Here is a 228,723-nt window from a genome sequence, read left to right as displayed (position 1 = left end):
CACATCTACGGTCAATTTAGAGTCACCAGTGGGAGGAAACCCACGCAGACATGCAGCAATACAACTCCACACAGAAAGGCCCCAGGCCTGGAACTGAACCCGCAATCTTCTTATTGTGGCGCGACAGTGCTAACCACTCCGCCGCTATGCTACCCGTAGCAATATCCTTCAGCACCTAATTAACTGTGTTTGAATTAAACTAGACTGGACGCAGAAAAGTGCAGCACGGCAGCATAGTGGCAGTGTTTCCCCACAACAAGAAGGTCGTGGGTTCGATTCCTGGGCCTGGTGACTCTAAATTGCTTGCTTGTCTGAGTGTGAGTGTCGGGGGTCTATTGCCTCTGTGATGGAGTGGCGACCTGTCCAGGGTGTACTCCGGCCTCACCCAATGTGAGCTGGGACTGGCTCCAGCATCCCCGTGACCTGGAGATGGATAAGTGATAGAAATGAGATTGATGAATGAATGAAAGGACGCAGAAAAGCAACAGGAGTCAACGTGAAGTGATGATGACGGACAGCTCTTACATTAATGATACACAGCGAGAATGGAAGAGAACTAAAAGCAGAAAGAGCAGAGCAGTAATTACAGCTGACGGCAGAGGCATCGTTTCCATCACCACCACTTCTCTACACCAGCATGAATTGTCTTTGATGCCTGTCACCTCATCTCACCGCCTGCACCCTCAACAAAGCTCAAGCACATCTCCCCACCAACCCAAAAACACACTCCTACAGCATTTGTAAGCGTCTAGTTTTCTCCCCCAATTTGCTATAATACACCAGGAGTCACACAGTTTACAGTCACGTGCTGTGTGGTGAAACTCAAATCTAATTCACTCGTATTCAATAATATGACATCAGTGCTTTGCGCATCATGACTGTCAGTTTAGAAAGAAATGACTAATTATTCTTCATGTGACGACATCAGAGCCAAAAAAGCAAATATATACAAAACTGAATTTGGCTGAAGGGTGCAATCATAACAGACTTGTTAGTGAAGAGAGAATTTGATGACATTAAAACGAATGTAACGCATTCAGAGCTGAGTGTAATCAAACGCTTTTTCTGAGGGATTTTCAAGGATTAAATTCAATATAAAATGTCGGTTCAATTTGCAAACAGGTCAGTCCATAACCTTAAATATAAAGACTAGACATGATTAATGTTGTTCAGAGACAGTGGCAGGGGTCACTGAAAATCATCCAATGAATACTTCACTTAATTGTACTTGGATCATATAAGGTCACTGGATTCTGAGCTTCTTCACTTGTGAGCACGACATGCATGCACGCCTCATTTACAGTGTGTAATGTATATGTTAGGGGCTGTAACGCTGCAGTGTACGTGTGTGCGTCTGTTTGTCCTTTTATGGGAGATATCTGCTGGACTAACTGAGTATCTGTGTGTTGTGCTGTTGGAGGAATGTGTTCTCGTCCAAGTTGTGTGTCGAAGAGAAAATTGTGCATTTCAGACGGAAAAGCCATCATCTTCACCTTCATTTTTCATAGATGCTGGAGCAGCCCTGTCATCCCACCACTGGTTAAGTCTAGACACCATTTAAAACGTTTCTCTCATAAAACATCAGATGGGAAATTCAACATTTTGTAGTCATGCTAAGTTCTGCACCTTTTAAACTTGTAACTCTGGAGCAGTGTGCTCTTCTGCAGAGTAGAAATTATCATAATACCAGCCTCTTTCTGAGGTTAACACTTTTTTTTTTTAATGAGAAACACATTTACCTGGCAAGCCTTATTACATAACACAATGTTTTGTTCCTGTGCAGAAAAATTCCCTTAAATCAGCAAGGAGGGGCAGCACAACCTCTGACAGACACACATCAGATGGCATCACATCAAACAGAGGAGTCACAGAAAACTAACTGTACTGTCAGATGTTTGGGTTGGATCGTGTGTTTGTGTACGAACTATGAAAAGAATGACAGTGTGAAGTGTAAAGAAAAGGTAAAAGGCAACTGATGGCAGACACACAGCGAGCAAAACTACAAAATCCCAACAAGCACCTGACATATTTTAATACCTCCACACACCCACACAATCTCTCTCCCAACACTTTAGACACACAACTCTAAAGATCAAATCCTGTAGGAGTCTGATGTCCTTGATTATTACCTCACATGGCCTAATATTAAGTTCTTTGCCTCAGACCACCCTGCCTGTGACAACAAAAGGCTTCACTGTGACTCACTTTCAGCTCTCAGCCTCACACTGAGTCATGATAGTTGGACTTTTACGCTTTGCTTTATTTAGGGCTGCAATGCCAAAAAAAAAAAACCCCAAAAAAACCAACAAACTCAACTGTTTATCTGTTTTCATTTTGAAAGTGGGAAGGCTACACAGCCTCATCATATTCCCACCAAATGAGAATAGGAGTGTGTGCCGTGGGCGGGGCGGCTACCGGGGAGCTTTATGAGAACAACACATGGAGCATCATCAGGACAGAGCGCACCATGCTGACGGAGGGAGAGCTGCGGCTGGACCACACTCAACTCCTGACAGACAGGAGACCAGGACACCGTCTGCAGCCTGCATGGAAGATGATTTATATGCATTTATATAAAAATAAGTTATCTTAACTCAGACCTGATCAACAGGCTGCATAGAGGCGGAGAAGTGTGGAGTCTTTTCACGCGCGCCTGTCCACGTCGTCAGATTTGTTTCATGATTCATTTCATTCGTTATTTTTTTTTTCCTTGGATGGACTCTTCTGTGAGTAGACCAGTGAAGGTGAATGCAGGCCAACACTGAACCGGAGCAGGATATGTATAAATAAAGCGCACACAGCCGGGATGGATCCGTTTAACGCCAGCGGGATGGACGCGTTCACGGTGATCCATCTGAATTCGTCCTGGACGGCGGACGGTGGATACTCTTTGGCTGCCATCGCCAGCATCGCGGGGCTTGTAAGTTTCCTCATTGTGTTCACGGTTGTTGGAAATATCCTGGTGGTCATTGGCGTGCTGACGAGCAGAGCTCTGAAAGCCCCCCAGAACCTCTTTCTGGTGTCTCTGGCCACCGCGGACATCCTGGTCGCCACTTTGGTGATGCCGTTTTCGCTGGCGAATGAACTCATGGGTTATTGGTATTTTGGAAAAGTTTGGTGCGGTATTTATTTGGCTTTGGATGTTTTGTTCTGCACTTCGTCTATCGTGCACCTGTGCGCAATAAGCCTGGACCGGTACTGGTCCGTTACGCAGGCGGTAGAGTACAACCTAAAGCGGACTCCCAAGCGCGTCAAGTGCATCATCGTGATCGTGTGGCTGATTTCTGCCTTCATCTCGTCCCCGCCGCTCATTTCGATAGACAGCAACAACGACACCAGCTCTCAGCCTCAGTGCGAGCTCAACGATGACACCTGGTACATCCTCTCCTCCAGCATCGCCTCCTTCTTCGCCCCCTGCATCATCATGATCCTGGTCTACATCAGAATATACCAGGTGGCCAAAACCAGAACCAGAGGCATGTCGGGAAAAAATGCCAGGCCAGATGGTGTTACACAAACTGAGAACGGACTGAGTAAAGCCACCTCCCCCTTCCATGGTGAGAGGGAGAATGGTCACTGTCAGTGTCCGCCCACACCCAGCCAACGCACCGTCACTATTGGGCCTCAGACCGAGGAGGCTGACATGGAGGAGAGCTCCTCCTCAGAGGGCAAAGGTCACAAGACCCATCCACACCGGAATTCTCAGAGAGCCAAGAGGGCCAGTCAAAAGAAAAGCTCCCTCTCCAAACAGTCCGCCCGCATCTCTAGCGTTAGTAACAAATCCATGGACCTCTTTACTTCCAGGAGGAAACGGCGCCGGAGCTCCTTAGCCAGGAAAAAGGTCTCTCAAGCCAGAGAGAAGAGGTTCACCTTCGTCCTGGCTGTTGTCATGGGGGTTTTTGTTGTGTGCTGGTTCCCCTTCTTCTTCAGCTACTGCCTGTACGGTGTGTGCAGGGAGTCCTGTAAAATCCCCGAGCCACTCTTTAAATTCTTCTTCTGGATTGGCTACTGTAACAGCTCCCTGAACCCCGCCATCTATACCATCTTCAACCGGGACTTCAGGAGAGCTTTCCACAAGATCCTTTGCAAGTCGTGGAAAAAATCCTTTTAGATCTAAAGCAGATCTGCTGCACGAGGACAATCTTAAAGGGAACACCAGAGTGAATTTCTTGTCTGTTACAGCCACTATTCACTGTTTCGTAACCTTGTCCTGTTAAATTCAGTCATGGCAGCACACATCCTGATCTGTCCACTGGATGAAGCTTCAACATGAAGTATGTTTTCAGGCTTCCCCGATCTGATTAGTGAACGCCACATCTCTTTTCTTCCCTCTGAAGTGTGCTTTAATGCTTTATAGTGTACCATCAGCAATTAAACTCTAAAACTTCCTCGAAAGTTGCACACATGGTTGGATTTATCTGCTTGGGGGTGCAAAAAATTCTTGTGCCACCTCAACCCCACAGCCAGTTTCTCACCACTCCATCTAAATGTGTACCTATTTTTAAATAATTTTCTTTCACTCTGGATTATTTGATTGAAAATGCCAATTTAAAAAATATGCACAAAGTTTGGAAAAGTAACATTATTTTGACACATGATACTTTTTCTCCCAATCTTTCATGTGATTTTTTTTTAAATAAATGAATATTACTCTATGTCTGCACTATAAAAAATGTAGCTGGACCACAAATATGTTACAAGTTGGTTAGCTTAGCTTAGCCTAAAGAATGGAAACAGAGATAACGCCACGTCTTTCAGTGACTAAATCTTCCTCACTGCACTAGTGAAGCCCATTAATGTTTTTTTTTTTTGTACAAAAACTGAGGGGTAATAACGACAACTTGCTGTTTTATAGGGGGCAATGTGCAGGTCTTGGACAAGACGGGTTGCTAGGCAACGAGCGGAAAAACCATCATCCAGTGGTGTGCCATTCAAATGAGCCAAGCAGTCAGTTAAAATAGATGTGAATTACCTCTCAAACCAACGTCCTGTCCCATAAATGTCGGGATGGATGAGCTCCATTAGGCGGGACACATTTGAGGAAAGAAAACATAGGACCCTGCATCATCACTGGATGCTAAATGTTTTGAAAAATACACTAGAATTTTTTATTTTTTTTTTTAAAGGTAATTTCATCTATATTGCATATTCCATATGTCAACTGTCAGTTCAAAGGAATAATCAGCAGGAGTGCCAGAAGGAGGACAGAGCACAGGAGAGACAGTCGGCAAAAAAAAAAAAAAAAAAAAAAAATGATGAGACAGGGCAGGCCCTGAATTTAAGAGCGACTGGCTGCTTTCACTTTGCAGTAAAGGTATGTTTCAGTCTGGTCCAGGTCTCTTATGTCTGTAAAAACTACTGCGAACTGCTGCTGTCATCCAGTCTGTATGCTGAGCTGAAACTGCCCCCTGCTTCATATTTACAGTGCAAACATGGGGATGATGATGAGTCAGTCTGGAGCGGTTCAATTGGTTAATTAACCTTCTCAAAGTGTTTCATTTAGTTCCCTTTTAATGGCCTGAAAGGCTAAAACTCTTTGACCCTTTATCACCCCCCCCCCCCTCTCTAAATTATCTTTGTCTGTATTTGGATGCTTTTACATGACTCAGTACCTCTGCTGGAAACAGACTCTTAAACACTCCGAATGAAGGAATAACAATCCAGCTGTGTTTTGCATGTTGCTGGTTTCTATGCCAAGCCACGTGGCAGTTCATAACAAATTAGATGACGGGCAAAGCCCAACAGCAGAATAACTCATCACAGAGCCTTGGTCTTATGCTGTGGAGAATGGCCGATCTTGCGGGTTATAAGATATGGTTTCTTTGTGATGTGCAACAGCTCATCATTTTCAGCTAGAGTATTTCACAGCAAATGCATTTTTTTTTTTTTAAAGAAACTACCTCTTATGTTCTCTTGCTTTTGTCTTTTGATTTGATTTGCAAAGTGCAGTACACACCTTTCCTCTGCTTAAGCTGTCTGCTGTTGTGCAAAAATAAAGGATAAAATAAGGAGATAAAAATCCTACGTCACCTGCTCAAGTGTTTTGATGTCATATACAGTAAGGTTTGTTTTTAAATTGTATCAGAGCAGATTTAAGAGTTGAATCACAAAAATAATTACAATTTCCATTTATCAACTACTGACATTCTTCAAATATAAATTCATTCATTCATGTAAATGGTGTTGACAGCAACTAAATTATCATACAGTTGTGTCTCTATCTGCAGATGTGTCATCCTATTATAAAGTGACAGGTGCTGATTGCGTCCAAATCAGCAGTTTGATGTTGAGCTTTAGAGAAAATCCTTCTTTGAGCAAAACTAGGGAGAAACTAGTCGTGATCACTGCCTGTTATCTCTCCATCAGGAAGCCTTCAGGTATCTTTGTACATTTTCACACAATATTACACCTGGAGCAGTATGATTAAGGACTGTGAAGTTGATGAGTGCTCCCTGATATCAAAGGGCCCACACCCTCTGGTGGACACTTTTCAGGGGTGGCTGACCTTTCAGAACAATAGGTTTGATGTCTGCCTCATTATCGAATATTCCCCCGAGCCCCCGTGGGCAGGACTGAGGTGAAACTGAATTCTACACGAGCACTTGTTTTCCTTCCTACTTCCCTGCTGGGGCTGAGCGTGTGCAGCCAAAAGCTATTTGTAATGGGTTACGACTTCCATCTGTTCCAACTGCTGTTTGCAGCCACCAAAGATTTATATCACAAAAAATGAAAGAAGGAAACAGTTTCCCAGTCTGTGTAATTGTTGGAATAAAGAGAACAAACAGTGAGGTATAAAGTGGGAGATGGAAGATAGCAGAGAGGTGGTGACAGATTTTTATAAAGTACATGTAATTTCAGATAAACACCAGCAGCATTAAACTTTATAACAAAACCAAATTGTACAAACTCTTTTCAAAAACCTTTAACAGTTCTCCTCATAAGGTGAAAGAAAAGAGAAGCCTTGACTGTGCTCTTCCTTTAGAGGTTTGGTGAGGACAGAGCCTCCTTCACTGGCTGCACATGAACCCCCGAGGTCCTCACAACTCTAGAGAACAACCAGCGGTTTGACTGGGGTTCATTATTGAGTATGGTGACTCATTGTTAACTTCGCTGAGGTTCCACAGCTTTCAGAAACTCTCCTATCCCCACTCTGTCTGAAAACCTGGCACAGAGAGACCAACGGTCCTTTTAGATGCAGGTTCCACAGCTCAGTTTTACTTGGTAAACATTAAAGACATTTTGTACTGAAATAATATGTGAAAGTTACCATCAGAACAGAAAGTAAATCAACAGATTCTTCCTGTACAATCTCTTTCCTTTTTTTTTTTTTTAATAGCCAAAAGATGATGCTCCATCAGCTCTGACATATCTGGAAGATTGGAGTAAAGTTAAAGCTGGTGCTGTTTCTTTAGATTTCATTTCAGGCTAATGAGCCCCTACCCCTAACTAAAGATCCTACACAACTTTAAACTTAAAAAGTGGTACTAGCTAATCCTAGCACAGATATTGTACATCATATTTGCACAAACAGAAGCCTCTGAGTAAGCTAAACATTTATTTAAAGTCTCATATTCACTCTTTGAAGGGAAATATCTCGTCTCTCAGCTGCTAAACGCTCCACTGTGTTTGGCAGCTGGTTGCTAGCTCTGTCTGCTGTTTGGGAGGCAGCAGACAGCCGGTCCGTAAAGAGCTGTTTTCACTGAAGATTGTGGAGGAAATGAGGCTGATGAGAGCAGCAACACTGGACCAAGACTTAAGTTGCTGACTGAAACCAAAGCAAAGAGTTGAAAGAAATTAAAAGGCTTAGGAGAGCCGAGGGAGACAAAGCAAGCTGAAAATTAGTGACATCTTTCATTTGTTCTTCATTACCAAGTTTTTTTTTTCCAACCTATTCATTTGATCTCTAATTAGTGTTCAGTAAAACAAGGAGTCGTTTCTACAGATTGTTGCAGGTCCCACCTGCAGCCTTCCCAGCCTATATCCTCGACCACAAATTATTACAGTTGGAATACACGACCCATCCTTCACATCTCAGCTTTGAAAATTTCTCGTCAGCAGATTATTACATTCAGCTGCAGTCTGGTTAGCACAGGCACACTGGTGCATTGTTCTTGTTTTAAGAACTCAATTAAGAATGTTTTTAAAAATCAATTACTCCTCATTTTAATGTAACTTTTTCACTGAAACATCACGGTCATAATATTCTCTGGTCTCAGAACAGTGTTTGATATAATACAGTCAGGTTTGTGGACTCAGCATCAAATCATTGTGACTCCTAAATCTATATTTCAGCTTGTGATGAATTATGGCATTTGTTGACTTTATACAGTCTTGCATCAGTGTGGCTGTCACACATGATGATGGAGAGCACTTCTGACACCATTCACAAGCTCTCACAGCTGAGCTCAAAATTCGCTGCCCGGGCAGAAAGCTTTCGAGTCACTCGGTTCAGTTATGAGAACATGTCAATGACTCAGATGGAAAAAGATACAACACCTGCAGCAGATTTTCCTCTTCAAACGAGTTTAGTGTTTCTAGTGCTTCTTTTTAAAAAAAAGATTGAGCTTTTAAGATGCAGCCATAAACATCTGCCTGAAATACCTTCCCCATGTTAAGTGCTTTAAGGACAAGCATACGCAATGAGGCATCAGTTTGGTCCTTGTAAGTACGTTTTCTTAATGGAGATAAACCTTTATCACATAGTCCCATCAGTTGGGGAGAGACACTGCCAAATGGAATAAAGACACTTGAGCCTTTGACCTTTTAAACAAATGGAAGAAATCCAAAGGCTGATTATGGATAAGGTACTCTAAAGGGAAGTTTATAAAAGAATGAGACTTTTTGCTGTCCCCAATGTGTTAGTCCATCACATGACACCTTTTCAACCTTAGCCTGAAGCCAATATTATCCTGAAATAATACTCAAAACAAGTCAGTGATATACTTAATTTTTTTAAACTGAGAAACACAACGCTTTGTCCATGTTTGTAAATGGAGCATTTACCAGGGACTATTTTCAGCTGCAGACTAAAATGCGTTCGGTTTTGCTCCTAAGTAGAAAACCAGCTTGACCACAGATTTAAAATAAACTACAACATTCAGTGACACTCATTTATGTGTTTGAATTTTCTGGACAAAAAGAAAGGTTTAAAACACAGAGGAATAATTTCACTTCGTATGTCTGCTATTGTCAGATATTAAAGGGTTTAATCACCCTATAAACCAAGCAATCACATTGTAATACCACTGATGTAAGTATATTTCTGTGAGCCTAGTTTTTACTGATATTACTTTAACGTTTATGCTTTGTGGGGTAATCTATAATAATGCATTTTATTTCATAGGTATTGTAATTAAAATTTAGATTTGTTACGTAATCAACAACTGTCGAATAAATGTAGTGGAGTCACAAGTAGATTATTTCCCTGTGAAATGTTAAATAGAATAAATAAATGCTGTAAGGAGATGGATTTAGTTCAGCAAAGTAGACCTCAAATCAACAATAGTTTAATTTTGCAGGGGCGCGCCATGAAACATTTGAACTCTGATGTCACATCTGTACACAATCCAGCTGCCTCACCTGACAAAAGATTTTTTATCTCTACATTTAGGCTGCACTGTTTCATTATCTTGTGTTCAGAGATCAATGGAAGAACAGGCAGACCTTTAAAAACCCCTTAAGTCATTTTTATTGTTTTGTTTGCTCATGCAGGCTTGGGGAGGCATGAAGCTAAACAACACAGCTGAGATTGACTCTTTTGCATCACAAAGACTGTTGCAAAACCTGTTACAGCAGCTAAAATCTAATCAAACGTAATGAGTTATTTTTCCATGGTAACAGTGTCCAACAATATGGCACAGCCTTTTTCTCAGATCTAATTTATAATTGGAATTATAGCCTGGAACTCAAAGCCATAGACGCAGTGTGAACTGGGTGATAATTACTTGTTCACAAGGTGAGAGGGCATCAGAAACAAGACGCAATTTATTATCTAACTATATGACAGTTTTATGCCAGTTCTCTCACAATAGAGCAATTGAGGGTAATGTAAAGCCAACTAGGAATATTAAACAAATAACTGGATGTTGTTTTTAAGCTGTTTAAAAAAAGAGTTCTCATAACACTTCTATCAGGATAGTCACGTGCATACATGCTTTTATAATACTTTTGTATTGTAGCCTCTATAAGTACACTTCATTTGCTCTTCTTCTGTCTTTAAAGCTGCATTGACCGATATTTGGCCTCTTGGGGGCAGCAGAAACACAATGTAAACAAAGAACACATAAAGCAATCGGTTGCCAAACTTTGTTACCATGTATAACAGCAGCATTCATTTAGAGTTTTTTCGTGAAAACTGGTAAATGTTTATCAATTCTTATTTTTTTTTTCTGCTTTAATTTTTTAAGCTGCACATAGGGTCATTTCCAAATGCTGAGGGAAACATATGACACAGCTACCTGCTGTGTCTGAGAAGAACGCAGAGGAAAGCAGTTAAGTTTTAGGTCATTAAACCAAAACAATGAGCGAAAAGAGGCTTCACAGCTGCCTGCACAGTTAGATCATTCTCTGTAGACCAATCACTGTGAGCAACATTTCTCACGAACACATATCCATAAGAACTCCGCAGCATTAATTCAAAAATGGCTGTCTACATATTCATTGAAAGTCGTATTTTTATTGATTTCTTTTTTTTTTTTTTGGAGGGGGCACAAAGCTGCATATGCTGGTGTTGCTGCCTCTTGCAGGTGAGGGAAATAGTGTAAAACTATTGGCACTGCATGCATAAACAAAATGATAACCAGCCCAGAAAATAAGCTCTATATCACCAGGAAGCGTGACAAACACTCCACAGAGAAGCTTTAAACAGCCTACTAAACTGGAACTCATAGGTTAAATAATGTGCAAGGTCACCGGTATGAGCTTTATGACAAAGTTGTGTTCATGTAAATGTGGTCATGAAGGAACCTCCAGTGAGATGAAGCAAAACAGCTGAGCCTTAAGGCGCGGAGGAAGGGATTGGTGTCATCTGTTACAGTACAACTGTACTATCAGTGTACTGCACAGCCTCCCTATTAAAACCAACATCCCATATCTTCCCCAAGGTCTGTGGATGATTCTGTATCGTATAAGACACCTATCCCAATGTAGTAGAATATATGCCACATGCAGGATTTTACATGCATTTGCTTCACAATTGCTTACAGTGTCTACGAGCTTAATGAAAAGAGCAACGAACTCTGAAATAGATTCCATAAAGACAATAATTATGTGACATTAAAATGCCAATACTGTGGCACCTTCTGTGTTTGGTGATGGTTTCACATTTCAGTGATGATATTGATAAAAAGTTCCATTTAGCTCATTTAAAGCTTTGTCAAATTAGACTTTAGAATGAAACTCCATTGTAAACATCATATGCATATCCCCTCGTAATCATTTTCTGAAAAATATATTCATCATTATATAGTACAGAACAGAGTGTTTCCTAGAGTGTAGTGAGTACAGCATGAGTCCCATGAACAGGAGGCTGCAGTCTCATCTCATCTTCAACACTGGTTAAGTTCCATCATTCGCCGCATGTCATTCACCACTTTCTCCTCCCCATTTCCTGTCACTTCAAGCTGTCCTATCTGTCCTACATATATACATTCTGCATTTCAGTAGTCCGGCTCCTACAGGCTGTAGTGGAAGAAGCAAATCTGTATAATTATGCTTGCAGCAGATATATAGAGGCATAAGCCTAATGTCTAAAAAATGAAAAACAAACAGCCAAATGAACCCACCAACTCTTGATCTGATTTATAAAGCGAGATAGAAATCGTTATATATATATATATATTACATATTGTTTTGAGCCAAAACAAAAACCAGTCCAGAGCTTCAACCAGAACCCCTCGGTAAGGTGTGCTCACCATGCCCAGACCTCCCTCCCAGCCACAAAGGGGATTAAATGCAAATGTGAGTGAAAGGAAAATGAGACAGTTGTTTTATATGGATCAAACACTGTGTCTACAATGGAAAGGTTGAACTGGCGGCTCAGGTAAATCCCAAACCTAGAAAACTATTGTCACCATTACAATAACAAGAATAATAAGGCCCAGCCTTGAAATTACCTTTCAGAGCTATTATCATGTAAAATATAAATAAAAAATAGGAATCAACAACAACAAGGCGACAGCAGTGCTTAAATGTGAGACAAAAAGTGAATAAACTAGCTGCACAGCAGCATTAATTCCAAATAACCATTGTTGAGCATCAGCAGTTTAATACGACAAACTTTCTTAATCTGTGCTTTGTGATGACAACCTGATTGGACAGGAAATTAAACACCACAGATGGACAGATCCATGAAGCAATCACTGCTGATATGGAGTTGGCCTTGAATTTCACTGGACTGCCAAAGAGACAAAACTCCATGACTCCATAACAATCATGACTGGCATCTCACATTTCAGAAGTCCACAGCAGAAATGAACCTACATGAACAGAAACTGATAAAAAAAAAAAGGGGGGGGGGCTGATGTTGAATGCTCATCTTTTCTCTAACTACTCTTACAAGGCTGAAGGAGCTCACTGTTTCTTTCTGATTTATGTATTTATTTTTTTTTTTTTTTAAGAAAATTATCTATTAATCTGTTTAAATTTTGGTACAACAATCTCAGCATCTACTCAGATATTTTTCAGGGTGTTAGTGTTTTGAGATATCGTCCAGAGTGTGCTGAGGAACAGTCTTGCGCAAAATTAAAATATTCAACAATGCACTGTCGTGTCAGCTCTCTTTGTTGAGGTTTTACCAGCGTCCTAACAGAGACTGTTACTTGACTGCTTTTTCATGTGAACAAAATGTTCACATGAGCGTCTATGGCCTCCATCAGGCACGTCATCACTGCAAGGAAGTGTTTGAACAGTGCTGATGTCCTCCCGCTGTTGTTCCCCTATTCTATCTGTCAACCACGCAAGGAGTGAAGTCTTCTGCTGCCCGCGTCTTGCCGTGGCTGGTGAACAGGATTTTCTGTTTGATCACTGGATTTGTGTCAGCACTTACAGACCCAGCCATTTGGCTTTAGTGTCCTACTTTTTACAAGCGGGGGAATGACGAGTCCGCAGAAAAGGAAAGAACACAGATGATTGCAAATAGTTTCCTGGATTGTAGCCCAATTTAAAAAAAAAAAAAAAAAATCTTAAAACTTGGAAGAAAAAAAAAGCAACAACAACAAAAAAACACCAATTATATCCTTTAATTAGTTTCTTTAGTTTAGTTTATTTTCTATCGTCTATTGACTTGTGTGTGTTATGTGTTAATCCTAGAAGATGCGTTGACTTCACTTCTAATTTCCTCTTTTGGATGTGGGCAAATAAACTGCAAATTAGTTTAAAAGACAGGAGGGGACGGCAGTCCTCCAGGAACACAGAGGAATTATTGATATTACAATTTTGCCAAATCACTGCATCATGCATTAATGGGAACTGGGCTTGAGGCAGGTCTGAGATTTTCACTTAATGGAGTGCCTCATCGTCCACCACACAGGCATCTGGGTATTCATCTTCCATTAAGAGTTACTGCTCCCAAAACAACTTCTCCACCCCAAATTGAATATTATTCTGTAAATTAGAGACCAAGCCATCTGGGAAATCAGCAATGCTTTGCATGATTATACCTCATTCTAGGCTGAGGTTAGCACAAATCAACTCAAAACCTGGGTTAGTTTACTTCTAGGTGTTTGATTTAAAGAGTCATCATGATGGATAATGAATTTTCGCAGGCTCCGTGAAGCTAAAGATTTCACACTTCACCTGTGAAATAAACGCTGCAGCAGTACTGTAGAAGAAAAGCCCAGAATGCCCGGTATCAATCACAGCTCCAGTCAGAATCCACTAGGTCATGTTTACCATTCACCTGCCATGATGTGAGATTTAACACTGATTCTTATTCATGATTCCGCAAACAGTCCTAGCCAAACACAGACTACTGATTACAAACTGCTCAGTAAATTTTCTGCAATGTCCCTCTGTTATTTATTCTTCCCAGGATTCCTCGATAGGGCTGTGTATCTGATGAATTTATGAAATGATAAGCAGTCTAACCCATTTGTAAACAGTGCTAAGGGTTGATTCTGATTTGCAATTTAAGAAAAGTCATATTAAAAAAAAAAAAAGTAATATAAAGCCATATATAATCTTACTATTTCACTTCTACAGTAGCTTTTTAATGCTATTCTGTAAATTTCATCTCCACCCCCTTTTCTTTTGCATTTGCCCAATGCATGCTGGTATAGCTCTGACTCATTCAACCCTGTTTCTGTGTCAACTGCCCCAAATAAAACAATTGTTAAATTATTCGTTAAATTAAAATTATATTATATTCTTACTAGAATAAAATGATGCTGGCCTGCAAAGAACACAGCAAGCCAAATTTTTTTATTTGTTTAAATAATTAAAAACATATTATTTATTTAATTCACACTGACATAAAGTAAATGTAGTATAAAAGTGAAAGTAGTTTTCTAATGAATGGCCATCTTCTTTCAAACAAATACAGATGAGAAGTCAAAGTCTGAAAAATAATACTGTGTGTATCTAATGCTGAAGACCGACTTTTTCTGAAAGGTTTCATGGTTTGTCAAAATTTCCCAAAATTCAAAGGTAGCCAGTTCAGTCAACAATGAGGAAAATCTTAAGCAGTACAAGCAGCAGAAAAAAAAATGAAATGAATGAAAAAAAACTACAGAATATGAAGTTTGCAAGGAGCCTTTACCTTCAAAACTTCTCCAACAACAAACAGAGGGAGCCGGAAAGTAAAAAGGAAAAAAGCCTGAAAAGTTTATAAGGGGGGAGTTAGAAGTTGGCAGAATCTGAGTCTGCATGATCAAAATGAAATCTTGAATACTGACATTATTTTATTAAAGTATTGATACTATGGCTTAGTTTCTCTTGCTGTTTTTTTGCGGGAGAGCTGCCTAACACCTAAACGAGAGTTGTTAGCTCCAAGAGATCGCAGCAGAAGCCTGCAATACAGATGAAAATGAAGATGATGCCACTTTGTGGTAAAAAAAGATTTGTGCATGTGTCAAGTCATCAATGATACTTATGGTAATATTATTTTCTTGTTTATGCAATTTAAATGTACTCTGGTGATAGATTAACTTTAACCCAAACTTCTTGATACTGCACTGTGTTTTCTGCATTACAGGTATTTCACATTTCAAGAGCTGAATGAAAAGAAATGAAGTCTACTGTATCATCTAAAGACGGTGTATCTGTTGTAATTTGATCTGTGGCGTCTCTCCTCATTTCTCCCACACTGTGGCAGAAGGTTGCAGTGATAATTGGATTTCTGATCTCAGAAAAAATGACAGAAGACAAAAAAAAAAAAAAAAAGACTGTTTCCAGAGTCTGAATGTAACTGTTATTTTTCTTCTGCACAAACTGTCAGCGAGCGATTCCTCTGGCCCTGCTGTCTTCTTCATCATATACCTATCAAGCTTTTATAAGCCCATTGCCAAATTTATGCAAGTCCTGCAGCCTTGTGAGTTTTTGTGTAAACACACTGTAGACTCCACCTGCTCACTGAGATTAATCTTTCAGTGAATGGCCAAATTTCCGTTTGCAACATCTGTGTTTATTGCAAAAGGCTTTTGATGTCTAAGGCCCAATTGAGTTGACAGAAATGGGATTTGAAGTGAAAAAGTAATGAGACTGAAATGTTCGTGTGATGAATGTGTTGTAAGATTTATTAAAGCATGTCAAATAATATCTTTGGTTTTCTATAACCTTATCTACCTTGCATTTGCAGAAATAAGTAGTGAAATATGATCCCATGCCCTAAAGATATGTTATTAAAATTCATTATAAACCAAGAAGAAAACTTCCTCAAATAATTGTTGTTGTTTTCTGTTCAACAGAACATCTTTAAATAAATCTCCAAGTCCACTTACAACATCAGTAGTAATTTAAATGAAGACTCCGATGAAGAGCACAATAATCCCAGAGTGTGACCGTACATATGGAAAGCATTGGCCGCATTGTTAATGGATGCATGAAAGTAAGAGTGAAAACCCCTCAGGCCATGCAGCATTCGGTTTTCCACAGCTCCTTAATTACATGGAAGGCTGAAACTTAGCAGACGGAGTGGGCAAGACAAATGAGTCCCTTAATCTTGACCTACAAAGCCCTGTTTACAGCAGAAAAACCTTGTACACACATCTTGTGATACTGGCAGCAGTAGAGCCATTAAAAGTGACCCAGAATGCTCACGCTAAGTCCATCCACACATGAAGCTGCTCTCTTTGGGAGGTAAAATGACTATAATGACCTTTCCCTTTTTAGTGGCCTAGGGTAAGTTCATTAGTTAATCAGTGCAGACTGGGGGTTTGTTAGTGTTGCTCTTTTCTTCCACGACTTTGAAAACACGCAGGTCAGGAAGACACCAATTTTTCCTCCTGTCCTCTGATAGTCTGGTAACATGTCCAGGCTCTTTTACTGCTGGCACTTAGAGTTGAAATACAACATCTGCTCTTCAGAAATATACAACTTTTTAAGCCAATCAGTCTCATTCTGAGCCAACCACCACATCAAGACAACAATGCAGCACAAAGACGTCCACGTAACGCTTCCTACATGATATATCCAGCCAGCGATGAAACCTGTTCTACAACGCTGCAACCAAAGAGTAACTTCGAGGAGTCACTGTTGCAAAAGCTACTGTCAGCCATGAAGAGAGAGGCAGAGGCTCTCTGGGGGAGGAGAGACGTTCTGGAAAGGTTTGATCACAATGAGGTTATTAAAAGATATAGTTCAGACAAAAGGCACAGTTCTTGTGACTGAAGTGGTGTGGGATACAATAACATCATCAACAAGGTTCTGACAACCTCACATGGTTTTGGCAACGGGGGAAAATGCAGCTTTGTCATGGATCATTTGAGACTATCTCAATCAACTATTCTGGCAGGGATGAATCAGACTTTAGAGAACCCTAGATAATGCTCTAACTCATTAATTCAGAGAAAAGCTGGAGGATATGAAAGTGCAACAAAGCTCATTTTATGAAATGTTAAACAGTGTGGTTGAATACTGTAGGACTGGCTTAGTTAATTCACACATCACACTATTATTTTTGTGCTCACCAGTGTTTGCTTATAGCCTGCAACAGCATACAAATGACATCTTGGGATTTCATTATTTGACTTAAAATGTGCATCGTGTAGTATCGTTTTAATTAATAACCTGAATAACTTTGGGACTGTAAATAGTAACTCTCACACCAGAAGAATCCTTCTCTTTCAGCGAGTATAAATAGTAGGATGCCTCAGAAACAGCTCCCAGGTCATACTCAGTGTGTTTGGGGTTACAGTTAGGCTAGCTGGACTGACAGAAAATACAAAAAATAAATAAGTAATTAAATAAATAAAAATGGAATCATTTAAGTCTAAATGGACAACTGAGTTGTAAGTGTAACGATTAAAAACATTAATTTTCACATTTAAAAGCCAATTGGATGTAATCTAATCTGACCATATAATATATTTCTCAGGCTAAATCGAATTTGGCTGCAGGGAACTCAACGTTGATGTCATCACAGCAGCCATTCACCACTACAAAAATCACATTTCCCCATTTCTAACTGCTTTGACAATAAAGCAGACAAATAAAGCATAAAGACATTATGTTGGAATAATCCTTGTAAAAGTGTTGCATGCTGAGAGATGATTGAAATGAAAAAGGTTTTCCTGTGGCTCTGCAGTTTAGTCTGTAATTTATTGTTTTTTAAACGATACAACTGATGCATTATAATACACACAGATTTTAGCATTCTTAGACTGGTTATATTTACTGTTCTGTCCTCGTTTGTTTCACCTTCCCTCAACCCTTCACAGGTAGCCTGATCAATGTGACTGATGGAAACTCAAGGGTTGTTGTTATCAATGATGTCATCAGGTGATTGTGCTGATTTTTAAGTCAATAAAGTTCCTGTCAGTTGTAAGCTACTTCCCAGATGGTTTGTCTTCACTGCTGATTATCTATTTTTACTTTTCTAGATTGGATTAAGTGATGAGAGGTCACGGCTACAACTGCTGTTCTGGATGGTTAATTAAAGAGATCAATTTGCCAATCCACAGCAAACTTCAACACTGTGCACCCTCATTTTGGTCACTAGTCACCTTTTTTTTTCTCTCTCTCCCAATATGCAGCTCTCAAATGTAATTTTTTCATCGTTCTACCTCTCCATACCGCTCAAACATACCTCTCCCATTTCTGAGCTCTGCTCCTGTTCAGTATTGAAAAGCCCTTTGTCAGGGATTTTTATATTGTTCACAGCCTCTGGAGAACAGCTGTTATTTCTGCACCTACCCCAGCTGTGCCTGTTATCTCTGCAAATCCTCACTCTGTCACTCCGTGCTTTCTGCAAAGGTCAACTACAGGAAGACAGGGTTAGTTTAAGCCATAGATGGATAGTCTGATTGGATTGGATATTTATCAGATTTTGACATCAACTCTTTTTGAAGCTGAGTGATTTGGAACTTTTCATTTGGTTCCATTTTAAGGAAGGTCATTGATTATCAAGCAAGCTTGTGTGTTACTTTGCCTTACGCATAATATAATGCCTCACACTCACACAGTCGGTGTCAAGATAGATAAGCGTTGGTAAATAACTCAGCAGCATGGATAAGAGCGAGTCAAGGTCTAGGTGAGGACAGACTCACTGAATGAAAAGAAATCTGTTTCAGCTCCCTTCTTATGGATTGAGTGATTCGTCACACATTTGGTGCAAATTTAAATTGCAAATGCGGTAGTTGTTCTGGACACAACAAAAGTATTACTCAGCAAACATGGCAGGAAATGTCATGTGTGAAGATGGGAAAAATACACCAGATTGGATAGAAATACTTGGGGTGCAGTTGTGATGTACAGTGCAGTTAGTAAAAGTCACTTTTATTAAACTGCACTGACCTTCAGTCATTACACACTGGAGCTGTGGAACCAGTTTCAACATAAGCTCTTTACTAAACTAATGCTAATGTGACCGTCAGTTCTTCCAAATAAAAGTGCATGGCCATCTTCCAGGTTTCTCATTTGACACAAAGGGTATGAAAATATGGAGAAAAGTCCGGTAGAGGAGAGGGAGACCAGTATCTCCACTAATGAGAGACACAAGACATGTGATGTGTGTTTTCCCTCAAACACACAGGAAACTGAAACGTACAGAAAACAAGAGTTTCACAATGAGATTTCCTCAGATTTCCATTTTCAATCTTCCTGCTCTTAAATCTGAACGTGACTGTTGTTGTTCCACATAGCAATACACACGCCACGGCCAGTCACAGCTGCTGTAAGCAGACACGAACTTCTGTGAGATTAGTGAAAGCCTGTGATTAAGTTCTCGGTCTGTGACAGGTACACTGGCCACCTGCAGCCTCGGCGCACTGCCAGAGCCAGGTGGAAGAGAACGCACATCATGCAGCTGGCAGGCCGACGCTCTTCATTAGCAGAGGAAAAACTAGGTGACAGAGCACAGTGAGGCTGGGAGCCACTGCACCATCTGGGAGGCTGATAAGGAGGGAAAGGATACCGTGGTACTGTGCTTCCTGAAGATCAAGGGTGGAAGAGTCTGAAATGGCTGTGATGTATTATGACAAGCATCCAATTTAGCTGCACAGGATACAAACAATGCACGTGTTGGTGTGCTGCACTGAGAAATATGTAAAGTACATACAAACCTAGTGAGAGTCAACAATTTGTTTAGCACCTCAAATTAAACCTTTTATATTTTGGGATACAAACAGCTTCACCTAAAGAGCTTCATCTGAACCATGTTATTTGCTATTTTATTGAACATTTAGGTTTCCTCATAAACATTCAAAGGTTTGTCAGATCAGAGGAAACATTTCCCTCCGATTAAAGTAAAAGCAACAATAGCATTTTACCTACTTATCCATATATTTTTGAAGCCTAAGCTTTTTTCAATACAAAATGAATGAATGGATGTCATTCTTCATCAAATTAAATCTGCAAGTTCATGGAGAATTAAGAATTCAAGTCTTTGTAGATAAACATTTTGTATCATCCCTGCCTAATCCATCAGTGTCATTTTAGATAAAATGTTTTGCATCATCAGCCCATGTACTAAGAATTGAATGAATTCTTAGTACATGGGCTGAGGAAGGAGGACGGCTGGAGGGGGTGTAAATGACAGGCACTAACTGGACACCCAGGAAGTGCCTCTGAGCAGAGCCCATGCCTCGCGCACACTGATTTTAAGAACCCTGTTGATACAAAAGCCCAGTAACACTAATTTGCACTAAGATGGAAGTGCTTCCCTCACACAAGAAATAGCCTCATGCAATTATTTATTTTTTACTCTGCCTTTTCTTCTCTGCACAGGAGATATTCTCCATCTAAGCTCCTCTGAAGGGCTAATTTGATTTGATAGACTGTGGAGAGGAAAGGCATGCTGTGCGAATGTAAAGGAGCCTTCTGTCTCATTGTAATGAATTAGACAGTGCGTTGTGCACAGGGGCCTGGACAACCCCAGCCTTGGCCCCAGACAGCACCACACCCCGTCTTTAGCCGGCCATGTACAGGTACTTGTCTCTTAATGTTCAGCAGATGTCACATCCTCTGAGTGAAATACAGATCAGCCTGAAAAGCAAACAGCCCAAACTGCCGTCCAGTCGTCAGAGACAGCTCAGAAAACTGGACACAGGTTTCACTTGATTCTGTGAAGGTGCTGATGGTTAATACGCAACTCTCAGAGTTTCCTGCCCAAATTAAAGAGGGTAACACTGACCTCCAGTGATGGATCATTTGGTATCAGTTCACAAAATCTACACATTTATAACACTCTGACAATGAAAAAAAAAAAAAAAAAAAAAAAACCCACAGAGCATATTCAAGCCAAAGTGCACGTGGCCACCTATTGTTATTTGTCCACAAGACAAGTCCACAAGTTCTGATGGAAAGAATTTCTATGGACCAAAATGTGGGAAAATTATTTCATCAGCTTTGTTCAGCTTCCGTTTAATTTGATGCACTTTGTTTGAAAGTGAACTAAAAAATTCAATAAAAGAAAAATTTTACTTTCATAGGAACAACATAAATCTGATGAAGTAGCACACACGAAAACCAGAGCATGATACTACTAAGGTGGTGCTTATTGCTGAGGGAGTTATTGCGGTTGAGTGTTTTCGATTAAGCAGGCGTTTATGTTATTCTGCCCGCTCCCAGTAAACGTGGTTTGAATACGCATCCCATCGCCTGATAAAGACCCAATGAAATGAGTCGTACTACTCACAGATGAATATGTGTCCGTGAGTGTCTCTCTTCTCTTGTGGCAAATTATCTTTGCCTGCACAAAGATGTGATGAAACATGCTGCTCAGAGACTTTATAATCTCAGGTAAGAGATGAAGATGCAATTTCACCCTATAGAAGCGCACACAGCCATGCAGATAGATGAGCTTTCCCCATTTTTAAAGTAAATTATCTATGAATGAGCTTCCCATTGATTGGCTCTTGGCTGGCTTTAGCACTGGCTGTATACCTTCATAGCTTTGGCATGCTGCAGAGAAAAGATTATAACCAAACAGTTACAATCAGAGACACCACTGCACTATCATGCATACTAAATGTGTGTTGCGAGCTCTGGGTGAAGGATGTTATTATGCCCCTTTTCACTGTACGACACTTCAACTGAGGGTGGAACACAATACTAAAAGATATTAGTTGTCACATTTAAAAGATAAATGTTCAAATTTGTCACTGTGTATGGGATAACTGTTCTTTGATAATAACCAAACAATCTAAAGCATTAAAATACTCTCGGGGGAGGGGATGGGAAAAAGACCCAGTAATCCATTTTTGTCCAGGATTTGGTTGGCAAATGTTGCATAAATCCTGAAATATTTGGCATTTTAACACAACACGGTGGTGCAGTGGTTAGCACCGTACCCTCACAGCAAAAAGAGATGGTTTGCTCCGGCTTCTTCCCACTGTCCAGTAATTGGTGCCTCTAAATTGACCAAATGTCAGTATGCCGCTGTGTGTCAGCCCTGCCATATACCGGTGAGGTGGGGTGGGCTCCAGCCAGCTGACGGATTAATGGCCTAGATTATGGATGAATGGATAAAATACACAGCATGAGAGATTATACCAGCTCTGATGAAACTAAGAAAAATCTGCAATGATTCATTAAGTAAGTAAATCAACAAGCACAAACACATAATTCAAAAATACTCCTTCTTGGGGTCATCTGGTGTAATTTAATCTAATCTATGTCTGAAGCCACAACTTCCCCATGTCGGACTCAGCTGTAGTGAAGTCCAACGAACCCAATCACAGACAAGCTTAATTCAGTTCCAGAGCTGTTTTCACACTGCCATCTAGTGACACAAGAATGATGTTACACACACACCAACCAATCAGTCAGGAGGCGGGCTGACTGCTGTCACTGGCATGCCTCCAGTTGATCCAGCTCAGCTCTGAGGTCCACAAGCAACACATTTTCAGCCTCTTTCAAAATAAACTTTACAATTTAATTTAAGTCAAAAGGGAGTTAATGGGGACTAGAAAAAATAACTGTGGACATAATTACACAAATGAGTGTCTTATTAAGTCACTTCAGGGCTTCTTTTGAATGATCAAAATAAACTAATTGGTTTTTACAAACACTCCACTGCTGCCCTCTGCTGGCTGATAAATACGGTGGAGGGTGACACAGTCAGCTAATATGATCCCAACTTGGACTGCACAGGTCTGTACATAGTGGTGACGTGATTTTTTTTCCTTCAATAGTTAGTTTAGTCGTGTTTGGAATAATGATTGCCAGCTGTGCTCCAGCTTCTTGGACTCTAATTTCACTTATTGCACAGACACAAATGAGCTGACACCAAAAACCATGTCATACCTTTCTCACTCAGGATTTTTCCTTTCTCTTAATGACATGACATGGCATAATGAAATAAACCAGAGTCACTTTCAGCACGAACTGTTTCCATACATGAAAGTCCTTTTCTATTTGGTCCACACATTGAACTCCAACAGCACATGACAATAAGTACAGATTTTGGCCTCCCAGCCTTGAAAACACCTCAGGGCTCTGTAGCGACCTGCCTCAATAACTCCCCCAGAAACTGCTTCAAATTAGCTGCTTTCTTTCATGTTACAGAATCAAAAGTATTAGCACACACTGCAACAGGGATCTTCAAAGTAAAGGCCATTTGAAGAAAATATCCCATATATTTGTTGATTATGCTGAAACACATGGACATTAAAAAATAGCTTCATGCTTCAAGTATGATGAACTTGACAGTTTGGTCTGTTTACTGTCTGACTGAAAGTATGTATAATATGCTGCATTTTTACCAAAACACCATCATTAACATGTCCATCATCAGAAACCCAAGTCAGGTGACGAGAGCAGAATGGAGTGGTGTGTTTCAGAAAGCCACAGCTTCATCATCATCATCATCATCATGCATGAGTGTGTGAAAGCGCAACATTATGAACCTCCTATTAACAGGATGGAAGTAACTCATGGGAAAGAATAATATAAGTTACATATTTACATAATTAAAAATGTCAAACATTTTTAGAAAATAAACCTAGTCAGTGTTTAATTTTTTCTGTGGACCCTTTTTCTTCAATGAAAAACAAATAATTATATAAAAAATACTTACTGCTGCCCACAACAACAAAAAAAAGTTAACTAAAAAGTTACTAAAATTATTCAGTGCAACATTTGTAGGATTTGTTTAAATAAATTACATTTAAATTTTTATGTTTTAAAGTAAATTACCTTTTTCTGACTTTCTAAGCAGATAATTGTGTTGAGTGATCAAACACTAAATAAATAAATTAAAAAAAGTAAAAGAGCAAATTCACTGTAGTGTCCTTATTGACTAAACGGGGAAATATTAGTTTAAACACACTTTAACTCCAGAAATTTTAGTAAAAAAAAAAAAAAAAAAAAAAAAATATATATATATATATATATATATATAATAACTTTACTTAAACTAGAAACCTCAATTTTAAAGAAAAGCTGAATGAAAAGTTTGGCCTCCAAACAGCGTCGTTTGTAAAGGTGGACCGTCTGTAGCTTTGGGATCAGAGCACGCGTTAAAACACCACCTGCGTCCTTAAAAATATAAAAAAATAAAGCTGACCTGTTTATAGTTCTTCTAAATCATATAATAATTAAAATAAAAGTATTTCGTCTAAATTATTCAGATCGATTAATGCTAAGTATTAGATTTAATAGATTTTATTCACAACCGTTTGTCTATTAATAATAATAATAACAAAAATAATAAACCTCAGCATTTTAACTCGTTATCGAAAAAGAAATTTGTGGATATTTACCAAATGCAAAGCCTCCAGTTATCTACACAGCAGCGAAAAGACTTTCAATCAACATTATCGGCCTAATGACCGTAATGATGTTTGGGCCTTTAACATGCCAGGAAGTGTGCCATGAGGGTGGAAGACTAAAAATATGTTTAGAAATGTTTATATCAACAGTAAGTTCCACATCCAGCCCACAGATTAAAGTATAAATAAATAAATAAATTACATTTTAAATAAATAAATACAAACTCGTGTCACAGTGCGTACTGATTCCCAGGTCCTGCAGCAGCGTGTGTGTGTGTGTGTGTGTGTGTGTGTGTGTGTGTGTGTGTGTGTGTGTGTGTGAGAGAGAGAGAGGGACTTGCGTGACAAGAGGCGGGAAAACACGACTTTCTGCAGAAATCTATCCTGCAGGCAAACATTAAAGTGGACTCTTTCATCTTTCATGCCGCTTCTTGGTCCTTTTGCATGCATGTTTAATCATATCAGACAGTCCTCAGACTCCGAGGGGACCTAATATAGATCAACGGGCCACATACACTTTAATAAAGGAGGGAAAAGATCCTTACTAGTTATAATAATCATAAAAATAATAGTTATTCTTAGTGTGCTTAGCTATGAATATAATTGTTTTCTGGATATATGTTCCATTGAAAAAAAAAGTAGCTTTTGTATCAAACTATTTTCACTTGTGCCGTTTGTTCATTTTAATCCGAGACCTTGAAAACAACATTTTATTTACAAAGGACTGCTAAAATAATTTGTTATAGTTCATCTCTTTTTTCTGCGTCTCTAATGTATGGCTAACTTTTGATTACACGTCCTGGATATTATCGTCATCAAAATTACACACATTTTTCTAATAAATTTTCCCTATTATGTGTAATTCAGTTGCGGGTGGAGGAGGAGGCCTCCTGCTGGCAGGAATGACTGCAGCTATAATATCCTGTGTACTCCCAGCCATCCTTCAGGACATGATTTATTGAAAAATATGGACTCTGTGTATAAGCTAATAAGACAGAATTGCTTTGGCCTCTGGGGGCGATGCATTCTCTGTGGACGTCAGCAGTTACCTTGAGTGTACTCTGCTTTTTCCTCACGCAATACTTCTCTTTGAGTGTCTTCAGCTCCACGTTCCCTCTTGTTGGCTTTTTGCAACTCAAAGATTTTATTTAAAGTTTGCATGGCTGGATAAATAACCTGAAACTCCAAAGTCCCGGGTCAGAGGGAGTGCACTTGCGGGACAACACATGGGGAAAGAGAGGCTGCACTAAGAGATTTTTTTTTTTTTCTGAAGTTATAAAAAACCATTAAAGTTTAAACATTATCAATATGTTTTTGATGAACTTATTTTTTGGCTGAAATCATCCTGAGAATCAAGTGCCACATTAACATTTTGACCCCAGTTCCTGGCACGGCTAAAGACATGAGTGGCATTACGGGGAAGCTGATGCTCTCTCATTGATCTGATGTCCTATAAGCCTTAGTACACTGTGGTGAGCCTGTAATCCATCAGACATGCTACATCTCTCCCACCCCCGAGGGATAAGCCTTGCTTCCTGTGTAGGTATATTGTACCTGCTGGCAGCTGCACTTATCTCATGTGATTAACCTTGATCCCTTTAACATGCATGGGAATGAGACAATAATTGTTAAAGCTGTGACAAAGACTAACACTTTTCCAGCAGATGCTCTTGAAACATCCCTTTTTCTCAACATAAAGAAACACTGTTGTTCCATGAAATTGATGAAAAACTTCATTTTAATGTTTAATGATTAATAATATGATTTACTCAAGTTTTCCAGCTTTTAAAAAAAAGGAGAGGGGGCGTTTGCTTTTCTCTTTCAGGCATATAGAGATGGGTGTGGATATGCAGCATTAGGCTATAATGTGCTTAAAACAACACGATTTTTCCTCCTTTGTAGTGAACTGACAAGCTGGCTCTAACAGGGGTTAATTTGCCGCTCAAGGGTTAAACAAACAGGCCTTAATAGTTTATTGAAGGTAAATCCTAACTTTGTTTTCTCTCCAGGATTGTAAGAAAAATTCACGCTAACAAAACTGAAATAAAACTAGGTTATTTTTTTAAACAAGTTTTTTGTGCAACACTCAAACAACAGCTTTTCCAATAAACCTAACAGCTCCCAGAATGCTTTTGCTTTGTCCCAATGAATTGGGCTGTGGGTGCAGTGAGGTGAGGACTAATAAGGATTAAGCAGGAGAAGTATGTGTCAGTTTCGATGGGTTTAATCTGGAGTGTTCTTTTGGAGTTTCTGAGCAGGTATGAAACACAGATTAAGAAACATTTCTGATAAGTGACAGCAGGAGTCTGGAGGTCTGTTTTCACACAAGCTCCAACACTGACCTATTTGAAAAAGCGTCTTTTAGGATCTCAGCTAATGGGAAGCAGTTTAGGTTTTTAATTAAGAAAGATGAAGAAACTGAAGGGTAAATAAATATACACGCACAGACGATGAGCAGAGGTTGCAGGAGATGCTAAAAATCAGACAGATTCATCAGTAGCTCCGTGCTCCATGTGGCATAAAGGGGCCTTCTGGTTGACTGCCTCTGTTAAGGACGACCTAAGATGTCTGGATTTCGTTGACCTCGTACACACTACTGCATTCTGGGGCATGGCTTTGACCTCAACAGCTTGCTGTGGCCCATTATAGTGCCAGAAATAATGATGTGGAGGATTCCCCCAGCAGATTATCAATTCAATGATTTTCCTTATGTATTTTAGAAGACAGACATTGAACATTGTAAATGACACTTGATTAGAATCCCATTTTGATCTGAGGCAGAGTGGTTTTCTTATGGATGAGCTGACGTCAGGAAATCAAATTAATCAGCAAGATGCTGATGTTATATTCAGAAATTCATCTTGTTCCAAAACAAAACAAAAGTAAATGTCTACACATTTGGAATTTCAGGCCCATTCAAGTATTTACATTTACTTTCAACTTTGACATTTTGGCATGTACAGCGACTTCACAAATTAAAATTTTATAGAAAATATTTTATATACAATGAATTATAGTGATGTTAAAAATGTGACATCTTCTACAGAATGAACTAATATATAGTACACAACATTAAAATGCTGCTTCTATTGATGAATAGGTAAAGGGAATAAAATATCTAATAGAAAAGTTTAATTAAGAGAACTTTTGACTTTTGATAGTCTAAATTTTATTTCTATTTCTGTGCAGTTACTGATGTAAGATCAAGCATTTTAAGGAAATAAGAAAATATTAACAGATTAACAGCATTTAACAGATAAATTAACAGTTACAGGCGGTCCCTTGTCATTTAAAATGTACTAGATTGTTGTGTATTTGCTACAGTAAGTGTTATAAGAGGATCTTTATTCCTAGTGTTCGTCCAGTAGGTGATTTATAGGCTCAGTTCTTCATTGCATCACGTTATAAGGTGACAATGCCATCTTTAATCAAGAGATCTTGAACATGCCTCTGCAGCCCTTCACAACAAGGTAAGACAGGAAAGGAAGTGTTGCGAAGGGTTACATTAGATCATTTCTAGCTTTCCTCAAATTGACACAAACACGTGTCTGTCTAAATTATTGTTGGGGGAAAAAAAAATTAAAATGAACAAAGCAAAAAAAAAATAAAAAATCCTGCTTCTATTTAACATTTACACTTCAGCCCTCCTCAGTTTTATATCCTGTGAAATAGACCCAGATTAATAAGATATTGTAGCAATTTTGGTGAAAAGTGTTTCTTTGGCGAGCCTCCATGTTCTTATGAATCTTGAGACATTAATGTAAAAACATGATATCAATCCTTTTTGCCTCCAAACAAGAAGTTTCACTTTGGAGAGTCACATTATTGTGTTAAAAAAGCTATAGAGAGAGATACAGAGATAAAACTACTTCAATTTAAAGAACCACAACAAGTTTTTGTTAGGCTTATACATGGGCTCACTCACAATAAATTAAAGTGTCAACAGTCTTGATTATTCCACTGAACCAATTTCTAAGTATATTTGTTTTCACATGTGATTGGGGGTCATATATCCTCACACCTGAAGTGACTCCATCCAGATAAATGTGATGAAATTGATTAATTTAGCTTTTCAGTATTAGATGTTTAATAATTAACATCTAAAACCACTTGTAAAGCAAAATATTAGTCATTTAATAATAAATATCTAATGAAAGAGAGAAATATCTGATATTTAACAGACATTTTCAGGGACTTTAGAGTTATAAACCAGTGTAAAGTAGTTTAGCAAACCTACTATAAATTAAAAAATTTATATCCTCTGCACACTTCTTTGACTATTCATTTATTCATTCAAATTGCTGAAATGATTAATTACTCTTTCAACTAAAAATAAAAAGAACAACTTCAACAATGTACACTCCCATCAGATTAGGATCGAATTAATAGTTTACGCAAGTTCATAATCTACTCATAACCCTTATGAATAATAAATATTAGCTACCTCATGTACTGCAAACTACAGCGCAACAGAAAACAAACATCACGCTGACTGTAATCACTTCTGCTTATTTTAAACTTCATGGAGAACCGGCCTATAATTTGGTAATTTGTATGAAATGTGGTGATCCATAATCCAGAGTATTAGGCTGATAAACTAATACTTGCAAAGAGGCTTTAGCAAAGTCAATTTAGTGGCACAATGGAGAACAATTGTGAGCAAATCTTCTGACAACACAAATAGTTTGTTGTTCTCTGCGTCTATTCAAAGCTCAGTGGTCTGTACACAGGTGAAATATTTCTCTATTATACCATCTTTCTCTTCCTTACTAATATTCAATGAAGTGTTGAGATGTACTTTGCATGCAGAAAAGCAAAGGAAAGAGGCAGATCCAAGATGTTAGAGCAACCTGCAGGCTGAAAACCTGCAGCCTGGAATGTCCTAAGCATTTGTTCAAGCATGCTTACAGATGAAAGTAAGCTTTTCATGGTGTTTAAATCCTATTACACCTCTAAATGCAGGGCTGTTTTACTCCGCCATTCACGGTCTGGGAGCTGACTCAACATTTTCCACCTTTACCAACAATTAACTCATTTTAAGCTCAGCTCAGTCCATTTACAGCCATAAAGGGCATCAGTGGCTCTAAAAGAAGTGCATTCATTCTCAGAGGATGGCCTCCCTTTGAGCTTTCATATCAGCTTTCAGAACAATATCTTAGCTGACAGTGAAGTGCTTCTGTCACTTTGAAAATTAAACTTTTTTTTTTGGCCTGTGGTTGTGGGCACTGATTGGCCCTTTAATTGTGCTGAGAGGAAACAATACCAATCCAAAAACTGAAACAACGGTAACACTGTTGATGACTGTGGATGTGTTGTGGTTAATTCGGAACCAAATGTTTGCAAACAAACAAAAACAAAAAAATGAGAGTCAGATATTAAATAAAATATCCAATTCTCCTCATTCATGTATATACTTGTTTTCTTTACTGCATTAGGAGAAAAAGCCTTCCTAATTTTTTTGCTTAATTTTCCTTCATTTTAAATAGAGTTTGGCACTGGAAAACTGTTTTCACATTCACCTTACGAAGGAGAGACATTTCTCAGTGATCGCTCTAAATAAATCTGAGTTTAAGATGTGTGGCAGTATCAGAAGGATTGTGTGTATTTGCAAATTTAACAGAAAAATCTGATCCTAAATGGGACTAAGTAGGGAAGTAAATCTTAAAATATGAGTCTGTGGATATCTGCAGAAACTGGACAGACAGACTTGCTGTCTGGAAAAATCAACTACACGCACACACACACACAAAAAAAAAATCTATAAATAAATAAATAAATGTACTTACTACTACACTTTTCCACTTCACTACTGTAAAGGGTTAAAAAAATATCATTATGTCCAATTATTTTGTTGTTATTATTGTGTTGTCCAAAGAAAACATGCTAATTGTGTGCAGGCTCAAACGTCCATAGCCTTCATTCAAAATTTTAATTAACTATTTCTTGACACTTTCTGATGATAACAACATCACCACTAATAATAGTGATAATAACGTGAGAAATCAAATACTGCCGTCGGAAACTTTATCCCAAATCGCTGAAGCGCATGAAAAACATGAAAAACGTGAAAGTTTAGTCTGCTGCCTGAATTAGCTGCATAGTAAATGTGAAGTGTGCATGGACAAGTGTAACCAATAGGCGGTACTGTGCCATTCTTCATGAGCGCACTCCGTCTCCAGCCCTGAGGACAACACTGGATCTGTGCTTTGCTCCCTAACTGACCTAAATACAGCATCTCTGTGCTCCCTCAGGCGGACTGAACCAGAGAGCCTCTGCGCCACGAGACCGTCTCCAGTTTTCTTTTTTTTTTTTTTTTTTTTCTTGGAGTAATTTCCTTCTGGCTTCTTGTTTAGAGATCCACCGAGGAGAGATTATTTTTGTCCTCCGGATCTCCGAGCTCTCTTTGTGCGCTCACGGGCTGAGTCGGGATGGTTCACGCGGAGCAGGGGACTCTCCGGTTTGGAAACGGGGCGCCTTCCCAGGAATGATTTTATAACATCCAGACCGGGGGAGTTTTAAGGCTGAAAGGCGGCCTGGACAGGAAGGACGGTAGAAACTCAAAATGTTGGAGGATAGAGCGCCGACGTCGAAGCACGGTGCTCCACCGAGAGGATCGTCTTTTTACATTGAGAATTTGTTGGGAGGCGCAGACAGGGCGGCTTCAGCCGGGGAGCGGGTGGAGACCTCCGGCTTCAGACCGGAGATCTGTCCGGGACCGGAACCGACGCGCCTGGTGGACGGTGAGGGGCTGAAGTGGAGGGAGACATCTCCAAACACAGTGTATGGAGGCTCAGGAAGTGAGTGCTCCCTCCAAATGGCTTTATTTGTTTGGTCCGGGACCCCAGTGTGCTCTAAAAATAAGTAATCTGGCATTTTAAGATGTTCTGTATGAACCTTGCGCACAGATCGGATAACCAGGACTGAGAAGCGCTTATCGGGGGATGACAGATATATCTGATCTGATAACCACCGAGAAAAGTACCAGAAGAAATAATATCACAAAAAACACTCCAAAAACAACAGCAACAATCTCTATTCTGCCTAAAAGGTTTTAGAATGTGGTGCTGATGCTGATTTATCAGGGAGCTTTTTAACGCGAAGTCTCTTCATTCTGGACGGAGGGAGCAGTGAAGGATGATTTAAACGCAGTTTGTGTTTCCCTTTCCCCTCTATAAGGTCCACAGATCACGACCAGCGACTCGGGTCAGCATTGGGACCCTCCCCGGAGCGGTGGGGCAGATGGGGCTGATGGACCGGAGGAGAAGGGGGACGATGGTTGGGCGGGTGAGAAGGAGGAAGACGGCCGCTCCTCCTGCTTCTCTCCGGAGGACAGCTGTGACCGAGGTTAGACTCAGAAACAATGATCCACCCTGGCCCTGTGGACATGCGCGCTTTTTGCAGCCGTGAGAAGACTTTGGACTTTTTGGTTCACTTTTGGCAGCAGAACGTAAAAACACTTTGCTTTCCTCTTGGGTTTTATATTAATTTGACCTCCTCTATTGTAGAAACTGATGCATCAGGTTTTTTTTTAGGTTTCACGTGAGACAGCAGGGGTGTAGCTAAGGGTGCCCGGCTCCATGTGAAGAAGGCTGCCATGGGCACTTCTTTTTTATGTTGAAATAGTTTGACCAAAATTTATGTTCTATATATAGATAGAAGTAGAAATCCTGGAGGCATGGTATTGATTATGCATGAAATATCCAAAGACTGACAAATATATAAAGGCTCCATGTTACCTCTGTAGATACATTCATATTTAGGCTGATAAAGACATGACTGGGAGACAGTCTGGGTATTTTAACTATTTTCTCAGTTGATTGGCGTGATATCAAATATCAAATATCAAAATTAAACGCCAAACTAAACAGTCACAAAGAGAGCCCCAAGGCCAATGTCCAACAGCATTCACCAAACCTAAATCTTCTTCCACATTTGGTACAAATTGGTTGAGTACTTTTTGTAGGTTCCTTGTGCCTAACAAACTAACATTGGCTATTTATATCTTCTGCTGCCCCCACTAAAAGCTGCACAGTCACTTCTATCCAGTTACATTTTATCTAAATAAAATCTCTTCCTCCTCTCAGGTGACACCAAAGTAGCACGAAAAAAGAAGACCCGCACCGTGTTCAGCCGCAGTCAGGTCTTCCAGCTGGAGTCCACTTTCGACCTGAAACGCTACCTGAGCAGCGCAGAGCGAGCTGGGCTGGCTGCCTCACTGCAGCTCACAGAGACCCAAGTGAAGATTTGGTTTCAAAACCGCAGGAACAAGTGGAAGAGGCAGATCGCTGAGGACATGGAGGCCAGCACTCCAGTCGTCACCTACGGTGCACAGAGGGTTGTCAGAGTTCCCGTGCTGTATCGCGAGAGCGTCACCACACCCGTGGCACTGACCAGCCTGCCACCAGTGTCGCCATCCGTGGTCGGCTTCTCTAATTCTATTAACTACCCATTGACTGCTCACTTCACTCACCCAGTGTCATTTGTAGGTCCACAGATGACTGGGCTGGTGTGACTTCAAGAGTGGAGAAGAAACTAACCCAGCACATTTGTGACTCTTGGGACAAAAATTAAGCAGCGGAAATGTTAACTTTAGTTTTGATTCAGGTTCTGTAAAGTCACAACTTCTGTTTATGCGTTGGGATGATTCATTGTGTTTTCAACTGATTCTTTTGGACTTTTGCTAAAACCAACTGTACAAAACAGGGCCAGGTTTGGATCGAGGTGGATAATTCATCTAGAAGACCATTAAATTGAAAAAATTGTCAATTTATAAATATTATCAGCCCCCCCCCACAACTACTTTGAAAACTTGCTTTAGTTCACTGGTAGATTTGATAATCACAGATATTTTTTGGACACAGCCCTTTTCATCAGGCCTAATTTGGTAACATTTCACCCAACATCACACAGAATTTGAAAATCTCTATTTCATGACTAATTTCCACAACTATATAAACGGCTCACATACCGTATGGGAACAATTGAGGGTCAAAAATGGTTTTAGATTGGGGAATTATGCTCAGACATCATTTTAAAACTTGTAATTATATATCAACCTTCTTTTAACATGTAAAGCAGAAAAACGTGTGATGCATATATCAACTTGGGTTGCAGAGGAAAATGTGTGAATACAACATTAAAAATTAGGGAATAAATCTTATCAATGGAGAGGAAAGAAAAGAATTTAAAATGAACGTCTGTGAACACATAACAGTGAGACTTAATGTCCCCACACTGTGCATGACCCTGAAGTTACATCTGATTACACATTTATTTTTGCCTAAAATCAATGTCCCAATTTATTTATTTTTTTTAGACATTTTTTGTGCAACCTGATTACACAACATAATTAGAAATTTATTTTCCATACATAACTTCTACTTTCTCATAGATTTTCAAGTTCTTTCTGGTCATTATGCACAAGCCCTGTATGCTTTTTGTCCCTTATTTGAGCCCATACAGATAAGTTAAAATGAACATAATGCACCGTATCATTGATCTGCTCTACAATAGATTCCTGGGGTTAATGAAAAAAGGTATTTTGGTGTTTGTGACTTTTGATAGATGTGAGCATGGCTGAATTATTAGCAATGATATTTGACACATATCATTTTTTCTTATTTCAACAAGAATTTTAATACAAACTTTTGTACACTGAAATGTGAAAATGTGAATAAAGTTTATGCACAAATAGGAGCTTTGTCACATGGTGATTGTTTGCACACCAAATTAAGTTTGGATAATGTACATTGGTCTACAAGCCTACAGTAACTTAATTGGTTCAATTCTGGTTGTATATCTCACACAGATGCATTCATTAAAAAAATTCAAAATGATTGGATAACATATTCACCGAGCACAAACAGTAAATGCTAATGCATCAAAGCTCTTCATAGCTTTTCAGCTATCTCAACCATTTTAAACTCCCATTGTTGTTCTGACTACAGCAGCTAAACAGCTGAAAAGTTGAAAACAACTCATCAGTCCTAGAAATCTCATGATGCAAGTGGGTGTTTGTGTGAATTTCCTCAGTTTAACGGTGCACTGAGCAAACGCGCATGAACCCTGGTGACCGAGAAGTGTTTAAAAGCCACAATATGGCAGCCAGACGGAAATCTGCATCCCGCCCTCATCTGCCCCACAACCTCACCAATCAAAAGCCGCTAAACCGCAGTCTTCCGGGTCGTTGAAGAGCGTCGCGCCGGCTCCTCCGCGCGTTAGTGGCAGCCGAGGAGCGATGGTGCTCGGAGAGTCCGGGGACGGCGGCGCGACGGGAATCTCGGAGGAGCGGATGAAATGCCGGGGAATATGAGCAAAGAGGACGCCCCGAGCCGGGGGGGCGCTTCTTTGACCTTCACTATTGACAACATCCTAAACCTGAAGCAGCGGGGCGGCGGACACTCTGACGGCCCGAAGGCGCAGAGGGACGGTGGATGGGAGGACGATGTTCAAGCGTGGGACGTCCGGAGGAGACCTGACCGCGGGACGGGGGAAACAGGTAACTCACTTTACTTAGTTTCTCCACCAAAAGTTGTTTTTTTTTTTTAGAGGGAGCGATCGTTACGTTTTGGGGGAATGTAGACAGTTTCAGACTGATTAAGATTTCAGATGAGGATCGGTGCGCTCTGAAAATATATTTTTTGAAAATGTCATTGTGAAGGCTTCGGGCTGGAGGTCGTTATTTTTCGTTTCATTAATTATCTAATCTTGGTACTTTTGCGCACAGAGGGACCGGGCAGTGTGTGTCTGAGTAAGTATGAAAGCCGATTTTGCTGCTTCATTCGCAGGGAAGGCCAGAGCCCGTCCTGCAGACCTGGAGGAAAGCACCGAGCCGCTGACGGCTGGCTGCTGTCCCGGGGCGCAAAGTGCGCACAGCGCCGATGACGCGCCGGAGCAGCGGCAGCTCCAGCAGCAGGAGGAAGAGGAGGCCAGCCCTGACGCCAAAACCATGGTGAAGAAGAAGACGCGCACCATCTTCTCCAAGAGACAAATCTTTCAGCTGGAGGCCACTTTCGACGTGAAGCGCTATCTGAGCAGCTCGGAGAGAGCTTGCTTGGCCAGCTCCCTGCAGCTCACCGAGACCCAGGTCAAGATCTGGTTTCAGAACCGGCGCAACAAGCTGAAGAGACAGCTGTCCACGGACATGGAGGGCCCGCTGGCCGCAGAACACTTTTCAGATGCGGGGAAAAACGTGCAATTACCGACTTTTTACAAAGACAGCAGCCTGCTGGGCGGATGTTTGTTGCCGATGCCTTTTCCCGTCCTGTACCCGACTGCGAACGCTGCGCCTTACGTCTACTTCTCCGCCACTGGCAAATACTTCGGTCTGTTTGAGGCGGACTGACTGTTTTCGTCTGTGGGCACTACAGTCACCACTTTTTAAATTTTATTATATCATCCTTTGTTTTCTGCTTTATGCATTTTTTTTCCCAGTTTATAAAATTCTTCCAACTTTCATGTAAACATATCAACTAATCCAACACATGCATGTGCCACTTTCTGACCTGCCCTAAATGGTTTGTTATTATTATTATTATTATCATTATTATTTGCAACGGAAAGTTTATCATCAGAGAGTGCATGCATTAGACTTCCTGAGCAGTATTGTCATCTGACTGAATGTATGTTCATGCTGCATTAACTGTTATCCGCAATAATACTTATTTTCCTTTGTGCTCGGCTCTTGTGTTGAAAGAGTTGCAGAGGAGCAACACTTCATTAGTATTTATATGGCCTTAAAAAAGTTGTTGTTGTTAAAACATTTATTTGTTTTCACTTGATCTTTATATGTTGAACTGTGAATGCAGTTATTCTACACACACACACACACACACACACACATATACACATGACAATGACGAATTTTGCAATAAAAGGTGACATTTTTGCGGTTCTTTCAGTGTATTAACTTTAACTGTATCAGGACAAAAGCATTTCAGGTTAGACTCCTTTTTTCTTTGAAAATCACTCATTGTATTTTTTTACAGTTTAAGCAACTTTGTGCTATTGTAAAAAGTGTAAATTAAAGGCAGTAACAAAGCTGAAGTTGAGTTTTCTCCTCTACAGGCATAAATAATTCATGTTTTCTTTAACACTTACTTATTTTTTTAGTCTTTAGAAAGAAATGGATCTCCACCAACAGGTACTTGTCGTGTGTCACTTTCTTCCTTCATCTTCTTAAGGGACTACTGTCTGATTCTTCACTGTACTTCAAAAAGGCCCTAAACTGTACTGGACTTCACTGTAAAGAGTTTTTAAAAGCCAAACACATTCAGAGTTTGTGTCCATTTAGACTCAGGCTTTTCCTGCTCTATTTATTAAAAAAACAAACAAAAAAAAAAAAAAACTTCTGTTGAAACACAAGTAGCTTCACTCAGACTGAATTATATATATATATATATATGCTATGCTAATATATATATATATATGTATATATATTAGTATATATATTAGCAGAAACTTTAAAGTTGCAAAAGGCTTAACGCAATCCTAAATTTAGAGGATTATAAAATGTAATTTTATCATATAATTCTTAATATTATACATAACATTTTGATCATAAAAATACAAAATAAAAATGGTTAGCCAGTGTGTGTTGAAAAGTCCTGTAACTTCACTTTAAACCAAGGAACAAACAATGTGACATTCAGAATTTGGAACATTTTCGTCTTTCTGCTGGTACAAGATTTCTAAAGACAGCATGAGGTCATTTGTTATTAACGATAGGTCAAATTGGGGCAGTGGTTGTTCACACCGAGCTGTAATTTATGACTGAATGTAGTAAACATAAAAAATCCTAATTTATAAAGTGATAGCTGTTCACATATATATTTATATATGAACAAATCAGTTTAGTTCAAGTTTTCAGTGTCTCACAGATTCAAAGAAAAAAATTTAAAGATAAAAAATATGACCGCACATTAAACATCCGGCTTTACAAAGGCAGGTCAGCTTCAGGCAGTAGAAGAGCTAAGTTTGAAAGTTTGAAAAGTTAAACCAGCCTCTATTTCAACATGCGCGCAACAAACTGACTATTTTAACATGTTTAATTTCGGTATTGACAACATAAAAGGGCAAAATATACTAATAAAGTATTTGTTTATTGACCTTGTAGTGGTCATTGAAAGGAGAGAAGTAGCAAATAGACTGAGAAATGCTTCTTTATGGGACGAGAGGGAAAATGAAGTGTGAAGTAGCAAGATGTGCCTTTCCAAACCAAACGATAAACACAGACACACAGCTCCAATGGCTTAACTTTGGGTAAAGCTAATGAAGTCTTTGTCTCCAAAGGTGCTTCCATTATAAGATTAACAACATTATCGTCACATCCAAGCTCTGATTTTAGCATCTTTTCAGCTTAGAAATTGCCCCCTCTCTTCATAAATTAAAAAATAAATCTTAAGTTTTTATTGCAAGGACACACAGTATTATCTGAAAAAGTGACTTTGTTTTTCTCTGCGGCTCGAGCGCACGAGTGTCTGAGTTGCACATCTCTGCAGAAACAGTAGAGAAATGTGTATTTAGGTGGACTTGCATCAGTGCTTCTGGAGAGATTTTTCCTAAAGGGCCCAGCAAGCTGCACTTACACACCATTTCCGGGTCACTTCCCCCTTCAGAGCTGGAGCCTCTCAATGCTTTCTCCCTGTCACAGCCATTCAAGGCCCCGTCGCTGTTAACCTGTTCACTCAACCACTTAGTCTGCCTGCAAATCTGTTGTTTTCTCCACCACACTCCCTTCTACCTTTGCTGTGCACATAGAAATATACTGTATGTCATTAGTCCCCACAAAGGAAACAAAGTTAGATCAAAAATGTTGATTCTTCATTGTAAAAATGAAATCAAGAACCTCAGACGTGTTAAATAATTCAAAAACTGTAGTGTCGAGCTTTAAAGAATGAATTCAGGTGTAAAATAAAAGCCTGCAGATAACATTTCATGTTTATCTTATTTTTTGATGCTGTGTATTATAAAAACTGTTGACAAGACTACAATAAAGTTTTCCATTTTGCTTGTAACTGAGAAAAAGTTGTAATTGCAGGTAGTTTTTGGTGGAATAATTCTAAGGACTAATATAATCTTTTCATATTTATGAATTTATTATTACTGGCTTTTGGCAGCGATACATCACAATTAAGGGCCTTTAAAAACATTATTTCATATGAATCACTGCAAGTTGCACTATAAAGTGCAAGTCTTGTTTATGTGTGTGTATTTATGAAATTGTGTGGACGATGATCTGCTCGCACTGTTAGACCAGTACCCAGAATCCACTCCCACCCGCTTATTCATCTGAAATATTAAATGTGTCACCAGCCTGCAGACTAAGGCCAAGTGTTACATAAGTCATTTTGGTAAAATATTTACATATTTTATGTATTTTGAATTAGGTTGGCTTTTTAAAAGTCCATCTTTTGTTTAAATTATTTATATCAAGATGAATATATATAGTCAGCCCCAACAGATTAACATTATGGAAAATAAAATTCTATTCGACTTACATACACATGTTTGGTAAACTATATATATATATATATATATATGTTAAAGGGTTTCAGGGTTTCAGAATTAAAGACCTCTTTTTCTGTGTGTGTTAAAGTACATTAACATACATAAATGAGTATTTTGATTTATAGATGGAAAACACCCTAAATGTTTCTCATTGGATCACAATTTAAAGTAAATGTCTATTTTCTGAAAGCATTCATAATGACTAATGCCGCCACTTTAATAATCAATAATGAAACCATGAAAACATTTTTTAAAAAATGGTTTATAAACAAAGAAGTTCGAGTTAAAATTGAAAATGTGCAGATAATGAATGTGAGTGGGGACATATATAAGCGTAGTTCTAAAAGTCCATGTGCCGACCTGCCGTGTCTTGGAGTGCGTCTGAAATGGGTGGGTAGGGAGTGTGTGTGTGTGTGTGTGTGTGTGTGTGTGTGGGGTTGGGGGGTTTACAGTCGCCAGACTTCCTGACTCTCCCGCTGTCGGACACTTGTGAACGCAGCGTTGGCTCTTTGTGTCTCAGCACTCTGTTCTGCAACCACAAGGTTCAAATGACCCCACCACTACTTGCAGTCTGCCCTAAGCCGGGCTCAGAAACCCCCAGTCTCGTCTGTCAGAGGCGAAGAAAAATCCATTAAAATCTCAACCTGATCAAAAAGACGCCCAAAGCCAAGACACCATATGCACTCATTTAGGGCTATCAATGACTGGCAAGTATTCTGGTGTACTTTAATACATGCGATTGACTTACTGCCAACAGTGGCAACAAAGACAGTTTTTCTACAAAACGAAATAGAGCTGCGGGTCTGGTAGAGTTATTCTGGGCTGATGTGCACCTCAAGGCCATCCAGAGCTGTCAGCACATTTCTGCAGTTTGACCATCACTCACCCACATGCCACATGGTTTCTATTCAATTTTAAATGCATGAATGCTGAATGCTATTGTTTGAAAACGCTGATCCCAAATTGCAAGTGATAACGTGGTCCCATTGAGCGGCTGTGGTGGGAGTTTCTCTCATGCTGCTAGCATGCAAATGTGGAGATGTGACCCGAGAACTGTGGCTTCATTTTACTCTTAGAGGTCCCATTAAACACCCCTTGAAGTCATTTTAAATCATGTTGAGAAGTGAGAAAGTAAATTGAGGCCAGTATTTGTAAACACTGCAATCGTATTTGCGGCTCTTTGGTTGTTACACTTGAATGTATTGGCTAAAAGCTCATCCTCTTGTCTTGAAGAGCTTGACATGTTGTCAGATCTGATCTGATCTCCTTAATACAGAGTGGACATTGATTGAGATTTCCATATCAATCGTTCACCACTGGCCTTGTTCGTAACTGGAACCTATGAATAATTGTTTAATATCCCCATTAATGATCCATTAATCCACAACCACACTACTTGGCACCCCACACAGGAAACACAATCATGTTTTGCCCTGAGCTTTTTTGTACATTGTCAAACAAGATTTATAATTACTACCAATTAATGTTAGAGCTGCCTCGAGATAGGCTGGATTTGACGCAGCAGTGGCCTCTAACTGTGATGACCGAGTTTAATTTAGCTAACATGATGTATTGGAGCCAAGCGGTGCAAATAACTACAAATGCTTTCCCTGTCCAATCAAAAACACTGGGCCAACCAGTGGAGAATGACAAGACACTTAAAGAAATTAAACCAGCAATCCATACACCAGCAATATCGCTGAGCAATTTTTTGGTCAGTTTGAGGAAGAAGAAATTGTGTGCATCTCATCAAGCAATGAATGTACGGCTAGTTTAGTCAGTTGAGTCCTGTTTTGGTCTCCGCCAACCCTTGAGGGAAAAATTTGCTGCTAAATGCTAAAGTCACATGGAGTTGGTCAGGTCAACAGTGATGCTGACAGCAAGAGACTTAATTAATAAAAAGCTGAAAGATGTTCAATATATTGTTCTTAACAAGCAACAACAGCCATGTCCTGTCAAAATACACAGTCATTTGTCCCACAGTTCAAATGGAAGTATTAGTGGAGTTTGAAACAGTTCCTGCTGTCCAAAAAAAAAAAAAAAAGAACCGATTAGTTAAGTAAACAAAGCCATTCATAACTTCTGCCTCTATTTTACTGCACAGTGTGCCAGTTTGGCGAGACTGCATAGATTCCATGTGCCAGCAGCTTGCTACAACATATTGTTATGGTTCATTGTGAGTCGCCCTCAAGTGGCGAGAGTAAATCTGAGAGATACTGAGGAGCCGTGTCTACAGTGGAAAAAGGGTCTTATGGGAGGAGGTCACAACGAATGAACGAGTCCCGTGTGAAAACGACTTTCAACATATAGACTACCGGAGGCCTTTGTTCAACTTCGCTACATGCTTATTACTGTAATCATGACACAGGTCATCTAACCTTAAATGAAAACGTACTCCAATCCAAACCACAATCTTTTCACCCAAACCCAGCCACATTGTGACATGTCCATAACATTCCCTACATGATTACTACTCTTACAGTGACAATAACAGACTACTACTGACCAAGTCTGGAGTTCCCTGGTTACAAAAACTAAAACAGGGGTGAATTTATAGTGACACAAAAATTGATTTTTGGAACATTCATGAGTTATTTTTAGTTATTTCATGCCTGAATAAACTGTTACTTAAAAGGTCTTCAGATTTTTAAAGACACATTTTGCAGTTAAACTCTTCCATTTTCATTGTATCCAGTCAAAATTCATCTGGTGAAATATAAACTTTTAATATGATTTTTTTACTCCTCTAGATCTGTAATACCCGTCTAATAAGTGTTGTGGTTTTGTGTAATGGTTTTGGTATTATTTGGTATTATGGAAGCATCTACGAGGATAATTGTAGATGTTTTTAGTCAGTTTTTCATGTTTAGTGAAAACTCTCTCCACTTAACATTTAAAAACAGCCTGCAGTCTCACTAGTCAGATATGTTCAGCCTTAAATAAAAGAGGCTTTGCATCAAGTTGTCTATACATGCATTGTGGTCCAGATTCTTCACAAAGGTCCCTTTCCAGGGGTTCAGTCATAGATTGGTCCACTGGAGGGCTCTTAGTAAAGAGAAAAGACAAGGAATGCTTCAAGTGGAAGCAGGATAAACAATGGCTGCAGGGGGAATTCACAAGATGGCAACACAAAAGTTAGGTTTTTACCTTATATATTTATATGAATAAAAACATGAAGAACAACAACTTATAGACAAAAGGTGTGTGTTATTAAAAAGTGATTTTTTTTCAATGCCTGTTTTACCATGTCCCTTAAAACAGTGGTGTACTAAGCTCTGGCTAAGAGGGTGGTTTGTTCAAAGGACTCAGTGACGCTGCACTTTACAACATAAACAACACCCCATTCATTATGACTCGTAACTTGATAGCAACTGGGGGATTTGGATCATCCCGCCAGGCTTTCAGAGGGGTTATGGATCCATTAATTTGGTCTACTTTAGTGGTCTGCAGTGACAGAGTGGCTCTGTAAATTGAATGGGGGCTGAGGGATTACAATGACCATATCTGATGAAAAGGTCCTGCATGAGCAGCAATGACATAAATAAAGCCAAAGGTCATCCTTCTTCTTCTTCCTCGCGCAGGAACAAGTCTACTGTGTAAAGCAATATCTAATGTCATCCCTGGAGGCCCCCTAGTGGCAAATATGTCACAGCAGTAAAGAGAGAGCAAATGTCAGAATATGCTCTTCACACTTTGGAAAGGCTGGAGTAACAGCGGGGCAGAATTAGGCAGAGTTCAATGAAAGCTCAGGGATACAGCTTTTCCATTTCCTTTACAAATATGGAGTTAGTGCCATTAGAGGTATTATATCTCATTTCGTCAATAAAATGTCATTGTAAACCTGATCAAAGCTTCTACTGAGGACAGTTTTTTGAGAATAATTCCTTTACGCAACACTTACTCATTTGGTCACATTTTTATAACTGTCCTTAAACCTTTGTAGTCATTTAACTTTACACCTGACTGTACAAACAGAACACAAAATAAAGGGAAGACAAAGAACAGCACAACAAAGGTCCCGGTGAAAACATGAAGTGGGGGCACTGAAGCCGATGGATGGTGTCTCAACTTCAACACTACTAGGACCCTCGCAAGACGCTTATTTACAACAGTCATGGAAAAGAAAAATAATCAATCCAACTTTTATTGGGGTTTTCAATAGGAACATCAATTATGTTCCTCTAAAAAGGTTTAACTCTTTCCTATAATAATTTACTACTAGACTTCAGTCCCTCATAAATCTGAACTATGAAGATAACGCTTTAGTTATTGTCAGACCATCATGGCCCACTTTACGTAACAGATGCAGTATTGTATTTTTGAAATTGGATAGATCAGATGGGAGATGTGACCACAAGTGACAACAACAGGTCATTTCATCGTGGCCTCGTTAGATGAAAAGCCCTGACCTTGGAGGGCACTGGTCCGACCAACTTCAAGCTGCCCGTCACTTACTCCGAGATCAGATGTCAGCTGTTTGATGCTGCCACCCTGCTCTCACCCAAAGTGAGCAGAGATGAGAATGAAAGTGTCATTCAGACTGATAGAGGTTATGGAAATCATTCAATAAAGAGAACGCAGAGGAACTAATTGACAGAGTCTATCCTGTCCACAGAACTGTCCTGAGCAAAAGACAACAAAAATCAATAACACAAGTTGGGGGAAACAGATACTTGAGACTAATGGACACAGGGAATTGCAGTTGATGGGTGCAAAGGGGCTAGAACCCAAATTGATATGGACATCACAGGCCAGTGGGCTCCAAGGGGGCGAGAGGAGGTCACTGGTTGCTTTGACAGTCTACCCTCCCTTAATGGAAGTCTATCGACTGAATTGGAAAAAAGCTTCTGTGACTAACATGGAACAGGGGAGCCACAGAAGAGGCACAGAGTCTGCATATGCTCACACCAAAATAAATGTGTCTGTAAGGTCTGTACATGTGAATATACACAGATCAGTTTCATAGTCTTCGGGGATTCGTCTTCTGATCAATAGAAAGTTATTAGTTGCTCAATGATTTTTTTTTTTTTCAGCTCAGTGCCTGGATGGCATAAGCTTTGAAATCTGAAATGTTAGTTCTGCTTTATATAGTTGCACTCCTTTCATAATGTGTTTAATGTCAATTTTTTAATCACCATGCCCTGAAAGTTGCTCTGCAGCTCAAAATTCCTAAGGAGGAAGACAGCAGACCGCTCAGATTCGACTGGTGTAACTGAAATTCATGCTATCACGACTTGGACGGGTCCTGACACAGAATTGAACAACCGTGTTTCTTACACTCCAGAGTGCAGAGTAACTCTTGTTCACATTGAGTGCAGAGAGTGCTTACAAACAAACTGCTGACTCAACACAAGATTGCAGCGCAAAAGTGATGGTTAATTGACTGCTGGTGTATTTCCTGCTGATTTACCCTCCTCTTCCAGGCAGTTGGCGACGTAACCTGACCCACATCTTTCAACACAGAAATGCAATAAATCTGTGCTGCAACCATTTTGCTTCCTTCTGAATTGGCAGCGTGCGCTCCCAGCTTGCCTCTCCCTGAGGGCCGAGCAGCTGCGCTTCGCTCAGCTCATCCGAAATCACAAGTGCAACAGCTCGGTCGTGAGAATTTATCATCTGAAAACACACGTATCACTGAGCAATCAGCAAATACAAGTGAAGCTGCAGTTGACGCACTGAGAAGGAGAAGTACTCCCCAAATAGGGATCATTGGATTGTGAGCTAATAGCCTGAATGGCTGCCTGCCAGGTAGATGCACCTGCGGTTCTGAAACAGTCTGTGTCATCACTATGGTTAAACAATTACAAATGGCTTTAGAGTACCAAGAGCACAATTAAACAACAGCTGCTGAAAATCTATCTCGACTAACAACAGCTCTAAAGCAGCATACATGAGCCAACAGCTTATGCAATGTGTGTAAAACAACTACAGGAGAGCTTCTGTCATAAACTGATTTCTGAAGAAATTTGCGATGATTCGGGTTTGGATTTACCAGCTGCTGCCATCTTGATAATAATTTACTGCAGACAAAGAAATGCTGAGATGAAAAACAGACATTCACACAACTGCAAAAATTCTTAGTCCTTGCGTCTGACAGATACAAATACAACTGGAGCAACTGGAAGGTTGCTCAATGTGCGAAGCTATTATCAGGTAAGGTAGCAAACATCTGGAAACAACACAGTGACACAGACTAGAGACCAAAACGGTAGCAAGTTTGATGATGTCACTCCTGGATTTGTCACTTTGAGTGTGCATGGCACAGCTCATTTGTTGTTTTGAATATAGAGATATTCATCAGTGCAACTTTAACTGGCCACATCACAATCAAACTTATTCTTGAACAAAAAAAGTGACCAAAAAAAAAAAAAGATGTCAAAGATATTTGCGGTCATGTGTCTCACTGTTTGACAATAGCTGGGATTCTCTAGGGCAGCTCTCTGAGATGCCAGTCACTCTAGAGCATAACTATGAACCTAACTTGATGCCAGAAGATCTCACCCATTCACCAGTTCTTAGGCCTGAGTGAAGCACAGTTTATAACAGCCAAGTCATTTTTTTAACCACTCATCGGGAAAAAAGCCAGTAGCTAAGACTGATGCAAAGGTACAGATGGTACAACTGTAGAACTGACTGTTGTGTTAGTCACTGCATGATCAACTCTCTGCTATTATACTTCACAGAGAAAAGTGCACACCGACCAGCTAGATTACGTCTGTAAATGTCTATGCATCACAACACTCTATGTGGTCTCGATGGTGACAGAGGCTCAGGCATCATTCACACAGCACATTTCAGGCAACAAGTGGATCCAGCATGACAGCAGCCCGAGGTAGAGCTCCCATCAGCATCATGATTGGCCGCGCAAAAGATTCACATACAACCTGTCATCTACTATCTGAGCCAATGCTATACTATTAACGCAGCTGTCAACATCACTTATCAGCAAAGATGACTGATGTGTCGAAAAGGCCACAGTTCACAGCCGCTTCAGACTGTTGACAAATGTCTGTCAATTCAGATATATATCAGAAACGTCTGGATTTCAGTGACATTTCACTCTGACTCGTCTTGAAGATCAACAGCCTGGACAACAACATACTGAATGAGGACAGATTCCTATTTCTCATCTTAAATAACGATTATATTAAAGAGTTTAACTAATTCAGTCTGCTCATATCTGCACTCAATAAATCAATAATCCACCTCTCCTAAGGTAAATCCCAAGTTTTGGTCTCAAACTTTTTGCTTTCAGAAAACTTTTTTAGTTCATTTGTTTTGTAATGTAACATCAGCAAGTAACTTAAAAGTCCTGTTTTTATCTTCTATTAGAGGTAGAAGTTCAATACCAGAAAAGTAAAAGGTGAAGTACTGAGGTGACTCGGCAGCATCTGTTCCTCGTGTCAAACAATGATTCATAAATATCTGTGCTTACTTGCCTCCAAATCCCCATGTGTCCAAAAGAAGATGCAGCTCGGAGAGATGACGGATGCTTTCAGCCATGTATTATTCACCACTTTAATTCCACAACCCTACAAAGGAGAAACAGAGAGTTTTTGTTTATTTTATTTTTCCTTTCAAATCCACAAATAGATAGCTGCAAAGTGCTCTGGTTAAAGATTTATTCATGGGTGCCAGTAGTGAACTATTGTACCCTTGTCCTGAAAGGGTTGTGACCAGAGAACTATGAAAACATTTCATATTTGGACTTGTTCAGGGTAAGATTCATTTCAACTGACAGAAACTAACATGAAATTTGCTGTGCATGTCTCAAGCCTTTGCTGGAAAACAAAAGACACAAAACTACTTTTAGTACTTGATCCGCAATATTGGGCTTTAGAGAGATCCCAGATTTGACCTGAAAACAGTTTAAAGTTGACAGTTTCCTTCATGGAGTGATATGTGGCAATAAAGTTTAAAGAGGTGAGCTCCAAAGATTGCACGTTTAGTTTAGCTTAGCATAAGGAATGGAAATGGAGGAAACAAGTTGCCCAACTCTGTAGACAATCCAAAGATACAAATCCACCAGAGGCTTACTTACATGTTGTATCATAAATTTAATTAACAACTCACAACAGTAAAAAAAAGACAATTTGTGGTTTTACAGAAACTTACATTTGTTGGCAACAGAGAAGCCTCCTGGCCAAAATTAATCATCATTTGGTTTTTGAGGCTTGATATGCTGGTAAACAGCGGATGGATAAACTGTTACTTCTCAAGAAATAATTTCCTCTTATGCACAAAAGCATTAGAGGGAAACAGATGGATTCATGGTGGTAATTACTGCACTTCAGAGAAACATCACAGTGAGCACAGACAAAGTGATCAACAGTTTGTTGTGAATTTCTTTTGCCTGTTGAGGACCATTTATCCCTCTAATGTCGAGAAAAATTTAGCAAATTTATAAAAAATAAATTAATTAATAAAAGCTGTAACAGATGGTCTGTATTTCAAACTCGATTGTGCTTATACTCATTCCTAAAGAAGGACTTTAGAACCCACCCTCTTCTGGAGGACAAAGCACTCTCTGCAAATGCTTTGAGATTTGGAGAGAAGTGGCTGAACAGATTGTTATGTCACCATTAGGGAGCTGTAATAAAGTCATATTTCTTTTGCATTTTGCATGACTGGAGGGCCCTCCACTCTCGCCTGTCTGCTCCTCTCACGTCAGCCTCCCTTAAGTGGAGCAGTTCTGGACTGCAGGTTTTTGCCTTGCTGCCGCCAGAGTGTGTCGGTGCCAGCACTGCATGATTACACTCAGCAGCACACAATTTTGTAGACAGCATTAAAGCAGGAGAATAAAATGTCTTAGGCCTCATTAAACGTCCACACATTTGGAAATTAAAAACCACTCATTCCTCATTGAGGAGGAAGTGGAATGATCAAAATTAAGTCTTTACAACAGGTTATTTACTCACTACAGGTCAGTCTAGCAAGTATAAAACCTGGTGTAAAAGATTTCATGGAAATGCTGAGTTCACGAAGGCCAAATCTCAGCCAGAGGTGTCCATAAGGAAAAAACTCTTGTTTTGTGGTTTTTGATAACTATAAGCAAACACAATTTTCTTGATTTTCCTCCTGCTGTTAAACTCAACAGTCACTAAACTAAACAGTCGTGGCTATATGCATCTCTTTTTTTGGTCATTGGTTGAGATTTGATGCATAAACTGTGTTGTGAGTAAATCAGAGCTTTTAAAATATTAAAGCTGTTTAGACAGATGTTTTAAAATTGTTTTTTTTTTTTTTTTTTTGGGGGGGGGGGCTGCAATATGAAAGATTATGGTCATGTTAATTCTATTCACATTTTCAAGTAGTACAATAAATACATGGCTTGTTTTCACATTAATATTTAACCACCTGGTACATTAATAAAAAAAAAAAATCTTGGTTGTCAACTCCTCCACTTTAGTGCAGCAGTCATAGTTAAAGATTTCTCTCTGCAGTGTGTTTTGAAAGAAGTATTCAGGCCATTGTAAGTCTTCTCAAACTGACTGCTACAGTATTCACATGTAACTTCAAACATTTCCAAAAGGCCAACACATTCCCTTGCCGAAGGTCCACTCTGGTGTTTGTGAAGCAGGCATATTTGTAGTGACATGGACCTGAGGGCCTGTTTTAAATACACAATGATGACAAATAGTGTTGATGATTGCATACTTTGAGAACATTTGTGGAGATGACAAACAAACTGAATCATTTTGTTGATCATGTGTAATCATGATCTCAGTCACAGAGACTGTTGCCATCATCATCAACAAAACAATGGTTAATACTCATTACTGAATGGCTGTTATGTTAGGACTCACCAGAGGTTATTTAATGATCATTATCATCATGAATCACATAATATACATGGCTGGGGCCTATTATGAACGCACATGAACAGTGGCAAAGGATTTCAAAAAGGGGTTGGATGCACTCAAAACCTAAACTGTCTGCAATTTTGCAGTTGTAATAGTTTTTGTTTGCTTTTTGTTTTGGAGCTTTGGTAAGGGACGAGACTGTAGCTCCTGATACCAACTGCTGCATGTTTTTGTACCGAAGTAAACACGTACAGCCACTAGCACAGTTTGTCCTGTAATGCTCAAAAATAGCAAATAGAGAACATTGCAAAAGACAACTGTTTAGGAAAGGGAACACAACTGAGAAAAAAAAAAAAAACACAGAATGGCTGGATCTAAGGATTTAATGCTTGACTATGACATTACGTGATTTCATCTGCTAACTGTTAACACCAACTGACCCAGAATGGACGAGGCCAGACTTGGTTTGATTTTTACACCCAGGGTACACTGCTGATTGACCTAATGATCGTTGGGTGTCATGTGTTCAAAGCTGAAGAAGAATTCATGAAAAGACAGACCACCCAGACTGTTCACTTTACAGAGCTCTTCTAAGCAATAACAGTCAAGAACGAAAAAATGAATTGTGCGCACAGTGTCGGGCCTGTCCCCGCTCTGTGATCCCTATGATTACATTACCAGCCTTTCTCAAGTGGGCATTGCTGCTTCTTGGCTCTTCTTTGTGCCTTTCTGGGTTTGATTTGAGCCCAAAGAGCCACAGGATACAACTTCCAAGGCATTAGCATTCTCAGCAGTCAAACAGCAAAATTTCACATCTTGTTAGTTTAAAGTGACAGGGTGCTTACATGGGGGTAAGAGACAACCTCCTCCTGCTAACTACAAACACATCATGTAAGGCAGAGTGATGGGCTCATGCTCTTTCATCTGCTGCAGTCTGTTTCTTACAGTATTTCCCAACACTATTGTGTTACACCTCCTGGGTATGCATGCTAATGCCTTTTTAACACTGACTCTATAATGTGGTTTAAAACAATTTGGAAAAATGTCACGGAATTGTCTGAAGAGTCCGACAATTGATCTTTCACTCATTGTCTCAAGTGTTGGGTCCCATTCTATAGCAAAAAAAAAAGATTTACTCAGCCTAAATGTTCATCTTACGTTGTCTGTCATTCTCCAAAAAATTTTCATAGGGAAAATGGCAGCACTGGGGAAAACAGCCACAACTTTTTTTGAAAGAGTCATTAAAAGGCCAAATTTTCCTGGGAAAAAAAAAAAAGACAAAATAAACCATCCCAAATAAAGATTTTCATCAATTACCTTTAGAAAATGTAAGTTTTCAGTTTACCACCTAGTTTTTAAACAACTGGCACTGAACTTTTGACTGGATCAGTAATCTTTGAATCATCTATTTCCTGGCGTTTTACAGACTGTGGCTGTTTATGAGTGTGAGGATGCTAAATGCCTGTTTGTGTAAAGCCATGCCCACTGCAACATTACCCTTTTCAATCCAACTGCTCTGATATTGTGCATGTTCCTAACCACCGTCTCCACAACATCCACACAATGCTTTGAGCATCCTGTCTCAGGCAGAGCTGGTTGAAAAAAAGAGCCCTTCATTGACTCCAGTGATGAGAGTAATTAGATGTAATTGTGCCGTGGGTGAAACCTTTGAAAACCCAGTTTGTGTTGTGAGTGAAACAATGATGATTAGAGCTTGTTCACTTGTCAATAGTGATTAGGGAAGTAACTACATTTAAAAAGCAGATACTTCTATTAACCAATATTCAAATATTTATTTCAAAATTACCCACAGGTTAGTTTTTGTGTCAGAACATGCCATGATGATCAACTTATCTGCCAAGAAGAGTGATCAACCATGTGGAAAAAGAATATATTTACATTTTAGCTGCAGGGGAAAACTGTTTCAGTGGCAAACAATACACAGCGAAAGCAGGCTGGAGGCTTGAAAGGCTGCTGCTCACACCACATGATATAGATTACCTTTCGAGAAGTCTGGGTGCCCATTAGCACTGCTGTTTGATCTCAATGGCACAAATTGATCCAAGGTGAAGAAATTGTTGTGTAATTATGATTGATGATGACAAGAAGGGGAAATGATTTGTGCTTTTAAATTCTCGGGTCCTTAGTAGGAACTTCAGGAAGCTGTAATGAAATGTTAACGTTGTGCTGATGAGTGGAGGTAACCCATGAGAGATTTAGAACCATAATGCACAACAGGCACAAATTACCTACTTAGTCGAAGCACAAAGTATTTTATCACTGTATTATTCCTTGTTGGCACATTTTTATCAAGGATAATATAATATTCTACAATAGTATTTGCCATTATGAGAACAAATGGTACTTGAAAGCTCCAGAAAATTTGCGGTTTCCAAAACGTCTTGTTTTTTGTTTAGCTTTTTTGTTCCTTCTTACCAAGACATGTTGTGGGCACAAAACTCAGCTGAGAAAGCCTGAATACTTAAGTCAGATTGCTAACATTTTGATGTTGAACTGGCTTATCTTGCTCATTAGATAAGCTTGTTAAGTCCATGGTTAGTTTATACATAAACAATTATATTTGGCATTATCTGCTGTAGTACCTCCCTCTATACTGGTTGATATATGTGTAGCTGTTCATAATAAAATGAGCCAGTAACACAACATCAGCAGGCTGATTTATCTGTTGGACTCCAAAACACAGAGGACAATTCAAACTAAATCCTGAAGGAACTGGATACACTGTTTACGCAGGAAATTGACAATATGGAACGCATTACACCCAACACAACCGGAACACATTAATACGACTACATTTAAGTTATAAGGCCACAGCCAAGGGCCAAACATTTGTGTGAACAAGAGCACATTTCATTCTGTTTGCTCGCTTGTTTCATATTTGCATTAATGACAAGGTGAAAAAAAAAATCTGTTGGTTTTTGTGATGAGTTTTGTGTTGATCCTGCTACCAGACTGTTCCTAGAGGAAAATAACGTCAACAACCTGAATGTGACTATATTTACAATTTAAAATAATGTTTAAGGCAAATAACAAACCATGATTGCATTTCATACCCTCCCCACAGAGACATGAGCCTTCCACATTTCCTTCCAACAGCCTCAATTGCAGCACGTCTGTGACTCAGTGTCTAGAATAACTCTCTAAATAAAGAATAAAAGCAATCCGCTCCTGTTTCACTCAATGCACCTTTTCCTTCCCTGTTGCCAGGGGGATGACCAAATGCATTTCATATGCAGGCTTCATGGATCACTGCCTCCTGAGCACAAAGCAGAATCATGTTCCGCTTTAAAAACGTTAATTTTACATTTTTAATGACTGCAGCTGATGGCTTAAGTAGGTGAGTGCCGCTTACAAGGGAGGATGCGATGTTCTGGAAATCCTCGCTCGCACTCCTGCAATTCCTCGCCCTGGATTCAGTGATCTCTCCTGGTAAGTGAAGGAGGAATCCCAGGTCTTGCAGCTCCTGTAAAAAAGAAAAAAGAATGATTCAAGATTAGTCAGAAGTCCATCTTTATGTTAATTAAAAATTATTTTTAGGTTTTATCCTGAATAATTTGATACAAAATTGGATCAAAACTAAACTTTTCACATTACTGCTGGACATTACACATCATATGTTAACTTGCTAAAGCAGAATCCAGTTAGTCCGGGAGATTCCTCAATTCATGGTTGATTAGCCTGATGCCAGGATTATCTCTGTTATTTTAAAGCAGATAACACAAGAATATGGCTTAATGGGATCTGTGAAATCAGCTGTAAGACATCAGGAGCCTCTCAAAGAAATAGCTGTAAAATGTAGTTCACTCAATAAACGAATAACTGAGGTGAAACATTTCACCAAAACTCCACATATAAAAGGAAAAATGTACACAAAAATCATCTCTACACAGGGTTAGGGTTAGGGTCATAATTAAATTTCCACCCATTTCACAAGGCCAGCTAGCTGCCCACTGTTGGGAAGAGAGATTTAAATGTGCCTCAGATATGAGCTAAGAGGTTTATAGCACAAACTCTTTTTTTTTCTTTTAGATAATTAGCTTGTGCTCAGTGCTGTCATATCCATAAGTGCAGCTGCTTATGAAAAAACAGGGCAAGAAAACAAGAAGCCAAGCCTCCCCAGGGTAAGTGCCCACCACAGCCTGGATTATGGCACCAAAGGAATCCTGGGAAGCGTGTATTGATTTGGCCTGACACTTGCTGCCACATTTAGCTTAGCCGCTGCTGACTCGCAAAGGCTTCAAGCAGTTATCTGCCACATTCTCTACTATCTTTAAAGAGCAATGAGAAATTACCTCGTGCCATAGAAGATTTATCATCACATAGTTAGCTTGGTGCCCGTGCAAAAGATCTCTTTTGATTGCTAATACAAGTTTAAAGTGCATGTGCACAGGACTATGCCTAATTAACTTGTTCACATGGGCATGTGGTGATGAAACAGTGGCCTTTATAAATTACATTTGTTTTACAGATTGTCTGGGTGCTGCACTCTGATGTCTGATATCTGAAAAGATACATCAGCACAGAAATACAAATCCTGCAATGTGTTAAAAATAGATACTAGTAACCCAATGTCAGAGGGAGTCAGGCAATCATTCAAGGGACACATTGACCCCAAACTAGTTTTCAGTTTGCAATGTCTTAAAAATGCTAAATTTAGAATACTCAGAAGTCATTATGTATATTCTATTTATTCTTATTCTTATTTATTCTATGGATCTGACTGAGGATCTTTTGGTCAAGGTAAAAGCATACGTATAGAAATTGTCTACTGTCTTCCATATTTTTGCTTCTGCTATCCATATTACATACTCTATTCTCCAGTTACATTGTGTCTGTGATGTTCAGTGAAATTTTGTTCAGTGTCATGAGCAGATTTGACTTCTCACATGCCCAGTGTTCATGTTTCTATTCAGCTGTAAACATCTCATCAGCCAGTGATGTTACGCTGCACAGATTCTGGGCAACTAAACTGTGCAAAGAGCAACTCGTGGCAAATATCCATTAAAATCATCCAACACTTTACCCTTTGGAGAGCCCATTGGCTTCAAGTGGCCAAACGCTATCTTATTTTATTTATAGGATGGCACTTCCGCGCCCTTTAATCTGATGCTCTCTTCAAGCAGTAGTACAAGTACAATCCCTCTTTCTACAGCTGTCAGCCAGATCTGATTTCTCTTCTTAATGTTCTTCCATTTGATTTAATTCTCTGGGCAACAGTTGTAGCATCGTAAGGCATCTCCTTCTGCATCTATGTGAGCTACAAATGCAGCTGTGGGACTACACTGGATGAAATGGGCAAAGACAGCTTCACAATCGCCAAGGGTGTTATTCCAAGATCAGGCTAGAATCAGAAGTTTTGTCGGTTTCAGTTAACCATAGCACTGCTAAATGGCTTAAGTCAAGCATAAGCAAAGGCTCTGAGATATTGCTGCATGACAGCTAAAGTAGCTGGGTGCATCAAAGCCATGTACCCAACCTTAAGTGCCCTCAGGCTTTCTCTTCTTCATGACTGACTTTTAAGTGTTTTATCCCTAGGACGCAGTCATAATGTGCATTAAGATCAAGAACATTTATTTCAATTGTGTTTTGTGTTTTATGTTTTATTCTGGCCTTAAATTTGGCTGTCTAGACTGAGCTTTGCTGAGAATAACTCGCATGGGAGGATCCCCTGCTGTGTGAGGAGTGCTGACTAAAAGCACGAAAACATTCATCTTCTTTTATTTTCCCAAGAAGATAGCTATTTTCTTTAAGTTTAGTTAAAAAGCCCCAAAAACAAGGCAAAATGATTTTCCACTTAACATATGTACATATGCAAACAGCATGAACATGCATCATAGTGAGGGATTATATAATCTTAATACTGGGATTTGACAACTACAAACATTCATAACGAGGGTTATGGGATTCTGTACTAACCCTACTATCCATTTAAAAACAAACAAACACAAATAAGTGTCAGTTCATGTTCACTGTCAAAACTTAATTTCCCTTGCCTGTATATGGCAATCAGCCCAAAGCCCACAGGCAAAAAAATATCCAAAAAACGACCAGCAGACAATATAGATTGCCCAAACATGAGTCAATAGTGCATTTGTGGGAGGCTATTTTCAGTTTCAGATTTGGTGGCATGTTTACAGCAGCTGGAATGAGTACAGTATGTGTTACCAACTCTAAATAAACCGCAGAAGAAGCATGTGAAGTGGTGCAACAACATGGCTCACTGACGGGAACAACAGACACTGAGGAATAATGAAAGAGTATGATTTCAGAGTGTCTTTCCATTCACAGCTTTCTGCCCTCATGATGACACAGTGACATGAATTCAGTTTCATTAGGGTTAAAAGAAAAACCTCTTTAAAGTTACAATAGGTTCTAAACTACAATCTATAACAGCAGCAATGGGATTATTGACCAGAAGTCACCAAACCAATCATTAAGAATAAGAAATAAAAAAAATACAGAGGAACAATAAAGGTCAGATTATCTATATTCACACACACAAAGCTCAGATGCTGCAGACCTTCAAAGTTGATTAATCCCACAAACTGAAAGTCTTCATATTCCCAATCTTATTAAAGATCAAGTAGAAAATGCCAACAAAAGTTATCTACATTTGTCTGCTGAATTGTGGCCTTTCTTGGAGCTTTCTTTTTGTTTGTTTGTTTTTTTTACAGACGTTATCTGTACTGCCGGAAAACCAAACAACTGAATCAAACAGTCACTAAAAATGTGAGCAAACTGGAGGCAAAGATGAGTCTTACCTGCGACATCCGGAGACGTCTGCAGGGAAAAGGAGCTCTTTTCTCAAATGTTGAACTTCCTTGTCCATTGACGACTTCCTGGACAGCAGAGTGCCAACATTAGCTTCAACATTGCTAACTAGGCCACCGTAAAAAGTCCGCTAAGGACTGAAAAAGCCCAAAACGGCTTCAGTTCAGGAGGTAAATATTCTGTAAACACTTCCGTAGAGAACGTGCGACGCACCGAGCGATTTAAAACGCCTTTTCGACGGTCGCCATCTTGGAAACGTACCGGAACGGACGAAAATCCATCGTGTTATCAGAAATAATTATTTCTGGCCTATTTTAAATTAATTACTTTGGCTTTATTTATTTATTTTTTTTATATAACATTACATCCACGGGGAAGACACGTCAGAGACACAAATATCGGCTTAATTTTTCACCATCACGTGACAGGAGCCGTAAAAAAATGTTTTTTTTTAAACATAATTTTAAAGGAGAGTTCAGTCAGTCATCTTATAAATGGGATCCAGAAGGGCGATCGTATAACTGCTGTTCTAAGAGAAATGTTCACACTGATCCCTGGAGAGCAAAATAACAAATTTACAAGTATTTCCCACCAAGACCATGTTTGTCTAATTCCCCACAGTTATTTAATTTATATATTTTTTAACTGCTTTAGTTATTCTGTAATTTTCCTTTTGGGTCCTGAGTCATTGTGCTCTAATGTTTCAGTGACTGTCCAAGTGTATCTCTGCTGGGTTAACTTGGCCTGTTCTATGTTGTCAGCTGGAGAATTAGATTTCACAGAAAGATAAATGCAGACATTGCAATAAATCATTGAGTGAGCTCAGATTAACCACAGCTAATAAATCATTTTATAAAGTGTGAAGAGAAATCATTTGTGCACAGTTAACCTAGAGTCAGGGAAGACGTACACAAAGCAGGGATCTAAGGCAACTGATCTGTCTTACATGAAAACATTTAATATTTGTAGAAAACCAGTAAAAGAGATGAACGTATGGAAGAGGCTGGGTGACTGTGGTGACCTAAGCAGAGGTTTCAGCTTCCCGCAATCACTCAACAGAAACCTGCGAGGGATTTTGGACCTGTGGATTACATTTTATTTATTTTCTTTCAAATAAACAAACATCTAATAGAACCAATCTGTATTAGCCAGCTGATTAAATTCAATTAAATTCTCAAAATCAGAAAGTAACATTAAAATACTCGCTATATGTTTGTGCTACATTTTCTGTTCTTTGGGATACAATGAAGGAGAGCAGATTATAAAATACTATTATAGAAGGTATGGCAAAAATCCAAAATGACAACTAGGACTTCAGGGCTTCATCCCAGATTGATTTATTTTGCTTACATCCAAAAAGCCTTCTGCGATTTCAACAGACTATTGTTATATCACATAGTATTTATGTCCCCATCTGGCTGAACTCTAATGATTTCTGTCATCTTAGTAGTTATGTGGCCATTCCCATGAGCCTCAGCTGTACATTTGGAGCTATTTGGAACAAATCTTAGCATGCTAGACTGTGACAGAGAAAATTACGACACATGGCAACAACAAACACACTGATCTGACAAAATTAGATGTTCAAAAATATTGCCTTATTAATGAAAATGTAAACCCTTATTTTTTCTAGAAATATGGCCCTGTGCCACCAGACAAGGCCTGAGGCTAAATGAACAGATGCCACCTCTTTAAATAACAGCGCCCCTTTGAACCCTCTTTATGAGACTATCAGAGCGTCTCAGTAAAAAAGTCTAAACAAATGAACACAATCAAACTCTGGGAAAATATGTCAACAAACAAAGTAATTCTTTCTCAGAGCGTGTAGGTCAAAGTTAAGCCTGTGTGGCCTTGTACAGTGACCTCTGACCGTCACGCTGAAGAGGAAACCCCAAACAAACCAACAAAGAAATGCCACAAAGAAACTCTCAAATCCTCAATGTACCTCCCAAGTTCATAAACACGAGCAGTCAATCAAACTGGGAGCAACTTCTGACTTTCAAAGGGAAGTGACTTCCTCAAACAAGCAGCTGTATTTTCTATTGTTAGATTCTTTTGTGGTTAGAGATCCCAGCACTATTACAGTGGAATCACCTTAACCCAGTCGGACCTGCGTTTGTCATAGCTGAGGGGTTTTCTACAAGAACGCTTGCTGGGGTTTTGTATACACTCACGCTCCACTGCTCACATTATCTTTGCTTCACGTGTTCTCCCCTCGAGTTTGTTCAGGGTCTGTAACAAAGAAAGTGGCTTATTATCACCCACTGGAGGAGTTGTCTGCACATGTATGATTCAGTAATTGCTGCCGCTTAACAACCAGACTGAATTGAACTTGACATTGAGCCATTATTGGGAAATGAAATGCTGTTTTTGCAATTACAGATGTTCAGCAGGGCTCAGTGAATCAACCCAGCAAGGATCATAAAAAGAGAATAGAGTTACATCCGCACAGAGACAGCAGCACGAACAATACATACACCTGTTGAAGGCCAGATCAGACCCCTCCAATGAACTCATTTTATTTGAACTAAAGGCTCTTTTTTCTCCACATAAATTTGTTTGCTTGCTTAATTCAAACAAAGATAACTCATTGAAGCCTCATTCAAAATGGGAATGTCTGATAGTAATTTACTTGAATTTATTTCGCCTACCCTTGCTGTGATACTGGCACCTAATGACACCATATTCACATGGCGAGTGTTCATAAATAGTCATAGTTACAAACTGATCTGGAGGAGGGACATAAGTGTAGTAAAGCTCCTTTGAGAGCACAGAGCAGGCTCAGTGAACTGAAATGAGGCATTACTTACCTACTCGCCAGCATCATAATGCTAATACAACTTGGCAGTTCAGGGCAGCTCTCTGCTACTTTCTCAGCCTCACCAAGTAATTGGTGACCTGGCACCCCACCTGACATGGGCAGCTCAAGGAACTGGCCTCAGAAAAGCAAACAGGGTCAATCCTGGATGGGATTGTCGTATGCTCGCTAAAGAGCATGTGACAAGTCAATCTAGTCATTCCTTCATGCAGAGAGTGGTACAGACCCACCTGACACTGTGTTTGGTTTGGTTTGGGCTTCAGTCCTGTCACTCTGGACTCTCAGTGGGAGGGATTATTTTGACGGCAACGTCAAATTTCAACATTCCCAAAAAGTGGTAAATGTGTTCAGCAATGAACATAATCTCTTCTTTAATAAGTGACACAAAAAAAACTTAAGTTTAAACGTGAATATTTGTTTAATCTTCCCGAATTTTATCAAGTGTGTCCAGAGTTAAACAGGAGGGAGCCTGAGCGGTAGTGTTGAACTGAACCTAAAATATTTCTATAGAGACTTTGACCTAAAGTTAAAGTTGCCTATGCAAGTGGAGGCTGCTATTCATTTTGCCAAGGAGCCATGAATAGTATGGAGAACATTATCCTTCCAGTCATGACAACAACAATTTCCAGGCACTGTGATGCCTTTACCATACAGCATGAATTCCACTATTTGAAACAGACTTTCAGGTCATTGAAAAGTACATTTTTGATGCCATCTGACATTACACTGAAAGCTTTCCACCATCCTCTCGTGTTCTACTAGGACAGGGTTTTGCAGACCTACAGTACATGGTGGTTTCTCCTCTGCTGTTTTGCTGACTTAGTTTGGCATCAAATCATATGTTTGCGTTTTGTAAATCCCCCTGAGCCCGATTTTATTTTATTTATCTTTTTTAGATCCTTTTCTGTTTGTTGTGCTTCCTCCACTGTACACCTAATTTATGCTGATGTCTTGACTTGGTCTGAGGTGGCACCTATAACTTTTTCCAAACATTGTGAACATACTTTTATACTCTCCAATCATTAATATCTTTGGGTTTATCCATCCACCTCCACTCAGTATTTAATTTAAATTATTCAAGGCTCTTAAACGCATGCATGAGGTTGAAATATTCTAACTAAACATTCGATTAACTATGTGGAATAAAACATAAACTTGAATATAACATCCATGATCATTTCAGTTTCTATTAAATGAATCTTTACAGCATTTGAATCCTACAAAACCCTCAGTCAGCATTATACCAAGGACTCACCAGCACTATAATACTACATGGTTTGTACTGACCTGGGCAGAAGCTAATATAGCCTGCCTTCTAGTGGTCACTTTTGGTCATTACCTACCTGCCTTACCTCGTCATAACCAATAAGACTTATTGGATGAGGTTTGTAAAGCAGGTCAATACAAAAATCGTCTGAGTAAACTTAAGTATGAGATGTAAAGGAAATGAAGTTATGTGTAGCTGGAATTCACCATGTGACGATATTAAATTCTTTATTTATACTGTAAATTGTTGGAAAATACAGATGTAAGTTTTTAACAACTTTGCATATGATCATGGTTGCATACTGAAGCTGTGTGGTTAGAAGACTTAGGGCCCATAGTAAAACCCTGTCTTACCTTTCTGTAGATTAAAGATGCTTATTTTTATTTTTTTTCATTAACACGCCTCAAAGTGCTACCAGCCAGTTAGCTTTACACTTTTATGCTGAGAGACCACAGTAAAAAGCAGCACATCCTTTAAACGATCTCCTGGTTTGTGTGAATACTGTTGTATGTATAGAAACTGCTTCCACTTTCTCTTAAAGCTCTAGTAGTGTTTCAGCAGCCAGGTGGGGGTGGGTCCACCTGGCTGGGCAAAGTAGCTCCACCACCAGGGCTTCTCCTCTCTCTGCACAGGCTGCTGACTCAGATCAGCCATCAGGGTGTAGCGCTCATACTGGTTGTAAGGATCGAAGCGATCATAGGAATCCGTGGGTAGGATGATGGCATCCTCCTTCTGCATGTCCAGCTCCTCCGCAGCTTTCTTCAACACAAAGTCCACTCGACCTGCCGTGTGCATACGAGGGGGCAAGTGAACCTTCTTCATGGCTTTCTCATAGCCCGGGGCCGAGGCAACCACAATGTGGATGCCAGGGGTGAGGATGCGCCAGTATTCTCCGTTTTCAACTGGGGCAAGAGACAGAAAAACAGTGTTTTAAATGGGGCACTCCCCTTTCTGCAGCTTATCTAAAGTAATAGTTCAGGTCATTGTGTAAGGCACTCAGTCAGTGTAACACAGAAGGTCAAGCAGAAAATGGCCACTAAAATCACCCAGTATCACTCAAAGGACACACTGGATTGAACCTCTTTATCTAGCTGTCCCTTTCCTTGGAACTACTCTTTTTTCAGCTGCTTTACTCTCTCTGATGTATACAACTAAATTGTGCAGTAACACGCTGCAGTACCAGTCAGAATCTAATAGAGCTAGGCTAGGACGACTATGACCATGACTATCTACCTCACACAAACCAATGTCAGATAACTGAAGAATCTAAAGTTTTGTTTTTTAACTAATACAATGAACATTAGTCTGAAAAAAAAAGAAAAAGGAAAAGAATGAATGTATCTTGTGAGCAGATGATTTTCAGCACCTGTGGTGATATCATGTCGTATTCCTTTGACTGATATCTGTGCACCTTTTATTCCATTTCCCTCCTCATCTTTTACGATGCCTTTGATACCACGATGGGCCTGAGGAACAATAAAAGTCATCCATAAAGCATTTGATATTCATGAATTAATACGACGCCTCTCATTAAACATCGCCTTGGGGTTGAATTTTTTTATAGGATAATGGAGAATTAAGTAGCTCTGGTATATACTCGGCCCACATATAAAAAATAATAATGCTAATGTGTCAACAAAGACAAGAAAAAAACCAAACGCACATTTGTGTTCACAATGTAAACAGAACATCAGAACTTGTTCTTACTGCCTCTATAAATGTGAGCAAAGCCTCATGGTTTTGGTGCCAGCTGAAGGCCAGCTCCTCTTCAGGGGGGAATTTCTCACAGCCCAGCTCCACCGTCACCTCAAAACAGTTGGTGTGAAGATAGTTGAAGTCCTGCATACCTGACCAGAGACAGGACAGAACGGTTTTACCCAGACAGCCGTGAGACACACAACTTACCTCTGTCCTCAAGAGGCTCCACCTCAGGGCTCCCTGATTTTTAGTCATCTTTGGTCTTACAGCGGCCTCTAGTGGCACCATGTCATCTTTCAATTTTATCAAGCAGAAATGAAATCCAAAGTTTGAGTATTAACATTTACTATTCTGACTCACCGCCTGCAAAGCTGGACCACTGTGCTCCGTTAATGATTCCTTTCTGACTGTGACTGGCAGATGGTCCACACTGGGCATTTTCATTGGACATTGTTTCGTGGGCATTTGCATATGTTTTAGCCAGAAACTTGAAAACCTACAAAATAAAAATTGATGTGACATTTTTCTTTTCTTACTTGACTTTCACATTATTTAAAGTCACACCCTCACAGATGAAACTCTGAATTATGGTTTTATGAAAGATTATCAGCTTTTTTTTGCTAAATGTATCTTGTTGTTAGTCTGTAACTGATTGTTGTTGCTTTCTATACTAAAAAAAAAAAAAATAAAAACGTATATTGGTATTACCATTAGGTTCTATAATGGTGAAATTTTTATGTCCAAAAGAACCAAAGTATCAAAACATAAATTCAAGGATGACATATTAATTCACAAAAACATTTGAATAGCTGGTTTATAATAGCTGGGGATAGTTTTTTTTCTCCATTAATTATCGACAACTTTCTTTCTGTTAATAATAAAGGAGGAAACTCTACCTGATCGTCTGGTGCTGGAGACAACATGTTGCGTTCCAGTGGGTGTTTGGACAGATCGTACGGGTATGACACCACCAGGTCCCCACCGTGGAAGTTAGCAGACAGCACAAAAGGGATGGAGCGGATCCATTTCATGACAGCGTACGTCTCTGGTGCAACCTGGATTTCAGCATTAAGAGTCATTCAGACCAACAAACGAAACAAATCCAAGTTTATTCAGTTTTATAAGGCTTCTACTGCAACATCAATTATGCCTTAAAATATAATTGACTGGCATATATGAATAAAGATCACACTGTACCTTACCAAACCAGTAATAGTCTGGGATTGGGATGTGGTCGGTGCGGTAGCCTTTTTGTCTGCGTCGGTTGTAAACGATGGAAGTCAAATCTGGGAAGTTTCTGTTCAGGTCAATGTTCTGAGCATTGTTTCGACCGACGTTCCAACTGTCATACCGTTGCTGCTGACAAATTCACAGACAAACATGTTTTAAAATAAACGCAAAGCACGTTGATCTCCTGAATGAACCTTGTGTTGGACACTTGGCTGATCTCCCAAAGCCTGACTTAAATCGACCTCTGACCTCCTCATCGTCGCCTTGATTGTCCTGGATTCCGGAAACCGCCACCTCGTATCCATCAGGGTTCATGGAGGGCAGGATGTGGATGCGGGTGGTGTTGATGAGAGTCTGGACGCGCTCATTCCCCAACAGATACTCTGAACACAGGTACTGAGCCAAGTAGATCAGCAGCTGGCGACCCATGACTTCATTTCCATGCATGTTGCCGATGTACTTCATCTCTGGCTCGACTACAGAGGGTCACATTTAAAGTTACTGCTCTCACTTTCTTGATAAGGTAAAAGGATGCACAAGATTTATGCCGAGGCTGGCGTGCTCTACTTACGCAGTTCATGTTGGCCTGGATTGTTGGAGAACTCGATCACAAGCAGCTCTCTGCCCTCCATGCTGCGCCCAATGCTGTAGGTTCTGGCTATGTCGGAGCATTGTTCCTCAGTTTTCTTCAGGACGCTGGTCATCTGAGCATTGGAGTGGTAGATGAACTGCATGGAGGTCGCCGGCTCCTCAGGAGGAAACATCTCCATGCTGTCAAAGGCCTCTCCTTCTTGCTCTGTTGTAAAGAAAAACATGTCTTATCAGTTTTCAGCAGCAAGCTTCAGCATCCAGCCCCACATCTTAGATCTCTCAGACAAAAATGCTGTCTCCATTTTTGTTTTGCTGCCAAAGTATAAATAGAATGTTTGAAGATCGTGGCATGCACAGCAGAAACAGAAGAGTGTTTGGAAAGGTGATAGGCGCAGCACCAAAGCCTGGTGAACTGAATGTGCTTATTTCAGCAGATACATTAAAGTGTTAAATCTGCTGATGTCTGCCCTTATTTTAGTATTCAAATTTTGACACTAGCTGAAACCAGTAATAATAGCTCCAAAACCAGATGGAACACATTAAACTATAATACTGCCATATTCACATGACCTAAAAGACCACATCTGTCAGGCAGCAGCCGGGCCTCTCTTTATCTCTTTTTTGATGTATCTGTAGGTTATTTAAAGCATTAACTCATTCATTTAAATGTTTCTTTTCAGAGGGCCGGATACACCAGCTGTAAACAAAACATTTCAACTGTATTACCATACACAACTGACATGGTGGATGCGTAAACAAAGACTCAACAAAATATTGTTTTGGACTTCCAACAGTGTTCATTGATTTGTCACCATTAGGCACTCTTTTCAGAAATATGTATCTTGCGCAAATGTTAAAGTACAGCATTAAGAGTCTTTCATCTAATACCCTCATTAATTGTTAGGCCTGCAAAGTATCATGTAAAACTAAGCAAAGCAGTTGAAATCAGGTTGTGACCGTTTTGGCCTGAAAAATAATTCCAACTCTTAACAGAATGATGTTATTTTCCATCCAATGAAAACAGCACTGACATATTGCTTTTCCACTTATAGCGTCTCACCCACACATGACCTGTGTTTTTTGAAACTTGACAAATAATGGAAATCTGTTCCATGATGTTATATCAGTATAAAAAAAATAACATACTGCACAGTATGAGGAACTTGTGATCATATTCTGTAATGTCAGAACAGAAATAAACATTTCCTTAAATGAATTTGAGTATTGGAATAATTACACTGGTCCAACCTTCTGCCAAACATGTGAGCCACATTATATTTGGTGGAAAAATAAGTGTTTAATATAAAGTCAAACACTTTGTTACAGGCTAAGACAGTCTTGCTCTTTTCATTGGTTGACTTGAAGACTGTTGTGGCCACGGACAGATTTTTACTTCACACAAATGCTTCAAGAAACATCAATCTATGCTGAAATCAATATGTTCTCTCTGTGCAGATCTTCCTGCCCTTCATGCTCTCATGTGGCTCACACATGATTTTTTTTTGTATCTTATGGAACCTGCTTTTCACTTTAGTGCTTTGCATCTGTTTTTAGAAATTCCTGCTACATAAGGTTGGCCACCGTTTATAAAGCCAGGCACCCAATGAAACACACGAAAACGACCTCAGGACCCAGTGTGAGCGAGGTTGTATGTAGGGGAATGGGGCGTTCCAGTTGGATTTTATTTTGAGGTGAACCACATGAGAATTAGTACAAACCAGATGCCTGAAGACAACATGCTTAAGAGAAAAGCCTTATTGAAATTCGAAGCAATACATTTTTCTTTGTCTCAGATGAAAACAAAGAACTGTCAAGGCTCAAAACCCAAAGTTGAAAAATGCATGAACAAGGATAAATTTAGTCAAAACCTCGAAGTCAGATTAGGTCACAGTAAAAATGATGTTGTACTTAGTTCTCACCCTTGAGGCCTTCCAGTGGGTCGTAACATCCTTCTTCCTCACTGACAAAGAAGCGGTCACAGTCCAGGAAGTAGGGCCAGGCCATCTCTATCCCATCAAAAGCATGGCTGCATTTTTTACGCACTGCCTCGCAGGTGGTTCGGCACGGCTTCAGCACCTTTGCCTTCTCGCAGCGTGGGGTCAACACTGAGCAGCCCAGCATGCGGATCTCAGGGTTGCACTCTCCGCCAAGCAGGGACTCAGCCACACTTATGAGGAGGTACTCTGCACCTGCCTCTGCTTCCTCCCGGGTCTTGTGGCCAAGAATGTTTGGGAACATGGTCTGAGTGTAGGACATGTCATCGCAGTAGGACAGCAGGACATCTGTGCATTTGGCTGAGGTTGAGAAAATAAAATGAAATTAATAATTTACCTTATTGCTCAGAAGAAGCATGAAGAACTGCAGGAAACTTAAAAGGGATACTCATCGCTAACAGCCCATATTAATCTCAACTTTATCAATCTTATTTCAAGGGATCAAGATATGGACTGTATCGCCATCTATCACACATGTACTCGACAGGCTCACAGTGCTGTCTTCGATCATCTAGTCCAAAATATTTCTATTATCCCTGGAAATTAGAATTTGAATATTTCATAGTGCCATTGATCATCTAAAAATACACATGATGGTTTTATGGCTTTCAGGCCAGATTCTATTAAGACTACACCCAGCGTGACTTATGATCTCATCCTTTTTGTTGTTAAAAAACAGTGACTCAAACTAAATCCACAGGGATGTAAGTGTACAGGCAGTGGACCCGTGAGGGAGGGTGGACTGACTTCAGGGCCTGAACTCTGTATCATGTCACAGTGGTTTTCGGCTCAGGAGTCAAAAAAGAGACTTCATTTGAGGTTTAAACCGTTCAGAGATATGATCAGCTGCTACAACATGAAACAAGCTCATGTATGACACCACTCAGTCTCCATGCCCAAAGGTTACTCACGTTTTTCTTCCACTGTTGGTTTGCACAATCCTGCAAGACACATCAGTATATCGTTAGCTGGCAGACACTAGATGGCAGAGTGGTTTCTGGAAATGCCTCACCGTGGCCTGTAAAATAGTCTGCTGATCAACCTCAGCTCTTACTTTCTCAAATGTTTCATCTTCATAGGATTATACATCTTAATCCATAAAAGGCCGAGAAGCATGATTTCATGTAATATTAATACCATATGAAAAACGTCAAACTTCAAACTTCTTCAATTTCAATCATATTCACAATCATTTCCTAGCAAAGCTTTCAAAAAGTCAAAAGGTTTTTCTGCATCTCATCCAACTTCAGAAATCTAAGAGAGTCCTGCACATGAAGAGAAACCATGTCCCATCTATGCAGCAGGTCACCAAATAAAGTGGAGAAAAGTTCACCTCGAAATCCCGGGTCACACCGAGGACGAGCAGCCGAGACCAGGACCCAGAACTGCAGCAGGATCAGCAGCATGATGCTGGTTTTCCAACACTAAGATCCCGTCCTGATGTGGCACCTCACACACTCTGAGAGGGTGTGTGTGTGTGTTTTGATGCGTACTTGCAGATGTTCCCGCTGAACTTCCCTTCGAGCGCCTTTATTACAGACATTACGGTGAAATCTCAGTTTACAGCTGAAGCGACGTGACGACGCGCATGAAAATGTGAAGTAGATTAAACAAATGTGGCGCTTTAATTCGAAATACAGATGGCATGGAGGATTTTTGACTGCGAATGAAACTTCAAGCTTTATTTTAATCTTCCCACTTAAAATCCTCCGCGAGTTTAATTAGTGTCAGTCACATGACGCAGTTTGACCAATGGGCTGACAGTCAGCAAGTAACAGCTGCAGAAAGCAAAATTATCATGGGGGTGTGAATCAGCCATAATAAAACAGCATTTCCAGAAGACTGTGAGCTGAAAGTTTTATTTACTTGTTTTTTTTTTCTGTTTGAAGTCCTATAATTTGACCTTCTCCTATTGGAAGTATGACACCATCTCACAAGACAGTCGGACTCTAAATGTCTCCAACAGACTTCATTTATGTTCAGACGCAGATGAGGCCTGATTCAAATAAACAGATTTTTATGGTTATTCCGTGTAACAATAGCTTCACACTTACATAGTGGATACAAAAAAACTTTGCTTTGGCTACCTACTGTTTCTAAGTGTTGTTTTACTCATTCTACTAATTATAGAGTTTTATCTCCTTCGTGCTGGGCCGATCAGAATTAGCATAAATGGGAGGCATGATTATTCATCATTATTCAGCAGGCAGTCATAGGACCCCCGGGGTACAACGCTGAATATATTGAGTGTAGCGGGTTTGAAGCAGTGCACGCTGGAATTAAAGAACAAATACTTCTGTATCCTTCAGCTAAATCAGGAAAATAAACTAGATCCAGAGCACGCCAACTACATCGGTTGGTGTTGTTTCAGAAGAGAGAGGATGGAAATGTATTTAGTTAAAATAATCAACCTACGCGCACAAAAAAACTTAATAGACAAGACAGCAATAGAATGTGGCACAGGAATGCAGGGGTGAGGGCCCAAATGCAGGAGCTGGAGACAGCAGGGTGAAGGTGGAGATTAATAAATGGAAACCAAAGACTCAGGACTGACTGAACTAGACCAAACAAAACAGAGGATCTGCCAAAGAGTGAACAGAAAACCAAGACTTAAATAGAACGTGAACTAACGACACAATGGGGAGCAGGTCCAGAAACAGGGCCAGGCAGGGAGCGGCTTGGCTGGGAAGACACAAGGTGAAACACATTAGGGCAGGGAGGGCAATCACACAGGCGGGAAACTTGACAGGATGACAGGGATAAGACACGGACTTCAAAATAAAACAGGAAGTGACAACCAAACTAAACTGACCCTAACACAAAGACACAAGGACTGACTGACCCTGACAGAATGTTGGAATCAGTGCTAATATGTAAAATATACGTGAAGCAAGAAGCTTTTTATTCATGCAGAAACAAAAATTATGACTGGAATATCTCCTGTTTTGGAGGAGAGATCCTGTAGAGAAAGTTTTGGTCTTTAATGCTAATGGACAAACATTAGAATGCTAACAAGCTACCAAAGCTGACATTAAAAGAGAATTATAGAAGCTAAAGATCAGCATGTCAGCAATGGCACTGACAATACATGAGCATGCCGTCAGTGGCATTTAGCTAAAAGGACCAATGTGCCTCAGCACGACCTGACAGAGCTGATGGCAGTGATTCCTGGGCACGGAAAAGCATACTAGCATAAATTTTCCCCTTTTTCAATTTCTATAAGCGTGCTTTAAACCAATTTTAGCATATTTTGTTTTTATGGTTTAATCTGTGTTCAGGGTTGACAGTCATTTTCTTTCTCATAGTTACTCAGTGGCCCAAAATGCGTGAGTTATGATGTTTACTTCTGGTGCATTCTTGTCTGGGAGGCCATGTTCCCATAAGTTAAACCATTTCCACCAAGTCTCCTTCAGCTTAATTATACATTTACACACTTGAGTGTCCGAGGAGGACTTACTATAGAAAATAGTTTCAAGGGTTGGTTGACACTCGCTCGGTTGTTGTCATTTTGAGCTAAAGCAGCTATACCCGCTGTGCCATGCATACATTTTCCATTTCACCAGTTTTAATTACCAGTTTTCTTCTTTATCATTTCCTGATGATCGCAGTTAATTAGACAGATATGTTAATAAAGCGAAGGCCTGACATCAGTGCAACCTTGAACGGCTCAGATTCGGAGATGCTGGTGGTAGCTGATGTAGCCACAGAATTTGAGATTCCTTCATTTAATGCTGCAAATAATTAGTGTTTGTCTGTTTCCATGCATCAAATTAAGCCAGAGTCATTACAGAGTCAGAAAAATGTGAATCACTAATCTGCAGAAATGATCTTTGACCCATCTCTTTAATTACACTTGGCAATAACACTGCCGCAACCAACAGTGTTAATGTGACACTGCTGTCATTTTTCATGCCCTGTATCATTTATTATATAATTAGGGCCACGAGGCAGACAGATGAAAAACAATGTGAAGCAGAAACAGTTGATTGGCTGGTGGTGAAAGAGTAATGAGAACAATTAATTAGATTTCCTTTAAAATTCACCTGTATCCATTGATTCTTAGAAAGTCCCACCAGTTGCCACTTTTAACTGCAACTATTGAATTGAATTTTCAAGCTTTCAAATGAAATCTAAGGACATTATCTAGATTCATTGACATTTCTGTCAATTGATATTAATATTTTTAATAGATTTATAATTGACAGGTTTTATTGCACATATTCCACTAATAGCTAATCACAGCCAAAGAACAGCATGTGTGTAAAATACATCCAAAGAAACAGTTTCTTTAATAGTAAAGCAGCTATTCTGGTTAAAGTATAGAACAGCCGATGGAAAGATTCAAATCTGGCACAAACACAAAACAGTGTGTTTTAAAGCACTTTGAAAGCATTCCTATGCTACATCACATCGCTCCCTCATCATCTAGACAAAAGTTGTTCCTGCACAGTGCAAAATATATAATAACATCATGTAAATATCCATAGAAACATTATCTCCAGTCAACTGGCGATACAAAGCACAGTTGTACAAATGCATTTCAGTTCAAAGTGGGCTATCTCTAGTACATTCAGTTACAAATGCACACTTGAAAGGATAGCTCTGGTGATAGTCAGTGTTTTTTTTTTTTTACCCATTAGACCAAAACCAACAGCTTTAACAAAGTTGTATTTACAGCTCTGTTTAGCCCTCCCGGTCCTGACTAAACTACATACAATCTCTGCATTTTCCAAACTATTGTTGTTATGACGACATTTATTTTATATATGCCTAATGCCTAATATTAATAAATGAATTGATTTTATACATGTGCATTGTAGACGGGCTTCAATAAGTGAATGTTAATATCTGCTGTTTTTGGATTACAATACCCAGCTGTGATGCTGTGACCTAGATCTTCAAGCCCTCACTCACATTATCCCTGCCACCTGGAGTTCCCTTGTTGAATTCACCAGAGAGTTGGATTCGATGAAATGAAACATGTCAAAACTGGGATGTGTAGCAGACTAAGTAGCCAGGGAAATTGAAGTATTGTACATTTGTATTTTGCTCACTGAAATGTGGTGGTCATTGGCAGTGATCTACATCAGTGTTGCGCTGGGTGACATGTTTCTTCTTTAACACTGTAGTTTTACAGCCACTGCTCCTGTATGTGCTCGCTAGTGTGCCAAACTTATATTTTTCTGCAACTAAAAATAGTCCCCAAAAAAGTGTACTCTTCACTCCTGATTGCAGCGCTGTAATCAGTCCTCAAAGTCCAAACCTAAGTCCAAAGTCACCAAAGACAAGTTTGAGTCAAGTCTTCATTACAGGCTGATGTTATCGAGGTTGAATCAGGATCTAAAATGGGCTCCAGAGCTTCACCTGCCAGTCATGAGCTAACATACAAATCAGAAAGGTCAGTGTTGCACTGAAATGACACAACCTTCACCATTTCAAAGGGAGTTTATTTACTGGGTTTGACATTATAGCTAATTGAATACAGTTCTAACAAAAATAGTTAGCATCTGAGTCTGAGAGCTTGAGTCAAAGTCCAACTCTGGGTCATCAGTGCTGAGCAGGACAAGAATATTCTTGATGATGTAACGCTTTGTAAAAACTACAGTACCCACCCGTTTTAGGAGGCTTTTTAAAAGAACACTTTGTTTAGTCTTTCTTTTCTTTATGGTATTTCTTTACAAAAATACAGAATATCACCAGCTTCATCCTTTAACATGATGGTGTAAATGTTACTTGCTTTTGGCTCCTGTAACTATAGTAGCTCTGAGTAGATTTAAACAAAGTGCATCAATAATTAGTGACTGACATTACACAGCAAAGTAGTCTAACACAGTCAATAAAGAACATGGCAATAATGTGCAGCAGTCGAGTCCCCACACCTAAGAGTACATCTATTCACTGAAGGTGCATTATCCACAAGCAGGAACAATGTAGACTTTCTTTTCCGCCTTCACTCAGCTGCCTATTGACCATCAGCTACTGTCCCTGTGTTTTGTGGCGGAGTGAAGGTCACTGCATGTGAATTTGCCAAAATCATTACAAAGTGGTTGGTACAGTACCAAAGGTCACTTCATACATGTCTCTCAAAGTGAAGATGTCTCCAGCAGTGTGGCCCGTCTTCGATGGAATCGATTTGTTTGATCTGTGTGAGCGTCTGTGGGGTTTTGTGTGTTTTGCTGTCGCTGATGAATCACAGATCCCTTGTTTACCAACGGTGTCTGAGGCCGGCATCGCCACATCATCCCTGTCACTCACTATCTGTCTTCCCCTCGCCCCTCTTCATTTCTTTGTCTGTTCATCCTCCCCCTCATTACTGTCTTTTCATTCTTCTCCACCCACTATCTTGCTTATTTTTGCTCTCTCTTCACCCCCACCCACAATCTGTCCCCTCTATCTTCTCATTTTTCTCTCCCTAACAATATCCTGTCTTCTCTGTCTCTCTCATCATTATTCTTCTCCACCCATCTTCTTCTTCCAAAAGGCAACCTTTATTTTTGGCCTGTAGTGTGTACCTGTCATGTCCGCAAATTTGCCATTAGCTGATTCTCTGAAGACAGTAGTCGTTCTCTGTGTCTAAAGAGCTGTTATGGCCAGATGAAGGATACAGGTCACGGCGGAGCAGCCTGTTGACAACTGTAACCAGGACTTTCTTGTACTGCTGACGTAGGAGGGAGTAGGCAAAGGGGTCAGACGCAGCCTTGCTATACGTGAGGCACTTACTGATAATTCCCCAATGGCGGTTGATGTCCACAAAAGGTAGAAGCTCGGCCAACCTGAAGGGGCAGCAGCAGAAATATAACTCAACAAAGTGCATTGTGGTCAAATTTAACATGCAATTAGTTTTGTTATATGATCAGAGCTGAAATTAGAGCCTGTAACATATCAAGAACTGGATGAGAATGTTAAGGTAAAATTAAAAAAGGGGACTCAGTCATTTGTCTTCTTTTTGCTAAGCAGATCTTATTTAAAAGAAACAAACTTTTAAACATTTTTCGGTCCATATTTTTGCTTCTCTTTATAACCGCATTTTCTACTTTGCAGGTTAGTAGCTGTTTTAAATGGTCCACCCTCCTAAATTATTTATCCACTTTATGTTTTTATAATTACAATGAATTATATGGAAGACTTAGAACAGCGGGAAATAAATCTGACGAAAAAAAGAATATATAGTGAACTATAACGTATACAATAGTTTTTAAATACACGGATGCATTTACTCAGTTCTAATTAAATGTAAAAAACAACAAGCAAACAAATCAGACTAGCTTTTAGCTTTTTGGCCTGAATTATTGTTCAAATGCGAACAATAAATATTTCACATGCTAAACAGATGATTACAAGGATATGTATTCCTTTCTTACATTTGTTTTATGTGTTCATTTTTTAGCTTCCATATTGTTGTGCCAATTCCATAATATTTAACATATTTGGAGAGAAGGATTGTGAGGTTTTCTGGGTCAACAGGAGGATTAATTGAACATTTGTTCGGGGAACACGTTGCCTTTTTGAAATCAGCCCAAATTCACAGCTCAATATTTTAAAGACAGTTCCTTATGCTCCGCTGTTTAAAGTAATGTTTTTAAAAAAAGATGCACGGGAAGCATTGATCTGACCACAGAGAGGGAACACACATTTGAACCAGCAGAGCTCCTGTGCAGGAATTATAATGGTCAGATGTTTTGGTTTTGGTTCGGACAACCACTCAGGTTCCTTCCAGTGGTCAGACTCGGTCCACCCACTTTTTTTTTTTGTTTGTTTTTTTATCTGTTGTGTTGTGTGTTCCCTCTTTTTTGCTACCACAGATGTCACCCTGGGCCATCAGTAGCACATTTGGCTGCTGACTTTTCTCTGGGAGCCACCTTTTGTTGCGTGAACTGTATCTATTGTCTCAGCCTATCTTATGTGCGTTCAATTGAAAAATAAACATGACAAGACACCTGTTGACAGCACAGTACAGGTGAGCTGTCTCACAGTTGATTATAATTCAAATTGGCAGGTGAAAGTAAACAGCGTAGTGTTTCACATCTCTGCAGTACAACACTGAGCTGATTTACTCGTTACATTGATTCTTCATGATTTATCTCTAAAGACTTGTACAGAAGTTTTACAGTGAATGATTTGCTGGACTTACCTTGTAATGACATAAGGGGCAAAGCAGATGATGAATGAGCCGATGAAGATGCTGATCTTCTTGGTGGCTCTTTGCTTTCTCCTCTTTTGCTCAGCCAGACATCGCTGTTTGACACTGCAAACAGCAAAAACAAAAAGGCCAAACAGTGACGAGACTGTGCTCGGTTATTCTGAGGACTGTGGGGGAAAACATGCTCAGCTACCTGGGATGGATGTCGACCAGCAGGAAGAGAGTCTGCATCGTGATTATGTCAATCCTCTTGCAGTGGAACCTGGCCACCTTTAGCACCTTCAGGTAGGTGAAGCACAGGATGAGCAGGGACAGCATGAAGCTGGTGGCGTGGAAAACCACGGTGAAGACGGTGAACTTAATCCGGTCGCCTCCTCCCTGGCTCGGCTGCAGGGTGCAGGACGCGTACACGTCGCTGTAGTCCACCCAGGAGAAGAGCAGCGCCGTCAGGGAGAACGTGAAGGAGTGCAGCCAGGAGTAGCACACCATGATCAGCGCGTCCTTGTAGCGCATCTTAGTGGAGTAACTGAGCGGGAAGACCACCGCGATCCACCGGTCTATGCTGAGGGCCGCCATGCTCAGCATGGTGTTGGCGGTCAGAAAAGTCTCCAGGAAGCTCACCGTGTGGCAAACGCAATCCCCGAACGGCTGCTGGTTCCGGATAATCCCCACCAGAGTGGCCGGCATGTTGAGAACCGTGATGAGGATGTTGCAGAAGGACAAGTTCATGGTGAAGACACCGGGCACCTGCCGGCGGATCTCGGTGCTGTGGACGAAGCATAGCAGCACCAACAAGTTGGACAACAGCGATACGACCGCGACCACGACGATGAACAGCGCGAACAGGATTTCAGCAAAGTCCATATCTCACTCCGGACGGTCCTCTCTCGGGTTACCTGCGCCTGATGTGGAGGATTGACACTTAGAAGCACTCATGGTCACCCGGCGCTCATCCTCCTCAGAAATCACCTTCGGGTTCGATCCCGGTGCGTCCGCGCGCCGCTGTCCTCTCCAACTTCCAAGAGCGCTGTCCAGCGTGCTGAAGCGCCATCTCCCGCCTTCAAAGTTACCGATGATCTCCGCGAGAACGGCGGCTCCGTGCGGCGGGTGTCTGAGCGGCTGCGACCATTTAAACGGGTGGCCCGCTCATCGGGCAGGTCCGGATGTGGTGGAGGACTGAGCAGGACCAGCAGCGGATCATCATCTTTACAGACCACCTTAAGAGACGTTTATCACGCCAATGAGACGCGGGGCCGACTTGCCTTAGTGGAAAAAAACACCCGAGCTCACCCCCTACTTCCTATAAATTAGACTACATCTTCCAGATCCTGCCTCTTGCGTGCGTGCTGTCTGAGTTGTTTGTGCGCAAACTTGCGCGCAAATGCAAATCAATCACCCCGCGTGAGTTATTCAGGCACAAGTTCCTCGTGTCGCCCCGCATTGATCAGCCTTTTGCTCCAAATCGATGCGGATCTGGAGGCGCAGAGAGATTCAGGGATGTGCTGCCTGATAATTGGAGACGCGTCCGCCGCCGCCAAATGGCACCAGGTGCACACGCACACACAGAGCCACGAGCGCAAATAGATCCCTTTTCCTGAAATTAATTATTTATAGGCCAGAAGCTATTGTAGATTCACCGTGTTGGGGGATAATGTGGGCCCGGTATGCAAAAATATACAACAGGGAAACCATTTACAAGAGAATGCTGATGTTGGGAGAAAACTATTTTATCTTCGTCAGTTACCTTTCTGTGAGGAAAAACAAAACACATCCTAGTGGCAGGAGTAAATTTTGGCAGTATATAAGGTTGAGTGTTCATTAATCTTGCTGAGGAATAAATCAACTCATCACTCAACAAAATCCACACAAAGACAGTTGACGGTGTTTTGTAACGATGCTTTACATCATTTCTTGGCAGCAGACACATCAGCTATAATTTATGTGCGTTGTTCAGGAGTGTCCTCTTTTTCATTCTCCACCAGAACGGAGACATTTTACTGATTCATTTTGTCACCAAAGGGTGACAACCTGACCGTTTGTGAAGTGTTAAAGTGTATAAACTCTAACTAATGGACTTGTTTATTCATTATTAAGCAGCCATTTGTTAGAAGGGTTTCCAGGTTGTAATAAAAGCTGGAGTTGTTCTTTCTTTCTTTTTTTGGTGTAAAGGTTAGTGATGTGGTGATCCACCACCTGCCCCAGTGGGTCAGGTGAGATGTTAGCATTCACTAAATTGAAGACCTTGAGGTTGTTTTTATGAACTGGTCTATAAAGCATCAGTAAACACGTTAGCATTAACAAAACCACCAGTTACAACATACAACTGAGTCAGGCTGGAAAGTAGCAGCACAAGCTGAAAACACGTTACGAACCATTATCTGAACTTAAACAGCTAGTTCATTATAAATTGTGTGGAACCTGCTGCTGCTCATCACTGAGTCATGACCAGTTCTGGAGAAGCTTGTGTAGACAGTGACTCACTGGGGTCAGACACAGCCTGCAGTGGTTCTCTGTCTTTTTTTGTTGTTGTTGTTTTGTTTTCATTGGCTTCATACTCCCACTTGTGCTGGGCTCGTGACTGACTCTCCACCTCCTCCAATTAAGTGAAGTGATTGACTTCTTCAAGAGTGACACCCTGTCACAGAACTCCATTTGCTCTGAGCCCACTGCCTTGCTTGTAGCCGTCATAGTTAAGACTTTAAAGTGTAGATAGATGAGTCATTGTTAAGTGTAGTTGAGGGAAACCTTTCGGAGAACTATCTGTAAAGTGACTGCCTGTTAGAGGCATCACCAACACGGCCGTCGATGGAAGGCTTTTCTCACATTACTAACATATTCCATCTGCTATGAAGCTACTACAGCACTGAAGGTGCCAGCATGTGTTTGCTGCCTGTGCTTGTGTGCAAGAGTGAGAAATTCAGGAAGATAAAGCGGCAGCGGGTGATGTCAGTCCGCTACAAACTAGAGATCAAAAGCCTGGGAGAGAGCTACAGCTGGGCTCCTGGGGAAAAGTGCAAAGCTATTTATAGGCCCGATGGGGTGTCACCTCCAATATAACTCTCAACGCTGGTGTATTACCTAACAGAGGTATCAGAGGGAAGCACAGGACGGCAGCTTTAGAGCCTCAAATGAAATTGCTTTGAGAGGATGTTTTTATGTTTCAGGTGAGAAGTATTCTCCAAAAAGGCAGCAAAAACCTGTTGCAGTTTAAGAAATTAAGCTTAGTAAACTAAACCTGGTTTATCGTTCAAGTTAAAAAAAAAAAAAAAAAAAAAAAGGATGAGAGGTGTTGATCTGCAGCTCTGAGTTTGGACAAAACACACATAATTGCAATTGATCATGAGTCACAGTCAATCTCGAACATGAGGGGGCAGTAAGGAAGGAGACAGGGGGATCCCTGAGAGGCAGCATTAGCTGGACATGCACAGTTCGGTGTAATTACAGTCAAACGCTCTTGCTGCAGCACCAAAATGTCCCACCAATTCACCAATCTGTCAACTGTCTAGTTCAGGAATCATGAGAAAATAGTCACAAACAGCCGATCACAATATCCTGCAAAAATTACATTTATAAATTAGATACATGGGATATTATTGTGCCTTAGACTGCCAGGAAAGCTTTTTCTTTCTTTCTTTTCTTTTTTTTAAATTATTATTATTTTTTTTTTAATTTCTGTCTAAACAGGTACTCGATAAACTGGAAGTACTTAATCAACAGTGAAAGTATAAAGGGTTAGGGTCTAATTATGGACGGGAAAACAGGCTCATATAATACACCCCAGACTGTTAAATCTGATACGTGTGGCTTTTTGTCAAAGCTAAATTAAACCATGAACAGTGTTCAGCGCACAAACAGAGCTTTCACAATGAATGTCGTGTTTCTGCAAGGAGAGCAAGGCTGGAGCAGAGCACACGGAGAGATCTTTGTGGGCACATCACAACCTCAACCTTCGAACAAAGACTGTTCTGAAAACTTTCAGCTTTTCATTCGCATCGCTCCTCTTATGTAACAGCATCTGACCTTCATACAACCCTACGTCCCGATCACCTTTAGGCTTACAGGAGAAGCACCTCAGATGTTCAGGCAAAAGTGTGATCTCAGCACAGATGTGAAATCCTCATGAGGATCCGGGTACGTGGAATGTCACTTGGAGGTAGTGCCTTTTCAAGTTCACTTTCATTTTCACATTTATATTGATTTTTGGTGTCAAAGACACCAAGAATTTATCAGTTAGCATTTTTTATTTAAATTGACGTATCCACATGTTTTTCAGAACACAACTGATTAAAGTCTCATTTCAGCTCCAGTAAGCATTTTGTTAATAATACTAAGAAAACCTCATGAAATAACATCTGCTGTGACCTTGGCTGTTGTAGTTTCCCACAAGAACTGAACATACCACAGAAAAAGCATTTTTCGCTCCATTGCCTGCACGTACTGTGGCTGATTTGCAATATGAGTTTAACTAATGTTACCAAATCAGTACAAGTGACTGGATCATCTGTTTGAAGCAAGTTTCAGATGATATTCAAATTAATTTCAGCACTAGATGCCCTCAAAGTAGGTTAGGAATTTAAAATCAATTTGTAACGCTTTGGGAAAATAGACCAAAACATAGAAAACCACCAGTGTGGTCCTACTTCAGCCTACACTATGTCCGCCTGTCTCTCTGCCCACTTGCCTTCAGGGGTTCATATAAATAGCAGATTCAGACTGCAGGTTTGCACTGATCGATACAGTGTGGTATCTTGACCTTTGATCTCTTTATTTTCACACTGAATGTAGTTATAGTTAGGCGGTTAAACCGTGTCCCATAATATACACTGTCTCAGCAGTTGTTGGTGTGCTTTGGGTCACAAACTATATCTAGATCCTCACATAAATTAGATTGTAAACCATTTTCTATCAGGTCTTACCAAAATGCACATCAGCTATTTGCAATTCCCACATTTTAGGTCAGCAGTTCAGGCTGGGGACTTTCTTTCTCTCTCGGTTCTTGCAGTTTCCCACAGGTCCCTGAGTGTACAGTTTTTTTTTATACAAGCGCTGCCCCTGTATTTTCCCCTGTACTGTGGGAGTTACTTTTTTTAGTTACAGCTCCGACATTTTTATTTATTTATTTTTTTTGATTGAGGAAATGCTTATTTGAGACTGTTCGTTTCCTACTGCTGCTACTGAGCCAGTATCAGGGTGAGAAACAAGGTCAGGAGGTATTAACCTTTAAAGGCTGCTGCGCTCAGACCCAGACCTCAGTGACCTATCATGTAACAATCAATATTTGATCTTAAGGTTATTGTTTATTATTAAAAAAAGAGATCCACCTAAAGGGATCATACAATAAAAGACATTTCCTGCATACTGGATGAGCTACAGTTTGTTCTTCATTTTAGCATTATCGTCGATGTATTATACTGGTGCCAGTGCTGGGAAGTAGTCACGGAGCATATAAAGACGTGTTGGCCTGTTGTGAATGACAGTTTAGGATTTTACTTACAGGGTTAGTAGTGCTGTGACAGATGGGCCCCTCCATACTTCCCGGTGCGTGACAACATACCTGAAGAACTACACAGAAACAAAACTGGGCTCACACATATGCCATGTGTGTGTTTATTTTCTAAATATGACAGCTGCTGCTCTTTATAGAGTGTGTTGTGTACTTTGCACGTTTGGTAATGGAAATGGAAATTGGATTAAATACCTGATGAGCTCATTTCATTTTGAGGAATAATTATTATCATTTTGTCTTCCTCTTATATCTCCTCCATGCTGTTTGTTTTTACACATCTGTAAGTGACAACCAAACCTCCGACATTCATTTTGTTCAATAAACATTGAATTCATCTGCATATTAATTCAAATAAAATATCTCAGATAAATATATTTTTCCTTCTCTTTATTTACTCAACAGAGTTATCAAGTGTATTTTTAACTCAGTAGGTGTAAACAACTGCATAATTTCTATTCTAATAAAAACAGTTTACATTTTGCACATTAATTCAGCGGGAATAATTTAATTATGATAATGTACACTTGTTAATGAATTGCTGTAAGTTATCCAATTCATTAAAGTCGGTCATGGACCATTCACTCCTATTCCCACCATTATATGGTACTAAATTATAAAATGTTCACTGCTGCACCTGAAAAGAAACTTGCATCACTAATTCATGATGATGAAGGGGAAATAATAATAATAATTTATGAAATATGCATCATAATGGCTTAACAGGTCTTCAAAGAGTTGGTACATACAAGTGAAACACAGCTCTCTCTCTCTTCTGGTGTGTTTTTCCACCCTCATGGCCTTATGTGATCCTCTGACTGATGTTGGTTCGATTACAGCTTCTCAGTGTTCAGGCTCAAACTCATGCCCTTAAGTTCACATAAATATACCAACTGTGAGGGAAGGAAAAAATCAAGTCGCAACAAAAGCCTTTTTAGCACCTGTGTTTCATTGTGTTTTCCCAGACATCTGATATGATGTTATTGAAAAGTGAGGCTCAGCACTGCTGGTTAGCAAACAAAAGGAGCATGAAATAGCTTTCATGAGTACTGTGCAGCTGCCACAGGTAAAGCAGGAAGACCTGTGATGAGTCATGTTCCCATGGCAACATCGCAGCCGGAGAAGTTATCGCACCATCTCTGGCAGCACATGCTCTTAATGTGGATGTAAATATCATTTACACAGGGGTTGTTATTGTCATCCAAGGAGATTATGAAGCTTCTTTTATCAGCTGCCTTTTCAAAGTACGCATCAAAAGAAGTGCATGAAAATTGTATGGTATCTCTGCAACAAGATGGACGTTTCAGAAGCATTCAGAGGCTTAAATGTTGGTCATGACATGTGCATGTGATCATTAACTGACCAAGTGAGATTTTTCATGGTGCTTCCTCGTCTCTCTGTTAAACCGATGGTCCCTCCTGGCGGCAGATAGCCCCGGCTTTATCGAGTTGTTCGGTCCTCTGCAGGTGTCCAAAGCTCTGTCAAACTGTTTGCTTTGTTCACAAAGAGTCCTCTTTTATCTGGAGACCTAAAGGAATGGATGGGGAGATAGCAGGGGTGAGGAAGAAGCATAAATAGATTGCTTTGACCCGATGTGGACAGGCCACATAAAGCTGCATTTGAAAGGACTCCTTTAGTGTTTTATTAATGACCCGGTGGGCCAGAGCCTGCCTATTTATTGATTTCTTCATCAATCCTTTCATAAAGTCAAAGACTCAATATGAAGCTTTGAAATATGTTGCTCAGCCTTTCTGGATGCCTTTGCACGGGGCCACGGGGAAAAACAGTGTTAGAGTTCAGTATTGTCTCAAACTGCTGACAAGACTATTTGAATTGGACATAAAGAGCATTCCTTTGTTCTGGACCGCAGGATCACCAACATATTGTTGCTGCAGAAGGGTTCACAAAAAGAACCTCAGGGCGTCCAGCGAGCAAAGAAACCAGGGAAACTGTCCTCCTTGGCAGCGGTTGCTCCTGCAGAGAGAGTGGAGCAGGAGCTGAGTGTAACCTGAGTCTGAGTGGAACAGATTGACAGTGTGCCACTAAGCACATTGAGCAGACACACTGCATTCATTATCATTAGGCGACAGGAGCGCTTTGAAGCCAACCGGGGCTCCAGCGGGCAGACAGAGCAGGCCAGCAGGCACGTGATAGCACATTATAGCTTCTGCAGCAAACTATGAAAAGAGCCTCATAAAACGTGCAGGCGCACTGATGAAGAAAACACTACTTAACAAGCCTTTTAGAGGGAGGCTGCAATGAACAGCCCTGCCTTTTAGAAATGATGCTGTGCAGACAACTGCTCTGAGATGTATGTCCTGTACCACTGAATGTTTAAAGCCTCACTTCCCGATAACGCTGCTGTAATACACTAAAACCAGAGTATTGTCATAAATAGTGTAAGTTGTAACATAGGAGCCCAGCACAGTAAAAAAAAAAAAGGAAAAAGAAAACCCAACATAAATTATTCTAAAGGTTTTTAGTAAAGGTGGTCAAGCCAAAGAAAAAGCTATTTTTTTTTGTGAAAGTTTATTCTTGACCTTGAAACATTAGTTGGATTTTAACATCCTTTTGTAAGTCTTGCTCTTTTTATCCTTCTTAATCTTTAAAAAAATAACCTGGATCAAATAAAAATAGGAGTTTAGCCTTTATGTGCAAAATGGTATTAAACTCCAAGAAGAATAGCTTTAATTTTGGCACTCACACGTCACCTCCACACCTCCCACGGTGCCCTGCATTGTGTACAGAACGCACAATAATGCACAACACTGCTTTTTAAATTATCCATCACCTGCCATCCATAACAAAACCCTACAGTTTGATGACCCAAAGCGATCAGATGGTACCATTTAAGCATTTTACTGAATGGATAAATGTTCATCGGTATTCTTTGCTGATGAACTGTGTGTTCCCCACTGGCACCATTTTGGAGTAAAGCAGTTGGCCAAGTTTTCCTGGTGAATTGTGAAACATTCAAAGGATTTTGGACTTCTTTTTAGAAGGAACTTAAAGGAGGGTTTAAAATCCCTCAAAAACTTAAACACAAAGTAAGAAACGAATACATTTTTTTAAGAGTATTTAGTAGCAGTGGTGGATTTAAAGTTGTATCGGTTTTAAACCAGCTCATCACTAAATTATTAGTTTAAATAACTAGTTAGGAAGCAGAATTTCAACATTTCACTGACAGAATTAGGAGCTGCGGCCTAAAAATTATTTCACACTTGCATTTGTCACCGCCTGACTGCAACATAAGATCCGCTGTTGTGAAAATCACTAAATATTTTGAGTGGTGAGTGTGAACCCTGTTATCATTGTAACGTCAGCTAATTCAAGATGCTTTATCATCAGTTTGTGTCAGCTCTGCGAGAGAGCGATGTGGTTTTCACAGTTTGTGGAAATGAGCGAAGACAGAAGCATGAGCCTGTTTTGGAGTTTGTTCACCTTCTCCGTTGCCAGCGAATGTAATGAGATCTATAACTGACCAGCTGTCTCCATTTGCCCCTACCCTCTGCCACAGTAAATACACACAGCCTGAGCTTTGAGTCACTTCTGACTCGCCTTGTTTCTTCTTTCTCCGTGCACAAGCAGAGAAATACAGATTGAAAGCCAAATCCCCCGTGATAGCAGTTTGTCCTGCCGGTGCATCTCAAAGTCTCTCCGCTCTTACTCATCCTCATCTAACCTTTACTGCATCCCATCAGCCTTAAGGAGAAGACTCCCCGAGAACAGGCTGTATCCAAAAACATCTGCTTCAACCATCCTTCAAGGCATTTCTCAGACTTGGATGCTCTCAAAGGGGTGGACTGCAGTGTAGTGACTCATGCTAAATGCGCTGCGTTAGTCACGAAGGGTCGGGCAAAAAATCAGTTGGCGTAAACCCTCCTGTGGGTCAGAGACCCCTTATGCTCTCTGGGCATGGCGTCATTGGATATTTATAAGGATTTAAAGGCTGCACGCTGGTAGCTGAGATCAGTAGGTGTACAAGATAACCAGACTGTGGAAACATGAAGACACAACTGGCTAGCATTGCACAAAGGAAGTGTGCTCCCCTTCTCCAAAAGCTACTGTCATGGTGCCAGTGAGTGAGCTTCACGGCTCAGTTGCCAAGACTGCATTTGTATGAGGCTGTTTCCAAGAGTGTGTGTGCATGTGCGAATAATCTTTCCATGCTCTGCAGCTACTCCCACTGGCTGTCTCTGTGCTTTTTTAGTGTTTTTAGTAAACCTGAATGTGTCAGTCATTCATGGGGGAAAAGTGATTCTATAATTTTTCGTGATAAGACAATCGAATTTAATTAAAAATTAGAACCACTATGTTTGACCACACACAACCCAAAGCTATGTTTTCTTTTTTTTTTTTTTTTTTTTAAGCACAAATTATGTCAGAAATTAAAAATCTTTTTGAAAGCATTTATTTCCTCCTTGCTTGGGCACCCCCCCATGTTAGCTGTTTTCTTTGGCTTTATTGGTTGATTTTTTTTCTTGTTGTTCACTGTGATCCACAATGAAGCATTTTCAAGTGACCAAATTGTTTTTAAATTCTGTCTGAATATACCTCTATAACAACACAATAACTGCACAGTTGTGTATGTTAGTACCCTCATCTTTTTAATAAAACAGTGCAACATTTATAGTATCATAAATACATTGTAATAATTAACGTAATATAACGCATTACTATTGTTTGGTTGGTTTGTGAAATGGAGGTTTTGTTCACATTCCTTTGTATCAGGATTTAAGCATGTTTGGCCACAATATCCAAATATTCCTATTTAAATCCACCACTATTTGTTATTATTTGTTATTCCTGCTATGAATTGAAACTGCCCAAGATTACTTTTAGGTTTTTCCGCTTTTCTGGAAATTCTATGAAAAGCGAGTAAATCATTTAAAAGTTAAGTCGGGGACACTGAGTGCCGCAGTATATGTGGCATTAGCACTCAGTCAAGAAAATCTTCTGTCATCATTTCAAACAAAGAAGTGAAAAATGAAGGTCCACCGCTCCGACCTTTTCATGGACGGTTCATTAATTAATCAGTAAATCTGATTCATTTCATCCAGATCAGTATGATTTAAGCGATTTAGCAGCTGTGTGCGGCCAATTAATCAATGTGTTGGCCGTGCACCAGCTTCAGATTTTGCAGCCTGCCATGACAGGATTGATGCTGCCACACTGGCAGATGTTATTACTTTTTTAACATGGCCCATGCAGTATTAACAAGTGTTACATAACCCTAATCAGAGAAGTAAAGTGAGGCTTTGAGAAACCTCCACACCAGCACCAGCAATTTCTCGTTAATCTTTAATTAAGCATAAGGTGCAGCGTTGATTCATCCTTTCTCGACAAGCGCTATTTTCAGCCAGCGTCGCCCACTCTTACCCTCTCTGGGGAGGCAGAGGGAGCCTTTAAAAGCAAAGAGGAAGCCACCAAACATTCCTGTCAGAGTGTGATTAGATTGAGGAAAGCCATTTTAAGGCGGATGCTTGTTTTGATACTGAATATGTATGCTGCTTGGACTGATGAAAATGTGTGCTATTTGTAGCCTTTGGTGCCTGATATCATTAAGATTTGGAAAATCTCACTGAAGATGGATTCAATAGAGCCTTGACAGAAAGTCGGGTATTACTTAGGTATTGTGGTACTTGATGATTTTTATGGTGTCAGTACACTAAAGCACGTTCAATGTCATCACCTTTCTATGTCTCCCATCGTAACATTATAATATCAGATGACCAGGGTCTTAACAGCTGAAATGTTCAGCCGGTTTTTCAAGGGTTTAGGTTAGCTTCTATGGTTTAACTGCAGAGCAGCATCAACAAACTGCCAAGAAAAGTATTTCTAATCAGTTTCATTTGATCATGTTTCAACCAGTTTTACACATCTTCATAAAGTCACAGGTATCAGTTCGATGTAAGTACCCAGAGGGCATGAGCTTTATGTCAATCCTACAATCACCATCAAGACACATAGGAAGAGATTTCCAAAGGGTTATGCAGATGAGCGCATTAGTCAGTGTCAGTGTTTCTACTTCTTTTTCCTCCTCTGTGCAGTCACATGTATCTGCTGAACTATTTAACTTTTCCTTAGTGGCTGCCAGCAGTGCTCGGGCCTCCCTCCAAACCAACACAGATTATACAGCACAGTATCTGGAGATGCTGCACGAGATAAAAGGTGAATACTGATGGGGTGGTTTTTTTTTTTTTTTTATGCAGTGTTTAAACCCAGAATTATATCTGTCAATCATGCAATAATGATACGGTTTGTCTTCAGTCAGGGGTGAAACAGCGCTTTCACAGCAGACCTCTGTAATGGATGCTATCAGGCCAGACTAAGTGCGCAGTAACTGTCTAAGCACCGTCGACCAACAGGCTCAGCTGCTTTCTATGTCATCTGGGTCACCTCAGCCTGTCGCCCATGGTAACAAAGCCCCTTCCCCGATCTGCCTCTATGGTAACCCCCGATTTCACTTCCTGTCCGAGATGCTGAGCTGCTCTGATGTATGATGCATTTTTGTCCTCCACGTTAGCAACTTTGTGAAGGCCGGTCTCTTGAAGACTGGATGCTCTCATCACTTTAACGTCCTTCACATGATGCTCTCATGAAGGAGAGATGCCACACACACATGAAGGGAGCTGATTTTTTAGTAATATTGCATCCTGATTGCTGTAAAGTTTGACCAAAGCTGGATATAATTTGTCCTGTGAGAATGATAAGTATGGGAGCTCTGAACGCTGCTGCTGGAAGCCAAAAACACCCTGAATCTTAAATCAAATGTGTTTAATTGCCTCAAATTAGAGAAGGTGCAAGATGCTGACAAACTGGCTCAGCCTGTTCACACAGCAGTTTTTATCAAGTTTGTTTTTGCTTAACAGACATTTTGTGAATCTTTAAGTTTGATGCTTTCGTTGGGTCCAAAACTACAAATCCAGTGATACCGTGATCAAAACCTCTGAAGTATTTTCCTAACATTTCATGTTTTTCTGGTTCTTTTCACATGATAATCGCATGACTGAGGAACAGCAAAGTTTAAAGCAAGAAATCATAGTTCGGAACTTTGCCGTACAACTCTCACCATAAAAACTCAAATCACAGCTGTATGTTTTCAAGCAGTTCACGTGGAGAAATTAACCGTGCAAATCTGGGTTCAAATGAAGAATGTGTGGAATGGTGAAATGTCAGATGGAAACATTTTCAAACAAACCTCTCCATCCTGTTTCTCCCTCCTCTTCCCCTCTGTCTCTACAAGCGAGGACAAACTGTGGGAGCAGCAGCCATGACAGATGGAGAGCCTCACACCTTCATCGCTGAGTGTCACTGAGGTCTGAGTAACTGGGGGGATGAGGAAGGCTGACGTGGTGGGGGAGTGGAAGGGGCCTCCTGCAGATACAGTAAGACACTCAGTAAGTAAAGTATACAAGAAGAGATCAGGGCTTATCTGGGATGTGCTCTGACCGTCCGCTCGTCAGCTTTGAGATATTGATTGACCGACAGGACGAGAATATCATCTTTGACTTATCAAAGCCAAAGTGGGGGACAATTTGAAGTGTGCAGGATTTTTATTGTTCCTTCAGGAAGTTTAAGAACAAATTTCATTCATATGATCCATCTTTCTTGACACAAACTATTCCATGTTTAACTTTTAGATCTTTTTTTTTTTTTTTTTTTGATGGATACATTTTTGGACCAACTCGTATCATTTGAAATTTTAAAATAATAAACTTCTCTTGATTGAACCAATTCTGTACATCAGTTGACCCCGACACAAGTTAGAGCTGCATCAGGGTTTTTATGTCACCACTCAGTGATGGACTCCCTGGGGATAATCAATGGACTCACGCTCATCGCTTTGTTTTGCTCTTTTGTTCACTCTCACTCAACACTGACAACAGCTGATGGACATAGTAATGCGTTTAGCAGTTAAAGACACAGATGTGGAGAGACCAAACTGGCAGTAAACAGAGAAAATGAATACGAATATTGGAAATGATTAGTCAAAATAGAAACAAGGTCTTGATAACGTTGTGCAAAATATTCTGATATAATATACAGATAATACAAACTCTGGAGTCATGAACGGATAGCAGCACAGACCTAAGTGTAAATTACAATAAGATCAAAAATCCAAGTTGAAAAAGCTCTATTGGCTGCTGGAAACATAAAAGATTTGTGTAAAAGAATTTCTTCTTGTCATTTCAACGCATGACTTCACAGCAACAAATCACCCAGTGATTCATTGATATCTTCTTAATTTATAATAATTGTTCAGAGTCACCCGATGTGAGTAAGTGTTTCTCCTTTGAGGAGTGTTGGTCACACAAATCATTCAGTTTTTATGAGGTGATGCTGAATACTAATGAAATAAATCTTCAAATAATATGACATGGTACTGGGATAAGGCTAAAGATCGCTCAGCCACAGGGACAATTTCTGACGTTACAGCCACTTCTTATTCAAGTAATTCAAATAAATTAAACTAGCTTCAAGCTTTTTTTTTTTAATATTATTCACTGCGGGAGGACGAATGTTAGAAATGTAATTAGAAGGATGAACAAGCGCTAAAACAGGAGTTGCTTTGAACTTTGAAGAAAGACAGACATGAAGTTCCATTTTGAACTTGTTGAAACATTTCTTCTAGACGTTATAATCTATGAGTAGAGCACCAGAAAAGCCAACAAGAGAGGCTTTTTAATCAATTGTGAAGCCAATGTTCAAGTTAATAACCAAATAAAGCTGATAAACTCAAGACAGCCTATAGCCACATCATTGAACGCCTATTTTTGTCTAGCAATGTGAGACATCAAATTATATTTACAAAACCACCAAGAATAAACTGTGTAGATATCTGTGTGTATTTATTTATAAGCGGATTTGTACAGCTAACAACGATAATATTCACAGTGATGAAGCCACAACTGTCTGCAGAATACAAACAACTAAAGTAAGCTGAGGAGAAAAGGAAGTTTTTCCAGGGCAGCAACAGTCAAACAAAAGAATGCATTGCAATGACAGCTGTCACCGTCTGAGTCCTACACGGCTCACTTTTCTAAGAGACTTGTGTACATTTAAAATAACGTCTTGGAGACACTGCATTACACCGAGCCACACGGTGCCACCATGAATAAAGCATGAGGGAAACACAGGGAAAGTTGTTGGCTTTGGCAAACGCATGCAGCCACTTCTTCCCTGACCTAGATTTCAGGCATGGGGAGTAATTTTGTGAGTCTGCTAATGTGCTCCCCTCTGTCCTTCCCTTTGCTTTGTGAGGCAGACATGTATAATATATGGGGGGGGGGGGGGGGGGAATCAAGGACATGAATGCTGCTTTAATTACTGTAGAGAAACCAGGAACATGAAGCACCCAAAGTGAGTGGTCACTGCTCAGGACCAGACTTTGGGGAAGACAGATCCACCAAAGGAAACAGTTTGTTTACATATTTCAAATGATTCACATATTTCTGCAGAAACAGCAACAGGATCTGCTTAGAAGCCAATTAAACTGGAATTCCTTCGTATAGTCTGCCTCCTATTGTTCTAGTCTCTAATCATGTTGGCTTGTGACCCACATTCCCAGCAGAACTATGATTTATAGAGGTGTGCTTTGGATAGATACATCTTAAATACCACAGTAGATTTTATCTAGTGGTTAAGTACAGTTTTCCCAATTTTTTTTAAATTTCCCCTTCCTTGATAACTACTGTCTGATGTTACTAGAATATAATTTGACTTGTGCCACAGAGTCTTAGCGTTTGTTTTGTTTTTCACAATAACATTCACCTGTTTTAGCAAAGACATTATGGTTCCTATGTATGTGGGATGTTAATGACAGCTGACCAACTTCTTATCATTTTGTGATAGTAAACTTCAATAATTATGTACATCTAGAAACAATGATAGGACACAGTGCATAGTGCCATTAGTAGTTTTCTGTTGTTCCTCAGGGAAGAGATGAGCTTTCCTGGGTTGAAAATGTGCACTGACCTTCTGTGATTATCTGAAGGATGAAGGCAGAGATGGGTGGGATGGAGGGGTGATGGAGGTAATTCTTCTTCATCTTGATTTTCTCCTCTGGTATCTGGTGCAGCAGCACGAGGCACACATAATCAGAGTCATCATGGCAGCTTATTGGAGAGCAGGCAGAGATCACTGGGGTCAAAAGTTCAGGACAAGAGCACCTGCAAGTGCAGGTAAACGGCTCTGCTCCCGGGCCACATCACGCTCCTCGGCGGTTAAATGTAGGGCAGCAGGTCGATTGGATCGGATGATCTTTGCAGACCTGCAGCAGCAGGAGTATTTTCATGAATTGATTCGTTTCAGGAAGCATGATTGGAGTTTTTTTGTGTGGGTGGGGAGGAAGAGAGGGAGAAAGAAGATTTAAACAGGTCATTAAAAACCACACATAGCTCAGTCATTATGTGCACCATAATGACTGAGTGCTGCCTGTCAAAACACAACCACACTCACTGTTTCACTTAGGGCCATCCCAGTGGAAGCATCATTTGTCTCTAAACAGCCTTTCATCACTGCTAAATTGTCTCTCACCAGGACAGTGTGCTGAGTCTGTGGTCAGATAAATACACAGGTGCCTTTATTTATTCAGTGACACAGGCAGCCATGCAGCTCCAGGAGGTATGAGGGAATCCAGTCTGCAAGGAAATTAAAAAAAAAAATAAATAAATAAATAAATTCTGATATCCCTTTCAACCATCAGATGGAATTTTCTTTTTAAGCACACTGAACAGGAATATAAAAGAAGGGATGCAAGACACAGAGCTGCTACCTGACACACTCATCTTGGTTTATGACCATTTAGTCTCAGAATGGGTGCTTTTGGTTGTAAAGGCCAAGTTTGTACGAAAATTAGAAAATGAAAAGGAGAGTGTCAGAAATTAGTTAGAAATAAGCCAAAGAAATAAGTCACAACTGTTACTCTCTCATTTGAAATAATGATCCAAATCTTGTTGTAAATGTGTCTTGTAAAATTTCATTATATTCTAACTCAAAATTATGGAACATTAACGTAAGAATACAATTTTAAATTATGACAATCAACACTGCCACTTCGATGCTAAAAGATAACATTTATTTCAAATCAAAACTTTAAATAACTTAAAAATAATATAAGATTATTTTGGGTGGAATAAATGGAATAAATTTCATGTTATTTTTTTCAAAATTTGGCAAAAATGACTTCATACAAATCAGTGTTAAGTCATTCTTGGTTTAAATGTCAGAAAAACATAAGCCCTAATTTATAAAAAAGTCACATCATTGTAATGAACGGATGAAAATGGTGCTATAAACATTCTTTCCAATGCCTATTCTTGCGCTTTACTGTATTAATAGTCCAATTACTGTCTGTCACACAAACAAACAAGCCCCCAAGGAGGTGGCTAGCATGGCACTGCTGCAGGGCCTTACTGTCTTTGACATTTGAGCCACTGGGTGATGGCAAACTGTGAGACACAACAGTGAGCTCCCGTCCAGAGGGGACAGCATGCAGCTCACCCCTCAGCTACGGCCAACAAATAATTCATACCACTAACATTTACTTTGTTCAAACGCTGTCCCGTCTTTATTCCGCACCCTGTCTGTGAACCTGAGTGAGGTGAATTAAATGTTGAAGTGAAGCGCAGAGGCAAATACTATAAATAACAAAAGCTTTTAACGTACTTGTGTGGAGGAGGAAAATGTTCTAAAATATAATCCCCTCACCTAGAGGAAAAATCCTTGCTAACCTTTAAATAAACACAAAGATATTGCCTGAAAGCTATATGAAATACCGCCTCTGAACTTAAAACAAAAGTTAAAAATCAGTCCGTATAAAAGCAGAAGAATATTTGAAATGAAGTTCTAGCAGATAACACAGAGCTGGCAGCGAGCTCCTACAGTGAAACATCACATTTTGGCAGACCCACACAGAAGAGAAAGAGGACACAGGAAATTTCCAGACGTTCTTTCCCAGAAATGATGTAACATTGCATCAATGAAACTCACGCTGCTTGGACCAAAACTTGTGTCTGTCTGTGTGGCTGCAGGCTGGGACATGAGGAGCTTTCACAACACCTGCATCGATTGGTGGACAGAGCCGGTGGGCAGAGACTGTTCAGACTTATTTAACCCAGGGTCCCATTTATTGTTAGGAGCAATTCAAAAATTAAGGAATAATAAAAAGGAAAAAAATTCAGGCAAGAAGAGCCAATCAAACAGCATCATTTTTTAATTTCTTCAGAGGTCTGGTTGATGGTCGGAGGTCATCAGGCCCATGGGCAAAGTCACAGTGTTCAGCCTGTAGAGGGCAGCCCTGAGGGTGGTGTTCATGGAACCAGCAAGGACGAGTTTTCAGAGCGCCAGGAGCAACCGGCTTCCTTTTGGTATCCGCCCTGGAAGACTTCCTGTCCCGCCAGTCCCTCACATATACCCTCCCTCCTTCCACTGAAACAGAAGAACAGAGGAAGTCTTAGACTCCTCCTCAGAAAAAAGTGCTCCTTTCAAAACAATAAACAAATAAATAAATAAATAAATCAGCTACTACTGTGAAGTGAAATAGGAGTCATTTTAGGTATCCAGGGCTCCGAAAGTAAACAACCTGTTTGTTTTTTGCAGAATAACTTGCATCAGTATAAAACAGCTAATGAACTAGCTCGGAATATTTTCCTTTCATGGAGGGATGAGAGCATTTTTAATTACCTCATCTTTTAGAAATAGAAGACATGAAACTGGATTGATGTTGGAAGAAATTACCAACTTAAAAGTATTTAAATTGATAGATATATATACATACACAAATAGTTTTGTCACGTGTGTATTTTTATGTTTGATCTTAAAAACTACATTTTGAAATGAAAAGTGTTTAAAGTATTTAAAAAGTAAACCAAATCAGTGGTTCCTCTCACTTTTGATATCCCTTGGCCTAACCAAAGAAAATACAAACTAAACATTTCCTTATAAAAATATACCTTTGTCCTAATTCCATGTGAACTAGTTGTAAGGTTGTAGAAAATCATGCTGCCAGCGTACCTCTGAAGACTTGATGGTTGTTCTTCAGCAGCGTCTGGAGGCCTCCGCACTCCTTTTTCAGGAGCTGCAGGGTTTTCTTCTCCAACAGGCCGGCCACCTCGCTGACAGAGAGGCTGCCTGAACAGGAGCGAGGAGAAGAAAGACAAGTGTGATAAAAGAGCAGGAGCGGGCCTATTAATGTTGAATTAATCAATATATGACCGACCACATGGCTTCAGGCATGCACGGATATAAATTTTATCTGTCATTTCGTGCTAAAAATAGAAGAATTTGTTCGACCCTGTTGGCTAAAGTCGATGTCACCAGTTGTTTTGAAATAGGCAGCGGCAGAATTGCGATGTGACATCCTCCAGCAGTGTAAGAGTGATCAATGTATATAAACAGACCTTTTCACAAGGAGCAAGTGTAGAAAAAAAAAAACCAACAAAAAAGCAAAAAACACCCCAGTCACTGTCTTTCAGTGTTAGCCAGGGTAGCTCAATTAAAGCTGCTCCAACAAGCTGTCAGGGCAACCTGCATGCATTTCACCGCTGCATCCCCCACTGGCCATTTCAGAGCATGTGTCATTGTAGTCATCCCCCCACTGGGACAGTAAATTTAGATAACAAACTGCAAGAAAATGAATTTTGAAATATATAAATGCCTAAGCTCGGAGTTAGTAAGCTGACAAATGACAAACCCTTTCTGCTTCCTGCTCCCCACCTTTGGACTTTCATGATTTTCTTTTTCTGTATTTTTGACTCTGCCCTTTTTCCCCCGACAAGAGAATTCAATTAGGTCTGACCTTTGGTTTGTACAAATGACAATCTTCCTCCTCTTTTCTCTGACATATTGAAGAGGGACTCACTGCAGGATTTCTAATGCTCCTTTGTGCTTGTTCATTGCAATATTTGACCCAAATCCACAGACATCTTAATGCGATCTTCATCATACTTTTGCCACAAATCTCTTGTGGCACTTCAGGCAATCCTGCTGGCCTAGAGATCAGCGTATGTGACAGAACTTTACATATTGTCTCTGCCCTGATCTAAGATCAGCTGGTCAAATGAATAAATCTTTTATTTAGGATTTAATTTATTCACAGCGAATCAATTCTGTTTCTCTGCCCCAGAAATTAATCAAAAAAACATATTGCCCGACCAGATACAGCCCAAATTTAGTTGGTTAAAATAGCTGAGTTTATCCCCAAAATATGCAACACACTCCCACATTCAGAGACACTCACACAGCCAAACAGTCCTGTGCTACAGGGTGTGAAACTGGGCAGACTGCCGTCCTACAGCCCAGACGCCAGGGAGCTCCAGGCCTTAATATAATATCAATAGACCGTTTAAAGCTGCCCTTTACTGCCTACAATGTTAACAGGGATTAATGGGAGAAGGCCAGTATTGACAGAGTAGACTCTGTTTGGACTAAGACCATGCAGAGACGATTATTAATGACACAGTTGGACTTGTTTAAGGCCAAATCTTGCTGTGCAGAAAATGGCCGGTGGCTGATTGCTTGCACTGGAAGATCATTTTTGCTGCTTAAGCCGATTCAGAATCAGACTGAGTGGAGAAAAATCAGCTCGCAAATTGCTGAGTGGCGTATAAAACATTTGAAATGGTCATTTTCAGAAATCAAGAGCAAAGCTTTAACAACTCATGTCCCAATTTTATTAGCATTTCAAATTGGGAAATGTTCAAAAATAGAAAATAGCTTTTTGCCAACTGGCAGACATCCCAAGGGGAAAACAGGGGGAACAAACATTTTTCTATTACATAAAATGATTTTGTTTTTTTAATAAAACCAGTCTGCGATGAGAAAATTAATTGACTAGTTTGGCTGAACTTTTCACAATAATAAATAATCACAATAATGTCAACATCAGAGCAAATATTCCACTTGTGCAACTTTCTCAGATGGGATTATTTGCTGCTTTTCATTACATGACAAAGGAATTAATATGCTGAGTTGGGTAACATGGGAAATGTGTTGATGTGGGCAGCAGAAATCAATGAGAGAAAGAGATTAACTTGCAGCAAATGTTCCAGGGACAGTTGAACCAGTGACTTTCTGGACATTTGAGCTCTAACCATTCAGCTCTCAGGTGGCCCCAGAATCAAACTCCTTCATCAGGAAGATGAACACAGTAAGAGAAGCGTTTACAGCAGCAGGGTTATATGTGAGGAGCAATCCAGTGCAGGTAAAAGCAGCTGGAATCAGCAGTGTGTGTGTGGTGATTTTGGAGGGAGAGGAGGAAGAGGAGGAGGTGATGATGACAATAATGATGATTATTATTGTTATAATTATTTTGAGAAGCCATCTTACTACTGGGTCTTCTGAAGACCATTCACAGCACCCACTCGCTCCTCTGTGCTGCTTCTACACTATAATAAATTCACACCACAGCAGCATAAAGAACATTTACATCAGACAGTCAGTAGACTTACTGTGCTCCTTAGGCATCTTTCCGATGTGAGGTTTGGTGTTGCTTGATGTCATGCATGTTAAATATACAGTTACTTTCACTGTAAGGATGATTACATAACTACACAAGCCCAGTCAGCAGTACAGCACGCATGAATTAGTAACCCGATTTACACATTAACTGCTCAAAGCAGCTATAGAGCGTTTTAACTTCATGATATGCAACAACAGTAGGGCTGCTATGATTTACAATATGAGTTTGAAAGTCAAAATGCGTTGATTCCTTCAAGTATGTTTTTTTTTTTTTTATTATTATTAAATAGACAGTCTGCTTGAGCTTAATCTGTTTTTTTAGATCTGCTGGTACTCAGGAGCAACTGATCTTCAACAAAATGTTGAGTTTTAGAACCATATTTCTATCTGCGTATCGTTGTAATGTCAAAATTAAGATTATAATGTAACTAATAATCCCACTCCTTGAGGATGCACTAAAAGGGAGAGAAAGTGAATCCTAAGAAAGTGGATCTATCCCATTCAGACTGGCGCCCCCTGAATTTCCCCTTTGTTCTTACACAGCAGATAACTGTTAGGAAAGCCTCAATACAAACACATACTCATGCATAAATCATAGATGGTGGTGCATTATTCATTCAGTCATCTCTATACAGAGTTACACTCTCCCTTCATTCGTGCTGCCTCATATTTTCTATCTCTGATTTCTTTGCTGACATGCTGACAGAAAATTGTCTGTTTTAATCATAAGTCTTCATGTCCTGATCTCATATGGTGTGTGACTGTGTGGCGGGGTGGGGGGTGTACAGGTGTCAACAGAGGTGATGCGTTGGTGGTGGGTGAGTTTATGTGTGGCTGTCTCTGTGTCTGGCAGAGGGTGAGATACAGAGTTCAAAGCTCTGAAGCCCTGAAGAGAGGGGACAGGGTGGTGCCAGGAAAGGTGGGGGTGTAGATAGGAAGTTGGAGGGGGGGGGGGGGGGGGGGCAGAGAGGCTGAGAGGCTGTCAGACAGCTAAAGAGATATTTTAAGGTACTGAAGAGAAATGTGAGAAGTGATTCATGCTTGTTGTTTTGGAATTACATGTACACTCCCCCAAAAAAGGCACCTTTGACACTTTGGATATGATTCGTCTTCAGTTGCAGAGGGACAGAATATTAATACCACATGTACACATCCGCCTGTCTAACGAAGACCACGACCTGACACTAGTTACCCCAACTTAGCATAAAGGCTAGAAGTATGGGAAACCAGTCTGGAGTTTGCTATTTAATTCAACATGATTTTTCCCTCCTTGACAATCAAAGGTATCAATGCGGTATGACACCTTGAATTAGTTAACACATATAGTTATAAAAGGCAACAATATAATCAAATCATGATGGAAAAACATAAAATGATGCTATGAATAACATCTCAGGAGTTATTTTTGTGTTCCCTTTAAATCACAGTGTATTAAATAGTAATTACTCTTCTTATATTCATTTAAATATAAATTTGATGGTAGAACAATTATTACCAAGTAATAAATTCGGAAAAACCTCAAAGTGTGTCATTATAACAGTACAGCTGAATGTACTGATCATGTATCGTACTCTGAATTTAATCTGAGCCAATGAGGAGCAGCTTGTGTCCTGGGAGACCTGTGATTTGTTTGTTTATCTGTGGTGTCTGATGGTTTGTGCCTGTCGTCGTGTTGTGGTTTACCTCCTCCGTTCCAGTCACTGGAGGGCCCTCCGCCATCATCCACAGCCAATCCCAGAAGAGCATTGGCAACCTGCAGGACGACACCGTCAACCAAGGCCCGGGGGAGAGCAGCACAGTTTCGAACAATTTCAGTTCTGTCTCTGGGCTGGAACCCGGCTCCCCAGCTGCTTTCAGTGGTCCTGTCACTGCCTGCGGTCCCATGACGACAGTGCCCATCATTTCCAATGTCTGAGCATTGAACTGTGAACTCAGGTGTGGTCTGTCGACTCTGGATGTAATGAGCTCTTCGTCGCTCTGCCTCAGCCTCATCTGATAGCGGGTAGCATCTAAACTTTCCTACCAAGCACACCTGCAGAAAGACAAGCTGAATGTCAGGAGGACTGCCATGGGTGCTGAGGCCTAAAACTGTAAAACCAGAAGCATGGCGACATGATAGAACAATAATTTTAGATACAACTAATGATTTTTAAGGTAACAGAAAAGTAACAGAAGTGTTTTCAGTCTCAGGCTTGGGTGGCAAAAAGACCTTTCTAGGAAACATCTACATAGTTCTGTCTCCCAATAATGTTTCCACCCGTAAAATAAAAGAATACTCATCTTTTACAGAAGCTTTTGCTTTTATGTGTGTATGACTGATTTTTCTTCACAGTAAGAACTTGCCTGTTAATTCCACATCTCTGTGTGAATACAAGGTATTAGTGGGTACAGGCTATGAAACAAATGCCACTTTGGGAACAATGGAGTTTTGATTTATTGCCTTCGGTCTTTACTAAATGAGGCTCAGGTGGGAAAAAGCCAGCTGCACAGCTGTGTCTGTTTGAGGAGAAGGAAGACATTTTATGATAATTTTACAGAGAGATCTAATGACTCCCTTGAAAGACTCTCTTATATTGAAGGAGAAAAAACACTGTTCTTGGCATATTAGCTTTGTTGAAAAGTACAAGAGGAAAAGAAAAAAAGAAAAAAAAAAATCAAAAGGTATCAGCTACCTGTTTATTAGCCAATAAAGAACCCGGCCATGTGCTGATAGGTAAATGTGTAGCTCTATTCTGATTGTTTAATTTGTAGTCCCATTATTCATATCTGTGTTCTGATTAGTAGCCCTTTTCTGTTTGGTTGATTGGTTTGGATCCACATTCTAATTGATTGATTGACACAGACTGAAGCAAGGTGATGCTTTGTGTATATTAGAGACACAATGATGAAATAAGAATATAAACATAATATCTGCAAATATAGAAAACCCTCCTAGCCAACAATAGTCAGGGATTGTGGATAAACCATTTAAATTACTGTAATCAAAGGTCAAAGGCCACAGTGACACCTAATGACATGTTTTGGCCTGATAATGGAATAATTTTGAAAACATTAGATTTTGTTGGTTGATTTTTGGTCAAAGGTCAGACATCATTATCAACTGCACTAACATAGATATAGATAATAGAGCAAGTAGAACAACATTTCATACAAATGGATCTATAAAAAGGTCTAAACGAATCTGGAGGAAAACAGTTCACTATTTCAAAGAATCCCAAAAATAAATCACTGCATTTATTCATTACTAAAATAATATTAGGTGTAGCCTTAATTATGTTCTTTTGGTGTGAAGTTTGGATGGTGTCCCAGCAAAGATATAATAAAAGATGGCTAAGATGGTTCATTATGTGAACTGTACAGTCTTGGGATTTTTCACTGTGACCCACATACTAATATTCAGGAAATATTGTGCACGTGAACATATTGTGTAAAAATAAAAGGATTACTTAAAGTCCCACTGTATGACCATTGCTTTTGGACAGAAGGTCTTATTTTAAGTAGGAAATTTTTTTTTCACATAAGCTATTTAGGTCAGATCTGACTGTAAGCCTACCCGTTTGGTAGACGGTATTCTCAGGCAGTCCTCTTCAGTGTTGAAGCCACTAACTTGGCTGACCTCAGTGATGAAATCAATATATTCTTTATACTGAGGCTTCTTACACTGGCGTCTCTGGTATTTTCCATAGAAGTCAAAAAAACAGCAAGGGAGAACGAAGTAGCGGCAGGAGTAAGACGACCTGTAATATGGAAGTAAAAGAAAATCTTACTGAGGATGAATATCAGTGTGTAGCGGGGAATGTAGTCAGTGCTGTTTATGTTCATTTAAGTAATTTCCCAACTGTCTCGTGGTTCTGAAACTGTCTAACAGACAGGAAACAATAATCCACCGCAAGAGATTATCATCAGTGCTCCTTTTGAAGGAAAAGCAGATTTCCAGAATGAGGCTCAACGTTGCCATCAGGTGGCTATCTTAACAAATTCATGCATGACACGCACATAAAAACACACATTCACACATCCTCCCTCTGCCCATAATGTTATTCCAAACTGGAGAGATCAGCTGGCACTTGAGCTGCTGAGTGAGATTGTGTCTGCTGATGACTCGCCTGGCTGCTATAACTGGGATCCATGGAGTGAGCTCATCCGAGTGGTTCCCAATCAGCCAGTCCGTACCCGGGAATAAGCAGCTGTCACTGGGAGTAATTGCCTTTTCCTGAAATAGCAAAGAGCCAAGATAGCAGCGAAGATATATATTGGCATGATTTCATTCAGAATCATTTAATGGAAATCATCTAAAAGGGAAAAAAGTTGATCTTCTCAGACTTTTAATGTATCACACATCTCTCAATGTGACAGTCGTGACAATTCATTTCTATCGGCTTGTGTGGATTCCACAAAGGATTCATATAAAAACTTTCTGCTCATTTCACCTCCGTAATCCAGTGTTGCAAATAATATAAGTTAAGAGGACTGAGGCCTGTGATGTTCAGAGAGTTTTCAAATGATGGTTTAAAACTAAGTACTTCGCCCCTGGGGGCTCAGAGAGATTGGTCAGCCATGTCTGCTCAGCCAAAATCAGTCAATAATAGATGACCTGAAATGGAAGCAGTCAGCGGTTCGTCGGTCATGCAGCAGACAGGAAAGAACAGTGTTTTAGGGGTGGGTTGCCCAGCAAATGTTTAATACGCCTGATTCCAACATTACTGCCATGTAGTGTTACAGCTTTTTCTTTTCTTAGTTTGGAACAATCAGTAAAACTTCTCAGCGTTCCCTGTCGTCTTTAAGCAGCAGCATCACTGTTATTTACTGCTAATTCATTTTATGACTGTGACTTGCTTCATGTGAAAACATACTGACATTAATTAAAATCTGCCTTCTTCACACTCAGCCTGCTCACCTCTAGCACAGTCTGGGGGCCATACATGTCCCAGATCTTCCTCCTCCGAACATCGATACCCTTTCCAGGGTGCTGCAAACAAGACAGCATGACAGTCAGGCCAGCTGCCAATCGCACTCGGCCACACTAACACTCAGCAGCTGTGTGTCAATTCAATTACATCAGATTTAGTATGTGAATGGACATTAAGGCAACATGGTCGTGCGGATTTTATATACTGAGACCCATGAATCCCCCACAGCTGTGCTCCCACCAGCCTCATGTCATGGATTAAATGATTAGTGAAGAGCTGGCTAAGTGAAAGACCTCTTGCTATGAGGGAGCAGAGTTAACATAACACGCTTTATCTGGATTTTATACTGGTCAATTCAACCAAAAGTAAATTGAGCACTTATTTATGAATGTTTCATCTGAATTTAAGTTTCCTTTCTAATTCAAAAGGGAAAGCTAGTGGCTAATGTGTCATATTGGAGTGTGTGTAAAATTAATTTTGAAATAAAAAGGATTATTTTTTCAAATATTTGGTGTTTAGGCTGTATGGTTGTTGATTTAACATAGTGACAGGATCACCTATCCACCATGCATGAAGAAAACATTATACCAACCTTCACATTAATACAGTTTCGTCCTGTCCACAGTCTGTTTTTGATCACCTTCAACCAGTCTAACTCACCCCTTCGTTGGTCAGTATGTGAACCAGGAGGCCGTTTCCACAGCCGAGGTCCACAAAGGACTGTCTGCCAGTGAGGCCTTTCTCATCTCTCTCCTCAGCCCACAGCACCTGCATAAACCAACTCATTAATCTTCAAGTCCCACTTCAGGTTCATTTGAACAGTTATATCAGTGAAGCTCAGGTCTGAACCCACCAGTAGATATGTGGCTATTGCAACATCTTCATAGACGAACTTCTCAGGATCTGTCACCTCAGGCCAAACCTGCAGAGCACAATGAAAATAAAACACACAAACTACACAGGGACTTACACAAAAACAGGCCACTGCCCTCTTCACCTTGACCATGGCCTTGTACTTGTCCTTCAGCTGCTGGTATACCAGGCCGTACTTCTCCACTGGCAGCAGGGACAAGGTGCTCTTAAACTCACTGCTCTTGCACTCCGCAGCCCAGCGCACTAGTTTAGGCAGCAGGTTTGAGGATAGCCACGGCAGCTTCGGGTATGCCACTCCATCAGAGAACCAGGCGTCTGGAGTCAAGACGTGCAACTCCAAGGACCTTTGGATGACATGCTTTGTTTTCAAAAGAGAACTAAGCCTTTAAATATTGATTAAGATGTTTAAAAGAGAAACATCAAAGGAGAGTCTGATAAAATATAAATTGAGTACAAATGAGAAATATAGTTATGCAAATTCTGATCCAAAATAGTTTTTCTTCTTACAAAATAACAAACAGTACAGATAAAAGTGTAATATTAGTAACAAGAATTCCCAGCCAGTGGGCCCTTAGCTTGAACAACACACAATCGCCCACAATTTGTTTCTGGCTAGAGTTGTGAGTTCATGTTCAACACTCAATTAGCAAGAGGAAGATGAATGTGACAATGTGACAAGTTCACTAGATGGTAAACGGGTGCATTTTATCGATTAGTCATCTTTTATTTTCCTGGGAAATTAACTACAACTATTTACTATTTTTAGTGAAATTTCACAACTTGATGTGCAGAAGTGTTGCAGAGTCCTGGTATGTTGTGTTGTTGCCCTCCAGAGACTCAGTAAAAGACAGATGGCTGCAGACTCACCATTCCTCACCGTCCTGACTGCACAGCTGGATCTGATAAATGTTGCCCTTCTTCAGGGACACCCGTCCCTCTGCGTCCTCCTCCAGAGGGAGGAAGCTCACTTGTTGTCTGGCAATGTCTACATGAGACAAACAAAATGTTTGCGGTGTAATGACCAGAAAGACACAGAGGTTTTCATTCATGAGTCCATCTCTAACCCTCTCACCTCTCAGCACAACTTCTTTGTGCAGCTCTGTCCCGGAAGTGTTCCCTTTGGGAATAAAAGTCCTGACAGTGGAGGACCAGGGTTTGTGGTCTTGGTGTGTGTGTACAGTTGAAGTCCTGCAGGTCAGGAAGGACAACACATCGTGGGACAGATCTGAGACCGGGTCGTGCAGCAGGAGCCGCAGGTCCTCGGCGTCCACGTCCGTCCTCTCTGTCTCTTTGACGCCGCAGAGACGCTTGTTGACGACGTGAGGTTTGTGTGTCCAAACGTCCACCGCCGACCAGAAACCCCCGGGAAGAGTCCGACATCCTGCTGGAAGCTTTATGTCGGACACTTTTGGCATCATTGAGCTTCACACACCGTCCATGAGAGCGACAGGAGCCATGTGTTTACAACCCGAGAGGACTTCCGGTTTATGTTTGACGTCAGAGGCACTTTAAAAAACTGCAATTATTTAATTAGTCAAATAATTTCCACATTGATTTTTTTTTTTTTTTGCTTTAAAATATTATTTTAGCTGTTTATAAAGAAGAAACATGTCGTCGCCTAATGATGACGATTCCGCAGCCACTACATGATGTAACAGCAAGGCGACGGCAGAGGGAGCTAATGGCGTTTGTCTTATTCGCCCATCATTGAGCACATAAATAAGTTTCTTCTCCTGACTGTTTGTTTACATCAAAATAATAACAAGAAACATAACAATTTTCTTTGCAGAGTACTGTAATATGTGGTTGTTGAGGTAGATGCTGATATTGTGGTTGATCTTAAAGAATTTTCCTTGATTAATGTGTGTTTTTATTTTTGCTGTACCTTGGCTCTAATGATAATTTTAAGTATTATTCTCCATTTCTTGCCATTTGCTTCCTCTTGTTAAACTGTCATCTCATCCCCTTTTTAATCATTTCTCGGCAGCCACCATAAGATAATAACTGTGTGAAATATTTTCATCCCATCCCTGCGGCAATACTGTTCCATGCCACTAAATACAAAAAAGGCCACTTACTGTTGACTGTGGCCAGTTCACCAGTTCAGCTTTTCCCCGCAGTGATTCACAGGCCATGCCCTTTTGCTTTCCACCATCCGTCTTTCTTAAGGCAGAGAGCTTCCCACACAGTAACCAGCCAGTAACAAAACAGGAGCACAAACATATAACCCACCCATTTCCTGTTGGCCCTGAACACTCATCAGGTCTTGGAAGTGATATCAGCCTGCTCTCTAAATACCGGTCTGATGAGTTAAAGGTCAATTGCTTCGTTTTGAATTAGCATTACACGTTACTTCTTTGCCTGAGCATCAGTTTTATTGTAATGTGTTTTATTCTGTGGCTCTTTCCGGTCACATCAATCAATCACTAGCAGTTTGTGAGGAGAACATTCTCTCACATCTTAAGAAGTTGGATATGATAACATGATAAAGGAACACACCTGATGTGAGCCTGTGTGTCTTTTATAACTTTGTTCAAAGTGCATGAAAGAGGTGAAAATAGATCTCCACTGCCGCACCTGTTTGCAGGGTCTGAAATCTATTGTGTGGGCTGAATGATACAGGCAGGGACTGAGGGAGGGAGGAGTGACCAGGGAAGATACTGTACCAGGAAGTGCAAAGTACAGGCAGGTCCTCCTCTGGCTTTAACATTCAAAAGAACAACAAGGATTGAGGGGAAAAATCCTGCCCAACTTGTTCTGCAACGCAGAGGTATGAAAGAGAAGAGCACACAGAAAGAGTTACTTCATTTGACTCACAGCTCATAAAGTTTCATCTGAGGCTAAATGTGGATGTTCATCATGATCACAGTCAAAATATGTATTGTGTATAGTGATCATTTACCCTCAAACAATGAGTAATAGGAATGTTTTACAAAACTGTTTACAGTTAACAATGTTTTTGTTTCCTCACTTAATTATTGAAAAGAAGAAGAAGCAATTATATGACAGACTCAGGGGACACTTTAGGATTACAAATAATGAAGTACACCTAATATACCAAAACAAATTCATGATTAAGGTGCCCCCCCCCCCCCCCCCTGCCCCCTCCCAGCCCTTTTTTAAACTGGACGCTAAGATAGTGATGTATTATCACTCAGTAATCTGTTAACTACAGCATATAAAGCTTTTGTACATGAAGGCAAGGTGTAATTTTACAACCTAAAGTCTACACTAAACTCAAATAATTTGAGTTTAAAGAAATTGGAGCAAGTTCGATGCAACATCAACCTTTTTATATGATAGAAAATAAACAAATAGCGATGATAATATATGTGTCATCTCATCCAGTTCGACCACATTTGCACACTTGCATGATCTAACTTCGCTTCCCGTGGAGGTGAAGCAGGTTGAAACTCAGGTGGAGTCGGGAAGGGGCGTGGTCAGCTCAGGAACAGAAAGGGGCGGAGCAAAGAGCCGAAAACACTCAGGTAGGTCACAGTTACATTTGTTGTGTTTCACGGATACATGTAATAAAACAGACAGACCTGGATCTTCACCGGACCACTGGGGCGGATCTGTAAGCTGGGGGGTCATCTCTAAGGAGTCCAGGATTCAGAGAGGAGTTTAGATTTGTGTGTGAAGCCTCCGTCCGTCTCAAAGCCAACATGGATCAGTGCTGTCGGGCCGCCAGTGGTTAGGAGGAAGCTGCCACCCACCGGAGGACTGAGCTCTTCAGGTTAACGGTGAGAGCCTGAACCGGATCTGTGGGCACACTGCAGTCTGGGCCAAGAACTAACTACATGGCTTTAAATCATCTCATGTAGATAAATCATCTTTACAGAATAACATGGGAATGAACGATATCCCAAAAGGCCATAAGTGGATGACTTATACAACTGCATCTACTGTAGTTCATTGTAATTATATACCCGAGATGTTTGAGTATTTATATTTCATAGGATACTTGTGTGTCTAGTAAATGTCACATTAAAATATAGTCCTTTTACACTGCAATATTTCCATGACAACGATAAATATTAGTTACTTTAACTTAAAGAACCAGGTTTCATAGGTGAGTTTATTAAACATTAACCAGCTGCTTGGAATATTTTCACTTCCATCAGCTACAAAATGTAAATGCTGATCATAATCCAGTAACTGCCATATCTGCCAGTCTGCTGCATGATGGAGTTACCCAAAGAAAACTGCAGCATGTTATATTATCTAATAGGTATATTTATGAAAGTAAAATATTTGAATGAGTAAATCTGTTGCACTTTGATGTACTCAGGTTTTATGCACTTGAAAAGTTGCCCAGCATCACAGATACATTTTTGAGAGACACACCAAGTTAATTAGAGGAAGTAGCAATTCTCTGTGGATGAGGTTTAGTCAGTGAGTAATAACAATCATGTGTCAGCTATGTCATGGAGTTCATCTTGATTTGTTCTTCAGTCAAAGCAAAAAGGCCTCACGAGTGTAAACAAACTGCAAGAGAAGTGTAGTTTCACTGTTTAACCAGAGACCGTTCAGCCACACCAGGCTATTAAATAAAGAGTTGAGCACTTGGTCACACATGCTTGTACACTGAGAGGATTTTTCAGTAGATGAGCAGGTTAAAAATTCATCAGTGTGTACATAGAGAGAGTGATCACAGAGCTCTTTGTGTTGCCCAATGTGCATGTGTGGTGTTTTTCTTTTGACTCTGAGTGTACCCAGCAGAGGGTTTGCCTCATATTCACTCTATTGTGAAGTGCAAATTAATTGGGATTTGGCACTGGAAATAAATGCAAGCCCGGGCTAGTGCACTGTTGCACATGTTTGGTTTTGCTGTAAGGAGGTTTATTGCTGAAGGCAATGTAGCTCTGCTGGTTGTTTGTGGGGATGTTAATTTTTCCCAGGGTTGCTGACATGAGAATGTCAAAGGCCTTCACTGACTCATACCTGCTGGGCCTAGTGTGCTGATAAGCATTTGATTTATTGCTGCACAGCCCCCTGTGAACATTAAGGTGTTATCCACCATTAGAAACATTTGCTTGTCTCTTTTCTAGCTACCCATAACTGGCAAATCAAAAAAAAATATGCAAACTTAAAGTTATGATGCAGGACAGGGCAGATGCTTCTGCGTAAGCATTATAACTATTTCACAGAAATTAGGACGCAGACAATGGCAGCCAAAACGGCCTCATCAGAGTTAAAGCAAAGTCAGGCTGCAGTCGAGACAGTACGGCTTCAGTAAGTTCATAAACAGTGGGTGAACCGGATCCGGTTTGACTGGTGCCCCTAAAGCGATGACAAGCTAATGTTTCTGCCTCTCAGTCTGCTGGAAGGTTCACTATACTGTCTGAGGTTGACAATGAGTCATGACCCGCCCCGCTCAACACAGGCTGACGTGTTTCTGCTTTTGAGAAAAAGAAAATCTGTTTAATCACTGTTTTATCTCCCGTGTCTCCTCTTCCACCTGTTCCTCCCTGTGAGACTCCACCTCTCTGCTTTTTCCATCAGCTGTCTTTTTTTATCTCCTTTATTCTCATTTAGGCAGCTAGCAATCTGTCTGATAGTGTAAAAACATGACCTATTTCACTTTGCATTTGTTTGTTAAAAGTGTAAAACTCATTGAAAACATGGACTTGTTGAAGAAAATGTAATCAGCCAACACTGTGAAGGAGCTGAGGGGAGAGAGATATACTGAGATGAATACTCAAGGAACACCAATACACATCCTGTTAAAAGTTGGCACTCAACAATCCCCCTCCTCATCACCCACTATGGGCCTTTTGTTTGGTCTCCATAGTAACTTAACAAGGCCAAAGTGGGAGCAAAGCTACAGTTTAACAGGCTCTTTAGTGAGACGAGGAAGGCTGTCTGGTATTTGCATCATTGGGTTTTGTCTTGAGCCTGTAATTGGAAAGTGTGGTTGCTTTTCTCAGTTACCACTTTTATTCTGAAATTAGATACTTGCATTTTCATACGCAGAAAACAAAAGTTCCCTGCACCATCTCATAAACTTAGATTTTTTCCCCCATAAAGGCAGGTCGGCCAGGTCATGCTGATGGACAAGGACACTCAGTGGTTGTACCAACTCCTGGCCGAGGTCCAGTTGGAGAAGTTCTACCTGCGCGTCAGAGATGGACTCAACATCACCCGTATCGAGCACTTCGCCTACGTCAAAGAGGCTGACCTGGAGCAGATAGGAATCAGCAAACCTGGTGAGCCTGATCCTCTCCTTTGATCATCCACTTACAGCACACATCATAAAGTATTAGTACAGGAGTAACTGGCAATTTAAATTGTTGGTCTATCCATTTTTCTGTCACTGTGGTTTCTAAAAAAGTAAATAGGAAATAATAAAGTGAACAAACAAAAATGTGATCTTGGGGATTTTTTTTTTATATTTCCAGCACAAAGAAGATTATGGGAGGCTCTGAAACGCCACAAGGCAAATGCACGATCACGGCTGCGGATACAAAAGGTCTGAAACACCCTGTTATGTGAAGATCGTTCTCTGTTTTTGTGCGTTAACCGTGTGTAAGCAGGGGTGGGAGTTTGTCTTTAATGAATTTATTGATGCATGCAGGTGTTCAGCGGGCGAGGTTCAGACATAGTGGAGCACACTCAGTGCCAGGAAGGAGTCAGTCGGACTCTCCCTTCTCTGATCCAGGACAGTGAATTGATTCTGGGGGAGAAGCTGGGCTCGGGGTCCTTTGGTGTGGTGAAGAGGGGAGAATGGCACACCCCCACTGGGAGAGTGGTAAGAGATCGTTTTATTAGGTTACTTTTTGTTTTTCCTTTTAAAACTTCTTCGACTCTTCAGTGCGCTAATCATGTCATCCTAATGGTTTGACCGAGCTTCTGTATTTGTCTCTTCACGTTTCTTAGCTTCCTGTAGCAGTAAAGTCCCTGAAGAGCAGTATGTCAAGGCAGAGAGACACACTGTCCGACTTTCTCCAAGAAGTTACTATCATGCAGTCACTGAATCACCCCAACATCATACGACTCTATGGTGTGGTGCTCACACAGCCCCTCAAGATGGTGAGCGTGGTTTAATCTTTAAACACAGTAAACCGGGAATAATTTGGAACGATGAAGGGATCCATTAAACTAATATTTTAGGAGCTGGAAAACACTGACCTGTTCTTTTCTGCTTTAGGTAACAGAGCTCGCACCTTTGGGCTCACTGTATGACACCCTGCGCTCACGCCAGTACGAGTACCCTTTGATCCGTCTCTGGCTCTTTGCTGTCCAGATCGTGGCAGGTATGGATTACCTGGAGAGCAGGAGATTCATCCACAGGGATATGGCTGCAAGAAATGTGCTGCTGGCTTCTCGGGAGATGGTGAAGATAGGGGACTTTGGCCTGATGCGAGGCCTGAACCATGACACGGATCATTACGTCATGTCGGCACACAGACGCATCCCGTTCGCATGGTGAGGACTCTTGGGCAAAAGTGGATTTATTACTGAAATCTCATCTCTCATTACACTCTATCTGGTATGTCTACACACTTTTCCTTCAGGTGTGCTCCAGAGAGTCTTCGTGTCGGCTCCTTCTCCCATTCCTCGGACGTGTGGATGTTCGGGGTCACCCTGTGGGAGATGTTCACGTACTGTGAGGAGCCCTGGTTCGGTCTGTCAGGCCGACAGGTACATGCTTATCTATTACATCTGAGCAGTCATGCCATGCTTTCCGTGTTTATAACCATGTCAGTCAGTGTATTTGTCTGCATGTTTTCTCTGGTATGACTCAGTGTTTTAACACTTCTGACATTCACTCCCTGCGATACAGATTTTGTGGTGCGTGGAACATGAAGGTGAACGCCTTGAGAAACCACAGGATTGTCCCCAAGAGCTGTACAGCGTTATGAGGAAATGCTGGGCCTGCAATCCTGCTGACAGGCCCAGCTTCGCCCAGCTCACCACAATGGTCTCAGAGGTCTGAACATGTGCAAACCTTATCTTCATCTGTTGTGTAAAACGCTGAAGAAATGCCTGGTATTCTTTTTCCTAACTCCTCCTTGTTTCTAAACAGGCTAAGCCGATGGAGGTGCAGGCGATAAGGGACTTCTCTGAGCCCAGGAAACTCACGCTGGTGGCCGATGACTTTGTGACAGTGATAGACCATGGGTGGGTGAGGGAAAGGAGTAAAAGAACTCAGACAAACACAATGGGCCTTTGTTTAGCTGGAACAGGGGGCTAAAAACCGCTCCATTACAAAAGTGCAGTCCATATCTGATTTCATGGACTCGCTTTGCTTTGTGTTTTTTTTGTTTTTTTTAATACATCAACTATAACCTTTTCCATAACATCATTACAGAATAGCTAGCTTTTCACGCAGAGGCAGTAATCCATAAATCCTAACCCACTGTTCTGCTTCTCTTGTCTCTCTCTCTCTCTCTCTCTCTCTGCAGTCTGGAGCTGAGTGAATGGAGAGGCCAGAATCAGAGGACGCTGATGGTCAGCTGGTTTCCTGCGATCCACACGGTGGCGTTGCCCCCTCCCAGCACCGCTGCTCCTCCCGCCCCTTCAGTCAACCCAATCCACAGCTCGCCACACATCTCTGGCCCTCTGAAGGGCAGTCTGCAACACACCAGCCATGGAGACATTAAACCTGAACGCTCCTGGGGAACACCGGAGACCCTGGACGAGTCAGTGATACCCTTTATCCTCCTGTCTGTTTTACACTTACTCTTTAGTGGATATGGGATGTTTTTTAAATGAGCTGCAACATGCTGTTTGTAGCTACTAATATACCATCAAGCAAAATTAACAAGCCTCTTCTGTGGTTGTTTTAACAGCCCTGTTGTATTGACTTGTGTCTATTGCAGTCTCTTAATTTGTCGTCCCTACAGAGTAGTCATATTTAAAATCTATATCATATGAGTAGTAAGTAGTGTTTAGTAAGTACAAGATGCAGGTAGTAGTAATTAGTAAGTCCGACAGTATTCTGTAGGTAAATAACGAGTAGCAATCACATTAACTCCCATGTCAAGTCACTGAGTGTCACCTGTTGTCGTACAGTACAACCTGAGAGTCCAGGCTTTTAAACTGATGTGTACATATTGTGTGGCCTGAACAGCAGCGGCAGCTGGAGGCCGAATCCTGTCAGGGAGAAGGAGGGGTCCAATCTGCAGAAGATGGCAGGTAGGAACTGAAAATACAAACATTGGTAAATGTTCATCATCATGATATAACCTAATATCTATCTGGATGTAGGTTATTATAATAGTGCAGTTTACATCAGTGATATGATGCATTTTCCTAGTTTAAAGGAAGCAATACAGAAAGGTTCCTAATTTCTGTTTTAACCCAGTAAAATGGAGAGTGAAGGCTTCACATTTCACATTGATAATTTACTAATACCTTTTGATTTTACACCTCAGGGCAACATTACTTTGCCCTGATTATCTCTACACTGTCATCATACCTGGTGTCAGATCTTACTATGTGTTCTGGCATCAGTGAGTCTATTTGCTCACCCAGTACTATTAGACTACTTTGCCCTCGAGTGATTTTTGCACCATCATAACACCAAACCTGTCTCCAGGTATGACTCGGAGCCTGGAGTCGGTTTTGAGCGGACCCCGGCCTCAAGCTCACACAGTGGGGGGTCCCAGAGTGGATCAGCAAGGCAGACTCATGCACCCCGCATTGGCAGCTCCCAGTTTGGTGATGCAGCAGGACCCTCGTCGGTTCAGCGAGTCCAATATCATGCCCCCTCCTCGCCCGCCACCCCCCAACCTCAGAGGCTTGAACATTAGTTCTCAAAGGAGGCGCCCGGTCAATCCAGCCCCTGTTGGTCACTGGCCCCCTCAGGTGGGCCCGGCCCCCCCGACGCAGCCTCAAGCTCAGCCTCAACCTCCCCCACAGCTCCAGCCTCAACCGGGTGTTGGAGGCTCCAACCTGGCTAAGATGGCCGTCATGGCACGTTCGACTCCTCAGCTGGATGACCACACAGACAACAGAGGGAGAGATCGAGAGAGGGAGAGGGTCAGAGAACGAGAGAAATCCCCTCATGTGCAGAAAACGCGAGAGAGCCTCATCGCACATGTAAGAAACCAGCTCACGTATTAAATATCTTTTTTTGGGGGGTGATAGGGTTAAATTATGACTGCTGCTCTGTCCTGACCAGGTTATGGAGGCAGTACATGGAGTGACCACTGACGAGGTTCATATTGCACTTCAACGCAGCGACTGGAATCCAGTGCGAGCAGAACAACAACTCAAGGTCAGACAGTGGCATGGTCCTGACCTCTCTCTCTCTCAACCTAAATGCATGTTCATAGTATTTTGAGCCTATCCTGAGCCTTGTCCTCTTATCTCTTTTCTCTCAGTTGGAGCAGCTGTACTCACTGAGCCTTTGCTCCAAGGAGGACTGCATGAAGATCCTCTTCAGACACCAGTGGAACCTGCAGCTGGCCAGCCGTTACCTCCTCCGATGTACTCGGGACGACAGGCCCGGCCCAGGAGAGCGGGAGCGGCCTGTAATAAGTGCAGAGAGAAGAGTCTGAAGTGATTTTTGATTCTTTCAGTAACATCCTGCTTCATATGGACAACCTCAGACACTCAAGAGTTACCCAGTACAATACTAATTCAAGATCACTGTGGAGACACAGACCAGTGAAGACAACAACAGCATAATGAAGATCCATAAATGTGGAAAAGGCAGCAACACAACTTTGACTGTTTTTATTTGTAATAGTTTTTTCAGTGAGCTATTATCCTGCACAACACAAACATTATTTACAAATAGTTTTTGTATCTTAATAAATTTGTACATATTGTGTTAGAAATTGTTTTGTTGAATAAAAGTGATCATGTGGTCTTGTATGACTAGATCTAAGTATCAAATGTCTTTAAGATAGACCCTGTCATATACATGTAGAGCCGTGTGTGTGTAAAGACAGTGTTATTTTGGTATGTTAAATACATTTTTATAATGCAGAATCAAAACCAAACACGCGTTTCCATCCTAATAACTAAACTAGTTTCACTGTACTCACACTGGACATGTGCAGACATGCTCTTACTTGAGTTTTCACTTGCTACCAAGAGGTGGCGCAGTCTCCCCTTTGTTGCATGATCTGAAGTGCACATGAGTTGGCATAAATTCAAGCAGGTAAGCCTAAATGGAATCTGGGTCTGCCACCTGTCAGGTGTGCCGACAAAGTTACCAGCAACTGAAGCGGAACCGGGTTTCACTGAAGCTGGCCGCCGGTTTAAAATGTGCCAGATAATGAATCTGGATTTCCTGCCGAAGCAGCAATAACTTTTTCCAAATAAAACCAGATGTGGGCCCTCCTCAGAATTTCCTGGGCAGGATCACAAAACTCCAACAACAGCTTCATGTGTCTTAAGTTTTATTTATGTTTTTTCACCAGAGTGTATTTTGTTTCTGTAAAATATTTTTCTTTTGCCAGAAAATGATACAAAATGATTTTGTATAAAAACAGGAAACAGACCCTAACCCAAAAAAACAGCTTCAACAAAAGGGTTAGGGTTTGTTCATAGGAGGAACGAAAATCATCCTATGAACACATAACTACATTAAATGTAATGGATATTCTCAGAGGTCAGACTGCACACAGGCTGAATGCTGCATATAAACATGCTCAGGCAATTGCACACATGGAACATTTTGTTTGCTCTATTGCACTGCAATGCAACAGCAAATCTGGATGTGAAAGCATTAGTGGCAACAAAGCTTCAACGGAGGTTTGTTGTTTACCGTTAACAACTGGAAAAGATTATCAAAATCAGAAAAAGACACTTTCACAGAAATGAACATCAACCTGAAAATGAGCTGACTTTAAAAGATTACATTCACATTCCTGGCATCATTAGTTGGGTTTTCCCAGGGAGAGCAAAATCCTCTAACTTCAACATTTGCTTTTTTTTGTTTACTCCCCTTCTGTTTCCTTTTCAGCCTGAATTTCGTTCCCATTTAACCAGGTTGTCTTTTATATCATTACTGTGGTCCAAGCTTACACACAGCAGTATCTGGAGGAATCGGGAGGGCGAGGTTTGGCCCGTCTCCATGGCTACAACTAAAACACAGAGGTGGCACCAGAGGATTGACTATGTTGCCTTTTTCCTCTAAGACCTTGGCATCTCCAACCTTCTGTACTTGTGATGATTAACTGTAAAACAAAAAAAAAACAAAACAAAAAAAAAAAAAAAAAACAAAAAACTGTGAAGAGTTAATGACAGAGCACTTTGGTGAACACTCAGCTTGTTTGCTTTCACAACTTTGACTACAAGATAGTACATGTTCCTTTCACTGTGACAACCACAGTGCAAACTGTAAACGGTGGCTAATACACTACTATGCTTTCTGCAGTTTATATTTTAATATCAATTGATATTATATATATATATATGTTCCAATGTTATTTATCTGTAGTAGGTTATACATACTTTAAGCACAACGGTAATGTTACAATGTTAATCATGCCCTTAGTTTGGTTTGCTTGCATGCTGACATTTGCTAACTATCACATGACAAAGAACAGCAGTGGAAAGTGAGAAGCTTTGCAGGTATTTGGACACGAACCCAAGTATCAGACAAATAAAACCTCTATTTCAAGATAGGTCTAAGTAAAGTGAAGGGACTGAAACAAAACAGCTTGATGTACTTACTGTTTGCTTTTTCATGTGTATGCTATTACTGCTGCAAACCAAACAGAGATCAAAAATGATCCAAGCCATCCAATAGCTGCTGTTAGACTAAAGTGGAGGACGTACAGATGGAGACTGCCATCAGTGAGAGGCTAGCATTGCAAACAGACAAGGCAATGAATACACATCTATATCAGTTTTACACTTCACTGGCCATGCTTAATTTAGCATTAGTGCATTAATCAATTAATCGATAACCATAACGAATAAGTACAAAATGTTAATGACAGAGTAGCATAGGGTAAATTCAAACATGCATGCTGGTATCTACTCTTATTTCTGAATGCAGGCACTGAAAAAAAGACTTTAAGGGTTCGGTTGATTTTCTTTGGTACAGAGTCAATCTCAGGCTGTATGGAGTGTAAGGAATAGTGGTAACATGGCAGCCAGTTTGGACTGGTCTTTAAAAAAATCCTTGGCAGAGATTTGGTATCAAGAGTTGATTGTCCTCAGTTCATATTGCCACAATATTGCCTGCAATCTGACGATGGAAGGATAAAAAAAAAACAAAGACAAAAAAACAAGCAAACAAATAGTGGAGTTTGCTTGTTACTGGAGTTACTGGAGTTGCTGGAGTTACTGGAGTAGGTCCCTGCTGTTTTGCCATTGTCTTCCCATCCTGTTTTCCTGTTATGAAAACACAGTGCTGCGCTGGTTGGCCTCCCCAACCTTCTCGAAGAACATGAAATCCTGTAATGTGAGGACAAACATAGAAAATCATTCAGCAGCGTCCCGTAAATTAAAATCAGTGCAATTCAATAAGACAATGGACCTACAATGAGGAAGCAAGCTCCCATGAGCACAGCTTTCATCTTCACGTCCATGTCGAGCGGGAACTGGATGCCAAAGTTGTCTGTGTCAGTGAAGACCTCTTTCAGGAGGCCGCTCCACTGCTTGCTGATGCGACCGATGGGTTTGTCATCATCTTTTCCCTTCAGCTGCAGAGAAAAAACAAGTGTTAATCACACATTGCTAAAGCCTTCCCCCAGTGTGGTATGGCTGCTAGTCACAGATATTTATGCACGACACACACCTGAGTCCGAGACCTACAGTCAAGTTATTAAAACATCAGTTCTTTGTACAAAAAGCTGCAAATTATAGTTATAGCGCGAGGTGTTTCCAAAATATCCTGAAGTGGGGATTCATTTAACATATTAAATCTTCATTATATCATTAAGTGGATATAGCCTGGCCATTACAAGAGGATTATAATAAGAGGCTCACCCAGAGGTTGTACATCATGCTAAGTGGTGAGCTTTAGCGCCGTAGCTATAATGAAAAGATATAATAGTCTCTAACTCTTTGCATGAAAACAAATGACTATTTTCCCAGGTGTCAAATCATTTCCTTAGAACAATGAACAATATGTAGTTCAAAAGGGGGTCAGTTTAATAAAATAACCCGATGAATTTGTAACAGACACTCTGGGCTCAATCACATGAGCTTTATTCCATCCTTTAATAGCAAATCTCACTAACCTCAAAGTTGACGTCCCCACAGCAGTTACATGCAAAGCAGGGACCTTCCAGTTTCATCAAGGTTTCCTTGTTTGCTCCCTGAATGGAAAAGCGTGGCACAAAAGGGTGCCAATCCTGTTTGACGTAGCCTATGGTGGTGCCGGGCGGTGCCTGGACCTCCATCTGTGGGACACATAGAATTTAGTGTGACGGCGTCCCTCTCCTGACACAGGTATAAATGACACATCACGGGGCAACACAGCAGCTGACATGTGACAGAAGAAATTATAGTTGAAACTAACTGATCCATCACGACACCCCAAAACAAAAGTAATGCATCTCACATGGCTGCTGTCTGCTCAGTAAACAGAGCACTGCAGTATGAGAGAGTATGAGCTTGGACTCGGGCCAACTGGAGCATAGCACAGCCGGTGGACGCCACTGATGTGATTAAAAGGAGCACAAAAATTTGAGAGAGATGGCCGCGTATTGGGAAAGTTAAGGAGATAGGTCGGACAAAGGGCCATTCATAGTCCTAGCACACCCAAGCCTGAGCAGGCCGGAGCACAAAGACATTGAAATGCCACTCAGCAACATGAGGCAAGGCAGGGCAGGCAGTAAGAGCTGGGAGGCTGAGGCGTTTAATAATGCCTTGGTCCTTAGTCTGAGTGAAGGCCTGCATACGAAATGTGTTTTAAGAGCCTTTTCAGTGGGACTTTTGAGAGATTTTGAGACCTGCGCCATCACTGACAAAACACTGACAGCAGGTTTTATTCAGAATACTTAATAATTAAAATGTTTGGTAGTTTCAGGCAGAAAGTATGACACCGACTCGGATCCAGGAATCTTTTTCATTACAAAATCTTTCTCAGGAAATGTTTGTGATAAAAATAAAATAAACTCTATCTGAAAGTTGGAAAATGCTGAATCCGCTTTACGCACAGCATTGTACTTATCGAAAGAGAGTAAGAGTGTAGAAATAAGGAGGGCTTACAGCAGTATTTCATTCAATAAGAAATAAAATTACACAAGAACAACAGTGACTGCCACATAGCAGCCGGCCAATTCATATAGTTCATATGAACAGGAGAGTAAAAGTCACATTGGACTGTCGGTGGAGTGCTCAGCTGAAGTACGCTGTAGATCTTTAACTTGCTTTTATTATGTTTTTACTTTCTATTTGTTAGATTTTAGTTGTTCAGCACTTCCATTTTTGCTCTGGGAGCTTTTTCTGTCTTTACGGTTTCTTTACAAGCAACGCTGAACCACGAAAAAACTACCGGTTGAATCTTTCCTCAGGCAATCACATTTAAACATTAACACTTTAATATCAGTAAGTATTATCTTGACACATATTTGTCAAATGTTATCTGGGAAGGGAGCAATCAGAGTGAACTATGAACTATTGCGCCTTGGTTTATTAATCAATATTAAATGAGGCTATTAATGGTTATTAAAGGGAATCATTTAGACCCACACCTTGAACACACAGACACACCTCTTGCAGGCAGCAGGGACACCAGCAGGAGACACAGCGGAAAGGTCTGATGAGGCGGATCACCTCCCTGTCCATGTTATCCTTGATCTTCATGTCGAAGCTGCGCAGCGAACCACAGCAGTTCCTCGTGCAACAGTCGTTCTTCTCTTTGGCTTTGTAGATTTTTTGTCCAAGACTGTTTTTTATCTCGTACTGGTTGTTGGTCTCAAACCCAATAAATGCTATCCAGGTTTGAGAGGGAAGAGAAAAAGAACAAAGGGTGGAAATGGTGGCACACTAATAAATGAAGACTTCCAGGGACAATCATCGTTTTATCACCATCATTTCTATTGTGAGGTTTAGCGCTTGTGGGTGGATCATAAACGGACAAATCACTGCTGTTAATTCCTTGTTTACACAGTAAATATGGTTACATGCCATATAAATAACATTCCTTACCTTCTAGCAATTCCACTTTTTGGTGAATCAGAATCTGATCAATCTAAAACCACACCAGAGAAAGAAATACAAGAAAGTGATTAAAACACAGAAGTCAAGAGAAAATCAACAGTTTATTCCTGCTAATTTATCTACTCTCATGTGTAAACAAGGGAAAAGCTGGGAATTTGATTTGAGTTTATTTATAACTTGTTTGCGTAAATATCAAAAAATTTGAAGTAGTGCTTTAAAAAGAAAAAAGAAACAATCTGGGAGGCTTTGCAGATTGTTAAACTATCTCATAATTAATTTGACTTTATCTCTACTAAAGTACGATAAACTACACACATAAAGGGTAAATCACTTTCTGTGGCAAAATAAAATGCAAATAGTTACTACTTTAACGCTTCACGTGATGCTGTATTGCACAGAAGCAATAATTCCACACAGCGGCTTATTGTTTTATGGTGAAACCTCCAGTTTCTCTTAAAGAGTGAAGGACTCGTTCATTTTCAGCAGGTTAAACAAACAAATCCATCAAACCAAAAATGCTGACTTTTTTTTTCATTAGTTCACCTGTGTGAGGTACTCAAGCCCTGGTGGGACCCCGACAGGAACCACAACTTGAGCCGGGGCTGGGGAGCCATACTCAGGGCCTGGAACTGGGCCTGGCTGGTACATGACTGGAGGTTGGCCTGCATTGTAGCCAACGTTGAAGCCTGGTGCGGGCATTTGGCCCGGGTCTCCATACCCTCCTGCATGAACTGGATAAGGGGGTACGGACTGGCCCCCGGGCTGTGGCATGGGGTAGGGTGGCTGGCTGTTGGGGTAACCTGCAGCAAACACATTAGTTTTGAGTGACATTGTTTATTCTTGATCTGAAACTGTTTGGACAGACTGTTCTAGGAACTGAACTGCAATGACCCAGGGTGTCTTCACAGTAGGACATCTGATAATATTCAAATTAGAAGCAACTAAAAAAAAAAAAAAAAAAAAAAAAAAAAAGGTAAAAACCACTTCCTCTTTCCAAAACCAAAATTTAAAGGCAGCTGTCATCTGACCATGAATGTGTTTTAAAGTTTCTACTTTCAAATAAGATAAATGTAAGTAAGCAGAAGGTCATTGTTGCCCCACAGTATATCAGATAGAGGAAGCCACAATCTAGGTGTGTCTCTATGACGTGCTCTGTGGTTGCACTTGTTGCAGAGATCATGTGTGTGTTGACTGGGGATGATCTAGCTTTTCCCTGCTGCAGCAGTAAAGCCCATTAGCTGTGATTATCAGCACAGCACTGCCGAATGAAATCAATTAGGCCAGAAGACCTACACAACAAATACTGGAAATAAGAGATGTCTCATCCAACATGTGCTCTGTTGGTCTCTGAGAAATTTTCATGCTATTTACTCACTAAAGAACCGTTTTTTATTTAAAAAGTGTTCAATCAATAGTTATTATTTAGGCATGAATTCAAGCTGCAGACTGACAAAACGAAACTAAACACCAGTCACTCAAGTGGCAGTTTAAGGTTTACAAAACAAACAACAGTGCCTGCCATGTTATTTGATATTAGAAGATAAGCTTGGATCCAAATGTGAAAATTCATGTTTGTTTTTAAACAATGTCAAATACAACTAGAGTAGTGGAATCGTGAGTTCCCATTCACTAAGCATACATTAGGCTTTGTAGACCTGGAGAGAGCGGCTGAAATGTCAGAGTGGAAGAGATAGTTGTGACTGAGAAGATTATGAGGACGGCTGTATTTCATTAAGAGCAATGTTGACTATTATGTGTTTACTCACTAATGGATGCCAGGAGCATAGTGTCACTGCTCATCCACGCATTGGACCTCTGCTTTTGCTTGGTGTATTTTAAGTTAAGTTAGGAGAGCCTTAATATATTTTGTAAGGTATCCTATCATTTTGTTTTTCTTTTTTTGTGTTTGGTAAGTAGAAACCCAAACACTCTGGTTGTTTCAAATGAGACTTACAAAGATTTGTTTGTCTCAAAGAAATACATTTTCATAACACAAACGCAAATAATTGTTACTAAGCACAGCTAACATTAATAACATCACAGTCCACAGTGCAATAGAATCACATTGATTTTATCCATTTATAGCCTTTAGAGCACACAGTGGTTCAGCTCCTGAGCTGATGTTTACACCTGCCGTCCTGACAGGAACAACTGCATTTGTTTGGTGAATAACGAAAAGCAAATGGAGTGTTGGATGCTGGTGGGAAATCTCATGCCATCTCCATTGAAACAACACTGTTTCTTTATCTGTGTGACTCTCACGTGGCCATAGGTTACTGCAGGAAGGATATTTTTGGTCGAGATGGTTAAAAAACATCTGGCTAAAGGTTTTTAATTAACATAAAACTCTTTGAATTCACTAAAGGCAAAAAAAAAAAAAGCCCTTCCAAGTAACAAAATGTGCCAGCTTGTTTTTGTCCACTGGCATTATAGCTGATTCACAACTGACAAAATGGATTTAGGGTAGTTTGACAGGACACAGTTAAACAGCAGTCCTAAATTCAATTCAATTTCTCCACCTTGAAGAAAAACAGTGCAGTCATTCAACATGCAGTGACGTTAAGTGGCAAGTTTGAGATAGGACAATCTGATGGAAACCTGAGGTGTAAAGTCTCTTTTCCACAGCTATTCTACAATAACTGTTAAAAAAAAACAATGAGCTGTTTATGTCATACAGTCTGAAGAACAGGCTAAAGCTATTATATTACAACTGGAAGTGAATCCAGACACACATAAACAGAAATGAACAGATACTTTCTCCTCCAGAGAGGCGCTTACCAGGAGCGGACATGATGTGGAGCTGGCTGAAATTCTTCTGTGGCAACGAGGTCACACTTCCTGGTTGACTCCCAAGTTCACTGTGGGGAAGAGAAGGAATAAAACTGAAAACAGAGGGGGTTGTGATCAAATAAGAAATAAGACGGATGGAGGGGCGTTACCAAAAGGCAAAAAGTGACCCTAACAAAAAGAGCAACAACCTTTAACATCACTAAAGAAAACACAATCATGTGACTGCCTTCTTATATCTCATAAGCACGTCATGGTTTACTGCTGTAAAGTGAAATAAGGGGCCATGTTGGCGAAATAAAAGAACATGTCTGAGGTTAGAGGGAGAGGATGGGTGGGGGTGGGGGCCAGGGTGATTAATTTTTCCACTGCTTCCAGCTCAGACATGTCTTGTGCTGCTCTATATGCTTTTATTTAACTTTCACATTTAAAAATGTCTGTGTGCTGTTTCTCTGTCTCTGTGCGTCACACACACACACACACACACACACACAGCGATTAGAATAAAACAGCAACTTTCGCTTTGAGGGCTGAAATGGGAAAAAAGGGAGACTAAGACAGAAAGCTCACCTGTCTGATATTTGGAGAGATTCAGAACGATCCCCGGTCCTGGAGGGGAAACAGAGTCCGAGCCAGCAAACCAAATCCGGCCTCTTCTACCGTCTTCCTGCCCTCTAAACCTGTTTCTGGTCTGTAGCTGCTGCGGCCCGTCCCCCCTCCCACCATCTTTCCCTTCTCTCCTCCCCCTTCAGACTCTGGGCACACACACACACACACACACACACACACACACACACACACACATACACACACACACAAGTCCATCTGCTGGCGGACTCACACACTCCACTGTGTTTCCTTTTAGGCCAGCCTTATCACGGCTGTGCAGAGAAGGACCTGCTGCACGCAAACGTTATTTATCAGAGCTTCATTAACATGGTGTCCGAGGTGACCGCCAGGGGGCGCCAACACAACAGCAACACAAACTAAACACAACACCTGCAGACATGTCAACGACATGTACTGAAGCATGGCAAATATATGTAATCAGTCGATATGCAGAAGATTATTGAGTTATTGAAATGTATTTTAATTACCACAATGTTTGTCCCTATTTCAGAATCAGGCCAATTGTTTTACACGTGTGATTGCAATATGCAAATAATTTTTAAGTACAAAAAAATTAGGGTAGTAATCATTCAGTATTTCTTTCTAGTATCTTTCTAAAGAGAGGACATAAAGTAGTGGCAAAACAAGTGCAACGCAAATGTTGTTACTTTTATTTTAACTAACAGAATGAAAAAAACTATATATTTATAAAGTAAGTTATGTTTAATCCAATTAAAGCTACAATTTTTATATGACTGTGTGAAACACTGAAGAGGTAGCCAGTGCTATAATTTGTTTACAAACCAACCAGCACCTGAATCTTCAAATCATATAAAGTTGTGAGGGTGAATGTTGCTAATTTATCTGCTTCTGCTGAATGTGTACTCAGTATTTACATTAGCCTTTATGTTATCATATCAGTCTGAAGTAATGAGTCTGAACCAATATATAAACCGTTTGCAGATAATAAATCTTAAAATGAAATGTAACGTATGCATAGATGCTTGTTATAGACTTTTTCAGAAATATATTTGACTTGTAAAACACACGTTAAATATTATATTACACATGCAATTTATAACTTTACAACTGCTGACAGATTAACTGCCTGGCTGAAAGTATAGGTGTGGTAAGAGTAGATGCCGGCAATATTTTTCCTCCTGTGTAAAACAGAACAGTCTCCAAAAAAGAAATTAGTTAACTGTGTTTCTTTTTCAGGACCAATTCAATCTGACAAATGTTTTGTTTGCTTTTGGTTTGTGTAATTTTTCCTGTTTTCCTGTTTTCTCAGGTTCCTCACATGTCTGGAGGGGACAGTCTCTGCTGAGTCTAAGCTATATTTGGCACCTGCTGCAGTGCCTGATATTTATAGGACCCAGAACCAGGGCGGAGTATGAGGGAAGTCCTTCAGCACACACACACACACACACAGGCATTACATTTACTGTACACTAAACAAACTTTCACCTTAATAGTAAGGTCAGTAAACACCTTACGAAGTAAACTGTCATCTTATTTGAATTTAGTACTGTACTTTCATTGAAAATATATATGGTTATAGTACAGATATATGCATGCCAAAATTCTTACCATGCATTTATCTGTAACTTAATCCTTTTACCAGCCATTAATACACATTTATTGTATTTGAAATTAATTAATGCATTTTAATGCCCTTTAATGGGTTACAAAACAAAGTATAATGTATAGAATTGTAATTCTGGTCATATTTAGATATGAAGATATTGAAAAAATTACTGAAATACAATCGATTATAGCTTGATCTCAAATAAGTATAGTCAGAAGATCAGTGTGAGATATTTTGGTTACTTTCTAACTTTGAAAATTTGGATGGTTTCTCCACAAGTTCACATCTTCAGGACTTTGGGCCTTGCATTGTAATAAGAGAACACAATTGTATACCCAGGCTGAGGCCCCAAATGATGCCTGTCCCTGATAAAGTGGGTAATCAGTGCAGCCTATCTGGCCTCTTCCCCTGCTGACATGCTGCCAGCCTTGTCTCGGTTTATTTATACATGACTGATCTATCAGCACCAGCTCTATGTTGGGTGAGCTGCAGCTTCCCAAAATAGAAATAATTAGGACAGGGCGGGAAAGGAGGAAAAGTGAAAACGTGTCTAACGCGCATCTGATAAGTGAATCGACCCACCGGACCCCATCCTCTGCCAATCTCTCCATCCATCCCTGCTACACTGTCTCCTTTCTGTTTTCCTTTCTGTGGGGTGGAGAGAACTTTGTGTGGTCTGAATTGGGTGGCTATCTGCCGAAGAAGTCGGGTGAAGCAGAGTGATCAAATCCTTCAGTTGGCCACACACACACTGGGCCCTCTTCCAAACACAATGAACGAGTACACATGTCTCTCTCTCTCTCTCTCTCTCTCTCTCATAAAAGAATTTCACTGATTTTCTGATGTGTCAAGTAACCAACATTATACTAAGTACTTCAAATCTTATTTCTAAAAACAAAAAATCTCAAAAGTCGCAGCAATTTTGAAAAATTCTGCTTGTTTCTCACTTGTATGTATAAATGCAAAAATTTAAATCAGCATCTTATATTCAGGCAAAGAGAGAACTGCCTCTTACATACAAATGTTTCAAATTTTTTTGTAGAAATGATAGAAAGCTGTTCTTTATATTTCCATACAATGAGCTGATTGGAACCTTTAGTTACAATTAATGAGAATAAAGGGTTAGGGTTAGGGGGGTTAGGGTTATAAATTAATTAAAGAAAGAAGGAACATTTCAAAGTCTTTTAATTTATACATTTTTGAAGTTTAATTTTAGCTTTTAATTGTGAAAATATTGCAAGATGGGAAGACAGTGGGTGCGGTTGACAGGTGGATTAATAAGATTTTGATTTTGTAATAATTTAGCATATATCTACAATCATCATAATGTTGATTTTGGGCATGTCACTCAGCTCACGCCACAGGAGCAGCTACAGGGCATGTCAACATCCTCAACATTGGCCTTATCATGTTTCAATCTCTTCTCATTCAGCTGCAACGAACATGGAAGAGGGCGGGTGGTGTGTGCGTGCGTACATATGTATGTGTGTCAAGGCATGTTGTCAGCACTTCAGATCTCTTTAGACTGGCTTCAGAGCTTTGAAAATAATAATGACAATGGCCAGGCACCAAGGCGGCAGATGTAATTGGCATTTCTGAACACACACACACACACTTAGCCTAAACAGCCCCGTGCTGCCAGGCCCACAATATAAACCCACCCTAGATGCACTGCTACAAATACCCTCCACTCTGGGCAGCAGCTCAGAAGATACAACACTGCAACCAAGATCTTTGAGGACAGAAGTCAGAAGGGAGATTGAAGGTAAGTGTATGTTGCCTTTTGTGTTACTGCATCCCTGAAGTGACTCGAAGATGTGAACCTGACAGTTGGACTCTGCTCAGATGCTTTGCTCCAGGTGTATGCTCCCTATCCTGGCTCTTTACCTGTTGCTGGAGGAGATATCTGCTGCTGTCTTACCAAACAAGCTCAGAGGCAGAAGGGTAGGATTTTACACATAGATGCCTTCCCACCTTTTGGACAATCTAATCAAATAGCTGCGGTGAAACAACCCCATTTAGTCTTTCTGTCTTTTAATTTGATGGTTATTATCTACAGGAACTCAGCTGGATAGATCAAGAGGGCTTTTCCCGCCTGCTGGATCGCTCTAACAGGGGAGACCTCTCTGTGGGTGATGCGGGGGACACAGGCAGGGGTGTGGACACTCGTCCACCCTTTTCTGAGACTTTCCTCACCCCAGCAGAACACCTTTCTCTCCAACGCCACCGCCAGAACCAGTACCAATACCAACGTAAGGCCAATGAAAAGAGGTAAGGACAAATGAACAGGAGTGAGAGAGAGTAAAGTTTCCATGGGGACAAACTTTTAGAGATCATTCAGCAGTCACACGTCATGAAATTAAATATGTACCAACTTCGTTCAACTTTTAGATTCTACTTCCTGTAATAATTGATATTTTCCTTCATTTAACTGATTCACTTAACTATAACTATTATAATGTCAAGATGCTTTAGCTATGGGTTCTTGTAAAATGTAAGGTATGTAAGGTGTTTTCAGTCACCGCACACCATAAAAGCTCAGTGTTTCTTTTTGCCGTTTCTGCAGGAGGAGGGTTGTTCCTCTAGACTCCATTGGCAGCTTTCAAATGTCCAGTGTCCGAAACCGACAGGTGAGCATTGACACCAAAATGCTTTCAATATACTGGAGGCAACGTGGGGACAAATGGGCACCCAGAAAAGTCAACCAAGATTGTAGCTGAACCAAAGCATTATTAGTTATTTATTTAGGATCATTTTATTTCAAACATGTAAAATAGAAATGAAAAAAATAGCAAAGGAACCAAGAAACATATAGATCTTATTTGATTTATATATATGAAAAGGAGCAGGATTAGTATATGTATTAATCAGGAATACTACAATTTCAATACCAGACTTGATTTTCCAGGTTAATTTTCCTCTATACTGCTTATAGGATTTCTCTTTCACATAATTTTTATAAGCACTGGAGTCTGGAGTCATTCATAGACTCCAACAATGTTTTTTCTTTAATCCCTTGTTTTCTGTACAAAGAATTGACTGCTGATTCTGTTACAGGATGAGCCTGACCTCTACTGGGAAGATAACAGGGAATAAAAAAACAAACAAAAAAAAAAAAAAAAACGAGACTCCAACAACTGATATCATCACATTGCCTCAATGCCAGTTCATGTGTGATCTATTATTTGTGCCATATTTATTCATTAATACTTATTTAACTGACTGCCACACTAACAAGTGAGATGCCTGTCAACCATCTCCCTCTACTGGTAGAAGACGCAAACATGACAAGCACGTTGCTGTGTGCAAACATCTAATAAATACTGACAATAATAGTTGAGTGATTTTTTTTTTAATTCTTTTAATAAAATTATTCAAAATACGACTTTTATGTTCCCAAAGACTTTTATTTTTCAAGCTACAATTAAAGAAAACAATATCAGACTGCAGAAAATATAGATTTTGCTTGGGTATTTTCTCTCTTCACTTTCACATATGTACATTTGTCAAAGAACAGGATATGTACACAGAACCGAAGTTGTAGAGAGAGTGCAACTGCTACTGGAGACTTACCAAGACTCTCCCACAAACAAAAGAAAAGCACATGGTAAAACCAAACAACATAAACAAATGCCACAACCTACGCAGCGTCAACTTATTTTCTGTACAACTACAACTTTGTTCTCGATGTGAGACAATCTTATGTCCATTCTCTGATGCGGGTGCATCTCTAAACCCGCTTGTCAGAAAGCTAAGAAATAAACAATTATGGGAAATAGAAAAACAAATATTTTACAACCATTCATAAACAAGCCTTTGAGCCACTTTGACAGTCTAATGTATTGCCAAATCTTTCACCTTACAGCAACATAGCCACCCTCAGACGATGTATAACAAGAAACAAACAAACAAAAAAAAAATAAAAACAAAAACCACACATGAAACAAAAACATCAAAATTAAACAGCTTTCAATGTAAATGTTATTCATGGTGAATGGCTATCAATGATTGATTAACAGCCAGACAGGGAGAAACATTAAGCGCTCGATCATGAATGTACACAGCTACACACCAAGAACAGATTTAACCAGCTGTAGCTTGTCATGCTCCCAGTACCATCCATATATGCAGTGGAAATGGCATTGGGTTTATATTTAAAAAGTGCACTGCTGAAAGAATTGTCTGTGTGCAATTTGAAATTTTGCAATTTCGTCACAATTGCGATGAAAAACACACTAGCTGATTCTACTAATTTAAAAACTGCTTATTCTGGAGGAGTGAGGAGCTCTACAATTTATCATTCAGTGGTTGCCACTGACAAAAATGTTAAAAAAAAAAAAAAAAAAAAAGGAAGAAAAATAAGCTGCCCATCTAGCATTGACATACTTCTCAACAAATGGTAGGAGTGACATTTTCCGTTTCTTAAGCTATACATTTTAGAAATGTGTAAAACTTTCACTGATTTAAAGCCAAGAGGAAAAGGCTTTCAAACTGAAAGTTGTACTCCTTGAGACACTAAAGGAAAAATTAACTGATTTGTCAGTACTCTCAAGAAATAATTCACAAGAAATGCACCTTCAGTGAATACGAGAAATGTAAAAAAATATGTGCATATCACCAGGCACAGTGTACAACAATAGAGCCAATTAACGTAGGGAATAATTGGTAACAAATGATTCTCCACTGTCACCGTTATCTTCTGTCCAGTTCTTCACAATAGCCAAAGAAGACAAAAGAGGAGAAAAAAAAAAGAAAGAAAAAAGAAAAAGTGAGGGATAAATACGAATGGTCGTGATTGTCAAAAGGAAATCCTACAAACTGACAATACAGTTGCCATCCAAGTGATACTTTAGGCTGTTTTGGCTGTAGGCATCAAAGAAAATACGTGTCAGAGGACAGCAAAACCAGGGAGCGTGCTCCTCATCATCTTTAAGTGTCTTTTTTGTGTCCTGACCTCCTCAAGTCCCTGCACTTGTGGCAGTAAAAGATGTCAGGAACATTGGATTTCTTGATCTTTGCACATGACAAGTGTACCCATATGCTACACTGGTTGCACTCAATCATTGGCCGTCCTGCAAATGGCTTCCCACAGTAACAGGTGATCAAGTCCCATGAGTCATCTCCTGTGTTAAAACAGAGAACTCTGTTAATACCACTAACAAAGACAATGTGCAAGATAACTACTGAGGACATATTCCCATAAATTATACTGGATGGGAGATTCAAATAACACTTTATTAGATGTATCAAAGACTAATCACAATAAAACAAAATTCACTATGACATACCTGATTCCACCATAATGTCTTCATCAGCAATCCAAGTCTCACCCTCACTGGAGCTCAATTCTGCTTCCCTGATGGACTCATCTGGTTGGATCTTGCCCAGGCCCTGCATGCTAGGGGTGGAGCCCCCATGCACCGTCAGCTCCTCTCTGCCGGTTCGTACCTCTGTGTGTGTATGCCGTGACTCTGAGTCTGTCTCACTCTGAGCAGCTGAACTCTTGAGCTTCTTAGCTTTAGGCTGTTTAGAGTTTTTGCTGCGTTTGATGCGGGCTCTTTTCTCACCTTCACTACTGCCGCTATCTGCTGTCGTCATGGCAGAACCCAGCGACAGTTTTTTCAGTTTTTTGTCCTTCTTGCGCTCTACCTTAGTGCTGGCCTCTCTCTCATACAGGGAGTCTTTAAGGCGCATCTTGTCCAACAGAGTGCTATCAGAGTGTATGCGGCGGATATTTTTGCCTTTATTTGCTCGAGCTTTGCGGACAAATGTATGTATGGTGTGGATGTCTGAGCTTCCATCTGCCCATGTATTGCCCATGGAGCTGCTGCTCCCTCCACCACCACCTTCTGCCGACAACCCTGAACTGTGTGCAGAGCTGGATGATGTCAGGGACCACGAGCTCTCCTAAGAAGTAATGGAGGAAAAACATTTTTTTTTTTTTTAATTTGTTCACAACTTGAAAAGTTAAGCAATAACAGTCCTTTCTGATTTCCACAGCAATATTAAACTACTGACCTCTTTTGGACTTGGGATGTAACCAGCATATGCCAGAACAAAGCTGCAGAACTTATTGAAGTCCTCAACAGTCCTCTTTTCCTCTCTGGGGGCTGCAAAGAAACAGACTTTAGTTTAAAAGGGCGAAGCTACTCTGGACAAGTTCCAACTGCACAAAGCTAAAGAACTAGCAGCACAGATTAGAAGACATCACAATGTACTCACCAGAGGTTCCGTTTTGCATGTCAGCAGTGAATCTGGTGGCGAAAAAAAAAAAACAAAAACAAAAAACACTTCTGTGAATCACAAATTAATCAGTCTTATTTCCACAGAAAATGATGAAACACAGAAGCATCTTTAAGGAACGATTACCCACAGGAGGGAGCTAACCCTAGCATTAGCTTGCTAACGCGGCTCCATAACATAACCGAGGTGGTGGTGACAGAAGCTGAGCTTTTCTCTGAACCCGCGTTTATTTCATCAATTCAAATCGATCGACAGACTTAACCGATAACAGCTTGAGAGAAAAATAATCGAGGTTTTCGTCCTAACTAGTTGCCGCAATCGGTTGTCACTTGATCACTGTTTGAACTTCGTATAAAGTCTGGATATTTGGATATTAGCCACGAATAGCAGTTACGGGTTCCCCATCAGATAACAACGAACATCTTCAAATCAGAGTTACAAAGGTGGCCAAAAGTGTTGGAAAGCAAATTTTAAACGAGTCATTTTGTCTTTCTGGGTGCTGCCTGCTAACGTTAGCTGACATTTACAGGAGAAGCTAACAGCGTTTTATCCCGTTCGTATCGATGAGGGTGAACGTGGATCTGGTTTGATAGTTCCCCCAATATCCTGTACATTTAACGAAACACACCCAAACTCAGAGACAGTGGTACATTGATAGAAACGATTTCTGATTTTAAAGAGCGCTAACTTGTGCTAAATTAGCTTATGACGCTAGCTTTCTTGAAATGGAAGTGGAAGGCTATTATAACAATGCTAGTTTTGTGTTAGCAAGATGTACCGTGTAATCGACCGTGTTGTCAACACTGGAGTTACAGGTTTTGTTAAAACAATGATATGTTTGTTTGACAAGAAAGTAATTTGACTTAAAACGACAGGGAGTGTTTCAGGGGAGTGATTGGGCAACGCTAGCTCTCCAGCTATGAACGTTAAGCTAGGTGGATCGGCGCCTTAACTAAGTAGCACGCTAATTTAACTGTGCTGGAAGATTAACATTAGGTTAGCTAACAACTAATGGTCTTACACTGATAGAGAATCGACTTTCGCACGACTTCCATTGCATTAACATCTAAACACAAGTTGACCAAGAGTAAGGCGAGTATTTAAAACAGCATACGCAACCAAACGTAACATTAACGTTAGCCATAACTTGCATTAGGTAATCAATTTAATGCCCGTTAAAATACGACAGGCGGATTTCAATGGTGCACATATTAAACCTACAAGAAACCTGTTCGTGCAGTGTCTGGGTGATGTTACTGGTGAAACATACCTTGGTGCTCAGACATTATGTCAAGCATTGTCGCCTCACCGACAAGGCCTCGATCCAACAAACAGAAGCAGCAGGCGAGCTAGCCGGAGAATAGCGGCCGTCGCGCTGTGCTTTTCCCCGGCGTGGCTGCACCGTACCGTCGGACAACTTGAGCAGCAGCAAGCCCAGGGGCGCGTAAGACTAAAGATACTCTTCCTCACAAAGCTGTCCACCCTGGAGTCGAGATGGTAGTATCCCCCTCGCTGGGGATCCTTCACAGGGGCTAACCCGATCGTAGCAATTGCAAACCGCCTCTGGCCACACTAACGTTATTAGCCCAACAAAATTCCAATTCCTCCGCCGTTAAACGTGCTTCTACTCCGGGCTCACTTTTCTCCGTCACTGCATTAATTTAACCATCGGCACTGAAATATTGGCAGAGTTGTAAACAAAAAATAAAATCCGTAGATAAACATAAGTGTTTGTTAGAGTGGATCCATAATGGGAACTTCTCGGGTGAAGTTTGTCGTTTCTTCGCTGTCCGCATACAAAACGACTGGCGATTTGACTTTATTCCGCACAGTCCTCTCCGTGCGCGGCAGAAGTCCCTTGATGCTGCCAGCGGACTGTCCCCTGCCGGGCATTGTGGGTAACGTAGTGTGTTACGCAGTCGTTAGCACGGGCACGGATGCGGCTATTGCGTGTTCTCAAACTACACCCCCCATAAGTCCTCACTTGTAGCGTAATGTGGGATTTTGGGATGTGAAGTTTTTTTTGTCTTTCTATGTTTTCCCAAGCATGCTACTTAGCGAAAAATGCTGGACTCGTGAAAGATTTATTTCGCGTGAACTATAACATGCTGTGACTTTCACCGCTCGCCATCTTCAGCTTTGAGAAGAGCTGAGAAGAATATGTGAATTTACAGAGTTCTTCGATATGTATTACATTAGTTTGTTTTCAATAGGCGGAAAATTAACAGCATGCTAACTAGCTAAAGCTAACTGGACTTTATATAGCTAGTTTATTTTTACTCTACCATGTTGTCTGAGTTATTGCAAGGCGCGGATACTGGAGGGTTTCTCATAATACAGGGTAACAACGTTTGTAAATGTGGAACTTAAGTCTCAATTAAAATCAATAACTAATATCTAGCTCAATCGTAAGAATAGCATACAGTCATATAACTTATATTTTCATTGATAGATTCTACGAATTGTTCTGGTCAACACCTCCTGACGAGCTTCATCAGTGCTGTACTGAACAGGTTATTTAAAATGTTTATGGTGACTCTTTAGTTATGTGTGTAGCATTAACCCACTTGTCAACAGTTCGTTCATTCTGTAAAATCAATGTTAATCTCTTTGTTATAAATCTAGGGATGAATTTGTACATGTTCTTGGATTTGAGATCAGCGAGGAAGAGCTGAGAGATGGATTAAAAGGATCGCCAACTCAGAGGTAACTTAAGATCAGAGAAAAGATGACTAGCTCTGCAGTCCTCTAAGGGTTGGTGAATACTTGATTTACAGAGAAAATGCTAAAAATTAATTGGTCCAACCTCCAAATCTTTTTTGTAGATTGTTTTTCATTTGTTTTTAGACTACTGATCAAACAAAGCATGCAGGTCATTCAAATACGGCATCTTGAAATCTTGAACCTTGTTTAAATTAATAATGAATGTATCTGTATTGATGGAAATAATAGTTTTTGCACTCAGCCTTTTTATTATGCAGTCAATTTACCTAATAACCAAACTGACCACGAATCAACCTTTTGTGTTACACAGGCTACACTTCCATAATGGTTTTACAGACCCACTTGGGTGGACCAATCACCCAGCTTTTACAGTTCATCAATTCAATCTAGAGGAACTTACACATATTGTCAAGCAAACATCACAACTCAAACCAGCAACCTTAATAATCAACTCTCTTTCATGGATTTTGAGACATGTCAGTCCTTCTGCTGTTTGCAAGACTCTTCAGCAACTTAAAAAAGGTTGTAAATTACACTATTTCATAAAAATTGACCGTATAGCAGTGCAAATATTTATTAAACCTGTTTCCATTGCAATATTCTACTATATATTTAAAAATCTATTATTGATACGACTAGAACAGTGCTATATAAGTTAATTTTCCATTTCCATCCATCATTCATAATTTTTCTCTTTACCTTCTTTCATTAGGGGGAGCTGTGAGAACTATTATTGGTCTGCTCCATGCAGATATGCATCAGAAGGGAACTGTGGGAAGTGTATGCCATTTGGCTTCTTCAGTCATCACAGTTGCACCTGGAATGAAGGCAGATGAAGCAGTGGCAAAGATAACAAAGCGCTCAAAATCGGGAAAGGTTATGCAAGATGTAAGCAGTTTTTCAATTGAATGGCAGCTCTGTGTAGGTTTTTACACTAAACGATTGATAACAAATTTTTTATGCTTAGGAGGAGATTTTCAACATCAAAGAAGATCTTACAGTCATAGTCCAAAGCAAGCCCAGCCAGACTGGATCCAAACAGCCAGACCCTGAAGAACAGGAGGTGCAATATAAGATATTGATTGTAACAGATCAATATGACTTCGAAAAAGTTCAGACATGGACAAAGTCAACATTTTCTCCTTTTTGTGTAGATGGATCCAACAGCCAACTTGACCTTCAACCTTCGTTTATCTGACACAGAGCGTGAAGCCAAGGAAAAACTTGCACTTCCATTCATGTTCAGCAAAGAGAAGTGAGAATCTTTTCCACAGTTATCTTCTTTTTTTTTTTTTAACTTGAAAGAAAAAAAAATCTAAAATTGCTATCTTCTTTTTTATCTTAAGAAAAACAGCTCTGCTACACTCAAGCCCAGGTTCAGGACGAATTCTGTATGAGCCTGATGCAAATGATGACTATGACCAGGAGGACCCAGATGATGATCTTGATGTGTAGGGATGGCTGATAAAACTCATCCAAAGTCCAGAAGATCTGTGATGAAGACATGAAGTTGTTTTCAGCAGTAAAGTTTCATGGAGCATTGAAGATATTATTTATTGCCTAAAATTCCTCTATGAAATCTGTCGGTTATGTTTATAAAATGTTTTTCCTTTTCATATTTAACATCTTTATGTCAATGTTTTTTTTGGTTTATTTTTTTTTAAATACAATTTTATGATTACAATATGACTTTACGGTTCACTTTTTCATAAATCAGCTCTTACGTCCTGGCCATTGCACTGAATTGAGTCACTTTTAACACTAATTGATTGCAGTGGTTCCCAAATTGCAAGGTTGTGAGGGGTCAAGTGAAAAGAAAGAAAAACATACATCTGTTCTCTTTTCCCTCTAAAAATCTTACTCTGCAAATGAAACATTCTGAAGAAGAAGAAATACTGCTCACAGCTGTTCATACCAAGACTATAAAATGTGATGACATTCTGTAGTAGTAAAGGGTTTCCTCAGGGTACTCCGGTTTCTATCTCACCGTCCAAAGACATCATGTTTAAGTTATTTGGTGACTCTAAATTGTCTGTAGTTCTGAGTGAGTGGTTTTTCATTTCTGTGTGTTGGCCCTGTGATGGACTGGTAGCCTGTCCAGGGTGTACCCTGCCCTCACCCAGAGTGAGCTGGGATTGGCTCCAGCAACCCCCCTGTGACCGAGAAACAGATAAATGGTAGAAGATGAATGAATGTAAATTTGAAAACATTTTTTTTAATTGTATTTCATTTTGGCAGTTAATACCACAACTCTATTTGCATGACATCGCTGGAGGATATTATTACCCAAGGTAATTATGTAGGTGTGGCAAAATGTTGCAGTTGGTGAGACTTAACTGACCTTTTCCTGCCAAATACTGTAACATACAACGTGTAAAAGGTATTTTACTATCTAACAACTTTGAATGGGGGGGTCAATGGGGCCCACTGACAGTAGTTAGGCCACGGTGAAAATGAAAGCAGGACTAAGTAGACACATAAGAGAGATCGCGTTAGATTACAAGAGAAAGACGAGCTTAAAGCTCTAAAACTTTAAAATTACAGAATAAGTTCAGATAAATGACGGAGGGGCTCATTTCTGGTGCGGCTTCAAACGGACTTCGCACGTCCACGTCTGTTTGTTTTCTTTCCACGTGAGCGTGCCGCGCGCCACCTCGGGGTTTCTCGCGGAAGTGACGGCAAGGCGGCGATGGCGGCTTGCAGTTTCATTCCGGATTTCCTCTGGACTACAAACAGATTTTAACCGGTCCGGTAGACTTTTGTGGAACTTTCGCAAAGCTGTCTCTCATCGGACGCCGCAGGCAGGGAAGTGGCTTTGAAGCAGCGCCTGACAGCGAGCGGCCCCACAGTTTTTTGTGGGGTATTTTTTGTCCAAGGTTCAAGGTGGTCACCCTGTCGAGCTAGCAGTAGCTCGGCGGCTACTAGCTAACGTTAGTTGGTGCACAGCTAGCTCCTGAGCTAGCTTGTCAACTAGCTGCGTGCTAAAGGTCCATACAGCAGCAGTCATCGTGCCGCAGCTTCTTTTTTTTTTTTTGACCACGTCCACGTTTGTATTTCACAGTGACGATGAGAATGCACCATATTTACTGATAATTGGGCCACAAGTGTGCAGAGCGAGGTACTCACACGTTTGCTTGGCCTCTTGTTAATTTGAATCGCTAGTTTGGCGGCTTTGGTTAAAGACGGATTTTGACTCACTAGCAAGCAGGTCCCGTCAGGTCCCCCCTACAACTTCGGGGGCGAAGCGAGCTATCAACGGAGTATTGAAGTTGAATTGCTTTGGGGGTCTTTGCGTGCTTATCAACATGCTGAAGACCCGGCAGTGTTTACTTGGCATCCGCACTTTTCTCGGCGTAACGTCCAGAATATGGGGCTTCATCATGTACATCCTCAGGAAGCACCTACGAACGGTGAGACCGGGATACAAATACATTTGGAAGGGATGGGAAATCGTTTTCAATAATTCGAGTCAATAATGTGACTATCGTTTTTTCTTTATAAAGGGTTTTCATTGGTATTTACCTTGTGCTCAGCAGCACCCAGAAATATCTTGATATTATATGAAATAAGGCCTTTATTTTACACATTCGTGCCTTATTAGTGCCATTTCACGTACCTTTTTCTTTTTGAGTTTGTGACACCTCCAGTCACCTCAAGTACAGTTAGTATGAATTAATCCCATGGAAGAGAAATAGGCCCTATCTGTTCAGTGTTTTTTCAAGAGATGCTGGGTAGACTCTTGTCTTCAATTAAAAAGAAACAGCAGAACAGCGTCCCACTTCCCTGTATGTCCTGTCGGGTGTGCAGTGTCGAAGTGGGGTGGACGATCGTCTGTTCAAAGTACTATTTTCGCTGGAAATGTACATCCCTGGTATTTGATACGTGCTGTGTTTCTGTGACAAGTGAGTAAAGTCATGGCTTACATTCCCATTGCTCACACAATAATGTTTTCATAATACTTCCGTCTTAAGAGGAGCTCAGTTAGTAGAGCAAGGTTACCCGAAGGTTCAGTCTAATTTTGTGCGTCGACAGCGACGATTTTCACAAATACAAAAAAATTGAGGGATACATCCTACCCTAGTAGTTTAAATCTCCCACTTCAACGTGGCAAATTTCTTACTGTACTATTTTCAGAATAATGAACAGTTCACAGACATGGCCTTAGCCAAGAGATGCACAGGTGTCATGAGATTGTATAATACAGCTTGAACAAATGATTCATTTTTGGTTGAATATGATTTGATTTTTGGGTTTGAATTAGTTTATCAAAAATTTAGTTCATGAAAAGTCATAAAATGGTCTGATGGCTGTCACATCTTCTTTCAATTAATACAAAATACAAAGCTTCAGATTGCAGTTATCAGTGATAATTAAGAAACCCAGGGAATCCAAAGACTTGCTACAACTAAGGCATTTTCAGCTTTCATCATTCGCATACATGACTGTGTGTATATGATGAGACTATGGGAATGTAGGGCTGACCCAACAATTGCATAAAGTGGAAATGTACATCCAGCTGGTTAGTTCAAGGTGCAGCCAGCAGAAGCCAGCAGGCCACTTTCAGTTGCTCACAAATGCCTCTACAATAAATGTGGCATTTCGTATGGAAGAAGTTGACTGTTTCTAAGTTAGACACATACTCGGGTGTTTTTGCTGCCGTTAGTAGACATGCATATGTGGTGTAATATGAATGGACTTTGAAACTAGCATTGTATCAACCCAACAAAGCTTGGTGGAGTGCCCGGTGTGTTGAAATCATCTTTCTGTTTGAGGGTTGTCTGAAGTTTATTCTGTGGCAGTAACACTTGCAGGTTGTCAACAGGCCAGAAAGTCCAGCCATGTTATGGCTGAAGTGAGAGGGATTATGTCAGCACAGGGAGCGTACTGTTCTGTTTCTCTCCCTCTGTTTTTCCTATTCTCACTCACAGTTTAGCTCTGTTGTTTACAATCTGTGATGCACTGGAACAATGTCATGATCCAGGGAGAGCATTGTTATATAGGCAGGTCTATAGATGGCGACCAAGTAAACCATGTCAGATGACTTGATGAACTATAGTTGTGACAAGCACATTGCGTCCAATACATTTTAGTAACTCTTAAAACAAAGGCGTTAATAGATTTCAATAACCCTCAATTTGTTTCTCCATCTTGAATAGCTTTAGTAATTCAAGTGTGTGAATGAGATAAACTGCAAGATGTTTTCTCTTTTAGTTGACCACAATACATTAAATGACTTGATCCAAAAATTTGGATCAATAAAAGCTCTATTGGATTATGAAGCAGGTCATAATCCGAAGCACGTTTGTATGAGTCAATGGATGATTAAATGGTTGTTTATGAATCTTACCAACAACAGTGTCGCTGGTCATTATCTCATGCATGATAAAGTAACAATGTGTGTTTGAGTGTGGAATAATTAGCTAATCAACACAGATCTCCCAACGTGAGTAGGTGATAGTAATGAGAATTTAGCCAAACTATTGTCATGATTAATCATTAATGTAGTTGCCTTGATAAAAAAAGGAAATAGTGAAAATCTCCCTGTTTATTTAGTTTTGTTATTTATTTATGTTATAGTAAGGCTGATATGATTTTTATGGAGCTGATTACATCAACGTGGGCTCTGGGACTAAATCAAAAAATGTGTTAGTTGCAGGTCAGTTGTATAGTGTTGTGCTTTTCTCCTGTGACTATGAATTGATTGAAGATTGCTGAAGATTTTTTTTGGTTGTTAGTCAAAAGAGTGAAATTAATTGAAGCATGGGTTGTTAGTTGTAGCACTAGTTTGCAGGCAAAGGATTAAGTCTGAGTTTCAGGGCTTAGGTCCAGATGGACACTCTTGGAGGTGCAATGACCTGAGTTGAGGGTTAGGTCTCCCCATGGTGCCCAGCAGCTGCTGCCACCAATAGGCTTCCCCAGAGCTACCTCTGCCAGGCAGCAGTGGGCAGCGGACACAGAGAAGGAGGACCAGTCCTAGGCTTTGGTACCAAGCAGCCCAGGCTCAGTCAAAGTCACCCTGCAAGTTTTCCTTTCCATGTGTGCCCCCATGCTCTGCTGACACCAACTGACAGCTGGGGGGACAAAAATAACCCCAAGAAGAAAAGTGCAGAGCCCCTGGGCAAGCGTGGCACTGGAAAGGATCCTCTGTCATTAATTTGACTAGTGCAGAGCAAGGAAGTTAGTGAGAAGAGGCTGCAGGGTGGACACAACCAAGTTATTTCCAGTATGTAGTGCTCTGTTCAGTCTCTGAAAGATGAGAGTTGATGGCCCACGAATGTATTGTCTTAGGCTGAGATTGAAGTTTAAAGTTGACACTATTTAAAGGTTTTTAAGACCTAAAAAGGCTAGTGGCCTTTTTGTCTAGTCCAATCATCCATGGCACAGTTAGTTCTCTTTTTGCAGCAGTAATATTTAGATAAAGCCGCTCTTCTTTCATGCCCTTAAGGATACCCGAAACCCTGATAAAAGGCTTCTCTGTAAAATCATAGTAGATGTTGTTTCCTTGGAAATTAGGAAAAACAGTAGGAGATTAAAATGTTTGGGCTCTCTCTGTACTTGTTGAAAATGTAGTTCACATTATCTATAATCAAAACCTTTGATTGTAAATTTAACATCTCAGTATGTTGTTTTAACAGTGTGACCTCATAATAATTGCCTGAATTTTCTTGATCATTTGCAGATAATCCAGTATCAGACGGTGCGATACGACACTTTGCCTCTATCGCCTGTCTCCAGAAACAGACTCAGTGAGTACATGATTGTTTTCCATTTCTCAGTGGCCTTTTTGAAAACCAAAGAAAGGTAAAGGTACTTGAAAAACTATAGCAGATGCAGGTCTCTGGCTTAATGCACACTTTTGCATGAGCAAATGTTGTTTATCTTTCAGAAAGTATGGAGTTGAATCACTATTTCACCATTTAGAATGTGAAGATTTCAGTAGAAGTAAAACCGGTATGGTTTGACACTCAAATAATTTCACAGACACAAAAGTGATCAGCAACAGACTTTTGCACCCCTTTCTCAGTAGTATCTTCATTTTCAATCATCACCAGTTCAGCCAGACTTGATAGGGCTCTTATGGCGCCCCTTCTCTATACCTCAGACAAGCTATTCATTTTTAATTTCATATCTGTGTTTTATCCTGCACTTATTTAAGTGGATGACATGGCAAGATGCCAAGTTTTAGTAAACCTATTTGTGGTTATTTTTAACATAGGAGAAATTTGAGCGAAATTTGGTTTAAAAAAAAAAAAAAAAAATACGGCCAGGCATTCTTGCATCATTGCAATTAAAAGCCAAAGAAGAATAAATGAATAAATGAGCCCATGCTTGATATTTAATGTGCAAGTGTACCCCGTTTGTTAGCTAAAGAACTTTTGAGTAAGACACTAAGTTACACTGTTACACATAAATGTCACAATGAACTTAAGAGTGTGGAATGTTGAATAAGTAGAGCAGTTGTTTCCTGCCCGGATACTAATAATAACAAAACATGGAAGTGGAGAGGACATAGAAATGTTAAAAGTAGCACTTAATGATATCATAGGCTGGTGTGCCAGCTCTGAATGAGTTTCCTTTATGTCCGCAGAGACTTCATTCAAAAGCATGCACTTCACTTAGAGGATGGATTGTTTTCTAGTTCTACTTTACTTGTTTCTTTCAACTAACTCCAGACCTCAGCTGGACACACATCCAGTCTCTGCTGAATGAGTGATTCATTTTCCTCTAGTCTTACATAAATGGTATTTGCTGGTGAGTGAAATTATGAAATCCAGTCTCTCACAAGCTGAAAGTAATAAGGTCACACAAGGCCTCAAAATAAATAAGCAAGGTATGGTTTCAAAATGAAGTGTGTGTATATTCAGATTTTATAATAACCAAGTTATGGTTTCTTTCAATCTGTAGTGTAATTTCCTGTGTAGCCTCATTTCTCCTGATAATGTGGTTCCTTGTGTGTATACATGTTCTGAACATCTGTACATCATGTTCATATTGTCTGACAAACAGATGCAGTAAAGAGGAAGATTCTGGTTCTGGACCTTGATGAAACGCTGATCCACTCTCACCATGACGGGGTCCTTAGACCCACAGTGAGACCTGGCACACCGCCAGATTTTATCCTCAAAGTATGAGCTTTAGTGCAAGCTTTGCACAAATCCATTCCGTTTTAGATTTCGTTTTTCGTTTTTTTTTTTGGTTTTTTCCTGAATGAACTGTTTCCTTTCCACACAGGTCGTCATTGATAAGCACCCAGTCAGATTCTTCGTACATAAAAGGCCACATGTTGACTTCTTTTTAGAAGTGGTGAGTGTCAGCCAGTCTCTGCATTTCTATCCTAGATTAGTGAATAGGGAAGCACTCTGTGAACAAAAAACATAATTATCTGAGTTTTTCCCAGGTCACTTTTTAATCCTCTCTGTCATCTTTCCCAGCCCTCTCCACTGTACTACAGTCTCACTACCTAATATAATATACCCATATTTGTTTTGGATTATGATCCCTCCTGATTTAGGGAACAGAGTGTGAAGCTTGTGTAGTTACACTATTGTATGTGGTGTACTATGTGTGTGTGCACAGGTAAGCCAGTGGTACGAGCTGGTGGTTTTCACAGCCAGTATGGAGATCTACGGCTCAGCAGTGGCAGACAAGCTGGACAACAACAGGAACATCCTGAAACGCAGATACTACAGACAAGTACTGCTCAGAACAGTTTCCATAATCTGTGTCTTCCTGCTCTTTGATGAAGTCATTCACTTTGTTTTGTTTCTTTTGACAGCATTGTACATTGGATCTAGGTAGTTATATTAAAGACCTGTCTGTAGTACACGATGACCTGTCCAGTATTGTCATTTTGGACAACTCGCCTGGTGCTTATCGAAGCCATCCAGGTAAGACTCGCACCCACATGTACGTCACTCTTTCCCTTAGCATTTTGCTCTCATGTATAACATGTGTGGAACATATGTGTCCAACAGTAAGTAACTGGAGCCAATTATTTAGAAAAGCCACTGTGTTTTGGGTTTTTTTCCTAGTCACTGGTCTGCTTTAAAAAATGTGAATGTTAATTTAGGAACTATGAAAGAGTTCCTTTTAAGAGACAATAAAGTGAGGGCGCCACTGAAATGAACTGACAAATTTGGCCTTTAAATCATCACAAACTCATAATTGCAAACTTAAATAGCGCAAGTCAAGTTTTGCCTTCACCATATTATCTTGATTTTAACTTGACATTTGAAACAAGAGCCATTCATCATTTATTTATAGTACTTTTCAATTGTAATAGTGACTCATTTTGAGGTGTTTATCAAAAGTGAAGAGAAATCTGGAAATTGAGTCAATATGTGTCTTCATTTTGCTGACATCAAATAGAATTAGTCACCATAACTTTCTGGTCAGACCTGACTAAGTAGGAATGTAGCAACAGAACTCCTGAGTGGTTTCAGCAAGAGTGATTAGTTACTTGTGAACTCAACTTTACAGCTTTCCACCACAGTGTATCCAAATGTTTTGTGATGTGGTTAAAACTTAATTACGGTGGAAACAGGTAGAGGTATATATTGAACTGGGTGTATGTTGTATATTTAGTGCACATGCATGTTACAAACACACTGAAATGAGTCTTCGTCGTACTCAGATCAACATTGTGATGAGCCAGAAAGAAGACAAAACAGAGCCATTTCTTCTCACTGCAAATGCATTGTAAATGCTATAACACTGCATTAAATCTGCTGCCTTCTAACACTCAGTGACCTCTTTTACAGAGCAGCATAAAATTGTATGTTTATTTCCTTTACATGGCTGACTGTCTGCCTTGTACCCTCCAGACAATGCAATACCCATTAAGTCCTGGTTCAGCGACCCTAGTGACACAGCACTTCTTAACTTGCTGCCTATGCTGGATGCACTAAGGTAAAAGGCATGAAAACTGACAAACCATCATTTATTGTCTGCTGTCTTGAATCTTAAAAATGGTACCTGAGTTTAGTTGGCTGTTTGTAAAAGAGATGCAAGGTAATGTCTGCTGCAACAAATATTACTTTAGTTGAAGGTACACACATGCATAAAAGTTGTTTCTGGTAAGATTTTTTCTGTTCATGTTCCCATCTACCTGGCATGGTGTAAAGCCTGATTATTACTCTATCGTATATCAGGTGTTCTCCAGCAACCAAACCTTTCAGCTTCAAACTGACTGTTCTGCTGCAACCACAGAACAAAAAATTGCCAATGTTGCCCTTTAAGACATCCTCCGGGCCTTGCACTCTTTTCAAGAGGGAGATGAAAAGGTTGATACAGATATGGGGTCTGGATATGAACTGAAGGCTCGAGCAACCTGCTTGCTGGCTAGTCTGACAAGCCTTAAAAAAATATTCTAACAGCAACTCATATGCTCTTGTATTAACAGGATATCTATCTGTTTTATATCATACATATACGCATACATACCATGGGATGAAAAACACAATTTGTAATTTTAATTTGAAGCTAAATTGTGCTTGTGTGTCTTAGGTTCACTGCTGATGTCCGTTCCGTCCTCAGTCGAAACCTCCACCAGCACCGGCTCTGGTGATTGGCTGAATAAAGAGGGCGGGACTTGTTGACCAGCCTCTTCCTCTCTGCCGGTTTTCTCCCTGCCCTCCATTCCCCAACAGACGACCCACCAGCCCTCTCTGAGCCTCTCAGACGTGTCCTGAGGAGATGAGGGTTGGGGTGACCGCCTACCACGGGATGAACAGTATGGGATCACCAGATCCCAGACAGTACTGGGGAGGGAGGGGGAGCCACCTTGACCTTTTTTCTTCTTGATTCTTTATTTGTATTTTTTTTTTTTCTCAAAACAAAATGGAGCCTCTCTGCCTTATCGCTCCTGATACTGACTGTGTGCGTATGGAGGTGAACTTGTGTACCTGAGTCGGAGTATGCTTGCTGAGTTCGTTAGCCCTTTTTAAACTTTTTTGAAGATTTTGGTGGGGGGGGGCATCAGCAAAGCAACAAAGACAATTCCACATTATTAATTCTGCTTCCTCTCCATCACCTGACGTTTCATTTCAGTAAACGTCTCATCAATTTACTGTGTTAACCTGTTGGATCAACTGAGAGGAAGAAAAATGAAAACGGCCCCTTTTTACATTAAACTGATGCCCCAACAGTGATTCATTGATTCCTCCCCCAACAAGAATGGATAAACTTACATGATATAATTGATGGACTTCTGCTTGGAATATACCATCCACAGGCATTTTTTCTGGACAAATACCCGAGCAGTCTGAGATTTTTTTTTCTTCTTTTCAGCCATAACCATCACTCTTTCCACAAAGCTCCTCATGGGACTCAGTGATAAAAACTTGACTGAAAAGTTGTGAGAGAAAAAAAAATAAGGCTTGTAATGATATGTGGACTGCTGTGCCGCCTTTCCATATCTGATTGTTTCTTTGTCACAATAATATACGATAATATGACTTCTGCATACCATGACATTTCACTCTTCCCATGACCATTCGATGCCATCCTGATTTCATCTAATAGGAATTGCACTTAATTTTTCCCCCTTCTGTTTTTGTTGCAGTTGATTTTGTATTTGATTAAAATTTGCAGCCTTCCCTTTTTGGTTTTTACCCACTCCCCTTAATGTATGGGTTCAAATATGAGACCTTCTGTCTTTAAATGCCTTCTGAACAATGTCAGTCTTGTTAAGGCTCACAGCGGCTTCTTATTGGCTCTGTCTCCAGGTCTGTGTTACTAATAAAACACTTGTCAGTATCGGCCAGTTACTATCCAGCTTGTTTTCTTTTAATATAACATTTTGGAGCTTGTCGGCCCACTAACCAACTTGTATGTAAAAGTGAGACCAACCTCTACTAATAACATGCTGCCACCATGTGGTCTAACAGGAAACTGCACTGGTCCAATCAATATTCTTTGGCTGCTCATAAGACAACCTATTTTGGTAAATGCTTTTCCAAGAGATCTTTCAGCACCAGACTGAAATACTGTCTCCTTTCTCACACTGACAGCGTCTACACAGGGAGCCACACACCCAAAGCACTTGTGTAAAGCTGTGAGACTTGTATTTTGTCTGATTACACAATTGCAGCACCACTGCACTTTAAGAACAATTGTACAAGAAAAGTCAGTGCATTTGTTCCTTACAGCTATATATTTCCTTTGTCAGTGTGCAAATTGTCCATTGCATTTCTCACAGTTTTTTTTTTCCCTTGGTGCGCTTGCCATGTGGTTCACTAAGTAGCAGATGGATATCAGTGGTTTCACATCTGATTAGTCACAGCTGTGAAATAATTGTACACATGTATAGAAGCAGTTTGATCCCCCTAAAACTGTAAATCTTAGACATGTTCATTCATTGTAATCATTCAGGTGCAGGTGTTACGGTCAGCTAAGAGCATAGTGGTATATATCAGTTTTCTCAACACCTCTACCTCCTCATTATGGTTTGAAGTAAATTTGAAAGATTGAAATGGCAGACACCATGTGTTGGTAAACACTTTGCTGTTTTTTTTTCTCTCTTTCCTATGCAGCTGAGGTTCACCCTGGAAAAAGTTATTTATTTTTAGAAAAACAAATGCTACATCATTAATTAAGATCTGTGGTGGTAAAATATAAGAAATGACATTCCTCCTGCCATCAAGATACCAGTGTGGGAGATGCAAGAATGAGATAGGGCAGTCAAGGTTCCTCATTTGTGGACAGTGGCAGGTCACCTTGTGTTCATTTGTTGCAGTTTGGGTTATCAGCATCAAAAATACTTTTTAACAAGTAGTCTGGATCAGATATAAACAGAGAGAGACATCAAAGGAGGGTTAGGGTTAGGGTTAGTCTAATTTCTAAATGCAAAGCAATGCTAAAGAAAAAAGGTTGGATTGCACAATGTGGTTGTAGCAAGACCAGCAAGGACTCATGGTAAATGGATTTTAAGATATGTTGGGATAACTAACTTGGGCTAGGAGTTTTCATGTACTTTAAGCTCTGGATCCATTATATCTGAGTGAACAAGTGGTATTATTCAAAACAACTGGTAAATATTTTGGTCACGGAGGACTTTCTAAATTCACGTCACTGTCACTTTACACAGATTCGCCCATCATAAGACTCACATGGAGACATCACATGAGTGAGATGGATGAGTCAGAGATGTGAGTCACTTGGCCAATATACATGTTAAATGAAGGGGACAACTAGGGGCTTACTTTATGTAGTAAATGCAACCATATATTTTATTTTCTAATCTCCAAAAACCTTTAGCACCCTAAAACAGAAAACAGCTGATTTAGTGGCTGTTAAACTAGTCACTATAAAACCCGGAATGATTAGAAATTATTGTCATAGGTTATAATTAGCTGTTTTGATTGGATCCAATTTAAAGGGAGTTTGGCTCTAAATTGCTTTGACTGATAGATTTTCAATAAAGGGTTTTAGCTAAGTGAGACGATATTGTTGGTTTTGGTGTGTTTATTTTGCACAGGTGGAGTGACGAGGACCAGGAACAAACTCATTAACTAAGCGGAAGTTGCCAAAAATGTCCAACGAAGCCGTTCATTAAAACGCATCGAACTGCGGATACGGAGGGAATACACACGTCCTGATAAGGATCTAATAAGTATGTGCGGGCTCGGGTTTTTGGGAGCCCTGAAATTATAAAGCCACATTTTCTCCCAAATCGCTGGTGTTTTTCGGTTTGTGCTCCGCAGCCGATAACCGCTGGGCCTCGGTCATATGACAAGGACACATGCCCCCTCACTGCCCTGCCCAACGTCCTTACGCTCAGCGGTCGATCAAAATAAAATAGTCCCACAGAACAATACACGTAAAATGGGTCTTTAAATTGCTTAGAAACGACTAATCCAATATAACCGATTTTACACGAGAAAATGTGGTTCTATAATATACAATAAATGTTGATTGGGTGTAAAATAATGACAAATTAACCCTGCGAACTTGACTCTCCACTACGTCATGTTGTTATTGTATCCCTCCGCCACAGTCGCACTAGGAAAACAGCTGTGTGGAGCTAACGCTAGTTAGCATCGTTTGTTTTTGTCGTGTGTGTCAGCGATTTGGGCCGTTCCTTGCGCAGACCGCTACCATACCAACCCGGAGTGACCGACGTGTTGTCTGTCATCTCTTTTAACCATGAAGTTTCAGTACAAAGAAGAGCACCCCTTCGAGAAAAGGCGATCCGAAGGCGAGAAAATAAGGAAGAAGTATCCGGACAGGGTACCAGTAAGTGGCTAACGTTAGCTTCGTGGCTCGAGCTGTGTTGTTAGCATTTGGACGGCTGTCTTAAGCTCGTGCTTTATCACCACATATCTCATTTAGACAGTTGTTTGTAACACACGGCAACAAAACACAAAGTCAGAGTATATTTGTTCGGTTCAGTGTGTTTATTGTGTATTGTATTTCACCCAGGTTGCCTGCCACGTTAGTAAACGCTAGAGGTTACCCAACCAGAGTGTCGGCCGCACTGTGCAGGCCAGCTACGAGAAGCTTCGTGTAATCCTTCCGTGTTTTCATTTTTGGCTAAAGTTAACATTTTTACAATGTTACAGATAGAGCACAACCAAAGACCCACAACAATACATTAATATCATCATAATGTGATTGCATGGCTTATAGTAGAAGATGTAACTGTACAGGCTGGATTGATGTGTCGGCTCGGTGTGGTTTTAGGCTGAATGTGGAAACGATAAGAGCAGCGCACCTTAAAATAGTTGGTGTCAACAAACAGGACGCTTGTTTACGTCGTTCTGGGTCTTGTAGATATCCCAACCAGTTTTTTGTTTTTTTGTTTTTTTTTTTTGTCGTTAAAAAGGACACTATATAAAATGCACCTTCAGAAATGACAGTAAGATAGCGGTCTAGGTTTACTGCCTTTAATTTTACATCCCATATCAGTTCCAAGATGAAGTATAATCTAATTTGTAGGTTTGGCCTATAATAACTGCTGCAGCTTCCCCTGATCATTTGAAGTTGACAATTTTTAATCAATATTTTGCGTGATCGACAGTCCAAAATCCAAGATGTTCATGTGTGTGTTCTAGAGGAGCAAATAAACCAGTAAATGTTCATGTTTGAGAAGCTGGGACAAGTCAGTCATTTTGCTTGAAATAAGTTTTTAAATATTTTTTCCAGTTATTAATTGTTAAATCTATAGTAAGATACTAATTAGCATGTAGTCAGCTGCTATTGAACAAGTCCCATGAAAATGTTTGTTACAGAAAATATTGGTTCTTTCTAGGTAACCAACTGCAAAATTTGTTGCTTCCTTGAGTGATAATTTCTCAGATCCTCTTTCTGATAAAGGTGAAACATACTATTAAAGGACTTCTCAAAAACACAGTCTTTGCTCAGGAGGACATATTGTGCAATAGTTTTTGTTTGGTTGATTGTTTGTTTGTTTTTCTCTATTTTAGGTAATCGTGGAGAAAGCCCCAAAAGCCAGAATAGGAGATCTGGACAAGAAGAAATACCTTGTCCCGTCCGACCTGACAGGTAAACATTGAACACTTTCAAAAATGTTATATGTTAACTTGATCTAATCTTGCCTTGTGTATCATCATTTGTTTTAGTGGGCCAGTTTTACTTCCTCATTCGGAAAAGAATCCACTTGCGAGCTGAGGATGCTCTCTTCTTCTTTGTAAACAACGTCATTCCACCCACCTCAGCTACCATGGGACTGTTGTACCAGGCAAGTTACTCACTTACTCACTTTCTCCCACAGTGACCATCTTTCAGACAGTCTTTATTAGCTTCTGTTTTCCTGCCTGCATTTAGTTTGGCTTCCCCTTGCTTTTTTTCACAACATACTAACCTCATTCCCCTCTCCCTTTCTAAGGAACATCATGAAGAGGACTTTTTCCTCTACATTGCCTACAGTGATGAGAGTGTGTACGGGAACAGCCAAAGGGAAATCTGATCCCACTACCATCCCCCCTCCAACCACTACCCACCTTTCTGAGACCTCCACCAGTCCTTCATTTGAATATTAAATCCAGCTCAGCAGCCTAGAGTTCCCAGAGTAAATATGTCAAATGCACTTTCACAACCCATACATCACTCTTATCCCATCCATTTATGTCTTTATTATTCTGTAGTCTGAATTGTATTTGCCTCCAGTCTTCAGTAACAACTTTGGTTAAGTGGTCTGATGGCCAGTTATTTTTCTAGCCTCATAATTGATAATATTTACCTGGAAAAACTATGAAACAGTAATGAAATAACATTAGAGCTAGGCCATAACTATAGTTACTCCAGGGTGGACGGAAAGAAACGCACAGCATGTGAGTTCAAATCAGCTCTTACTGGCAATGAAGCTAGTTAGGTTATTGGTTGTATACATTTGTTGATTTGTGCGGGAAATCTGCTTTGAGTTCAGTGTAGTAAATACATAGCATCAACCAACTAAATGCAGATAATGTTGTCTCTGGCAGAGTACAGGATAACTGTTTTGCAGCAGTTCTTCTCCTAGATAAAAAACTAAAGTGGCTAAGATAATTTCTCTTTTAAAACTCACCACTCACTGAAGTCTATAAATGACACTTAAGTGTGCTGCCCTGCATTTGATCCCAGCAAGGAGTATAATAGAATTCAGACTTAACAATCATCCTCTGCTTTCAGTGGTAAGACTATTCCGTTGACTGCTACTATGATTATTGTTGTTATTATTGTTAATTTTAGATGGCTTAATTTCTAAAGGTATTGTAAAGCTGAGTGCAATTTTTTTCTCTTTTTTTTTAAGTTTATCTTCTTTTTTTAAAAAAAAAATAAGATTTGAACTCTGTATACAGCTGCATTACTGGCTCTTTCTCTCCACTCATTACCATACATGATAAAATGTGATGAAAAGCAATCTGTGTTTGTCCTTATTAAATCTCTTGCTATAGTATTGTAAATTCCTCTTTAACCTTGTGAGCAGCCTATCCTAAGTGAAAAGTTGATATTTCTAACAGAAATAGGTGTGAAGTTTATTTGTATAACTCATAGGATTTGTCTTACGAGTCTGACTGTATGAGGTGGATTTTAGTTCAGCCCACTGAGACTTTATTCCTGTAATTTGACAAGTCTGTTAATCATATCAGATACTGTACCCGCTCAGATAATTTGACTTTCCAAACTTTGCAAAGCCACCAGTATTAAGTCTTTCTTGTTTGTGAAGTAGATTGTACTTAACATAAGATCGGCTTTTTTACGCATTTAGGCATTATAACTGCACAAAAGGTGGAGTCAAGGGACCAACAGCAAAGAAAATCAATTCAGGGAAAAAGCATGTGATGTTTTATAAACACAGCACAGAGTGGCATTTTAAAATAAGCTGTGTGCGTTTTTACACAAAAACCAGGACTCCAGTTGGACCGCTCCCAGTTCAATATCTAGTAACTAAAAAAGGAAACGAAAGCAGCATATGCCTGTTTATACTTAAACATATTTTGTGTCTACATGGGCACTAACTGTGTGGCCGTACTTTATGTAAGTACAGACCGACATAGGCGTCGCACCGCTGCCTAAACGAGATGTAAACTACCATTCCCAGAATGCACTTCGGAAGGAACGCAGACTCCAGCGTTGACACCGGAAGCGAAAGCTTCTCACCCGGGCCGAGAACCTCTTAGTGTGTTTATATTTTGTTAAGAAGTTTCGATTTTTCGTTGTTTGGCTGACCTAGATACAGTCCACTGGGCTCAAATTGTAAACCTCAAGGCGGTTAGATTCTTATTAAACGACCCACAAAGCAACAAAAGTAAGATATTTATTTTTTCGTTTCTGCACCACAGTAACGTTAGAATACATGCCATAAAGTGTGTAGGCGCTAATTAGCTAGCTAACTTCAACAGCGCTTTCTGTCGGATGTGTTTATAAATAATGTCGCAGAAGCTTATATCTGAGCTTTTTAATGTTTTATTTTGAGCATAAGACTATGCAAATTAAGCAGACCCTACAATATATTGTCAGTTAACCGTAGCTAAAGCTAACAATGCTAACTTAGCAGTCATCGGAGTGGCAGCTAGGCCCTTTAGCATGTTACACATGTGTTATCGTCACAAGTTACACCACCAGTCAGCTGAAAATATACCAGAAGGACACATTTTCTAAGTCTTGTGTCATCGCAGAAGTTATCTAATCTGTCAGTAATCTGACATTTGCATCCACGCCAGCTGGCCCCCCCACTGCCTGTCACCATGCCCGCCCTGCTGGAGAGACCCAAGCTGTCCAACGCGATGGCCAGAGCCCTCCACAAGCACATTATGAGGGAGAGGGAGCGCAAGAGACAAGGTACGGTGGGTGTGGATGTACTTATGAACTTCCCATTCAGATGGACGCTGAGAAAGTTTAGTACAGGGCCACCAGGACTGCTGAAAGCGTCCAGTGCCTCTAGATTCAACTTTTCAGACCTGGATGACAAAGAACCTGCACAAAATTCAGGTACACTTCGTCTGTCACAACGTAAGAGGTGGAGATGTACAGATGTATTCATATTGAGCAGTGAATGCAAAAACAATCCAACCACTTTTATTATTTCAATTTGTAATACACTGTACAAAAGTGTTTGATGTTTTTTCTTACTGACAAATATCTTAAACCAAAAAAATTAATGCAGCAAGCTTTATAAATGAGTTTTATTTAAATAAGTGACATTATGACCATCTGGACCACTGAACTTAATGAATATCATTGTTCAGAGGAGGAAGAAGTGGACAAAATGATGGAGCAGAAGATGAAGGAGGAGGAAGAGAGGAAGCGGACAAAAGAAATAGAGGAGAGGATGTCCTTGGAGGAAACCAAAGAACAGGTTGGGAACGTTATTTGTACTATATATAAAATTGATGTTTCTTTGCAGCCTGTGCTTCCACATATATGCCTTTTTCACTGTTGGGCTAACATTATATGGTAAAATGTATGACAATCCCAACCCCAATATAAACTTAAGGTAATGAAGATGGGTGAGAAACTCCAAGGGCTCCAAGAAGAGAAACACCAGCTCTTCTTACAGCTCAAGAAAGTTCTTCATGAAGAGGAAAAGAGACGCAGAAAGGAGCAGAGGTAGTGTATCTAATTAGAAACAGAGTTTTTAAGGCCGTGTTTTTCTTGTATTCAGTGAAATTTCTGTGTCCCCTGTTCTCTTTAGTGATATCACCACGCTGACATCAGCCAGCTACCAACCCAGTCTTCCTATGCATGCAGGACAACACCTCCTAAGCATTCAGGGTGAGATACCTCTCAGGTTCTGTGTGTCGCTTGACCTCATCTGGGCAGTGTGGGTTAGGGTTAGGGAAATTCAGCTGATTCTCCCCCTTCCCTCTCACAGGCAGCCCAGTCAGCCACAGTCGACCTGGTGCGCTGCTTGGTGAACGTAGCAAACAGCTGTTTCCAGCTGCTGTGATTCCAGTAAGTAACTTCTTCCTTTTCGTGTCTTTTGTTTTTGTATGCTAAAATGTTGCTTTGTTTGTGTTCAATCTCATATATCCAGTGTACATGTGGTGTACATCTGGAGAGCTATGTCATTTGTAAAGAAATTTGGGGACCAGTAATTCTTCTCCTTGTCCTCTTTAAGGCACGTCACTATCAGACACCTGGCTTTAGCTCTGGCTCAGCAGAGCACGGGCAGTTCAGTGGGGGCCAAGGGGTCCATGAGCCCTATGGAGTGGCCCAGGCCCAGCATCCTGCCACGTACGCCCCTGGACCATCTGTCCCTGTCAGTTTCGCAAGCAGCTCTCAGATCAGAGGTACAGGAATCCGTCTGCTTCATTAAAAGGGTTTGCACATCATCTGCAATAGAAGGAACCATGCAGTTGCTCAAATGCTCACTTGAATAGCATAAAATAGAAATTCTCCTTCTTTCATAAATGGGATTTTATTTCCCAACTTCAAGCATTTGTTTCTCATTGATATCATCTTTGGGTTTCATAATATTTTGAATTTGCTTTCATTTGCTCTTAGGCGCATCTGCATTTCAGGCCATGCAGTATCTTCCCCACCAACAACCTGGCTATGCCGTCCACAGTCATTTCACCTCACAGCCTGGTAAGTTGACCATGTATTTACTTCACTTGCTTCAGACCTCTCAGAAATACTAATCCTGGTCAACCACAGCTAGAATAAATGACGGAGTAAATGCAAAGTGACGTAAATGCAGGTTCTAAAGATGCTCTAAAAGGTAAATAACAACTTGTGTGTCTCCTGTAGGGTTCATTCCTGGAGCAGGAATACCCCTTCAGAAACAACTGGAACATGCCAACCAACAGTCAGGCTTTACTGATGCTGTAAGAACTTTTGAAAGTCACATATTTTCATTAGATTTTACTGACTGTTAACGACATTAAAGGGAATATAGAGTTAACTGATAGCTTCATTCACTTTTGACACCAAATAAAGTTTTGTTTTTTTTTTTTTGTTTTTTTTTTTATTATTTGCATTTTGTGTAAGTCTAAATTTAACCACAGGAGTTAAAAATGATTGTGAGGACCCAAATTAAATATTGCCAAATAGTTGAAGCAGTCAGATTGAAGTAATATGATTTTACCTGATTACAAACCTTCATTCTGTGTCTCACAGGGTGCTTTGAGGCCGATGCATCCACCGGCCATGCATCCCTCTGCCTCTGGACTTTTGCCCACACCCTCAATGGCGGTCCAAATTCCCACTGCAAAGGTGAAATCTCAAAACAGACAGCTTTTTACATGAAGCCCTTTTCACTGACTTGTCTCTCTTCATCATTAATTGTGCTCAGCTGACAGCGCAAGTGACACAGGGTGACAAAGCAGGACCAACAATGTATAGTCCTGTTCTTTCCAAGTGCATCCAATCAGATTAGAGTGAACTGAGAAGCTTAATGACATCAACAGCTTCCAGTTACCAGTAGTTAACAGTAAAATTTTTTCTCCAGTGTGAAATAAACAGATTTGTTTATTCCATAACATTGATTTATGTGTCCATCCAAGCAATTTGTGTTGCGTTTATTATGTATTGAAAGTTTTAGAAAACTGGTTACCAAGTTTTTCCCAAAAACAATTTGACATTTTAAGATGTCAGATAATTCAGTATTTACAACACACTGACAATGCTGCCACCTTTTGTTTGAAATCAGGAGTTACATGGCATCAATCTTTATGAGAACCTCTGCTTCAGACAATAATTTTTTATCAACAAATACTATTTCTTTCTGTGTTTCTGCTTGCAGGCCCCGTTCCAGAGCTCTCCCCAGGGTGCTCCTCGCCACAGCTTCCTCCCCCACAGCCAGAGCGGGCAGAGGTTCTACCACCATGGCAAGTAACTCGCAGTCACATTCACTGTCGCTGAGGTTTCACAGCTTCCCTCGACATTAGGAAGAACCTGTCGGATGGGCTTCCTCAATGTCATGGATTGGGACATTTGATTTGATGGTTGTTTTTTTTTTTTTTTTTTTTTTTTTCCCCCTGTATAATATCTGGTCTTAAAGTCTTGTTTTGACTTTGTTAATGAGTGCTCAGCAGTCCCCATGTTTATGTGCTTTTGTAAGCATTCAATTTTGATTTTTGCATAACTTCAAATCATGTTAATTTGTAAAATAGCTCATTATCTTTCCTACACTGTAAAGCCATTCTGGAGGTGCTTTAGTGCACTAAAATGTTAATGTCTTTCATAAAGCCAGACTGCATGAACCAGAGCTTATTGTTTTTTACTAACACCTCATAATGAAAACATCGGTGGAAAGTCTAGTGTCTCTGCAAAGACTTAGCTCACTAAAAGTAGCAAATAGAGTCAGTTTTTTCAGTAATAGCTTGTGGTTTAATTAAGGGTCTGTGGATTTAATCAGCCTCTTTCTGCTAAGGTCACACAAACGCTGACGAGCACTACTGTAGCAGAAACACGGTTTAACTGAGGCTCTAATTCAACGCTGCTGCTTATTCTCATTAGAGCAATTACAGTTGGCTTCCAAAAATTAGATAAAAATGAGGAGGTCCAGTGTTTTAGGTTGCCCTGTGAAGCATAAATCAAGTTTAAGCCAATTGTTGAAAAGCTTTTATGTTGCAAAATAAAAGTTTAAGCAAACGCCACATTCAACAGTTTGTGTCATCTTTTTTTATTTGGCCATGGAGACATTCTGCACAGTTTGGACTTGATGTTATGAACACAAAGTAAGGATACCAAACTGCCACAACTTGGCTGCCTCCTTAATCACTGCTCAAAGTTTGACAGCACGCCAAATAATCCTCCAGTCATTTCTTCAAACAGCTCTGTGTGAAGGACCGGTCTGAGGGTCTCTGCAAAGTGTTTTTTATAAGAAGCGAATTAAGCTTAATCAAGGTTCTGCTGTAGGGCTTTCAATTAATGATAATTTGCATGTTCTCACGGCGGGGTTTTGTTTCTATTTGTCACTTCCAACAGATAAGTTTGACGGCTTGTTCAGATCAACTGCCAAAAGGAACGTGTTATACAGAAAAGACAAGATTCTGTTTGTGTGTTCAGTTCAGTACAGCAACACACTCCGAACAAGCCTCAACAGAACATTGTAGATTGCGTATTGAAGCCCTTGATAAAACAGAAGGATATATATAAAAAACAAAAAAGAAAACAGCTGTGACATTATCACCACTTGTCTTTCCCCTGATAGTAGGTAGCTGCTGAATATTCTTAGACCAGCACACTCCATTAGAAGTGAGAAACCGTTTTACATGTGTACGTCTGGTCCCTGATGTGGCTTCATTATGTGTGAATGCTCATAGTTTTTGTTTTACCTTTTGAATTTCCAATTACATATTAAATTTTATGTCTTAAGTAAGCCTAAAGGAAGGCCAGAAAACAGAGTGAGGGACAGAGAGTATGAAAAACAAAGACAAAAAGAAAGAAAACAGAGGGAGAATAGCATTGACGAGGCAATATCCCCTCCTTTTCCCCAGGTCCAGTGCATCTCGTTTGCCCCTGAAACAGAATTAAAAAGGGGGAAGAACGAGAAGAGGAAAGAAAAGTCAGAAACTAGAGATGAAAGATGCCTGAGAAAAAAAACGCGGTAAACATATTTTAATGAGACAATAAGTGTTTTAACTTGCCTCCTCAGAGGAATCGTTGTACAAACAACAGCTTTAAACACGTTTTTGTGGACACTTTATTCTACAGCCCGCAGTTTGCAGGTGAGAAAGTGCAAGAAAGAAGGTGCATGAAACAGTTTGACCCAACAGTTACAATAATGCTACAAGTCGTTCCTTAGTAGGAAATACAGGAAGCAACTGACTATATCAGGCTGTAAAATGAAGTGCGACCCACAGGAAATAATACAACATTGTCCAAAAATACAATATGAACTTTAAGCTTTCGATTATATTTGATAGTGCTAAGTAAAAATGATACACATGCTCGTAATAATGTTATCGTGGAAAAAAAAAAAACAAAAAAACAAAAACATTAAGGGGCAGGCAAATCCGCAATAACACACTGCTTAGTAACCTTGACTTCATACAAGCCTCAAATTTTCATTAAATGAGTTACATTTCCTCAGTCAGAAATCTTTAAATTTCAGCTCTCCAGTTCAAACAATTATATACATGAAAAACAGAATTACGCACTGCAGTAATATGGGAATATATTTATTTCAAGTAGAGTCATGGAGCCTAATTTTAACATTTTAAAAGGCATGTCTTTCTTTAATAATACTAAAGTTAAACTCTAAGCGTCACAACTCACCGAAACAGCCTTGGACCTTGCTAACTGGAGTTGCCTCCCCCTTGTTCCGTAGATGAACAATAAACTCTACATGACGTCACACACACTTGCACTGGCATGACGCATGCTGGTTGCTTGTGGTGTAACGTCCAAAAACACATACATACATAATTTTACATCACACACACTCTCCTCTTCAGGCAGGCTTGGGTCAGGCTGTAGTTGGGGGGAGGGTGAGAGGACAGCTGCGTGTCGAAGCAGCTGTAGCTCTGTATTTACCTGCAGTGGCTTATTTACCGAGGGCTTTGATGCCGATTGCAGCTTCTTCATCCATTGCATTTAGAACAGTGATCTGAAAAAGCAGAGGGCGTTCAGGACACAGTGCTTTTCACTTCAGAGGGAAGAGTTTATGTACACATATCCAGCACACAGACAGATTCTGTTTTTACAGTAAGGGAAGATTTTTAGTCCAGAGATTTGTTTTAGAGTGAATCACTTATTTGATAGAAAGGTTACAACATTGGATCATTAAAGAGGATTCCTCTGCTGCCGTGGTGCCTCGGCCATCTTTGTTTTTGTAGCAGAAGTGGTTATAATGAAACAAAGTGGTGGAATGGGCTGGGGCTAGCTGGTTAGCATGTTAACTTCAGAAAAAGTGAGAGGGAAGATTTTCCACTGCAGGAGGCATCTATGTTGAGTAAAGGAAGAAAGTTTGTTTGCTGTATTTTCTTCTAGACTGTTAAGTTCATTAAGGCTAACGCTTGTGTGATGGTTTTAATGTGACCGTGTCATTTTACAGGCCAGGGTGTAAAAAAGTGTCCTGTTTGTGTACCAGAAGAAGAAGAAGGTGAAATGAGAGTACTGACCAGGATCTCCTCTCCGGCTTCATGCTTGCTCTCTATCTCTTTGCCCAGATCTCCCTCTGGGATTTTAAGGTCCTCTCTCACCTCCCCGCTGTCCTGGAGCAGGGACAGGTAGCCATCTTGGATACCAATGAGCTGATGGGAGAATGAGAGAGGAAAGGGTCAAAGGGAGACATGAAAAAAAAAAACTTTCAGTGTGAAGGATTTCCATTAGTCCGACCATTGAGGTTTCGCTCTAATTCTTTATTCTTCTGAAACTTCTACACTCATTATATTTTAATCTAAATTCAGCTCCTCAACAATCAACGCTGAAGGGATACAAAGCAGGAGATGCTGACGTCAATGGCAGTGAAGATAACAGTTCCCATGATCCGGCTCTTTCTTCTCAACATTACCCAACGCCGTCTTTTGTTATTGTTCTGATTGAGAGATCCCTGGCAGCAAAAGTTACACACTTCAGTGGAAACATCTGCAAGGTAACAACTCTGATATATCAACACCGTTTACCTGATTCACAACCGATAAATCCTCCACTTTAAGGACACATCTGGGTGTTTGGCTGCTAAATGCTCCACCATAATCACCAGCCAATAACCATCTAGCTGATGCTTAGTTGCCAGCTGCTTCTGTTTCTTGCTGTGTTCATGCACGCAAAGCTCCTCTCACCAAAGAAACTCTTTATCAACTAAAAAACAAATAAACAGCTGCTAGCTGTCCCCCAGTAGCCAAGTAGAATTATCTCTGACACTCCTGCTCTTATTAGAGACGAAATGTTATTTGTGAAGAACACAATAATATCAGATGTGACGCTGACTTCTGTCACATAGCAGGTAAAATTTCAATTTGTTATCTGTGATTTATATGCTTGTTTATTTGCATTGTATCATTCCAAAAGTAGGATAACAGAAATATTCTGAGCACTATTGTGGACCAAGATTATCTAGTACTGAGTTATAACTATACACAACCTCAACTTTAACCACAAAAAACATAGTTTATCTTAAACGCAATCACCTGGTAATCCATCCTCTTGATGTTGGGAACGTCCATGTTGTGGGTAGAGGGACAAATATCTTCATACTTCTTACCAGAGAAGATGTCAATACCAACCAAGTGCACCTGTACAGGCGAAGTAAAACCAAGAATCCATTAAACTTCAAACAAGTGTACACTGAAGACAAAAATACTTTACCAATCAGTATCTATTAAATATTAAATGTCCAAAGTAAGTGTGTGAGTTGCCTGCTGTCGTTTTAAATAGGGATGAATCTGGTTTAAACTTAATTTATAACTTTACATTTTTTCATAGTGAATATCTTTTTAAGGGGGGAAACTGAAACCCATCAGGGACATATTACTGTTACTGTACAGACAGTGTCCATTAATGTGCATTAATATTAATGAGTGATTATTTCAGCGATAAGTGGATAGTACTCTGAAGGGAGTACTGTTTCAAAACAACGCCACGTCTTTGGTTTTATTACACTCAACCCACAATGTGAACAAATAAAACTATAATTTACAGACCTTAGCATGGCCATGCTTGCCAGTCTTGGAGGTGGACATCTCGACAATCTTGCAGGGTCGACCTTTCAGCACAACAAAGCCATTTTTACGCAGGGCTGAGCACTGCATGGGGTAGGTGGCGGATGCCCCGGCATCACCTGTCTGGAAGTCGAGGTCTGCATCTGCCATACCTGCTGCAGGGGCCAACAGGGACGTTAATGTTAGTACGTGTTCAGAAAGGATTGAAGAAAGTGGAAAAGTTATTGTTAGAGCTACATGTATTGAGTTCATAAGACCAGACAAAAAACTGGTTCTAATAAAACCCAGTGTAAAGCTGGCAAAATATTGACTTAAATCAGTACATATATAAGCCAGGAATTGGAAAGTGAAGACTGATAAGGTGTTCAGATAGGCTTTGATACATTCTAAAGCTATGTTAAATATTTAAGATGTCACATTAACACATTGTAATGTTTGTCCAGGACTGATCTAAGTTTTTTAGTCATTGAATTATAGAATAAGTAGCACGTATGTGAATGAAACCTCTGTGAAAGGTGCATTTCTGTCAGCAGGACAATGTGGAAATGTGAGAGCGGGCCCCCTGGTGTGAATTAAACTTGTAGACAAAAAGGGAAATGACAGTGATTCAATGCTGAGCTAAATAAAGCAACAAAAGCCTGGCACCTGTTATCCAGCAGTCCAGCTGTAAAAAGACAAACATTACAATAAGTATAGCTGGACTACAACGTTTGGCTGCTGTTTTAATCATCAGTGTCTGAGCCAAACTGTGTTTCACTTCACCACCAAAACTTTAGTCCAGCAGCCTGCCACGACTACAGAGTGCTGCAGGGCCAGATCAGCGGCTGTCTCCACATCCAAACGCACATAACGCTGAATATACAGCAAAGGCAACGCGCTGACTTGTTGTGACTCCTCACTGGTTAAAATGTTAAACCAGGGGCCGCTAATCTGCGCTGATGAGCCATAAATCAAATCTGAGGCCGGGCGTGTCCGATCCGAGCACCTCCCGGGGTGATACCGAGGCCAGGACGGGTCAAACATGGGCGCAGAGGAGCCGGAGTGTCGGTCACACCCCGGGGCCGGGAGTTGGACACCATGTCCGCAGTGGTGAGACTGGGGGGGCTGGCTGCGGCCTAGTGCGTACTCAGCGTGTCCCGGCCCGCCGTCGGAAACGTGTACGGTCCGTGTCCCCGCATCCATGCGCAGAGACTGCGCTCAGGGCCGAGGCCCTGCTGAGAAACAGACCGAAGTTCAGCAGCCGAAATCAGCCACCCCGACCCTCCACAGTGGAAATAACCACCGGGGTTATTTTAACCCGGGGCCGGTCGATAACACGCCCACACAGGATGGGTCTAACCGCGGAGCCTGGTCTGCTTTTGGCCCGCTCCGGTCCAGTAATGACTAAGCTAATACTCGTGATGGCTACGACGCGCACAAGCGCAATGAGGAAACAATATCAGTGAATGTAAAAGCCAGAAAAGTGGTGCCACAGAAAAATTCAACGAAATAAGGGGGGGGGGGGGTCGCTGCAAAATAAAGCCAGGTCTTGCGGGATTTTTGCAAAGTTCAAACGGCGATTAAAAAAAAAAGTAAAGGCGAAGGAGTCGGCAGGTTGCTTTTCCATTTTAGCCGCCCGGAGAGGCTGAAGCTGCCGGCGGGGATGTGATGAGTTAGCGGCGGCTCCCAGCTACAAACACAGCGGTGTAATTCCTCCATTAGAGGGGATATATCATAATAAAGCTGCAGACAGACATGTGCATAGGATAGCCCGTCTGCTCAGGCGCAAACACGCCCCGTCCATTGGATGTTTTGATAAGGAACTTACCCTGGTGATAAAAGCTCCGGTGTCCGGTGTTGCTTATCAGCCTTCTCCCTTTGATTCCTCCTGTGTCCGTGCCAAAGGCTCGTCTGGCCGGGGTCTGTTTCCTCCTCTGTGGCTGCTTTGCGATGTCTCTCTCTTCCCCCTTTTCTTTTTTTTTTTTTTTTATTCTAAGCGATGAGCTATCTCTTTATTCTTCTCTCATTCCAGGCTTTCCGCTGAGCTCCGGTCTCTTGTAATCCAAATTGGACCTCACCTCGGACAGAGGTTCCCGACCGGACCGGAAAGGATCAGAGTCCTGCACCCCGCTGTGTGTGCGCTGTGTACAGCCTGAACTCCACCTTCTCGGTCTCTCCCTCATCCAGCTCCTCACCACTGTCACAACATCATCAAAAAAAACAAAAAAACAGCAAAACAAAAACAAAACCCAAACACTGGACATCCCGTCGGAACTGTCACAATAAAATCCCATACTCCATTAAAGCCCTTATTGCAATGTCGGGAAAAGTCTAGAAAGAAATTAAAGTAACATAAATGTATATATAGACAGATTTGTAATGAAAGCCTTTCAGAAAGAAACATTAGTTTTGGGAAAAAGTAGTACAGGTTAGAATTAGCCATTTATTAAATAGATTTACTAACATTATTTTAAATTGTGATGCTGACATGAAAATAATGATCTTCCAAATCAGACACCTTTAAGATGAATGTGAGGTTGCATTGTTTCCGGTTTTCTCTTGTTTAATTTAGTCCAACTTGATGCTTCTTTCATCCAAAACCAATGAAACGGACCTCGGTCAATTGATCCGTTCTGCGCATGTGCAGCTCTTCGTGCTTGAGCATGGCCCACTCGGTCCTTTTTTCAGGACTGAGTGAGTACTTTAGTCCACAGAAACTTCTTTACTGACATTTCTCAGGTTTCTAATATAAAACAGAACAGACAGCTGTGGAAAAGCCCCCCCATCCAGCTGACTATTAACCCATTTCACATGATCATGTGATTTTGGTTAGTTTGAATAATAACGAAGTTTGTGGCATTGGTAGATCAGTTTTGTTGTCCCGTGTATACCACATACGGGGATTAGAGCCTTTGCAAGCAAATCATAGTAAAATATTTCTCATCCAACTTTATAATCCAGCGTTGGAGCTGCCATCATCTGTGTTCTCCTCTGCTGGCTGTAGCTGATAATTTCTAATGTTTAATTAGCATCTTTTTGTCTCTCTGTTGAGAGACCTATAGCTTTCAGCTTCATTGAACTTGGCAATTCTTAAAGCTGCTGGGTTAATTTTAGTGCTGTGAAACTGGAGTCCTATGACCTACGTGCTGAGAGCAGCACTTAAAGGCATAGTTAAGCCCAAAATGAAAATTCACTCATTTCTTTCTTCAACCTGTGTCACCTGAAGCTTTTCCACAATCATGTATGGCCTCTATTTACATTTGATATAGAGGCTCATTTATGGATGAACTAACTCTTCATGGCAGAAACCCAGAGCTGGATTGCAAAGGCAAAGAATGTCAGTCAGTTTCTGATTATTGCTGTCACTCAGCAAACCAACACAGCACCATTACTCAGTAAATGGACAGCCTAGATTCAGTATGCGTCTTCCCAGCATAAATTAATTGCTCATATATGATCTGAAAATGAAAATTATTTTTTATTATCACATTGGACAAAGTCACCAGGTCTACAAAAACAGTATAGCGCTCACAAACCTGTTCAACAGGTTCTTGTATTTGAGGAGCTCCATATATTAATACATGTAAAATACATATTGCATATCCATTTGTATCAAAGTCAATGCATCTTATATCTTATTATAACGAATTGCACAATCAAGCTTGAGATGGGATTATCGTATAGAATTTGCAATGTAGTGTGAACTATGAGCACCATAAAGAAGTAAACTGTCCCCGTTATAAAGATCAGGCTGTCTCACCCTTACCTGTCCTCCAGCTGTCCATGTTTCCCTCCCAATTTCAGCCAGCGGCCGGCCAATCACGCTGCGGCTCTCTCGCTGCTGAAGCCAATGAGGGCGCGGCTTGTGTACGGCGGCCGGAGGGGATGTCGGGATAAAAACTTAGCGGTGCCGGGAAGCAAAGTTTCGGGGAAAGCAGGAGGGAGGGGACTGAGGAGTGGAAGTGTTGGAACCCGACAGCGACCATGACCGACGCCGAGGCGCAGAGCGCTCCACCGTCGGCGCCGGTGGAGGACAAGCCACAGCCGGAGAGGAAAGTCATAGGTGGGTCCGGGGCCGAACTGTAGCTTTTTTTTTTTTTTTTTTATCAATAAAAGTTTTAAACTTTGCTCCAATCCATCTGAGAGATAAACAGAGTGCATTGTCAACGCTCTGTTTGTTGGCATTTCTTTATCTCTAGTATTTAAAAAAGCACTTGTCTAACGTGTTAAACTGGGTCTGTAAACCCCCCAACCAGCAGTAATGTCGGATTAGAAGAGCTGACAAGACAACAATAAAGATAATGAGGACGTCTCAGTTATTTCTTTATTTGGCACCGTGTTGTGTTTCGTTGCTGGACGAACACGTGTCCTCAGTTTTACACAAGGAGTTTGTGTGTCGCAACCGCGAATACAACTGAAGTTAAACCTGCAGTGTGAGATTTATTTGGCCAGCTCAAATCCAACGTTTGAATAAAATGTTTATTTTTTTTATTAATATTGTTTCTCCCAGTATATTTCTAATGTAGATGTTCCGAAAAGATCTAAAGTTTTAACCTGGTGTTTTGTTTTTTTTTTTTCTGTCTCTGAACACTTGACCTAAATTTTTCTCTTTTATCAGCTGTCGCGCGCTCCGAGTTGGACTCGTGCACGCGCCGCCACAGGTGCAAATGATAATAGTGAGAAATGGAGGTGCCAATTAAAAAGCCTTAAACCGGTTTCTACGACGGGCCGCTCACTCCTGCGTCGAAGACACAGCTGCTATGCCTTGTTTTGGCTTTTTTTTTTTAATATGCTGACCTGTTTTTGTGACCTTTTTTTTTCTTTTGTCCGAGGTGACAAAATGTGTCTTTGTCGAGTAGCCCTCCCTCTGACCTGGTGCAGACATGGCTTCAACGTTTTTACTGTTAATGATTGACGCACAATGCCCCCATTTCTCGCCAGCAAGGCTGCCATTGATAGTAATAAGATAACAGTACAGTCCGAGACTGGCACCATAACATAACACGAAGTATTTGAGGCTGTGTTTAATCATGTGCTAAATGCTGTTGCAGCCACCTTGGTCCAAGGCACAGTGAAATGGTTCAATGTGCGTAATGGATACGGCTTCATAAACAGGTACTGTCTGGTATATTTACATTTCTTAAGACACTTTTTAGCCCAAGTTCAAGTTTGCCGCTTTAGTTCATCTCCTTTTTAAATATGAGTCAAGCTCACAAGTGTGTTTGCTTTTCAGGAATGACACTAAAGAAGATGTATTTGTTCATCAGGTAGGACAAGAGACTTTGAGGTTGTGTAAATATATGCCGCCCATTGATATTAAATGTGTCTTTGCAGACAGCAATAAAGAAGAACAACCCGAGGAAATTCCTCCGCAGTGTGGGAGATGGAGAGATTGTAGAATTTGATGTGATTGAAGCAGCAAAGGTAAGAAGCGTGGAATCAGTCAATAATGCAGCAAACTTAAATGTTTGCTGATTTTTAAAGTTCTCCATTTTTTCTGTTGTCTCTCAGGGCTCAGAAGCAGCCAACGTCACTGGCCCAGGTGGTGTTCCAGTCAAAGGCAGCCGTTATGCACCCAACAAACGCCGTTTCCGTCGGCGGTTCTTCCCCCGCAGCCCTCGGCCCGGTGACCAAAGCAAACCTGTGGCTGGCCAAGCCGCTGTTGAGGGTGAAGGGTCAGGGGAGAGTGACGGAACAAAACCTCAGCAGCGCCGTCGTAGGCCCCCTAGACCACGCCAGGAAGGACAGGAGGTAAGCTGAAGCAGAAGCACTGGAGAAAGGGCAAGATATGAACAAAAGCGATTGGAAAAAATTACAGTAAATCAGGTTTTGTTGTAAAAGTAAAATCTCTGCAGAACCATGTTTATGAACAACTCTGGGGAAAATGTTTTGACGTGTTGGAAGAATTGCTTTGAAAGGTGGGATGCAGCTGAACCTTTCGGAGGAGTTGTTGTAAACAGATCTTATGTTTTGTTGCTCTGTCAGGGTGAGTCTGGAGAGCAAAAGAATGAAGTAGCAGAGGATGACCAAACACAGCGACCGCCACGGCGTAGGTTTTGGCGTCCATACCGCAGGTGACTTGACATCACTCACAGAACTTCTGTAGGTTTTGATTGCTTCCACTTGTGGGATTCAGAAATGATTCAGTATGACCCTTGTCCTCGGATTCAGACCGTTCAGGCCTCGTCCACAGTCTGATCAGGCTGCAGACAGCCAACAGGCAGCTGCTTCACAGGAGACCCAGAAGCAGGATGAGGTGAAGCAGACAGAGGCCTCTGAGGGCCCACAGACCAACGGAGAAGCAGCTGGTGAGAGCCAGAAACAGCGGCGCCCGTCTAGACGCCGCAGGCAAAGAAACTCAGAATCATCTGCCTCAAAAGTGAGTAGCATGATTTGATAATGATGCATAATAGTTGTTTCATGTTGGCCCATTTTCTTTCTACTACTGTGTCCTTTGCTCCACTGTCATCTGTGAAAGGCAGATCTACTACTTGGATCTGGTACCAAATTCCATGAAACACAAACGTATCAGGAAAATGATCTAAAATCTGTGCTCTTGCATGGTCGCCAATTTCTTTTTGTCCATTTTACAGAATGATACAGAGAAGTCTGCATCAGAGCCTGGTACCCCACCTCAGAATTCAAAACCAGCTGACCCTAAATCTGCATCAAAATCACCAAAAGCTTCCCCTAAGGCCACAGTGAAAACGCCCAAATCACCTGAGGTACGGCGTTAAAACTGCCTAATATTTCCCCGCCATCCTTTTCCATTGCTTTAGCACTAGTGTTGTGATGTGTAGAACTTTATAAAGAGTTTGGCCTAGACCTGCTCTAGATGGAAAGTGCCTTGATGTAACTTTATGATTTGGTGCTATATAAATGAACTTGATTTTGATTTGATGACATGCATCTTAACTGTCTGCCCCACAGCAGGCCGCTGCCACAACAGTGCCAGCCCCAACAGAGTGACGTCAATAAGGGGACATTCAAGTGACCCTTGGCAAGAGGTGGGACCCACATTAATGTGGTGCAACCCTCAGTTAGCCGGGTGGGAGATGTGGGGGTGTAGGGTTGCACTTTGTGTGCTTCTTTTATAGAGGGCAGGATGATGGGTTTATGTGAAGGCTCTGTAGCCAATATGTTTAGACTGATTTGTTATTTGATGCAGGGAACATTTTTGCTGGATTGTGGGTAAATCCATTTTCAAAATTAGGGGTGTCTTGTGTTTTAATGTCTTTCTTTACTGTCTTTCTTTCAATCTCTCTCTCTCGCTCTCTCCTTTTTTCTTTTTTTTTGGGTTTGTTTTGTTTTTTGTAGGTCCTAGGGTTGGAAGACTGGACCCGTTTCAGAAATAGTGTTGTGCTCTCCCCTCGCTGCACTCACCTATCCTCCAACCCACTTCGTCTCGCTGTCATTTTCTCAAACCCCTTCCCCATCTCACCTCATCTTGTCTTGTCTGGTTTAGACACTGATGTGTTGACAGGGATGGTGTAGGGAAGAATGGGATACTGGTGGGTGGTGGGTGCATGTTTAGAAATTAAAAATACATCATTAAACAGAAAATGGGAAAGAAAGGACAATCTGCTTGGTAGCCCAGTTATTCCAACCCCCCTTATAACTATTTTTCTTTAATTGACCAAATGGGGCACATCAAGTAGTTTAGTGGAACCAGCCTTGAGTTTTATTTTAACTTAATTTGGTTGAAGAGGGGAAAGCCAAGCAGGTGTGTGAGGTAGGTGGTGCATTATGGGAGTCCGTTTAGTTCTGTTACCACCTCAATTGATTCTTACGACATACTACTCCCTTCATCCTCCTCAGTTGAGGATACATTTAAAAGAAACTTTATTTCTTTTGTTTTATTTGTGCATGCTTTTCTTTGGAGGGGGTTATGTGCAATGTCAGAACTTAAAATGCTAATGAATAAATCATATTTGCAAATCCCAGGATCCAGTCCTTATTTCCTGGGGTCTTAGATGAAAGGCTGAAAAACTACAAAGCAGTTTTTTCATTTTTTTGGATGTTTTTCCCAAAATTGGCTTGAATAATATGAATGGTCAGTGGTGCGTGGAGGGTTTTTTTCTTTTTCTTTTTTTTCAGTAACATACATTACTTACATCCTAAAGTCATATTATGACAGCATCAGTATTCTCTGTATAAATTACAGGTCCTCATTACAGAAAAGACAGCAAACAGCACACATGAAAGATGGAGGAAAAAGACACACTTAATGCTTGTGTGATTATAAAAACTATCTAAGATCATCTCTTTACAGACAGCCCTTTAAATTGCACGTTTTTGCTTTAGTCTATATCAGGCTTCTGTTTATAAAACCAAACGTCAACTGGAGTGCAAAAGAATTGAATTGCTTAGACCCTCACACCCTTAAAAATAAGCAAACACACTATGTACATATGAAGTACTAAAATAGACTTGATTTCTACATGTTGTGCACTATCTTTCTACTGTTCATAAAAATACTTTGTAATTGCACTTTGACTTTAAATTAAAGATGGGAATGCACCTCATGATTGAAACTGCAGTTTGGCAATAAAGACTTAGAGCCTCTGTTTATCTGTAGATTGTCTGGGCCGACTTGTAGGTCATCTTGGACAGTTGGCGTATTATCAGAGTGAGGCCAGGTATCCTTTTGAAGTTTGTCTAAAGTTGTTAAAAACGGCAGCTATAAGAGTATCTCAAAATAATTCCAGGAATATAAATATGAAAATGTTTTTGTACGCCAAACATCCTCTGAACAAAATAGAAACTAAAACATTCCTGCACACGTTGGGTTTAACCCTTATTTCTTCCATTTAAAGCTCAAACTTTAATCCACTTTGTAATTCAGACCAGTGATCCTGTACTTGTATTTGCTAATACAAATTTTAAACCAATGACAAACTTTTTTTTTTTTTTTTTTTTTTTAAATCAAACTCTGGATATCTTTGTCGATAAAGTGCAGGAAATCCTACTCTCACCCTCTGACTATATTGCTACTGAGTGCTTCAGCATTTTTTTTAAACATTCTTCTGTACTGGCAGACAATGCCACAACAGTCCAGATGTGTTCTTATGTGGTTGATGTTCCTTGAAACTACAACTGTCAACTCTTTAGCCATTGGTTTTAAGCCTTTGTAAAGGCAGATGTCTTGATTAACTTTGTATTGCAATGGCATCAAAATTGTCATGCAGCTCTAACACTGCTTTGGCACCACAGTCTGCATGGATATAGTTATAGACCTCAATATACATGTGAAAAGTTCGGCATCCGGCTCTAACACTCAGTTCGTCCTAAACTGTATTTTTCCATCTGTCTTCCACTCCTTCAGTTGATACTGTCTTCTCCCAAGTAGTCCAACTCAGTGCTGGGTTTGTCCAAGTCCATATCCATCATCCCCCCTGCTGAGTGCTGGTTAAAGTTTGCTGCTATCTGGTCGAAGGTCTTTCCCCGTGTCTCTGGCACTCGAAAGAATGTGAAGATGAGGAAGAAGAGGAGCAGTGCTGCGAAGATCAGGAATACATATGGCCCACAAAGCTCCTGGGGAAGAATGGGATGAAATCCAAATTCAATAACTCCCTGGACATCTGCAGAAAATGCTGGAACTACACATGACTGAGGCAGAGAAAATCATCCATGGAGCACTTTTATCATTGTTTCATCAATCCACATCCTCTGTGTAAGGGAAATACTCACAGCAACAGATTGGAAACACATGCCGATGATGAAGTTGGCAGTCCAGTTTGAACAGCCGGCCACAGCCATCGCAGCGGGCCTTGGACCCTGAGAGAACAACTCAGCAACAAAGAACCAGGGAATGGGACCTGGACCCACCTCAAAGAAGGCCACAAAACCAAAGATCGACAGCATGCTAATGTAGCTCATCCAAGGAACGCTGTCCTGTCAAGTGTAGGAAGACGTGGCTCAGACATTCATTGAGATGAGGAATCATGTTGTTTAAAACAAAAACAGCACAGTTTAAGATACATATTTGATAAGATGCATATTTGGGACACTGACCAGTAAAGCAAGAGCAACAGTCATGATGATGGCAGAGATGCACATTCCTCCAAGTCCTAGCATGTGGAGTGTCCGGCGACCCATCCTCTCTACTAGGAAGAGCTGTAAATAAGAGCAAAATGGCGTTAAGGATGTCTATTCCAGCTCATTCCAGCTATTTGGTGATTGTGCTGCCAGCAGGACTAAAATTGAAATACCTTGACCTGTTAAATGACATTGAAAAATCTTGACTTGCCAACCAAATCAAACCAGAAAAAACAGCCTTCTCTGTAATCTTATTTGCTCTTTGATAAAAATGTTAAAAAGTAATAGAGAACAACTTTGATATATAGCAGGACAGTCATTCATGGAACTAAATTGAAGATAGCTTGAACATTTACTAATAAACTTAAATCATTCACAAAACATGTCAAAGAATGTGAAGGTAGCTGGGTGTGTTTACTCACTGAGACCACAGTGAAGGCACAGTTTACCACCCCAGCTCCGATGGTGGCATTGACTGGACTCTGAACTCCAGCCTTTGTGAAGATACTGGTGGAGTAGTAGAAGATCTGCCAAAGGGGTAAACAGGTTAGATTTGGGTAAAGTCAATATTAGCCTTCACTGATTCCTGTTTTTCAAGGATTTGGGGACCTTTGTAATAAACAGATTCAGTTATCATGAGTGCAGCAGCAAACGCAACTCACTGCATTGATCCCAGAGAGCTGCTGGGAGAGCTGCAGCAGGATGGAGATGATCATGGGCTGGCGGTAGATTGGAGAGCGAAAGAGCTCCAGGATGGACACCTTCCTCTCCATGTCCATCCTCCTCTTCTCCTCCTTCATTTCTGCCAGCATGTCGCCCACCTCCAGCCTGCCTGTTAACCTCCTCAGACCTGCTCAAAGGAGGAAAATGATCGGCTAATATGAGAACCCATTGGGATGTTGGAGGACTTGGTATAGGGGGCTGTCTAAACATCCTACATATACAGACACAGGACAGTTAGCTCTATAAATGTGACATAAGCTGACTCAAAAGTACTTAATTATAGATGGCCATGTACAGTATTGTAGTAAATTATATAAAATAGGGATATCCAACCATTGTTGTACACGATAAGATCAGGACATTAAAGGCTCTCTGCTCACCGCTCTTTGCGTGGTGCTCCTGGCAGCGGACAATGTAGAGGAACCGAGGGCTCTCGGGGCAAAAGGGTAGAAGTGCCATCTGAAGTACTGTTGGCACAACAGTTAAACCCAACAGAACAGGCCACAAGTCCTCACTGCCCAGTAATGACTCCATACCAAGAATCTGCGCAGGAAGATGAACCAGATGTGGGGGCGTATAAAAGATCCTGTACATTATTTTGAGGTGAAATTTTAAAATAAACTCAGATTTAGATTCATATCTGTTGGTAGGAAGAAACACAGAGTTACAGAAAATGGAACCGCTAAGAAAGATCTGGAGGTCCCTTATGATGTCTGAAGCTGTCCTACCTGTGCAATGAGAATGCCAGTGACTATAGCCAGCTGATGGAGTGTGCCCAGAGCCCCTCTCAGACTGGTGGGAGCAATTTCACCCACGTACATCGGTGTCAAACCTGATGCCAGCCCTGCAGAGAAGAAAAGTTTGAGGAAAGATGTGTTTTACAGGGTCAGATGAACTCAGATCAGACTTGCAAAGAACGGAAAGATTGACTTCTCACCGCAGTAGGCGCCAATTATAAAACGCCCAAAGATCATCATCTCAAAGGAGCGACAGAGCTTGGACAGCCCCATCAGACTTCCACCAATGAAGGCCAGCAGGTTATTTATGAGCATGGCTTTCCTCCTGCAGAAACACAGACACACACATCAGGAGTTAATGTTCCTCATTGTGACTCTGAACCCAACCTAATATGACTTCTGTCATTATCAAGATCAACAGATCAACAGCCCCATACTGCGCATTCACTGATTGTGTATTAGAGTTCCCCTCTCTCCATTTATGTGTCCCCAACAGTTTGTTTAACATGAAAAAAATCTAGTGGTGTTTTTACCTCCAGAGGGCAGTGCCACACAAAAAACACTGACTCAAATGCATCAGATAGAAGTTATCTTTCTCCAAAAGCCAAATGATGCTGCATGGGCAGGTGGCATTGACAAGTGGATGCAGAGTATGTGTGTGGTAATTTACAACCACACGACAGTGTGAAGAAGCACTTACAGTTTGGAATCAGTCCATTTTTGAAGATATTTTTGAACCATGTCATGCAGATCAATGGCTGGTGGGGCAGTGACAAAATCCAATAATCAACATGAACATATTTTCAGACATATTAAACACAGCTGAATGCATAATAATTCAAAGGTCTCTATGGTTTTTTTTTTTTGTTTGTTTGTTTTGTGGGGGGCTTTGTTAAAAGTCATTGCATTGTGTTAATATGCATCTTTCTGGATGTCTCCTCTTGCCTCATCCACTCTCTTACAGTTATGTAATTAACAAAGTGAACCACAATGATTTTCTGTTGCAATGTGACATCACTATACACAGTGAAATTCAAACATGCAAGTCAAGAAACATCCAACAAAGTTTTTACTCTAACGTTAAATGCTCACTTTCCTCCTGTGACTGTCTCTCAGCCTCCGAACAATAGGATGTGCTGTTTTGTTTTGCTTTTTTAATTTTAGGAAGACTTTCTCCACAGTTCACTCAAGCTCCAAAGCTGAATGCCAGAAACCAACCCCCTCTCCTCTATAACCACCCTGACACACTGCTGCCTGCTCTGTTAAGATCCCCTTTCAGCCGATGGAAGGCTCCAGTCCAGTTTGCATCCCAGCTCCTGTTACAGCGAGAAACTGGGTCAAGGAGGAACATCCTGGGCAGACTTCCCCCTGGATCACTGAAACTGGAACATTGGGATCCAATTTGGATCCAGATACACGTAGAAAGGAGGTACACGTGTGTAGGCAGTATAAACTGACTATAAAACCTTAAAAATGTGTAAAAATGTCATTTCTCTAAAAGATAAAGTGAAATATCTCCATTATGTCGTAATAGACGCAGGGAAAACTTCAATTAGAGGGTATGAGATCCTGTTTTCCTACCTGCCCAACCACTCGGAGATAAAGCCCACGCAGAAGGAGGACAGCATGCCCCCAATGGAGAAGATGGCCACAGACAGGGACCAGAGGGACGTGAGGGTCCCTGTGGGGATGGGCTCCCCATGTCGGTGCACCCATGTAGCGTTATAATCTGCCTCAATGATCTGTATGAGGCCAAAGCACAATTAAGAAAACTGAAATACGGAAAACATTCCAATGGCAGGCTCAGGGATCTCTTGCAGGAACAGAACAAGGTCAATTTCAAGCTTGATTTGCCTTGAAAGGTGCATTAGTCTACACATTTATATACAACCATATTATACCGTTCCACCTTTGAGCACACATTTAGATAATTTATTCTATATTTCTATTAATGTTCTTATTTATTAGCACAAAGAGTAAGGTAAACATTACACAATTAAATACAATAGAAGGGCTTGAACAGACGAAAAAAGAAGCACATTCACTTTATACAAGTCCTCCACTTCATTTTAGCAAAGAACTTTCTAAGTCAGGGAAAAATACAAACAAAGAACAAAGCAAATTTCACATATGAATTAAGACAAGACCTTTTAAATGTATTTGGATCTGTGTTGAGAGTCTCTGCAGTTGAGCGTTTTAGCCACTGTTGTGTTTATCAGTTATAATTCTTCTTCACAGAGCAGACAGTGTCTCAGTGACCCAGGCTGGTTGGTTAGCATGCTAAATGAAGAAGAGAAGTGATAAATGGAGGAGCAAAACAAGAAGTTGCCACAGGGGACTGTGAACTCCCCTGTGGCTTAATGAACTCAGCAACATTAATTCTGTCCAGCTCTTCCACAAAAATGTATGCAAAGCCCCTTTAAAAGCAATCAATTACAAGTTTTGTCAAAATGCAGCACCCACAAAGAGAAGGCAGCTCCTCTGTAAATACTTCAGCTGAGTTTGTAGTCATGGGTGAAGGTAAGATAGATGCCTGACTACCAGCAGCCAAGTCAGAAACAGCTCACCTGACAAGATTCAAGTACAATCACCTCACTCAAGCTCTCTAAACACACAGTCAGCGACCTGAGGTTTGATGTGCAAACCCCACCGTGTGGCAGAAAATACAAAACTACACAATGGACATCTCTCTCTATCTTTGCTGTGGTTGCCTTGAGACGATAAAAGGTTCACCTTCCCCACCCTGCATCCATTTAATTCACAGCGCCACCTGGCCCGAGGCAACATGGTAGGACGTTGTGACGTCAAACACATCCTCTTGTAAAATAAGGCAGGTGACATCTGGTTAAATCACATCATGAGTCCTGCGCCAGAACTCACTTCCTTAATTAATTTCATCAGAAATCTTCTGGGAATATTATTGTTTAGTTTTGATCACTGTACTCAGTTTTTACCTTCTGAGGCGCATTGATGACACCAATGTTGTATCCAAACTCCAGAGATCCCAGTACAGCAGTGAAGACCGAGAGAGCGAGGGTTCCAGTTACTGTCTGGAGGAGCGACACACAAACACAAACAAACACATTTCAATAATTACACAACATATTTCAACCTGTACTATGTTCAGAATGGTGAATAATACTGAAAAAAAAGATAATACTGTCAAAATGAGAGCGCGCAAAACAGGATTGGTTTCATTCCACACACCCTCACACGTTCTTTCTCCACTAACATCAACTATATATAACTGTGATGCTGATGAGAGACAATCTCTCCATGATTTCACAGGCTACTTTACTGTTGATGCCTGAACTTAAGCCCCCCCACCAGTTACCCACTAGGCAACAGGCACCTGTCTCTACGGTGACAGACGACAACCTTGGGGGGAGTAAATCTTTCCCTTCAGCCCGAAGTGTGTTTCATTCTCAAAGAGCCATTTCATAAGCAGCACATTATTTAGCCTGGAGTTAGACGCTGAAGATGTCTGTCTACAAATTAGATGGATTTTTAGGATGATTTGGTGATTCCCATTTTTTTGTTTTTTTTGTTTTTTCTGTTCTATGTATTATGTTGCCCAGCTGCTGTGAGTTAGTGTGCGTCTTTAAGACTGTGTCGTGACCTTGCTGTGTTGAGTCTGTAGATAAGTTGTGTTTTGTAATCATGGACCAAAACAAAAGGGTGTGTGTTTGCCTCCATGCACGTGTCCTTGCAGAAAAGGTAAAAGAGAAAAAAACATTAGAGGCACTCTGTTATGCTCTGTTAAACCTCCTGTCAACTGTGTTTCATTGCAATTCCCTCACAGCTAAGTGTGTAGTCACTCATTAACCTTTCATGCATGTGTATATTTTCCTTCACAGTTTGATCTTTACAAATTTCAGGCTTTGACTCAGTAACCTGCTACTTACTGTCCAGCACTAACTTCTCATTTAGTTTGTTATTTTTATTTATTGCTTAATTTCACATTAAAACTTCTAGTTAATAGAGCTCCCTCCCTGGATCACTAATCTGCCCAGGCAGAGAGTTCAGTGCATCTGGGACCATTTTGTCATCAGTCCTGCAGCAGAAACTACTGTCTTGATGGCGCCACTGATTCTGCCCAAAGACAATTAAAGCCACCCTGAATCCAAAATATTTAACAGGACAGCCACCTGACCTAGAAATTACTTGTGGAAAAAGAGTTGGAGGTAACATACAACACAGGTATTGTTTATGAGGGCAGTGAAGTTGAACCAGTCAAACTAGGTGGCCTGACAAATGAGATATTTACCTTGTCAAGGTCATCTTCAGACTTAAATTAATGCCAAAGTCAAGTCAGACCAGGGCTGATGTTAGATTTCTCTTTCTGCAGAATATGACTGCATATATCAGTTTTTGGAAAGTGGAAAGTGTACCTATAAAAATATAAATAATAAATCCATATTGTTCTTTGCTTTGATTTAATTAAAATGTTATATCTATTAATTGCTTTTCTCTTGGTTTCCTGATATGTAAACTGAAATTAGCCACTACAAAGTCTTCCAAATTCATTACAATAATTTCGTGCTAAAACCTCTCCAATGTGGTTACGCATGGTTTTCCACAAAAAGCAAAACTACATCAATTTTGTGAATGAAAAAGAAATGTAAGAAAATTCATACCCTGTGGCAGGCTCACTGGAATAACTCACCTCCCCTCCGAGTTGCTGAAAACCAGCTGGCATGTCTTCAGCAGCTCCAGACGCTGAGGAGCGGCCAACAGAGACGATGCGTCTGATGCCAAATGGAGACGCGTCAAAATCCACCAGCAGCACAATGAGCCCGGACTCGAACCGTCAGACCTTCAGAAACGCGCAGAAAGGTAAAATCCAAACGGGAAGTCCACACTGAAGCTGGTGCGTCCTGTTCTGTGGGGTGCCCTCTCTCTCTGTTCCCTCCAGCTGAGATAGAGTGACAGCAGCACACCCACGTGCAAACCCCCCAGTACACAGAGGGAAGGGTGGGGGTTAGGTGGTGAGGAGGAGGTGGTGGGGGCAGGCTGCTACCATGAGGGCCCTTAGAGCTGCAGAGGACGGTCTCCTGACCTTAACTACCATTGGCTGTGTCCTGGAAGAAGACTCAGACCTAAGACCGGACTGCCAGGATCCTCCAGACTCAAGAGATGAAGCAGAAGAACTGAGAGGAGGGATTTGATTACATTTTAAGATTCCTGTTTAAGTCAACAATAATTTATCAATAGTTGAAGCTCAGAAGCTTTGCTTAGGGCCAAATTTGGTCTCAGGGCCCAGTTTGAGTGGACTGGTCTTTTATAGAGTTCAAAATGCTAGTCTAGATGCAAAACAGAGGGGGATTTTTACAATTAACTACTACTATCTCAACTACAAAGAAGTGAGAGCTCTTTTTTCACTCACAGAAGAGAGGATTTGAGATTTACATACTTGGACCTGCACAACTTTGAAGCAGCGGTTGCTCACGGTTGCTCAGGTGCCAGACTACATTCAGACCTAACTCAGAGTCCAACCAAATATGACTCAACGTTTCTCATGTGCGGCAAAGAGGGGGCTCGTCTTTGACACCATGGTTGCCATTGTCTGTCTTCCCAACAACCATAAATCCCGTTCTATTTTGGATCAAATGCCAAAGAGGTCACGCACCGCAGGCCCCCCCTTTCCGTGAACCCTCCCCCCTCTGTTGCACACAACAAAGCTTAGTCCTCTTCCAACAGGCAACAGGTGGACTCTAAATTTGGGCTGTGTCACCTGATGTGGCAGTGTAGGAGTGGGCAGGGGAAGTTTGGGACCAGGAGTGACGGTGCGTCCAAGGCGGGGATTAGGGGGTGTGTTGTGGGAGGGTTACGCCGGGCGGGAAAGGTACATATCTGCCAAGGAGCTCAGTGGAAAAATATCTGCTCCAGATCTCTCATTAAAAAGACAGGAGCCCAGACCAAATAGACACACCCCCTCTAAGCTCACACCACTATGTCCTCACTGCCTTTGCCTTTTGCTGCCCTCATATGCACACTGAGAATGATTGTGGGGAACCTGACACCCCTCATCCAAAGCCAGGGGCCTCAAGCACAGTCATGTGTGCCTGTGTGACTCTGACTAAATGCAGAGAAATGTTACACCAGCAGAACAGTGGTGTAGAGCCCCGAGCGGCATAACTCAAGGGTTCATGCGTGTGACACGGAACAGACACAGGTAAGGGTACGTTTCAAAAGGTGTCACAGTGACTGATACAGCGAGCCAAGAGCAATTATAGAACCAAAGTACAGACTCAGACACGGTATAAATCTCACCACACTCACAATTCTGCACAATATTTTTGACCATCATCTGTGTTGTCACCAAACTGAAAACTACTGCATGTTTGACTGTTATCTTAAACAAAAAGTCACGCCATCACAACACACAATGTGACTGCCCTCTGTTGATCACCCAAGTAATGTAACAAAAGGGCCGGTGTAAATACTATTCCTCCTTGTCACGACCTGTGTGTGTGTGTCTGTGAGGTCAGTTGGTTCAAAATCATGCTACAGTAAATGGAGTTATGCCATGGGTGGCAGGTGCTGCACGGCAGGATCAACGTCTGTGCTTGAGAGGTGACAACATTTGCACATGACTTCAGCTGTCTGCTGGGAAAAACTTCTTAGACGTATGAGAAGATACAGCAACATTACGTGAGTTGAAACACTAAAACCGTAGAATTAACCACACTGAATTTAATTCAGCAACACAACCAACGCGGAGGAGTGATGTGACATAATACACACAGCAATATAATGATTTGGGCCTTCCTGATTATATGTGAATGATGCTTGAAGTGAATCAGGCTCACCAGCAGAGTGACACCAGATCCAACACGTTGTTCCAGTTATGATACGGCCTTCTATGGCACTTTGGAAAAATCAGGTCTGCAGCTCATGACTTTATGTAAATTCAAATTGCGAAATATCTGAGAACTGAATAACAATTAAATCAGGAGACGATGTATAAAGATTACTGGCCTCAAGCCAAAGAAAGGGAAACAAAATCACAGCAAGGTACTAAAAGTTCCGCTTTTCTTTGTTTTGTTTTTTTTATATGTTTGCAGTCATCCTGCAGTCTATCAAAAAGACAGAGAAAACACACACCCCCATGCATCCTCTTGACACTTGGTGTCTCTTTGCACACTAGAAGAGGATATTACATTTGACACCATCAGATTTACTAAACCACCTGTGCCAACATTTTATAAAATGTAATTAGGCAAGTGCTCTTTTCTCTCTCGAGCCTGGTCCTGTCCTGTCAGATCTCACTATTGTATCTATATGCAGTGCCACACAGGATCAAGTTCACAGTGGCACCACACATGCACATTCACTCAAAGGTCAAATAGCCACGAAGCCCCAAAATGGCACCAATAACCGCTATGCACCCTGAGAGGAGGATAAGAACCAACATTCAGCACGTAGTCTTTGGAAGTGACTCCAGGTGCCGGATCAGGACCAGACAGCAGCAGCATGGCACAAATTGTCTAACAGCCATTCCACTGAGGTGGAGTTTCTCTGCACTTCTCACCCCCGGAGGCGTTCGAGTGTGTCTTCTCTGCAAAGGGAAAGTGTAAGAGTCTGCCAGAGCAGATGACACAATCCTGTCTCAGTAATAGTGTGAATTGCAAATTTCCCAACCCAGGGACTAATAGAGGTTTATGTTATCTTATCTCATATCAACTGATTTAAAAACACAAGTTGTGGTCTTAAACAGGAGTAAGAGGGAAAATGTAGGAGGAAATCCCCACATGGCTCTTTAGTGAGCTGCTGAACCAACCCACTCCAGGGCCAAGGCCTCAGAGTTGACCTTTGACTTCACTGCAGCGAGACAGAAGCAGATGCATCATGTGCATTCAGGGGTCACAAATGACTATTGTTGGATTGAAAATAACAAATTTTCCTCATCTTTTTTTGCTGTTGGTTGTTTCTTATGTCAAATTAAAGTCAACAACCCAGTTCAGCTTCAAGTTTTGCCAAAATCAGGAATCCAAATTGCATTTTAACTCTTTAAATATTCATTTTCCTTTCGTCACAATGTCGTCATGTTGCCTTCAGTTGCCCATCTGAAACGAAAACATTATAATATAAAAGATAAGAAAACGCGGAACACGTTTTAAAATAATCCTAAACATTGAACATTAAGTACATTTTAGCATCCAATTTCATTTAAGATGAAGCTCAAGACAGAAGGCTTGAGAATAGATGATCTAGAGACCAAACCAAAAACTACAATAACCCCTATACAACAGTAAGACAATGCCAAATAACACAATATAGAACATATCTTAACTATTCGGATGTTTGAAACATGGACAAAGTTTTTTTTGTGGTGCTGCTTACATCGGATTTTTTACGGCATTCTCCTTCAGTTATAGCATTTCCGATAGTTTTAAAGCAGCATAGCTGTTTCGCAGTGTTGCGTTTGGGCGCATCAGGAAAGCAGGACGCTTGTGATTGGCGCTGGCCGGCGCCATAAGAACCGCCTACCGAGCGAGTCGCTGGGATTCCCCGACAGCAACGTGCTCCGTCGTATTTATAAACATTTTGGCTTTTCCTGCTGATTCTGCTCGAGTCCTCGCACACCACGTAGCCGTGTGTCCGTGCCTTCTCCCAGCTGAGCCGACGACAGAGGGTCGGTGAACACTTCCGGCAGATGAACAAACTTTAGCCAAGTTAGCTAACATTATTTCGGTCATTCGAAAACATCTAGCTAGAGCAATTAGCTTGGATGCTAGCTCAGGTTAAGCTAACTAACATGAAGACAAATGTTCGCTATGCTCCTGTAGCACAGGCGGATTTTATCTGTGTGTTGGCCCTTTTTGGCTTCAAATGAATTTATTCTTTAAAGTTTGGTGGTGAAAAGTGCCGACTTCGGTGGCCCTGTCTGTGTGGGCCTGTTGTCGACAAAATGGACGGTGGCTAACGACAGGTTGTCGTCAGTTCCCTGGCCTCTCCGCAGACTTTATTCTCTCTGATTTTTTTTTTTAATGTCCGGGAAGTTGTGTGTGTTTTATTTTGTGAAACGATAACGCACAGCTGTTGGCTGTCAGCTCACAGTGAAATTTTATTTTATGACACTAAAACATCATTGAAGTTTGACATTTTCTGACTAAAGAGGAAGGACAGAGTTGTCACGTTTTGTCTGCTTGCTATCAGATGCTCTCTGTCTATCTAGTAATTTCAAATCATCGCGGTCACCCTGTAAATGTGGGTCTTTTTAAGGTTAGATACATATTCAGTATGCCTGTAAGTGGACTTGAATTGGGATTTAACTAATTATGTAAAAAGGTTAGCCATATATTACAAAATTAATTTGATGCTACTTGGTGTGTAAATGGTGAGTTTGATAGAGATCTAATTTTTAGATACCGCCCCAATCCAACTTCCTGTTTATCCCCACAGGTCTGCTCCTTAAATTTTGTCTTGGCGGGGGAAGGACGGTCAAAGATGGATGACCAGAATTTGGATGGCCTCCATCTTACTCAGAACCTGCCCCTGAGCCAGGATTCATTCAGGGAGCTCTGGGAGAGCGTGTAAGCTCTGTTGTGAAGTTGAGTAAAATTGAAAATAGTCGCAGTACTCTGTAAAAGTTGACTAGATTGCTTGTTTGTTTTTACAGGGTCACTCCATCCATCTCCACTATCCCAGCAGCAACCACCGAGAATCAAGAGTGGAGGCCTGATGGGCAAATGGACATGCTGGTAATTATGCCTACACATGCATTCAATCTGTAACATCAAAGTTAAATGGTCCAGAGAAAAGTCTACGGTTATCAGTACTCACAAGATGGAAACTTTTATCTTAATTTATTTATCAATGGAAACACTGTAACACATCATGCTTTTTCTTCTTTTTGTCCTTTATCAGCTCTTACCTTATCAAGTGCTAAGTGACGGGTTTGATGAGAATCTGTTTGAGCTGCCCCCAGAATCTGAGGCTAGGGATGGTGTTACTCCCCCGGCGTCCACTGTCCCAGTTACAACAGACTATCCTGGGGAATACAGCTTTCAACTACGCTTTCAGAAGTCTGGTACAGCCAAATCTGTCACTTCAACGGTAAGTAACTGCAAGGCTGAGTGTGTATTTTCCAAAATTATTGTTGTTATTATTATTATTATTATTATTTTATTTTTTTTTTAGCAAGGGTGCATACCTAGGAATAGTCAGATAAATGACTAACAGCAATAGAGAGGTGTATTTGCCGCTCACAGTGCATGGTTTTGTCAGTATCAGACAGGATCCAAAAATGAAAAATGTGTTAATTTGAACAGGTTTTAACCCTAACCCTATCCTGCAGCGAAACATGGTAGGAAACGCATGTTTGCTTTTTTTTTCCCCCCCCCCAATTAAATCCAACCTATTGGACCAGAAATAAAATCTTTTGACTGATTTAAAAACATCTGGTAAATTAACTGGCTGGTCTCTTGGCTACAAAGTTGTTTAAATATAACAACCTATGAAATTTTTTTTGTTGTTGTTGCTCAGCAGTGAAATAAAATGTCTTACCATGGCCCACTGCGTAAAATCCATTCAATCGCGTGGTAGTGTTCATGTTGGAATCTTATTCATTGTGATGATTTGCTAAATCTTAAAGTCTGCGGTCAGTCAGTTAGTCTGAAGAGCCAATGGAATTACCATGGCTATATTGACTCCTACCCCTGATTGGTCACTTTAGTTAAAGTTAGGGTGGTCTTCTCTGAAACTCCCACCCCTTCGATCTTTGCTGTGGCCTGTGAGAGAGGTGCAGTTTGGTGGTAAAACTCTAACATGACAGGGCATGTTCCTACACTCTCTTCCTCCAGCAATGCAATGGTAATTTTTTATTTATTTATTTAATTGCTAAATCTGAACTTAATGTTCTGGGCAACTAAACATGTTAGGATTTTTCATAATGCAAATGTTTTTCCAGCATCAATACATTTTGGTATACGTTTGGTGTACATGCTTATTCTGAGGCAGTTTAGGCTTCCTCACATATAAACAAACAGCCTTTTGTATTCCTCTCAGTTTTCAGAGCTTCTCAACAAGCTCTACTGCCAGCTGGCAAAAACCACCCCAGTTGAAGTGCTGGTGAGCAAGGAGCCTCCTCAGGGTGCAGTCCTCAGGGCCACAGCAGTTTATAAGAAGACTGAGCATGTGGCTGATGTGGTCCGCAGATGTCCCCATCACCAGAATGAGGATAGTAAGGAAAAAGTTTCCATGAAAAAGTTGTCTTCTATAAGTGATGGAAGCATCTGATTGTTTGCATGACAGATGTAAACTGACTTAAAATTAAAGAAAAATTTTTCTCATCTGCTTTCTGTTCAGCTGCAGAGCATCGCAGCCATCTGATCAGAGTGGAGGGAAACCAGAGGGCTCAGTATTTTGAAGATCTCCACACGAAGAGACAGAGTGTGACTGTCCCATATGAGCGGCCCCAGGTATGGCAGTCACACCTGATCTGTCTGATGGGGCACATCGCTTCCCTGTCCTCAGCAGTTCTACCAGTTCTCATTTACAATGGTCTTTAACTCTATAGCACATTCTATTAGTATATGAACTGTAAAGGTAAATATAACAATGTATACATTTCATATTTCAGTTGGGCTCAGAGATGACAACCATCCTGCTGAGCTTTATGTGCAACAGCTCCTGCATGGGTGGCATGAACCGCAGGCCAATCCTTGCCATCTTGACCCTTGAGTCTCCAGAGTAAGTATAACTTCTCTTTTACCCAAAGTGCTGAGGATGGAGGGAGTGCTGATTTAACTTGTTTGTTGGGAGAAAATTATGGGAAGAGGGGATAGGCAACATAGTTTAAATGGAAACGCTCTAAGGTGTTGTTTTTTTTTTTTTGTGTGTGTGTGTGTGTGCGCGCTAAGGATTCCTCAAATAAGTCTTTGATGTTGCAGCCCAGGAAGCCATTTTGACCCTTGCTCCTATTCATCTCCTTCCCAGTGGTCTGGTGTTGGGCCGCAGATGCTTCGAGGTGCGTGTCTGTGCATGTCCAGGCAGGGACCGCAAAACTGAGGAGGAAAATAACATGAAGACGCAGAATGGCACCAAGCAAACCAAAAAAAGAAGTAAGTACTTGCATTAAATTGAACTTAAGTCTCCTTCCTTCCTTCCTTAACTCACTTTGGTTTGTTTAGAGAGTACCCCTGCCCCTGACACCACATCTGTGAAGAAGTCCAAGTCTGCCTCCAGTGCAGAGGAGGAGGACAAGGAGGTCTTTGTTCTTCATGTAAGTAAAGATGAATACTATCACAAAGCTGCAATGCTTCCCAAGATTTTTTTTTTCCTTTGAATGATTTCTAATGATCTCTGCTGCAGATTCGTGGCCGTGAACGCTATGAAATGCTGAAGAAAATACATGATGGTCTGGAGTTGCTTGACAAAGAAAAGTAAGTAATGATCCACTTACTGGACACCACAACTGTATTCACTTTGAGTTAACTGAACATTCCTCAAGAAAATCTGAATATGATCTACACCTACAGATGTTAGTGACCACATCCTTAAGACCACAACTCTGTTAATTTGTTAGCAAATTTTTTCTCACAGTTGAAAGAAATGTAAATCCAGATGCAGTTAAATTGTAATCACTATGTATTGAGTTATCCTAAGATTAAATCAGGTACTAAAAAGTCAATGAATACACCATCTTCAAAACTTAGTCATTATAACACGTTTTTTATTATGTTATCATCTGTTCAGATTAAAAACAAGAAATACTGCAGACACTATTTAGCTATTAAACCAGTGTCACATCTGCCTTGTTTGTCTGGTTCTCTCTCTCTGCAGCAAAACCGGTCCAAAGTCCAAGGTCTCTGTGAAGAGTGAGCCCCCTCTGCCCTCCAGCGGAAAGAGACTCTTGCACAGAGGAGAGCGAAGTGACAGTGAATAAGATTGTCATGATAATGAGAACAATCATTGCTTGCTCCTTCCAAACCACCCCATTCACTTAAGTTTTAAATTTCTCATTGGAATTCTCCGTCTTCCTATGATTCCATGATTTTCAGGTGGGACGTAATTGGCAAAGACTAAATTTAATCACCTTTTAATTTTGGGTGTTTTGTTTTGTTTCAACGACTCCGTTTGTAAAATTTTTGTTAGTCATGTTGTCTCTTATAACACATTGTATTTAGTTAGATGAAAACCAAAGAGATAGAGTCTTGGTTTCTTCTGTGAAGTTTATTTTCTTTGTCTTACGATATAAAATTAATAATCTGGTTGTAAGAACCTGAGATGAGTAATGCCTGAGGCAGATGTTTGATAAAATTGGAACACAAGTCACTGCCACTAGTTTGAAAAAATGTTTGAAAAACTGGTCCATGTGTTTACCTCCAATATCGTTGCTGTATTACTGCACCTCAACTTGGAAGACATTTATTGCACCATAAACAATGCAAATCCATATTTTTATCTGCCAGTGTGAGCAAATTTAGCCCACGTGTTGCTGTCTGAAATGTGCTGTGCAACCACACACATTTATACATTTAAAAAAAGAACTACTTGATATTATTAACAATGATCATATTCTGTCATTCATATGCATACATATTCCTTGTAAAAATCTGATCGCAAATACATTTGAGCAACCTCCACCCCCCCAAACGGATCCACAAAGAGGTCTTGTTGCTTGTCTTCTCAACTTCATGTTAGAATTAAAACGCTAGATTTGGTAGCTGAGGGGGTTGGCTGGTTCACCCCACAAGCTAATGATTTTGTTCCTGTGAATTTTTTTTTTTTTTTTTTTTTTGCACTCATTGATTAAAAAAAAAAAAAAAGTAAGAATATTAGAAAATCACTTTTTTTGGTTACAGAACACAAGACAGTTATTTTTATGGGATTTACGATAACTATCATGAAGTTTGTTTAAATATCCTGGATTTAGCTTTTTTGGTAACCTGCAACAAAAATTATGTGTTATGTTTTTGTTTTGGACCGTTGTCTACATATAGTTTGCTCCTCCACCAGCACTTCAGTTTATGTGACCAATTAAACCAATTTTTTGTGATATCACTGCCATAAAGTATAAAGGCATTTTTTTTTGTTTCTGTATCTTTATAGATTATTTTGGGAAGTTAGTTTTATATAAGAGGTTTATCTTTCTATATTTTTTGTTATTTTTTTCATGGCTTTTTTTGTACTAATTTCCATTTTGTTACACAAAGCTTAAATGCTAAATAAATGCTGCAATGTTAAACAGTTCTCTTTATACATATTTTTTAAACGTGTGTCGTTAATCTTGATGTCTCTGCCCCCTGATCGGTTGTTGTGCTGTTCCTGACTTCTTGCTTTTTCTCTGTTGGTACTTTGCATTTATGATGCAAAGCTAGCAGGATCTAGCTGTTAATGTCACCCAGGCTGAAAGGAGCCTTGTGTTGCTAGTCAAATGTGCTGTCTATTACCTGTTGACTATCATGTAGGTGGAACAGGTGTATGTTTGTTCAAATGATCCTATCTTTTACAGAGATCATTTCCTTTTATGTTAAGAGTCACTGTAGCTCTGGGGAAATTTTGTCACACTTTCAACCGTTCAGGCATTGGAAATTTGGTTTTAATATGTGTTCTGTTTCTTTCAATTAACTTTTTACAGTAGGTGTTCACTGTGGAAATAACGAGGGATCCACTAGAAGCCAACATGTTTCAGGACAAAGTCTGGATTTTAATAACATGTGGTAAGTCTTTTTTTTTTTCTATAGCACAGTATTAAGTTAATTGCTGTGAAGAGGACTGAAGGTTTTAATTAATCTGCAGATAATGTTTTGATTTGTCTATGAAATATGAAAATGTCATGTCTTTCAATACTGTTTCTGACTGCGTAAAACACCAAAAGATATTCAATCTACCATCACATGAAATAGAGGAAATACAGCTGGGGGAAGGATAAAGACTAATTTGATCTGAATGTATCCTGTAAAGGAGGATAAGAGATTTTTTTTTTTTTTTTTTTTTTGTGAGAAATGTGACATTTCGGTGAAGTTAATATTGATACAGTTGCAGTGAGAGTTGAAAGATGTACAGCTTCTGAGAGGACGGCAAAAATGTGCTCATGGTGATATAGAGAAGAAAAAGATTCTGGTAAAAGAATGTGCTGGAACTTTGCCTTGTTGGATATTATATTAAAATTTTTGACTTTTCACCTCTAGTGTATATCTGTTGGTGTCCAGCTCAGATGATGGTGCTGTACAAGTTTGGGGTGGCAGATCAAGAGTACTTCTTCCTGTCAAAAAATTTCTCTTGGGATGAAGCCAGAAATCATTGTCAGGTACAGTACAAACCAGATGTACAGAAAACGCTGAAACAGAATGGGGGGGAAAATACTCGAAACAAGATGAATCATGGTGACTTATATCATAACGTCTGTACTGATGAATGTCTATTTCCTTCTCAACTTAAAAAAAAAAACCTTTCTTGTTGAGATTCAGTGATTGGAAGTTGATAACACTCATGTCTATCTACAAAGAATAAAAAATATAATCAGCAACTTGTAAGCTTAGCGTAAATTAGCTAACCAAATGCTTCCCTGTGAAAAGTCGTTAAATACTCCCGAAGGTCATTCTTCTGGGGCCATGAATGACTATCATGATCCAGGTTAATATTGGATTGGGATTCGATAAATTGCTGAGTAAAGAAAAGGAAGTTTATATTTGTGACAGTTACCCTTTGTGTCCTGTCAGGTCTGTTTCAAAGAACTGGTGACTTTGACCCCCAGCAACATCCAGAACATCGCCAACAAGCTCGTCTCTGACTCCTGGATCGGCCTTCGCAAGAACTTCCACTCAGACACCAACTCCACCACTCATGCCAACCAGCCATGGACCCGCTGGGCCAACGGGGATCCTCTCTTTTTCCAGAACTGGCATCCGGGTTGGCCTGCGTTCAAATCCTCCTCACCTAAAATAAACTGCTGCAGCTGTTGCAGCACCTGCCCGGCAGTGAAAAAGTACACCAGTTCAGAATTCACAACTTCAACTCCAGATGTGATGAATATTAGTGGATCTGGAGCTTTCACTCCAGATGTGATGAATATTAGTGGATCTGGAGCTTTCACTCCAGATGTGATGAATATTAGTGGATCTGGAGCTTTCACTCCAGATGTGATGAATATTAGTGGATCTGGAGCTTTCACTCCAGATGTGATGAATATTAGTGGATCTGGAGCTTTCACGACAGAAGTGATGAGCGTAAGAAGCTTCACCAATGCCACTAACACGACTGAGAGTGATGTGAGTGCTCAGTGCATATGCTCCCCAATGCTGTTGCCTGATGTCCCAGACCCCAATGAGCACTATATAGAGGACTCGTGTGTGGCCATGCTCAGCTCTGGAACTTGGGTTGAAAAGCGCTGCTCAGATATTCTTCCTTTTATTTGTTATGAAGGTAGGTCTTGTCTCACACTGCCCCACACAGAGCTACTGTAGTGTATATGACCTGTGCAGGATGCTCCTATCTCTGCCCTTTGCACATGCAGCTGCATTATTATATTGTGGATATTTGTCTAATGGTCCATTGGTCTGGTAGTCTTTTACAAGTTTTACATTAATTTGCATGTGACGTTATGCTTCCATAATCCCCTCTTTCAATTTTATGTGACTTCTATGTTTGGTTTAAGGACACATTTTCATCCTCCACATGCCACAGAAAAAAGAATAAATCCATCCTTATAGCAATTAAATATGTGTACAAAATTACAAGTAAAAACTTGTATTTCAATTAATTACTTTTTGTTTCCACATCTTGAACAAATCAAGAGATTATTTTGTTATATTTATTCTCGACTTGATTTTTCCACAGTTATAATTTGTATAAGATGTAACATAAAAACAAGGTATGAAGAACAACACTTAAAGTATCAAAGTATACATTTCCTCTGCTAATGAATTATCATCTCACTTCTGACTGCAGATCATTTTGTTTGCAAAGCCAACGTGACTGACATGACAAACAGCAGTGCTACTCTCACATGGCCTGCCGGGCCTGGCGCCATCAGCCATTACCGTGTGGAACTCAGCTTCCAAGGGGGAGGAGCTTCCCAAAACAAAACGGAAACCACAAATAACCTTACGCATGACCTTTCTGACCTGATGCCAGGTGGCAAATATGCAGTCCAGGTGTTCCCTGTTAAATGTGACCGAGACCTCAACTCGGAGAAAGTTGTCTTCTACACAAGTGAGTAACATCTGAGTTAAAATAGCTATAACTTCATTTGTTGACCTTCAGTTTTACTCCCACTCACACTGTCAATTTTCAGTTCCAAACAAAGTGGAAAACCTCACTGTAAGAGCGGTGACAGAAGCATCTGTCGTTCTGCAATGGAAAAAACCAGCCGGATCGGTAGAGTCTTATATTATCAAATACAAAGATGAGTGGAATTCAAGTGCAGCCATGGAGGAGAAGGAGGTCTCTGGATTGAGCCCTGGAAACCCTTACACATTCACCGTACTTTCAAAAGTCGACTCCCTCCTGAGTGAAGCGTCTAACATCACAGCACATACAAGTGAGTTTCAATCAACTAATAGACACATTTCAAAGGGTAATAAGCTGCATGATGCATCGGTTTAGCTATTATACGGCCTCTGTTTTTTTAAATGTAGTGTTTTTTTACACTGCGTTACTGAGACCGGCCAAAGCACATAAAAACAGAACTTAAAGGAGGATGCATTTCGAAGCTTGTTTCTGACTCCCAGGACGTGGAATTGAAATGAGCAAGATGATTTGTTGTTGCGTTAATCTGTTTATTCTCTTTGTCAGAGCCCTCTACAGTGACCGACCTGAGGGTGTCTGAAATCAACGAAACATCTCTGCTCCTCACCTGGATGCTACCTAGGGGCAATGCCACAACTTACAGGGTGATGGCTTATCATGATTATAACAATCGGTATGTATTTGTATACATAAATAAACATATATATATATAGGCCTTGTTTTGATAACTGATTGTCAGTGAAAATGCAGCATTTTCAGTGCTTCAGCAATGTTCCCTTATAAGACATTAAATTGATCATTATCTAAATCAGGATTTCTGTCACGTTTCCAAATCAAGTCACATACCCCCATTTGATAAGACTCCCAGGACCAGCCTTGAGTGAATGTTTTTAACTTAAAGCCCTGAAACCTAAGCTTTTTACCAAACAAACAGTTAAAACCTGTGACCAAAATAGTTACATATTCTGACATTACATTACTTAGCGATAGACTTATGTGTACAGCAATAAGAATAACTGCAGCTGGTAAGTGAAACCAAGGAATTGTTCACTGCAAACTATGAGGGATTGGTTTATCTTTTACTTTTCTTTACACTTGGGATGTGCTTATCTTGTACGGTGACTTAGATGTAGTAAATTTGCTGCATTTAGACATCACTGATAACTTAGTGAGTGAAGATTTATTACTACTGAGGGAATATAGAAGAGCTGCAAGAACAAGACCCATCTGGTAATGGACTATGGAGTGGTACCACTGTAATATCTCTGAATTTCCTGCAACTTGTCTCTGCCAGCTGCAGCGCTATAAATGAACTGAATTTCTCCTCCCCACAGCACAGACCCTATTAACGTGAGTCATAATGCTCAAACCCTGCAGTCAGTGAGAATAACAGAACTGCCGGAGGGCACCAGAATAAACCTCACCGTGGAAGCACTGGCCGGTGACACTATGGGAGACAGCGTGGCCACCTACAACTACACTGGTAGTTCTTTGCAGATGGTTTTGGAATTACCCACTAGATTCACAGCAAACATTGTTTTTTTAAAAAAAAAAACAACAACAACAAAAAAAAAAAAAAACATGTCCTGTTGTGTTGCTTGTCACTAATCTGTCTCTATGACTCCTACATAGTTCCTAAACCAATATGGGACCTGATGTTGGAGACAACAAGTGACTCCCTCCACGCCAACTGGAAGCAACCTTGGGTTAACCACTTCAAGGTGGAGCTCCAGCTATCTGGCGAAGAGAAGATAGTTAAAACTGTGCATAACCACACAATCACATTTCCAAACCTGAAGGCCGCAGCCAACTACACAGTGGTGGTCTATAGCGATCTTGACGGGATCCGAAGCTCAGGGGTGGCATGCGTCAAATTCACCAGTGAGTCTCTTTGGCTGCTGTTGTAAAGTTATAATCAGTCAGATTTAGGTCCCTGTCTCTATATATCAGTTGTGCAGAGGATTGGCAACCCAGCTGGGATTGACTCCAGCCACCCAGTAACCCCGATTAATAAGTGGTACAGATAATGGATTTTTTTTGTCCTTCTTTTCAGAGCCGACCCCACCTACTGACCTTACAGTCACAAATCGGACTGAAAACCAGCTCTTCTTTAAGTGGAAGGCCCCTCAAAACACAGTGACAATCAAGTACCTGGTTAAACTCAACTCCAGCTTCTGGAATTATGAACAGGAGGTCACTTTGGATAACCAGACCAGCTACGTCTTCACAAATTTGAAGTCAGGGACCAAATACAGCTTTCAAGTGCAAACAGTGGCAAATGAAATGAAGAGCAAACCATTGACCACGACAAATTCTACAAGTGAGTTCTTTGTGATTTAACTTTCAGTGAGAAAACTGCCAGAGATTTTCAGTGTTTTAGTAGTTAGCACACAAACTAAATACTATGAGAAATATTGTCAGTTTGTAAATGAAAAGTTTGCAGTCAGCGACTCGCCAAGTCTACAGCTTCCCTAACAGAACCATGAATGAGATCACTCATAATTGATTATAAAAGAAAGTGACTGTGATATTTGTTTGGAGTCATTTCCTCACCATAACCTTTATCTGTTGATGCACACGCCAGAAATGAAATTTTATTTCAATTTCACAAAGCGTTATCTGGATTGTTCAATTTGCTGTTGACAGATATCAGTCAAAATTAAACAAACTAATATGGAAAAATACAGCAGTCTGTTAGAACAGCTTGGGTGTGAAATTAGCCTAAATTATGTGTGTAATGTGTGTAGTTAATGAGCTAAAACTGAAAGAAAGGAAGTTCCTTTAAAAGTCTAAATGTTTATATATAACCTGTGACTTCGGCGACAAAATGAACTGCATGTTTTATTATTATTATTTATTTTTTCATCTGCTTGCCGATGAGGGTGCCTCTTTGGTCCAATTTCCTCATTTAACATCTATTTGTTCCCCAGTTGCAGTGACAGCGGAGATCAGCCTGGCCATGCAATGCTCTTCCTCCAAACCTCTCCTCTGTGCAAATGAGACCTCGAGGAATACTATAATTAATAAGGTACGTCAATCACAATGTAGACAAAACGAATGCAGGATCTCTCCAAATGGGGAGCTTTTTGATATTTTGTTTTTTTTTGTAAAAGGGATGTGCAGTAATTATTTTTGTTTTATAGACAAAGGTATATCAATATATATCCATTGACAGCTTTATTGTTATATGTTGCAGCTGAAGGAACATTTTCAAATGAAGTTGAAGAACGATGTTTTCTGGCAACTCGAAACTTCCTGACTCATTCTGGCCTAATGTTTTTTTTTTTTTTGGGGTGGTCAAATTATAAATTACAATATTAAGCTGTCATGTATGACATGTAGAGACTAGAATATATAATAGAAAAGAATACATGAGTATATGTCATCTATGTAGGTAGTTTTGTGCTGTGATTTTTTTTTTTTAGATCTAGTTACTTTGATAAAATGTTAATTTGACCATTTGAATTATTAACAAAAATAACACAGATTTAATAAATAATGCTACTAATAAATATGTATGTTACTGTTATAATTTCCACTGAGTGACACTTTGTTTTGGACTCTCGGTTTAGATGGGTTTTTTTTTTTTTTTTATCTCCTGACTTTCTCTTGTTTTTCCTTTCATTGTGATTAACTGTCCCTCCCTAAAGTTTTCTCTTAGTACTAAAAGACACTTTGTCTCCATTTGCTTCTTTTTATATCTTCGGGTTCAATATTTTCAACATTTCTGTTGCTTATTTTAAATGGACTGACTCAACAGTAAAAATACACACATTTGGAGCTTTTATCAACAGAAAAGCAATTTGATCACATCCCAAAATGCAAATCACCAGAATACTGAGAAGATATAAAGGAGCAGCAGATAAAACTGGCTGGGTCAGCCGGTAAACACACTCTGTAGAGCAGCTGTAATGTGAGGATCAGTTTGAGCTGAAAACACAAGTAGATGTCGCTGTTATTAATAGTTACTTAATTTGTAAAATTTTTGGTCATCTTCACACTCACTACTTCCTCCTCTTAAGTTTTCTTTGGAGCCGAATACTTGGGGCAGGGTGGGCACATTTTGTTCAGCTCAGCGTGAAGACAATAACTATGAGTCAAGAAGCAGACAAAACAGCTGAAGAAAAGGACAAAATGGATCAAATACCAGCAGGGAATTGTCAGCAGGATGCCTGGACGATGATGTCAAGCAAGAAACACCAGCAGGTAAATTATCAACATCATTTCCTGACACGACTGCCTTAAATGAAGTGTACAAACGGTCAAAGACAAATCTTAATGACAAATTGTTTATCTTTTATAGCTAGTTGTAAACTCAAAGGACTCCTTAGTCCTTATTCACTCCTGTCTGTGTGTCACAGAATGATGCAGTATGAGACGTCACCTAATTATCAACAATTATTTGCCCGAACAGCAACAAGCATAATTACGTTTTCCTGGTTTTAAAGTCCAGGTTTACTTTTCCTATTCTTACAAGTTTATTCTTCATCAGGCTCAGAAAGGTAAAGAGGTGTAATGGTGTATAGGTCTGGTGCTTTTTGGTGAGTAGAAATAAGAATGTATGCATCTCTATACATTTGTTCTGATTTAAAATTGGCCTTTTGCCAAAAAGAGCTTCAAAGTCATATTTAGTTACTTGCTCAGTGGATCAACTTGTTTGCAGTTGTGAAAACTGGTTTCTCAGTCACAAGGTTGGCAGCACTAGAAGAGGATCAGACCTCCAAATGTTCAGGACGAGAGCTGATGGAGAAGCTGCAACAGTGCCAAGTAAAGCACCTGGACCTGGACCTGATGCACCGTCATGTGGCTCAAGGTGCTTTACATTTCTCTGTGTTCCAAAAATCTGACATCCAACCACCTTCACAGCTGTATCTGTGTTCCCTTCCTGTTGTGTGGAGACTCCAGATGCAGCGTGTGTCCAAGCGGCTGGATCTGGTGGAGGGGTCACTGCTACGTCTGAGGGACGTGAAGAAAATCGTCAGTGGCATGAGAGCACGGAGTTTTGTCAGGCACACAACAGCAGTCTGGCTATAATCAAAGACTGCAGAGATGGTAAGTATATAAAGAGAAAGCTGTATTAGATGTATTCTTTAGTCAAAGTTTTAACCCTTTAACTGGACCTTGATAGTTTCTTGATTTTGGGGGTGGGGGAGTCCAGGTGACTTACTGAAAGTTCTCTTGCAACTTTAATTTTTGATTAATCATTTTATTTATATGGCCCAATTCAAACATCACAAATTTGCAGAGAATGTGCAACTTTCCAGGAATAGTGAGTTGAAATTGCACTTTGCACAGATAGTAACAAGTTTAAAAGTCATTTTAAAAGTGAACCTTCATCCTCAGGAATTTATCCAAGGTGTGATGCAGAAGTTCCCTCGCCTAACACACTCCCAGCAGGAAGGCCAGTGGCTGTGGGGGGACGGGACAGATGCCCAGCACTACATGCTGTAAGTCCAGATAAAAAAAAAATACATATATAAATAAATTCTGTGGCTCCTTACAGAAAAAGAGAATGTGAACATCACAGGGCCCCTCAATATGCTACAACTTAAAAACCCACAAAATTTAAATTTGACAATACACACAATGCAAATAGGCCTACTTCAACAACTGTTATGAGCAACCTGTAAAACAAAGAACTAAAGAAAAGGTCTCAGAGGTGGACCAAAATGAATGACCATGCTCAGTGAGGGGCTTTACATTAGCAGCGGTTCATTAGATATTATACATTTTCTTTAGGAATAAAACACCAGCCTTGTAACATTTTAGTTAAATTTGCGTTTATTACACTGGCACACTGTACATACACTCAGAAATATTAGCATACTTCCACATATCCATACAATAATGAAGACTACACTAAATGTCTACTGCTGCAGGTGTGTTTATGTGGAGAAGTGTGACGGTGGATGCTGAACACAGGGACGGTGCGGACCTGCGGGGAGCTGGGCGTCTCTTTGCTGCTGACTGTGGTGTGTATGGACCCTGGATTTGTAAGAAAGAGTCCTGACAGGCTGCTCCCTGCTCCACACACACTATATTTAGTTTTATTAAGTTGAAATTTAATGGTTTGAGGTTTTCTTTTCAGATTTAGAGCAGATTCATCAGAAGCATCATCAGCACTTAGATACTTCAGGCTTTGTCCACAGTTAAATTATTGAAAGGTATGTTGAGTATGAATAGTTTAATACGTTTAAAAAGGTGGACTCTGCGTTTGAAAAAAATTCATATTTTTCCTCTTTGTATTTTTGTCCTTTTGGGCTAAGACAGCTTTAACTGCATTTCTTTAAGGATTTGAGTTCAAGAGTCCAATAGAAGTGATTAAGTCCATGTCTCTTATTCCTCAGAGATGTTTCGTGGTGGGATGATTCTCATGAGTGTGCGACCATCCAGCGGGGCGAACAGGGGGTACAGCTTCCCTCTGAAGGTCCCAGTGAAGGTGTAGATGTGGGACTTTGTCTCTGTGTTGTAGAAGGAGATCTGACCTTCTTCGTAGTCTAAGTATATCCCAATGCGTCGAGGCACGAGGCTGACCGGCAGTGACGCCTCTGGCTTTTCACAGGCATAGAACTGGTGTGTGCTGCGCCACAGGGCCCAGTAGCCGTGCTTTGGGGTCATGGAGAAGCGTCCATGCCGGTTGGAGTTGGCAGTGGCGAGGCCCACACGCCAGTAGCCGTTGTTAGCAATGTCCACCTCCCAGTAGTGGCGCCCACTGCTGTAGCCCTCCCATCCCAGCACGCACGGCCAGCTGTCGAAGCGCTGGGAGCTGTAAGGCTGGACGGATGCAGAGAGGCCCTCCTGGACCATCCGCTGGTCGTCCGACAGCTGCAGCCACGGGTGGTTGGTCGTAGGGTCCAGAATCACATCAGCTGTTTGGGAAGAAAAAGGGAGCAAAATGAGCCATTCTTACTGTAAATGGGTCTTCTGGTTCTCATGACGTGCGAAATGAAAAACTGCTGCATGATCTCACCTGCTGCACTGCAAATCCAACTCCAAACTGAAAATATGGAAACAAAGGAAATGTTTATGGGACGTGGTCTACATTAGTGACGAAAGGAACATGAGATGACTACAAGGATTGGGGGAAAAAATAAATAAATAAAAAATACACACACATTTTTTGTTTTTCCTTCTTTGGAAATATTTGGACATCTAAAAGTGAACTGAAATGAGAGAAACATGTACACATTTTAAACACTCACCTGAGTTGGGGATGTATCTTGGGATTCCCGCTTTCCAGGTCCTTTGCTTTGCCACCAGCCATAACCGTGGAACCTTGTTCTGCGAAGGTAAAACCAGAAAAATGAAAAGTTTAACGGGAGCAGATTCTTTGTCTCCAGTTTCCCATGACCATGCAATTTGTGCAATTTTGACCAATTGTGAATGTTCAATGCCCAATATCACAATAAATGATCAGTCAATGCAGAGTTCATTCAAATCACTCGTTACGAAATGTATGTTTAGAATCTGTTCTCAAGTAGAAGCCTTTTGAGTGTTTGATCTCTCACAGCTGTTTTTCTTCATCTGTGAATTCAAGTTGGTTTTATGTTTTTTCGAACATGGGCTCTGACTGGTTGAGCTGTTGTACGGTCAAACTCTCTTCTCTTCAGCTGTGATGCTGACCACGTTTCATTTTTGGGACTAGCCACTCACCACGCTGTCTTCCTTGAGCAGCGACCACGTGATGAACTCCAGCAGAGGCAGCAGGTTGACCAGACGTTTCTTCTTCAGCACCAGCAGACGCAACACTTTGCCCAGCTCGTCGCTCTGCACACCACAACTCTGCAAACACACGGTCTCATTTTAAACACGCACACAAACCAACTTCCTGGCACCGGCACCAGACGTAAACTCTAAAAGCATGACTTTAAAGCACGGGAAGGAAAGCTCACCTCAGTCACTGTCTGTAACTCCTCTGCCCACTCTGTGATCTTCAGCTCTGCTCTCTCATTTGCACCATGATCTTTATTTTCATGTTCTTCACTCTCAGACGTCTGGGGTGTTCCTTTCAGGAGCTGCGGACACAAAATCAATAAGTGAATATTAATATATTTGCTGTTTGGTCGTACATCCATCATATAGAGGGTTGTTTGCACTGACTTTGCTGACATGATGGAGTTCGTCGGCCCACTCCAGGATCAGTTTCCTGCTCTCCTCGAGACTGCGCTCGCTCCGCTGGTCTGAATGTCCAGGCTCTTTCTTACTGGTTCCTTCTTCTGGATCACATCTGCCGTGCTAAAATACAAGGCCGCAACCACACACTGTCAGACAATGACACACGCAGCCATAAACCAAAGATTGTCAGCTCTGAAATGTCATCTTCAAGGCCACTTGGGGCACTTGCTACTCTTCTCCATTCATAGATGTCAGAAGGTTAAGGCAATACAGGCCCATTGTCAACCAGTCATATAGATTACATGTCTGCCCCCCTGCAGGTCCCAGGTTCACTCAATCAGGTTGTCAAACTGACAGTAAACGTGTCATATCAACACCCACCCACCTAATTACAAGAAAACTCATCAGCCTGTGAGCTAAATGAACAGTTTAAACTCTGCGTTATCAACGCGGTGATTCAGCTCATAAGTCTGTTGTTACCTGGCGTGACTCGCAAACAGCCTCCACTATATAAAATGGATTAATGAATGATTAATATTAACATTGATATTAATGAATAATGTAGAATCAAAGCTTTCTGCTCACGCTCAGATTTCTCATGTTCTTTGACCTCTGATGTGTGTCTGCTGAGCTACTGACTCAGTTTCCCTCCCTCCCTCAGGTCCTACCTTGCTCACGTGGTCCACTTGCTCTTTCCAGTGTTGGATGAACAGAACACACTTCTGCAGGCTGCAGGGATCCTTCAGGTCGCTCTGACGAGGAGCTCGCTGCAAGATGGGAGGTTTAACTCACTCACTCAGGTTTTAAAGTGACACAAAAACGAAATGAGAAAGCTTGAGCATGAACTGGATAAGAAAAGAATTGAATACTAATGATGTGTGTGGTACCTGTGTGTGTTTGGTGACGTTGGCAGGCCTGCTAGGGGCCGAGCTGCAGACCTGCAGGTCCGTCTTAGGCAGCGTCCAGCGCTGAGTGGTGCTGCCGTCCTCCAGATTGGGCAGCATGGTCACCCCTGCAGGGGAGATTCAGATGACAACACGTCTTTACATTGTTTCACACATCTTATTTCTCAAAGAAGCGTTTTCAGAAGATTGTAAATGTTTCCAAATAGCACTCCAACTTGATTATTAGCCTTTGAGAGTGATTGGAAGGATGTCATGATCAAATCTCAGCGTTATCTTCATGTCATGTAAGTGTGTTTTTCCTTTCATTGTTAAAAATAAAAACCTACTTTTGTTGGTTTTCAGGATGCTCTTCATCTCTATGGCTGGGCCGTCACCCCTAGATTTAAAAAAAAAAACTCCAATGATTAAAAAAGTGCTCACATTCTTTAGCTACTGTAATACTGCAGTGAAAATATTGAGGTAAATGTCGAAATGAATGAATGAATGAATTTCAGGGATGAAATTTAGTTCATAAAAAAAATAGATGAATAAATATCTACATCTGTATTAAAATATATTCAAACTCCCTGGGACCCATTAAAAAACACAGTAAACATACATAATTTATCATACGTACCTCATACGACGGTTGGCAGAGTTCATTGTGCCTCAGAGATTGGTGTTGCAGCCTGCTGAGGGAGAAGACTGGACAGCCTCGGCTGTCTCTTCATGCTATTCGTTCCTGCCCTCATCTGCCTGATCTTTGGACTTGTTTATGGCCTCTGAGATTGCAGGGCTCCCTGCTACCAAATTGTGGCTTCCTGGCAGCAGATGGCACGTTCACAAAGAAGGCCGAAAAGGCCTGCTGTATTACAGTAACTACAGATACATGTGTTAACAGGAGTAGATAAATATCTGGAGGGGGAATTTATTTATAATGGCTTTAATTAGATTAATTAGATTAGAGACGGTAACATTTGTCTCTAAAAGGATACATATTTTAAATATTTTAATGCTAAATATATTATTGTAATACTTTTGATACATACTTTTTTACATTAGCGTTAGGTTATACGTACACATTATCAGCCCATTAAAAAGCCTATATTACATTTTTCTTATTGGATAAAAGATCAGTTTCATTTCATTTGGATCCAAAATAGATAAAAGGATTATAAGAAATTCAACAGCAAAAATAAATAGGGGATTTTGGTGTTGCATTGTACATTATAAAAACTAAGATTAGTTATATACCTGTGTGTTTCTAAACATTTTAATGCTTATAAAATAAACAATCAGTCATAATTTCTCTCCAACATAAACTGCAACAAGAAATGCTTCAGTAGTTGGAGCAACTTTTATGCTCCATCATAAAGCATCATAAAAATATAAAGTTCTGATCATATTTATTCTTCTTTTACCAACTCATTCCTTATTTCGCTCTAGTTGTGTGGACGCTTTAAACACTATCAGACTGGACAAGAGCAATAATATGATTGTAAGTCTGGATGCATGTGTGACTGCAGCTGCTGCAAAGAGTCTCAGATATACAACAATCATCCATAAAGTGCCCATCATAAAAAGAAAAACAACTTTGTCTTCCTATAATTTGCAATTATGCAACTATGCCTTATCATATTACGGTAGACATCATTGTAAATTTTAAACCAGGTCTAGCTTCAGTCCCTGCAGAGAGAGATTGAGCTCTGAAAGCCGATGTGATGGGCAGCATGTCAAACTGCTGTAATATGTCATTAATAAATAAACAATGTCAACATAATTTATAGTTAAAAAAAAAAAACAACTGTCTAAAAATGTATGAACTGCAGAAGTGAAACGTTCATCCTGACTGAATCGGCTGTCAGTGCTGGATGAAATATTCTGTGTTTTTTTACATTCTTAAATAAGTTTTATAAGATTCTGGAGCAGCAGGGACAATATTTCTCCGTGAAATTTGGTCAAGAGCATCAAACGGTGACATGAACTTGCTCAAAAGTACCAGGTTAAAGTCCAACTGCAGACGGGCTTACTGAGTGAAGATTACATTCATACGGTCGTGGAGCTCAGCCAACGAGACCAGGCACACATTTAACATCTGACACCGCCCCCCCCCCCCCCCGTCACCATGTGACAGCAGGAAGAATCAAAACCACTTCCTCTTCAAATATCAAGCAGATTCAAATTTATTTTTCAAAAGGCAGCCAAATCTATAACACTAGAACAAATGTATAAAAAAAAACAACCCAAAATTAAACTAAATCTCTATTTTATATTTAAGGTTCTTTTTATGTCTTTTCATTCTTCTCGCAGAAGACCCTTGTTGCATTTATAAAAGTGGCATTAAATCAGATTTGTCCAAAACAAGCTACAGGGTTACCTTACCAATGTAATATACAGTTGTGTTCAAAATAATAGCAGTCTGTTTAAAAAATTGAGTAAAGCCCAAAATCCTTATAATGGTTTTAATTTCCATGCATTGGGGACACTGCACATTATATTCTAAATCAAAACATGAAGAAAAAAGCAGAAATTCTTTACTCACTTTACAGAAAATGAAGAAAAATGAACATTGGGCTGTTCAAAAAAATAGCAGTGTCTGCATTTTACTTTACAAACTCAAATATTTACTGTATAAACTGAAAAATATCCAGGATTCAGCATTCCTATGAATCACTAAACTAATATTTAGTTGTATAGCCACTGTTTCTGAGAACCGCTTTACATCTGTGTTGCATGGAGTCGACCAACTTCTGGCATCTGTGAACAGGTATTCCAGCCCAGGATGATTTGACAACGTTCCATAATTCCTCTGCATTTCTTGGTTTTGCCTCAGAAACAGCATTTTTAATGTCACCCCACAAGTTTTCTATCGGATTAAGGTCCGGGGATTGGGCTGGCCACTCCATGACTTTAATTTTGTTGGTCTGGAACCAAGAAGCTGCTCGCTTACTGGTGTGTTTGGGGTCGTTGTCTTGTTGAAACACCCATTTCAAGGGCATTTCCTCTTCAGCATAAGGCAACATGACCTCTTCAAGTATTTTGATGTATCCAAACTGATCCATGATCCCTGGTATGCGATAAATAGGCCCGACACCATAGTAAGAGAAACATCCCCATATCATGATGCTTGCACCACCATGCTTCACTGTCTTCAGAGTGTACTGTGGCTTGAATTCAGTGTTTGGGGGTCGTCTGACAAACTGTCTGCGGCCCTTAGACCCAAAGAGAACAATCTTACTCTCATCCGTCCACAAAATGTTTCTCCATTTCTCTTTTGGCCAGCCAATGTGTTCTTTGGCAAATTGTATCCTCTTCAGCACATGTCTTTTTTTTAACAGTGGGACTTTGCGGGGGCTTCTTGCTGATAGATTAGCTTCACACAGGCGTCTTCTAATTGTCACAGTACTCACAGGTAACTTCAGACTGTCTTTGATCATCCTGTAGCTGATCATTGGCTGAGTTTTCACCATTCTGGCTATTCTTCGATCCATTCGAATGGTAGTCTTCCGTTTTCTTCCACGTCTCTCTGGTTTTGCTTTCCATTTTAAAGCATTGGAGATCATTTTAGCTGAGCAGCCTATCATTTTCTGCACTTCTTTGTATGTTTTCCCTTCATTAATCAACATTTTAATCAAAGTACGTTTTTCTTCTGAACAATGTCTGGAACGACCCATTTTTCTCAGGTTTCCAGAGAGAAATGCATGAGCAACATGTGCTGGCTTCATCCTTAAATAAGGGCCACCTGATTGACACCTGTTTTTTCACAGATTGAATGACTTCACTAATTGAACTCCACACTGCTATTTTTTTGAACACGCAACTTCAATTCATTATTCAATTACACAGACTGAGGAGCATACATATCATGAATGTTGGCTCTGTTGGTTTTCTATGACCCTACTACAGCAACTGGTAAATTATTTGCCATGCAGTAATATAATTTCTACCAAAAACAGGTTATTCATGTTGGACTGCTATTATTTTGAACACAACTGTATACAGACAAGTCAATGCAAATATATATATATAAAAAAAAAACATACTTTGTATGAGATGCTGTCTGTTTTCAGATATGCAGCTTCTTCTCAAGTGCAGGTTTTGCCTAATGGCCCCAAAACACGTTTACTTCCAGTTCTTGAAGAACTGCTTGAAGATGATGGTTTCCTTCCCCTGAGGCAGAATCTCCACCTGCGGAACAACAAAGTGGCATTTACTGCTTGGTGGGTACATAAAGAGGTGAAGGTAACGGTGCTGAAGGTCATAATCTAGACCTGTAAATGATTTAGAATTTCAAAATCATCACTAGGTGTTGCAACAAACTGCACAACTTTGACGACTTTTAGCGTAAAAAGTAAATTAAATCACAAAACAAAACTTGATTCTTTGGTAATGTTTCATTTGGATGATACCTGTGTTTTCATCCTGGGGTAATTCATTTTTTTGATGAAGTTGTCAGCCATCTGTAAGGCCTCCCTCTTCTCCTCAGCGTTCGCTCCATTGCCTGACAGTGAGGCCAGAGATGACAACCAATCAGCCTCACAGAAAAACTGGATCACGTATACACACACACCATAACATGCATTTGCTCTGATGGCTGAGAATTACAACACTACCTGAAGAAACGATGGTGAAAAAAATGTATGTATAAAAAATGCACAGTGTTTTTTGTTTTTGTTTTTTTTTTCCCCCAACAGGATGACTGACTGCTCTTTGACGTGGAAGAAAATGAAAACACTGGCTCACCATCACCGTCGCTGTGTGTACGACAGACTCGCGTATTTTGTAGAAGCACTTATGCTTAACTTTTTCTGCTCTCTGCTAAAACCACCAGTCATTATTTTTCACACTGCTATTGAAATTTTATCTGATGAGTTACCGACTATCACCTTCCTCGGTTTGCATTTCAGGCGGCAGAAGTTTGCTGGCCCGGAGTCAAGCAGCATTTCCTCACCTTTCCAGACGAAGACCTTTCCGTTGGCGCCGTTGTCCAGGATGAAGCAGTCGTCCCGGAGCAGCAGCTCCTGAGAAAACGGGCTCTTCTCCGACACTTTGGTCAAAGTCATGGAGCCCGTGGCATCAGAAACCTGTGGAGCACATGCATGCAGGTTAATCCTCCAGGTATTGATGTTAGTTTGACGTTTCAGTGCAGGTGAAGTTACCTTGTAGAGGGAGGCAGAGTTGGAAGCATCGGCTTTGCTGTCCTCCTCCGGTGTGCTCTCTGCCAGCACTGGCATCTGTCCCAGCACCTGCTCACCAACAAAGCAAATTCTGTTGCATGTCTTTATTTCACTTTTGCTACCAACAGATGATGAAATTAAGTAACAAGATGGAAAAGCCTGGATTCACCTTGATCATCTCTTCGGGCTCTTCCCCCTCATTCGCGTCAACAATTCGGGCTTTACCATGTCTGTCAGTGTCACGAATCAGAGAGGCGATCTCACGCACTTTCTGTTTCTCGAAGATGTTGGCCTGTGATCCAATCCATGACACAATGATCTGGAGAGTAGCAGATAAACAAAAAGAAACTGGTCACTTTAAATGTAAATGTGCTTGAGTTTCACTAACTGTCAACATTTTTTCTGTGCACTCACGAACTCCAACACACTCGGGTGAAATCTGTGCTTACAGTAAATCTTAATTGCGTCCTTATCTGGGTGAACAGTGGGAGCTCTCACCTCTCCAAGGTCGAGGATGAAGCAGTCTCCTTTGTTGAAGCTGTTCCAGGACAGCTCCACCTCCTTGGCACGGATGTTGCGTTTGCCTTTGATCTGATACAATCTCTGCACCGTCCCCGAGTCCTGAGGCCTCCTGAAACCGGACTCTATGCCGCCCTCCTGAGAGACAGGAAGTACATTTTCTTTGTCATTGTCATTATCTTGTGGCTTTTATATTGTGAATGTGTGTTCTTTTGGAGATTTGTTCCACCCAGTTAGAGTTAGCTTTCATGAAAACTGTGCAGAAGTCCATACATGTCATGCAGAAGCCATGATAGATATCAATCAATCAGTCTTTATTTATAAAGCACTTTTCATACATAAATGTAGCACAAAGTGCTTTATGTGTTTAAAAGGAATGCCCCTCCCACCCACACCACCACATACGAAGTCATGATCTAAGGTGCTGTAAAATAACAAGCTTTATATGGCAATAAAAGGGTCAACGGAGCGATTATCTAAAGTCAACATTTAAATTGGGTTTCTCGTTTATCAATATTAAGAAACAAAGGCAGATTTATACTTGACAAGTGACAATATAAATAGTGTGAATTTTAAAATTCTCATCACGAGGCCTCACCTTGTAGCTGACCCCTCTGGGGAAGAGTGCCATGAACTCTGGAGACTCGTAGCCCTGAACCTGTCTGTGCTGAATGGGGTCACCACCCAGGAAGTTGTCCAGCTGGGTGGCCAGCATGGCACACGCCACCTGCTCGTCCCGAGACGACTTCTCACCTGCGGCACAGAACAATTTCACAAAGAAAGGAAGAAAGAATGAGTTTTCTCTGCAGAAACCTTTAGTGAACTTCCTTTATGTATGCAATACAACAAAATGACGGATAAGTTGGGAAATAGCTCAGGAAAAAACTTTTGTTTGTTGAACCAAGCAGTCAAATAACTGTCACCCTGCAAATGATAGATGGAGCTGAAAGGAAAGTAAAAATGGAAAAAGTGAACGGAGGAAGCAGAGGGAAATGAAGCCAGAAAGATTAAAATGACACACACACAAAAAGGCACAAAGAGCCACCTCCAGAGATGATGGGCGATGGAGACACGAGATGAGAAACAGAGAGTGGAGACAGAGACAACACAGGGGTCATCATCTGTAAACAAATGGAAGGCGGTTCGGCAAAGAGACAATCAGCTTAGTGTTACCTAAGCACCGGATACATGCTGGAAACAACAGCCACATTTGAGTACTGCAACAATCCTCCTGCATTTTTAATGAGCGCTGCTCAAAAACCATCCAGCATTTCCCTCGGGATGTTTTTCCCCTCTTTCTCTTTCTCTCATCATCCGTCCATCTTTCTCCATCCAGCCTCTGTCCTCACACAATGATGCAGCAGGTCAGGGCTGTGTCTCATGTGTCATCACCATTAGTGGGAGAGTTATTAGCTTTTCAACCGCAGCACTGGGCTCGAGCTCGGAGTGTCGTAAGTACTGGACAATGGCTGCTCTGCTGGATGGAGGAAAATATAAAAACGAAGGGAGGCGCTTCAGAAGTCAGTGATGCAGCAGCAGACTCCCATATGAGTCTGGTGAGCATGAAGAGGGCGAATTCTGACACGGCCATTCAGAAGTGGCACGTTTATCCTTGCATGCATTATTCTGCCCTGTTGAAACCTGTAGCCTGTATTACCCAGAATGCAACCTTATTGCTGCACAATTCCCAACACTAACTCAAGTGATATCACTTGGGAAACACACCTCTTGAGTTATAAAAAGGCTTTATATACCTTTCTTGTCACTAAGCCGTGATGCTCCGGCAGAAAGTCATCTCCTGCTGAAAACTGAGAACTCCCTATATGCTAATATTATGTTGTGTTCTGGTTTAACTTCTGTATTGTTCTTGTGGATGTGGCCCATTTGTTTTTATTCACATTTATATTATAGCTTTTGCTGTGTTTTCCATTATTTTGTTATCATGCTGAGAAAACCTACCAACAGGCCAAATTGAAATCATAACCTGCTGAACTTTGCTCAGGGATACGTCCTGTAACACATTTTATGTGATTCAGTAAACCCTTCGATTCATGTCATGTACACTTTATATTCACGCGCGTGTCTTTTCATTTTTGTCTCCACAGATACACAACACATAATCCGGTCTCTCACCAATCCACATGTGGAGGTCGGCTCCCTGCTCGCCACGGTTCTCCAGAACCAGATAGGAGTCCCCGTTGTAGAAGGCTCCCACCTCAGAGGAGTCCAGCTGCACGGCCTTCATCTTCTCCACCCTCCACACTCGGAGGCCTGGCTCCCGGACCTCTGGGCTGAACTGGCCCGGAGCTGCTTTGAATGGGAGCATACTGGGAGAGAAGAAGAGAAAAAAAAAGAAAGAAGACAAGCGGTAAGACAAGAGGAGAGAAGTGGCGGGCTGAAACAGGAAGTGGGAACATGTTGAGTCACTGTGTCCATGTGGGAATGGACGCATAGTCTTGTGATGTAGTAAAGAGAAGTCAAAGCAGAAGTAAAAACCACAATGAAATGACAAATTAAGGAAGTGCATGAAATGTCACAAGCACAAGACCATTTTTGAACTTTTTTCTTAAATCTAGGTAGATTTTTAGTAAACTTTCCTCGCTGATAGAAATGGCCGCCTCTTCTCCACACATCTCAGAGTCAAAGTCGCTTTGAGAAAGTGGAGGATGTGATCGATGAGCTCGAAGCCCACTGGTGACATTACTGTTATGTAACACACCACCACTCAGGCCCCCCTAACACAACACTACTATTGTGTCACAAAAAGCAGGCGTGGCTACGTGCATGGTTCATGTCACATGAGAGAATGAAGCACGTGTGGAATCGTTTTTCCACATTTTAACACAAAGACCAGAGCTATGGTAACAGACCAACCACGTGTCTGTCTGCTGCGGTACGTCTGAGTGAGGTTTATAGACAGATGAGTTTCTTGCCAATAACCCAAAATACAAATTGAGGTCTACTGACTAGCAGATACCAGAGCTTTCAACCACAGCGTGTGGTTGGTTCATGGCCGGTTGTGCCATGAATTGGAGATTGAGCTGTTTTTGGGGTCTTAACTAAGATATCCTGATACCGTGTGGAAGACCGTTTAAAGCTCTAAATGGATTAAGTTGATATTTGAAGATTTGTTCTTTTTCAAAGGCCAAGAATGATTCATATATTTATTATCATTAAATTAATCAATTAATATAATTCAAAGCCTGCTTACTGACTTTTTTTTGAGATGAGGTTTTCTCTACAGACAGATATAGTTAAAACCTTCAAGGTCCATGGTGAGATAGACTTTGTATAGTAATTTGGCGATATGATGGATTGAGTCATCTACAAACCGACATGTGAAAATGCAAATGCAGAATTGCACGCTTTATTTTTAGAAATAATGTTATAAGGTAAAGAAGGAGCTCTTTCTTATTTCCAATGTGACTAATCGATTCAGTGAGATTATATTTGCTTCTTCCTTCCTGTCTTATACTTTATCAGCTTTGTGGTATTTTAAAGTTGACTGAATCAGCGGTTTCGCTGTCCTATAAATATCATGGTGTTCAAATAAACATCCAAACAATATCTCGCGAAGCTTTCTGATAAAACCATGATCTCAAGAGACAGATACCAGCAGAGACGACACTGATAAGAGAAGAGTAGAAGACAAACATGGTCATAGTGACGTGAGAAGCTCAGTGCAACATGAAATTACTGCTCTAATTATCGGTTATGTGGTCAGCCTCACAGGATGTCAGCAGCAGCTCCAGCCCCTCACTAACTCATAATTCACCCTCCCTGCAAACAGGTGCTGCATCATTTAATCAGCTTGCAATTATTATTAGACTGTGATTAACAATGTGCTGTTTACTGACCAAAGCAGCAGGTAGAGAGGGCGACCGTTCAGCAGATACATCTGAACATATAAAATGGTTGAGTAGAGGAGGGGACAAGCTAAGGGCACGAGGAAACAGAGAAAGAGCCTGAGGTGGCACATGCAGGAGTCCTTGGGTTAAGGTTACAATGCTTTGACAGCCGCCCCAAGAGTAAGTAAGGAGGCACAGAAAAAGGCCTTTGTCCACTTAACTGTATGATCTCCTTTGGTACCTCTGGCATGCTGTCTGACTCCGGCTCCATTCTGTGTGTCCACTGGAGTGTGTGTGTGTGTGTGTGTGTGTGTAAGGGATCGAGAGGTCTGGCGAGGAGTGTTGGCCTGGTTAGCTTATATGTGGAGGGTAACAGGAGCCGGTGTGATGAAAGCCTACCTGCTGCCTGTGGATTGGACGCTGTGTGGGTCAGGGAGGAGCGGGTGAGTAGAGTTCGGTTCCTGGCTAAAGCTAAACACCGAATGGATAATTATGAGAGCGCAAGACACTGACTCCTACATCTTCCCACTATTCCCTTCTCCTCCGGCTCCAGCTCTGATCCCTCTGCCTATCCAAACGAATCACCTGTTCCTTTCCCAACCAGTGGCATAACAAAGACAAGTTCCTCTTTTCTGTCCCACCACGACCAACCTGTCTACAAACTCCTACAGATGAAACTCTAGGCCAGCCTAAAGAGAGATACAAAGCAGGAAGAGAGATTTAGCATCAATGCTGCAAGAAAAAAAAAAAAAACTTGTGCTCATCTTCTCCATAGCAAGTGAAACGGGCAGTAAAACTCTCAAAGCTGAATCCTGAGTGTGAATGTCCTTTATCTCAAAGGAAGTATTAACATTGCATTGAATGTGGGTGAATTCAGCAACAATGATGTGGTGATTTGTCCATAATTTCCAGCTCGTTCCCATAGAAACAGTAATATTAAACACAATGGTTAGAGCATCAACCTATAACATGGTTCCATTAGATGGACATCTGAAAAACATAACTCTACTGCAATTATTGAACAAAACTCGTAAATGGGAATTTAGAATCAGAGCAAAAGAGCGTGGACTGTTCAAGCCCGAACTCCGGATGTCTGGAGGATGCAGGGTGCTCATTTAACAGCTTGAACATCAGCGCTCTTGCTACACACCACAACTGAAGACTACTTGCATGGCTAATAATTTCATTTATTTGCTTTCTGAAAGCTGTGGACCACAGAGACCTGGGGCCTGTGGTCTGTGTCATAGGTTTTGCATTCTGGGTTTCATTTTGAAAGAGACTCGTGCGATGGTGAATAGTGAAGAACATCAAATCAATTATAACACTTCATTCTGCCTTATTTCTAAAAAAAAAAAAATAATAATTCATAATTACTATTTTAAACCAAATATTTTTAGGTTAATTTTCTACTGTATAGGCAGATTTTTACTAAAGTGAGACATTCAGCGCTGTAACAAAGACCGAGCAAGGCGCAAAGTCACAAGTAAGGCAACATGAGTTCAACGATAGAAAGGTGGCCTTTCGGCCTTGGCTGCTGAAGCAGTCAGTGGCGTCTGGTGTGATCGAGGTGACAGAAGGGACTGAGGGATTTAGATGGAGACACAAAGTCACAGATACAGGGGTCACTGAGTCAATTGGCCATTCATGCATTCATTGGCAGACAGAAATATGAGAGCAGACAGTAAATAAAAGCAGCAGGCATAGAGAGAACTGAGAGCAATCTGGCAATCTGATAATCACAGTATATTGTGTGTGTATAAAATCAAGACAGACTGATGTAGGCAGGAAGATTTAGAGACGCCCAGGCAACAAAGAAACTGAGAAAAGACATTTTATCATATGAAAGATGGATCACACACACTGCAGTGAAACTTGGTTTGTCAAATTCCATGAGACCAAACTTCTACATCTACTCTTGTCTGACAAGGCACAAGACTGAAGCTGTTACCTCTTTAATGCCCCACCCAAACTTCAAGGAAGTGGTTGATGCTTGCAAAAAAGAGCTGGATTATATGTAGGAAGTGAAGCAGAGGCAGAGAAGGAAAGGAAATTAGAGGTTAAACCTTTCCCACTGATGACAGAAAGTACAAAGTTTTACTGTAAAGATCGATGTCAGGGAAACTCAGGATTTATTTTCCTGCTCTGAGATTACTTCAGGAATGTGATGAGCAAACAGATCAAGGAATCCACAGGAGAAAAAAAACCCCAGAAAGATTTAAGGCAAAAAAGTCAAAAAAAAAAAAAAAAAGACAATTGCAAATGGAGAAAGAACGTGATCAAGTTTCTTAGATTGTGCAGCAGAAAGTGCGAAAAAGTTATAGAAATTTAAAACATACCTTGGAGAGTGAGTGGGACACAGCACGTCTAAGCAGAGAAGGCAGACGAAAGCAGTCATGCAAGGAGAAGCATGTCCTGAACACAAATTCTTTCTCTCTCTCTCTCTCTCTCTCTCCCACAAACACACACACGATATTTCCTGCCTCAGAAGCCGCCTGAGCCCGGCCCTCTGACTCAACCACAGGAGGGCAGAAACTTGACTGAATCAGAGCTTCACATTGTTTCTTTCTAAAAAAAAAAAACACACAAACTAATCCTTTAACCCATCACCCTCCATTTAATGACTCACTCTCAAGTCTCCACAGTTGGTAAATATCTCCACAGCAACTCACCCAAACACACTTATTAACACATGGACTCACAAGGCCAAACATGTATGTGTAAATATGAGGAGCACAGTCCAGGCTGAGATCATTGTGCGGCGTGTCCTCCAGCACAGCCTCAGTCCGGAGAAACCTGTGATTCATCATTTCCACAAAGCCGGAGGATCCCAGGAAAGCCCTGATAACAGCACAGGGTGTGTGTGTCAACAAGAGCAGTACTGTTATATCATCTCCAATCATCATTAAATCTGATTCAAACCGTTAGTGTTGACAGAAAATACTTATATACTTCAGCTACGAGCAAGTAAGCTTTGAAAAAGTCAATTAACTGAACAGAGACGTTTTATTTCATATTCAAACAACCAAATGATTATTTAACTACAGTGAGATATTCTTCATCAGTTTCTCATTACAGTTAACCCATTACACTTCAGCAGGTCAGTCAATCACTACAAAGACATGCTGTTAAAAAAAATAATAAAAATAAAAATAAATAAATAAATAAAAATTTACATGAACAATATATAACTTCAACAAGCAAGCATCAACATATGGTTCTTTATATACTGCCCATCTCGTCATACAGCCTATGTAGATAAAGGAAGGGAGAACACTAACAAAGTACAAGGTACAGCTCTTAATTATATATTTCACATAAGAGTAATTTACTTGAGCTTCGTACTTGCTGGGGAGGAATGTTTGAAATATTAGAGACAAAGAAACTTTGAGTTTCCATGTTTTCCATGACTGCCTAAAATAAGAAACTTTCTTAAACTTCTTAAAGAACTGTGTTTTTATGCATATTTCTAATGGCCATTCAAGGATATATAAAAAAACCAAAACAAAACGCAGTATTTAAGTATTTTCAGATCAGGTACTCCAGTACATCAACTCAAGGAAAAAATTTTGACTAAACAATTTGAAATTGTTCTGTAAATATTTGACCGGGATCATCTATACTTTGTCTCAGTTTGCCCACCTCTAGTCCAGTCAAAAGGCCAAACCTCGGGTGAGTATAAGAAGAAAGAAGGTGTTAAAAGTGCTTTGCAGCCTCTAGTGAGTTTGTGGCAAATTGCAGCCACATTCCTGTAGTTAGTAAAGTTAGTAAAGTTAGTAAGTAGAGTTAGAAAATCCCAAACACACCAACCACTCATCTGAAAATCTCCCACAGTGACGTCAAGTGGCTCGACACTGAGACTTGTCCCCTCCTGGTCAAAATGGGCAAGTCTACAAACTCTGGTGTTGTTGTCTTACTGAATCTGGACAGGAACCATGCTGTTGCAGTGCCTGCAGCAGTTCATGAATGAGTCTAGGTTAACTTCCTGTCAGTGGGCAGGAGAGCTCACAGCAAAGGTGCTGAGCGCCCCCAACAGGAACCCACAGGATGTTATCCTCAGACACTTTCCCTCTTCAACCGAAGACCACAGCTGATGGTGGTGAAAAGTAATCAAGTACACGTTTCCTTTTACTGATTCAATGTCTTCAACTCTACAACATTTATCAGATAGTTACAAATTGCATTTTAATGTGATCGTTACAAATAAATGGCCTTTTTAGTGCTTTTAAAAAATGCATTTAAAGTAAAAGTAAAAATTTAAACGTATTTCACGATGGCAAGTAGATAAGTAGAAGGTCTGAGAACTTGTTTCGCTGCTGTTAAATCTTGCATTAGACAAAAGAGTCTGCCCATCTTAAGAAAAAGTCATCAGTCTTTGATTAAACAGCTAAATATACAGCCCTTCATCACCACAGTACGACTAATTATGAAACATCTCAGAGAACAATCAGCTTATCAACACACATTTGTATTGTTTATTTGTCCTCATTAATTAATTTAGTTGGACTTGAGGGTGTTAATAAAGTGATTATGTCAAGGTTCCATCAAGGATGTGAAAATGAACCCTCATGCAAATCTTCCCAAAATGTTTTTTTTTTGCAACCTTCAGGTGAAGTGTTTGGGTTATAAGCTTTATTTGTAATTATATAAATGGCCAATAGTCAAGTCAGACTTAATGGATGTGGCTGGACTCGACCTGCAGACGGCCAGCTGCGTAGATCTGATGTTGACTTCAAGTACAAACAACAGAGAGATGTAGTAAAACTTTTATTAATTTTTTTCCAAGTCAAAAAACAAACAGAACAAAGATACAGAGAATGAGATAATGAATCAATTTCTATACAATGGCAATTTTAAGTTAAACCTTCCTTTGCCCAGACATGAAGTCTTTCCTCTGCTTGAAACCCTGTCTCGCCTCTGGACACACTAACCACACACGCATACACACTTCCCATTCATTCAACCTGGGAGTCCCGACACCTTGAATTGACTGAACAGCACACAGTTAAGACAACAGGATTGGATGCAAGCATAGTGGACAAAATATGACAATTAAGGGGGTTTCATGGAAAGCAACAAGCTCCACCACCAGAGTGCAAGGACCAAACCTGCTTTATCTCAAAGGCCAGAGGATGCTGTCCATTCAGTTCAAGGCAAGACAAATCATTTGAACATTTTTCAGAACACAACACCAAAAATGACTGGTTGCATTTTTTAAATCTCCTCAGGACTCCCAGTCATTTCCAATATACCCCCACCCTCCCCATGATTCCCCTCATCACAGGTACATATACTGGTAGAAAATAAAGAAACACTGATTTCAGAGATGAGGATTATTTGTGGATGAAGTGGGAAGAGGAGATCCTCCTAATCCAAGAAATTCAGTAACCACGCTGAATAATCAAATGGAATGAGGAGGGAAAAGGAAAAAATGTCCATTGTCTTCAGGCAAACAGATGGTTCCCTAACACAGTTGAACTAGGTTAACTTATGTGATCAAGCACCCTTATTCGAAAGAAAGTTCACACTAATGTAGTGGGTAAGATTATTACTTTTTTAAATAGAGAGGCCAAAAGTGCTGTTTCTTTGGACAATCTCTGCCTAACAGAAAATCAACATTTCCACTTGCTTATGACAAAAAAAAAAACAAAAAAACAAAACATGTTGCCCATTGGCGTCCCGAGAGGTGAAAACACCAAACCGGGCACAGAAATCTTTAGTCCTTCTACCTTTAACTGTTGCGACACCACAACCTGAACTGCATGAAACATTTTGTACAACTGTTAGTGAATAAGAGCTGGCAAAAACTTGGACTTCTGAGGAAAAAAGGGAGGTGAGGGGGGAAAAAAAAAAAAAAAAAAAGTACTCCCCTCCGTCCTCTGCCCCTTCATCCACAGCGTATGAACATGAGCCTCTTGCAAACATGTTTACAAAGTCACCAAAAGCAAACAACAGAAAAGCCAGAAAAAAAAATTAATTTTCCTCTAATTATATTCACACAGAATAGTAGTTAACTTTGTTTCTTAAATAAACCAGTCCAAATAAGTTTGGGTAAATGTCAGCTATCAGAAATGGGACAAGGATTATCAAGAAGTGGGAGGGATTTGAAAATTTTTTTTCAACCTAAAGCTTGATTAAAATGTATTAACATGTGCTACTCATGCAGACAATGACAAAAGCAGCAACGCCAAACTAGTATCCCTCATCCATCCACTCATGCCCCATTTCCTCAGAGAATCTAAACGAAAGCCAGAATAATTATTCTGCCTATTTTTTATAGAAATTTTTAAATTCCCATTGTCAAGGGAAATGAGAATATGGATTTTTTTTTTTTTTTTGCTTTTGATGCACAAGTCTCCAAAATGGTAGAGGACAAGAGGATGCTGGTGGGTGTTTTCATGACATCTTTCAGGTTTCTGTCTTTGGGGTGTGAGGGAGGGAGACAGGAGGGTTATGTGGTCAATGATAAAATTTCCTTTCTCCACAAACCAGTTTCTCTCTCCTATAATGTGTGCATTTATGCTGATTGGCCAACTCTTTATTTGAATATATCAAACAAACTAAAGCGCCCTCTACTTTCATCCACAAAATGCCCCCCAAAACTGGCAGCAACTCCTCTTTTACAAAAGCAGCAACAGGTCTAACAAGATATATCTTGGTGAAATGTGCAGTAAACAAAGTCTAAACCTTACCTCTTTGATTTTCTGTCAAACTTATGCTTTAGTGATGAATACAATCCACTTAGCTTTTTGAAAAAGGCTTTTGGCAAAATGTACGCTTTCCAGGAACAACTATACACCCAACATTTAGAGAATGAGAGAGAGACTGGATGTAATACACTATAAAGTTAAAAAGGGACATTTTCTCCCCCTCGTGTTCACCACATCTTCCTCTCCTTTTCATTTCCTCTTGGGATTTGCAGTTCTGTTTCAACACCCCTTGTGGAAATTAAAAAACTACTTCAAAAGGCAGCCTTTTTTCCTTCAGGCAAAGCAGTTCAAGTCTTTCACATAATAGTTTTAACTATTTTTTTGGGACATGGGGTAAAGGTTGGGATGGGGTAAAGGCAGGGCAACTCCCTCAGAGGTTAAGGACAGAGGTCCCCAAAGTGGAGATTTACCCCAAAGAAAAATGATCACAGTTGGAACCCCTGCGGTTAAAAACCCTGCCACCTCCAGCTGGTTAAAGATGCTGTCCATCAGGTGTCAGGAATTTCTTCAGGTGCCCCCGCTTCTCAACCGCAGCTCAGTTGTTCTCCTCATCGCTGTCGTCAGGGCTGATTGCTGGGCTGTAGGTTGGCGAGGTGGGGCTGTATCCAGGGGAGGTGGGGCTGTAGGTTGAGCCTTTAGGACTAGTTGGAGAGTACGTAGGAGAGGTGGGTGAGTACTTGGGTGAGGTTGGGGAGTAAGTTGGGGATGTAGGGGAGTATTTGGGGCTGGTGGGGGTATAGGTTGGGGAGGTGGGGGAGTAGGTAGGAGAGGTGGGGCTGTATTTTGGTGTCGTCGGGGAATAGGTAGGAGAAGTGGGCGAATACTTCGGTGACGTTGGGGAGTACTTTGGTGAAGTAGGGGAGTACTTGGGAGATGTAGGTGTGTACTCGGGGGAGCTTGGGCTGTATGAGGGGGAAGTCGGGGTGTATTTGGGAGATGTGGGAGAGTAGGAGGGTGAGCTGGGGCTGTATGAGGGGGAGCTGGGTGTGTAAGTGGGTGACTGCGGGGTGTAGCGTGGGCTGGAGGGGGAGTAGGACGGAGAAGTTGGGGAGTAGGAGGGAGAAGTGGGAGAGTAGTTGGGGCTGGTTGGGGTGTAGTTGGGGGAGGTTGGGGAGTAAGAAGGTGATGTTGGGGAATAGGAGGGAGAAGTGGGGGAGTAACTGGGGGAGGTCGGGGTGTAGTTTGGTGATGTAGGGCTGTAGCTTGGACTGGTTGGTGAGTAGGAAGGAGAGGTGGGTGAGTACGAGGGGGAGGTGGGAGAGTAAGATGGAGATGTGGGAGAATAAGACGGTGAGGTGGGTGAGTAAGAAGGCGAGGTTGGAGAATAGCTGGGTGATGTCGGACTGTAGCTCGGCGATGTTGGGCTGTAGCTCGGCGAGGTGGGAGAATAGGAGGGGGAGGTGGGGGAGTAAGACGGGGAAGTGGGGGAGTAGGATGGGGATGTTGGAGAATAAGAAGGAGATGTAGGTGAATAGGAAGGAGAAGTTGGGGAATAACTGGGTGACGTAGGAGAGTAGGAGGGAGATGTCGGACTGTAGTTCGGACTAGTAGGGGAGTAAGATGGAGATGTGGGGGAGTAGGAGGGTGATGTTGGGGAGTAGCCTGGGCTCTGAGGGGTGTAGCCTCCAGGGGAGCGAGGCTCGTAGGCTGGGGAGGTGGGTGAGTAGTTAGGTGACATTGCTCCACCTAAAGAAAACAGACATCCAGTTAAACATTAAGCAAAAAAGCTTCCTTACTGTTATTTGTATATCTGTTCAATATCAAAAAGAGATTGATTCTAAAAATCCTACATATACAGATACACCAGTTGTCATTAACATGAACTGCACATTGCTTGTCAGCTCATCACTGTAATTATTTATTAGCAATTTTTCAAACTATTTCACTGATGATGGATTTCTGAGCAGTGGCTAACCTGGAGATGGGATGTACGGGCTGGCGGGTCCTGGAGATCCTGGGGACCCAGGAGTCGGGGACCAGGCTGGGGAGTAGCCTGGAGAGAAGCCACTTGCATCTGATGCTGCACTGGGAGAGAAACCTGCTGCTCCAGGGGTCATGCCACTTCCTGTTTGGAGAAGAAGAAGAAAAAAAAAAAACCTCAGTAAATGAAACCAAGAAAAAGGAGAAGAGCAATAGACTGTGAATGTACTGACCGACACTGGGGGACCAGGCTCCGTAGGCCGGCGTAGCTCCCGTGTTCCACGGTGTCATGGCAGGTGACATACCACTCATTGGACTTGGCACTGTGCCAAAGAACATTCCAGTTGCTGCAAAAAGAGCGAATGGAACGTAAACATCTGAGCTCCAGTTCTATATCTACTGCAAGAACACAATAATATATCATATCTCCACTTACGTCCAGCCACACTGATGCCAGGAATGTTTGTGGGGATCTCCATGCCATATTTACACTTCTCAGCATCCAACAGCAAGTCAAAGCAGCCAGTACCAGCTGGGGCGAGCTGGCCGAGCATGATATTCTCAGACACCCCCTTCATGGGGTCACTTTCACCGTGTGATGACGCCTCCATCAACACATCCACCTTAAGAAGGGAATGGGAAAAGATAGGTAACCATTATTAGAAGGTCAAAGGAATTTCTTCTGAAACAGTTTAGTAATTAATCAACTTCTTACCGTCTCCTCAAAGGAACACTTCATGAGAGGTCCCGTATCTTGACGGTTGATGCCGTGACGTGTGATGGCCATCAGATGACCACGGCAGGTCATGGTGTCACAGAGCAGAGCCAAGTGACGGTAGTTGACATAGGAACCGTCGAAGGAGATGACGTGGTACAACTCCCTCTCCAGAGCCTTTCGTACAGCCTCAATTCCCAAGACCTGTCAGGGAGCCAGACAAAGTGAATAAAGGAAAATTCTTCGGAATCAACGACTGCTGAGACAAAACTCCAATTTGATGTACCGTGAAGATCTCCACAATGTCGTTGGAAGTGGTCCTGACAGGATCCACATCCTTCTCGCTGAGCACTCTCATGAGACTCACTCCATCCGTCTCAAGGATCCACTCCTGCAGGGCCTTGAACTCACCATCTTCTGTGATAATGATCTTCTTTTTGTTGTCAGTCTGGGGCAAGTGCATGTACACCTGGCGGAGAAGAGGAGGTTCCCTTTCACTTAGAGCCACAAGCAAGTATATTCTTTTGATATTGATATCCCTAATGATCATATGGGGGTAGTTTTTGTGAGAACACTACTTGTGCCTCTACTTTTTTTGGCTCTATTACCTTGCTGATCTGCTCAATGCCTTGTAGGGTCATGTCTGTCAGCATGTTGGACTCAATGCACCTCAAGAACACATCGTCATCCATTTTGTCCACCACCTCCTCATCCTAGACAAAGAAAATGCAATTATTTGTTATTAGTATAGAATAAGACCAGGTAGGTGCAGTGTTGTTGAAGATTTTATCATCATTATTCACCTCTTGGAATTTGTTCTCGTCACTGTTCATGATTCTGATTCGCAACACAAGCTTCTCGGCATTGTCATCATTGAAGATGCAGTTCAGATCATCTCCAAAACCTTTGGGAAGAAAACAGTGATGACATGAACGGAGAAGCCAATCAAGCCAGTCAGTTGTTCAAAGAGCAAAAAGCATGTTCGAGCAACTCACCAGCATTGATCTTCTCTGCAATTTGCTCCATGGTCAGCTTGCGATCAGTCATGTGCTTGCGGTCGAGCTCGATGCGCAGCAGCCACGGTGAAATGCGTGTCACATCAAAATCTGGCATCTCATAGTAGACATTCACCCACTCCTGGTCCTCGGCCACCACTGTGTTCTGAGGGTTGGGGTCATAGTAGATGGCGGTGTTGGCTGTCACCTGAGAGGAGAGGTAAATTTTTAGTTACAGATTTTAAATTAGGGTGAAATTCTGTACCTGACAAAAGACACACTTGTTCATACAAAAAAAAAAAAAACCAACAAAAAGAGATACATATTGAGGAACTGTCTCTTACTTTTCGCAGTGTGGTGTGCTCCAGTCGACAGAGAATATCTTTGGCCCTTTCAGCATCACGTGCTGCCTGACCCAGCAGGAAAACGGTCAGCGAGGGCGTCTTGGGCCTCTTGGAGATGTTGATCAATTCTTTCAGACGGGGCACACCCAGTGTGACGTTCTTGGCCGACACACCGGCATAGTGGAAAGTGTTCAGGGTCATCTGGGTGGCGGGCTCTCCCAGAGACTGAGCGGCCAGAGCACCAACCATTTCTCCTGGGTGGGCCTGACAGAGGAAAACATGGAATTTATATTTAACATTCAAACAGAGCTCTGAAAACAAGGTATGTGCACACTAAACTCACAATGGATTGGTTGAATTTGGTCTCGATCTCTCCCAGCAGCCAGTCAAAAGCTTCTGTAGTGAGGCGGAACTCCTCTGTCATGCGCCTGGAGCAGAGTGTGGAGCGCAGGTGGATGTTGAAGAGCAGAGTTGCGTTCTGCTGGGCCTGTCGACTCAGAGGGTCGTCTCCATTCACAATCACCAGCTTCTTACTCAAATCCTGAACACCTGGAAATCCAAAGACACACTCAAAGATTGAGATTAATAAAATCAATGCACTTGCGCTGTTATATTTTGATAAGAAATGTGGCTGAAAGTGATCAACTCTAAGACTCGTCCTTAAGGACTTGAGCTGTTCTGTTGTTATGCAACGGGTGTGGATGCCCCACGTGGCTTTAAGGTTCACTTGAGGTCGGGCCACGACCTCTTAGCTTTAATTCTACAGCAGGTAATTTGTCCCTGTGCTTTACAAAATCCTGTACCTAAAAATATGATGGTGCAACTTTGGTGAATGCATTGGAATACAACAACTGATTCTAGTTGATGAGACTAAACCATTGTTGATTAAACTTAACCCAGGATGTTGTTTTATATTTTATCTTACCCTCAACCACTCTTAGTGGGTTCAGATCTGTTGGCGTCCGAGTGTTGATGCGGAAAATCTTTTGAGCATTCCAGATCATTCTTGCCAGGTTGCAAGGCAGCACCACCTGTAGGTCAGGACAAACATTGCAGTATTTTTGAATTCATGTGGCACAGCATGAGGCTCTATAAGCGATGTGTGTACAGATGTGAACACAAACTCACCTTACTGTCCCCGGTGGGGAAAATGGCTCGCAGGATCTCCCTGTCGTCCCTCATCTTCTCAAATTCCCTCTCCAAGGCACTCTGCACGTGTGCATTGGTTAACACGTCTTTCACCACGTCTTCCTGCAGCATCCGCCTTAGGGCCCGCTCATTAGTGCAATCAAACTTGAACCTAGATGGATTTGACAAGAGAAAACCAAAGTTTATCGGCTGATCATAGATCTTTTGGCCTCCAAGTCTTGGTATTACACTCAAATGAATGCATCTGCAAAAAACATAATTAATAAATACAAGTTCTCACTTCTTTTCAAAGGCCTTGTGGGAGGGTTTCACTGTTGCCAGATTTTGGAATTCAACATTCTCTCCTGCCAGGCCATCCTCGCCATAGCGCAGCTGGACCACTTGGTTGATGGAGTTACGTACCGTGCCGTCGTACTTCACCATGACAGACTCCATAGACTTGATCAGACGACGCTGGATGTAACCTGGAATGGTAGAACAATTTTTCCACATTATCAAAAACCCTTTTTCTTGTTGGATCATCCAGTTAACTTGGTGAGTCTTGGTATATTTAGGGACCTGGACTCACCAGTCTCAGCAGTCTTGACGGCTGTATCAATGAGACCCTCTCTGCCTCCCATGGCATGGAAGAAAAATTCTGTTGGTGTCAGGCCAGCCAGGTAGGAGTTCTCCACAAAGCCTCTACTCTCAGGACCGTAGTCATCTTTAATGAAGTGAGGCAGCGTGCGGTGTTTGAAGCCAAAGGGAATTCGCTTACCCTCCACGTTCTGCTGCCCTACCACAGCAATAACCTGAATACGGAGAGAATTTTGGGGATAGTCATTTTTAACTTCTGTATTATTCAAACAAATCTAATTGTAAAGAGGAGTGTGTTATATCGACTGGCTCACCTGTGAGATGTTAATCTTTGAACCCTTGGAACCAGCCACCACCATGGACTTGAAGTTGTTGTACTCAGACAGAGACTTCTGGGCAGAGGATCCTGTTTTGTCACGAGCATCGTTGAGGATGCGATTCACCTGGTTCTCAAAGGTCTGCCTCAGCGTGTTACCAGGAGTCGGCTCCAGCTCGTTGTTGTGGGCTTTCTCAATGACCTGGGAGGTGAAAGGAAATGGAAAACTAAGATCTCAGGTTCTTTCCATTTTCCTGAAAATCTGTTGGGACTAAGTTGAAATGCTTTGTGCTTACTTCTATCACATCCTGTTTGGCTTTCTTGATGGTATTCTGAATGTCAAGATATGTCTTGGCATCAGCAATGGAGTCACCAATACCAATGGAATGACCTAAAGAAGGTATGAAGAGTAAAGTTGTAAACAAGGCAAAGCAATGTCACTAAATAGAAGACGTTTACAGAAAACACTATCAGTTTCTGTAGAAAATGTAATTGTTATATAAAGTTTTTGAACTTTACTTCTTACCCTCAATGAGCAGCCAGTTGTTGACCACAGTCTGGATGTTGGAGTAGAAGAGTCTGGTGATGTCGTGGCCCATCTCCAGGTAGGAGATGTGGACAAGGGAACCAGCAGAAGTTCCCAGAGACTTCTTACACAGGATGCCCATGATCAACTCACCATTCTCCACTATGACCTGCGTGAACGAGTGAAATGGAAACTTAGCTGCATTTGAACCAATCTTAATACAGTGAGTATACTTAAATTAATCAGTATTTTGTACCTTGGTGTCTCCAGGCGAAATGTGTTTGTAAGGACCGCTGTCCTCATCGTCGGGGTGGGTGCTGTGTGTGCGAATGACATTGATGTGTCCAGGAATGATGAGGCTGAAGATCTGCTTGCCTGTCCACAGAGGACGGGGCTTGAGGATGGCCGGTTGAGGCATCTTGCCATCCCAGGTGGAGAGGAACATGAGGAGGTTCATGACTTCACCCTGTAGAGGTAAAGCACACAATGATGATGAAACTTGAGACTCTGAAGCCAACACTGTGCATCTGTGAGGTTAATGTTTGAGATACCAGCACAGCCCTTACCCTCTCTAAGAAGACATCTCTCTTGGTGAATTTGCGCACAGCTGTCAGGGTGTCCTGCACAATACCCATGACGGGCCTGTTTGACTGGGGTGTGACAATCATACGTGGCACCATGGCCAGCTCCTGAATCTCTGCCCTCGTCTCAAGGGACTGTGGCAGATGGAGGTTCATCTCATCCCCATCAAAGTCAGCATTGTATGGGGTGGTGACACTGGAGGGAGATTAGAGGATGACACATCTGAGCTGTAACCCTTATTACAGCCAAGAATTTGCATTAAAACTAAAGAACTCCAGTCCAGAAATAAGATAAAACTATTGTGCACTGGTATCATACTTGGGTTAAAAGTAAAATTGTAAAAAAGAGAAAACATTTATGAAAGCCAGAGGTACCTGAGGTTAAGTCGAAACGTGGACCAGGGCAGAATCCGAACCCTGTGCCCCATCATGGACATTTTATGTAGCGTGGGCTGTCGGTTGAAGATGACTATGTCACCATCGCACATGTGTCTCTCCACCTGAGGAGGAATCAGTTTCAGTCAGAATTCAATAAAAATTATTATTATTAATATTATAATTTTTATTTTTTAATCTTGCCTTGTAGCCAATCTGCAGATGAAGGTCGCTTGGTTTGGGATGGAATCGCAGGTCAATTCTGTCTCCATTGTCACGGATGATGTATTTAGCTCCTGGGTACTGACTGTTGCCTCTTCGCACCAGCTCTTGCAATCTATTTAAAAAAAAAAAGGAGTAGATTAGACAAAATCAAATTTGATCTGGGAAAAATAATGTTTTGCATATTACATGAATATCAGTGAGCAGCTACTGTGGGTTACCTGTCAATGTTGAATGGTGTGACAATTTCAGGGAAGGTCATGTTGGCTGCGATGGATCTTGGTACGCCCACTTGGTCAATTTGAAGGTTGGGGTCTGGGGTGATGACAGTTCGGGCAGAGAAGTCCACACGCTTGCCCATCAAGTTACCTCGAACTCGCCCCTCTTTTCCCTTTAGACGCTGTTTTATGGATTTTAGAGGACGGCCAGATTTTTGCATTGCCTGGGAAGAGAAAATATGCCCAATGAAGCACCAAAATATTGTGCAAACTTTAAACACAGAAACTGACAACAGCCACTTTGACCACAAATTGCATACCCTTGGAAGACCTGGCAATTCGTTGTCCACCATTGTGGCCACATGAAACTGCAGCAGCTTCACATCCTCAGCTATGACGTGAGCTGCTGCACCACTCTGCTCATTTCTTCTCAGTTGGTTGTTGATCTTAACTATATCGGCCAACTTGTGGGTCAGGTCATCCTTTTCAAAAACAAAATTTGATTATTTTCAAGTCGGATCTCACCTTAAAAACGCTTAAAAACATGTCTGGGGGAAAAAAGAAAAAAAAACAATGTAGCAAAACAAAAATCAAATCTAAACATTCAGTCTGGGCATACACTTGCTTACCTGGTTGCGAGCAGATCCCTGCATGACAACAGCAGGCCTCACAGCCAGAGGAGGCACAGGCAACACAGTTACAATCATCCATTCAGGCCGGGCAAACTTGGGGTCCATGCCCAAGATGATGTCCTCTTCATCTGAGATGCGCTTGAAGATCTCATGTACACGCTCAGGACTCAGCAAGATTTTCTTCTCTTGTGAATCCTCATTAACATGCTTCCACTCAGCATACAGCTCCAAGCCAGAGCGCCTGATGCGTGGCTGGTAGCGCCCACAGCCACCATGACCCTGCGTAGGTCACAAAATGAGGAGGGAATTTGTGAGTATGAAAGAGAAAATACATTAAGCAAAGGCCATAAATGTTGAAATCAGAAATGCCCAACAACTATATTAAATAAAATGAAACAACTCCACCCAAATACCTTCTCCTTGGTGAGGTCCTCCTCTGTCTCCTGCTGTTCCATCCCAAATTTGTTATCCATTTCTTCCCCTCCTTCACATATATTTTTTCCTTTGCACAGCTCATACACGTGTGTCAGACGCTTTCTGGGCTGCCCTTTGGATTTCGTCAGGATGTCTTTGATCTTTGGATTGTTCTAGAAGTGACAGCAATAGGAAAACGTAAGTTTTCATAACCCAATGTAAATTTAGAGGCAATAGAATATTTAAAAAGGCAATTCATAATAAAACAACAAAGGATTTTTAACATTATGTACTATGTCATGTATATACTTACTGAATCCACTAATAGCTTGGAGCAAAAGAAGCAGACACAACGCAGAACCTTCATTATCTTTGTAATGAAGCCAACATGGAAAACTGGCTTTGCCAGTTCTATGTGCCCAAAATGACCTGGACATTCTGTCATGTTGCCTGAGGGAACAGAAGCCACACAAATTACATTACGTCAGGACATTAAGTAGTGACAACAGCCAACTGATCCATGACATATTTAAATACACGTTATTACATAATAGCACCGTACCTGCACATGTTTGACATCTTCCAGTTCTTTCTATGACACCTTGTCTTGGGTCCATTAGGCCACCAAGTTTTGGACGTCCTCCTTCTGTTGTTTCGGGGTATTTGATCCCCCCTTCAGTAACTGACATCCGTTTCTGAAGAGGAAAGCAGCAAGTTCATGAGTGGATGCAACAGTCACTGACAGTTCATGGCCTATAATCAGTTCAAGAACGTCACTATCCATAACTCATAAGTTATTAGCCTTAATTTAACACGACTGATTATTATCATCATAGGTGACAACGTTCATTTCCACTAACCTAATATTAAACCAGTTTCCAACATAATATATAAAATATACAAGAAAATCAGAACGTATATAATTTTGAGTTGGTCTAATGATTACTCATTGATTCTTTAACTCAAATTCTGTAAGCAATCACCTTAACTGATATGAACATTTACGGTCAATTGCGGTTAAAATGCAAACAAAAGTAAACACAAACAGCCGATTCTGCGTTAAAGAAACCATGCATACCTGACTTTGTTTAAGTTCCCTTTTATTCATTTATTGTGAGAGAAAACAGACCAATGCGTACAATACGGTCCACACGTTGTGCCCATAACAAAAAGCGAAAAGTAATAGAAATCTCCACTTACTGGTTGGCCTTACGGTTACAATGCATAAATAAAAAGGGGGTTTAATTCATGTGATCGCTTGGATCCTTTTTGATAATGTTGTGCTTTAAGTTTTTCAAACTTCCTGCTACATGCTAGTTAGCACAAGCTCCACCAGCCTGACACAGCTAGCTAGGCTAGGCTAACAGCAACAGCAAGCATTTCCGTTGTAAACAGAACCATGTATTTCCATATATGATAAACTACAATATTAGTCAAGAAATTGCAAGAGTAGTGTGTGATCTGCCGGATAAATAAATGAGAAAAGAAATTCCCCAGTCCCCAGAAAGAAAACCTACAAGCTCATCTGGGCTGATGATGCCGAATTGAACTCTCTTGATCGTGCGCAATGGGCATGCGCTGTCGCCGGAGGGCGGTCCGTGCATCCTGTCTATTCAAAGAGACGCGTCCTTCCTCGGCACGCCGCTTTGTGAGCAGGAACAGCCTTTAAATTGTCACCCGGGCTCTGGTCAGGCCGCCAACGGTGACCGGAAAGTCTCCGAAGGCGATATCCCAGGTACCTCTGCTGTCGGTTGCCTCTATGGCCGAATTATTTATGTTTTGGTCCTAAGTATGCTGGCTACCGACTGCTCCCCTCCCTTTTCCTGATCTACACTCTGGAGCGCTCTAAGCGCTTCTGAGCATGAAGCGGACCAACGCTTGGTTATATAGACTGAGCGCCTGCTACGGGGTGGCACACTCAAAAAAGCAGGGACTGACTCTTCGGAGGGTGGGACATAGAGGTCTGTAGTAAAACGCTTATTGGCCATTCAACACAGTTATATGAATAATTAATTTTATCACACGTACAGCCAATGAGATAGCACGCTTATTTTTTCAACCAATCAGCTATCAGGGCGGGTGAGCATTTAATCTGAACGCATCCCTATTGGCTTTATTAATGAAGAGTAGGCGGGGCGCTGTGTATTTTGCATCCAGAATATGAATATTCAACCAGTCTGCCCTGGATTCGTCCGCCTTGTCATTAATATTGAGCAGTGTAAATGGAAGCACCAATGGCTGTGGAGAAATGGGCCTTTTTAGAATAATTTTCACTAAATCCGCCCCGTTTCCGATGTTTGCCGAAGGTGGCCGATGTGAATTTCTTCCCCTCAGAGCAAAAATAAAAAAAATCTCTGTTGTCCCGTTCGTCTCGCTCTGGATCAGCCTGGGCTCTAAGAAAAGAGGCTCAGGGCTGAGGCCTGTTCAAACCTAACATGAAAGGGGAAAATGGTCGAAATACACGATAATTTCACCTCGAAGCATTCAATAATGGATTATTCTTCGAGCTATTTTAGAACCGAGCCGACATGACGCTGTTTGGTCTGGTGGATTTTTGGATCTTTGGGACTTTGTCGCAAGCCTCGGAGTCGCCCGCGCTCTGTGGCCGGCCAGCGAACTGGATTTTCCGTATGCCTCGTAGGAAACTCTGGGGGAAGCCTTAAGTGTCCATTTACCGTTTGTTTTTCCAACTGTAACTGGTTATTCTTACATATGTATGTTCTATGTTTGATTAGCAAACGATTGTGCCGTTGGGTTGTTTTTGACTCTTGTATTATTTCGTTTAAATCAAAAACTTAGGCGTAGGCCACATTCCCGAAGGCAATCTGAATCGCCGTGGTTTTGGCGGTTAGGTAACTATTTATTTAACCGACTACTGGTTTTATGTTCTCGGCTATTGTTTTTAAAAAGTTGTGTCTAAATAGATCGGCCATATACTTAAATCCCACCGATGAAATTTAGATTTTCGGTAGCAATGCAGCTGGTGATCGGGCTAGTTTAATGAACGACGGCGGTGTGTTACCTGCTTATATTTCAGATATTTGGGTGTTTATTTGGCTACGAGTATAGCTTTAAATGTGAAAACATTAGGTTATTAAGTGCGATTGTGTCCACAATGTGTGTGTTTGTGTCGGATAAAGTAGCCTGGTGGTTTTGGCTTTAGACGTAGCAGGACAAAACGTTCAATCGGCTGCTTACCAGTTAATTACTCGCTAATACAATCTCTGGTTTTTGTGAGCCATGTTTTAGCTCCGTGTTGGGTATAACATACACACATTACCCACTTTGATAAATAGTGCAGTATTTGTTTTATCTAAACGTTACTTTCAGGGCGAAAAAACAGGCTAGTGGTGCTAGCACGTTAGCCCATTAGCGCTCAATATGGCGGCGTTTGACGATATGCTTCTTGTTGTGAACGAGAAAGATGGAGTCTGGAATATTCCTGTTGGCGAACTGGACCAACAGAGGAGCTTACGTATTTCAGAAAAACTATAATAATAATATTAATAATAATCGTAATTATTATAATCAGTGAATAAACAAGATGGCTTTGTTGTGAGTGCTCGATCCGGGAACGTGGCAGAGTTTAACGTGTGGAAAAAACTGCCTTGAAGTTGGCTAGCCAGCTAGTCTTTCTGTGGCCATGACTCTCCGTCGGTGTCGAAAGTTGAAGCCATTTTCTCCGCTAACTGCGTGCGAATGAACTCCGGGCTGTCGGTGTGGTCGGTAGGCGATTAGAAACGGTGCTTTAAGTTGTCGTAGCCGGGTAATTAATTTAGCTTTCGGGGCCCAGGGAATGCCATTAGCTCGTTACACAATAGATTTATCCGGTTAGCTCTTGCTAGTTGTACCCGAGGGATGAAGCACCGTTTGGTTTATGCTAATGGTTAACCGTCCGAAAGCGAAACCACATTGTGTTAATGTTTGGTCCTCTGACGGCCATTAATTTTAATCGGCCCACTCAGCCATTGTTATGGTGTGTTTATGTCAGCTGTGCGAACGTGTTGAGTCCTTCGTGTACTTCTGTCAAAGAAGCCAGCCTTAAAATTTAGACACCATCGTTGCATCTCCACTCAATATCTCCCTGCGATGATTTCATAATGCTAATGTTTGGTGTTTTAATGTGAAATCAATGTAATGTAATGGTGTTTTTAATGACGTTTCTCAGCTTATGTCACAATGCCTCCTGCCTTTTGTTTAAATAAAGACACTCAACCAACATGATGGACTGTGTTGATTTTGTTATTTGGGGATTGTTCAATGTTTGATCTTACATGCCGCAGATAATGACATTCATGTCAGCAGGGACTTGTTTGTTTTTATATACTGCTGCCAGCATGAACATCCCTCTTTGCCACAATCTGTATTTTGGCAGGTCCAGCAGAGGAGGGTATGATTCAAGCATCAGGGATAGATCCAGCACCATCCCATATTCTGAATTATTTTAATACATATAAAAAAAATGCAGTGTGCACGCCAGGTCTTAAGTGTATACAGAAAATCACTTTGTTCACCATGTGCCATGCAATGCCATGACTATACAAAGGATTCATTATTGAGCAGTTGGCTCCCTCCTCTGGCTCACACTGAGAATGATCAGCATTGCAAAGATATTACACGTTTTCAATGCGGAAGCAGGTCCCACAGAGCTGTCAAGGGTGCTCCCTCTGCTGCTCCAAGGAGGATAGTGCTTGGATGGTTTAAGGTATTTGCAATTTTTTTAGGAGTTTAGCCAAGTGTGTTAAATAGTCTTAAAATGAGATTACTGCACTTTAAACTTACCTACTTGTGCCCACTTGATGCTGTCAGGTAGAACTGATGCAGATCACTATGGGCTGTGATTATATTGCCACTAACATAGATACTCAGAGAAAAACACGACAGCTGAATGTGAGCTGTTGTTAATATACATTTCAGCAAACTAAATTAACTAAGTATATTTATATGTGTACACATTTTTAGTCACATTTCACTGACAATTATATCACTTTACAGATTTACGATGTAGTATATAATCACTAAAAGGTTGCTAAAATTTAAAACTTTAACAGTAAAACACAGTTTAAATATAATTGCGTAATAATGATATAGTAAAGTTTTAATGAAATCTTTTTCTACAATTTTCTTCAAATGTAATACTTATAACTATATTTAGCAGGTATTAGATATACATTCTGCAATCTGATGTACAGATGTGTGTTTGGATTACAGGACACCGCAGTGTCATCTCCACACTGATGACCCTGCGTTGAGCTCAGTCAGCTCAGAACCATTGGTGTTGTAGTCTATTTGTCTCTTAACTTTTTGTTTACTGTTTTTTTATGTGTTATGGATTTGTAGGTCATTATGAAAATATAAATAATTAAAAAATACACTTATGGTTGATGTAAAATTTTAATGTGCCTTTTTGAATTTGCATATTTTATTAATCCTAATTGATTTGAATTCCACTAAGTCAAATCAGTGGGCCCTGCTAGTTCTCTGTTAGCTTGCCATTGGTTTTACTAATTGTATGTTTACAGTAAATAGCTGCACATGTATTTATGTACATATTGTACACTTGGGTGCACAAGTTTATAGATGTATGAATTCCAGGAAAGAGTGAGGATTCATGTATCTAGGGGGAGCTCTTGCCTGATGATGTCAGAGTCTGACTGATTGTTTTCATGGTTTGGTGGGGAGGTTGGGAGGGAAGTGGGGAGCTTTGTAGCACGAAAAAGTAAGCGAACAAGAATGGCAGAAAAAACAGACTGGCAGATGCAGCAGGGTAGGTGGGGCAGACAATTTTTTTTTTGCTTGGATTAACAATCCAAAAGCGAAAACTATAACTTGATTGATTGATTAGATAATTAGATTAGATCATTTTGAAAGAAATGCCTCACTGGTCGTTGCACCTAAAGCACAATCCCCAAAAAACCTGCCTCTTCAGTCACTTTTCCTGCGTGCAAATAACTCCCCAAAATCTAAAATCAAAACAACATAAGACAGTTTTCTTTGTTTAGTAAAATAGCCCCACTGAAAATTTTGATTTTGTACACCTTAATAAAGTTTTTGAATCAGATTCTGGACATTCAATGGTGTAAAAAAAAAAAAAAAAAACAGTCCCAATTTACACTAGCAGCTAAATTCTCAAAATCACAAATTGGCATAAACTGGTTGGAAGTATGGAGAACAGTGGCCACTTGACCTCGAGGTCTGGTGGGCAAAATGTGAGGGAATCGCTCTATTATATCAACAGGAAAAAAAATCTTACGTTGAGTTTTCCCTTAAGTTATGCACCAGGATGTTGTCTTGTAATAATAAGGGGTGACGCAGGGTTGTAGGCATGCTCTTTCTCAGAGACCATTGGAACAGGCCGGCCCATTTCTGTCCGCGAGAGAATGTCCTGTTCTTTGGGTGTTTGTTTTGGCCGATGTCAGCCTCTGCCAAGTGTCTTCATCTTTCTTTTATCCTTCCACACACTCTTACAAGCCTTCCAAGTTCTCATCTACCGTCTTAAACACAAGGCTCTTTTCAGGTGGCTAATTTGCAGAAAATAGTAGACGTAGGAATGTTAAGTCACCTACTATTTGACTCAGAGCACACAGCAGAGTTTTGCAGGAGATCTATGTTTTGTTAAGGTTCTTTCAGCCTCTTCCTGGAACTATCTGGGTGCTAAATTAATTGCTCTTGATCCCACCTCGTGTTGCAATCAGCTTAGTGCTAATCTGGGGTTCTCACAGTGCAGCCAAGTCTCTTCTGGGCAATGCTGCTTCACTGAGCTGTCCACTGCTCTCTTCTCCCAGGGTCTTGACCTCTGGCCCTGTTGTCTATACTCTCCTTTGCCACATATGTCCTATTTTCAGTATCTCATTTATTGTCGACCTTTCTGGAAGCTCCATTTATCTATTCTGAATCAACTCATCTTTTTTTTTCCCTGTATATTTCACCGTTCTACTCACATGATTGCTTTTCCTCCCTCTCAGAGCTGTACCAAGCTGATCCTCCCCCTTATGCTCGAACCTTTTTCATAATTTCTCTCAAGCCCTTTTCCACTGTCCTTTTCTGTCCCTAGCTCCATTCCCCTCGTCCATCTCAGTTGAACACTAAACCTCAGATGGGTCCTCCTGGCCATACCACTTGCGTTGCCTCTTTTCTCACTTTTTTGTGCTTGGTTCCTCTGCTGTTGTTGTTTCCCCTGGCATGATGCCATTGCCTCTGACCATCTGCCTCACGTTCTTTTTCACCCTGTTCCCTCTTTAATGCTTTGCTTTTTGTTTTTAGTCTAATGTCAGCACAGTTAGCCATGATTAATTATTTTATTTTTGATCACAAGATTAGTTTGCTTCATGTCGCCATAGCTTAAAAAACCTTTGTGTTTTCCCCCCTCGCTTTCTTTGCGAGGCTTTCTCACTTCCCAGCGTTTCCGGGAGGTTCTGATTGAAGTGTCTGTGTGCTATTTAAAGAGTCGTGCAGAGAAGCCGGGCTGTTTACAGTGCCCTTTAAAATACAGGCTGTCTAGAAACAGGAAGTACCATCGCCCCGAAGCACAGCAGCACACAGCGTCAGCCAACACGCAGCCTCTTCCTCCTCCTCTTCACGGCTCAACAGAGGCTTCAGCAAAACAACCCTCACGCTTATCACAGAATTATGCACCCCTCCCCTCTGCTGCCCTTCCTCCTGAATGGCGCACATACACAGCAGGCTTTTCACCCTTCCACCATGTCCTATCTCGCTTTCTCCCATTCTCTGGTGCCCACAGCCCCCCGCTTCTCCCTTCAAAATGTCTGTCTTCACCAGTACAGCATGCCTGAGTAGCTGCCTGGAGATGAAGGAGCTAATTAATTTGATTTAGCTGTTCTCTCTCTCTGGCAGTGGAAAAAACAGCCGTCCGTCCCTTCTCCCTCCTCCACACCGTATCAGGCACCCCTCCCAGATGATTTTCCACCTATCCTTTCCAGTCTCCTTTGGCAACATCCACAATACAAACCCTCTCTTCCTCTTCTCCTTTGCTTTTTTCATTCCTGTTACACAACCATATTTTGCTGGCGGTTTATTGCGTATCAAACTGATAGTAAATTTAATGCCAGCTGTAACTCTCCTGTGTGGCCTACACCCATGTTAATCCTTTTTTTAGCATGGTATCTGTTGTGTGTTCCCAGGGACGGTTCGTGTGACTCAGCAGTGCTTCACTGCTCACACAAACATGCTTGTTCAAGCTGAATGTGTCTGCTACAGGGACCTGAAACAAGCCCGTCAGACTTGGTGTGATGAAACAACATGTCTGTCATCTGATACTCTGATTGGATCTTGTCTTTGAGTTATATATTAAACCAGTCTAGCATAACAGTATAACTGTCGGCCATAATGAGTCAAACTAAGGAGGAATCCATCCTGTGTTTTCGTCATGTGTATGAGGCCCTAAAATTTGTAGTGTCCAGGTTGTGCACATCTGCTTTGGACAGTCTCTGAGTGTTGTGTTTGTAATTTAGTCCTGGTTGTTTTGCAGGCGAGGGCTGATGCTGAGTTTGACTCACCAATTCTTCTGCTGAAAAGTAAAATGTTTTAAGCACCTTCAGCTTTTCCTCTCTCATGCTTATAAAGCTTAGTGGACATTGTTTCAGATGACACTCAGCTGCTTTCAAAAAGCAGTTTCTGTTTGCTGCAGTTCTCTGTGCAAAAGTAAAGATTTCTCTCTTCCCTTTATATTTTGTCATCGACCAATTATTTCCTGAGTCAACCATAAAGTACAGCCATGCACAAGAAAAATTGGCCAATAGAAGAAAATGTTGTGGTAAGTAAATTATTTGGCAGAAATCAGATTTTTAATCCCTGCGTTTTTAATCAGCCTCAAGTCCCCTCACATTTTCTTATTATCTTTTGCCTGGCTTAAAAAAGGATATTATTTTCTTTTAAGAAGTTAGTTACTGTAAAAGCACATGAAACATGAACATTTTGTTTCTTGTGGTTTTTACTGCTGACTTAACTTAGCTAATCTAACTTTAAAGACTGATTGTGGTTTAATATGCTTCCTTATGAGAAAGGCTGTGGGGGCAGAGCTTTCTTACTTAAACTTTTATTGGCCCGATTGAGATCCTCTTCACCGGGGTGAAGTTCAAGGCCTACTGCCGCAACAGCTCTCCTGACATTTTATTCAACAGGCTTCCTAGACACTGTGGTGTGTTAAGGAATGCTTTTTATAGTTTATAATTAGAATTAGGAAAATAAAAAGTTACATGTTCACGGTGAAATAATACAGCAATAGCTACACTCTGGGACACAACAAAACTACATAGAAAAATGCCATCTGATCCATTAAGGCTGTATGGATGAAAATATGATGATGAAAAAAAAAATGAATGAAACTTTTCAAATTTTGAAATCATCATTAACATGGCTTATTTGAAGATAAGATTAGATTTTATGTGGCATTAATGCAGAAGAGCACATCCACACAATTTATCTTCGCCACTTTAATAAGAATTGTGCTTTTTAACACACGAATTGGATGTTATTTTTGCTGTCCTTGTGACAGTATATTCTCAATACAAACGATTTTTTTTTTTTTTTTGTGCATATGCATTCAGTTGTTTATACGTCTTACATTTTCATTAGCATCCATTTATGACGAGCAAAACCAATCGTAACGTCAGTTTTACAGAGTTTATTATAAGATCTGATTGATGCTGATTGTTTTCTGCAGCGTTCATTTGGGGGAATTTTCTCTTCAATATTGTTGGGTCGCTGCCTTCGGATCTATTTTTGTAAGCAGCAGTGTGAGTTCAGGACGCGCTCC

At 40.8% G+C, this 228,723-nt stretch overlaps 20 protein-coding genes and 1 pseudogene across 37 annotated transcripts; 11 read left to right on the top strand and 10 right to left on the bottom strand.

The window, feature by feature from the left end:
- Positions 1-2,806: 2,806 nt before the first annotated feature.
- On the top strand, positions 2,807-4,111 carry LOC115059068 (alpha-2 adrenergic receptor). The gene has a single exon (XM_029526664.1). The coding sequence runs from the start codon at positions 2,807-2,809 to the stop codon at positions 4,109-4,111; it is 1,305 nt and encodes a 434-aa protein (XP_029382524.1).
- A 26,816-nt stretch (positions 4,112-30,927) lies between these two features.
- On the top strand, positions 30,928-32,877 carry LOC115059283 (homeobox protein HMX1 pseudogene; annotated as a pseudogene).
- Positions 32,878-34,661: 1,784 nt separating this feature from the next.
- LOC115059281 (homeobox protein HMX2-like) lies at positions 34,662-35,782 on the top strand. Its single transcript, XM_029526942.1, has 2 exons — positions 34,662-34,863; positions 35,153-35,782. Exons 1-2 carry the CDS (start codon positions 34,662-34,664, stop codon positions 35,707-35,709), a joined length of 759 nt encoding a protein of 252 aa, XP_029382802.1. The 3' UTR covers positions 35,710-35,782.
- Positions 35,783-56,883: 21,101 nt separating this feature from the next.
- On the bottom strand, positions 56,884-66,580 carry LOC115058692 (carboxypeptidase Z). 3 transcript variants are annotated; one of them, XM_029526143.1, is made up of 11 exons: positions 66,400-66,580; positions 65,978-66,007; positions 64,992-65,366; positions 63,053-63,277; positions 62,731-62,957; positions 62,449-62,610; positions 62,148-62,306; positions 61,612-61,747; positions 61,261-61,400; positions 60,920-61,019; positions 56,884-60,455 (listed from the first exon to the last, which is right to left on the bottom strand). In XM_029526143.1, the coding sequence occupies exons 1-11, from the start codon at positions 66,470-66,472 to the stop codon at positions 60,097-60,099; spliced, it is 1,986 nt and encodes a 661-aa protein (XP_029382003.1). In that variant the 5' UTR covers positions 66,473-66,580; the 3' UTR covers positions 56,884-60,096. The 3 variants fall into 3 exon arrangements, with proteins under 3 accessions (XP_029382003.1, XP_029382004.1, XP_029382005.1); XM_029526144.1 differs by having other exon boundaries at positions 62,449-62,607; positions 66,400-66,579; XM_029526145.1 differs by lacking the exon at positions 65,978-66,007 and having other exon boundaries at positions 62,449-62,603; positions 62,739-62,957; positions 63,053-63,265; positions 64,992-65,387; positions 66,415-66,574.
- Positions 66,581-68,890: 2,310 nt separating this feature from the next.
- Positions 68,891-75,278, bottom strand: gpr78b (G protein-coupled receptor 78b). Its single transcript, XM_029526373.1, has 3 exons — positions 73,400-75,278; positions 73,198-73,311; positions 68,891-71,839 (listed from the first exon to the last, which is right to left on the bottom strand). Exons 1-3 carry the CDS (start codon positions 74,068-74,070, stop codon positions 71,602-71,604), a joined length of 1,023 nt encoding a protein of 340 aa, XP_029382233.1. The 5' UTR covers positions 74,071-75,278; the 3' UTR covers positions 68,891-71,601.
- Positions 75,279-78,735: 3,457 nt separating this feature from the next.
- trmt44 (tRNA methyltransferase 44 homolog) lies at positions 78,736-102,681 on the bottom strand. 9 transcript variants are annotated; one of them, XR_003842186.1, is made up of 16 exons: positions 101,027-102,677; positions 100,822-100,939; positions 100,079-100,298; positions 99,935-100,003; positions 99,742-99,849; positions 99,069-99,140; positions 98,278-98,384; positions 97,725-97,908; positions 95,855-96,203; positions 91,727-91,843; positions 90,704-91,141; positions 89,171-89,352; positions 88,688-88,982; positions 85,911-86,086; positions 80,073-80,237; positions 78,736-78,768 (listed from the first exon to the last, which is right to left on the bottom strand). XR_003842186.1 is itself a non-coding variant. In XM_029526981.1 (11 exons), exons 1-11 carry the CDS (start codon positions 101,370-101,372, stop codon positions 90,909-90,911), a joined length of 1,923 nt encoding a protein of 640 aa, XP_029382841.1. In that variant the 5' UTR covers positions 101,373-102,677; the 3' UTR covers positions 89,787-90,908. The 9 variants fall into 9 exon arrangements, 2 of the variants coding, with proteins under 2 accessions (XP_029382841.1, XP_029382842.1); XR_003842188.1 differs by lacking the exon at positions 78,736-78,768 and having other exon boundaries at positions 78,837-80,237; positions 88,688-88,781; positions 88,882-88,982; XR_003842183.1 differs by lacking the exon at positions 78,736-78,768 and having other exon boundaries at positions 78,837-80,237; positions 101,027-101,470; positions 102,033-102,677.
- Positions 102,682-103,412: 731 nt separating this feature from the next.
- tnk1 (tyrosine kinase, non-receptor, 1) lies at positions 103,413-110,789 on the top strand. 2 transcript variants are annotated; one of them, XM_029526980.1, is made up of 14 exons: positions 103,413-103,697; positions 105,989-106,163; positions 106,356-106,426; positions 106,532-106,705; positions 106,834-106,986; positions 107,105-107,382; positions 107,472-107,598; positions 107,741-107,887; positions 107,984-108,078; positions 108,363-108,599; positions 109,031-109,095; positions 109,499-110,001; positions 110,084-110,179; positions 110,286-110,789. In XM_029526980.1, exons 2-14 carry the CDS (start codon positions 106,001-106,003, stop codon positions 110,460-110,462), a joined length of 2,286 nt encoding a protein of 761 aa, XP_029382840.1. In that variant the 5' UTR covers positions 103,413-103,697; positions 105,989-106,000; the 3' UTR covers positions 110,463-110,789. The 2 variants fall into 2 exon arrangements, with proteins under 2 accessions (XP_029382840.1, XP_029382839.1); XM_029526979.1 differs by having other exon boundaries at positions 103,414-103,697; positions 105,985-106,163.
- A 407-nt stretch (positions 110,790-111,196) lies between these two features.
- On the bottom strand, positions 111,197-119,540 carry LOC115059323 (phospholipid scramblase 1-like). Of its 2 annotated transcripts, XM_029526983.1 has the most exons (8): positions 119,392-119,540; positions 118,813-118,892; positions 116,578-116,834; positions 116,023-116,065; positions 115,585-115,805; positions 114,108-114,269; positions 113,406-113,567; positions 111,216-113,319 (listed from the first exon to the last, which is right to left on the bottom strand). In XM_029526983.1, exons 2-8 carry the CDS (start codon positions 118,823-118,825, stop codon positions 113,260-113,262), a joined length of 918 nt encoding a protein of 305 aa, XP_029382843.1. In that variant the 5' UTR covers positions 118,826-118,892; positions 119,392-119,540; the 3' UTR covers positions 111,216-113,259. The 2 variants fall into 2 exon arrangements, with proteins under 2 accessions (XP_029382844.1, XP_029382843.1); XM_029526984.1 differs by lacking the exons at positions 116,023-116,065; positions 116,578-116,834; positions 118,813-118,892; positions 119,392-119,540 and having other exon boundaries at positions 111,197-113,319; positions 115,566-115,704.
- Positions 119,541-124,274: 4,734 nt separating this feature from the next.
- phf23b (PHD finger protein 23b) lies at positions 124,275-129,129 on the bottom strand. Its single transcript, XM_029526838.1, has 5 exons — positions 128,532-129,129; positions 127,241-127,272; positions 127,037-127,128; positions 126,307-126,925; positions 124,275-126,141 (listed from the first exon to the last, which is right to left on the bottom strand). Exons 2-5 carry the CDS (start codon positions 127,257-127,259, stop codon positions 125,948-125,950), a joined length of 924 nt encoding a protein of 307 aa, XP_029382698.1. The 5' UTR covers positions 127,260-127,272; positions 128,532-129,129; the 3' UTR covers positions 124,275-125,947.
- A 179-nt stretch (positions 129,130-129,308) lies between these two features.
- elp5 (elongator acetyltransferase complex subunit 5) lies at positions 129,309-131,919 on the top strand. The gene is made up of 8 exons (XM_029526647.1): positions 129,309-129,602; positions 129,714-129,774; positions 129,887-129,967; positions 130,296-130,507; positions 130,698-130,873; positions 130,953-131,048; positions 131,140-131,240; positions 131,332-131,919. The coding sequence occupies exons 1-8, from the start codon at positions 129,548-129,550 to the stop codon at positions 131,438-131,440; spliced, it is 891 nt and encodes a 296-aa protein (XP_029382507.1). The 5' UTR covers positions 129,309-129,547; the 3' UTR covers positions 131,441-131,919.
- Positions 131,920-132,667: 748 nt separating this feature from the next.
- On the top strand, positions 132,668-141,749 carry ctdnep1a (CTD nuclear envelope phosphatase 1a). The gene is made up of 8 exons (XM_029526789.1): positions 132,668-133,395; positions 136,665-136,731; positions 137,993-138,111; positions 138,218-138,289; positions 138,563-138,679; positions 138,762-138,873; positions 139,810-139,894; positions 140,492-141,749. Exons 1-8 carry the CDS (start codon positions 133,291-133,293, stop codon positions 140,550-140,552), a joined length of 738 nt encoding a protein of 245 aa, XP_029382649.1. The 5' UTR covers positions 132,668-133,290; the 3' UTR covers positions 140,553-141,749.
- Positions 141,750-143,986: 2,237 nt separating this feature from the next.
- Positions 143,987-146,846, top strand: gabarapa (GABA(A) receptor-associated protein a). Its single transcript, XM_029526189.1, has 4 exons — positions 143,987-144,220; positions 145,411-145,489; positions 145,567-145,685; positions 145,833-146,846. Exons 1-4 carry the CDS (start codon positions 144,131-144,133, stop codon positions 145,911-145,913), a joined length of 369 nt encoding a protein of 122 aa, XP_029382049.1. The 5' UTR covers positions 143,987-144,130; the 3' UTR covers positions 145,914-146,846.
- Positions 146,847-147,563: 717 nt separating this feature from the next.
- On the top strand, positions 147,564-152,025 carry gps2 (G protein pathway suppressor 2). Its single transcript, XM_029526588.1, has 11 exons — positions 147,564-147,734; positions 148,150-148,267; positions 148,675-148,784; positions 148,923-149,035; positions 149,121-149,200; positions 149,301-149,380; positions 149,547-149,718; positions 149,933-150,016; positions 150,179-150,255; positions 150,548-150,643; positions 151,173-152,025. The coding sequence occupies exons 2-11, from the start codon at positions 148,174-148,176 to the stop codon at positions 151,263-151,265; spliced, it is 999 nt and encodes a 332-aa protein (XP_029382448.1). The 5' UTR covers positions 147,564-147,734; positions 148,150-148,173; the 3' UTR covers positions 151,266-152,025.
- Positions 152,026-152,071: 46 nt separating this feature from the next.
- On the bottom strand, positions 152,072-158,227 carry LOC115059194 (eukaryotic translation initiation factor 5A-1). 2 transcript variants are annotated; one of them, XM_029526827.1, is made up of 6 exons: positions 157,847-158,227; positions 156,022-156,194; positions 155,509-155,613; positions 154,498-154,629; positions 153,911-153,983; positions 152,072-152,893 (listed from the first exon to the last, which is right to left on the bottom strand). In XM_029526827.1, exons 2-5 carry the CDS (start codon positions 156,187-156,189, stop codon positions 153,921-153,923), a joined length of 468 nt encoding a protein of 155 aa, XP_029382687.1. In that variant the 5' UTR covers positions 156,190-156,194; positions 157,847-158,227; the 3' UTR covers positions 152,072-152,893; positions 153,911-153,920. The 2 variants fall into 2 exon arrangements, with proteins under 2 accessions (XP_029382687.1, XP_029382686.1); XM_029526826.1 differs by lacking the exon at positions 152,072-152,893 and having other exon boundaries at positions 152,991-153,983; positions 157,847-158,226.
- Positions 158,228-159,950: 1,723 nt separating this feature from the next.
- LOC115058509 (Y-box-binding protein 2-A) lies at positions 159,951-164,572 on the top strand. 2 transcript variants are annotated; one of them, XM_029525848.1, is made up of 10 exons: positions 159,951-160,081; positions 161,070-161,133; positions 161,252-161,285; positions 161,353-161,442; positions 161,530-161,769; positions 162,004-162,092; positions 162,190-162,397; positions 162,612-162,743; positions 162,952-163,025; positions 163,336-164,572. In XM_029525848.1, the coding sequence occupies exons 1-9, from the start codon at positions 160,003-160,005 to the stop codon at positions 162,985-162,987; spliced, it is 972 nt and encodes a 323-aa protein (XP_029381708.1). In that variant the 5' UTR covers positions 159,951-160,002; the 3' UTR covers positions 162,988-163,025; positions 163,336-164,572. The 2 variants fall into 2 exon arrangements, with proteins under 2 accessions (XP_029381708.1, XP_029381707.1); XM_029525847.1 differs by having other exon boundaries at positions 162,949-163,025.
- Positions 164,573-164,895: 323 nt separating this feature from the next.
- On the bottom strand, positions 164,896-172,512 carry LOC115058507 (solute carrier family 2, facilitated glucose transporter member 4). Of its 3 annotated transcripts, XM_029525844.1 has the most exons (11): positions 172,183-172,512; positions 170,471-170,566; positions 169,098-169,258; positions 167,717-167,841; positions 167,508-167,623; positions 167,160-167,322; positions 166,719-166,906; positions 166,479-166,583; positions 166,033-166,134; positions 165,709-165,912; positions 165,340-165,552 (listed from the first exon to the last, which is right to left on the bottom strand). In XM_029525844.1, exons 1-11 carry the CDS (start codon positions 172,213-172,215, stop codon positions 165,340-165,342), a joined length of 1,506 nt encoding a protein of 501 aa, XP_029381704.1. In that variant the 5' UTR covers positions 172,216-172,512. The 3 variants fall into 3 exon arrangements, with proteins under 3 accessions (XP_029381705.1, XP_029381706.1, XP_029381704.1); XM_029525845.1 differs by lacking the exons at positions 170,471-170,566; positions 172,183-172,512 and adding an exon at positions 169,664-170,390 and having other exon boundaries at positions 164,896-165,552; XM_029525846.1 differs by lacking the exons at positions 169,098-169,258; positions 170,471-170,566; positions 172,183-172,512 and adding an exon at positions 168,080-168,093 and having other exon boundaries at positions 164,896-165,552.
- A 3,489-nt stretch (positions 172,513-176,001) lies between these two features.
- Positions 176,002-181,715, top strand: tp53 (tumor protein p53). 2 transcript variants are annotated; one of them, XM_029525864.1, is made up of 11 exons: positions 176,002-176,154; positions 176,925-177,055; positions 177,142-177,223; positions 177,390-177,578; positions 178,530-178,704; positions 178,830-178,942; positions 179,104-179,213; positions 179,460-179,584; positions 179,654-179,745; positions 179,835-179,905; positions 180,306-181,715. In XM_029525864.1, exons 2-11 carry the CDS (start codon positions 176,970-176,972, stop codon positions 180,406-180,408), a joined length of 1,146 nt encoding a protein of 381 aa, XP_029381724.1. In that variant the 5' UTR covers positions 176,002-176,154; positions 176,925-176,969; the 3' UTR covers positions 180,409-181,715. The 2 variants fall into 2 exon arrangements, with proteins under 2 accessions (XP_029381724.1, XP_029381725.1); XM_029525865.1 differs by having other exon boundaries at positions 176,002-176,194.
- A 259-nt stretch (positions 181,716-181,974) lies between these two features.
- LOC115058533 (fibronectin) lies at positions 181,975-188,257 on the top strand. The gene is made up of 11 exons (XM_029525895.1): positions 181,975-182,185; positions 182,657-182,775; positions 183,188-183,890; positions 184,416-184,679; positions 184,762-185,007; positions 185,262-185,388; positions 186,050-186,198; positions 186,348-186,596; positions 186,769-187,035; positions 187,646-187,743; positions 187,912-188,257. Exons 1-11 carry the CDS (start codon positions 182,149-182,151, stop codon positions 187,972-187,974), a joined length of 2,322 nt encoding a protein of 773 aa, XP_029381755.1. The 5' UTR covers positions 181,975-182,148; the 3' UTR covers positions 187,975-188,257.
- Positions 188,258-190,498: 2,241 nt separating this feature from the next.
- On the bottom strand, positions 190,499-195,805 carry LOC115058534 (nuclear factor 7, brain). Its single transcript, XM_029525896.1, has 10 exons — positions 194,352-195,805; positions 194,062-194,111; positions 193,718-193,842; positions 193,499-193,597; positions 192,816-192,950; positions 192,608-192,730; positions 192,369-192,497; positions 191,918-191,996; positions 191,686-191,712; positions 190,499-191,584 (listed from the first exon to the last, which is right to left on the bottom strand). Exons 1-10 carry the CDS (start codon positions 194,375-194,377, stop codon positions 191,052-191,054), a joined length of 1,326 nt encoding a protein of 441 aa, XP_029381756.1. The 5' UTR covers positions 194,378-195,805; the 3' UTR covers positions 190,499-191,051.
- A 76-nt stretch (positions 195,806-195,881) lies between these two features.
- On the bottom strand, positions 195,882-205,717 carry capgb (capping protein (actin filament), gelsolin-like b). Its single transcript, XM_029525897.1, has 9 exons — positions 205,595-205,717; positions 201,544-201,737; positions 200,009-200,163; positions 199,390-199,548; positions 199,061-199,210; positions 198,874-198,960; positions 198,666-198,798; positions 198,124-198,215; positions 195,882-197,902 (listed from the first exon to the last, which is right to left on the bottom strand). Exons 1-9 carry the CDS (start codon positions 205,651-205,653, stop codon positions 197,837-197,839), a joined length of 1,095 nt encoding a protein of 364 aa, XP_029381757.1. The 5' UTR covers positions 205,654-205,717; the 3' UTR covers positions 195,882-197,836.
- Positions 205,718-208,009: 2,292 nt separating this feature from the next.
- polr2a (RNA polymerase II subunit A) lies at positions 208,010-220,786 on the bottom strand. Its single transcript, XM_029526374.1, has 29 exons — positions 220,466-220,786; positions 219,511-219,643; positions 219,262-219,398; positions 218,948-219,121; positions 218,532-218,813; positions 218,223-218,384; positions 217,906-218,126; positions 217,667-217,799; positions 217,463-217,587; positions 217,073-217,283; positions 216,763-216,972; positions 216,507-216,675; positions 216,277-216,371; positions 215,979-216,182; positions 215,657-215,879; positions 215,369-215,552; positions 215,068-215,239; positions 214,865-214,970; positions 214,283-214,488; positions 213,940-214,203; positions 213,596-213,803; positions 213,404-213,504; positions 213,209-213,313; positions 212,887-213,069; positions 212,601-212,804; positions 212,322-212,508; positions 212,119-212,232; positions 211,881-212,030; positions 208,010-211,651 (listed from the first exon to the last, which is right to left on the bottom strand). The coding sequence occupies exons 1-29, from the start codon at positions 220,550-220,552 to the stop codon at positions 210,501-210,503; spliced, it is 5,901 nt and encodes a 1,966-aa protein (XP_029382234.1). The 5' UTR covers positions 220,553-220,786; the 3' UTR covers positions 208,010-210,500.
- Positions 220,787-228,723: the final 7,937 nt, after the last annotated feature.

Source organism: Echeneis naucrates, chromosome 18, assembly GCF_900963305.1.
Source record: "Echeneis naucrates chromosome 18, fEcheNa1.1, whole genome shotgun sequence".
Lineage (NCBI taxonomy): Eukaryota > Metazoa > Chordata > Actinopteri > Carangiformes > Echeneidae > Echeneis > Echeneis naucrates.
Note: the sequence above shows the minus strand (reverse complement) of the source record. Positions and strands in the feature narration are given on the sequence as shown.

What these genes read in the sequence shown, in the direction of transcription:
- LOC115058692 (XM_029526143.1), bottom strand. Translation starts at nt 66,472, where the DNA reads ATGCTGCTGATCCTGCTGCAGTTCTGGGTCCTGGTCTCGGCTGCTCGT. An exon ending in CTCCAGCACCAGACGATCAG is followed by an intron (nt 61,748 to 62,147) that starts GTAGAGTTTCCT and finishes TTTATTTTGTAG; the next exon opens with GTTTTCAAGTTTCTGGCTAA. An exon ending in GTGGTCCAGCTTTGCAGGCG is followed by an intron (nt 61,401 to 61,611) that starts GTGAGTCAGAAT and finishes GTCTCTGGTCAG; the next exon opens with GTATGCAGGACTTCAACTAT.
- phf23b (XM_029526838.1), bottom strand. An exon ending in ACATCCCAAGTCCAAAAGAG is followed by an intron (nt 126,926 to 127,036) that starts GTCAGTAGTTTA and finishes ATTACTTCTTAG; the next exon opens with GAGAGCTCGTGGTCCCTGAC. An exon ending in AGACATTATGGTGGAATCAG is followed by an intron (nt 126,142 to 126,306) that starts GTATGTCATAGT and finishes GTTTTAACACAG; the next exon opens with GAGATGACTCATGGGACTTG.
- elp5 (XM_029526647.1), top strand. Translation starts at nt 129,548, where the DNA reads ATGTTGTCTGAGTTATTGCAAGGCGCGGATACTGGAGGGTTTCTCATA. An exon ending in TCTTCAGCAACTTAAAAAAG is followed by an intron (nt 130,508 to 130,697) that starts GTTGTAAATTAC and finishes TTCTTTCATTAG; the next exon opens with GGGGAGCTGTGAGAACTATT. An exon ending in CGGGAAAGGTTATGCAAGAT is followed by an intron (nt 130,874 to 130,952) that starts GTAAGCAGTTTT and finishes TTTTATGCTTAG; the next exon opens with GAGGAGATTTTCAACATCAA.
- gabarapa (XM_029526189.1), top strand. Translation starts at nt 144,131, where the DNA reads ATGAAGTTTCAGTACAAAGAAGAGCACCCCTTCGAGAAAAGGCGATCC. An exon ending in AGTATCCGGACAGGGTACCA is followed by an intron (nt 144,221 to 145,410) that starts GTAAGTGGCTAA and finishes TCTCTATTTTAG; the next exon opens with GTAATCGTGGAGAAAGCCCC. An exon ending in CCATGGGACTGTTGTACCAG is followed by an intron (nt 145,686 to 145,832) that starts GCAAGTTACTCA and finishes TCCCTTTCTAAG; the next exon opens with GAACATCATGAAGAGGACTT.
- LOC115058534 (XM_029525896.1), bottom strand. Translation starts at nt 194,377, where the DNA reads ATGAACTCTGCCAACCGTCGTATGAG. An exon ending in TGCTCAAGGAAGACAGCGTG is followed by an intron (nt 191,997 to 192,368) that starts GTGAGTGGCTAG and finishes TTACCTTCGCAG; the next exon opens with AACAAGGTTCCACGGTTATG. An exon ending in TTGGATTTGCAGTGCAGCAG is followed by an intron (nt 191,585 to 191,685) that starts GTGAGATCATGC and finishes CTTCCCAAACAG; the next exon opens with CTGATGTGATTCTGGACCCT.
- LOC115059068 (XM_029526664.1), top strand. Translation starts at nt 2,807, where the DNA reads ATGGATCCGTTTAACGCCAGCGGGATGGACGCGTTCACGGTGATCCAT.
- LOC115058533 (XM_029525895.1), top strand. Translation starts at nt 182,149, where the DNA reads ATGTTTCAGGACAAAGTCTGGATTTTAATAACATGTG. An exon ending in AAGCCAGAAATCATTGTCAG is followed by an intron (nt 182,776 to 183,187) that starts GTACAGTACAAA and finishes GTGTCCTGTCAG; the next exon opens with GTCTGTTTCAAAGAACTGGT. An exon ending in TAACATCACAGCACATACAA is followed by an intron (nt 185,008 to 185,261) that starts GTGAGTTTCAAT and finishes TCTCTTTGTCAG; the next exon opens with AGCCCTCTACAGTGACCGAC.
- LOC115058507 (XM_029525844.1), bottom strand. Translation starts at nt 172,215, where the DNA reads ATGCCAGCTGGTTTTCAGCAACTCGGAGGGGAG. An exon ending in ATCTCCGAGTGGTTGGGCAG is followed by an intron (nt 167,842 to 169,097) that starts GTAGGAAAACAG and finishes GTGTTTCTGCAG; the next exon opens with GAGGAAAGCCATGCTCATAA. An exon ending in GTGCCTTCACTGTGGTCTCA is followed by an intron (nt 166,135 to 166,478) that starts GTGAGTAAACAC and finishes TCTTATTTACAG; the next exon opens with CTCTTCCTAGTAGAGAGGAT.
- capgb (XM_029525897.1), bottom strand. Translation starts at nt 205,653, where the DNA reads ATGACTGCTTTCGTCTGCCTTCTCTGCTTAGACGTGCTGTGTCCCACT. An exon ending in CCAGAGGGGTCAGCTACAAG is followed by an intron (nt 199,549 to 200,008) that starts GTGAGGCCTCGT and finishes CCTGTCTCTCAG; the next exon opens with GAGGGCGGCATAGAGTCCGG. An exon ending in AAAGGTCTTCGTCTGGAAAG is followed by an intron (nt 198,216 to 198,665) that starts GTGAGGAAATGC and finishes CCTCACTGTCAG; the next exon opens with GCAATGGAGCGAACGCTGAG.
- tnk1 (XM_029526980.1), top strand. Translation starts at nt 106,001, where the DNA reads ATGCTGATGGACAAGGACACTCAGTGGTTGTACCAACTCCTGGCCGAG. An exon ending in AGACGCATCCCGTTCGCATG is followed by an intron (nt 107,383 to 107,471) that starts GTGAGGACTCTT and finishes CTTTTCCTTCAG; the next exon opens with GTGTGCTCCAGAGAGTCTTC. An exon ending in ACACCGGAGACCCTGGACGA is followed by an intron (nt 108,600 to 109,030) that starts GTCAGTGATACC and finishes TGGCCTGAACAG; the next exon opens with CAGCGGCAGCTGGAGGCCGA.
- trmt44 (XM_029526981.1), bottom strand. Translation starts at nt 101,372, where the DNA reads ATGATGCCAAAAGTGTCCGACATAAAGCTTCCAGCAGGATGTCGGACT. An exon ending in CAATAGCCACATATCTACTG is followed by an intron (nt 99,850 to 99,934) that starts GTGGGTTCAGAC and finishes TGGTTTATGCAG; the next exon opens with GTGCTGTGGGCTGAGGAGAG. An exon ending in CAACCATCAAGTCTTCAGAG is followed by an intron (nt 91,142 to 91,726) that starts GTACGCTGGCAG and finishes CTTCTGTTTCAG; the next exon opens with TGGAAGGAGGGAGGGTATAT.
- ctdnep1a (XM_029526789.1), top strand. Translation starts at nt 133,291, where the DNA reads ATGCTGAAGACCCGGCAGTGTTTACTTGGCATCCGCACTTTTCTCGGC. An exon ending in TCAGGAAGCACCTACGAACG is followed by an intron (nt 133,396 to 136,664) that starts GTGAGACCGGGA and finishes GATCATTTGCAG; the next exon opens with ATAATCCAGTATCAGACGGT. An exon ending in CCTATGCTGGATGCACTAAG is followed by an intron (nt 139,895 to 140,491) that starts GTAAAAGGCATG and finishes TGTGTGTCTTAG; the next exon opens with GTTCACTGCTGATGTCCGTT.
- gps2 (XM_029526588.1), top strand. Translation starts at nt 148,174, where the DNA reads ATGCCCGCCCTGCTGGAGAGACCCAAGCTGTCCAACGCGATGGCCAGA. An exon ending in TGGAGGAAACCAAAGAACAG is followed by an intron (nt 148,785 to 148,922) that starts GTTGGGAACGTT and finishes TATAAACTTAAG; the next exon opens with GTAATGAAGATGGGTGAGAA. An exon ending in AGACGCAGAAAGGAGCAGAG is followed by an intron (nt 149,036 to 149,120) that starts GTAGTGTATCTA and finishes TGTTCTCTTTAG; the next exon opens with TGATATCACCACGCTGACAT.
- gpr78b (XM_029526373.1), bottom strand. Translation starts at nt 74,070, where the DNA reads ATGGACTTTGCTGAAATCCTGTTCGCGCTGTTCATCGTCGTGGTCGCG. An exon ending in CTGGTCGACATCCATCCCAG is followed by an intron (nt 73,312 to 73,399) that starts GTAGCTGAGCAT and finishes TGCTGTTTGCAG; the next exon opens with TGTCAAACAGCGATGTCTGG. An exon ending in GCCCCTTATGTCATTACAAG is followed by an intron (nt 71,840 to 73,197) that starts GTAAGTCCAGCA and finishes CTGCCCCTTCAG; the next exon opens with GTTGGCCGAGCTTCTACCTT.
- LOC115059323 (XM_029526983.1), bottom strand. An exon ending in AAAAGTGGAATTGCTAGAAG is followed by an intron (nt 115,806 to 116,022) that starts GTAAGGAATGTT and finishes AAACCTGGATAG; the next exon opens with CATTTATTGGGTTTGAGACC. An exon ending in GTGGGGACGTCAACTTTGAG is followed by an intron (nt 113,568 to 114,107) that starts GTTAGTGAGATT and finishes TTTTCTCTGCAG; the next exon opens with CTGAAGGGAAAAGATGATGA.
- LOC115059281 (XM_029526942.1), top strand. Translation starts at nt 34,662, where the DNA reads ATGCCGGGGAATATGAGCAAAGAGGACGCCCCGAGCCGGGGGGGCGCT. An exon ending in CCGCGGGACGGGGGAAACAG is followed by an intron (nt 34,864 to 35,152) that starts GTAACTCACTTT and finishes CTTCATTCGCAG; the next exon opens with GGAAGGCCAGAGCCCGTCCT.
- LOC115059194 (XM_029526827.1), bottom strand. Translation starts at nt 156,189, where the DNA reads ATGGCAGATGCAGACCTCGACTTCCAGACAGGTGATGCCGGGGCATCC. An exon ending in TCAAGAGGATGGATTACCAG is followed by an intron (nt 154,630 to 155,508) that starts GTGATTGCGTTT and finishes TTCTCCCATCAG; the next exon opens with CTCATTGGTATCCAAGATGG. An exon ending in AAGCCGGAGAGGAGATCCTG is followed by an intron (nt 153,984 to 154,497) that starts GTCAGTACTCTC and finishes CTGCTTTTTCAG; the next exon opens with ATCACTGTTCTAAATGCAAT.
- tp53 (XM_029525864.1), top strand. Translation starts at nt 176,970, where the DNA reads ATGGATGACCAGAATTTGGATGGCCTCCATCTTACTCAGAACCTGCCC. An exon ending in ATGGGCAAATGGACATGCTG is followed by an intron (nt 177,224 to 177,389) that starts GTAATTATGCCT and finishes GTCCTTTATCAG; the next exon opens with CTCTTACCTTATCAAGTGCT. An exon ending in CCATCACCAGAATGAGGATA is followed by an intron (nt 178,705 to 178,829) that starts GTAAGGAAAAAG and finishes CTTTCTGTTCAG; the next exon opens with CTGCAGAGCATCGCAGCCAT.
- polr2a (XM_029526374.1), bottom strand. Translation starts at nt 220,552, where the DNA reads ATGCACGGACCGCCCTCCGGCGACAGCGCATGCCCATTGCGCACGATC. An exon ending in CCAAGCTATTAGTGGATTCA is followed by an intron (nt 219,122 to 219,261) that starts GTAAGTATATAC and finishes TGTCACTTCTAG; the next exon opens with AACAATCCAAAGATCAAAGA. An exon ending in CAAAGATTAACATCTCACAG is followed by an intron (nt 215,880 to 215,978) that starts GTGAGCCAGTCG and finishes CTCCGTATTCAG; the next exon opens with GTTATTGCTGTGGTAGGGCA.
- LOC115058509 (XM_029525847.1), top strand. Translation starts at nt 160,003, where the DNA reads ATGACCGACGCCGAGGCGCAGAGCGCTCCACCGTCGGCGCCGGTGGAG. An exon ending in TTTTGGCGTCCATACCGCAG is followed by an intron (nt 162,093 to 162,189) that starts GTGACTTGACAT and finishes CCTCGGATTCAG; the next exon opens with ACCGTTCAGGCCTCGTCCAC. An exon ending in CAGAATCATCTGCCTCAAAA is followed by an intron (nt 162,398 to 162,611) that starts GTGAGTAGCATG and finishes TCCATTTTACAG; the next exon opens with AATGATACAGAGAAGTCTGC.